This window comes from Pipistrellus hanaki (assembly GCF_964339955.1).
Source record: "Pipistrellus hanaki genome assembly, chromosome: 3".
Taxonomy (NCBI): domain Eukaryota; kingdom Metazoa; phylum Chordata; class Mammalia; order Chiroptera; family Vespertilionidae; genus Pipistrellus; species Pipistrellus hanaki.
Genome location: NC_140505.1, coordinates 184,092,252 through 184,367,591, shown reverse-complemented (window position 1 = coordinate 184,367,591; position 275,340 = coordinate 184,092,252). Strand labels below are relative to the sequence as shown.

At 57.7% G+C, this 275,340-nt stretch overlaps 12 protein-coding genes and 1 long non-coding RNA gene across 26 annotated transcripts; 5 read left to right on the top strand and 8 right to left on the bottom strand.

Annotated features, from left to right (window-relative positions):
• Nucleotides 1–8,844: 8,844 nt before the first annotated feature.
• Nucleotides 8,845–45,112, top strand: PLA2G6 (phospholipase A2 group VI). 8 transcript variants are annotated; one of them, XM_084880433.1, is made up of 18 exons: nt 8,845–8,989; nt 9,521–9,579; nt 17,044–17,296; nt 24,710–24,925; nt 26,153–26,336; nt 28,662–28,849; nt 30,116–30,212; nt 31,215–31,397; nt 34,450–34,558; nt 35,998–36,150; nt 37,677–37,755; nt 38,921–39,084; nt 40,262–40,412; nt 42,388–42,524; nt 42,915–43,069; nt 43,674–43,841; nt 44,319–44,392; nt 44,533–45,112. In XM_084880433.1, the coding sequence occupies exons 3-18, from the start codon at nt 17,088–17,090 to the stop codon at nt 44,672–44,674; spliced, it is 2,409 nt and encodes an 802-aa protein (XP_084736559.1). In that variant the 5' UTR covers nt 8,845–8,989; nt 9,521–9,579; nt 17,044–17,087; the 3' UTR covers nt 44,675–45,112. The 8 variants fall into 8 exon arrangements, with proteins under 8 accessions (XP_084736559.1, XP_084736558.1, XP_084736556.1 ...); XM_084880432.1 differs by lacking the exon at nt 9,521–9,579 and having other exon boundaries at nt 44,533–45,111; XM_084880437.1 differs by lacking the exon at nt 35,998–36,150 and having other exon boundaries at nt 8,847–8,989; nt 44,533–45,105.
• A 622-nt stretch (nt 45,113–45,734) lies between these two features.
• On the top strand, nt 45,735–63,584 carry BAIAP2L2 (BAR/IMD domain containing adaptor protein 2 like 2). The gene is made up of 14 exons (XM_084878111.1): nt 45,735–45,968; nt 46,972–47,047; nt 47,548–47,634; nt 48,006–48,067; nt 55,633–55,704; nt 55,845–55,961; nt 56,792–56,938; nt 59,825–59,977; nt 60,409–60,544; nt 60,633–60,864; nt 61,712–61,915; nt 62,206–62,413; nt 62,905–62,948; nt 63,120–63,584. Exons 1-14 carry the CDS (start codon nt 45,879–45,881, stop codon nt 63,193–63,195), a joined length of 1,704 nt encoding a protein of 567 aa, XP_084734237.1. The 5' UTR covers nt 45,735–45,878; the 3' UTR covers nt 63,196–63,584.
• Nucleotides 63,585–71,004: 7,420 nt separating this feature from the next.
• PICK1 (protein interacting with PRKCA 1) lies at nt 71,005–88,351 on the bottom strand. Of its 4 annotated transcripts, none has more exons than XM_084879183.1 (13): nt 88,081–88,351; nt 83,573–83,670; nt 82,471–82,582; nt 81,536–81,664; nt 79,917–79,983; nt 78,506–78,595; nt 76,026–76,079; nt 75,564–75,626; nt 74,565–74,698; nt 74,184–74,276; nt 73,438–73,488; nt 72,300–72,444; nt 71,005–71,780 (listed from the first exon to the last, which is right to left on the bottom strand). In XM_084879183.1, exons 2-13 carry the CDS (start codon nt 83,611–83,613, stop codon nt 71,512–71,514), a joined length of 1,248 nt encoding a protein of 415 aa, XP_084735309.1. In that variant the 5' UTR covers nt 83,614–83,670; nt 88,081–88,351; the 3' UTR covers nt 71,005–71,511. The 4 variants fall into 4 exon arrangements, with proteins under 4 accessions (XP_084735309.1, XP_084735308.1, XP_084735307.1 ...); XM_084879182.1 differs by lacking the exon at nt 88,081–88,351 and adding an exon at nt 83,966–85,120; XM_084879181.1 differs by lacking the exons at nt 83,573–83,670; nt 88,081–88,351 and adding an exon at nt 82,702–83,477.
• Nucleotides 88,352–104,017: 15,666 nt separating this feature from the next.
• Nucleotides 104,018–139,069, bottom strand: LOC311619007. The gene is made up of 3 exons (XR_014794434.1): nt 138,940–139,069; nt 119,392–119,462; nt 104,018–104,166 (listed from the first exon to the last, which is right to left on the bottom strand). It is a non-coding gene; the product is annotated as an uncharacterized lncRNA (long non-coding RNA).
• Nucleotides 139,070–140,830: 1,761 nt separating this feature from the next.
• SOX10 (SRY-box transcription factor 10) lies at nt 140,831–150,502 on the top strand. Its single transcript, XM_084876821.1, has 4 exons — nt 140,831–141,016; nt 141,559–142,055; nt 146,313–146,578; nt 148,625–150,502. Exons 2-4 carry the CDS (start codon nt 141,628–141,630, stop codon nt 149,326–149,328), a joined length of 1,398 nt encoding a protein of 465 aa, XP_084732947.1. The 5' UTR covers nt 140,831–141,016; nt 141,559–141,627; the 3' UTR covers nt 149,329–150,502.
• A 3,815-nt stretch (nt 150,503–154,317) lies between these two features.
• POLR2F (RNA polymerase II, I and III subunit F) lies at nt 154,318–163,611 on the bottom strand. Its single transcript, XM_084876881.1, has 5 exons — nt 163,481–163,611; nt 161,429–161,498; nt 158,650–158,780; nt 155,007–155,078; nt 154,318–154,493 (listed from the first exon to the last, which is right to left on the bottom strand). The coding sequence occupies exons 1-5, from the start codon at nt 163,498–163,500 to the stop codon at nt 154,403–154,405; spliced, it is 384 nt and encodes a 127-aa protein (XP_084733007.1). The 5' UTR covers nt 163,501–163,611; the 3' UTR covers nt 154,318–154,402.
• Nucleotides 163,612–163,684: 73 nt separating this feature from the next.
• Nucleotides 163,685–169,797, top strand: LOC311618995 (UPF0193 protein EVG1 homolog). 3 transcript variants are annotated; one of them, XM_084876868.1, is made up of 7 exons: nt 163,685–163,837; nt 164,237–164,348; nt 165,569–165,631; nt 167,733–167,915; nt 168,566–168,706; nt 168,894–168,994; nt 169,181–169,797. In XM_084876868.1, the coding sequence occupies exons 1-7, from the start codon at nt 163,694–163,696 to the stop codon at nt 169,250–169,252; spliced, it is 816 nt and encodes a 271-aa protein (XP_084732994.1). In that variant the 5' UTR covers nt 163,685–163,693; the 3' UTR covers nt 169,253–169,797. The 3 variants fall into 3 exon arrangements, with proteins under 3 accessions (XP_084732994.1, XP_084732995.1, XP_084732996.1); XM_084876869.1 differs by having other exon boundaries at nt 163,691–163,931; XM_084876870.1 differs by lacking the exon at nt 163,685–163,837 and adding an exon at nt 163,937–164,035.
• An 858-nt stretch (nt 169,798–170,655) lies between these two features.
• MICALL1 (MICAL like 1) lies at nt 170,656–195,503 on the bottom strand. 2 transcript variants are annotated; one of them, XM_084876769.1, is made up of 16 exons: nt 195,054–195,503; nt 190,569–190,617; nt 190,069–190,210; nt 185,171–185,250; nt 184,313–184,461; nt 182,815–183,251; nt 181,424–181,481; nt 180,346–180,725; nt 178,481–178,890; nt 176,444–176,578; nt 175,577–175,703; nt 175,368–175,458; nt 175,160–175,233; nt 173,039–173,153; nt 172,814–172,860; nt 170,656–171,951 (listed from the first exon to the last, which is right to left on the bottom strand). In XM_084876769.1, exons 1-16 carry the CDS (start codon nt 195,197–195,199, stop codon nt 171,827–171,829), a joined length of 2,565 nt encoding a protein of 854 aa, XP_084732895.1. In that variant the 5' UTR covers nt 195,200–195,503; the 3' UTR covers nt 170,656–171,826. The 2 variants fall into 2 exon arrangements, with proteins under 2 accessions (XP_084732895.1, XP_084732894.1); XM_084876768.1 differs by having other exon boundaries at nt 178,475–178,890; nt 195,054–195,502.
• A 13,729-nt stretch (nt 195,504–209,232) lies between these two features.
• On the bottom strand, nt 209,233–234,498 carry EIF3L (eukaryotic translation initiation factor 3 subunit L). The gene is made up of 14 exons (XM_084879076.1): nt 234,389–234,498; nt 233,151–233,292; nt 232,581–232,629; nt 231,391–231,601; nt 230,298–230,377; nt 229,022–229,083; nt 224,556–224,625; nt 223,891–223,964; nt 219,073–219,244; nt 216,579–216,733; nt 215,816–215,986; nt 215,060–215,557; nt 210,253–210,333; nt 209,233–209,449 (listed from the first exon to the last, which is right to left on the bottom strand). The coding sequence occupies exons 1-14, from the start codon at nt 234,469–234,471 to the stop codon at nt 209,411–209,413; spliced, it is 1,887 nt and encodes a 628-aa protein (XP_084735202.1). The 5' UTR covers nt 234,472–234,498; the 3' UTR covers nt 209,233–209,410.
• Nucleotides 234,499–240,157: 5,659 nt separating this feature from the next.
• On the top strand, nt 240,158–251,322 carry ANKRD54 (ankyrin repeat domain 54). The gene is made up of 8 exons (XM_084879077.1): nt 240,158–240,621; nt 241,876–241,923; nt 247,577–247,675; nt 248,693–248,764; nt 249,408–249,455; nt 249,529–249,653; nt 249,832–249,939; nt 250,255–251,322. Exons 1-8 carry the CDS (start codon nt 240,297–240,299, stop codon nt 250,327–250,329), a joined length of 900 nt encoding a protein of 299 aa, XP_084735203.1. The 5' UTR covers nt 240,158–240,296; the 3' UTR covers nt 250,330–251,322.
• On the bottom strand, nt 251,032–261,280 carry GALR3 (galanin receptor 3; the record flags this gene model as incomplete). The annotated part of the gene is given in 4 exon segments (XM_084878297.1): nt 251,032–251,088; nt 259,494–259,589; nt 259,592–260,261; nt 260,860–261,280. Coding segments are annotated over 4 exon segments (1,182 nt in total). The 5' UTR covers nt 261,219–261,280.
• A 4,196-nt stretch (nt 261,281–265,476) lies between these two features.
• On the bottom strand, nt 265,477–271,805 carry GCAT (glycine C-acetyltransferase). Its single transcript, XM_084876785.1, has 9 exons — nt 271,546–271,805; nt 270,123–270,253; nt 268,079–268,180; nt 267,562–267,708; nt 266,976–267,130; nt 266,757–266,839; nt 266,432–266,603; nt 265,970–266,091; nt 265,477–265,730 (listed from the first exon to the last, which is right to left on the bottom strand). Exons 1-9 carry the CDS (start codon nt 271,736–271,738, stop codon nt 265,579–265,581), a joined length of 1,257 nt encoding a protein of 418 aa, XP_084732911.1. The 5' UTR covers nt 271,739–271,805; the 3' UTR covers nt 265,477–265,578.
• Nucleotides 271,806–272,196: 391 nt separating this feature from the next.
• H1-0 (H1.0 linker histone) lies at nt 272,197–274,488 on the bottom strand. Its single transcript, XM_084876873.1, has one exon. The coding sequence runs from the start codon at nt 274,082–274,084 to the stop codon at nt 273,500–273,502; it is 585 nt and encodes a 194-aa protein (XP_084732999.1). The 5' UTR covers nt 274,085–274,488; the 3' UTR covers nt 272,197–273,499.
• Nucleotides 274,489–275,340: the final 852 nt, after the last annotated feature.

Here is a 275,340-nt window from a genome sequence, read left to right as displayed (position 1 = left end):
TTTTTTTTTTTAATATATTTTATTGATTTTTTACAGAGAGGAAGGGAGAGAGATAGAGAGCTAGAAACGCCGATGAGAGAGAAACATTGACCAGCTGCCTCTTGCACACCCCCTACTGGGGATGTGCCCGCAACCAAGGTACATGCCCTTGACCGGAATTGAACCCTTTCAGTCTGCAGACCGACGCTCTACCACTGAGCCAAACCGGTTTCGGCATCCTTTTTCTTTCTTTCTTTTTTTTTTTTTTTTTTATATATATATTTTGTTGATTTTGTACAGAGAGGAAGGGAGAGGGATAGAGAGTTAGAAACATCGATGAGAGAGAGTCATCGATCAGCTGCCTCATGCACACCCCCTACTGGGGATATGCCAGCAACCAAGGTACATGCCCTTGACCGGAATCAAACCCGGGACCCTTCAGTCCCCAAGCCGACGCTCTATCCATTGAGCCAAACCGGTTTCGGCACCTCTTTCCTTTTTCGACAGCACCTGTCTCAACTGTCAGCAGGCAGCTGAACCTCAGTATCAGTTATAAGACTGCACCTCTGGCTAACCCCAGTGTGGGGCTTTCTTCACTCCAGGCTCATGTTTTTCCCCAACTGCAGTGTGTGCATAGGATTAGATCAGTAGTTTTTAAAGAACCCCAAACCACAGGAAACTTTCTTCAAATGAAAGTTGTGGGGCAGCTAGAAGGTGGGCTTTGGCAGAGGAGGCCAGAGCTGGCTTTAATATTTCCCTGTTGAGTAGTCTCTGGAGGCCCTTCCTGCCCTGAGGTTTGGTTTCTTGGCCCCTGTGAATGCCTGTTCTGGACCCTCAGGTCTTCTATCCCCACCTCACCCCCCTTCGGCAAGACAGCCCTCCATCTGCTGGGCCATATCCTACATTTCCCATGGTCCCCGCTGCTGGGTGGTAGTAATGTCAAAGGGGTCTCTTTCAGCACCTTTTGGCACCTGACCTTGTTCTGGGTATTTCCACTCACCACAGGCCTCCTACCAGTTTCTTATTACTGTGTGTTACTATTACTCTGTACTTACTGCTATGGCTGTATGTATGGGATGCTTCCTGTTTGCCAGATACTGTGCCTACGATCTGTGTGCATGGTATGTATTTTTCTGGTTCTTTTCTCCCACTCCCAAATAAAGCAACCACCCAAACAATCATTTGTTCTTTTTATCACATTTCAATGTCTTTAAAACCCAACTTTCCCTTCTCACAAAGCCCTCCCCACTTTGTGATGGGAAGTGCATATATTTGGACGGGGTAGCACTCCGGGTTGCTAGGTGTGGCGTACTGGGTGGCCTTTAGTCCTTTCCCACCATCTTAGAAGTTAGATATTATCATCGCCATGTTGCAGGGGAGGAACTTGAGGCTCTGAGAGGTGAGAAACTTGTCCAATATCACACAGCTCGTCCCTGGAGGAGGAGGACTTAAACTTAAACTCAGGCTGATTTGATACAAGGACCATGCTCTCTCCCTTCTGATAACTCTGGCACGCCCAACTAGAGGGGGAGGCCGGGGGGGGGGGGGGGGGGCTGCCAAAGCTGATTGTCAATCACAGTGCCACTCCTGGCCAAAGCCGATTGGCTCGGGGGTTGGCACACAACCCCAGTTGGCCCAATTAGAGTCCTTTCCAGGAAGCTCAGTCCATTTCTTTAGGTGAAAGCAGTGGAGAGGGTGGGGGCTGCATTCCTCATTCCCGAGCAGAAGAAGCCAGAGAAGAGGATGCGATGGATGTGCTGAAAGAGGAGATGGGGGGCCTGGTTCACCCCAAGGCCCCTCTAAGGTTTAGCTGGTCATCTCTTCCTTGGATTCTGGAAGATTCTCTGATGACTTTTCAGTCAGGTACACTAATGTGAGTTGGGTTTCTGTCACTTACAATCAAGAGAATCCTGACTCACTCTAATCTCTTTCTTCTGGATCCCATTGAATCCTGTTCCTCTTACTCAATTCCCTCTTCTGGGAATCTCTAAGAAGATGGTTGGATGGCCATATTTGATTAATGTACACACATCAGAAAGCTTTATGCTGAAGATTGCCTGGGAATATGGTTTATAGTTGATTAAGCATGATGGTTTCTGTCATCACAAACAAAACAGAACCTTGTTGCTTTGTCATTTGGAATATTCACAACTATTCTGGTTCCTCTCCTTCTTGCCACATGGTAGGACCACATTTCCCATCTCCCTTGAAGTTGGGTGTAGCCATGTGACACGCTTTGTCCAATGAAAAGTAGCACCGGGGTTACATGTCACTTCTGAGCAGTACCTTTAAGAGGGGGAGCCTGGTTCACGATGGGCGGATCCTCACACTGATCATGGAAGCCTGTGCTGGGAAGGAGTCTCCTCAGCCTGGGCTCCTGAGCGACTCGGATAAGCAGAACCCCCACCCCTCCCCACATGGCACGGATAGACATTAACTGTGCTAAGCCAACGCGATTGTGGCATTCCCTACCCTGTCCTGTCCTGCCTGATGGAGTCTGGAACATGATCCACTGTATTTCATGATTTCTTCAGGAAAACCCTATTTGCCTTGCATTCCATGGCTTGTTCACAATAAGCAGTTATCTGTGTACCTGAGGCACTGGGACCTCTAAGGACAGGAATATCCTGGTACCATCTAGTAGGGGTGTCGAACTCAATCAGAGAAGGGGCCAAAATCTAAAATCCAGCCTAAATCGCGGGCCGAATGGTTTACTGAACAGTCATAAACTGACAATGTCATAAACTGACAGCGGAGTGCAGTGATGACAGCGCGGTGCGGGCCACATTGCAAGGCCTGGCGGGCTGGATTTGGCCCGCGGGAGGCCATGCGCGTAGTGGGCACGTCATAATTGCTGGCTAAAGAGACTGAAGTGAGGACGAGAAGTCTAGGAGAGAGAAGAAAGGGAAGGATGAGGGCCTTGCACACTGATCCCCAGGAACCCCACACTGGAATCCCATCCTGAGAGGTCAGAGGTCAGAATCTGCTTTTTGCTCCTGGCACATGTCCCTGAGTGCCCATCACTCAGCCTCTCTGAACCCTCACCATCCTTCAGGACTCGGGTTCAGACAGCTTCTGGCAAAACCACCCTGGGCCCTGGTCCTGAGAGCCACCCTCTCCTCAGGCCTGGGAAATCCTGCCTTTGCTGCTCAGCACTGGCTCCCTGAGTCCCGCCCAGCCCCCCAAGCATGGGAGCATGTGGCTGCTGCCTCACAGCTCAAGGTTACCTGCACTCATTTCCTTCCTGAGGAGGGCACAAGACCCAGTGGCCCCTCACCAAGCCAGAAGCCACATCATCCGTGTAATCATTACACAGCTGCCTCATGACCTCTGTGCCCTTCGGCTCCCTCCCTCACAGCGGCACAGGGATTTTTTCCAGGCCACTTTCCTGCTTGCATCCCTTCTGGGGCTCCCACTGCCTGCAGGGCAAGGCCCTCACCTTCCGCCTGGCACTGGGGAGCCTTCATGCTTGGCCTCCGAGGCTCACCTGCCTGATCACCTGCTCACATACCAGGCTCCAGCACAACAGTCCACTCACCCCCATGATGTTGACCTTTGCCCGTACGGTTCTTTCCACATGGAATGTTCTTACTTTCCTAATCCAGTTGGTAAACTCCCTAGTCAATCTTTGCAACCCAACTTAAGAGCAGGGGTAGGGTTTGTTTTGTTTTGTTTTGTTTTTCCATGAAGGGCTAGATAGAAATATTTCAGTGTTTGTGGCCCAGATGGTCTGTGTCACGATTACTCAGCTCTGCCACTGGAGAAAGTATAGACAGACGGAAATGAATGGCGTGGCTGTGTTCCCATAAAACTTTGTTGACGGAAGAGGTGGCAGGAGGGATAGCGTGCTCACCCCGCTCAAGAGTCATGTCAGAAAGCTTTCTACTGGAGGGTCTCAACCATGCCTTCTCACAAGGTCCTCCACGCCTCCCACATTCTGTCACAGCACAAACCCCTCTGTAACGACTCGATAGTCATACCACTGTCTCTCCCTTGGATTTCTGCATCAGCCTCCTCACGAATCTCCAGCCTCTGCCTTGCTCTGATAGCCTGTCCTGAAGTAGATCTGTTCAGATGTAAGTCCAAGCAGGTGACTCCTCTGCTCAAAAGCCTCCATGGCCCCCATTTCCCTTACAGCGAAAGAAAAAAAAAATTAAAATGGTCCACAATGTCCTACAGGCACCAATAGCCCTTTGGCCTCGCTGCCTGCTCTCGCGCTTGACTCCAGGAACACGGCTTCCTTGGTTTTCCTGAAACAATTGAGAGAGACTGCCGCCCCAGGCCTTTCCTCTTGCTGCTGCCCAGCAAAAGAAACCATCACCAAAAAATCAAGAAAGCCCACTGCATGGGAGAACATATTTGCTAATGTTATCACCAATAAGGGTTTAATCTCCAACATTTATAGGGAATTCACACAACTTAACAAAGGAAGATAAACAACCCAGTCAAAAAATGGGCAACAGACCTAAATAGAAACTTTTCAAAAAAATACAGAAGGGAGGCTAAGAAACATATGAAAAGATGCTCAAAGTCACTAATCATCCGAGGGATGCAAATCAAAAGGACAACGAAGTACCATCTCACACAGGCCAGAATGGCTATCATCAACAAATCAACAAATGACAAGTGCTGGCAAGGTTGTGGAGAAAAAGGAACCCTCGTGCACTGCTGGTGGGAATGCAGACTGATGCAGCCACTGTGGAGAACAGTATGGAATTTCCTCAAAAAACTAAAAATGGAACTGCCATTTGACCCAGTGATGCCACTTCTACCCTGTTTCCCCAAAAATAAGACAGTGTCTTATATTAATTTTTACTCCCAAAGATGCACTAAGTCTTATTTTCAGGGGATGTCTTATTTTTCCATGAAGAAGAATACGGTACACATTTATTGTTAAATGAAAATAAAGGAAGTTTATTACTGTATACGGTACGGTTGTCAACACAAACCAGACAAACTGTAAATCCTACAGTATCAAGAATTTACTCATTTATTCAATGACAATCATGTCATCATCTTCTGGAACATCATCATAACAATCCAATTCTTGAATTTCCTGGTGAATTTCTTGTGATTCCATTTCTTTCAGAATCAGTGGACCAAATCTCTCATGTTTAGCAATAGCATTGTCTTTAAATGAGTACTTCTTGTCAAGGTAGCCTGCTCGCAGTGCATTTGCAATGCAACTGTCAGTGATTTTCTCTTAGGGGAGGCCTTATTTTCGGGGGGGGGGGATGCCTTATATTTCACTCAGAAGGAAACCTGTAAATAGGTCTTATTTTCAGAGGATGTTTTATTTTCAGGGAAACACGGTAGGAATATATCCCAAGAAACTAGAAACACCGATCAGAAAGGACATATGCACCCCTATGTTCATAGCAGCACAATTTACCATAGTGAAGATTTGGAAACAGCCTAAATGCCCATCAGCAGATGAGTGGATTAAAAAATTGTGGTACATCTACACAATGGAATACTACACTGTGGTAAAGAAAAAAAAGAAAGAAGGAATTCTTACCATTTGCAACAGCATGGATGGAACTGAAGAGCATTATGCTAAGCAAAATAAGCCAGTCAGAGGAAGATAAATATCATATGATCTCACTTATTTTGTGGATTATAATGAACAACATAAACTGATGAACAAAAAACAGATACAGAGACAGAGAAGCATTGATCAGATTATCAAACCTCAGAGGGAAGGTGGGGGAGGGTGGGGATAAAGGGAAGAGATCAACCAGAGGACTTGTTTGCATGCATATAAGCCTAACCAATGGACTCAGACACCAGGAGGTTGAGGGCATGAGTGGGGGTGGGGTGGGGAGGGCAATGGGGGGATAAGGACACATAATACCTTAATCAATATAAGAAAAAAAAAAGTTCAGATATACTCTCACTTCATGACCACGTCTCCTAAACTCCAAGGGACCCCACAAAACTTGCAACCAGGGGAGGAATGGGCATTGAGAGCTCATTCCAGACTAACCCCCTGAAACTGTCTCTGAGGACCCACTTTCTCTGACTTCCGAGTGAGCCAACGCCGCCCAACCTAGGCTCTCCTGTTGCGTTTTCTATGCCCTTCCTTGTTTCGCTGTCCTAAGTGGGGGTTTTTGTTTGTTTGTTTTGCTGCAGTCAATACATTCTTGCTTGCTTTTCTAAGAAAAAATGTTCAAACAGAGATAATGGAAGGGCTAATGCAATGACACACATATGCACAACCCCAGATTCAACACTCAAGGTCTTTTGAAAGAAAGATGCTAACATCATGACATTTCACCTACAGACTTTAACAAAACACAGTCTGTGTTTGGTGTCTCTATCTTGTTTATCATCTTTCTTTCCCCACCAGACTGTGAGCACCAAGAGAACAGAGACTTTTATCTGTTTGGTTCATCGTGGTATCATCACTTCGAGAACATCGCCAAATGTCTATCGTTCAGGGGAAGAAAAGATAAGACAGGTCCTGATTCTGGTTCTGCCTCTAGTTGGCTTATGATTCTGGGGGTCATTTTCCCCTTGCAGAACCTTGGTTTCCTCATCTATAAAGTGAGGGGAATGGTACTACTTCTCAGGGTTGTTGTGAGGGTCAAACAAGGTGAGAGTGTACAATGGCACTGTTAGCATGTCAGTTAAATTTCCACCTCACTCTTTGAGGGAGGGGACTTGGTCTAGTCTGATCTTTGGAGGCTGGGTTCCTAGAAGGCAGAAACACCTTGCTCTGGGATGTTCTTAGACGCAGGACCTAACACAGCCCCTCAAGAGAAGCTCTTTGACTTGATCTGCTCCAATGGAAAATCCAGGAGAAACCCAACAGAATGTATGCCCTTGTGCTTACCTGCCCTCTCTTTCCATTGCTTCCTCACTCAATGCAGCCCGATAACCACTCTATTTCATCTCTCGCTTTATCTACTCATGAAACAATTTTCGCCAGATATACCTAGGGGAGGAGCACTTAGCTCAGTAAGTCCTGAGATCCTATTGGATGAATGTCTTCCATGGATCTTCGAGTGTGTCTAAAGAGCGGTCCAGTCTCCCTTGGCCTCGTCTGCATTTCAGATTACATTGTGTGTCCATGTTGACAAATTTGCCTTGCAGACTCACCTTGAACACAAAGTTGGATGTTTGCTGAAGAATGGGACTCATTCTGTTGAAACTATCTTTGGGGGGGTTCTCATTGCTCAGTAGAGGGTGGAACGCCTGGTCTTTTGCAATCTCACAGATAACCATCGCCTTAACTTCACTTGCTATGGGTGTGTAGGACAAAATGTTTTCATTGAGAATTCTGAGTCTTCATCCCATTCTCTCCCCTCCAAGCTGAAACTCTGGAGCAAAACTTCAATTATGGTAGTTTAAGGGAACAGTTTCCTAATCTGTGTGGATAGGCGGGGGGGAGAGGGGGGAGTTGAATGGAAGATAACCCCACAGGGTGATAAGGTCATAAATTCCTAACTGGGCAGGTCGTGGTGGGTAGTCTAGCTCCAGGCCTATACCTTCTTTAATGAAAAGTTTTAAGCCAGCCCTGTCCATTGCTCTTGGGCATCTACGCCAACACATCTCTGAAATGCCAGAAGTAATATCCTCTAAGGGAATATTAACCCTCAAGAGAGATAGAATATTGTTAACGATCCTGGAATCCAACCCCCACCTTGCTTTCTCTAATCTTCCTTAATTTCAAATGCATACAAGAAACTGCAAAGCTGTTATTCTCCAGGGCATGTGAGCTCCTGCTCCCCAGCATATGTCCTCAGTTTGGCTCAAATAAACTCTTACAGTTTATCTGCGGGGTTGGATGTTTCTTACATTGACATCTGTAAAAGGGCCAACAAAAGTAACTCACCCTGGCAATGATGGGTGGGAGGTCTGGTTACTTTGTGACTGGTAAAGCTCAGTAGTAGTCACTATGGTTAGTTTGTAACTGTCCAGATCTTTAACCAAACCGTGCCCCTGTTACATTAGCCGCCCTCAGCCTGGGCATTAATATCTCTGGACAGGCTGAGGACCAAACTCCCTTCTTTTCCCAGGAATGACAACAGTAACTCCATTTCCCACGGGAGCAGGGGCCAGTTTGGAGAATTCATGTGACCTAGGGCTGGGGGCTCATTAAGGGAGTAGAGTTGTTCATTGGAGCCTTGTGGGTGGGAGAGGGCACATGAGCTGCTCAGTCAGAAGCAGAGCTGTAGCTAAAAGCCAGTCTCCTTGTTTCCTCCCAGCATACCCTATTCTCAACATTATTGATCATAACAGCCCCCATTTATTGAAATCCCACCAGCTGCAGGCCCAGGGACTAACGTATCCCTAGTCCTCACAATTCTTTGAGGTGAGCTCACAGCAATCAAGTAATTTGCTCAAGGTTGTATTAAAGGTGCTAATTCCTGAGATTGGCTTAGGGTAGGGCTGCCCGATTACCAGATTTTTTTTTACTTTCTTTTGCACAACTATAGTTAACATTATTAGTTGTTTAGCTGAAATTTAAGTTTAACCGGGCAGAATTTAACTGGGCATCCCCTGTTGTTATTTGCTAAATCTGGCAACCATAGCTTGGGGGTACCCGGCAAAATAAAAACCGGTTTCCTCCCTGTCCTGCCCTGTGTCTTTATCGGGTTTAGTTTTCTCTCTAGGAGCCAGGAGGCTCAGCCTTCAGGCCTCCCTGCGACCTATTCAGGAAGCGGAGGGTGGAGGAGGGTGAGGCTCTGCCCCTCTGCCAACGCGCGTCACCAGGACCTCCCGCCCCGAACAGACATGGCCGCGCTCCGCCGGCGCGGATTGGCTGCAGCCCATAGCCCCGCCTCCCCGGCGCCGGGGGCCTCATCCATTGGGCGGTTATCAAAGATGGCGACGCCGCCCCGCCTCTCGCGCGAGCCGCTCTCCCGGCGCGAGGGCGGGGCTACAACGCGGCCGGGGCGGCCAGGCCTTCGCTGATTGGCGGAGAGCGGTGGCTGTGGCCGGGGGAGGGAGAGAGGGGGCGTTGTTTGCGGAAGTAAAAGGAAGTGGAAGTGCTGAGTAAGCCGAGGTGAGTGACGGGTCAGGGGAGGCGGGGCCTGGGGGTGCCCCCCCAAACCTCGTCAGCGCCCCAGACTTCGTGGTCCTTCCCTCGCACCTTCCCCGTATTCCCTGAGGCATGTTCTCCATTAACCCTGTGTGACATCCGAGTACCCCCCCCAGATTCCTCTCTTTGACCTCAGCCTCCTCAACTCCCATCCCGTGACCTCTCTTGTCCCCCAGGAACCCCCAGCTCTGACCCTGGGTCCCCATCAGGACCTCAGCCTGCCCGTGTGTCGTCTTCCCTCTGTCCCTAACTTCCTGAGTCAACCCCTCCTCCCTTCCCCATCTCTCAGGGGCCCCCCGCTTTCACTCTGGCCTCACTATTAACCCCCGCTTTTTCCTAAGCGCTTCCAGAGTTTTCTGCCTCTGTGTATTCCCATTTCCTCCCCGCTTCACCCCCATTTGTGTCCCTGCCTGCTCCCCCACCCATGCTCCCTCCTTCCCCACAGCCTCCTCACCCCAGAGTCTCTAAGCTTCTGTCCACCTCCTGCTCCCACAGATGACCTGGAAGCTGGTGACAGGGCGCATGTGACCCATGTGACCGTGTGACTGGGACAGGCAAGCCGTGGGCGTGGGAGAGGGAGGAGGGCATGGGGCTCAGGGATTTTTATTTATTTTTTAATAGACTATCAAACAAATACCTTCCCTTCCCCTGCCCTTCTGGATCTTTCCCTCACCTGCCTCTTACCCGCCCAACAGGATGTGAGGCAGGTTTGGTTTGGCAACACATATGCCCCACCCTTGGGCTGAAGGCAGTGTTTTTGTTACTGTCTTGGCCTCGGAATGTTACTGGGGTTTGGAGGCTGTTTTTCATCTGAGTCTCAGTTTCCTCATCTGTGGCGGGTGTGTGTGTGTTTCCTGCCCTCAGAAGGCTTCCGTGAGGTTCAAACTGTGAGATAATGTAGAAAAGCAAAGCTCTGAGATCATATGGTCCTGTACAAATGCATGCTTTTGCTCTTTTGTCATAGATGAGGAGGGAAAGACAAGTAGAAGGTAACATTGTCTTTTATAGAGTATTTGGCAGTATTTATTGATCATGCTCTATGAGTTAGGCTCACTTCTATGTTAACCTTACCATTCATTCATTCCTCATTTAAAATATATATATTCTGTTGATTTTTTTACAGGGAGGAAGGGAGAGGGATAGAGAGTTAGAAACATTGATGAGAAATAGACATTGATCAGTTGCCTCCTGCACACCCCGCACTGGGGATGTGGCCACAACCAAGGTACATGCCCCTGATGGGAATCAAACCTGGGACCCTTCAGAGGCCAATGCTCTCTGCACTGAGCCAAACCGGTCAGGGTTCATTCCTCATTTAACAGATATTAATGGACTGTTTACTGTGTCCTAGGCTACCCTTGATGTAGCCTGTGCTATTCCCCTTTAACATAAGGAAAGCGGACAGGTGAGTTGCCAGAGATCACACACATTCAATTGGAACTGGAATCTGAATACAGGACTTGGTGACACCAGAGCCCGTGTGAGTGCCCCGCTGGGTACGGGTCCCTGCTGCTGTCCGGGTGCCCAGGGCACTGTTCCTCCTCCTTCTTAGATGACAGCATCCTCAAAAGGGGATTTCCTGCTCACTCAGCAGAATGACATGAGCAAGAGGGAGGAGGAGTTGAAATTGTGTGTGTGTGTGTGTGTGTGTGTGCTCACACATTGCTCTAGTGAAGGAGCACCTAGTCAGCATTTAAACCTTTGATTGTGTTTTGCCTATTTATCTTCTTTCCGGTTTATAGCCCTCTAACATGTAAGTTCTAGAGATTTTGTTTTGTTCATTCATGTATTCTCAGCAGTTAGAACTGTGCCTGCCTGTAATAGGTCTTCAATAAATCCCTGTAGAGTGAGTCATCAGGGGGCCAGGCCATCAGCCCCAGGATCTCTGAGTGACTGGTGTCTCCGGCGGCTCCAGCAGCACTCCGGGCAGCTCACTCGCAGGCATGGTCCAGCGGAGCCGAGTGAGTGGGAGAGACCTTTTCCTTTTCTGAAAGAGCCTTTTGCTCTGACTCACATGAATGGCAGTGTGTTTGTAAGACGGGGCCTCAGCTTTGGGGTACAAGAGTCTGAAAGGCAGGCCTGACAGCCACCGCCCATTGAGGCCTGCTCCCGAGTCCCAGTCTGAGGCTTAGAGCCCGGCTTCGGGGTTACAACGATTTCGGTTTAAATCTGGCAAGTTACATACCCTCCTGTGCCGCAGTGTCCTGGGTGTAATATGGCAGAGTGTGCTTTCTTTTATGAGTGTCTTGAGGATGAAATATGATAATTACCTAAAAGATGTGGTGAGGACTAGCCGGCGTGGCTCAGTGGATAGAGCATCAGCCTGCAAACTGAGGGGTCACTAATTCCTGCCGAGGGCACATGCCTGGGTTGTGGGCTTGATCCCCAGTTTGGGGGAGAGGCCAAGGGGCAGCCGATCAATGATTCTCTCTCATCATTGATGTTTCTATCTCTCTCTCCTTCTCCCTTCCTCTCTGAAATCAATAAAGATATACATTTAAAAATAAATGAAAAATAAATAAAATATGTGGGGAGCCCCCTGGTATTCAGGGTGCTGGGTGAGCGTAGCAGCGGTGTTGGGGTGTAGGTGATGGGAGCGAGCTCTCCCCCATTCGTCACTGGCTTAGGCAAGAGGGCCGAGCTGGGGTCAGGGTGAGCGTTAGGAGGGACATTCTGTCTTGGAGGCAGCCTCGGAGGCCCAGAGGCTCAGATGGGAGGTGGACATGGCATTTGGCTTGACCCCCACTTTCATCTAGTCTTTCCTCACGCGCCAGTTGAGTGCCTACTATGCGCAGGCCCTCCGCCTAGAGCTGTTCAGGAGTCTAAGGAAGAAGGCATGAATCCAGCTGCAGGCAGCACCCCCCATCTCCTCTCCCTGGGCACCGGCTCCCCGTATTCCCCCAATGGCACTTCCCTCTTGAACGGCATTGTGAGCCTCAGGCAGCCAGCAGAAAGAATCCCCTGCCGGCCGAAAGCATGTGCTGTGGGGGATGCGCTCACGTGCCGAGGTGCAGAAGGGAGGCCGCAGTGGCCAGGGGCCGGTGCTCGGACCAGACCCCGTGTTCTCCGCCCGTCCTGCCAGGCAGTGGGCTGGGGGAGCCATCGGCTGCACAGGCGGGTGTCCCTGTCCCGTGGCCTCGCTCCGATCATGGGACATCCTGTCGTAAGCGGTGGCTCCGGAGGCCTGGTTTCCAGCTGGAGCAGTTCTGCGTGTGTCCCAGGGTCCCCACGTGGCCAGTCCCGTGAGGGCAGCTTCCTGGCCTGGCTGCCTGAGGATCCTGTTACGCACCTCCCAGCGGCCGGCCTGCCCTCTGGCCAGCTTCTTCAAGGAGGAGCAGAGGCTGGGAGAGTTTCCCCCTCGGAGTGTGAGCTCAGCTGGTGTCCATAGGGCTGAGCTCTCCAGACCCAAGGGCAGTGTCACTCCTGGGGCCCAGCAGGAGCCCGTCAAGGTTTCCCTGGCGCAGGGGCAGGGTCGAGCGCCCCTGAGCCTTTCTTGGAGGTGCTGCAGCCCCGAGCGGGTGGGGACCAGGGTGTGTGTTCTGTTACCGCCTCAGAGGTGCGGCCTGTGGGCTTCAGCTGGCTCATCCACTGGCGGGAATTGGGGGAGGGGGGGCATTCCAGGAGGGACGGGCCAGGAGGCGTCCCTTCACTCTGGGAGAGCTGTTCCACCGCCAGCTCCCCACCCTCTGCCGCACCGATGGAGCCCCCCTCGCAGGTGGCATGGCCGGTGCCGGACACACGGCGCCGCGGTGACCAGTACCCATGCTGGCAGCAGCCGGAGTCGTAGCCCCTCCTCTGTGCCACCTGGGCTAGTGTCGATGCTCTTCCAGTGGCTCCAGTCCCCAGGCTTTCCCACACCCTCTCTGGGCTCCGTCCGCTGGGAGGATCTCTACCCCGTCCCCACCTTCAAGGTGCAGCTCAGCAGTCACCTTCTCTAGCCGTCCTTCCCGACACTGTCCCCTCGAGGGACTGTGTGCTTGTTTAGACAGGGGCTGGACATGGGGTCCCCCCTTTCTGAGCCCCTTCCAGGAAGTTCACCCCAGGTTCTACCTGTTGGTTCCAGTCGCTCCGATCCCAGGGAGGGCTTTTCCTTTGTTTTTTTGGTGGACATCAACATGTGCTGCTTCAATTGCTCTTTGAACACCCCCAGTGCAAGGCCTCTCGGGGCCTCAGTTTCTTATCCCAGAAATGGGGATAATATTGCTTGTCCTTCCTGCCTTACAATTCCTCCAGGGCGCCTCGCCCCAGCAGCCACCGTGATTCTTCCTGAAGGACCTGAGCAGGCAGGCTGGGCCTGTGCCGGGGGCTGGGGGGCAACACTTAGAACAGACCAAGCAGCCAGCCACACTCCAGGGACACAAAACCCCCGCCTGGCGGCTGCCTGGAGCAGAGTCAGTACTGTTGCCATCACTGTCACCACGTACGTATGTACGTAGCTCTTGTTCGTGCCATACCCTCGTGGCGTGTGGGGGCTGCTTACAGCAGCTTCAGGTGCCCAGCAGGGTACGGCCCTGCCAGGTGACCTGGCCCCACCCAGGTGCAGAGAGCAAGCCCAGGTGAGGATGAGAACAGTTGTCAGCAAGTGAAAGCAAACGTTGACACCATGGGGAGGTCAAAGGGCAAGCAGCTGTGAGAGCGAGGGGAAGAGAGGGGTGACCAGGCTGTGCAGGGGAGCGGTGCTGGGAGGGAGGGACCTTACAGGTCGGACCGGCAGCCGGCTCCCCGGCCCAGTGTCCTCCTCCCGCAGCTGCGCTGGAAAATCCCCTGGATCTGAGGTCAGAGGCGCTGGGGGCGGAGGGGGCGGGGGGATGACAGGGACGCGCTGGGCCGGGACAGCCATGCGCTGTCCGTGCCACACTTGCCACTTTCCCTGTTGGCCTGTCATGATTGTTCCAGGATGTGGCGCGTGGTTTTCATTTCCTCTCTCCCACCTCGTGATAACAACGGCCCCTGTTTGTGTGCCCGGGTGTCCTGGCCGCTGTCCCCGCATTGTGTCACCCCGTCCTCCGGAGGCGGCGGAGCAGGTGTGTCCTTTCAGCGGCAGGCTGCTGTCTGCGGGAGGTGCCCTCACCGAGGACCGGAGGGCGTGTCTCCGCCGGGCGGGGTGCCTGCCTTCACCGGCGGACCCTTAACCTGAGTGGGCTCCCTGCTGATGCCTGGCTCCCCCATTCCCAGGGCAGCCAGCCTGCCCCCCGAAGCTCCTGCTGCCTCTCTAAGCCACGCCCAGCCCCCACAGGCCCATCTCCTCCTTTATATATATTTTTTATATATAAAAAATATAAAGTTTTTTTATATATATATATTTTATTAATTTTTTACAGAGAGGAAAGGAGAGGTATAGAGAGTTAGAAACATTGATGAGAGAGAATCATCGATTAGCTGCCTCTTTCACACCCCCTACTGGGGATGTGCCCACAACCCAGGTACATGCCCTTGACCAGAATTGAACCCGGGACCTTTCAGTCCTCAGGCCGACGCTCTATCCACTGAGCCAAACCGGTTTCGGCTCCCACTCTCTTTTTTAAAATGGAATTTATTGGGGTGACATTGGCTCACAAAACCACACAGGTGTCTATTGTACAGCTCGACAAAGCACACTGCGCTGTGCCCCATCGCCCAAAGCAAAGCTCTTCCAACCGCCTCTGTCCCCCCTTTGCAGCCTCTACCTCCTCCCACCCCTTTCCCTCCGGCTACCGCCACACCTGCTTTCCTTCAAAAAACAGAGTAATTTTCCATTCCATTTGGAAAATAGGGAAAAGAAAAAAATTGCCCATAAAACCTATACTCTTATCTACCTAATATTTTGGTATGTTTTCTATCAGTCTATTTCTCTCTTTCTGCTGTGCATAATTTTTGCTCCATTAAATTATGTAAATTATGTTATAACAAACGTCCTTGGGCAGCTCGGCGCTTGGGGTGAGTGTACAGAGGGGTCGCACCTGCCTTTAGGAGCTCAGACTCCAGAGCCCACCCATCTGGCTGTGTGACCTTGGGCGGTCACTTTACCTCTCTGTTCTGTCATCTCCTCACGTGTGGAATGAGGACTACAGTGGTAACAACTGTGTAGTGGGGGTGCGGACAGGATGGCTAATAGGTGTAAGCTCTTGGCACTGGCCCTCGGTGAGGCCCGTGAGTGTCTGGTGTGAGTAGTGTAGGAATTGTGCAGGAGGATCAAAGGTGAGGAAGGACATTTCAGATAGGCAGGTCAACGCAGACAGGCGAGGAGGTGTGAAACAGCATTGCCTTCTGGAATCCTGTGTGGTGCGGAGCTGACAGGGTGGGACTGCAGGGGAGAGGCTGCAGGGGTGGGGGGTGGAGAGGTGGGGGAGGTGCAGGGGTTCTGCAGGCCGTGCTTGTGGCCCGTGAACAGCACGGTGCTCCGTGGACTCGAGCCGCTGAGCCTGCCACGTGCTTGTCCGGCGTTGTCGGCGAGGCTGGGATTTGAAGGCAGTTTTGTTCCAGAGCTGAGCTGTGTGCTCAGTGCACCTGCCTCCTGTGGTTTTGTGAGAATGACATGAGACAGTGACGTGATGTGTTTAGCTCCGGGCCTGCTACCTAGTAAGTGCTCAATAAACGCCTCTGATATAATTTTTATTGGCACGTATTCTCTGTTTAATTAAATGAGGCCTTTTGTTGTTCCTGTTGTCCCTAAAGTTGATTTTCTCCTCAACACACAGCCAGCGTGTGACTAGTGTCCACTGAAGTGTCCACTCGTCTGCCCACACTCCACCCTCTGTCCTCAGGTCTGACACACCCTTTGGCAGGTGTGGGCCTCACAGACAGGACGGCCTCTGGCTGACGGTCAGCTCACTTTGGTGACACTCAGGAAGGCAGTGTGCTTTCTGGAACCCGGGAAATGACAAGACATCTGATTCTGTCATCCATGCCCGGCCGGCGTGGCTCAGTGGTGAGCGTCAGTCTATGAACCAGGAGGTCAGGGTTCAAATCCCGGTCAGGGCACGTGCCTGGGTTATGGGCTCAATCCCCTGTGGGGGGCATGCAGGAGGCAGCCGATCAATGATTCTCTCATCATTGATGTCTCCATCTCTCTCCCTCTTTCCCTTCTTCTCTGAAATTAATACAAATATATTTTTTTAAAATACAATCATTCTGGCCAAAATGGTTTGGCTCAGTGGATAGAGTGTTGTCCTGCAGACTGAAAGATCCCGGGTTCGATTCTGGTCAAGGGCATGTACCTTGGTTGCGGGCACGTCCCCAGTAGGGGGTGTGCAAGAGGCAGCTGATCTATGTTTCTCTCTCATCGATGTTTCTGACTCTCTCTCCCTCTCTCTTCCTCTCTGTGAAAAATCAATAAAATATATTTTAAAAAGATAAATACGTAAAATAAAAAATATAATCATTCTATCATCCAAACAGGAAATCTAATAGCAGAAACTGTGACCCCATGAACATGAAACGTAAAACGTCCACCCAAATCGGTGGTCACTTTTTCTGAGTCGGTTCATTCCTCTTCATTTCCGGGAACGTGGTTTTGTGTGTCCTCTGAGCGCCTTGGGAACCAGGGCGGCAGGTGTTAACGGTGTCAGACAAGGACTTACCGATCCCTCCCTCGGGAGTGTGAGCCCCCGTCCCTGTGGTTCTGGTAGAGAGGGGCTTGTGGAATTGGAAGGACCCTGCCACGCTCTTCGATACCAAAAAGTTGACTCCCCCCCTCCCCCACGTAAGGAGAGCCGCCCCGTTGGCCCAGGGCAGGGCCGCCACGTGTGCATTCCTTTGATCAGCACGGCTCCATACCACAGATGAGCAAACTGAGTCTCTGCTGGGACCCTGGGTTCGTCGCCTGTGCCGGTGGCAGCTCTGTTACCCCCACAGGCCTCTTCCCTCCCACCCAGTGCCATTCTCTCTCCCTTCCTCGTCAGCTCCCTCTGGGCCCAGAATCGGGGCCACGCTGGTGGGGAGCCGCCTGGGCACCTGGGCAGGAAACTGCTGTCCTTGGTGCGGCGGGCCTGGGGCCTGGGGGCCTGAGCCCCGCTAACCAGAGACCTGTTTTCTTCCAGACGGAGGGGGAAGGCAGCAGGGCCCCCCCACCGGCCCCGCAGAGATGCAGTTCTTCGGCCGCCTGGTCAACACCCTCAGCAGCGTCACCAGCTTGTTCTCTAACCCGTTCCGGGTGAAGGAGGTGTCTCTGGCCGACTACACCTCGAGCTGCCGGATCCGGGAGGAAGGGCAGCTGCTTCTGTTCCACAGCGTTCCCGGCCGCACCTGGGACTGCGTCCTGGTCAACCCCAGGCACTCGCAGAGCGCCTTCCGGTGGGTGCCGCTCCGCTGTGACGCGCACACCTTTCCTTTGGCTCCCCGGTCCCTGGCTTCGGTCTGCATCTGAGGGGTCAGGAGAGGGCCGGAGAGGGAACCCCTCTTCCTACACTCCCCCTTCTGGCCCACCAGGGTCCCTGGAGCAGGGGCATGGGGGCGGAGACTCGGCTGTTTCCTGCTGGGGGGCTGACCCATGCAGACAGAGAGGCTAAGGCCCAGGGGGCACCCGCAGCCCTGGTCTTTAAGGGCATGACAGTCTCAGGGGCTGGCCTTGTTCTGTTCAGGGAGCCTGTAAGAGGCAGATAGCTGTCACTCCTCAGGGCACACGGGGTCGGCCATGGGCTGGAAGGGAGGGGTCAGAGCCAGCTGCAGGGCTGTTAGGAAAAGGGGAGAGGAGTGGCCAAGGACCTAAAATGCCCGGTCCAGAGGAGCGTGGGATCCTGCAGGCTGGCACTGAGTTGGCTCGTACCAACAGCCCCCTTTCTGTTTATTTATTCCTCTCGCCACCCCGTCCTCCATCCAGCCAGCCCCCATGCTCCGAGCACCTCGTGTCTCGAGATGACAAAACGCGCTCTGTGCTTTCAAGGAGCGCGCAGTCCGTGAGGGAGGCCACCTGCAGACCAGGCAATGCTACGTGAGGGGCCACGGAACGGGGACACAAGAGGCACCACTTCCTGGTGGCTCCTCTGTGTGGGAGAGCAGAATGATAAGGTTGTTCCAGACGGAGGCACGGAGCGGGTCCCGCCGGCAGAGGCTCTGGCTGGACCCAGGGCCTTGGTGAGAAGGGAACCGCGGGTCATTCTGAGTAAGCAGGCGTGGCAGCAAGAGGCTCAGGAAGTGGCAGCTGGGGTGTGTGTGTGTGTGTGTGTGTGTGTGTCAAGGTCCAGCCACCAGAAGAGCAAGACAAGGTATCGGCCCCAGCCAATCAGGTGAGAAGTCAGGGCCTGGCTCCACGGGGAAACGGAGGCAGAGGCACCCTAGTGGGAGGGTGGGCAAGAATACAGCTCAGTGGCCAGTCCAGACATAGTTTAAACAAAGCAGCACTAGTCGGAGCTCTGGCTGCCCTCCCCCAGGCCTGCAGCTGAGGGCTGCTGTTCGGGAAGCACAGCTTCGCCAAAAACTCATCCTTATTTTATTTTTTTATCCTCACCTGAGGATATGTTTTTATTGATTTTAGACAGAGAGAGACGACAATGTGAGAGAAACACTGATCTGTTGCCTCCCATACGCGCCCCGATCAGGAGTTGAACTCCCAACCTTTTGGTGATGGGATGACACTCCCAACCAACTGAGCCACCAGGCCAGGGCCATCCTTGCTTTTGCGGTGCCCTGCCCCGGGGGCCCCACACCCTCCAGGCGCAAATCATCACCGAGTCCTGTGAGTTGTAAGTATCCGTTGACCGGATCCCAGCTTTGCCTCGGGAAGCTCGAGCCCCGCTCTGGGCAGACTTCCATCTCGCAGGCTAAACCCTTTACCAGCAGCTTATTCACTGCCCCTGTGCTCAGCGCCAGCAAACTTCCACATCCGGGCATTAGCCATCCTCCAGCGACCCGGGGAGACAGCGAGGAGGCAGCGTCTCCTGTGTGGGCGAGAAAACCGAGGCGCAGGAAGGAGCAGGGATGCTCCCGGTTGTGCAGGAAGCAGCGAAGAAGCCGAATCTTTGCATCATCCGGTTCCGAATCCGTTTCTCTTTGTGTGCGGTGTTTCCACGTGTTCAGGCCGCACAGAGAGCAATGGTGGGTGGGGTTTCAAGCTAAGCTCATAGCTCCTCTTGGAATTCCTGACATTCCTCACTTGGCTCTGGCGTCTGTTTTTGTTCTCCTCTCTAACCTGCTCCCATCCAAGCATTTCCGTGTCAGCAAAGGGCACCACCATCCATCGACATGGTTGTGCGATCCAGACACCCAGGCGTGATCCCGATTTCTCCGCCCCCCCTACAGCCTCAGATCTGGGTCCTTAACAAATTCTGTTGGTTTTCCTCCCACGGATACCCGGAGTCTGCTTCTCTGTCAGTTACACTCAGGTCGGGCTTGAGTGACAGGTACCATGCCCAACGTGGGAGTGGGGAAACAGGATAGAATTTCCGTTTTCTCCTGAGTGACAGCCACGGCAGAAAGGGCTGCTCCTCAAAGCCCTCAGCGGCCCAGGCTCCTTCCGCCTTGTTACTCCACCACGTGTGCTTCCATTCTCTAGATTAGATGGCCACGTTAGGTCAGCTGTCTCAGCCGCCCTTCCAGCCAGCAGAAGGCGGAAGGGCCCTCTCTTTAGGAACGCTTCTTGGAAAGTTCACACATGCCTTCCACCTAAATGCCTTTGGGCAGGAATTAGTCGCGAGGAGGCTGCATTCCAGTCCCATTCTAATCCAGAACCAGGGTCCTGTTCCTCTTCATTTTGCTGCTGGTCTCTTTGCAGGCCATGGTGGTTGTGTACCTGGACTCCTAGCTCCCTGCCTCCTGGGATGTTGCTCTGTCTGCGTCTTTTTAAAAAATTATATATATATTTATTGGTTTCAGAGAGGAAAGGAAAGGGAGACAGATACATTGCCATACAAATGTGCTTTAAAGAACCTCTTTCTCCGCACAGCCACTTCCTGTACATACTTATGAGACATACTATCCCATAATTTTCCTTTTAAGAAATATTCTAATCAGTTTTTGGTGTCAGCTTTATGCTAGACTTATAAAAAGAGTTGATATGCCGAAACCGGTTTGGCTCAGTGGATAGAGCGTCAGCCTGAGGACTGAAAGGTCCCGGGTTCGATTCCGGTTAGGGGAATGTACCTTGGTTGCGGGCACATCCCCGGTGGGGGGTGTGCAGGAGGCAGCTGATCGATGATTCTCTCTCATTGATGTTTCTATCTATCCCTCTCTCTTCCTCTCTGTAAAAAAATCAATAAAATATATATATTTTTTTAAATTGATAAGTAATCCTCCCATTTTTTGAAAATTGTTTAAGACTGATATTTCTTTTTTTTAATGTCTGGAAGAATTCATGAGTGAAGCCATCTGAGCTTGGAGTTTTTGTGGGAAGTTTTTAAAATACAGTATGTATTCAGTTCCTTTTGTATATTTTTATTGATTTCAGAGAGGAAGGGAGAGGGGGAGAGAGATTGAAACATCAGTGATGAGAGAGAATCATCCATTAGCTGCCTCTTGCATACCCCCTGCTGGGAGTGAGCCCACAGTCTGTGCCCTTCACCGGAATCGAACCTGGGACCCTCCTGTCCTCAGGCTCCTCAGGCTGACACTCTATCCACTTAAGCCAAAATGGCTAGGATTGTATCAATTTCTTTAACAGATATAGGACTACCAGATTTTCTCTTTCTTCTAGTGTCAGTTTTGCTATGCTGTGTTTTCAAGAAATTTGTCCACTTTAAGTAATCAAATTCATTAGCATAAAGTTGTTCATAATATCCTGTTTTCTTTTTAATATCTGAAGGCTCTGAAGAAATGGTATTTTGTATTTTCTCTATTTCTTGTTCAGATTTGTTAGGGATATGTTGCTTTTTAAAAAATATTTTTTAATTGATTTCAGAGAGGAAGGGAGAGGGAAAGAGAAACAGGAATATCAATGATGAGAGAGAACCACTGGTTGGCTGCCTCCTGCACATGCCACACTGGGGATTGAGGCTGCAACCTGGGCGTGTGCCCTGACCAGGAATCGAACCGTGACCTCCTGGTTTAAGGCCGATGCTCAACCACTGAGCCACACTGGCTGGGCTAGTTTTACCTTTTAATCATGCAGCGCTTGAGTCTGACTTTTTCCCCCACTCAACATAATGCTTTTGCAATTCATGCTTGTTTTCTAACTATTCCATTTCCCCTCTGTTAGCTTGGAAGTTATACACTCTATTATCTCTGTGATAATTGTTAAGAGACAGTTCTCTGTGGGTGTCTTGTGTTTCTGCACACCTTGTGAACAGAGACGCTGGCTACCTTTGCTCGGGCTGTCTGTACAGGGATGTCTGCAGGGAACAGCCTTGGAAGGCAGAGAGAGGGTCTCTCTCCAGAGCAGAGGGCCGGCCTGCCTGCTCTCCTGTGCTATAAAGACAGTATCTTCCTCCAGGGCAAAGCTTAAACAGATTTGCTTATTGACAATGATAGAAGATTCAAGTTCCCTGCACTCAGGGTTTCTCTCCTCTGATGCAACATGAGCAGGTGTCACCTGACCCTCTTCATGTCACCCTGTGGGAACTGGATCCCAGGGAATTGGCACAAATGCCGATACTCTGGCTGCTGCTGTTGCTGTGAGTAATAAACTGCCCTTTGTCTTTGATCCAGGAATCTTGTGTCTCCTGCCAGCATCCATGAAACTGTGTCAGGCTAACTTGTTAGTTTGCAACTAGGGCAAAATCTGAAACCTTTCACAGTTCTTGATAGAGAGAGCCCTAGAGATTGTAACACACATCCTTGGGCTTACTGAAGTATAATTGGTACCCTAGAATCTTCCAGAACAATAAACGGGCCTGGGAACCATTTAACTGCATTTATCCCCCTCCAGGCTTTTATGCCATGTACTTTCTTAAAATTTTTATTAATATTTTTATTTTAAGTACAATAAGACATTATATTGTCAATATTCATTTAAGTTTGCCTATAAATATACCATTTTCATTTTTTTCAGCATCTTTATTGTTTTTAAATATATATATATTTTATTGATTTTTTACAGAGAGAAAGATAGTCAGAAACATCAATGAGAGAGAAACATCAATCAGCTACCTCTTGCACACCCCCTACTGGGGATGTGCCCACAACCAAGGTACATGCCCTTGCCTGGAATCAAACCCGGGACCTTTTAGTCTGCAGGCTGACGCTCTATCCACTGATCCAAACTGGTTTCGGCAGCATCTTTATTGTTGATCATTCACCTGGGATAAGGTTCCTTCTACTTCATGAAAATAATTTTATATTTTCTTTTGTGTAGGTCTGCTAATGACAGTGTCTCTCTCTTTCTCTCTGACTAGTGAAATGTTTTTGGTTTTTTTGGTGTTTTAAAAAATATTTTTATTGATTTCAGAGAGGAAGGGAGAATGGGAAAGAGATAGAAACAATGATGAGAATCACTGATTGGCTGCCTCCTGCACACCTCACACTGGGGATTGAGCCCACTACCTGGGCATGTGCCATGACAGCAAATATGGACAATGTGTGTTTCTGCAGAGGGTGCAACTAAAGTAAGGTGACCAGTCATCCCACTTTTGGCGGGACAGTCCCAATTTTTTAACAATTTGTCCCACATCCCGCGGCGTTTTAAAAATGTAACTTTTTAAAAAGGCCTTGGAACAAATTGTTAAAAATTGGGACCGTCCCGCTTTGGTCACCTTACTTTAGTTGCACCCTCTGCGGAAAACCACATTGTCCGTATTTGCTGTCTCCGGCTCCTCACATCCCATTCGTTCCTAAACCCACGCTAATGAGGCTTTGGTTCCCACACTCTTGTCAAGGTCACGCGTGCCTCAGCAATGCCAAACCCAGTGACCAATTCCAGTTGTCGTTTTACCTGACACCACAGCAGGCTTTGACCCGGAGCACTCCAACACTGAGAGCTTGGTGAGATGCAGCGAAAACCAGCCACGGAGAATGAGGAGTGGCCTTTCCACATCCCCCTTTCCTACTTTGTTTTTCTGTAACACTTAAAACACACACACACACACACACACACACTGTAACACTTAAAACACACACACACACACACTGTAACACTTAAAACACACACACACACACACACACACTGTAACACTTAAAACACACACACACACACACACTGTAACACTTAAAACACACACACACACACACACACACTGTAACACTTAAAACACACACACACACACACACACAGTGCTTTCAGAGAGGAAGGGAGAGGGAGAGAGGGATAGAAACATCAATGATGAGAGAATCATTGATTGGCTGCCTCCTGCACACCCCATACTGGGGATCAAGCCTGCAACCCAGGTGTGTGCCCTGACTGGGAATAGAACCAGTGACCTCTTGGTTCATAGGTCAACACTCAACCACTGACCCACACCGGCCAGGTTTTATGGCACTTTTTACCAGACAGTCTGTTTCTCCTTCTTCCTTATTTTGACTTCATCTTGCTCGTTCTGTTGATCTCCCCCAGGAGAATGGGGGCTCCGGCAGGGGGGCTGTGTTCTGTTTTGCTCCTCCATTTGCCCCCCATTTGGGACAGTGTGGAGCAGGTCAGCTGTCAGTAGGTTTTGCTAAGGACCGCGCTCCTGGGAAAGGAGCTGGCGCTGCCGAGCCCCCTCTCCGGCTCCTCCCGCTGGGCCGCTGGCTGCGCTTGTGTGGGTGGGAAGCACCGGTGTGCTCACAGCCCTGCCAGACCTCCAAGCCGCCCTCACGGACGGTCATGACTTCAGCTTTTAAAGTGTTTTTACGTTACTGTCTCGGCTGATCCTCACAGCACCTCGTGAGGTAGGTGGGGCGGTGCAGTTAGTCTCGTTTCAGAGGGCTCAGAGAGAAGCGGACTTGTTTTAGGATGACAGCAGACCTGGGACTCAAACTCTACTCTTTAAAAACGAGCAAAACTTTCCCCAGCTGGAGTGGCTCAGTTGCTTTAGCCTCGGTCGCCCTGCGTTCCAAAAGGTCACTGGTTCAATTCCAGGTCAGGGCACATGCCTGGGCTGTGGGTTTGATCCCCAGCCAGGAGCCTATGGAAAAGAACTGATCCACGTTTCTCTCCGCACCCCCCCCCCCCCCGCCCACCTTCCTCTCTCTAAGCATGTCCTCAGGTGACATGTTTATATAAATTCTTTTTTAATGAACAAAACATGTTTCCTGACTGTAAAAATAATTTCAACTCATTGTACAGAAATGGGTAAAGAAGAACGTGTAAGTTGTTACGCTATCACACACATTCTGACATTTCCTTTCAGTCTTCTAAGTACAGTTTCTGTCACGTATCATACAAGATTTGTATCCTGCTTTTAAATTTAACATTGTAAAGTGACTTTTCCTTGTTCTTTAAATATCTGACTTTCACGGCTGCGTAACGTTCCACCATATAGATGTACACGGTTTATGTAATATTCTATGGCTGGACATTTGGGTTAAACATGTTGACTTCCCGCTGTGTGGGAGGGGCTGGGCATGGAGGCTGGGGCTGCCAGACGTGACAGTCAAATGTCAAAGCGGGTAAAACAAAATCTAAAAGCACCACACGATGGTACTTAAAAAAAGAGAGAGAAGGAAATACTTTCAAATAAAAATGAAGCCCCAACTCCAGTTAGGGGTGTGGGGTGGGGCGGGGAGTCCGGCTGCCGCGGGTCAGTGTGCACCGGGAGGCAGGCAGCGTCCCGAGGGTGAGGACCCACCGCTCCTGGTGCCCGAGGGGGGCGGGCGGGGGTCCTTCGGCTCATTCTGTCTCCCTCCTGGGTCCCGGCTCCGCAGACTCTTCCAGCTGGAGACGGAGGCCGAGGCCCTGGTGACCTTCCAGCAGTATTCCTCCCTGCTGCCGCCCTTCTACGAGAGCTCCGCCCACATCCTGCAGGTGGACGTGCTGCAGCAGCTCAGCGACCTCATCCGCAGCCACCCCAGCTGGTCCGTGGCCCACCTGGCGGTGGAGCTGGGCATCCGAGAGTGCTTCCACCACAGCCGCATCATCAGGTGGGCGGGCCTGGCCGGGCGGGGCCGCAGGGCTGGACCCTTGGGATGTGTGGCAGGGTGGGGCCTTGGAATCTCCATCCTGCCTCAGTTCTCCGTAAGCTCAAAGGTTGCCCAGAACCTTTGACTTAAAGGGGCAGCGTTGCCTCTGGGTTAGAGCCTAGAGGTGCTGGCTGCGGTCAGAGGGAAAACGTGACATTTCTGGAGCATCTACCGGATGCAGGCCCATGAGGCTGCTTTATACCCGCCGTGAACTTGACTTTCCCCAACACCCCCGAGGCGCTGTCACCCAGGGGGAGGCTGTGTGGCCTGTGCAGGTCGCTCCGCCGGAGGGTGCTGCGGGGGCTACAGGTCCTGGGTGGCTTCTTCCAAGGGCCTGTTGGCTGCGCCTCCCGGAACTGGACCCCTGGCTCACCCACTCAGCCAGATGTGTGTCCTGGGCACAGTCCTGTCCTGAGGTGGCCAGGCCTCCTTGGCTCAGGGGGCAGGCCTGTCCTGGACCATCATGGTATTTAATCTCGAAAGCTGGGCCATGTCCTAGGGCAGGCTCATCAGGGATTATTGTTACTTTTTGTAAATAAAGACATTGAAGCCCAGGAGGTTATGGGAATTGCCCATTGTTAGTGAGAGTTCTGTCTTCTGTGGCCCTTTTTATTTATTTATGCAATTACATTTTTAAAAATGTTTTCTTTATTTATTGTTGCAAGTATTACAGATGTCCCCTTTGTTTGTTTGGCTTTTTTCCCCCATTAAACCTCCCCCCCCTCCATCCCGCACCCACCCCTCCCTTCATCGCTCGCTCTATTGTCTGTGTCCATATATGCATATTAGTGCCCTGGGTAAGTGACCCTTTTTAAAAAAATCTTCACCAGAGGATATGTTTATTAGAGAGAGAGACAGGAGGGGGATGGGGGGCATCTATCTGTTGCTCCTATACCCACCCCGACTGGGGCATTTATGTACAGGAGGACACTGCAACGGACCAGCCACCTGTGCCAGGCCTGCAGCCCTTTCTGTGCCACCCCACTGCCCTCTTCAGGCTGGTGTGGGCTGGGCACATCTCCTCTACAGGTGTGCCACTGGCACTAAAAACGGGTACAAGTCCCATGAGATACAAATAAGTCGTGACTTAGCCTGAGCGCCTAACCCGCTTCCCTCTTCTGCCCTTCGGTTTCTCATGCCCTGCCCACCCCGTGCCATGTCCTCTCACCTGCCTGCCCACCCCCACAGCTGTGCCAACAGCACGGAGAGCAAGGAGGGCTGCACGCCGCTGCACCTGGCCTGCCGCAAGGGCGATGCGGAGATCCTGCTGGAGCTGGTGCAGTACTGCCACGCCCAGGTGGACGTCACCGACCACAACGGAGAGACCGCCTTCCACTACGCCGTGCAGGGCAACAGCTCCCAGGTGCTGCAGGTGAGCAGCGGGCGGCCGGCGCCGTGCCTCGGCCGGCTCTGGGTCCCTGCCCTCAGATGGCACTCTGGGCCTCTCCCGGGCCCTCTGTGGTCCTGAAGGCCCGAGCTCCATCCGCTCTTCCCTCCTTCGCTCTCGCCTCCGTGCTCTGACCATCTGGGGAAGTCCTCCAACCCAGCAAGCAGACTCCCTCGCAGTCCAGCCCGGGGCTTAGTTGAGCACCTCCCGAGCCTCCGGAGAGCCGGACCCCTAGGGAGGCACCCGAGGTCCTGGGGGACCCGAACGTAACTTTCGTTAACACCCGAGGATATATTTTCCATTGATTTTTAAAGAGAGTGGGAGGGAGGGAGGGGGAGAGAAAGAAATATCCGTGTGAGAGAGAAACATTAATTGGTTGCCTTCTGGGTGAGCCCTTACCAGGGCTGGGGATTGAGCCTGCAACGCAGGTACGTGCCCTTGCCCGGAGCTGAACCCAAGACCCTGCCCTGTTTAGGCTGCCTCTCTGACCACTGGGCATGCCCACTAAGGCCCGAGCTTAACTTTTTACAGGAATTCAAAACAAACACAACGAAATTCCATCGGGCTCCACCAGGCAGTTGCGCCAGAGGCGTTCCCGTTGAATTTTCCATGAGCTGGGCAGAGAGATAAAAATAAAAATTCTGCGCGAGTAGATCCAGTGACGTAATTAGGAGGCTACTTCAACTCTAAGGCAGAAAAGACGGACTCCTGGGCACTTCTTTATTGCCTAGGATTGGGAGATTCTTCTGAAGGTGATACCCTTGTCTCTGCCTTGGCATCAGAATGGAACTACATTATTCCAGAACATGCGGGTCCATCCCTAATGACTGGTGCTCTCGGGGGAGAGAATCGCACACCTCTGAGGCATCCACCCTCACCAGAACCGCTGTGTGCCCAGCGCGGGGCCCCACCTGTCCTGCCTCGGGACAGGGCGGGGCAATCTGACCGGCGGTCACGCGCAGCTGCACCTGTCCTTTAGGCGTGCTCGTCTGCCACCTGCCCTGTGCTGGGTGCTGTGTGTGTTCTGGCGAATTCTCACAACACCCTCTGTGCGGGAGGGTCATGCCCTCCTCTCCCTGCTAAAGAAACAGACTCTCATGTTTGCCCAGGGAGGGCCCCTGGGCTGTGAGTGGCGGGGCTGGCCCTCTAGTCGGGCCACCCTGCCACGTCCCCAGGCTGCTGGTGTGCCCAGCTGGTCATCCGGGCACACAAGATCGTAATTATCCTCAGGGGACAGCGTTCAGCCCAAGGAGGAAGTAAAGGCCTCCCTGTGTGCCTTTTAATACTGATATTTGTTTAAGTATATTTTTATTGGTATCAGAGAGGAAGGGGGAGGGAGAGAAACATCCATGATGAGAGAGAATCATGGATCGGCTGCCTCGTGCAGGCCCTCCACCGGGGATCGAGCCCACAACCTGGGCATGTGCCCTTGACCAGAATCGAACTTAGGACCTTTCAGTTCTCAGGCCGACGCTATATCCACTGAGCCAAACTGGCTTAGGCCTGATATTTCTTAGAATATGTTTTTTTTTTTATTTCAGAGAGAAGGGAGAGGGGGAGGGAGAGAAAAACATCATTGATGAAAGAGAAACATTGATGGGCTGCTTCCTGCACACCGATCGCTTGGGCATGTGCCCCAACCGGGAATGGAACTGTGACCTCCTGGTTCATAGGTCGACGCTCAACCACTGAGCCACACCAGCCGGACAATACTTTTTTTTTTTTTTTTTAATATATTTTATTGATTTTTCACAGAAAGGAAGAGAGAGGGATAGAGAGTTAGAAACATCGATGAGAGAGAATCATCGATCAGCTGCCTCTTGCACACCCCCTACTGGGGACATGCCTGCAACCAAGGTACATGCCCTTGACCGGAATCGAACCCGGGACCCTTCAGTCCGCAGGCCGACTCTCTATCCACTGAGCCAAACCGGTCCCGGCAATACTTTTTTTTTTTAATTGAAAAATATCCGCACACAGAAGAAAAAAAAAAAATTTAAACAGGACAGAAAAAGCTAGAAACTGCCCCTCCATCCCAGACCCCAGTGCCCCTCCCTCGATGTGACCACGTTTTCAGTGTCTTTATTCGGAAGTTGGCGTCCATGCCACAGGCATGCCAGGCCCACACCCCGGTTCAGTCAGCTCCCGTTCCCCTCCGAGGCCTCCCTCTCTGCTGCTTCTCTGCGGTCTTCGGCGTGTTCTCCGAAGTCCAGCCTCCCTCGCCCTCGCCCCGGGGGGAGCGGCGGGGGCCGGGGAGGACCGCGGGGGCTCCTCCGTGCCGGCTGCAGCCCACGCCGCTCTGTGCCGCAGCTCCTGGGGAAGAGTGCGTCGGCCGGCCTGAACCAGGTCAACAACCAGGGGCTCACGCCGCTGCACCTGGCCTGCCAGATGGGCAAGCCGGAGATGGTCCACGTGCTGCTGCTGTGCAACGCGCGCTGCAACGTCATGGGGCCCCGCGGCTACCCCATCCACACGGCCATGAAGTTCTCCCAGAAGGGGTAGGTCCTCCCGCCCCCCTCCCCCATCCCGCCCAATCCCACCCCGCCTCACCTCCCTCCTGAGATTCTGGCACCCGGGGCTGGCCTGGCCCCGGCCAGTGTGTAGGGTGTGAATCTCAGCCCACAAACCCCACTGTGCAAAGAATGAAACATCAATCTGCCCTATAATGCACCCAGTTGTCTGACTGTGAACCTCCCTTTGCCAAACTAGAGATCTTTTCTGGGGGTCCCCTTTCCAGCTTCCCCGGGGTGGTCCAGTGCTAGAATCTCATGCGGCCCCAAGGCTCGGAGGGGCCCCCGGCCTGGGCCCTCACCCCCCCCACGCTGACCGGCCGGACCTGAACCCGTCCTGCTGCTGTGCTCCCGGCTTCTGGGGCCGACTCAAGGCCCAGGCATGGCGGTCAGGGCAGCCCAGGGCCCCTCTGCCTAGAAGCAGCCGTCCCTCCGGTGGATGGCACGGTGGTGTCACAGGTCCGGTCCGTGTCTCCGGGAGCTCTAGAACATTCTCATTTCTTCCCTCCTCCCGACCTGGGAACCCTGGTCTCAGGAAATTCTTCTCATGTGGGGTGTGTGTGTGTGTGTGGGGGGGTGAGGCGGGGCATGAATAAAAGAGATGACTATCTCAAAATATTCCCTAGCATGTACAGTACCTAGAATGAATGAATGAACGAATGAATGAGTCGGTCAGTCCCTCAGACCCAGGCGCCAAGCAGGACTGTGCCCTACAACGGTGGGTAAGAGAACAGCCCGGGGACAGGAGACAGAGTCACCAAGACCTCCCAGTGCTGAGTGCCGGGCAGGGGCGGGAAAAGGGTGCACGGCAGGCCACGCTCAGGCCCGGGGCAGTCACTGCAGGAGACTACAGCGGGGGTTAGAGATGGTGGGGAGGGGGCTGTGTGCAGGCACAGAGCCAGGTGCTGAGATATCCTGACTCCTCTCACTCCTGCCCAGTCCTGTAAGAACAGCTTCCATGTGGTCTCCTTCCAGAGGCCACCAGTGAGGAAGCTGGGGCTTGTCCTAAAGTCAACACCAGTGAGAGTGATCATGGCTGATTGGAGTTATCAGGGAAGGCTTCCTGGAGGAAGGGGCTTAAGCTGGGCCTGGAAGGGCTCATGATACCCTATACTCCATGGTACTCACACTGGTTGGTTTTGTTGCAACTTTACTTGCAGAATCTCTCCCTAACCAGGCGATGAAGCCCCCGTGACCTCTTCTGGCACCAGGCTTCCCCGGCCTTCCTCACTGTGCCAGGCTCTCTCTCCCCAGGTGTGCTGAGATGATCATCAACATGGACAGCAGCCAGGTCCACAGCAAAGACCCCCGCTATGGAGCCAGCCCCCTCCACTGGGCCAAGAAAGCAGAGGTAGGTGGCTCTGGGGGAGAGGGGGCGGGGCAGCTCCTGAGCCTGGACCCTGAGGATGGCACTTGGGAGTTTGATCTTGCGGTGGGCGCCCAGGCAGAGAGGACCAAGGAGAGGTGAGTGCTCACTGGCACGGTGCCTGTCCCCTCTGCGGCTTTCTCCTGTCGGCACTGGAGGTCCCATCTCCTGCCTCTGGACGTGTGACCTCAGCAGGGTATCGTGGGAGAAAAATCCTTATACAATATATTGTCAAGTGCCTCATAAACAGAAGGTCGAGGTTGGTGGCGTGGCTGCCGCTGGCTCCAGCGGCCTCTCCTCTGAGGCCTCCCCCCACGCCACCCCTGGGAGGAGGGGTCTCTGGTCTCTCCTCTCCGGGGAGCACCGCTTGGCGGGTGCTGGGTGGCCCGGAGGCCAGGGCCGCTCCTGGCTGCGACGGGCCCGGAGGGAGGAGGCCCCCACTTCCAGGTCCTGTCTTCATGCCAGGAGCTGGCCAGCAAGCCAGGGGCTCCCGTGTGTGTTTGTCATTCGTTGTTACCACACTCGGTGAGGTAGGGCCTTGCCTCGTACAAGAAGAGAAAGCTGAGGTGCAGAGGGGCACAGTGACCCGCCCAACCTCAGATAACTGGGGTTTGAAGTCCAGGCTCCTTGGGTGCAGGACGAGCAGTGGTGTGTGTGGCCACGTCCCGAAGAGGGAGCCCACCTTTGCAGTGTCCCAGGGAGGGTGACAGAGTGGGGCTGTTCCCGGGCACAGGCCCTGTGAGCTCCAGGGAAGGACGTGGATGCCTCATAAAACAGTGGGCACATCTTCAGCTTTTTGGCCCCTAGTTCTTGGGGTGCTGATGGAGCCCCGGTCTGGAGCCAGCCCCAGAACTGAGGCCTGCCGGCCGGGCCCGTCTGTGGCTGCAGCTCCGGAGGCCCCGCACTGCAGGCTTCTGAGGGCGGGAGTGGCAGTGCCGGGCGCCGCCGGCCACCGCGGCTGACACGGGCGGATCCTGTCTCCCGCAGATGGCCCGCATGCTGCTGGCACGAGGCTCCGACGTGAACAACACCAGCTCCGTGGGCAACACGCCTCTGCACGTGGCAGTGATGCGCAACCGCTTCGACTGCGCCATGGTGCTGCTGACCTACGGCGCCAACGCCAACGCCCGCGGGGAGCACGGCAACACGCCGCTGCACCTGGCCATGTCGGTGAGCCCGCGCCCGCCCTCGCGCCCGTGCCTCCCGGCCCCACGCCGGCTCTGCAGGGGGGGCAGCTCTGGCCGCTGACTGTGCCTCTGTCAGCGGTGTCGGTCCCCCCCTGCAGAGCTGCAGAGAGGAGTGAATGGGAGCACTTGTGGCTCTGAGGACTGTCTGAATGACACACGGGACCTGGCGCGGAGTGAGTCCTCAGGTGTCAGTCCTCCTTCATTACTAGGGAACCCTATCTGTCTGTGTATGGTCCTCTTTTTAAAATTTGTATCGATTTCAGAGCGGAGGGGAGAGAGAGAGAAGTATCAATGATGAGAGAACCACTGATCGGCTGCCTCCTGCACGCCTCACACTGGGGATCGAGCCTGCGGCCCCGGCCTGGGCTCTGGCTGGGAATCGAACCTGACTTCCTGGTTCATAGGTTGACCCGCTGGCCAGCTATGTATTGTTTTGTGTTTTGTTTGTTTGTTGTTGTTGTTTTGTGTGTGTGTGTGTGTGTGTGTGTGTGTTGTTCTTATATCCCGGGTGGACTCTAAGTTCCTGGGCGGCAGGGCCTGCTGCCACATCTGGGCGGCAGGCGGTTGGTGTTGGTCATGCTTGTTGGTTTCTTGTAGAGCATAGTTCCTGCCCCACAGGCCGCGCAGTCTGGTTAGGCGGCTACAGGATGAGCATATTGCATGAGGGGAGGGCATGTTACTGTGTTATAAACACATCTGTGTGTGTGGTGTGTGTGTAACTGTAGCAACACCACATGCACAGAAGTCTGTTTCTAAGTCTCGGAGTGAGAGGCTGGGAGGCTGTAAAAGAAGTCGATTTAGGACAAATTCAAAGACATCCTGTTTTATACCAAAGGTCATGATTATAGAGCAGCGTTGCTCAAGAGGCTGAGGTTATAAATAAAACCCTGGGCATTTTTATCCTGAATGGGCCCTTAGGATGATCCCGTTCAGCAGTTCTTGAACATGTTGGTCTATTCGGTCCCTTTGTGCTATTTTTTTTTTCAATATATATATATATATATATATATATTTTTTTTTTTTTTTTTTTTTTTTTTACAGAGAGGAAGGGAGAGGGATAGAGAGCTAGAAACGTCGATGAGAGAGAAACATCGACCAGCTTCCTCTTGCACACCCCCTACTGGGGATGTGCCCACAACCAACGTACATGCCCTTGACCGGAATCGAACCCGGGACCTTTCAGTGGGCAGACTGACGCTCTATCCACTGAGCCAAACCGTTTTTACATTTTTTGAATCTTTTTACTGCCTGGCCTCAGAGAAGACACGATTCTCACCTCCTCTACTATGCTCACCCTGTGGCAGTGTGCTGGGACACATTGAAGAACGTGAAGAGAGCCTGGCCTCTCAGAGGCGTGTGGCTGGGAAAGACATGTGGTTATCCCCACAGAGAACTGTGGATGTGCCCGACCTGACGCCACAGGGGCAGCTTCCACAGGCTGGCTGCGGTAGGCCCTCCGCACTCCACACACCAGGCCTGCTGCCCAGCTTATTTCTATGGGGGGAGCGTGCGTGCGGCAGGGAAGAGAGCCTCAACGACTCTAGGTTTGATGCCACTGCCTGGCTTAGTGCCCAGCACCAGCACTTCACCCGCCATTGCTTTACGCCATCGGTGCAAAGGCAGGCATCTTGGTATTTTTATGAGAACGGTCTTAATCTCCACCTCCCAAACCTCCCGAAGGGCCTCCGCATGCCGGGCCCAGACCTTCCTCTGAGCGCGGCTTCATGGCTTCCCGGCTGCAGTCCGGGCAGCACCGTCTTCACGTTTGGGGCCGTTCGGGGACCTCTTTACAGTGGTGGGCTTGGTTATTTCATCGAGTCGGTTTTCCAGTCCCGGAAAGCTATTTTGGAGGAAGTGATGTATCACTGCCATCAGTGGTTAAGCCAGTGCCACAGCTAAAGGTAACCAGAAGAGAACTCCGAAACTCATGTCTAGAGCACGCATATTTACCTGTGCCCCCCGAGCCCTAATGGCACGTGAGCAGCTGTGGAGACAACTGCATTCTAGACACACCTACCTCTTCACTCTCTAGACCAGGAAATCAGGCTCCAAGGCGAGGGAGGTAATAAGACCAGAGCTTCGGCCTGGCCCTGGGAAACCAAGCCATGCCCCACCGCCAGTCTCCAGATGGGCCCTGCACAGCGCCATGTGCAGCAGGCGGCACTGAAGGCTGCCATCAGGGAGGACACGTGCTTGAGTGTCCCCTCGGGACTGGCACACTGGCCCAGACCAGCAAGACAGCCTTCCCGTTCCTTGCTCACCCTCTCCTCCTCCTGAAAGCGCTCAGTAGCCAACCCTTCAGTGTCCCCATGGCTCCTGGCTTGGGCGTCACAGATGCATTGCTTCCTGAGAGAAGGAGCAGTGCGGCTGGGGGCCAGTGAGGCACTTGGGGGTGCTAAGCCTGCTGGAGGGCACCAGCCTCCAGATTGTAGACTTTGGTCAATAGGGCAGGAGATCAAAGGTCCCAGTGTTGCCCTGGCCAGTTTCCTCAGTGGTTAGAGCACATGTGTCAAACACACGGCCCGTGGGCCAAATCCAGCCCGCCAGGCCTTGCAATGTGGCCCGCACCGCGCTGTCATCACTGCACTCCGCTGTCAGTTTATGACATTGTCAGTTTATGACTGTTCAGTAAACCATTCGGCCAGCGATTTAGGCTGGATTTTAGATTTTGGCCCCTTCTCTGATTGAGTTCGACACCCCTAGGTTAGAGCATCAACCCAGAGGGACACGGGTTTGATTCCTGGTCAAGGGTATATACCTCGGTTGCAGGCTTAATTCCCGGCCCAAGTCAGGGCATGTGTGGGACCAACCTATCAATGTGTCTCTCTCCAATTGATTTTTTTTTTTTTTCTCTCCCTCTCTAAAAGTCAATGGAAAAATACCCCTGGGCGAGGATTTAAAGAAAAGGGTCCAGGGTCCCTCCCGTGCTGAGGAGAGGCTCTGAATTGGGTGGCGTGGGAGAGGCTGGGCTCCTGTTTCTTTTGTTTCCTTGAGCTGTTGGCTCTTTCCTCCAACCCCCGCTCCATCCCCAACAGAGAGGCAACGTGGAGATGATCAAGGCCCTCATTGTGTTTGGCGCAGAGGTGGACACCCCAAACGAGTGTGGGGAGACCCCTACCAACATAGCCTCCAGGATCGGCAAAGGTGCGTGCTCCTCACCCGGCCCAGCCTTGGGCAGGCGTGGGTGCGGGCTGGGGAGGAGGGAGGCCCCGCTCGGGCCCAGCAGCCTGCTCGTCCCCACCCCGCTGCTCCTGTGCAGGGTTTCCAGGAGGACCTGGGAGGCTGAGACGGGAAGCTTTCGTTTCCCAAGAACTGGGGCCCCGACCAGTAGATGGAGCCCACAGGGACCAAGCCAGTGTCTACCCCCCACCTCCCCACCCCGCCGTGCAGCCCCATCCCCCCTCAGGGTGCCAGGGCTCAGGGGGTGGGACAGGCAGTGGCAGTCCTCTTCCTCAGTCTTTGAGAATTCCCTGATGGAACCACTACACATGTGCATGTGTGTCCTGTGCTCAAGCACACTGCACGCATTACACTACACAAGTGTGTGCATGTCCCGTGCTCAGGCACCCTGCACGCATTACACTACACAAGTGTGTGCATGTCCCGTGCTCAGGCACCCTGCACGCATTACACTACACAAGTGTGTGCATGTCCCGTGCTCAGGCACCCTGCACGCATTGCACTACACAAGTGTGTGCATGTCCCGTGCTCAGGCACCCTGCACGCATTACACTACACAAGTGTGTGCATGTCCCGTGCTCAGGCACCCTGCACGCATTGCACTACACAAGTGTGTGCATGTCCCGTGCTCAGGCACCCTGCACGCATTGCACTACACAAGTGTGTGCATGTCCCGTGCTCAGGCACCCTGCACGCATTGCACTACACAAGTGTGTGCATGTCCCGTGCTCAGGCACCCTGCACGCATTACACTACACAAGTGTGTGCATGTCCCGTGCTCAGGCACCCTGCACACATTACACTACACAAGTGTGTGCATGTCCCGTGCTCAGCACCCTGCACGCACTGCATGCTCGCTTGCTGAGCCTTGGCTTCAGGGCTGGGAAAAGCAGGTGCTCCTCACCAGCAGCCTGGAGCCCCCCTGGAGGTGTCCGGGGGCTGTGGAGGTTGCCGTGGGTGCGTACCCACCAGTGAGTATGCATGTGTGTACGCATGTGCGCGCGCTGCCTCTCGTGGCATCCTTTCCAGTCATCCCATGTGTCAGGTGGGCGGAGATGCCCGCCGGCTGGCTGGCCAGTCCCTTCGCGCTCGGAAGGACCCTGCCCTCGGCGGCTTTGAGAATTGCTGGCTGTAGGTGGGAGTTCTGCTGTCTTGGCTGGAGTCGAAGGGACTGGCCTGCTCCTGCCGTTCTCCACAGTCCACCCTGCACCTTCCCGGCCTCCGGAAGCTGCCTGGGATGTCACGGACTAGAGTCCGCATCCCTGCCGGGGTGGGGTCGGCTCCCACGTACCCAGGCCCGGTGGGCAGGAGTGGGAGGGGCCGTGCGTGGAAGGGAGGGCTCTCACCTGCACGATGACATCATTTCTGATCCGGTGCGATCCCCCTCCCCACACTGTCCCCAGCTGGCACCAGGAAGACAGTCTTAACTCTGCTGAGAATCATAGGGGCCGGCCACCGCTTCCCTGGGGCCCCCACGGAGCTGGGCTCCTCAGCAGCACAGCATTCCTTCTGCGGGGAAAGATCTCAGCCCCCACCGATCAGCTTAAACAACCTAGGTAGGCCCCCCACCCCACTGTGCTCCCTCCTCTCGGCTGGTTCCCAGGCTCTCAGATCAGAAGGGCCCCCGCATAGAAGCCGGCCGCTCACAGAGGCCGCGGGCCCCTGGCTGACGTGCCACGGCCCGTTTCTCCTGCAGGGATGCCCTGGACACGGGTCTCGGTCTGGGCATGCCGGGCACCCATGAGGTGGGTGCTTTCATGGCCTCTGTGTCCCCCGGGAGCGCAGGGTGGAGAGAGGAGTTCTGTTTGGGGTCCAGAGCCCTGCCCCTTGGGCTTCAATGAGGAATGTTTCTGCCTAAGACCTGGGTGCCCCCCGCTGGCCCTTTCGTGACCCAACCAGCTTCCCCCTGGGCCTCCCTGGTGCCTGTGGAGCTGCCCCCAGGAGCCTCTGGGTCTTCTGAGATAGCCCCAGGGCCCTCGATGGTCTGGGAAGGGGTCCCCTGAACAGGGCCGTCAGAAACCCAGCCTTGGTGAGCCTGACTTTTTTTTTTTTTTTTTTTTTTTTTTTTTTTTGCTGTTGGGGAAGCAACTCCAGCCAGGAGAGCCCAGCCAAGCCTGGAGCTCAGTCAGTCCTCTGGTCTACTCTCCCCTCCCCCCGTCCACCCCCCTCCAGAACCTGCCCCCCACCTCCATCTCTCAATTCACAGGCAGGCAGTCACCCTCGCCAGGCTGGATGGTGGGCCTGGGCGCGGCGGCAGATGGGTAACGCCCTGGCCTAGAGGGGCCGAGCGCGCCCTGCCCCGGGTTAGCGGTAGCCGAGTTCCCTCTCCTTCGCATTTGCATGCCGACACGTGCACCTGCTGCCCTCCCTGCCTGGCCCTGTCCACCGCTCTCTCGGACAGCCTCCCGCTCATCTTGCCCACTCTGGCCGCCTGCTGGCTGCTTCCTGCTTTGCTGCTTCTAGACTCCATGCTCAGCGGCGTAGAGAGCCCGGATGACCTGACACTGCTGGGCCAGGCTCCTGGGGCCCAGCTGCTGGTCAGGAGGGCAGCTCAGGCACGGGGTGGGCACGGGGGATGCAAGGACTGAGGGGACGGGCGCATCCAAGTGGAGAGGCCGCTGAGGAAGTTTTCAGAGGGATCAGCCTGAAGAGGGGTTCGGGTCTCTCCCGCCATGCATGGAGTTAAATCCCAGGGAATGCCCTTTTGGCTCAGTGACCGTGGACGGGTCCTGTCTGCGAGTTGGGGTGACAGCTCTGGTGATGGTGGGTGTCAGCAGCACAGCCAGGTGTGTGAGGAAGCAGGCTGCGGGCTGGAAGCACAGGACACATCTGGGCGCCTGTGCCTTGCAGCCCTGAGGGGAAGACACCGAGCAGCAACCGGCCTGGCAGGTCGGGGGCTCTCAGGCGCCTGCGGGCTTTGGCTGAGCTGCTTCCTGTGACAAAGAGCCCTTCCCAGGGCAGCAGGCAGATGATCCTGCTAGGGATGGTGGGGTGAGGGCTGGCACCAGTGCTCCTGGACCTTTTGGTGGGGGGGAGGGCCGGCACCTGCCCGGCTTCTGCCCACCAGCCCTCTGCCCTGCAGAGCTGCAGGACCTGGTGCACATCTCCCGGGCCCGGAAGCCCACCTTCATCCTGAGCTCCATGCGGGACGAGAAGCGGACGTGAGTGAGGAGGGAACGGGGGGGCACGTGTGCGCTTGGGGCTTGTGTCCAGTCTGCCCGCGGTCCTGAGGCAGCTCGGTCCTCTAGCACAGCGAGGAGGCTGAGTGTTTAGAGAGCCTGGGTCGGCTCCTTCGCCAGTGGCCGTGCAGGCTCTGGGTCACCTGATGCAGTGGCTGCAGCCCTGTCCCTTCCTCAAGACCTGTCACCGATGTGGGGGCGGGTGCAGGTCCTCTCTGCAGACCAGGGCCTGCTTCCCTCAGATTCCGCTCACTCCTTACCTGCCTCCCGAGCACCTGCTCTGCACCCAGACCCACTGCACAAGGCGGGCCTGGGTGATGGGCACCAAGAGCAGAAGCCCTGCCATGCCCTGGATGACAGTGCCTAGAGCCCAGAATCAGTGCCCAGCAGCACATCAGGTCAGCAGGATGACATGGTTCCCAGCGGCTGCTCTCTCCCTCCCTTATTCTCTACCAGAGGCCCAGTGCAGGAAATTCGTGCTCTGAGGGTGGGGTCCCTCAGCCCGGCCTGTGCCCTCTCTCAGTCTGGGAGCCCCGTGATCAACTGCCCCGCAGAGGGAGGCCCCATCCCCCACCGCAGCACTGCCGGCCAGGATGCGGGAGCCTCCCTCTCTGGGGTGATCATCACGGGGCTCTACAATGGATCACCCCAAAGAGAGAGCCTGGCCCACCCAGCCAGGGCTCTGTGATGGACCGCCCCTGCAGAGGGCGGCCCAGGTTACCTGCTGCAGCCAGCTAATCAGTGGTCTGGGTCTCCCTCTGCAGGGCGATCATGGGGTGAAGGCTGGGCCCCTGACCAATCACATCGCACCGGCCTCGCTGGCCTGGTGCCAGTGGGGGTCATAGCGTGGTAGTCCAGACGGTCGTTCCGCTGTTCGGTCAGTTTGCACATTACACTTTTATTATTATAGATTACTGTCCATGTTCCTGTTCCAGCAGCCTCCTAGGGACCAGCAGCATCCCTTGACCACTCGTGTGCCTGAGCTCCATTCCTTCATTCCTCCATTCCTCCATTCCTTCAGTCCCGCACAGGGCTGCTTATCTCATGTGCCCATCCTGCGGTCATCGGCGCCCGGCTCACGGCGTGAGTGCGGGAGTAACGTGCTGGCGGTGACGAGCCTCTTCTCTCCCCTGCTGTCCCCCCGCAGCCACGACAACCTGCTGTGCCTGGACGGAGGGGGCGTGAAAGGCCTGGTCATCATCCAGCTCCTCATCGCCATCGAGAAGGCCTCGGGCGTCGCCACCAAGGACCTCTTCGACTGGGTGGCCGGGACCAGCACCGGAGGCATCCTGGCCCTGGCCATCCTGCACAGTGAGACTCCCCGCAGGGCGGCCGGCGGGCTGGGCTCCGGGCCTGCACACGCTGACCGGCTCGTCTTGACTGGTATCTCCTTTGGGGGCTCTCCGGGCTGTGGGGAGCCTCTCAGAGCAGCACCCCCCCTCCAGCCAGGCAGTGCCCTCGGCCTCGGCCTCCCTGACTGTGACCCCTACCTGGTCCAGTCGGAGCCCGCACTCTCCAGATCTGAGGGCACCAGAAGAGGACCCTTCTGCACCCGGGCATCAGGGCCAGGCCTGTGCGAGGTGCTAGGGACCCAGGCCCGAGTCAGACACACCAGGGAGCCCCAGTCTGATGGGTGTTCACCGAGGGAGGAGGCCACGGCCCGGCAGCCACGGTGTGAGGGACCAGGGCCAGGAGGGGCCGGGAGCAGCGACCTGGGCTCTGGGAGGAGGGTCCTCAGCTGGTGCATTGCCAGGTTTTGGCATCCCAGCAGTTTACTGCCTGGAACTTCACATCGTGTTTATGATGGTCACCGTAGCCTCCTGAGGTTACAACGGGGGAAACTGAGGACCAGAGAGGGCCAGGCCGGGTCTCCATCTGTGCGCCCCGCCCGCTGGCTCCTGGCTCCAGGTCCCACGTCCCTCTCTGCTCTTCAGTCCCTGCCTCTCCCCCAGAGGAGCCTCTCAGGGCCCGCCTCCACCGGGACATCAGTGGGGGAGAAAGCCCAGCCTCTCCCCCGGCAGGGTCCCTTCCCCCGTCAGAGGACCCGGGCCCCGACCAGGGTCTTCAGCCTCCTGGGGGCTGCGGGAGGGGTCTGGGACAGGCAGAACCCCCTCCACAGCCTCTGCTTGCCTACCCGGCCGGTGAGGCACGTGGGCACCTCACCTCACCTCCTGTGAGGTGCGGCCTGCCCTTTGACCTGTAGTTGGAGGCTCTGAGGACAGGGCTGGTTCTTATTTGCCACGACACACAGAGTAGATCAAATTTAAAAGCTCATTTTCAGGGGAAATAATGCGCAATTGTGAATAGGAAGTCAAGTCCAGGGCCTTGTAGTGCTGAAGGGGACCTCTGCCTGGGAGGGGGGGGCAGAGGGGCCGGAGCCCGGCGTGGTCAGGGCCCGGGCGGAGCTGCCCTCACCCAGGGCTGCCGCACCGCGGCTTCCCCAGCGGCCCGCGCTCAGGCTGCCTCCCCTCCGGCCCGTTTGCTCCAGGCAAGTCCATGGTCTACATGCGCGGCGTGTACTTCCGCATGAAGGACGAGGTGTTCCGGGGCTCCCGGCCCTACGAGTCGGGGCCCCTGGAGGAGTTCCTGAAGCGGGAGTTCGGCGAGCACACCAAGATGACGGACATCAGGAAGCCCAAGTGAGCTTGCGCAGCGGCCTGGGCTGTGGCGGCTGTGCTGGGGCAGAGGCTCCTGCCCTGGTCTGATTGGGGGCGGGGGGCGGGGGCAGCTTCATCCATGGAAATGCGGGGCTGTGCGTGTCCTAGGCTCAGAGGGCTCGATGCCCCTCAGCACACAGCCAGGACTTCTTTGCTGAGCACGGTCGGCTCTGCCCCAGGCTGGAGGGGGGGTAGGGGGGCGGGGGCAGAGAGGTAATGGATGCAGCCTCAGGTGGGAAGGCTCACCTCTGGTGGGAGACAGGTGAGCTGAGCAAACAGCAGCCATGTGCAGGGGATTCCAGAAGAGCCTGCAGCACCACTGCTTCCTATTCTCCCGCCCCAGAGCAGCTTAAAAACTGCCGCTGTGCCTGATGTTAGAAGTATCCAAATGGTCCTTGGCAGGAAAAGGCTCCCCACCCTGATCTAGGCCACTCTGACTAAACTGGACGTGAGGACTTGAGGCCCCCCCGGGCGAGGCGCGCTCACAGACTGGAGGCCTCCTTCTGCTCACCCCTTTCCGGATCTTTCCCTCCCTCCTTTGTCCAGCGCAGCGCCTCCGCCTAGCCTGCAGGCATGGGGAGGGGCAGGTTTATCTCTGTTTACCTTTGGGGCCCCAAACTAATATAGGGAGGGTCTCTCCTTAGACTAGGGGTGTTGAACTCAATCAGAGAAGGGGCCAAAATCTAAAATCCAGCCTAAATCGCGGGCCGAATGGTTTACTGAACAGTCATAAACTGACAATGTCATAAACTGACAGCGGAGTGCAGTGATGACAGCGCGGTGTGGGCCACATTGCAAGGCCTGGCGGGCTGGATTTGGCCCGCGGGCCTTGTGTTTGACACATGTGCCTTAGACCCTCACCTGTGGTGGGCTCTGTCCCTCCAGCCCCAGGAGGCCCTCAGCCCTGCAGTGTAAGTGGACGGAGTTTGGTACCTGCTGCCAGGTCGACGCTGGGCCTGCCGCTCACTTACCTCTCTGGGGGGGTCTTGCTCTTCCTCGGGACATACCCTGGCATTCCCTTTCTGTCTTGTCGGGTCTGTGCTTTTAAGTAGATTTTTTTTTAAATAAATCTTTCCCAGCTTTTAATTTCTTTTCCAGGGGAAAGATGTTCAAATCACCTTCCGCAGTGTTCCCAGTTCTTCCTCCCTCCCTTTACATGTGGCTTTACAATATGGCAGATGCGTCCCTGTGTGACTCTGACCCCCTCCAAGTGTAACTCTGAGTGTCCGAAACAGCACTGTGCTCTCTCCCGCTGCTGCTGTTTCGAGGGGCCCACTTTTCACCGTATGCGTTGCCCTGAGACCACAGCTGTTCAGGGAAGCTGGGACCGGAGGGTTCCTTTAGGCAGATTTCCTAGCGTGGCGTCCAGGCCAGAGCCAGGGCACTGAGAGTCTCCCAGGGGCTGTGCCGGTCTGCACTCCCCCGTATGTAAGGGTGCCTGGTCTCTCAGACGAGTAGGGATCTCCTTTAGCAGACTCCCATAGCAGATAGGACACTGACGGGGACCTCAGGGGACACGGGGAGGGGACCAGTCTCCTGAGCTGCTCCCCCTCTTCCCAGTGCCGCTCACGGCCCTTCAGTTACCCTGCCACCAAGCAAATAGGTACATGGGTTTTTGGGGGAATTTGTCATTAGGTAAATGGCGTAAGACCCGCTGTCCCGAGCCTGGTTCTTACCCTCGGCCACAGACCTCGGTGCTCAGTGCCCATCAGCTCCGAGAGCTGCTCGGTCCCTCTGCAGCGGCGCAGGCCCACCGGGGGGGACACGGGCAGCTCCGCTATTGCCAGTTGGTGCTTGAACAAACGCTGCCGCCATTAGCAGCCCCGGCGCCCACCTCCACCCATGCGAGAGACAGGACGCGCTCCCAGGAGTGGGTTGACGCGGGTTGGGGGGGGGGGGATGAGGGGCAGTCAGTGACTTAGCCATCCCGTTCCTGTTCCCGCCCCTGCTTCTCCAGGGTGATGCTGACGGGGACGCTGTCGGATCGGCAGCCGGCCGAGCTCCACCTCTTCCGCAACTACGAGGCCCCGGAGTGCGTGCGGGAGCCTCGCTGCGGCCAGAACGTCAACCTCAAGCCTCCGACTCAGCCCTCAGGTGAGAGCCTCGCTGGCCGATCTGTGGGAGCGGCTGGCCTGCGAGGCGTGGGGTGCGGGAGGGAGGCGTGGGCTGTCACTGGGCACCCGTCGCCCACCCCCTCCCATCGCTGCCCTGAGGCTTTAGTGCTGAGGAGGACAGGCCGAGTGGGGAGCTGCCAGGCCTCGGGCAGCTAGTGGGGGCCCTGAGGCCCTCAGCTGCACCCCGCCTTCCTCAGGGAGGAGGGGCAGACAGCATGCCACACACATGCACACGTATGCATGGGTATGCACACATGCACAGACACACATACACACAGACACATGTACGCACACACATGCACATACACACATGTGCGCACACACGCATCCTGAGATCTGAAGAGCTGGGCCGCCCTCCTCCCCACCTCAGAGCAGCTGGTTTGGCGGGCAGCCCGGAGCAGCGGGGCAGCCCCCACCTACTTCCGGCCGAGCGGGCGCTACCTGGATGGCGGGCTGCTGGCCAACAACCCCACGCTGGACGCCATGACCGAGATCCATGAGTACAACCAGGACATGATCCGCAAGGTGAGAGCCAGCTCAGGTCAGCAAGCCGCCCGCCCCCGCCCCGCTCAGCAGACCTGGGGTCAGCCGTGCGGTCACTGCCTGCGCTCTCAGCCGCAGCTTTGTCTCATGCGCCTGCGTGGCCGGTGTGTCTGCCCGAAGCTCTGTGCCCAGAGCGGTTCCGAGCTCAGTCCAGACCAGTGGGGCAGCGGCTTCTGGGCTTGGGTCCTGGCTCTGCCCTCCCCTTCAGCCACTCCCTGTGCTCCGCCCTGTAAGGCATTCAGGACAGCGCCTGACCGGCGTGCGCATGGCCTGCTGGCTGTGGTCAGCATGCGGTCATCGCCAAGCTCTCAGGCTCCCTGGGTGGCGAGCCAGGGCTCTGCCTCAGCGGGGGAGCGCCCTCTAGGGGCCAGGCCTGGCAGGGCAGGCTTCCTGGAGGGAGGAGGCTGTGGGTGAGGAAGGTCCTGGTCCTGTGACTTCCTCCCTCTAAGCCGCTCCTTGTGAAGTGACTGCTGCCGAGCAAAGGAGGTAGCCCAGGCTGTGCCCCGCCCCAGGCACCGCGCCTCCTCTGTCCCCCAGAGCCCCCTCCGGGCCTCACTCCTCTGCCGACCCCGTCCTGTCCCTCCAGGGCCAGGGCAGCAAGGTGAAGAAGCTCTCCATCGTCGTCTCCCTGGGGACAGGGAAGGCCCCGCAGGTGCCCGTGACCTGTGTGGACGTCTTCCGTCCCAGCAACCCCTGGGAACTGGCGAAAACCGTGTTTGGGGCCAAGGAACTGGGCAAAATGGTGGTGGACTGTGTGAGTATGGGCCCCTCCCCAGGCCCCCCTTCCAGGTCTCAGCCCCAGGACGGTGCCCTCCTGTGGTACCCGCGTGCCAGGGGCTCTGCGGACCCTCGTTAGCCAGCTCAGGGAGGGGTCCCGGTTCCGTCTCGGTGCCAGAGGGGACCCTGTGACCCCTGAGCAGGGGTTCAGCATCTGTTAGCTGCGGTGCCTCCCTTCGGCAGCCCGCAGGGTGTCTGATGGCAAAGGCTGCAGGGGTGGGGCGTGGAGACTGTCCACTCAGCCCGCCCACCCGTCACACTGGCTGACCTCAGTGGTGCTGCTGAGCCACCGTGAGAGCCCCAGACCTGCCCCTTCGATCGCCCACCTGGGCAGTCACTGCTGCCCAGGGGAGGGACTTGCCCAGGTCCCGCTGCGGATGGGTGGCTGAGCCAGACAAGGGGTCCGAGCAGGGACTGTGGGGGGCTGGGTGCTCATGGGGCTCCTTCTCCCCAGTGCACGGATCCGGACGGGCGGGCCGTGGACCGGGCCCGGGCCTGGTGCGAGATGGTCGGCATCCAGTACTTCAGGTGAGGGCGGCCCTCAGCCCCAGCCCGCTCCCTGGCCTGGCCAGACGTGGCGGCCCTCCGCTCTCCTGCCCTTGGCAGGGACATTTCTTCCCCCACCCAGGCCAAGAGTCCAGGGGTGACCCTCCTCCTTGACTTGGCAGATTGAACCCCCAGCTGGGGACAGACATCATGCTGGACGAGGTGAGCGACACGGTGCTGGTCAACGCCCTCTGGGAGACCGAGGTGTACATTCACGAGCACCAGGAGCAGTTCCAGAAGCTCATCCAGCTGCTGCTGTCCTAGCCCGCCAGCCACCGCTTCCGCCTCCGCGCAGACACTAAGGGCGCCCTCGTTTGCCCAGCCCTGGGACCGCCCCTCTGCCTTCTGCCCTCTCCCCTGGGGGTGGGGCTCGAGAAGCTACTGACACTGACCACCACCCGCCCCGTCAGCAGGGGGAGCCCACACTCAGGAGAGGGGCGCCCCATTCAACTTTGCACCTCGTACCCTCCCAGCCACCTGCGCCTCAGTGCCCCACCTGTGAGCTGCCTCGGCTTCCAACGGTCGCTCCCGGACTTGTGATTCTTCTGGCAGACAGTGATTTACGAGGGGGCGGGGCGCCCCAAACTGTGAAATAAACGGTTTGATTCAGGTCGCCCTGTGTTGCGTGCGCTGTGGTGTGAGTCCCCCCACCCACAGCTCCCCGTAGCCGAGCCCTTCTGCCTGACCCTCGGCTTCCTGTGCCCACTCTCATGGCTGCTGTTTCCCGGCTCCCTGAGGGGGGGGCCTTTCCTCCAGGCCTCCCCAGTGTGGCGGGGGGGGGGGGTCCGAGGTGCCCCCAGGCCCACCTGCCCCAGTGGAGGCAGGCAAGAGAGAGACCCATTTTCCGGGAGCGGATGAGGTCCAGAGGGGGCGGGGCTCGGTGTCACGCAGTGAGCGTGCTGGCCCCGGTCTGCCCCGGTCTGTGGACATGGAGCGGAGCTGACCCTCCCCAGCACACAGGCTGGACGGCAGCAGCGGGCGTGGGCGGGTGCTCCAGGTGCAGGTCTGAGGGGCTCGGGGGAGAGCAGGAGGCTGATAACAGTGACCCCCACTGGCTGTTCAGTCTCCAGGGGGCTGTCTGGGAGGGTCCTGCGGGAGGGCAAGGGTCCTGGCCCCTCGGTGGGCAGGTTTTTCCCAGAGCCAGGGGTCCCGGCTGGCCCGGCCAGCCTGGTCCTGGAGGTGGCGGTGACCTCAGAGAAGCTCATCACACAGCCCCCGGCCGCCGCTCGGGGGGTAAATAATTGAAGGGCAGGTCACACGAGCCCGCCCGCGTCACAGGATGCCTCTCCCGGGTCTGGTTACGCCCCAGATCGCATGCTGACATCCCGGCTGGTGAATAATTAAGCTGCCGCCGCCTCCTGGCCGGCCCTCCATCTCCAGTCCCACTCTGTAGCCTCCTCCACTGCCGCTGAGCAGCGGGCCCCGGACAGACGGACAGACAGTCCCGCTCCGGTGCTCCCCGCCCTGCATGCTCCAGCCTGCTGCTCAGCCCAGGTGCGGCTGCCCCATGGCCCCCGAGATGGACCAGTTCTACAGGTCCACCATGGCCATCTACAAGGTGAGCCGCCGCGCCCCGGCCCGCACCGGCCCAGGGTTCAAAGCCAGGCCCAGTTGGAGGACAGGCTCAGTGTGGCCGCTGCGTATGCCGATGGGAGGCGTGGGGCGGGCCGGGCTCAGCTGTGGGCCTGGGGCTGGGGGAGTCTCGGGGGGCAGTCAGTCACCCCAGCCCAACCCGAGGCTCCCGGGCAGCGGTTGTCCACAGTCACCCAGTGAGTGCCGGGCCTGCTGAGCCACTCAGCAGGAGCCTCCGCCTCCCGGATGCTGGGTGAGGCCGGACAGGGCCCGGCTGCAGCTGGGAGCAGGGCCCCTGGGAGTGGGGAGTCTCTCGGTCTCTCTGTGTCTCTCGTTGCTGATTTCCTCTCTCAGACTTGCTGCTGCGCCGCAGAGGGGGGGGCTGCAGGTTCCAGATGGTTAGGGAGCCCCTGTGCGGGCAGGCCTCACAGCACCTACCGCAGGGGTCAAACCCGATCCCCATTTGGCAGATGAGAACTCTGAGGCCAGAGAGGTTAATGAGCTTGTTCAAGGTCACCAGGGGAGGGGAGGGGCTGCAGGGATTTGAAACAAGACCCAAGGCCCAGTCCAGATCGCCTCCAGCACAGAGTGCCCTCCCACGGGCGTGCTTGGGTGGCCTTGCTCCCAGAAGGCTCTTCTTTGAGGGGGGCAAGATCCGCCCCTGCCTCCAAGGTGCCCGTGGGCAGCCCGTGTGTGCAGTCCTGCGAGGCCTGGCCTCAGACCCGGGCTTACTGGGCCCAGCTGGGGACTGGCAGACTGGCAGGCTTCCACCAGTGCGGGCTCAGGCCCCTCAGGCTAGGTGTGTGAGCAGGAGCTGGCCAGGGGGCCTGGTCTTGGACAGAGATGGCCTCCGAGGCCCGTGCAGGATTCTGGGTGGCCCCAGGTTTCTAGGCTGGCTCCCCCAGATTCTGGAGGCTTCTCCTGGGCTAGGGGTGCCCTGCTCCTGAGGCCCTGAGTTGCCTCTGCCCATCACTCCTGCTTCCTCCCAGAGCATCCTGGAGCAGTTCAACCCCGCCCTGGAGAACCTGGTGTACCTGGGGAACAACTACCTGCGGGCCTTCCACGGTGAGTGCCCCCAGCCTCCTCCCCGCACAGACCCCCCGCCCCCTGATTCTCCGCACCACACCGGGCAGCCACTCACCGTTCCTCAGCCACACCCTCTCCGCCAGTGCTCCCGACAGAGGGTCCCGGCCACCTATGGGGTGGACAGGCCGGGGGCACACCCGGAGCCAAGTGCCACCCAGCCCCGCCCTGCCTTTCGGTTCTTCAGAGTCAAAGTCTGTCCCCCACACCACACCCTGAGCCTGCCCCCTCCCCCTCCCCTGGGCCCCCCTCCTATGTGCACACACAGATGCCGCCCCCCACCCAAGAGAGACCACACCAGAGTCCCGACAGCGCCAGGCCCTGCCCCCTCATCCTGGCCTGTGCCACCAGAGCCCACCTCCCTCTCATGCACCCACCCAGGCCCCACAGTGTCCCCTGCACACTCTCTGGTGGGAGCAGGGGTCCCGGAGGGTGGGGCGGCCGGAGGAGGGCCTAGGGCCGGACCCCTCTCTCCCGCGCAGCCCTGTCGGAGGCGGCCGAGGTGTACTTCAGTGCCATCCAGAAGATCGGGGAGCAGGCCCTGCAGAGCGCCACCTCGCAGATCCTGGGTAAGGGGCTCCCCTCGCACTGAGCTCCCCACACGTTTTGGGGCCTCCAGGCTCCCCCGAGCCCCTCTTCTCCCCGCGCCTCCTCCGCTGTCCAGGCTCCAGGCACTGCCCCGGGCCCTGCTGGCCCCCATTCTCCATCAGGAGGGGATTCCTCTTCCAGACTGGCCTTTCCAGGAAGTCCCCCCCAGACACAGGTCCCGCCCCGGCTCCTCCCTCCCTGCAGGGCCGGCAGAGCTGGGACAGGCCTGCAAGGCCAGAGCAGCAGGGAAACCCAGGACTTTGGTCCCAAGCCCAGCCTCAGGGAGGCCTCCGGCCTCTGCTGGGAGGGGGCGGGGCGGGATCCTCCCTGAGCCGCTGTTCTGGGCTCCTAGGTGAGATCCTGGTGCAGATGGCAGACACCCAGCGCCACCTGAACTCTGACCTGGAGGTGGTGGTGAGTACGGGCCGGTCACCCTCCACATCCCCCCGGGAGGGCTCCTGAGACCCCAGACGCCGCACGCCGGGCGCACGGGTCTGCAGCGGCTGGTTCTGGCCGCAGCCACCGGGAGGCAGGGGCCTGTCTGTCTCCACTCCGCAGAGCAGGAAACTGAGTCTCAGAGACGCAGCCCCTCTCCCAGGTTCCAGTGTGAGAGGAGGAGCCAGGGGGTCGCCCCCATGCCGCCCCCTCCCGTCCTCCCGTTCTTCCCCTTGTCCCGCCCCGAAAAGCCCTCCACACCCCCCACCCACGACTGACCCAGGCTTCTCAGGGACGACGTGCAGGCCCTGCTGCACCCCAGTCACAGCCCAGCACCTCGAAGTGCTGCACCCAGTCACAGCCCAGCACCCCGAAGTGCTGCACCCAGTCACAGCCCAGCACCCCGAAGTGCTGCACCCCAGTTACAGCCCAGCACCTCGAAGTGTTGCACCCAGTCACAGCCCAGCACCCCGAAGTGCTGCACCCAGTCACAGGCTAGCCTTCCCCTTTCAGACAGAAGCCCCCACCCCTTCACAGTGGCCTCCTCCTCCGTGAAGCCCCCCTGACTCCTGGGCAGGTTCAGTCCGTCCTCCCTCTGATGCCACCAGATGCTTCCTCTGTTCTAGCCCGTGGCGGTTAGAGCACCTGGTTCAAAGCCCAGCCTCACCAGTTACTGGCTCTGTGGCCTTGGGTGAGCTGTCCTGGCGTAGCCTCTCTGTGCCTCAGTTTGTCTGTCTGTGAAATGGGGACAATCACAACACCTGCCTGGAGGGTCTTGATTCGGTGGAACGGATACGGACACACCCTCCGCCTGGCACCGGGCCTTCGAGTCCCTTCGCCGTGATGATTAGAAGGAGATTCCACTTCCCTGCCTCTGTCCCTGCCAAGACCGAGCTCCACTGGGATGTGGTCCTCTCTGCAGCCCGAGGGCCTGGCACGGGGCCTGGCACTGAGCAGAGCCCATGACTGGGAGGGAAGAATGAGCTGTGAAGGGGGCGTTGGGTGTGGGCGTGGCCAGAGGGGGGAAGAGAGCGGGCATTCCGAAAGGGCACGGTGGCCAGGCGTGGGCATGAGAGGGGCATCCATGGGAGGCGTGAGCTGAAGCCCGGAGCTGGGCCCAGGGGCGGTGGGGGCGGTGGTGAGGGGCCTTAGAAGGTTCTGAAGGAATTTCAACAGATTGTGACAGTCCGTGGTTCTCAAACATGGGGGGGTGTGCGTAAAACTCAGGGTGCTTTTTGTGGGACACCATTAAGTACTCATCAGTTTGGTTACCAGGTTGAAATGGGAACAGTTTTACCAGTGGAAACTGTGTGTCCACCCACACAACCCCCCGGCCACCCGGCTCTGAGGTGGATGCAGCCCTGAGCCTGCTCCGCCTCCGGGCTTGGGCGGGAGCCGTGGGGCCCGGCTCTCACGGGCAGCCCGGGGCCACCGGTCCCGGTGTTTGACGGCTCCCCAGTCACTGGGGCACCCTGGGCCGCACAGGGACAGTGTCACCCAGGCCCACTCTGTAAAAAGAGCTGCCACCTCTGGGCACCGGTGTCTTGGCTGTGACAATAGGGCAGGGCCCGCGGCCAGAGCCACCTGGGCAGAGCACCCAGAGGCCGCTTCCTCCCTGGCTCATTCATTGGACAGCTCCTCGCCGCCTGTGCCAGGCGCTGTCCTAGGCTCTGGGTCCCCAAGAGCAGAGCCAGACGCAGCCGGGGACAGGAGGGGGAGGCCCGTGGGAACTGTGCCATCGGCGTTCCTTGTGTCCTGCTTCCCTCGCTCAGCATAGCGTCTGTCCGTTTAACTCCTGCTGGTGCTGGATGGACGCTTGTTTTGTTTCTTTGCTGCGTCTTCCATTGTACGCATGTACCACGATTTGTTTACCTCTTTTTCTGTTGACAGCCATTGGGGTTGCTTTCCATTTGGGGCTATTAGAAATAGGGCTTCGGTGGCCCTAGCTGGGGTGGCTCAGTGCATAGAGCATCGGCCTGTGGACTGAAGGAAGAGTCAAGGGCACGCACCTCAGTTGCAGCTCCTCCCCAGTCTGGGCCCTGGTTGGGGCGCGTGCAGGAGGCAACCAATCGATCCATCAATGTTTCTCTCTGTCTTTCCCTCCCTCTTCCATTCTCTAAAAATCAATGGAAAAAATATCCTCGGGTGAGGATTTAAAAAGAGAAAAATTAGGGCTGCTGTGAACATTCTTGTACAAGTCTTTTCGTGAGTGTATATATTTCCATTTCTCATAAACACCTAGGAGTGGATGGTGGGCCTTAGGGCTGGTATATACTCAGCTGGACTTGAAACTGTCGGCGCGTTCTCGGAATTCCCTGGACTTTCTGCTCTCCCGCCAGCAGGTCTGAGGCTGCGGGCGCTCTGTCCCTGCCCACGTCCCTGCTGTCAGTCTTTCTGATCCTGCCCAGTCACAGCCCAGGTCCTCATGGCTAGGGAATGGTGTACCTCGTTGTGGTTACATTTTGCATGTCCTGGTGGACTGGTGATTTTAATACCTTCATTGTGGACATTTGCATACCTTCTTGCAGGTGTTTGTTTAGCCTTTTGACCATTTTTTATTGGGTTACTGTTATCGCTGACTTTCCGTGTTCTTCAGTGTAGTCAAGACATGGGTCCTTGGTCAGATGTTTGTACAGTGAATGTTTATTCCCAGCCCACTTATTTTCTTAATGGTGTCTTTGATGATCAGAAATTTAACACTTTTATGAAGCCCAACTAGGCGATTTTATTTTTAAAATATATATATTTTATTGATTTTTTACAGAGAGGAAGGGAGAGGGATAGAGAGTTAGAAACATTGATCAGAGAGAAACATCGATCAAGCTGCCTCCTCCACATACTAGGGATGTACCTGCAATCAAGGTACATGCCCTTGACTAGAATCGAACCTGGGACCCTTCAGTCTGTAGGCTGATGCTCTATCCACTGAGCCAAACCGGTTAGGGCCCAACCTGGCCATTTTTAAAAATGGTCTGTGCTTGTGTCCTACCAAGAAATCTTCGCCTACCCCCATCGCAGAAGTAGCCTCCTAGTTTTCTGGTAGAAATTCTATGTTCTGGCTATACACTTATGTCTGTGATCATCTCAAATGTATTTTTGTGTATGAAGTGAGAGGGAGTCAGGGTTCCTTTTGCCCTCTCCAGATATTTGGTTGTTCCCGACCATTTTTAAAAAAAAACTTCCCTTTCCCTATCAATTGACTTGGTATCTTGGTCAAAAATGGATTTGTCCTATATGTTTAGGTTCATTTCTGAACTCTCCATTGATTTTCAATGGGTGTTCCACAATAATTTTTAAAATGTGCAGTGCCTGGCTATTAAGTCAGGGCGCTGACCTTTTCCCCCTTAGATTGTAAAAAAAAAAAAAAAAAAGAAAAAGAAAATGACAACAGCCAATACAATAGCTATTCTGTGTGAGAATCAAAATTATACCTTCTTTGGTTAGATCAGCAAAATATATATTTTTTGATGTGCTGCAGAATTTTAGTAATTAGTTTATGTGTGCCATGAGCTAAAGATTGAAAATCACTGCTTTACTCTGACCATCAGTATCTTTGTCTATCTTCACACCAATACCACACTGTGTAAATTACTGTCACTTTATAGTAAGTCTTATAATCAAGTAGTCTAAGAATTTTTTTATTTCTCCCCCCCCCCCCAAATTTTCTAGTCCATTAAAGATCCTTTGCATTTCCCTATAAATTAGAAAATCAGCTTGTCATTTTCTCTAAGAAATCCTGCTGGGATTTTGATAGTGATTTCATTAATCTGTAAACAATGGTCATCTTAATAATATCTAGTCCTTTGATCCATGAACACGGTATGCCTCTCTATTTCTCATAGCAATGTTTTGTCATTTTCAGTGAGGCAGTCTTGCACATCTTTTGATAGTTTTATTTCTAGGTAAATTGACTTATCATTTGACTATATCATTTTCCACTTGTTCATTGTTTGACTTATAGTTTAGTAGGATCACTCTGGCTCCTATACTAAAAATAAAATAGTGCCCAGCTGCTATGGCTCCGTGGTTGAGCATAACCTATGAACCAGGAAGTCACAGTTCAGTTCCGGGTCAGGGAACATGCCTGGGTTATGCACTCAATCCCCAGCAGGGGCTGTGCAGGAGGCAGCCAAGCAATTATTCTCTCTCATCATTGATGTTTCTGTCTCTCTCTCCCTCTCCCTTTCTCTCTGAAATCAATTTAAAAAAATTTTTTTAAAGAATAAAAGAGCTGTGAAGGGCAAAAGCAGAAGTGGCAGACCAGTTAGGAGGCTATTGCAGGGACCCAGAAGAGGGAGGTGTGGCTGGGAAAGGGGTGCAGCAGTGGTGGTGTTGAGAAGACATCAGATTGAAAGTAGAACCAATGAGGTTTCTGCTGGGTCGGATGTGTGTTCCAAAAGAAAGGAGAAAGTCCAGTAACCCCAAGGTTTTAACCTGACCAGCTGGACAGGTGGGGTTGCCACTGGCTGAGGTAGAAAAACTGAACATGGAGCCATTTGGATGGAGAGGAGAGGCCGGGCTCAGTTTAGACACGATGGGTGTGAGATGGTGAGGGGGAGACAATGGGAGGGGTGGCAGCATCAGCCGCACGTAGGAAGCTGTTGTTTGGGGGGTGAGGTTGGGGCTGGGATGACCATCTGAGCACAGGGACTGCAGGAGCCCATCGAGGGGCGGGCGTAGTGAGGAAGGGCAGGGCCTAAGGCCTGAGCTCTGGGGCAGCCCAGAGTGAAAGGATCAGGGAGATGGGGGGATGCAGCAAAGGACGGAGCGGCTAGGGGTGAGGGTGAGAGAAATGGGAGAGGGTGCTGGCTGGAGCTGGGGAAGACAGTTTCAGGAGGAAGGAGTGGCCAATCGCATCCCATGGTGATGGCCGGCTGAGGTGGGTGAGTGCAGAGAACTGATTTAGCAACATGGAGTCTCCGTGACCTCGACAAGAGCAATTTGTTGGCGTGGCAGGGCCTAGCCTGACTGCGGGGGATTCAGGAACAAATGGGGTTCGGCCCACAGGTGGTTCCTTCAGGGGGGTCTCCCATGGAGATGGCAGAGGTCAGTGAGAGTTAGTTCCCGGGGTGGCACGGAGCTGGCAGGCCTGTTCCCGGCAGCGGGCTGCCCTCCGCCGCTGCACTGAGCTCCCAGGACGAGCTGGTACCGTGGGGGCAGGGGAGCAGTCTGCCTGACCTGCTAGCCTCCTCGGCCCCTGGGTGGGGACTTCCTTGTTCCTGCCACCTGCCCATCATCGACAGCGTCTGCTCCGCCACTGCGAGCGCAAAGTCCAAGCTGAGTGCTGTCCTCTGCAGACGCTTCTCCGGGCGCTCGAGGCCTTCCCACCGAGCCCTGTGCCGGCCCCTGATCAGGCAGCCTCGGCTGGGCCTCCACCCCGTCTGCCACCGCGGCCGGGCCCCGTCTGCCACCACAATCAGGCCGCGGCAATGGGACGCGTCACAACCCCTGTCCACTCCCGTGGCCGCGGGGGCTCAGCCATGTGGGACTGGAAGCAGGAGTGACGTCATACGATGGAGTGGCTTGTTCACAGGCAGTGTTTCCCAGCGAGAGAAGAGGGAAGAGGAAAATAGAATTAAGAGGAGGGACAAAGCTCCCAGCTTGTCTGCTGTCAGTGTTATAGGTCATTTGAAACAATCTCCTGCACCCGGTGTCCCCTGCCTCCCGGCCCCCTCACGACAGCCCCGCTCCCTCCTCCGCCTCCTCAGCGGCTCAGGCACCAACAGGTCCGTGCTGGTGGTTTGGTGCATCTGGTATTCCCTGTGGCCTTCGGTGCAGTCAGGGTCGTCTCCCAGGAGCCAGCCCCCTTCGCTAGTGCTGCTGCACGCTGTCTGGGTTTGAAGGTCGGCCCAGCCCTGTCTCCCTGAGCCGGTGGTTCTGTTGGGCAGTGGAGCAGGATGTGGGGGCTCAGGGCACGAGCTGTGCTCGGGCAGGAATCCTGATCTGGCGGGCGCCGCCTGGCTGGGAGGGCTCGCAGGTTGGGAAGCCGCACTTCCCGTGGGTCCAGCAGAAAAGGGCCCGCACAGGCCAGAATGTGTCCTCAGTGCAGCTCCTCACACACATACACGTCCCACATCACACACCCTCACACACACTCTCTCTCTCTCACTCACACACGCCCCACACCACACACACACTCACACACTCACACATACACACACACACTCTCACACACACCCTCATTCACTCACACACATACACACACTCATACACACTCTCTCTCACTCACACACGCCCCACACCACACACTCACACACACACACACACACACACACACACTCACACATACACACACACACACACTCTCACACACATTCACACACACACACACACTCACTCATACACACACACTCATTCACACACACACACACACACACACACACGTAGCCACAGCTCAGGGGGTTAGGGCGTGGCCAGCCCCTTACAGACCAGCAATTACCAAGGTCTCAGAAACAATTGTGGGAGGAAGAGTTACAATTGAGAACTTTTATATGTACTGGTTTTCCTGCATCCGGGAAGGAAATTCCCAGCATTCCTTTCCTGGGCGATGCCCGAGTGGTGAGGGGAAAGGTGGGGGGACAGAACCCCTGCAGCACAGCAGGGAGAACCCCGTGGCAGGAGGTGGGATGCCAGCAGAGGTGGTGGTCCCCAGAGGAGGGGGCAGTGGAGGGAGATGCCCCTCCCGCTCCCTGTGCAGCCCGAACCCAGGGCAAAGAGGGCAAAGAGGGCCGCGGGAGGATTGACCATCTGATGCCCCACAATGCGAGGGGCCAGGGAACACGAGGGAGACGCAAGCGGAATGTGCCAGGCGACCGCTGCGGCCCCCACCAAAGCCCCTCGGGCTCAGAGGGCTGGGCCTCGCAGCACCTGGCCACGCCTTTACGATTACAGGAGGGGAAACTGAGGCCCAGAGGGGTAGCAACTTGTCCAAAATCTCAAAGCAAATTGAGACACAACCAGCACTAGGACCCTGCCCTCCTGAGGCTCACGCCTTCCTCCCCCCTGTCACAGGGACCTGCCGCCCACGGCCAAGGCTCCACAGCTCTGAGCACCTTTCTGCGGGCCCAGCCCTCCCGGGGGCCAAGATGCAGAGACGGCAGACTTGGCTCCTCCCCACAGTGCTCGCTGCTCATGCAAAAGGGCCGACGCGGGCCCAGCAGGAGGTCCTGTCCTGTGGCTGGAGGGGTGGACGGTGACAGGACAGATTACATGCTTTTCAGGAACCAAACAATTGAGCGACCCCCTGCCGGGAGGTCAGGGGCGGCATTGGAAGACGGGTGGGGAAGCCGGGCACGGGGAATGGCGGCGCCAAGGCCCAGGTGAGCAGAACCCAGGGCCACGGGCACATGCATCGAGGGTGTTTGGAACGCGGCACCACATGATGTCTCTCACGTTAACGTCTGATCCTTCCTCCAACCAGGGCTCCTGCTGCCCATTTCTCTACCGACTGGGCTGGGGCCTGGTGTGTGAGCACGGGGTGGGCAGTGCCAGGGAGGCTGGGGCCTGCGAGGGGAGGGGCCCTGACCCCCCTGCCCTCCGCGCAGGTGCAGACATTCCACGGAGACCTGCTGCAGCACATGGAGAAGAACACCAAGCTGGACATGCAGTTCATCAAAGTGAGTCTGGCACCCTCCCGCCTGACAGCTGGGCCGTGCCGGCCCCAGGGCACAGAGCGGCCTGCCCGTCCAGCGCTCTGACCCAGAGCTCTTGCCGTGGGCCTCCCTCCCCCACCGCGCCCCTCCCCGCCCCGCCCCAGGACAGCCGCCAGCACTACGAGATGGAGTACCGCCACCGAGCGGCCAACCTGGAGAAGTGCATGTCCGAGCTGTGGCGCATGGAGCGCAAGAGGGACAAGAACGTGCGGGAGATGAAGGTGCGAGGGCTGGGTCAGGGCTGGTCTCTGGGGGGCCCTTCGACACCCTCCTGAGCTCCCCCACCAGCACCAGGCCAGGCCCAGGAGTGGCCTGCCCGAGCCCCTGGTGAGGTCAGCCGGCCCCCAGAGGGGTGGGAATTACTAGTCAGTCAGGGACCCCTCAGCACTGCTCTTAGCCCGTCACTTCCTGGCCTCCCCGGGCGCCCAGGCCCCTCCAAGACCCTCGCGCCTCCCTGCTCCCCCCACTTCACTGAGCGAACCGAGAACCGGAGCCCGGGACCGCGGTCCTGCTCTCCTGACCCAGGAGCCAGGGTGTCACCCAGCCCCCTTCCCCTCCGCCTGCCCAGGCCGGCCCCCTCCCCTGGCTGAGGCCAGCCTCCCGGGGCCCCTCCTCCCCAGCCCTGGCCTCTCTCTCCAAGGCCTTCCTCTCCTCCCATCTCTTCTTCTGGCTCCTTAATAAACTCATCTTTTCAGAACCTTCCCTCCCAAGTAGAGGATTATTAGTCATCTCCTCTGCACTTTCCATAGACCAACCTCCCTGGGCCCCACTCTGCTGGGTCCTGTGCTGGGTGCTGGGTCCTGTGCTGGGTGCTGAGTCCTGAGCTGGGTGCTGGGGACACGGGATGTCGGGGAGCACAGAGCCCAGGCTCAGGAGGACGAAGCTGCCTGTGACAGGGCGGGCCCGGAGCTAGGACGGGCTGGGTGACTGGAGGCCCCCAGGAAGAGGCGGCTGGGTCAGGGGAGGACAGGGAGGCTCAGAGGGCTGGCACTCCGGGTGGGTGGGAGGAGGCACCCACCCCCTGCCTCCAGCCAAGAGCCCCTTCCCCCAGGAGAGTGTGAACCGGCTGCACGCACAGATGCAGACCTTCGTGTCCGAGAGCCAGCGGGCGGCTGAGCTGGAGGAGAAGCGGCGTTACCGGTTCCTGGCCGAAAAGCACCTGGTGCTTTCCAATACGTTTCTGCAGTTTTTCGGTCGGGTGAGCTGGGCCGGGTCAGCACCGGGGTCGGGGGTTAGCCGGGCCAGGACAGGAATTGAACCCTGACCTTCTGGTTCATAGGTCGACGCTCAGCCACTAAGCCACGCTGGCTGGGTTCATCTGTTCGTTTTAAGTGTGTTTTCTGTAGCTCAGTTTCTATGCTTGACCCATCTGACATCTGTCTCTCATAGAGGAATTCGGTCTATTCCTCTTAGCCTAACAACTGATGTACCTGTCTTGTTGCTTTTGGATAAGTTCATTAACTGTATTTATTTGTCATTTCTCCTTTTCCTCCATTCTTGTTTATGTCATTTGGTTGAGTTACTATACATTTCCCTTCCCCTTTATTAATTTGGAAATTCTACTCTTCTCATCTCTACTCATGATGACCTCACTTTGTGACCCTCATAATCACATATATTTATCTATCATCTTTTTTTAAAATATATTTTTATTGATTTCAGAGTAGAAGGGAGAGGGAGGGAGAGATAGAAGCATCAATAAGGAGAGAGAATCGTTGATTGGCTGCCTCCTGCCCTGGGGATCAAGCCTGCAACCAGGGCATGTGCCCTGACTGGGAATCGAACCCACCCCCCTTCAGTGAACAGGACAATGCTCCAACTAACAGCCACACCAGCCAGGATTCATTCATATTCTCTCTCTCTCTCTCTCTCTCTCTCTCTCCCTCTCCCTCTCCCTCTCCCTCTCCCTCTCCCTCTCCCTCTCCCTCTTCCTCTCCCTCTCTCTCTCCCTCTCCCTCTCTTTCTCTCTCTGTACTCTGGGCATGTGCCCTGACTGGGAATTCAACCTTGACTTCCTGGTTCATGGGTCCATGTTCAAGCAACTGAGCCCACGGGCCGGGCTCACTCTGCTTGTGGTCGCCCCAGGGAGTGCGCTGTGGTTTTGATTTGCGTTTCCCTGGTGACTGTGATGCTGAACATTGTGTGCTTATTGGCCACTCGTGTATCTTTGGAAGGAAGCTCCTTTCTGCCTGTGTCCTAACAGTTAACCTCCAGCAGACCCTCCCTGGCTGCCTCCTGCTGGGCCGTCTCCAGGAGGGGCCTGGCTGAATGAGCCTGGCAGCCGGAGGTATGGGGGCTGGGTAGCCTGTTGTCTGGCCCAGCTGGGCTTGAGGACATCCAAGACCTAACTCCTAAGCTAGTTAGCCATAAACGTCTACTGCTACTATAGCGGACGTACGGGGTTCAGAACAAGAGATAGAGGACTGTGACTCCTGGCACAGGAAGGCGTCTGACCCCATCAGTCCTTGCTTAGAGGGGGTCTCCTCAAATAGCACGCTCCACCGCCCACAGTGCCTCCCGGTGGGTCAGTTAGGGCGGAGAAATACTGGCCTGATGGGTGAGTGAAGGCAGTGGCTGGGGATATACAGGTCGCTTTGGATTGGCTGGTTTGCATACGAAAGGCTTGCTCAGGGGCAAGTTGTTCAGGATCCCTAGGGATTACCTACTCCACGGGAGGGGCAGCCTCTCCAGGATGAGCGAGACCTCGGGATGTCAAAGAATCACAAAATAGCCCTGACAGGTCTGGCTCAGTGGACAGAGCGGACTGAAAGGTCCCAGGTTCGATTCCAGTCAAGGGCATGTACCTTGGTTGCAGGCACATCCCCAGTAGGGGGTGTGCAGGAGGCAGCTAATCAATGTATCTCAGTGATGTTTCTAACTATCCCTCTCCTTTCCTCTCTGTAAAAAATCAGTAAGATATATTAAAAAAAGAAAAAAAGAATCATAAAGTATAGAAAATTTAAAACATGGCTAATATATATTGCAGGTCTAACATTTATTACTATATATATATATATATATATATATATATATATATATATATATATATATTATTTTCTACAGAGAGGAAGGGAGAGAGATAGTTACAATAGAAACATACATGAGAGAGAATCATCAATCAGCTGCCTCCTGCACGCCCCCTACTGGGGATGTGCCCGCAACCAAGGTACATGCCCTTGACTGGAATTGTACCTGGGACCCTGGAGTCTGCAGGCAGATGCTCTATCCACAGGTCTAACACTGAAAGCCCTCCTACCCAAGCTGTGGCGGTCAGCTGCTGAGTGTGTGTCCTTGAAAGTGTTCAAGCAGAGTTCCATGCCCTTGTCCTGGGGCCCGGGAAAAGGGGGGCCTGTAACCACAGGGATCCCCGGAAGGCGGTGTTTGAAAGGCTCTTGAGAACACTGCTCCCACGGGCGCAACCGGAAGGCCTGCTTCCTGACCCGGAAGTTCAAGGGTTCAGGTGCAGGTGGGCCTGGAGCACAGCCGATGCCTTCAGAGGTTTGCCTTTGTCTGTTGCTTAGCTGTAGCTTTCTGTGTTGGCTTCACTCTGCCTATTTATCAAACCCCACGAGGTTAAGAGGATAGATTTCTCCAGATTGTTCTGGGGTGAGCACTGGGGTTGAATTCTTTGGCCACAGTTTTGGGGTGAGTGTAAGGTGACCAGACGTCCCGATTTTTAACAATTTATCCCGCGTCCCGCGGCGTTTTTAAAAAAAGTCCAAAAGATTTAAAAGAATCTTTCCAAAAATCGGGACTTTTTAAAAACACCGCTGGACGCGGGTAAATTGTTAAAAATCGGGACTGTCCCGCCAAAAGCGGGATGTCTGGTCGCCTTAGCCTGCGTGGCGGGCCTCGGTGCCACCCTCCTGCGCAGGCGGTGGGAGAACTCCCCCAAGCACACAGGGGCAGGGGCCCGAGAGCCTCTGACAGAAGTGGGGGTGCGCGGACCTTGGTTGGATTCAAAGTGCCCCCACCACGATCTTTAGCTCCTGACAGCTCCAGAGTCTGCCTTCCTCGGGGTGCCCCTCGGCGTCCCCAGGATCCTGGGGGGTCTCGGGCCTGGGTGACCGTGCTCTCCCCCCAGGCCCGGGGGACGCTCCAGAACCGCGTGCTGCTGTGGAAGGAGCAGTCGGAGGCCAGCCGCAACCCGTCGCGGGCCCACTCCCCCGGCCTGCTGGGCCCGGTGCTGGGGCCGCCCTACCCCTCGGGCCGCCTGACGCCCACCCGCCTGGACATGGTGAGGCCCTGGGCGCCCCCGCCGCTCCTCCCTCCGCCGCTCGCGCCCCCGCCGCTATTCGCGCCGCCGCTGATGCCCCCGCCGCTGTCCCCGGCGCCCTCCGTGGGGCCCTGGGGCCTGTGGCCCTCCGCGCGCGGCCTCCTCCCGCCCAGGGTCCCGCCCTACGTGGCGCCCCCGGCCTGGGCGGCGCCCCCGCTCTACGCGGCGCCCCCGGCCTGGGCAGCGCCCCCGGCCTGGGCAGCGCCCTCGGCCTGGGCAGCGCCCCCGGCCTGGCCTTTCCGGCCCGGCGCGGCCTCGGCGCCGCCCTGGTGGCTGGGCCACCGGCCGGTGAACCCCTACGCCGACTACTGGGACTGGGACTGGGAGTGGGGGCTGGACTAGGGCGCGCGCCCCGCCCCTCCCCGCCCCACCCGCCCTCCCTCTCCCCCCAGCCCCCCAGGCCGCTGGGAGAGTTCAGCTCCCCGCGCAGCGGGCACGGCTCCGCCTACGGCCCCGAGCCCGGCGAGGCGAGGCCCGCGTCCCAGCTGGAGCCCGACCGCCGCCCGCTGCCCCGGACGCCGTCCGCCTGTGAGTGCGGGGCGGGCGGGGCGGGAGGGGAGGCGGGGGGACCGGGCGGGCCGGGAGGACCCCCCCACCCACCTGCCGCCTCCCGCAGCCTCGCTCTACGCCGGCGGCGCCCAGCGCTCGCGCTCCAACTCGTTCGGGGAGCGGCCGGGCGGCGCGGGCGGCGGGGGCGGCGGGGGCGCCCGCAGAGTCCGCGCCCTCGTCTCGCACTCGGAGGGCGCCAACCACACGCTGCTGCGCTTCTCGGCCGGAGACGTCGTGGAGGTGCTGGTGGCCGAGGCCCAGAACGGCTGGCTCTACGGCAAGCTGGAGGGCTCGTCCACGTGAGTGCGGCGGAGGCCAGGGGGGCGGGAAGGGGACCCCGGAGGCCCGGCCTCCAGCCCCGACGGAGACTTCCCCGGTGGAGGTTCCCATCGGCACCAAGGTCAGGTGCAGGCGCTTGAGAGGTGGGAGAATGGAGACTCACCAGCGGAACAGGAAGGACAGAAACCTTATTACGAGCACCTACTGTGCACCTTATTTTGAGCACCTACTGTGCACAGGACGCCGAGGGAGGGGACAGTTTCCCTCCTGCGCCCGGAGTCGGGCAGAGCCAGCTCTGCCGGGGCAGACAGACGGCGGTGGCCGCCCAGCCGCAGAGGCAGTGCTGGGACCTTGCAGGCTGGCCGCTCCCTCCTCTCAGTCACTCGCAGGGGAGTCCCTGAAGGACCTGCCCTGGCGAAGGCTCCAGAGGCCGGCTGCCCAGGACCAGGGGGCAGCAGCTGGGCTGAGGAGAGAGCAGGGCTTGGAGTCAGGCACCTGGGCCTGGGCATCCCATCCCCTGGAGCCTGCAGTGGCCCGTGGGCCTGCCCTTGGCTGTGGCCCGCCCCCAGCCAGGCAGGGCGCCCCTGGGGAGGCCGGTGCCTCCTCTGGCCCTCACGGGTGGGTGTTCGGGGAGCAGGGATTGAAGGACCTCCAGTTCCTCCTCCCGAGGAGCCCGGGCCTGTGGCGGACACGAGGCTGGGCTGGTGGCCTTGAAAGCCCAGAAAGGCCTCCTTGGAGCGGTGAAACGCCTGCCCTCGGCAGAGCCCGGAGCAGCCGCCCAGCAGTGCCGGCTCCGAGCTCCCGGGAAGGGGGGCTGAATCACCTTTGTGGGGCCTTCTGCTTAGGGACCCTCTGCTCCCCCCGCAGGAGCGGCTGGTTCCCCGAGGCCTATGTGAAGCCACTGGAGGAGGTGCCCGTGAACCCCATGAACGCCTTGAACCCCGTGACCTCCATGAACCCCATGAACGCCTTGAACCCCATGACCTCCATGAACCCCATGAACCCCATGAACCCCATGAACCCAGTGACCTCCATGAACCCCATGAGCCCTATGAATGAGCTACCTTCCAGGTACCTGGATGGGGACTCCAGCGGGGGGTGACCCCACCATCAGGGGGGTATCTGTGAGTTGCAGTCCTGAGTGGGCCCAGCCCCCTTTGGCCCCTGGAGAAGGGGGCACCCCATCCCTCTAACTGTGAAGTCCATGGTGTCCATCCCTCTGCCTCCTCTCAGGTCTGCCTGCCGGCCAATAGCCACCTCTCCCCGGGCGCCGGGGAGGAGGCTGAGGGAAGCTCGGGGCCCAGCAGATGGGGCCTGACCCCTGACCCCTGACCCCCTCCCTCCCTCCTCTCTGGGCTCAGGTCCTACCCGCTCCGGGGCAGCCACAGCCTGGATGACCTCCTGGACCGGCCGGGCAGCGCCACGGCGCCCTCGGAGTACTGGGACGGCCAGCCCCGCTCGCGGACGCCGAGCCGGGCCCCGAGCCGGGCCCCCAGCCCCGCACCCACACCCTTGCCTGGCAGCCGCCGCAGCAGCATGGGCAGCATGGGGGCGGCCCCCGATGTCAAGGTGAGCCCTCCCCCGAGTGTCCTCCACCCGGGTCCCCAGTGGGCGGAGACGGCAGGCCGGGGACCCTCTCCCTCTCTGCTTCGCCGCTGTGTCTGGCAGGTCCCCCCCCCCTCAGTCTGCCTGTCTGTGCGGGGAGGTGTGGGGAGGGGGGATGTATTCATCTCAGGGACCAGAGCCCAGGTGCCCTGCTGGGAGCACCGGGAGAGGCCCGTCCTCCCTGCCTCCCAGGGAGGTCAAACCGGGGTCCTGGGTCAGAGCCGACCGGTAGTGACACAGGGAACGCTCCCCATGAGGCCGCCGCAGTCTCGTCCTGGGCGATGGTGGCCCTGGAGGTGGTCCTCGGGCCCAGAGGCCTCTCAGGTCTGAGTCCCGGGCCTCCGGACGCCAGGGCGGCACCAGAGCCCGACCCGAGGCCTCTGCCTCCTGGAGGGGGGCGGAGGGCAGGCTGGCTGCCCTTCCCCTCCACACTCGCCCTTCCTCCGCCCCTGCAGAAACTCATGTCCTGGGAGCAGCAGCCACCAGAGCTCTTCCCTCGGTGAGTCCGGGCAGGACGGCCGGCGGGGCCCGGACTCGGTGGAGGGAGGCAGGTGGGGGTGAGAGCGGGTGACGATGGGGCAGGAGGCAGGGTGGACACCTGGCTCAGGTGCCCAGCTGCCTTCCCTGGACCCACAGCCAGCCGAGACCTCTCTGTGACCTCCCCCCACAGGGGCACTAACCCCTTCGCCACCGTGAAGCTGCGTCCCACCGTCACCAACGACCGCTCGGCACCCCTCATCCGCTGAGGCCTCCTCCTCCGGGGGCTGAGGTCACCCGCACCCGCCCGGAGCCGCCCGGAGCCGCCCAGAGCTGGCGGCGGCGGCAGCAGCAGCAGCAGTGGATCCGAGACGCCGGGGCCTGGTCCTGGTGGGGGTGCCCTCCTCTGACCCGGCCCCCAGCCTGAGCAGCTCCCCGGCCCGGCCCGGGGCCTGGGACCTTCACTACAGCAGGCGGAGCGGGGTCAGAACCACTCCTCCCCGCAGGGGCCCCAGGACTCTCCCTGGGGGCCTACCTCACACCCCCATCCTCCTCCCCTCCTCCACCCCCGTGGGGAGGAGCCCCTCACACACCCTCCCCCCCGCACGTGTCCCCTTTTAACTTTTGTAAAAACGAGAAATAAAGCAAGTGGACAGGCCACAGGACTGGTCTCTGGTGTGGGGGCTGGGCAGGTGGGCTGGAGACCTCCCACTGGAGAACGGGGTCACCACTCCTGTCCCCTCTCAGCCTTTCGGTGCCCCTCCCCCGTCCTCCTCCCCCCTCCCCCATCTCCAGCCTCAGGAAACAGCGGCCGCTCCAGAGGCGGCGGTGGCGGTGGCCGAGGTCAGGGACTTCAGTGGCCTGGGACACAGCACCTTGTTCCGCCTCCCGGCCCAGTCCCGGCTCCTCCTGGATTAGCCTTATCCAGGGGCACAGAGGCCCTTCCTGGAATGTGGCGGGGGTGGGGGGCGGGCCAGGCATGGAGGTGATTGGGGCCTGGGGGGGTCTCTCCAGGACAGGGCTGTGCCCCCAGCGCCGGCAGGACCCCCTCACAGAGCAGGGCCCTGTGTCCGCCTGGGCCCCAGAACATGGAGCCTCGTCTGCCCAAACCTCCCCGCAGGCCTGAGTGTCCCCCCCTCCTCCCGGTCCCTCCCCCCTCCCAGGAAAAGCCTCTTAGAGGGGTGAGGTGGGAGTGCTCCAAGCCTGGACCTGGGGTGAGGCCAGGCCAGTGGCTGATCTGCGGGTGAGCCTGGGGTGCACGGGGAGCCCCTCCCAGCAGCCTCAGACATGAGCCGGACGCCCAAACACGGACGGCTCCGGTGAGTGTGGGCGAGGCTGCTGAGGAGAGGACGGGCAGGGAAGGCCAGATGCGTCCTGGCAGGGAGGGGCAGGGTCCCCGACACCCACAGCTCCCGGCATCGCCCGGTGCCAGGAGGGAGGCCCAGGTGAGAGGGGCTGCGGAGGGAGGGCGGCTGCTGGGGGCTGGTCCACCCCGGGGACGGGGGACGGGGACGCAGGCGGCTGCGCGGGAGCCCCGGCCTGAGCCCCGGGTGACAGGCTTCTGAGCCGCTTCCGCACGTGCAGGGCTGGGGAGGCTGCTAGGGGCTCAGGGGCAGAAGGCCTCTCTCCTGGTGCCGCCTCACGGGGACACCTGTGCAGTGAGAGCCGAGCTCCAACCCCACCCCAAGATTCCCCGCCGGCCCGCAGAGGGGAAACTGAGGCTCACAGGGGCGGGGCTGTGGCTGAGCTGGAAGAGGCCAATGCTGTCACACACACGCCCTTGTCCCCTCCCCCCAAATATCCCAATGCCAGCAGTCACTCCTGGTCCCTGGGGATTAGGCCATAAACAGGCCAACGGGGAATCTCCGCCCTTTCGCTGCTGGTGCCCTCCTCCCCACCCCCACCCCCAAGCTGGTTCTCTGTCCGACATCAGACAAGCTCGCTGGGACACCCACACTTCCGGTCACCCGCTGGCCGCCAGGCTCTCCGATCACCAGTTCCCCCTCTCCTGCTGCCCCAGGTGCTGGAGAGCCAGGGGTGCCCGTGGGAGAGAGCCTTCCGGAAGCCAGGACTCAGGTGGGGCCACTCTGTTATCCCTCCTCCCTCCCTTGCCCCTGGGGGGCGGGACTCTGGCTTCCCTCCCCGCACAGGCTCGGTGGAGACCGTGCCTCAGTTTCCCCAGGCTGGGTCTCCACGCCCCTCGTCTGGGTGCCTCCCCTGCTGCTCCCTCTCTCTCCTCTCCCCGCAGGGAGGCGGCGGCCATGGGCACCGGTGGCCCCCGAGGGGAGTGGCCCCGGACGGCGGCCGGGCCTGGGCGGCTGGGCCTGCTGCGTGGCCAGGGCTTTGCCCACGGCCTCCCCAGGCCGGGAGCGGCTTCGGTGCCGGTCACAGCGGGCGGCCTGGTGTCCTCCATCATGCCGGCCGTGCCCCTGAGAGGCGGGACCCTGGCTTCACTCCCCGTGCAGGCTCCGGTCCACGCCGCCCAGGGCGGGGGGGTGAGCGGGGGAAGGGGACCTGTGGATCCCTGATCCCTGGGCACCCGGGCCCCTCGGGAACCCCTTCCTTCGGTGGACACGGGGACCCCGGAGAGGGGAGGCGAGGACAGGAGAGGGGCAGGGGCCGGGGGGGCAGCCCAGCCGCCAGCTGTGCCGATAAGACGGCGGGGCTCCCTCCCGCTTTGGGCTCCGTGTTCTCTGGGGGGCGGGAGGGGCTCGGGGCCAGGACAGGTCCCCCCCCCCCCCGAGTCCCCGCGGGCGCCGTCTCCCCCGCTCGTCCAGCCGAGCTGGGTGCCCTCGGTGGTCCCTGCGCCGTGCGGGTGGCCTTATCCCCGCCGCCTTCCGGGGCCGGGGGTGCAGAGCCTGGAGTGCGCCCGGAGAGGAGGCGCCGGTCAGTGCCCGCCTGCCCACCGGCCCGGTCCACCATCCTCGCGGCCCGGTTCGGCTGCCGCCGGTGAGCCGGCGGGCGGGCTGCTGGCCTCGGCGGGCGTGGTCCTCCCTCCTTCGCCCGCGCCTGCTGGAGCTCCACCTGACGGCGGGGTGCTGACAGGTGGGGGGTGCTGACAGGTGAGGGGGTGCTGACAGGTGGGGGGTGCTGACAGGTGGGGGGTGCTGACAGGTGGGGGGTGCTGACAGGTGAGGGCGGGCTGCCCCTCCCCCGCAGGCCCTGGGGGAGCACGGGGAGTCCTCGCTGCAGGAACGCCTGTCCTCAGTTTCCCCGTGAGGAGCTGCCCTCCAAGCCCCTCTGCGCACTCCCCGGGGGGAGGGGAGGGAGGTGGGGTGGGGGTTCGGGGATCCCCGCCAGCGCCGCCCTCCCGCCCGCAGGCCCGGGCCTGGCGCTCAGCTTCCGGCCGGCCCTGGTCACGCTGGGGCTGCACTTGGATCTGCTGGTGCGCCTCCCGCTGCGCTGCTGCCGGCGGCGCCCTCCTGCGGCCGGGTCGGGCCGGGGCGCGGGGCAGAGCGGGCGCCTCCCTGGGGCGGAGGCGGAGGCGGCCGCCCGGGGCTGAGCCGGGGCCGGAGCGCGGGCCCCGCCGCCGCCCGCTGGACGTGGCGGCCGCGCTGACCGTGCCCTCGCCTTGTGCGCCGCCACCGCGGTCCGGATGGCGCTGGGCCCTCCGTGCCCGCCCTCCTGCCGTGATCTGCGCCCAGGGCGCGGGCGTGCGGCCGCCGCCTCCTCCTCTCCGTCGGGGGCCTCGCGGAGCGGCCAGCGTGCGGGGCCCGGGCCGGCCTGGCGCACCTGCGGCCGCACGGGGGCCGCCCCTCAGCCTGGCGCTGCCGCCACCGGCTCCCCGGCCACCGGCTGCCCGGCCTGGGCAGCGCCCGCGCTCCCGCGGCGCCCCGCGGCCTCTGCGTGGCCTTCGGCCTCGTCCGCATGGTGGGCGCTGCCGCTCGAGGTGCTCATGGCGCCGCGGGCGCCGCCCGCTTCCCGGGCGCTGGGCCTGGTGCTGCTCGGCGAGGCCGTGGCTGTGCTCGTCGGACCGCCGTCCGCGGGTGCGCCCATCGGGAGGGGGTGGTGGTGGCGCAGCCCGGTGCCCCTGGGCCTGAGCTTCCTGTGAGACGGAACTTGCAGGGGTGACCGTCAGAGGACAGCCTGGAGGGTGGGCTCCCCTTCCCGTGGCTGACTCGCCCTCCTCCAGGCCGGCGGCCGGGCTCTGGGTGGGGGCGGAAGTGCCAGGAAGCACCAACGATAGCTGCCAGCCACCGGGTCAGCTCCGACAGCTGGCACAGAGCACAAATGCGCATCCTCCTTTTGTAGATGGGGAAACTGAGGCACAGAGCCCCACTACAGGTGTCAGTTCCAGGATCAGAGTGGCGCCCTGCCGGGCACTGAATCCCTCGCCTTTCAAACACTCCACCGGAGCGCTTTAGTGCCCAGCCCCTGAGTGGCTGGAACGGGGAGTGTCTTTGGAGAGCCAGCCCTGGGGCCACGAGCAGAGTCGGGGTGCTCAGGGTGCTCAGGTGGAGAAGGAGGGGCGCCGGGTTCTTCCCTGTGCACACTGCCCCTGGGCACCGGACACTCATCGCCTTTCAGGGCATCATCCTGATGAGGGTGGTCCCGGAGGGCTTTCTGCAGGCGCTGGCATGAAGGCAGCCCGCAGGGCAGGGCAGACCCCACCGAGGGCACAGGGCAGACCCGCAGCGGGCACAGGGCAGACCCCACCGAGGGCACAAGGCGACCCACAGCGGGCACAGGGCAAACCCCACCGCGGGCACAGGGCAGACCCACCGAGGGCACAGGGCAGACCCGCAGCGGGCACAGGGCAGACCCCACCGAGGGCACAGGGCAGACCCGCAGTGGGCACAGGGCAGACCCACAGCGGGCACAGGGCAGACCCACAGCGGGCAGTATTCCTACCGAGGAGGCAGGAGCTGGGGCCGGGAAGGTGTCGGGGGGCCTTCTGTCTCCTGGGTGGTTGGGTGGTCCCTGGAACAGCAGGAAGCTGCTGTGAGCGGAGGGAGCTGAGCCCCCTGCGGGACGGGACCCTGGAGGGAGAGTCTCTGCTGGGGCCCAGTGTGCCCGGCGGCGGGGGAGTGGGGGCCGCCCTCCTTCCAGGGCTGGGCGGGCTGAGTGCCAGCACCTGGCCAGTGGGAGCCGCAAAGCCTGTGAAACCGTGCAGGGAGGCCCCAGCTCACTGCCAACGGCCACAAAACCTGCCCCCCCTCCCAGTTCTCAGTGTGAGAGCTGAGGCTGGCCCCTGAAGGCTGTGGAAAGAGCATGAGCTGGGGGCCCCCAGGAGAGGGCTGAGCCCAGAGCCCCTTCCTTCCCCACTCCTGCCCGAATCTCCCAGCTGCGTGCCTCGCAGCACGTGTGGGTGTGAATCTGTAACCTAAAGAGTGCTGCCTCACCCTGTCACTGCAGAAACAGGTCCAGGGAAGTGGCATTTTAAGGTCTCAAATGGCAGGACTTGTGTGGGGTTTTGAATCTGTAGAACGGGAATTAAGACTGGGCCATGTGTCTCACCCACCACATGGAGGGCACCGCCCCTTATCTGAAGGTTCAGGTGGGGTCCCCGCTTGTCCTGAATCCCCCTCCCCACCCAGGCCACCTGGTGGACGTGCTGCAGAGCTACGAGGCCATCTTCCACCGGGCGGGCTCCGAGGTGGCCCTGGTGGGCTCTGCCGGCCGTGCCACCTGCGCCTGCGCTCCCGGCCGCCCCGCCCACCCAGGCTCCCGGGCCGGCCAGCAGCTCGGAGGACGCCGAGCCCCTGCTCACCCGGAGCCCGGGGCCTGGAGGCTCTGGAGCTGCTTAGCCCTGGGGCTGGGCCCTCAGACCCAGAGGTGGAGGCAGAGCCAGAGGCAGCGCCAGGGCTGGCCCCGGAGTCTGTGTGGCAGGGGTGCGGGGTGGAGCCCGGAGTCTGTGCGGCAGGGGTGCGGGTGGAGCTCGGAGTCTGTGTGGCAGGGGTGCGGGGTGGAGCTCGGAGTCTGTGGCAGGGGTGCGGGGTGGAGCTCGGAGTCTGTGTGGCAGGGGTGCGGGGTGGAGCTCGGAGTCTGTGTGGCAGGGGTGCGGGGTGGAGCTCAGAGTCTGTGTGGCAGGGGTGCGGGGTGGAGCTCGGAGTCTGTGCGGCAGGGGTGCGGGGTGGAGCTCAGAGTCTGTGCGGCAGGGGTGCGGGTGGAGCTCGGAGTCTGTGTGGCAGGGGTGCGGGGTGGAGCTCGGAGTCTGTGTGGCAGGGGTGCGGGGTGGAGCTCGGAGTCTGTGTGGCAGGGGTGCGGGGTGGAGCCCGGAGTCTGTGTGGCAGGGGTGCGGGGTGGAGCCCGGAGTCTGTGTGGCAGGGGTGCGGGGTGGAGCTCGGAGTCTGTGTGGCAGGGGTGCGGGTGGAGCTCGGGACTCGGGGCTCGCCCCTGCGGCCAGGCGGGAGCTCCTCCCTGTGGGCCCGGCTCCCTGCCGGCCCTGCCCCCGCTCAGGGAAGCTGCCGAGCCCAAAGGGGGTCTGAGCTCTGTGACACCCAAGTTCATAAAACTCAGCTGAAAGCCAGGCTCTGTTCCTGCACCTGCACTGGGGCTGGGGCTCTGGCTCCCACCCGGGAGCGGGGAGGGAGAGTCTGAGGCTCTCCAGCCCGGCAGGTGCGGGGGGAGGAGGGGCAGAGGTGGGGGAAGGGCGGGAAGGTGTTCCCAGACTGAGGACCGGGTGGGCCTGGCCTGAGCCTCCTCTCGGCGCTGAGGCTGGCAGTGAGCCCATCCTGTGGTCGCCTGGGGCGTGGGGCCAGCACCCCCTGCTGCCTTCGGCAAGGTGTCCCGCCCCTCCCTTTAGGAGCCCCCCCCCCCCAACTGAGAACCTCTCTAGGATGCAAACTCCGTGTCCTGTGGGTGCCTGCTTCCCGCACGGGGAGTCCGGCCAGCTCCTCTCTGCACGTTGGTCCAGTGCAGGGCGCTCCCTGCTGGGAGGTTGAGGTACCTGGTCCCTCTGTGCTCACCCTCTTCCCGCAGGCCGGGCGCCCCTTCCTCTGCTCCCCGCCCTCAGTCTTGAGTGTGGTGACCAGGCCGGTGGAGGGAGCAGCCTTCCACCAGACCCTCTCCGTCCAGCCATGCTCCTCAGCAGGGCTCACGCCCCTGGGGACCCCTCCCTGGGCGCCCCTAGTTTCCAGCCGGGCCCAGGAAGCGGTGGGAGCCCTGCAGGTGCCTGGCTGGCTTACCTGCACCTGCGGTCCCCCCACCCCCACCCCGGCCACTGGAACAATGGCTCCTCTCATTCTGACGGAGCGGCCTGTGCCAGGCACTGTCCCAGGCCCTTAACTGGCAGCTCGTCTAATCCTCCGAGCAGCCCACGGCCGCGCCAAGAGCCGAAGCACAGCGGGAAGCTGAAGCACGGGAAGTCAGGAGCATCCAGGGACACAGGGGCCGCCTGGACCCCAGGCTGCCGTTCGTCTGCCCTGGGCCCCGCTGCTGCCCCTCCAAAGGTGTGCAGGGCGGCAGCTCCAGGGACCCACATGGACCGGTGACAGCCCGTCCCTCCCCCTGCTCCCAGCAGACAGCGCCTGCGGGTGGGTCTCCGCCCGCGTGGGGCACCGTCCTGCAGGCGCTCCGAAAGGGAACAGGACACTATCAGCACCACACTGGGCCCGCAGGGGGCACCGGCCGTACAGGTGAGGCAGGGAACAGGGTACCCCGTTCCTACCCGCTCCCCCCCAAAGACACACAGTCCTCTGTGGCATCTCCTCTGGGCTCCTCCCAGGGCCTGCAGAAGGGGCACCTGGAGCGACCGGGGCACCTTTAACATTCTCCTTGGGGCCTCAGGGCCTCCTGACCTGGTGTCTGCCCTGCCCACCCCCCAAGGCCAAGTTCAAGGCCAGAGCCCTGAGGATCAGGTGAGGGCGGGTGTGAGGGGCGCCACACAGCAGGCGGGGAGGCGGGGCGTCGCCTTTTGGACAGATCTGCTCTTTTGGACAGATCTGCTCGACCCCGTCTGTCCAGTGTGGCCTCAGCGGGCGCCCTATGAGGGGCCGCGGTGCCACCGGCAGGACCGCTGTGAGGACGAGGCCATGCGGCCGGGAAGGGAAGGGCCGAAACCCTCGCTGCCCACCCGCAGGCGACCAGGAGAGCAAAGGGGAGCGAAAGGAGAGGCGGGTCTGAGGCCGCTGCAGAGCCCGGCTCCATCTGGTTTGTTTATTCAGTACAGGCCCGGCCAGCCCTCCCCGGGGAAGTGGCTGAGCTGGGATAAAATAAATAAAGGCCGCCGAGGTGTGAGTGTGGATGGGCCGGGCCAGCCTGGGGGAGGGTGCACGCGAGGCACTGGCCCAGCCTCACTGTCCGCCCCCAGCCCCCACTCCAGCGGAGGTGCCCTCAGGAACGGGCCCTGGCCCTCCTGCCCCGCCAGCCCTCTGCCCTCGCGCCTTCCTGGGTCAGGTCCAGAGGCCGGGCCTCCTGGCCGGGGCAGGGGAGGAGGGCGGAGGGCCAGGCCCGAGGCCCAGGTCGCGCCTGTGGCCTTGCCTGGGAGGCCCGGGCTCGCTGAGCTAGGACAGAGGAGCGGGAGGCAGGGCCCCGAGCCAGCAGGCCTTTATGCGCCCCCTGGTGCGCGGCGGCCCAGCCCCCGCTCCCAGCGCTCGTCCTCCCTCTCACCCGACCCCCCAAATCCGCACCCGCAGGGGGCGCCCTCAGGAGTCACTCCAGCTGCCCCCCTTGTCCAGGGGCCCGGCGGCCCCTCGCGCCTCCCGGGCCGGCGCCCTGGCCGCGGGGTCCTCGTCCTCCTCCTCGTCCTCCCCGTCGGTGAGCTCGTCCGGGCCGGGCCCGTAGGCCAGCGTGGTGTGGGCCAGGTCCACCTCGATGGGGAAGACGTCGGCGTCGCGCAGCACGGCGTAGCAGTCGTTGTAGTACTTGGACATGGTGGACACGAAGCGCTGCAGCTGGAACACGATGTCCTGGACTGGGCGGCAGGGGGGGTGGGGAGGACCAGTGGGCGGTGCCTGCCTGGGCGTGGGCCCTCCCCGCCCGCCCGGGCCCCTCCCTGCCCTGGGCTCCATGTGCACCGCCTGGGCCTCGAGCTGCCCACTCCCGCACGGCGCCCGGCCCCCAGCTCCCCCGGGGACAGGAGCCCCGCACAGCACCCAGCCCCCAGCTCCCCCGGGGACAGAGGAGCCCTGCCAGCACCCAGCCCCCAGCTCCCACGGGGACAGAGGAGCCCTGCCAGGGTGGGGGGTGTACTGCACCCCAGGGAGTCCAGTCCCACCCAGTCCGGGCTCTGGGGAGGGGGTGTGCTCCTGCCAGCTCCATCCTGGGTCTGACAAAGCACTGCATGGCAGGGCCTGGCTCTGGGACGTCAGTCAGTCAGGTTAAAACGTTCCCTTCTGGGCCTCAGTTTTCCCAGCTCTGAAATGGGGAGAAGATGGTGCACGGACGGGCTGAGGGAGGCATGGCCTGGGCCCCATGCCCGCCGGGCCCTCACCATGCTTCTGGTCCAGCAGCTCCATCTTCTCCAGCACGTCCTTGCGCATCTGGGAGAAGCGGGCACGGGCCTCCTGGCGGCAGCGCAGGATCAGGCGGTACTCGTAGTTGCCGGTGCTGACCCGGTACAGGGGCTCCCCGAGGGCCTGGGTGGGGAGGGCACATCAGCACCTGGCGGGGCGGGATCTGCTCGGGGGCGGACGGGGCAGGGGCACCACATGGCACCTTTCCAAGCTCCCAGGGCCCTCACTTCTGAGATGCCAGGGATGTTGAGAAGCCCGAGTTACAGCTTCATGAGAAAACAAAACAAAACACACCCTTGCCTCGTTAAATAAAAGAACACTGAGTCATAAGAGAGATCCCAGTATCAAAAATACTACAGACTTAGACCTAGCTGGTTTGGCTCAGTGGATAGTGTCAGCATAAGACTGAAGGGTCCCAGATGCAATTCCAGTCAGGGCGCATGCCCAGGTTGTGGGCTCAGTCCCGTCGGGGGTGTGCAATGATTCTCTCATCATTGATGTTTCTATCTCCCTCTCCCTTCCTCTCTGAAATCAATAAAAATTTATTTTAAAAATATGTTACAGCTGAAACCGGTTTGGCTCAGTGGATAGAGCATTAGCCTGCGGACTGAAGGGTCCTGGGTTCGATTCCGGTCAAGGGCATGTACCTTGGTTGCGGGCACATCCCCAGTAGGGGGTGTGCAAGAGGCAGCTGATGGATGATTCCCTCTCATCGATGTTTCTAATTCTCTATCCCTCTCTCTTCCTCTCTGTAAAAAAATCAATAAAATATATATATTTTTAAAAAGTTACAGATTTAAAAAATAAAAAAGGCCTCTCAGGAGGGAAGAAAGTCCCTTTTTCCTTGCAGGAACCTCACACAGCAGGGGCGGTGGGGGGGAGGGGACAGGAAGCAGGGGCAGAGGGGCGGGGGGGACGAGGCGGGGAGACAGCTCCAAGTCTCCAGGAGTAAGAGCCCGGCCAAGCCCCCCGGCCTCTCCCAGGTGGCCTGACCCAGCTGGCGTCCTGACAGACCCAGGACGTTCTTGGGGCGCTGTGAGGCAGGCAGGGAAGGTTGTGCCCCCCAGCCTTTCTGATCCCAGGGCTGTGACCCCCCACGCCCACCGTGACACTCACAATGCAGCTGTATTCCTCGTCGTCCATCTCCTTCACCTTCAGGCAGTACGACTGCAGGACAGTGAAGCCAGCTGTCAGATGGCTGCACCTCCCGGATGCCCACCCTGTCCCCATGCCACATGCCACAGGGCTCCTAGGCCACCCGGGGAGCAGCCCTGCCAGGCTCCGGGCCTGCAGGCTCCTGGCTGGGAAAGGCTGGGTGCCAGGCTCCTGGCTGGACAGGCTGGGCGCAGGCTCCGGGCCTGCAGGCTCCTGGCTAGACAGGCTGGGCACCAGGGAAGCTTCGGAGCACGGGGAGGCAGCCCCACACGGGCTGACGCTTGCTGGGTGGTCCCTGGTGGCAGCACAGGGGAGGGCACTCATCTGGGAGGGTGGGGAGGGCCTGAGGGGCAGCCCGCCATGTGCCAAACGCCAGGCCCACCGGATGAGGTTCGGTGGCTGCGCAGCTGGAGGACCCGCAGGCTCTCGCTGCCTCGGCCCGCCAGAGGCTGCCGCAGCGAGGAGCCCCCGCTCGCCTAACGCAGCCTTTCCCTCGGCTCCGCCGGACCGCAGAGTTACCGTGAAACGTAAAGCTCATTACACCCTCGGCGAGCACCCCACCACCACGGACTAGTCCAGCCCGTCACTCCCAGTGACAGGGAGCCAGTGGTCCAGAGGGAGGGCCGCCAATGCCCAGCCCTCCCAGGCCCTGGCCCGCCTCCTGCAGACCGGGCAGAGCGGCCCTCCCCGGAGCCGCAGGCGCTCACCAGGTACTCGAACTTCACGTCCAGGTACTTCTTGATGGTGAGGCGGGTGTCGGGGATGGCCTTGTTGAGGTACGTGTTCAGGTCCGTCAGCATCTGCGGGAAGGGGGGAGGGGACGATGCTCAGGCCCCTCAGGCAGGGGTCAGGGTGGCCAGGGCGACAGAGAAGAGTGGACACGGAATGTCAGAGCCTCCGGGCGCTGCCTGATGGTCTGCTCCATTTCAAGGATGAGCAGACAGGCCAGGGCAAGCTGAGACCCCGTGGGGGAGCAGGGAGCACAAGCCACCTGGAGGTCACCCTTGGCCGAGGTCAAGGTGCTCGACTGCATGACACGTGTCCCTCCTCTGCCCTCCCCCGGCCAGGCAGGCGCCCGCGGGACCCACCGGCTTGATGGTTTTCAGCAGCCGGATGCCGAACTTCTCGATGCTGCGGTGCGCGTCCGCGAACTTCACGAAAGCCTCGCTGGCCGCCGGCTGGGGCTCCCGCACCCCGATCACGGAGAACACGTCCCCAAAGGCTGCGCGACAAGTGTGCCCTGAAGGCGGCCCCGGCTGGCGCTTAGGAGAAGCCAGGGGCCCGTGGGGAGAGGCCAGGAGGGGGCATGGAGGCTGGGCCTACACCCCAAGACAGGTGTGTCAGCCCCCACGGGAGCTGGTCTTCACCCCTCACGTAGGGATGGGGAACGTCCAGCCTGCCGAGGCCTTAGGGTGAGTTAATTACATATCTGACCAAACAGGGCAGCTAACTTTTAAGGGGATGGCATTGTATGGCCCCCGAATGTTATACATATTCCAATAGGCCTGGGCAGGAAAAGAGGCTCCATCCTGCCCTCGGGGATCTGAGGAGCCGGGCATACGCCCCAGGGAGCTGGTCTACACCCGGAGGGAGCAGACTCCACCTGCTGGGGAGGCGGGTCCGTGCCCTCAGGGAGCTGCCCCGTCCCCCAGTGGCCAGGCCACGGAGAGGCTGGGCCGGGCTTGGGGCGGTGCTGTCTGAGGGCAGAGGCCGGTCTGGATCTGGTCTCCTGGGTCCTAAGGCCGGCTCGCCAGGAGCTGTGGGACCGCTCCCCATGCCTGGGCTTCTCTTCCCGAATGCGACCACCGGGAGGAAGGGCCTCGTAGGCTGCGCGGCAGCACAGACGGGCCGGCGGGGCTCGGGCAGGGACTGTGCCCACAGACCAGCAGCTGGCCAGGTGCCCTCAGCACCGCCACCTTCCAGCACCTGGGCGTGCGGCTCCGTGCCAGCTGGAGCTGGCCCTGGCCGCACTGTGATGCCTATGAGCGCGGCATGAGGACCAGGGACAGCAGCCACCCCTGCAGGCACGGGGACGCTGAGCCCGGAGGGGCGGGGGTGCCTGCGGTCATGGGTTTGGGGCGCCTTACCCCGGTGCGTCTGCGACAGCTCGTAGAAGGCCCGCAGGAGGCTCTTGGTGTGCTCCGTCATCCCTGCGGGAGGCACACGAGGGGGCATGTGACGGGGGCGGCCCTGGCCCAGGACATCGCCTCCAGTCCACCCCCCAAGGCCTGCCCTGCTGAGGGCACCCGCTTTCCCACAGCCCCCTCGGCCCAGCACGGGGCGCCCTGGGACGGGAGCCAGGCTCCGCAGGGCAGGGGTAGACGCGCCTCCTAAGGCTCTCTCCGGAGAGTGGGCCGTTCAGGGCCTTCGCTACGTTACACGCACTTGCACTTGAACGCTTATGGGTAGGTGTCACTTTTACAACCAGGAAGTGTCTTAAGACTTTTTAAAAAGAAGTCTTAACGGCCACGGTCCTAGAGCTTCTCAGCTGGCATTCCCTCCCACCCGCCCCGTCCTCGGAGGCGCTGGGCCCGGCCGGGGCTGCCCACCTTTGTAGAGCTCAGCCGTCCGCTCCAGCTCCTCCAGTCTCTTCACAAGCCCATCTGTGGGGTCAGAGGGGGGGGGTCAGGGTCTCAGGAGCGAGGGGGGAGGGGCAGAGGCAACCCGAGGACAAGCAGGATCGGCACAGAACGGGGTCCTTCGGGGGGATGGGGCACTCAGGGTCAGTGGGTTCAGAGGTGTTTTGTAAACAGCTCAGAGCACCCGGATGGGAGGCAGGGCTGGCCCCCCAACACTCCTAAGATGAGCCCCACCCTGGAGTCCAGGGCACATGGAGGGGCAGGTGGGTGATGACAGGTACTTCCAAAGGCACGTGTGAAAGACAGCCGGAGCCCCCAAGGCCAGCCTAGCAGCCCCGCCCCCATCCTGCTAACACGGGCTGCGCTGCCCACACCGAGGAGGAAGGCCGTCAGGGCCAGTGGGAGATGGTGGACCAATGGTCAGTGTACAGGCTCCATGTGGCTCCCAGCACCGAGCAAAGGGTCGGCTCAGAGGGGGGCGACTGGGGAGCAGGAGGAATTCCGGAAGGGCTAGGGCTGAGGGAGAGCTTACAGTTAGATGAGGCCTTGAGGACCCCCTTTGTATTTATTGAGCACCTACTGTGTGCAGACACCGGGCTAGGCTCCAGGAAGCCTGGGTGAATGAGATCTGAGTCGTGCCTGCCCTCGAGGCTCCCAGTCAAGGAGGAGCCAGACAATCGCCAGCCGCTGCCTGGCAGTGACAGGGGCAGCTGCCTCACCTCAGGGCTGGAACGGGGCGTGGATGGCCAGGGCTGAGGCAGCCTTCAGGTTAGAGGGGGACGGGGCAGGGAGCTCCAGACAGGCTCAGGGCAGGGCAATGAGGAAGGTTCCGTGTGGGGCTTCCTCCAGCAGCGGGTGCCACCCTCCACCCCGACAGGATGAGGCCTGCACATGCCCCCCCAGCAGCACCTGCAGCCCAGGGGCCCTGTCGGTAGCTTGCTGCCCCCCCAACCCCATCCCTGCCCCCCCACCCCATCCCTGCCCAGACAGGGTCTGAACTACTTCCCTCGTCCTATATAATAAAAGGCTAATATGCAATTGTCCCCTCGACTGCGAGTTCAACCTTGAGTTGGACCAGGGAGCAGGGCCGGCCAGCCAACCACCCATGGCCACTCCCCTTGGCAGTCCTGGCCCCATCAGCCCGATCAGGGTGGGCTGGCCTGACCCCATCCCTGCAGGAACTCGTGCACTGGGCCTCTGGTTTTATCAGGAAAAACCACGGGGACAGAGAGATGAAGCCACCTGGTCAACGGCACATGGCGGGGCTGTCCCCACTGGTGTGCTCTGCCCATCCCTATGGCCTGGAGGGCGGGGAGGCAGCAGCAGGGGCCGCCCGGCCTCTCTCCGGGCAGGGAAGGCGGCTGGGCGGGCTGTCGGGGGAGGAAGCTCGGCTCAGGGGCCGGAGGGGGACCTGGAGGTCTTCGTGAGGCGCTGGCCCCGGCGGCCTCCGGCCCGGCTCCCAGGGCCCGGCTCCCAGGGCCCGGCGCCAGGCCAGCGGCGGGAAAGGAGCACGTAGGCTGCTGTTGCTTTTAGCTGGGTCATGGGACAGCATGACAGCTTCCATTTTAGAAACCCTATTTCAGGCCGGGAAATTGCCAGGTTCAGGGAAAAACACAACAATCAGTTCTAATTCCATCCCGGCGCATGGTAACTACAGTAACGGGGAATTTAGACACCGAGCGGCCGAAAATAGCAGCCTCCACTCTGAAGCCGTTTGGAACCGGCTCAGCCGCCACCCCCACGCCCAGCCAATGAGGCCGCTGTGCCCAGCTGAGCCCACCGTTCCCGTCGGTATTTATATCTCCCTCGTCCAGCCGAGCTGCCGCTGTTTATACTCGGGCGATGGCGGGAGGAACGGGACCGAGCGCCTCGCTGGCCGCCCTGGGAGCGTGTGCACACGCGTGTGCGGGGAATGTGCGCAGACACGGCCTTCTCCCTCCCGCCCGGGCAGGGCCGGCGGGGAAGCTCAGACAGGGCAGCAGCGCCACCTCCTGGAGGAGGCGGGGGGGGGGGGGCAGTGCGGGAGCAGTGGGCGCTAGAGAAGGGGGTGAGGGAGGCACAGGGGCACTGAGCCTGGTTCTGTGAGAGCAGCTGGGGCAGGGGCAGGGGCAGAGGCACCGGCTCGGGAGCCGGAAGGGGCACCTCCCTGCTGTGCCGTCTCCCGGTGGGAGCTGCGCCTGCGCCTCCTCGCCTGACCACCGCTCTGGAGCCCCCCGAGGCCAGCCCCGCGCTTTACAGACAGACCAGACCCCAGCAAAGTCAGCACCTGGCGACCACAGGCCTGACTCTTCCTGGCACCCAACCGAGAGCTGGGAGATCCCGGCGTCCCACTCGGGAGACAGAGAGGCGACCATCGGCCCCAGGGGCCGAGGCCGGGCTGGAGGGACCCACAATGGCTTGGTGGGCACCACGATGCCCTCCCCCTGGGAGCTGGTGTGAGGGGCACTCACCATTGCACAGGATGGCCCGGCTCAGGCCCAGCGCGTCCGCGGTCCCCGAGCTCATGTTCTCCACCAGCCGGTGCTTCACCTTCTTCAGCACTGGACAGAGAGGGGGCTCAGGAGGGGCCTCGGCAGCTGGCCCCGGGACCCCGCCCCTCATCACGACTCCGGGGACCGCACCGGGGCAGAAGGGGGAGGGGCTGCAGTGGGGTGAGGGGGTGGGTGACTATGGAGTGGGGAGGTTCCAGGGGGGTACTGGGCCCTGCCCTAGTCGCTCTCCACTTCAGGAGCCGTGGCGCCTGGAGGAAGGAACCATGTAAAGGCTCAGCCCCAGGCCTGGCACTCCGAGTGCTGCCGGCCTTCACCGAGAGCCCTGGTGCCGGGCTGGACCCTGAGAGCCTCTGCTCCTCTTCCTCACCCGACCTGGGGTCCCGGGGAGCAGAGGCCCCAGGCTGTCACTGACTCTGGGGAACACGGTGCACACCTGTCCCTGGAAGGCGGCCAGGGCGGGAACAAAGGGCTTCAGAGGAAGGACCCAGGACAGGCTCAGTCTGCCCTTGGCCTCTCTGCCCTGGCCCTAGGGAACAGGGGAGGGTGCTGGACTGGAGCCTGGAAATCAGGGAGGGGGGGTGTCGACCCAGGGGCTCGGAGCCTCGAAGGGTCTCCGGTCTGTCTGCAATGAGGTGGCTGGCCCAGAGCACCTCCCCTCTGCCAGGACCTGTGAGTCCTGACTTTTCCACAGGCCCAGCCCACAGCAGGGCACCTGGTCCTGGGCGCGCCAGCAGAGGAGCGGCCTGAGGCCCTGGGCACGCCGGGCAGAGGAGCGGCCTGAGGCCCTGGGCAGCTGGCAGAGGAGCGAGCGGCCTGAGGCCCTGGGCACGCTGGCAGAGGAGCGGCCTAAGGCCCTGGGCACGCCGGCAGAGGAGTGGCCTGAGGCCCTGGGCACGCCGGCAGAGGAGCGGCCTGAGGCCCTGGGCACGCCGGCGGAGGAGCGGCCTGAGGCCCTGGGCACGCCGGGCAGAGGAGCGAGCGGCCTGAGGCCCTGGGCACGCCGGGCAGAGGAGCGGCCTGAGGCCCTGGGCACGCCGGCGGAGGAGCGGCCTGAGGCCCTGGGCGCACTGGCAGAGGAGCGAGCGGCCTGAGGCCCTGGGCACGCCGGGCAGAGGAGCGGCCTGAGGCCCAGGTCAGACCGGAGCTCCCGGGAGAAGCGGTGGGAGAGGAGGCCGAGGGCAGGGGGGATGCAGGCCAGGGCGGGCGCCCTCCCTGTTGGCAGGCTGAGCCCTGGGCTGCGGGAAGCTGAGGGTTGGCTTACAAAGTCCCGGGGGAGGAGGCTGCCAGCCTGGGGGCGCTTGGTCAGAAAGCTATCGCGCGGACCAGGAGGCTGCGGGCACTGCCGTGAGGAGACGGGGCGGGGGCTCACCGATGTCCAGGGACATGCCCTGCTTGGGGTCCGCCTGCAGCTTGTTGTAGTGGATGGTCACCTCACCCTGCGGAAGCATGGCGGGCCGAGTGAGGAGGAGTCCCCGGGCCCCCAGCCCGTCCCCAGGGAGGCCTGTCCCCGGGCCTGTGGTCCTGAGAGAACCTGAGGGCAGCCCTGCAGGCCCGGGGCGGGGCCAGGCCCTGGGGGATCGGCAGGGACGGATAGACACGGTCCCTGCTGTCAGAGCCCACAGCCTGGCAGTCTGACGCCGAGCTCCAGCCGGAGCAGGTGCCCTGCCCTCCCCCACCTCCAACCCTTTGCTGCAGAACTGCCCCCACACAGCACGTCTTCCCTGCACCGGCATCGTCCCTCCTCCCGCCCCTCCACCCTCCACCAGCGCGACTGAGCACCTGCTCTGTGCCCGGGGCTGCAATGTCAGGAGCTGCGCAGGGGCCGCCCCGGGCCGATGCAAACACGGGGGTTACAGTCCTAGCGACTGGAGAGAGGTGCCACTTCTCCCAAGAAGCCGCCCTGACCCCGAGGCCACCACATCTCCCTCGTCCTTGGGATCTTAAGACCCTGCACTTGGGACTGAACCCGTTCAAACACAAGACGGGACTTCCAAACCACGTCCTGGATGGAAACCAGACTGAGCGGCTGTGGGCAGAGTCTGGTGGATGTACCAGACCCCCTCAGGGTGCGGTGTGGTGAGGAGCGGTGGTGAGGGGTGAGGAGGGGACCCCAAGGTGGGAGAAGTGAGGGGAGGTAGAAAGGACAAAGGGAGGAGGCACTGGCTGAGGCGGGAAAGGGACTGGAAGGGATGCCGGGCCGGTCCTGAAGACTCGGAAGGAGGGGAAGGAAGGTCTGGATGGGCCGAGGGAGCTAGAACTCAGCCAAGCCCCGTTTACAGCGGGAACCTCGACTCTGACTTCTAAACCATCCCCCGCTTCGCGATTCCTTCATGGCATTCGCTTCCCAGAGTTACCAGCAGCAAGTCTCTGGGAGCGGCAAAAGGGCTGCACGCCTGCTTCCGAGGGAGGCCGCCTGCCATTCCGGAGGGGCCAAGGCCGAAGCAGCCGGCAGGCAGGGGTGGGGGCGGGGGCGGAGGGAAAGCAGGGAGCAGGCAGCGTGGGACTGTGGCCGAGGAACAGAAGACCAGCAGCTGCCCTGGAGCCAAGAGGGGTCCCTGGGGCCTGTGAGCCCAGAAGGACCGGCCGGAATGAAATTCCATCAGGGACGGGCAAGGGGGCTCCTGCCTCCCTCCCAGGCCCACACGGCTTAGCCGGCATCTTCTGAACCAGGTGAGTTCCCCGGGGACTTCTAGCCTCGGCTCTGACTGGGACACACTGAGCCTGAAGCCGGCTCTGAGGCTGCTGGCTCACTGGCAGCTCGAGGACAGGCACCTCCGGTTCTTGGTGCCCCTCTCGTGCCAAGGCCCAGACCAAGTCCTGCAGCACAATTAGTACCAACTGAGCGAGCGAGGAGAAACCGAGGGGGTGACCCAGACCCTGATGCTCTGAGGAGGGGCAGGGATAGGCTGGCCTCTGTGCCAGCCTGCCAGCCTGCCGGGCCTCAGAAGTGCTTTTCCTGGTGCAGGGCCCGCTCCCGGGCAGCCTTACCTTCACTTCCTGGATCATCTTTGCCACCTCCACCTTAGTTTTTCCTTTGATCGACCTGCCGTTGACACCGGTGATCTCATCGCCAGCTGCCACGGTGCCGTCCAGGGCTGCCGGCGTGTTGTCAAATACCTGGGGGTGCAGAGGGGGGAGGGGAGTGCTGAGAAGACACCCAGCGGGAGCCAGTCCTTCCCTTCACCCCAATAGTGCCTGGCTCTGTCCTGGCCTCTATCCTCCTCCTCTCCCTCTCCTTTCCTCTCTAAAATCAAAACATGTTACTGTTTTTTTTAAAGTAAAAACAGCAGTAGCTATTTAATGACTACTTATTGTGTGCCAGACGTTGCATTACATCATTTTATTTAATCTTCCCAGCAACCTGAAGATGCTCACCTTTTCATACTTTATATACCCACTTTCCAGGTGAAGAAACTGAGGCCAGGGAGGTTAATTAACTTTCTAATAAGCAGAGAAGCTTGCATTTGAACTCAGGACAATGTTATGTATCTTTCCACTACACTTCACTTGTGCGAGTACCAAAGGCCGACAGCTTTGCTGATTCAGTAACGACATTTCATTGAGGGTCCACTCTCTGTCCGGTGTTACACCAGGAGCTGACTGCTGTGCAAAGCAAGCTGGGCCCTGCCCTCACAATACAAAGAGTCTGAAAAAGCAACCAGATACGGAACCACCAAAGAGCAAACCCCCAATTACAGATGTGGTGAGTGCCGAGAAGGGAAAGAAGAGACTGAAATCACAGAGGAAGACAAGGGCAGACCTGTGGAGAGGGGGTGGCCAGGAGAGCAGACCTCCAGAATGAGGAGGAGCCACTCTGCAGAGTAGAGAAAGGAACCTGCCTTGGTCATGCCCAAGTAGGAGGTGGCCCGCCCCCTCCAGGACCTCACCCCCACCCCCACCCCCACCCGCGAAGCACCCAATACCTGGACGATGTAGAGGCAGGGGCAGTACTGGGCCCCTCCTCCAATGCTGATCCCGATCAGGTTCTGAGCATCCTTCTGCAGGGTCACCTTCCCGGGCACCGTAGGGATTCCGCTGGAAAGGCAAGCACCGGAGGCTGAGCCTCCCGGAGGAAGGGTGACGGGGGGACGGGGAAGGGGACGGGCCTCCGAAAGCCCCAAGAGGCTCCACCTGCAGCACCGCCTTGCTCTCACCCTCGGCCACAGGGACAGCTCTGGGCCGGGACGGGCACGGCTCTGGGAGTCACACAGATGGGGGATGACATCCCGGCTGTGCCATGGATCTGCTTGGGACTGGGTCAGCTACCCGCTCTGCATCTCGGCTTCCACATCCGTACAACAACATGAACTAAATGGCAACTTTAGCAGAGTTCTCGTAAGAAAGTGCCCAAAGACATTTGACACCAACCCTGCCCATAGCAAGCCTCCCTAAAAACAGGCCCTGAGATTTGGTCAGACTGTCCCCTCCTCGGAGACATATGGGACATGATGGCCTCGCCTTCTGGGGAGACTCCTGTCAAACTACCCACCGCCCATCTCTCAGCTGCTCTGCTCGTTACCGCTCAGTAATGAGCACTTACTTATGCTTTGCAGTAAACATTCTCATTTACTAACTCGTTCATCCAACAAACGTGTGCTGACAACTACACACGCCGAGCACCTTACAAAGTACTGAGGACACAAAAGGCACTGACCCAGTCCTTGCTCCGAGGGAGGATTTGTCTCCTAAGGAGGAGCAGAACTTTTGAAAACCTGTCCCACTAACTGTCTACACCGGGGAAGGCAGTTTGCTTGGTATTCCCACTCATCCTTCCAACCTGGCGCAACTGCCCTCCCCTCCTCGAAGCCTCCCTGACCCCCTGCCCCGGCTGCTCTGCTCCCCCAGCAGCAGGCCCTTCTGGGCAGGGCCCTCATGGCCTGTCACTGAGTCCCCGCCCCCGGGATGGTGCGCTCTGAAGGGAAGGGTCCATTCAGCTCCAGGACAAGACTGGTCCGCTGGGAAGCACGGGTGGGTGGGCCTGGGAAGCAAGGGGATCTGGGGGACCTGGGGGAACAAAGTACTCACAGTTTATCCTCTTCGATTTCATAATCCAAGTCTGCAAACATGGTTCCGAAAGCTGAGGTGGGCGGGCGAACTACCCGGCTCGGCAGGGGCACAGAGAACTGGATCCGGCAGAGAAAAGGGCGTAGGGCTTAGGGAGCCGAAGTGCCCAGATGCCTCCCCGGCCCGGGCAGCCCTGGCCTCCTCCCCTCGGGACGGCGCGGGGCGGGGGAGTCCCGGCGGGCGGGGAGGTGATTCTTACTAAGAACGGGGAGGGGGGGGGGACTCCAGGCCAGGGCGATGGGCGCAGGCCCCAGAGCCCGCCCACGAGTGTCCAGGCCCTCGGGGGCAGCCTCTGTGGTCCCCGGAAGCGCCGGCCCCACAGTCGGTGCGGGCCAGGCTGGCACCTGAACCCACCTGCCGTTCCACCTGTCGGCGGCCGCGACTGTCGCGTCACTTCCGGGGGACGCGGAAGTCATGCTTCCCTCTCTGGGTATTCGCCCCGATCCCCGCCGGCAACCCTCCCCTCCCTGGCTCCCGGGGCTCCCGGAACCAGGAAAGAGAGCCGGTGTGAACGGAAGCTCGCCGTTAGCCGGAGAAAGCGGAAACAGAGGGAAGGTCCAGACCGGCCGGCGGCGCCCGACCCCGCCCCTTGCCCAGAGGCCGCCGCCATCTTGGGAAGGGAAGGGCTCTTCCCAGCATCCTCAGCGGGACGCCGGGGACCACGCCGGCAGGGCGGTTGCTGGGGCAACGGGAGCATCCTTGGTTGGGGAGACTTTTGGCGAAGTCCGATGGCCTACAAACCCTTCCACATTTCCAGCGCCCAGTCCTATCTGCTGTGACTCCTCTACTACAATGACGGCAGCCTAACTCCAGTTTTGCAAACCAGGAGCCTAAATGCAAGAAGAGGGGAAGGGATTTTACCCAGGAACACCCATCTAAGATGTGGCCTAAGATTCAGATCCTGAGTTGGAGACTGCCGTCTCCTCCAGCGCCCTTTCAGCACGTGCACACCTGTGTTCCGTAGGTCTACTGTGGGCAGGCTGGACAAGTTACCTTCCCTCCTCTTTATATGCCTCCTTGCCCCACGTGCAAGCTAAGCGCCGAGGCAGATGCTTGCTATGGTATTTGGTGAGAGGTTTCTCACACCCCATCCCCTTTGTAAGCCCTGAGGAGCAGCCCCCTGGGGTCCCAATGAGGCCAGGAAATGCCATCAGTGCCTCCCAGCCAAGGAGACCGAATCTCATCTCCCCGCCAGCCTCTGCTGCCACTGCTGCCGTGTCTAGCGGGTTCCCCACAGGGGGCTGGTGCTCCCAGAGCCACAGCCCTGGCCTCCTCCTCACCCAGGAAGCATGGCCGCAGGCCTGCCCAGCTTCCTTCCCTCCCTGCCAGGGGTGTAGGGAGAGGGAGGGGTGCCGGGAGATGATTATCCTATTGTAGTATCCCAAAGCCTGATGGGAGCCCCGCCCCACTCCTTAGGGAGCTAATCTGAGCCCCATCAGATGTGCAGATGGCACAATAGCAACAACCTTCCCATGGACCCACGGCTCTGCAGCCCAGGTCACCTTCCCAGGATTTTAAAGTTCACCCTGACCCTGTCTCTCTTCCTCTTAGGCACCGACTTCCTCTTAGGCTTCCTCTTAATCCCTCCCATGAGATGCTAGGTCTCCATCAATAGGGGTCACGTGACAAAAAAGAAAACCAGGTTGCTTTGTAATGCCTGTTAGAATGAAAATATTGCCAAAACAGGTTTGGCTCAGTAGATAGAGCGTCGGCCTGCGGACTGAAAGGTCCCGGGTTCGATTCTGGTCAAGGGCATGTACCTTGGTTGTGGGCACATCCCCAATGGGAGGTGTGCAGGAGGCAGCTGATTGAAGATTCTCTCTCATCGATGTTTTTAACTCTCTGTCTCTCTCCCTTCCTCTCTGTAAAAAATCAATAAAATATATTTTTTTAAAAATTCAATAAGATATATTAAAAAATAAAAATAAAAAATAAAAAAAGAATGAAAATATTGGCCCGCTTTATGCTGTCAGTGGAGGAGCCTCCAGGGTCAGCCCACACAGCCTGGAACATGCTCCAGCCAATTAAAGGGTGCGGTTGGGACCACGAATTTATTTGAGAGGAAAGAGAGTTGGGGTGGCTTGTCCCGTCACCAAAGTAAGCATCTGTCTCCCCGGCTGGACAGGGAGCCTCGGCGGCAGGTCTTGCCCTTTGATCTCCCACAGAACCCGGGACAATATCTGGCTGAGGATGAAGTGCATCAAAATAGCTGTGACCTTAGATGAAATGGGACGTTCTCCGGACCCGGGAGGAGAGGACGTGGATGGACAGAGAGGGAGCGAGATGACGAGGGCCTGAACCGGGACGGTGGCAGTCAGTAGTTTGAGCTGGCTCCACGGGGATCGCCAGGCCCCTGGGACATAAGACCCAGTTTATAAGTCCCGAGTTTTGGAATTGTGGTCGTGAGCAAACAGCAATTTCCAAACCCAGGAGCTTTAACACAGCTTGCTGCTCTGCCTCCTCAGCACGTCCCAGACCAAACTCCGGCCCTGCAGGTTTGCAGCTGGGGGATATGGGGCAAATCACCCATTGCCTCTGAGCCCTGGGTATCTGTAAACCAGGGATGGTGCTCCCTCCTGAATGGCAGCTCTAAGGATGGAGATTAAAGGGAGCGTGTTTTGTTAGTGACTCACCAGGCACAGGTGTCGGGTTTTCATTGTCCCCTCATTATAATAATTTTCCCCGACTGCTTCAGAGGCGGGGCCGGTGGCCCGCTGAAAGGGCCTCCAGAGGGTCGGACCCTGCCTCAGGCTCCGCAGGGAGGTGTCTCCTGTGCAGAGTCCTAGGCTCGGTCACTGCCTGTGTGTGGAGTCTCTGGGGAAGGGGGATCTAGAAAGCTCCACGGGCGGCTGCAGGGCCACCTCCATGGAGCACTGTCAGAGGCTCAGAATTCACAGTGTCTGTGTACACTCGGGGGGCCTGTTCCAGTCCACCAACTATCCTGCCCCAGAGGCCTCCCCATTGGCAGGAGCCAAAGGCTGGGAAGGCTTCCTGGAGGAAGTGACATCTCAGCTGAGTCCTGACGGAAGTGCTGGTGGTGCCCAGGCCACAAAGAGGGACAGGGTGACAGGCAGAGGGGCAGGCAGAGGGCACAGTGGTACAGGCAGCAGGGGTGCACGGTCCGGACCCTGTTCTCAGGAAGTCATTGTGGCAGGGGAGGGGTGATGACAGACAATGGGCACAGTGACAGGGTGATGGGTCACCACCCAAGTGCTGGTGGGAGCACGGGGAGAACTGCCACCTTTGCCAGAGTCACAGGTGAGGGTGGTCAACAAGGGTCTCAGAGGGGAGGTTTGAGCACCTTCTTCCAGATGGGCAGGATTCCAGGGGTTGAAATTGGGGTGAGAGCATCCACCCACTTCCAGGGCGCCCTCACTCTCCAAGCTTGCTCCTCCTCCTCCTCCTCCTCCTCCTCCTCCTCCTCCTCCTCCTCCTCCTCCTCCTCCCCGGCTCTGCTCCAGGCAGGCAGTGACCTCTCACTGGGCCTGTGTGACCCTGGGCCAGTCCCACCCTCTGTCTGGGCCTGAGTTTCCTCCATCCTTCCTCCCTCAGTTCCTGAGCTTCAGATTCAATGGCCAAAAGATTGCCCCTCAACCCCATATTCCTGGGGACGTGCTGCCACCAAGCGGCCATTCCGAGAAACACCCCTGAGGACTGGAGCTGCATGAGCTGTTCGCCACCCCCACCTTCCCGCTCCTGCCATTGGCCCCACCCGCCCAGCTCGGGGCTGGCTGGGGAGACCACGCGTCTCCGGAGTCGGTGGGCGATGGGTGAGGCTGGTGTCCGTGTGCCGTGCGGTGTCTGACGCGCCTGCCCTTCAGCGCGGCTGCAGCCCCAGGCCTGACTCACCCCTGGCTTCGCAGCCCCTTCAAAGGTCAAGAAACCGGGGGTAGGCGGGTGGAATTTGGCTCAATCAATCATCAGCATAGAGATCGAGAGCGTGGGTTTTAAGTCAAACCGATGGTGACGGTACCGCCAGCCGCCGGCCCTTCCTGGGCCTTCACCAGGAGCCTGGGGCGAGGCTGCCATTCACTGTCTCCCGGAAGCTCACCGGCGCCCCTAGAGGTGGGGCTCGCCCTGCCTGCATGCGTCCATTCCACAGGCGTGTCAATCAGAGAACAGGAGCACGGGGTCTGGTCCTGGGCGAGCGGGAGAGGCAGGGAAACCCAGGTAACAACCTCCCACTTCAGAGCATCAGGGGAGAGGAACTCTCACGGGAGCCCCGGGGGAAGGGGCAGGATTGTGGGCTCGTGGGAGCTCGTCCGAGTAGAGTTTATGGGCGTGATCCAAGTCCCTTGAGATGAGCTTAACCGGGCAGGTGTCTGGACATTAAGGGGTTGCCGGAGAAGAGGCTGCTCTAAGCCAGCGGGGCCGAGGGCCGGCGTCACCACCTGACCTCACATTCACACAGTGAAGGCTACGCCGCGCACGAACACGCAGCTGCAAATCACACAGCGCTTTATACTCACGGGGCTCCTGGTGCCGTGGCTCAGGCTTCACGGGGTCCCCGGGGGAGAGTGGGGTCCTCTGCGGGCAGCGGCGGATCCCTCTTTGGGCGGCTGGCCCTCTGGTTGTGTTGAGTCAGCGGAAGGAGGGCGACGGAAGTGTCACGATCAGGGGTTCGGCCGTTCTCCTGCCGGCCGGCGTGGAGGGAGGCGCGTGGGGGTGGACCAGGAGGACGGTGGATGTCTGCCTGCCGCCGGGGACCGGTGTGAAGCCGGTCCTGGCCCACGGCCGTCCAGGTGGCTATCAGTGACATGTGTCATCACACAAGTGTTACCCGGAGTGCAGGCCGGTTATCGGCCGCAGTGTGGGGTCTATCAGGCTCACACACCTCGTCCCTCAGGCAGCACTCAGCGACAGTCTAATCTACACGGTGCAGCCAGGGCTGGGCCCGAGCGGCCACTCCCTGTGCTCTTTCTTTACTATTTCACACAAAACAATTGTCCTCATTTCCTAGAGCGCTCTTTATTGTTTTCTATTGCCGTAGCAGCGTGGCACTCTCTGCTTATTTCCCAGCAACCTCACTATTGCTGTGACACCAGCAGAGGCCGGAGCAGGTGGGCTGGCTGAAGCCACATCTCCTCCTCCCTGAGTCGGGAGCAGGGACAGGAGCTGAGTGACTGGGAAGCTGGACTGGGAGACGGAAGGAGCCCGGCTGGGAGGGCCAGCCCCGGGACGATGGGTCTGTGGGGCCGAGTCCCTGGGGGCAGGGACGCCTCCCCCACTCACTGGGCTGAGGAGGACTAGGGCATTGCTCAGAGGCATCTGCAAACTCCCAGAAGCCCCTTCTCAGCTTTGATGGAGCCGTGGACCCGTTGCCCTTGGGGTACCGGGCAGCTCTCTCGCTCTTCTCAACCGCCTCCGGGCTGCCTCTGGCCAGAGGTGGGATGTGGGCTTCCATGGGGCCCTGAGTCCCCGCCCCCCCAACCACCTCCAAAGCAGCTCTATTCCTGGCTTTGCTTGGCATGCAATGGGCTGACCCTTGACCTCCCCTCCCCCTGGCCCAGCGCTCTGCGGCTGGGTGAGGTCAGTGATGAAAGCTTGGGAGCCTGGGGCGGGGGGGAGGGAGGGGACGGGGTGGAGGAGAGGGACAGAGCCCGATTGTTCCGTCCTAGCAGCGTGCTGTCTGCAGAGGAACCGGCTCTCTGCTCTCTAGTCCCTTCTCTCCCTTTTCTGCTCTTATGCTCACCCTCCGTCATCCCCCCTCTTTCTCTGTCTGGTCTGGAGTTCTCCAGCACGGTGGGACCTCAGCGACCGTGCAGAGGCGGGGGCACCGGAGAGTGGGCACCAGACCTGGGGCTGGAAGAGCCAGGCCCAGAGCCAGATCCTGGGCCTCTCCGGCCTCCGGCCTCCCCGCGGCCGTGCAATGGTCTGGGGTGCTGAGCCACGCCAGCCCCATGGGAGCTGCCACCTGATGGACACGTGACTGCCTTCTCCCTCCCGGGCCTCCGATCTGCCCCGGCCCCGCCCTCGACATCCACCCGTGTCAGGTTCTCTGTTTTGCGCCCCTCTGGCTGTCCACCTTGGACCGGTGACCACCACCCAGAGCGTGACGATGAGCCCTGCTATCGGGGGCAATGCCCCCCTTCTCCAGGAGCTTCGCCTGCTCTCAGCGCTCTGCCCTCCTCACTGCTTTAGAAGCCTCTGGACAAACTTCACCAAAAGCCTGTGATGGGGGGAGAGGGGGAGCATGGATCAAGACCGAATGGAATCGAGACATTAATTGAGAAGAACGAAGAACTGGGTTCTTTTTCTTTTTTTTTCTTTTAAAGATATTATATGTGTACATACCTTACCAAACCCCACCCCCATTCCCAAACCTGGTTCTTTATGATACTGAATCTCCGTAGGCGAGTGGATGGCGGACTCTCCGCATTATCGCCTTTTTATGTTTTATGGGTTTTAAAAAATATATATTTTATTGATTTTTTACAGAGAGGAAGAGAGAGGGATAGAGAGTTAGAAACATTGATGAGAGAGAATCATCGATCAGCTGCCTCCTACACACCCGCCTCTGGGGATGTGCCTGCAATCAAGGCATATGCCCTTGACCGGAATCGATCCTGGGACCCTTCAGTCCGCAGACTGACGCTCCATCCACTGAGCCAAACCGGTTTCGGCTTTACGCTTTATGAGGGAGCTTTTCGAATGTATGATGTTAGAGAGAAGAGGTTTCTACCCAACACCCAGCCTCACCGATGACGGTGGCCACCCCACGGCCAGCCGTAACCCGCCCTCATGCCCTCCTCCGGTCCCGGCCTCATCACTTCCAAGCAAGACGTTGGAATCTTCTTCAATCTCGTCCAGTCACCTTTCCTGTCTTACTTTTTGTTTTCAAACGATTATAGATGGACAGGAAGTTGCAACCATAGACCCTCCCGTGGCGACTGGTGACGTCTCACAGCACCACTGCGCTTTCCCCAACCAGGAAGTTGGCCTTGGCACCTTCTGCAGAGCTGGTTCAGGCTGCACGAGTGTTCATGCATGTGTGTGTGTGTGTGTGTGTGTGTGTTCCGTGCAGTTTCATCCGCTCTGTGGATTCCCCACAATCCAGACACAGACCTGCCCCCACCACGCCCCTGACTGTCAGCTACTCACTGACGTGACCCGGCTCCTTCCCCTCTGTCCCTGCAACTTAGTTCCTTGTCATGGAGGGGAGCTCGGTGGGCTGGGCGGGCTGTTATTTTTTAAACATCAATAGTGCTTTATTTAAAGTAATGTCCATCGTTAGCTATACACTTCCCCATCTTTCAGGTAATGTGTGGATACTGTCCCAATAGAACTTTTCTTGTTTTGAGACAAACCATTCAGAGACCCCATTTTTCACTTCTTCGTACGTTTTGAAGTGCCGCTCAGAAAGTGCGTGTGCCATCGATCAGAACAAGTGGCCATCTGAGGAGCAAGGTCTGGTGAATTAGCGGGCGAGTTAATACTTCCCAGGCAAGATCTTTTAACATGTCTTTAACTGGTTTTTTTTGTGTGTGTTTTTTTTAAATATATTTTTATTGACTTTCCACAGAGAGGAAGGGAGAGGGATAGAGAGCCAGAAATGTCGATGAGAGAGAAACATCGACCAGCCGCACCTTTCACACCCCCTGCCGGGGATGTGCCCGCAACCAATGTACATGCCCTTGACCGGAATCGAACCCGGGACCCCTCAGTCCGCACAGACCGACGCTCTATCACAGAGCCAAACCGGCTTCGGCTGTAACTGGTTTTTAACTAGTCATGCTCTGAAGGGCATCTAGTGGTTGCCAATGTTTGACTATTACAAATAAAGCTACTGTGCACAATCGTGTGCATGTTTCCATGCGAACACGAAGTGTTTTTCTCTGTAATAAATGCCCAGAAGCGTGGTGGCTGGGTCATTCGGCAAGTGGATGTTTTCTTTGCTTTTTTTAAAATTCTCACCCGAGGGTATTTTTTTGAGGATATTTTCCATTGCTTTTTTTAGAGAGGGTGGATGAGAGAGGGAAAGATGGAGAGAAATATCAATGTGAGAGAAACACATTGATTGGTTGCCTCCTGCATGAGCCCTGACCCAGGCCTGGGCCGGGGAGGAGCCTGCAACCGAGGTACGTGCCCTTGACCAGAATCGAACCCGGGACCCTTTGGTCTGCAGGCTGATGCTCTATCCACTGAGCCACACCAGCCAGGGCAGATATTTCCTTTCCTAAGAAACTGCCAAACTATCTTCGGGAGAGGCTGTACCTCAGTAACATTTTATGTTTTTCTCGGTAACTATTTAATTAGATTTAACTTTTGTTTTTGTAAAGGAGGATTTTTTAAAATGATACTTTGTTGATCTGATGTTTATAAATGCGTTTTTTAAAGCCCTCACCCAAAGTTATGGTTTTTTGAAATTGATTTTTAGAGAGAGAAGCTGGGGAGGAGGGGTTGGAGAGAAGCATGGGTAGGTTGCCTCCCATACGCATGCTGACGGGGGATAGAACTTGAAACCTGGGTGTGTGACTTGGAATCAAACCCGCAACCTTTTTGATGTACAGAAGGACACTCTAACCAATTGAGCCACCAGGCCAGAGCATATAGATGCAATTTTTATTGAGATATAATTTATTCACCATTGAATTCGCCATGTTTAAGAGTAAGTTCAATAGGTTTTAGCACAGCGACAAGGCCATACAACCATCTAGCAGTCACTCCCCATTCCCCTGGCCACTGTCAGCTGGCTTTCTGTCTCTGGGGATTTGCCTAGTCTAGGCTTTTCCTATAAACGGAGCCACGTAACATGTGGCCTTTTGTGTCTGACTTCGTTAGCATAATATTCCCGAGGTTCATGCACATGTGGTAGCTGCACTTAGTTTTTTCTGTTGATTTGATAAGGGACCATCCTGTATCTCCATCTCTGCTACATGTTTTCACAGCCCCAATAATTGGCCTGTGCGTTATTTGGGGTTTTCTATGTAGACAATCATATCATCTGCAAATACAGCGTTTTGCTTCTTCCTTTCCAATCCTTACACTTTGCTGCTGTTTTTCACGTCTTCCTGCCCCAGCCAGCCGGGATCCCGGGACAATACCAAAGAGATGCAGGGATGAGGCCAAACTCACCTTGTCCCTGACTGTAAGGAATGTGCCCGCTGCCCCTTTAAGAACCATGCTGGTACTGGTTTTTGTAGATGATTTTGATCCGTTTTCTTCTACTCCAAGTTTGCTCAGACAGATATTTTTATCATAAGTAGGTGTTGAAATGAATGGCCAGTGCCAAGATGATCATATGGCTTTTCTCCTTGAACCTAGGAACATGATAAACGGCGTGAATGGACTTCCAAATGTAAAGATGCATTTCTGGGATAAACCCCATTCTGCCCTGATGTCTATATCCGTTTTCCTCATTGCTGGGCTCGTTTCGTTAATGCTTTATTTGGGTTCTTGCATGGAGTGTCACAGTGAATGTACCGTGGGGATGGAGATGGCGCCGGCTCTGACCGGCAGTGCCTGTCTCCTGGGTTCCCCTCCCCTCCGCACACACTGCTTTGGCTGGAGCGGTGCCCCTGTGGGGGCAGAGGCTGGGGGGCACCACAGACCATAGGCCCCGAGGCGGCTTCAGAGGGTGGGAGCCCGGGAACAGGGAGGCGGCTTCAGAGGGTGGGAGCCCGGGAACAGGGACCTGAGCTTCGGAAGGGCCCCCAGAGCTGTGACCTGGCTCCTGGGCCCCTCTTTGAAGAGGGAAGCTTAACAGAAATCTTCCCCCTTCTCCTTGGGAGTGGGGGTAGCCCTCCAAAGGAAGTGGCTCAAAGTGGGCAGGGGCAGGGGTTAATGACCCCATTGTGCTCGGGGCTGACGGATGGCCTGCCTGTCTGGCAGCAGCAGAGCTTTCGCTGCTGCCCCCGGGGCCCGCCCCTCCCCCTCCCTGTCATCCCTCTTGGTCTCCTCCCCTCCCCCCCTCACCGTCTGCGGCAGGGGGCCCCCCCGCTGGCCTTTGATGATGGCTGGGGGCCCCTCCCTGCGGTGGGGGGACCCCCCTCTTCGGTGGGTCTGGTCTGCTGTGGCCCAGATGCAGCCCCCACTCCCTCTGCTCCGTGTCCTCCCTGTTCCCTCCCACCGGGGCCTCAGGCTGGCGTGGCCGCCCATGCCAGCCCTGCCGCCCTCAGAGAGGGCCTGGCAGAGCCCAGCTCCCCGCACTGCGGCCGGAAACAGGGTATGACTTGGCCACGGCTCTTCGCAGGAGCAGGGCCAGCCGGGTCCCGGGATTCCCGCTCACGTGTCCCCACGGGGCAGCTCCACGCTGGGCGAATCGGACGCAGCCCTCCCTCGAGGGCAGTGGTTCTCACCCTCTCTGATGCCGCGACCCTCTAATCCAGCTCCTCGTGCTGTGGTGACCCCCGACCACACAATTATTTTCCTACTGTGATTTTCCTACTGTGAGGCTCCACAGGAGCGGCTCTCAACCTCTGGGCCACGACCCACAGGCTGATAACCGCTAGCAGGGCCGCCTAAGACCAGTGGAAAACACAGGCATTTACATTACAATTCACAACAGCAGCAAAATTACGCTATGAAGTAGCACGGAAAGGAATGTTATGGTTGGGGGTCACCACAACACGAGGAGCTGGATTAGAGGGTCGCCGTTAGGAAGTCATAGCCTGAGAACATGCTCTGGGGGCTCCCGGGCTGTGGACAGGCCAGGCTGACCGAGCGCTAAGCTGTCAGGAGAGGAGCCCTAGACCAGCCAGCAGGCTGGGGCCTTCCAGAGGGAGGTGACGCTGGGCTCCTTCTAAACTGCGTGGACGTGAGACCAGAGCAGGCGGGGCAGCGAGGAAAGGCGTCCTGGGAGAGGGAAGAGCATCAGCAAAGGCGCAGGGTAAAGGCTGCGGGTGTGTGGGAGCCACGGCAGGTGTGTGGGAGCCACAGCGGGTCCGTGGCAGAAAGGAGGCCAGTGGCCGGCAGGGCCAGGCTTCCCGGCTCCTGTGCCACCACGCTCCACAGTTTATCTCTCGGGGAGGAAGAGAGCGGAGAGCCAGGTTCTAATCCCGCCTCCGTCCACCCTGCAGTCATTCATCCCTCCGGTCCTCGGCAGGTCCCTTCCTCACCAACAGCCTCCCACGAGCAGGCCCTGCGCTGGGCTGCCCGGTCCCAGCCCCGATGGAACCGGAGGACGGGCTGGACGGGCAGACACACCTCCTCCGGGCTCTCCGCCGGCTCCCGTCCCCTGGCCGGGCGGGGGTGTGCAGAGGCTGATCGGAGCTCCACAACGTTGACACTGACATGGGAGGCAGGGGCTCGAAAGGGATGCTTCCAGGGTGAATAACAGGCCACTTTCAGCAGCAGCAGCAGCAGCATCTTCAACAGCGTGGCTGAGCCCATGGGCCCGAGTGGCCTGACCGGGACTTCCTGTTGCCGGGAGAAAGCAACGCCCCGCCCCCCGCCAGTTGGATTTTCTGTTATTTGCAGCCAAATGCATCCCCCCAGTTGATTTTCTGTTATTTGCAGCCAAATGCATCCCCCCAGTTGATTTTCTGTTATTTGCAGCCAAATGCATTCCCCCAGTTGATTTTCTGTTATTTGTAGCCAAATGCATTCCGTATTCAAGCTCCTTGCCCCGGGCTGAGCATACACAATGGCCGCCAGGGAGGGAAGGTCCACCTGAGGTTTTCGGGAGGATGGGACTCACACACACACACACACACACACACACACACTCACACACGGTGCCCTCCAGGCCTCTGTAGAAACATGGAAATGCCATCAAACACGAAGCACTAAAAACATGTTAAAATCACAACATCCCACCACCTAAATGGAACCAAGGTTGGCATTTTTGTGTTTCCTTTGTGGGTTTCCCCCCGCCCCCTATCGTTTCTAGATGACCTGGAACTCACAGCATGTAGTTTCTATTCCAGTTGCAGGTATGCACAGATCACTTGATGTCCCGGGGTTTTACTTCAGCATAAACACACCAAACACGCTTCCCATGTCATGAAGAGCCTCCTGAGCACCGTGTTTAGTGGCCGTGCGTGTTATGCCCTAGGAACGTGCCATGATCCGTTGTCCAGTTCCCTGTAAGGTGGCCGCTGGTCACTGTTGGACATGTTGTGACAGACGTGTCTGCGGGCAGCCATGTATGCACACCGTGTGCTGTGACGTGTCGGACGGTGTGGCTCCCTCTGTGCCACGGCACTGCCCCGGAGGCAGGCTGCCAGCAGCATCGTCCACAAGACCACGCAGCCACTCTGGGTGTGTTTGTCTTGTGACAAGAAAACTTACCATAAGATTGACCTCTTACAGATGTTTACGTTTTTTAAAAATCGTATTTGTATTGATTTCAGAGAGGAAGGGAGAGGGAGAGAGATGGAAACACCCATGATGAGAGAGAACCATCTATCGACCGCCTCCTGCACGCCCCCTACTGGGGATCGAGCCCGAAACCTGGTCCACAGTGCAACGCCCTGTAGCGTGTTCACAGAGCTGTACAATCATCACCCCATCATTTTAGAACATGGTTATCACCCAGAAAGAAACCCGACACTCTAGCCACCCCCTCTACCCACAACCCCACACCCCACACCCCACACCCCACACCCCTGGGCAGCCACTCACTACTTCCTGTCTCTCCCGAGGGGCCTGTCCTCAACCCCAGCCTCACCTTCCCTCGCCTGAGACTCCTCACCCACCACGTGGGTGCCAACGCCGCGGCCTCCAGGGGCTGCTGGGGGGTTTGGATGCGGTTACACGGGGCAGGGCGGGTGTCTGCGCAGACTGGATGCCGTGGGACGGCCCTGCGGACGCCGGCCCCGCAGGGGGGAGGGGGAGCATGGCCCAGACCAGAGGCAGAGCCCGCTGGGTGACCAAGCCCTGGCGGTGTCTCTTCTCTGTGCCTGTGTCCTGACCTGGAAAGGGGCCTCCTCAGCCTGTCCCTGCCCGCCCTGCAGGGCTGTGGGGAGGGGACGGGAAGGGGGCAGGGGGCAGAGTCTGCCTTCCCAGAGGCAGACCTCCCAAACCTCTCGGGCCTCCTAACGCCCCTCTCAGACGCGGCCTGTGCTGGGGACCAGGCGTTCGTTTTCAAAAACTCCCAGAAATGGGGTTTGGGGCTCTGACGGGAGACTCAGGCCCATTTGGGCGCTGCCCACGGGCCTGGGCACAGTCCGAGGGCTCGTTTGTTTGTTTGTTTGTTTGTTTGTTTTGTTTTAAATATATTTTATTAATTTTTTACAGAGATGAAGAGAGAGAGATAGTTAGAAACATCGATGAGAGAGAATCATCGATCAGCTGCCTCTTGTACAACCCCTACAGGGGTGTGCCCGCAACCAATGTACCTGCCCCTGACCGGAATCGAACCTGGGACCTTTCAGTCCGCAGACCGACGCTCTACCACTGAGCCAAGCCGGTTTCGGCCGAGGGCTCGTTTTGGGAGGGGTTTGGTTTGGGGGAGCAGCACAGGGCTCGGCCCAGCGGCAGCCCCGCTCCCTGGGCCACGGGGACAGACAGACACTTGCCCCTGAGCCTCAGTCTCCACCTCCGGGAAATGGGCGTCCCTCCCGCCTCCGCGGACAGAGGGAGGTGGCGGGGGAAGGCGCCCGCCTGGTCTCAGGGTAGGAGGTGCCTGGTGGGGGCCGGGGGCGGGAGGGCCCCTCTCCCAGGGAACAGGACGCCACGCCAGGTCCCACCACCCCGTGTGTCCCCACAGAAGCTGGGACCCTGCGTGGCCACTCCCAACATGGCCGTGGCCGCGAGGCCCGTCCGCGCCCGGGCCTGCGGGTGAGGGCGCCACGGCCACGGCCAGGCCATGGTCACCCTCACCGCCCGGGGCACAGCGGGCGGAGGCGGAGGCGGAGTGGGGGGCGGGGGCGGGAAGGCAGAGGGGAGGGAGGGGAACAAAAGGCCCCTTTGTGGCCGAGGAGCGTTACCCAATGCCCGGGAGCCATGTTGGTAACAAGAGAGCCATTCTCTGCACTTGGTGCTTGGAAAACAGCGTGGAGAGCGGAGGGGACTTAACCCCATGGGCGCGGGCGCCACGGTGGGCGCTGGGGAGCTGATGGCTCCCATTTCCCAGGCGGATCCACGGGCGGGACGAGCCCCCAGCATGGCCGTGGCCGTGGCCGAGTCCGGCAGCCCATGGACCCGGGATGGAGCATGGCCTCCCCCCGAGGCCTGGCCGGAGGGCGAGCCATGGGCTCCAGGCTCCGGGTGGCACACAGCCTGGCACCTCCCGATCCTCCGCCTCCGGCCTCAGGGGGTCCCCAGGGGCCACCTCGCCTCCCTCAGGTGCCTCCCCTGCGGACGGTGTCTTTCCTTCCGGCCCGGGTTTCCTTTGTTACAAAGCCTTTCCTGAAGTTTAACTAAACCCCTTCCCTCCCCACCTGGCTTTCTCCCCGCCCTGACTCTGCCAGCAGCCTGTCCGGGCCTGGAGGCTCAGTGATCCCTGTAGGTGATGAAGGGCGGTCCCTCCGGCTCCCGCTGGCCCGGCCACGTGCAGGCCCGTCAGAGGACCCCCTCCCCCAGGGCCACAGGAGCCTCTGCAGGCGAGAAAATGGACGGCAGATTGCTCTGGCAGCCTAAGAGGCCCTTCCCTTCCCCTCTCCTCCCCTCCCCTCCCTTCCTTTCTTCCTTCCTTCCCTCCTTCCCTCCTCCCTCCCTCCTTTCCCCCCTTCCTTCCTTGCACACACGTGTGTTGAGCACTGGCCACTCCTGCCCTCAGGGAGCGGGTGTTCTTGTCAGGGACGTGGACACATAAATATACAAACGAATGGCGGGCGGCCACGCTCCGAGGTGGCAGCGAGGCGGGCACAGGGAGAGTGAGGGGCGGGTGCTGCAGGAGAGACGGCGCGGGGAAGGCCCGAGGGCTCGGCATCTGACAGAGCTGGATGCAGAGGAAGACTGCAGGGCAAGAATGTTCCAGACGGCGGGAGCTGCTCAGGCCCAGGCCCTGAGAGGGGAGCCGGAGGCAGAGAGGCTGCAGCAGGGCGGGGAGGAGAACGGAGGGGAGGGAAAGGAGGGGAGCGAAGGGAGGAGCCGGGGTGGGGGCTGCGGGAGCTTGGGGCAGGGGAGGGTGTGGTCTGAGCCCATTTCAATACAGACGCTCTGGCTTGGGGGGGAGGGGGGAATGAATGGTAGGAGGTCAAAGGTGAAAGCTGGAGACCTACCAGGACCTCTGAACACGGCCTGCTCCACCCTACTGGGTGCCCAGCCTCTAGCCCAGGGGTCCTCAAACTTTTTAAAGTGGGGGCCAGATCACGGTCCCTCAGAGAGCTGGAGGGCCGGACTATATGAACTACTAATTCCTACTGTAACACCTCGGCTGCGCTCACTGCCCAAAAAACCTGGCGGGCAGGATCAGACTCCTCTGCGGGCCGCATGTGGCCCGCGGGCCGTAGTTTGAAGACCCCTGCTAGCCCTACAGCCCAATCCTCCCCGAATACAGTCAACTGCACACCTACTGTGTGCTAAGACTGCACCCCTACTGTGTGCTCCGAACAGGCCGCTCCCGGAGGACAGGCAGGCTCCTGAGGAGAGCGAGGCAGGGATGGCCCCGGGAGCCTCGGACGGCCTATGGGCCAGGGGAGGGGGGGAGAGGGAGGCTGCGTGGCCCAGAGGGACACAAGCAAGTCAGACACAGAAAGGAAGCTCCCGCGGCTGGCCGCAGACCCGGGCCACCGTGACCCGACGGGCCGGAGCTGGGCAGCAGACCGCGCCGCAAAGAGGAGGAAATGAGAGAGCAGAGGAAGGGGGAGGAGGAGGGAAGTGGGGAGAGCTGGCCATGCTGGGCAGGAGGGCTTCCTGGAGGTGGCGGTTTTAGTGCATGCACCAGGACTGTGGTCGGCAAACTGCGGCTCTGGAGCCACATGCGGCTCTTTGGCCCCTTGAGTGTGGCTCTTCCACAAAATACCACGGCCTGGGCGAGCCCATTTTGAAGAAGTGGCATTAGAAGAAGTTTAAGTTTATTTATTTATTTTTTATTTTTTTTTATTTATTTTTAAATATATTTTGTTGATTTTTAACAGAGAGAAAGGGAGAGGGATAGAGAGCTAGAAACGTCAATGAGAGAGAAACATCGACCAGCTGTCTCTTGCACACCCCCCACTGGGGATGTGCCCGCAACCAAGGTACATGCCCTTGACCGGAATGGAACCCGGGACCCTTCAGTCCGCAGACCGACGCTCCACCACTGAGCCAAACCGGCTTCGGCAGAAGAAGTTTAAGTTTAAAAAAATGTGGCTCTCCAAAGAAATGTCAATCGCTGTGCTTTGATATGAGGCTCTGTGGGCTGATGAGTTTGCCGACCGCTGCTCTAGGGGCTGGGCAGGGTGTGCAGAGGCCACAGGGCAGGAGGCTTGTGCACCAGCACACGGAAAGGCACAGCGGAGGGACCAGGGGGAGGGGGGACAGGTGACGTCAGCCCCTGGCTGGGGAGGTGGGGAGACTGGAGTAGGAGCCTGGAAAGCCCCCAAGTCCCCCCCCCACGCCCAGCCTCAGGCGTGAATTCCTAGTCCCCACCGCCCGCCTCTGCCAGCCCTGCCCCCCCTCCTACCCCTCAGCAGCCCCCATGTCTGTGCTGGCTGATTCCCTCTGAGCTGTGCCCCGCCCCCTCCCGGAGCCCGCTCTGAACCCCAGACTGCTCCCCGGAGTGCTCCCCGGAGCAGCTCGTTCTGTCCCAAGAGGAGGCTGCTGTTGTGCCCATTTTACAGAGGAGAAACCGAGGCTGAGAAGTGTCCGTTTGCACGGCTGGTGCCTAGCGGAGGCTCCAGCTCGGAGAGAGGCCTGGCTGGTGGGAGCTCCTCCCTTCGCCCTACCGCCCTCACTCTGTGCCAGACGCCCCCGTCTCCTCAGACCGGCGCCGGGGGCGGCTGGCCCGTTACTGTCACCCCCGCGTCTGTCACGGGGCAGGACGCTGTGGCCCGGAGCAGGCGGGTCACCTGCCACCACGCAGCCCGGAGGGGCCGCAGGTCTGAAGCCGGGAGTGGCCGACGCGCTGGTGCAGGTGTGAGGCACAAAGGACCGAGGCCGGACTGAGGCCGGGACCGAGGCCGGACTGAGGCCGGGGCCCAGAGGGAGGGAGACATACCTGTGGGGACGGGGGCCCAGCGTGGCCGCCTGGGAGGTCAGGGGTGAATGGCCTGCGAGTGGGAGGCAGCACCCAAAATGGTGGCAGGAGGAGGAGGAGGGAGGGGAACAGGCCACGGAGCTGGGGCGGGGTGGGTTTTGGGGGGGCGGAGACAGCTGGAGAGGCAGGCGGGGACCTGGGAGAACCGGGGTCCCTGGGTTACGGCCACCCAGGGCCGTGTGGAGAGTGGGGGTCAGACCGCGGGCACAAGGTTGGAAGGGCCCTGGCACCGCGCGGGTCACGGGGAGCCACCCGGCGTGGCCCGGTGCCCGGCCCACGTCACACACTCGGGCGCGTGGGCCGGAAGCCTTGGGGCCCTTCCACGGGACACTCGGCGGCGGGGGGGGGGGGGGGGGGCATGAGGGCGGCAGCCAGGCCCAGCGCCTTCCGGAGCCGCCCGCCCGCGGGATCCGCTCTGCTCTCGGAAAACAACCGAGGAAATCAAGTGGAAACACAAATCCGCACCCAGCCCTCCCCCACCCCACCTATCCCCCACCCGCTCCCTTGGGCGGAGCCCCCACCCAGGCTCCCTGCAGAGGCTCAGCCACAGAGGCGCCTGCCCACAGGGTGGGCCGTGGCCGGGCCCATGGGCACCATCGCAGGCCCGGGGCTCCGGCAGCTGGGCAGCCACCCCACCCGGTCCACAGGCCAGCCCCTCCCCAAGAGGCTGTGGGTGCCAGAGCCGAGCCCCTCCCCCTGCCTCCCCTGCCCTCCCCCTGCCTCCCCCGCCCTCCCCTGCCTCCCCCACTCTCCCCCGCCCTCCCCCTGCCTCCCCCGCCCTCCCCTGCCTCCCCCGCCCTCCCCCTGCCCTCCCCTGCCTCCCCCTGCCTCCCCCTGCCTCCCCCGCCCTCCCCCTGCCTCCCCCGCCCTCCCCCTGCCCTCCCCTTGCCTCCCCTGCCTCCCCCGCCCTCCCCCTGCCTCCCCCGCCCTCCCCCGCCCTCCCCCTGCCTCCCCCTGCCTCCCCCTGCCTCCCCCGCCCTCCCCCTGCCCTCCCCCTGCCTCCCCTGCCTCCCCCGCCCTCCCCCTGCCTCCCCCGCCCTCCCCCTGCCTCCCCCGGCCTCCCCCTGCCCTCCCCCTGCCTCCCCCTGCCCTCCCCCTGCCTCCCCCGCCCTCCCCCTGCCTCCCCCGCCCTCCCCCTGCCTCCCCCGGCCCTCCCCCTGCCTCCCCCTGCCCTCCCCCTGCCCTCCCCCTGCCTCCCCCGCCCTCCCCCTGCCCTCCCTGGACTCCGGGTCCAGGCCAGGGAACCTCCAGCTCCGCCCACCAGCAGCCCCCCCCCTTTCCCCTCGGGGCTCAGCCTCCACCTGTGAAATGGGGCCCTGGTCCCCCCACAGGCCGCAGAGACCTGCTGGGCGGGCAGCAGAGTCCGCGGAGGAGCTGGCCCACGGGGGTCCCTGCGTCTCCAGAGGACCCTCCAGGACCCAGCCGCCCCCTGCGGGGGATGCGAATTGCAGGCGGCAGTAAGGGGTCCCTGAGAGTGCTCACCTCTGGCCAGCGGGGCCGTCCCCGCCTCCCCAGCCCCTTGGCCACGGCCACGTCCACACGCAGCCTGCTTCCCCGCCCGAACCTGCCCCACAGGACTCCCCAGCCTTCCAGGCCCAGCTCCGGGCCCGCCCCGCCTGGGGAGGGGCAGCACCCAGCGCGGGTCCCGTGTCCCAGGGCGTGAGTGAGCCCCGCGCAGACAGGCCTGTGTCTGACTCTCCCGGAGCCCCCGCCCGGCCAGGGGCACAGCTCCATCGTGCGCGTGAGCGGAGGTGTGGGAACTTCCGTGAACATGTATGAGCGAGCCAGTGTGAGCGTGAGCGTGAGTACAGTGTGAGTGTGAGCATGAGTGTGAGTACAGGGTGAGCATGAGTGTGAGCATGAGCGTGTGTGAGCATGAGCGTGAGTGTGAGCGTGAGTGTGAGCATGAGCATGAGTGTGAGCGTGTGAGCATGAGCATGAGTGTGAGCATGAGCATGAGCGTGAGCGTTGAGTGCCGGAGGAGCAGGCCTAGGACACGCCCGCACAGCGTGGGCGGAGTCCAAGTCTATGGCGGTGCCTCCATCCTCCTCTCGGTCCCTCCCTCCCCGGGCCCAGGCCCCCACCTCTCCGGCCCCTCAGCCTGCCGGGCCCGGCTCCTGGCTCCGGGCTCACAGGTTCCAGGGCAGTGCCTGCCCGCGTTCCAGCGGCTGCAGGGAGATGCCGGGGTGGAGGGGGGACCAGACCCAGGCAGAGGGGCCTGGGACCCGGGGCGGGGCCGGCGGATGTGAGCAACGTCTTACAGGACAAACTGCCGCTGGATGATGAGCCGTGGGGTCAGGGGCCGGGTGACTCACAGTGACGGAGGCCTCACGCGGGCCGGGGAACAGAGGAGCCATTGACGGGCAGAGACGCGGTGGGGCCGCCAGGCGGGCAGGATGGCGGCGGGTTCGGGGCGCAGACTCACGACGTTTCGGCTGCCACAGACCCCAGAGCCCTCTGGGTCACCCGCGAGGAAACGGCCGGATGCCACGGGGGCAGTGCAGGGCTGTGCCACGGGGGCAGTGCAGGGCTGTGCCACGGGAGCAGTGCCCACAGCTCACCGTGAGGCCTGGGTGGGCGCTGGGGTCCCAGCCCCGCCCTCCGGGGCTCGCTGACCGGGGGATACGGCCATCGGCCATCGCTGACCCTGATGGAGGGCTCCCACAGGCTCGGCGGGCGCTCTGAGGGGAGGCGGGAGGAGTGACTGAGGATGGTGATATCCAAGTTCTCAGACGCGGGCCCTTTGCGCCCGGTGCATTTCACGGGATCCTGGCAACCACCGTCCCCGGTTCACAGAGGGGTGGGAAAGACTGAGTGGGTTGTGGGGGCCTCGCAGGCCTGAGGATGCCCAAACTCGTGCACCCACCGCCCGCATCGCGGGAGAGGCGACTCGGAGTTTTCTGAGAGCTGGGCAGGTGGCCCCGGCAGAGGGACCGACATGTGTCAGGGCCCAGACATCCACCATGGGCGGGCTGAGGAAGGGGTGATCGCTGCCCGGCCTCCATGTGGCACCCCCTGCCCCCCACCCTGTCCCCAGACCCTGCCTGCGCCACCCCCTACTGGGGGTGAGCGGTCTGGTGGAGGAGTGAGGTCTGTCCCCACCCCCAGCAAACCCCCACCCCGTCTCCCCGCGGTGCCATCCTTCACGCCAGCAGAGCTCCTGGACGCGAGGGAGCCCAGACGGGTGCGGGCTGGCCGGCTGCCCCAGCCCACGGGCAGCTGAGCCAGGCCCACACCGCAGGCCGGGCCTCAGAGGGCAGAGCCGAGCTCGGACACCCCGGAGGGGGCCGTCCAGTGCTCCTCCGCCCGGGCCTGTGCTCAGGTCACCTCGGAGCGGACCGGGAGGGAAGCAGGGCTGGGCTCTGGGAAGGACATTCCGTGTGTCACCCGCCGTCCGGAGTCAGCTCGGACCAGCTCGCCAGAGCCCGCTGTCAAATTCTCTGGAATTTTCCAGGCTTGTTGATGTCACCTTGGGAGCTTGAAGCTGGCCCTGGAAGGAGTTTTTATGCTGTGAACACTACCCCCCCACCTGCGCCCCCTCCCCCGCAGCTCTCAGCCCCCTCCCCCCACAGAACACACCTCTGCCCCTCCCCTGGCTCCCTGGGGGCTCTGGGTTCAAGTCTCGGAGAGTTGCTCTTGCTCAGATCCATTAGCATCTCTCCTGCTCTCCACAGATTAAGGCCTTCCCCCTGGGCGGTCCAGCCTTAGCCCTGTCGCCCCCCACTGCACCGTGGACTGCCCCCCACCCGCCGCCGCCACAGGAGAATGGTGCTGCCTGAGGAGCAGGCCCTGCCGTCCTGCAGCCACACCTTCGCTCATGCTGTTCCCCCTCCCGATGCCCTTCCTCAGCCCCCGTCCTGCAGCCCTTCCCACCTGCGAGGTTCACCCATGATCCGTGCCCCATACGTGTTCTGTGACTGCATGGAAGGGGGCTGAGTCGAGGCCCTGCATCCAGGACTAACCTGGGGTCTCGGTCAAGGCTGGGTCCTGAGAAAACCTGAATTCACCCCCTGACCAAGGCCAGAAAGACACCAACCGTCCTGCCATCCCAGCCTGCCTCTGTCTCCGAGGGAGGGGGTGCTGGTAGGGGACAGGCCGGTGACTGCCCGCAGGGACGGCAACAGCAGGAGCCAATCAAACCCCCTGGCTCCCGGGAATCAGATCCCTGCACCCCTGCTCAGCCTTCGAACTCCTCTTCATCCCTCAAAGCCCAACCCAGACCATCCCCCGCCCCTGACTGCAGGCCTTGGCCGGGTCATCCCCCGCCCCTCCGCCAGGTGCGTGCTGTGGTGGCCATCCCCACGGCACTGGGTGGTGCGTGTCTGTGTGTGCCCGTGGCCGCACAGACCACGGCCCGCGAGGCAGGGCTGCGCCTGTTTAAGGCTGAGGAACTGCTGGTTGGATTGACCTGAATGGACTCCATCACTGCTGCAGGCATGTCGTCCCCTCTCCCTAGGCCTCAGTTTCCCCTTCTGCCTCTCACATTCTAGGATTCTGTGAATGTGCACCCCTCCCCCCACAGTCTCTAACCTTCAAGCCTCCTTCCCTAATCTCCCAGCCCTCCAGGGGGCCACACCCCTTCCTAGCTGCCTTTACCCCCCAACACACACACACACACACACACACACACACACGGCCATGCCCCGACCCCCAAACTCCATTTCTCTGGGTGCACGTTCCTCCCAGACTGTGGGTCCCTCTGAAAGGGCAGAGGCCCTGCCCACAATCCGGGCACACAGTCACCCCCATTATGCCCATCAGGGGCCGTGAGGGAGCCACGGGGCTGAGGGCCCTGGGGACGCCCTGCTCAGACAGGCCCGAGCTGCCCGCCCATCACGGCCCCCCTGCAGGCCCCCGGGGCAAACAGCCACATCCAGGCCTCCGCCTGCTCGTCCCCCTCAGAGGCTGCGTCTGTCTGTGCTGCCCCTCCTCCCGTCACACAGGATCCCGTCCCCCTCAGCCTCTGCCTCCCCTTCCTTCTCCCGAGCACACGTGCACAGGACGCCACCGCGGCACCGCACACGGATGCAGGCGCGCACACGCGTGTGCACGGAGGACCTGAAACCCCTCCTCAGGCACGGGCGCTGACATTGGGGGCCCAGGGGGTGTCATCCATCGGGGGCGCTGGCCGCAGGGGACCGTGCGGGTTGTTAGAGGGCCCTGACCTCCTGCACCTCAACCTCCGCGTCTCACCCGCACACGGGCAGAGCCAGGCCCGGGGCGGGAGGCACAGAGCGAACGGCAGGAAGCCGTGGGGCCTGCCCGTCCAGGGGCTCCGGGCGCAGGTGCTCTGGGCCACGCAGACGTGACGGCCTCGGGCCCAGGCTGGGCACCTCCTCCCTTGGAGCCGATGATCTTCCAAAACCCAGCCTCTCAGGCAACAGCACCACCTTACAGAGCTGTGCCCACCTTACAGAGCTGTGCCCCCCTTACAGAGCTGTGCCCACCTTACAGAGCTGTGCCCACCTTACAGAGCTGTGCCCACCTTACAGAGCTGTGCCCACCTTACAGAGCTGTGCCCACCTTACAAGCTGTGCCCACCTTACAAGCTGTGTCCACCTTACAAGCTGTGCCCACTGAGTGAGCTCCCAGGTCGCCACGGCGCCTGGGCAGCAGGCCGTGCTCAGCAGCCGTTAGTGACACTGTTGTGGGTGCAGAGCAGGGGTCCAGCCCTCCTGCCTCCCGCCTGAGCTCGGAGTCTGTCACTCACCCGTCCTCCGTGCTGGAAAGACACCCCAGGTCCCTGCCCTCCACGCCCTCCTGAAGATGGGGCCGTGCGAGGGGAGAGAAGCTGGCAGCCCACAGCTCTCCATGTGATGTGTGTGCCCATGTGCCTCTGTCTCTGGCTGCCAGGGGAGACAGGTGAGGGACCAAGCCTGATGAGGGAAGATGGGGAGCTTGGAGAGGCCCCCCGAAGAGGGAGGTGTGGCCTCAGAACAGGGAAGAGGAAGAGGAAAGCGTCCAGGCCGAAGGAAGGGGCAGGAGCAGCATCAGTGAAGGGGCAGGCGGTGAGCCGAGGCCGGGGAGCCGCTGCAGACACCACTGCTCCTGACCGTCACCCAGCAGCCAGGGAGGGAAGCTGCTCTCAGCCCTTCCCCTCAGGATGCTCAAACCCCACACACACACCCCACACACACCATGCAGGCAGGGCCATGCCCCTGCTTCTCCGCCCTCTGCACCTCTGCTCCTGCAGCCCGGCCCGCAGGTGGCCATGGCTCATGAACCCCAAATACAGAAACTCAGCCGCTTTCCTGGGGTCACACGCCTTCCCACCGGGATAAGTGCCCTGAGACCTGCACACGGTGGGAACTCAGCAGAGACCAGTGGAATGAATGAGTGAGTGAATGAATGAATGAATGAATGAACGGATGGAACAACGGCCTCATCCCCCGCCCCTGGCCCCCGGACACTGGTGATTCACCTGATGACTGACACCGTCCGTCCCCGTGACCACACTGTGCAGCCACAGGAACTGTCTGACACACGCCCGTCGGCCACCACCACGTGGAAGGCTGCTCTCCTCCCGCCTGCCCCCCCTCCCCGCCGGCCCCCCTCCCCGCCGGCCCCCTCCCCATCCACCTCCCACCCACGCACACTCTCCCTCTGCCCCGGGCAGCTGGTGGGAGGTGGGGGCTGGGGTGGGGCAGGGCCAGAGGGGCTCGGAGGCGGCCGCGGGCCGGGGCTGGGGGAGGCTGGGAAAGTCCGGGCTGGCTCTCCCGGGGCGGGGGGCCGTGAGTGCGGGGGCGACAGAGGGATGGGAGAGGGAGGGGTCCTCGGCGTACAGCTGCGGGCCCTCCCCAGCAGCCCGCCGGGGCGCAGAAAGGCGTCTTTGTTCTCCGCCTTTAAAGGGTAAGAGAAACACTTATGCATGGCAAATTAGCCCAAAAATGTATTTCTCTAAAACACCCAATTGTCTCACCAGGCCTGCAGCTGCAGGGAAGTTCCAGGGAGCTGGGGAGGGGGCGGCTTCGGGGTGACCCTGGGGGACAGGGGGAGGCAGCAGGAGAGGGGCCAGCTCGCCTTCCCGCCTCTGCTCCCGGCATCACGCAGTCACAGGAGGGCACAGCCGGGAGGGCCCTCGGGTCGGGCACGCCGATGACTCGGTGTTACCGAGAGGGAAACCGAGGCCCGGGAGGGGGGGTGGCCACGGCAGGATGGGTGCTGGCTGGCAGCAGAGAAACGGCTGGTGCCCGTCTCCGGGACTCTCCTCTGTGCCCACTGCCTTGTCCCTGCTGGCGGGGAGGGACCCTGAGTCCCCAAGGCTGGCCGAACCAGCTGCCCTAGATGTGACGGTGACAGGAGGCAGTGGTGGCTCTGCTCACATGCCCCTCAGGGGCCTGAGCCCCGGGGGATGGACAAGGGCACCCCCAGGCCGCCCTCGCTCCTCGAGAGCGGAGCCAAGTGCACGTGGAGGGGTCGGGGTGCCTGTGCCGCCCCCTTTCTCATTGGCCAGGGGCCTGCCGTGCGGGCTCCCAGAGGTGAACCGGAGGCAGCCTGGTCCCCGAGGAGCGCCCGGTCCCAGGAGGACAGAGGGGTGAACAAGCAGGGCCCATGGCAGTTCCCACGGGAGGTCAGGTCCTCTGGGGCCTCCTGACCACAGCCCGGGGCCGGCCCTGGGGGTGGGTCTCAGAGCAGACGGGGCACATTCCAGCAGAGGGCACAGCAGAGGGCAAACCGAGGCGTCTGAGACCACCCCTGCAGCATCGAGGACCTATGAGCACGTCCGGGGCTCTGGCCGGAGACGGGAGAGAAGGGGCAGGCCTGGTCCCGGCCGGGGGTCTTGCCAGCTTGACAAAGCGAGTTTACAACAGAAACAACACTGAACCGGCCGCAAACTGTTCCCCAAGGATGGCGCTGGGCTGGGGCCACCAGCTCCGGTGAGGCCATCGGCCCCCCAGCCTCAGTGTGTGCATCCGTACAATGGGCTGGTGACATCTACGGGAAGACGGTCAGGAGCCGACGTGGAAAGAGCCAAACCCATTGGCTGTCAGCGCACAGGCTCTTAGGAAATGTTAGTTCTGGTCTCCAGGCGAGGTCTGGAAATGAGAGACGTGGGAGAAGGTAGGGGCGGGAGCCTGTGTGTGAGAGAGAGAGTGAGTGTGATTGTGCGCATGTGCATGTGTATGTGACAGACTCGGTGTTGTGTGTGCAGGCATGCACCAGTGGGTTGAGCTGTGCAACTCATGCATGCCGGCACACAGGTGTGGTATGAGTGAGTGTTTTGGTTGTGTATGCCTGTGTGATGGATACGAGTGTGTGTGTGTGTGTGTGTGTGTGTGTACGCCTGTGTGATGGATATGAGCGTGTGTGTGTGTGTGTGTGTGTTGTGTTTGTGTACGCCTGTGTGATGGATATGAGTGTGTGTGTGTGTGTGTGTGTGTGTATGCCTGTGTGATGGATATGAGTGTGTGTGTGTGTGTGTGTGTGTGTGTATGCCTGTGTGATGAATATGAGTGTGTATGTGTGTGTGTTTGTGTGTACGCCTGTGTGATGGATATGAGCGGGTGTGTGTGTGTGTGTACGCCTGTGTGATGGATATGAGTGTGTGTGTGTGTGTGTGTGTGTATGCCTGTGTGATGGATATGAGTGTGTATGTGTGTGTGTGTGTGTGTGTACGCCTGTATGATGGATATGAGCGGGTGTGTGTGTGTGTGTGTGTGTGTATGCCTGTGTGATGGATATGAGTGTGTATGTGTGTGTGTGTGTGTGTGTACGCCTGTGTGATGGATATGAGCGGGTGTGTGTGTGAATACCCAAGTGAATGTGTGAGCACGTGTGTGCCCGTGTGTCTGCGGTGACGGGGTCGCCTGCTTCTCGGGAGAGGTGACTGAGCTGAGCCTGGAAATGTCAAATGTACGAAGGGGCCAGGCGGCCGGGAGGGACCAGGAAGGGACCAGGCCCCTGGAGGCGCCAAGAAGGAGGGAGGCCCTGCTCGGCGGGAAGCCTCCTCACCAGCCTCCTCGGGGCCACGGTGGCCCCAGCGGCCGAGCCGGACCCGCGAGGAGCCGGGACGGAGGCCCCCCCCCACGGCCCCAGAACCGCGTGGCTTTCTCTCCAGGTTACTCCGCAGGGCGAGCCACTCTCCCTGGTCTGGGTCCGCCGCCCTCCCCGCTCCTCTGCCTGCCGGTCTCCGCACCCTGCTCCCCGCCGCCTCCGGCCACCCTCCCAGACACACCGCCTCGCCCACCCTCCGCTGTGCCTCCCTCGGGTCTGCCTGGGCCATCCTGGGCGGCCACAGGAGCTGGTCTCCCCACGTGTCCCTTCCCCTGCATTCCTGCACCCCCACAACGGCCTGTGCTCCCACATTCACCGTGACAGTCCGTATGCGGTGCTGTCACTTACAAAACCGTGATCCTAGACCCGAGGCTACGGGAGAACCTGCCAGAATTCTCTCCAGAAGAGCCACCAGGGACGGAGAGCGGGGCGTGGGCATCGGCACACCAGCGCTCACAGCAGCACGACTCACAGCAGCCAAAGGTGGAGCAGCCCAGCGTCCGTGGACAGATGGCCCAAATGGGGTGCAAACGTGCAGTGAAACAGGAGCCGCCTTAAGAGGAAGGGGGTCGCCGAAACCAGTTTGGCTCAGTGGATAGAGCGTCGGTCTGCGAACTGAAAGGTCCCAGGTTCGATTCCGGCATGTACCTTGGTTGCGGGCACAACCCCGGTGGGGGGTGTGCAAGAGGCAGCTGGTCGATGTTTCTCTCTCATCAATGTTTCTAGCTCTCTATCCCTCTCTCTTCCTCTCTGTAAAAAAATATATTTTTTTTTAAAAATAGAACAGTTGTAACCAATATTGTAATAAAGGTTATGTGAATGTGGTGTCTCAAAATAAATTACTAAAAAAAAAGAGAGAGAGAGAGAGGAAGGGGTCCTGACAGGCTACGTGGTGACCCGGAGACACTGTGCTGAGTGAGCGAAGCCAGGACAGAAGGAAAACGGTGTCTGGCTCCACCCGCGTGAGGCCCCAGAGGAGGCAGATCCTAGAGGCAGAGAGTGGGACAGTGGGGGCCAGGGAAAGGGGGAGACTGGGGAGTTAGAGGCGAATGGGACAGAGTTTCCGTCTGGGAAGATGGGAAAGTTCTGGAGATGGACGGTGGTGATGGTTGCAAACTGTGAATGGCCTGAATGGCACTGACCTGTGCGTGAAGGATGGTGAGAAAGGCACGTCGTACGTTATGTGTAGCTTACCACTGGGCGGGGCAGCAGGGGGGGGGGGCACCACGCAGTTTTCCCAGGACGTTCTTGCTAGATGGAAAGGGACAGTTTTCTTTCTTTCTTTCTTTCTTTCTAAATATAGATTTCTTTATTGATTTCAGAGAGGAAAGGAGAAGGAGAGAGAGATAGAGACATCAATGATGAGAGAGAATCATTGACCAGCTGCCTCCTGCACACCCCGCACTGGGGATGAGCCTGCAACCCAGGCATGTGTCCTTGGCCGGAATCAAATCTGGGACCCTTCAGTCCGCAGGCTGATACTCTATCCACTGAGCCAAGCCAGCCAGGGCGAGGGACAATTTTCTTTCTGAGCAACTTGTTGTGGAAATGAAAAAGGCAGGCACAGGGCACTGACTCCCTCCCTCGGGCGGCGCCATCTCCTCCTGGGACCCCCAGACACGACCTGGGGGGTGGGGGACAGATGCACAGGAAGTCCCGGGTGACAATGGCTTCCGGACTAGGGCCCCTCAGTCCTCAGGGTGCCCTCTGTAGCCCTCCCCCTCAGCACCCCCTCCCCAGCCCAGGACTCCCCCAGGGAAACACAGAACGGCCCAGTGGGGTGCAGGAAAAAGGGTTAGCTTTCTGTCCACTTTTACTTTCACTCTCGTTATTCTGAAACGTCCGTGTTGTGTGTATGTAACACAGCAGCACATGCACAGCGCCTGTAAGTCAATGAACAGCCATGTGCCTGGAGAGCCGGCTGGGGAACAGCCGGGGTCCGGGGGATTCTGTTTGATCGCGTTCCCTTCGCCCGGCGCAGGCACAGACACGGTCTGACAAAGGCCTCGGGGAGTGGCCCTGGCGGCTGTTCTGGCCGTGCGAACTCGAGAGCCAACCCGATCCTGAGAGTGAGGAGCAGCTGTGCACACGCCGGGACTCTGCACACGGCCTTGACCTTGGCGGCGGACCCAACACCAATCCTGACTCTGAAAATGAGCACTTCCCCCGGTCACAGCCTAAGTCCTGACCCAGACTAAGCCGTCATCCCAGCAGCTCTGACGCTGTCCACTGTCCATACAGAGCTGAGCCCGGCCCCCGCTCACTGAGAAGGTGCCCCATCAAAACAGTCAGAGCAGCTGCGGAGACCGTTCGAGGGGGACGGAGAAGTGAGACTGCCCTAGAGACAGAATCCACCCCCTTTTACAGACGAGGAGACTGAGGCTCAGAGCGGCTCATTCGCTTCTCCAAGGTCCCAGGGATTAGGGAGCTTCAGAGCCGACTGCAGCCCTGCTGGGTCTAACCCGCCATGGCGCGGCCCCTGAGGACCCTCCTCTGGGCCTGGGTGCCCCCGGGCCTGGCGCTGCGCGCTCAGGGGGTGCCTGGGCGTGAGAGGCAGAGCGGCAGGCACAGGACCCTCACCCTCAGCCTCACGCCCAGGAGTGGGACTGGGGTCCCTTCAGGCGCTGACACCCGGCAATGACCCTGACCCCGAGGCAAGTGAACGCGCACCGACCCTCAGGCCAGAGAGAAACCCCAGGTCTGGAGGGAGGGAGAGCTGGGAGAGGAGCCAGGGAAACGCAGAGGACAAGCCCTGGATGGTGACCGCAGGGACGGACGTAGAAAACAGTCCATGGGGCTGGGAGAGGCGGCCTGCAGAGCCCACGCAGCCCACCCGAAAGGCCATAGGAGCCCGGCCGGCGCGGCTCAGTGGTGAGTGTCCACCTAGGAACCAGGAGGTCAAGGTTCGATTCCCGGTCAGGGTGCATGCCTGGAGCTGTGGGCTCCATCCCCGGTGGGGGCGTGCAGGAGGCAGCGATCAGTGATTCTCTCAGTTTCTATCTTTCTCCCTCTCCCTTCCTCTCTGAAATCAATTTAAAAATAAATGTGTATTTTTAAAGGTCACAGAAGACCTGGGCTGCAGTGCCGCACCCCATGTTTGAAGAGAATGGCACCTTCTCGCCACACCGCCGTGGCCTGACCTCCGCTGTGCCCTCTGCTCCCTCCATCGCCCGCCCCTTCACCCCGGGGCCAGGGTCTTGGCTCGGGCCCGTGGCCTCCGCAGGCAGGTTTGGTGGGAGCTGCCATGTATGGCTGCGCCTGGGCAACCAGGGCGGAAAGACTGCAGAGATCTGGGCAACCTGTGGCTTGGGGGCTGTGACCATGACCCCTAACCCGAGAGTCTGGCGTCCCCCCCGCCTGCTGAGGGCGTCCTCGGCGAGGCCACGGCCGCTCCCCAGAGGGTGCTCCTGGCGGCTCCTCCGCCAGGCAGTGGGTCACGCGCTCTCAGCTGATGGCTCGTCCAGGGTTCAGATGCCAGTCATGTGGGGGTGGCAGGACCCTCGGGGCTGGAGGAGAGGCACCAGCTGCCTGGGGATGACAGGATGGAGAGGGGGGAGGGTGGTGTCATCTTAGCCTCATCCTGCCCTGCCCCTGCGCCCCAACCACCCCAGGAGTCTGTTCTCACGCCCCAGAGAGGCAGGATCCCTGCCCAGGCCCCGCTGGCCCTCTGTGTGCCAACTCTTCCCGTGTCTGACTCCCTCCTCCCGTCTCATCGTCTCACATCTGGCCTCCCCCCCCCCAGGCCACCCTCCTGCTTCCCCTCCTCCTGCTCCATCTCCCCACACGCCTGGTGCTGCTGGCTGTGGGACCACTTCCGGGAACCGGGGTCTGCCATGGAGAACCCCGGTGAGCTGGCCATTAGGGAGCGAGACACAAAAAAACACATCCAGTTCAGCCCCAACCTAAGCCCCCTGATAATCAGACACGGCCTCAAACCCAGTCCTGCCCACGTCACTCTGAGCCCTGACAGCAGCCCAGCCACAGACTCCAGGGAGACCTTGTCTGTCAACCTGGGTGATGGCCTAACCCGGACCCCAGCCTGGCCCTAAGGCCTGGCCCTGACCCTGACCCCAGCCTGGCCCTAAGGCCCGGCCCTGACCCTGACCCCAGCCTGGCCCTAAGGCCTGGCCCTGACCCTGACCCCAACCTGACCCTAAGGCCTGGCCCTGATCCTGACCCCAGCCTGGCCCTAAGGCCTGGCCCTGACCCTGACTCTGACCCCAGCCTGGACCTAAGGTCTGGCCCTGTCCCTGACCCCAGCCTGGCCCTAAGGCCTGGACCTGACCCTGACCCCAGCCTGGACCTAAGGCCTGGCCCTGACCCTGACCCTGACCCCAGCCTGGCCCTAAGGCCTGGCCCTGACCCTGACCCTGACCCCAGCCTGGACCTAAGGCCTGGCCCTGACCCTGACCCCAGCCTGACCCTGACCCTGACCCCAGCCTGGCCCTGACCCTGACCCCAGCCTGGACTTAAGGCCTGGCCCTGGCCCTGACCCCAGCCTGACCCTGACCTTGACCCCAGCCTGGGGCTGGCCCTGAACCCAAATGGATACTTATAAACCTTGATCTTCGCCACAGAATGGACACTGATCCTGACTCCAAAAAGGAACGCTTCCCGGTCACACCCCAGGCTAAGCCGTCATCCTCACTCCAGAATAAACCATCTCTGATGCTGTCTATACGCTGAGCCCGACCCCAAATCCTACACAGTCTTGACCCTGACCCCAGACGGAACCCTGATCCTGGCCCAAGCTGGAGGCCTCATCTCGACCCCAGCCGGGCCCTGACCCGAAGCCAGCCTCTCAGAAAACGTGTCTTTATTCACAAGGACGGTCCTCACCGCGGACGGGCCCTCGCTGGCGCCGGGGAGAGCCGGTCCGCAGGCCACGGCCCACAGCCAGCCTCTGCCCTGCGGCATGAGAGCGGGGCCTGGGTGCCCGTCTCACAGGTGAGGAACCGATCTCAGGGAGGCTTAACTCCTGTCCCCTGGTTGCCATAAATAGAACTGAACCAAGAAAGCAGAAGCCACAGGGAGACTGTTTTCGGGAAATTTCCCCAAAGCAGGGCTGGGCAAGCACGGGCCAGGCTGGTGCGGAGGCGGCGCTCGGTGGCTGGAGGTGAGCCGGCAGAGGCGGGCGCTTGCCAGGCTGCAGAGAGGCCACAGGAAGTGGCGGGAGGGCCCGGGCCTCATGGGCCCGCCAGCCCCACGATGCCCAGGGCCTTCGAGCCTCGTTCAGGTGCCCTGAGCTCTTCCCTGCCCAGCTGCTGGACCCCCGAGGGCCCTGTGTCCAGCCCCCTGGGGCAGGAGCGCCCGGCCCGGCCAGAGCTCCACCCACCTGCCCGCTCCTCTCCCGTCGCCGCACTGCGGGGCCCGGGCCTAGACGGGAGAGGAAGCGCCTTGCCAAGCTGGCACTCGGCTGTCTCTGAGTGAGAGGGCGGTGCTGGGCTCGCCGTCCCCGGGGGAGGACTCACCGCCATTCCCCAGATGCCTTCCTCCCCCCGCACCCCCCGTTTTCAGACCGTGGACCCCACGACCCAGAGCGGCTCGGAGGCCTGCCTCGGGGGGCACAGCCGGGCTGGGGAGCATCAACATGCAGACCCCGGGCCCTGGCACCTGCGCTGCTCTGGCTCGGCCCCGCATCTGCCCCAGGAGGGTGGAGGGTGGGGGACCTGGTGCCAGGCGGCAGAGGCCGGGGTGGGAGGCTGGATGGCCCCTCGCACCACCGCCCCCCCCCCCCAGGCTCCCCAGCCTGGCTCCATCCACCGGCTGCCCAGCTGCCGGCACATCCGCCCGGGCCCAGACATCAATCCGCACCAGGGCCCTCGCTCCCTCTTTCTCTCCTGCCCTCCTCTTCCCTCCCCAGCTCGAGTCTCTCTCTCTCTTTTTTTCCTCCTCGCTCTCTTCCAACATGTCATTACAGTAGAAACAAAAAGCGGGGACAATGCCGGCATTGATGGCGGCCCCCTCCCGGCCCCCGCCCCCCGCGGTGCGTGCCAGCACTCTTTCCACCGCCCAGGGCTGGAGCCGCTGCCAGCGGAGCCGCTAATAAACAAGAGGAACCAGATAAACCGGGGACACAATAGAGGGATTTGTTGCCCTTAGAATGGTGGGAACAATGTCAGCGTCGCGCGCAGCTGCTTCTGAGCCCCCACCCCACCGAGGCCTGCCAAGCTGCCCCTCACCCCCAGCCCCTCTGATTTATGAAAGGTCAGAGGGCATCATGGCTGAAGGGCCCCTTCCTCGCGTCCCTCCTGAACCCTTGGACACAATGGCCCCTTCTCCGGCGGCCGGGGGCGGGTGTCCTGCCCAGCCCTTCCCGGAGCGGCCTGGGGTCGCTGACGGGGGCGCAGAGGGAGGAGGGGGCGCCCGGATGCCTCGGGCCAGGGGCTGCCCCTGGTCGATGGCCCCCTTGCAGGTGGCACCCCCTCAAAGACTCGCACAGGGGTGGCCGGGGCCCGCGGTTGGGTCCACGCAGGCTGCTCCCAAGCTGTGCCTCCAGCCACAGAGATGCGCTGGGGCCCCGGGGGGTGCAGAGTCCCTGGCCGGGTGCTGCGTGTGAGGATGAGTGAGATGTGGTCCTGGATTTGGGGGAGCACAGGCGACGGGTGTGTGGGAGCCCCGGAAGTGGGCCTGACGCTGTGGTGCTGGGCAGGGAGAGGGAGGCTGTCCGGGGAGAGTCTGGGAGGGGGTGATGCTTGCGCTGAGGAAGCAGCACCCGCAAAAGCAGGACAGTTCGCTGAAACCGGTGTGGCCCAGTGGATAGAGCATTGGTCTGCGGACTGAGGGGTCCCGGGTTCGATTCCAGTCAAGGGCATGTACAATACATTGGTTGTGGGCACATCCCCAGTGGGGAGGGGGGAGGCAGCTGGTCAATGTTTCTCTCTCATCGATGTTTCTAGCTCTCGGTCCCTCTCCCTTCCTCTCTGTAAAAAAAAAAAAAAATACACACACACACACACACAAAAAAAAACAGGACAGTTCCCAGCAGAGGTCGGAAAGCAGACGCCTCTCCTTCCCTGCAGCTTCTCCTGCAGTAAAATGAGGTAATAAAGTGCCTGTCTCCCCTCGCCCTCGCCGATTTGGCTCAGTGGCTAGAGCATCGGCCTGCGGACTGAAGGTCCCAGGTTAGACTCGCTCAGGCACATGCCCGGGTGGTGGGCTCAATCCCCTGTAGGGGGCGTGCAGGAGGCAGTCCATCAATGATTCTCTCTCATCTATTGATGTTTCTGTCTCTCCCTTTCTCTTCCTCTCTGAAATCAATAAAAATACATTTTTTAAAGTACCATATTTTCTGGAGTATAAGACGACCCCCTAATTTTAGTTAAAACATAGGTTTAGGCCTATATTCGCTGTATAAGACTACCCCCCACTTCAAAGAAAAGACTTACTTTGCCGTCAAGATCTGCAGGTAATTTTTGTGCAATTTTGGTCTTTTGCCCCCGATTTTTGGTTGACTTTTTTTCGTTTCAAAAGTTGTCTTATACGCCGGAAAATACGGGTAATAAAATAAATAAAAGTTCCTGTCTCACAGGGGACTTGGGAAGATTAGATGATACAAATAAGGTGCTTAGTACAGAGCCTGGCCCATGGTAAGGGTCACGGGCGTGGCCATCATTGTTGTTGTTGTTGTGGAAGCTCTAACCACTCTGGGGGAGACCACAGCCTCCACAGAGGACGCTGGGCTGGGTCTCCCCGGGTCACACAGCGGGAGGCCCACCCAGGGCTCCATCCCCCAAATCCAGGAGTATTTCCTGCTCCTCAGTTGCTTTGGGGTGGACACCCAAACTAAGCAATCTGGGATGGAGGGCAGAGGAGTGCTCAATGACCTAGCAGGAGAAAAAGGCATAGAAAGTCTCCAGTTCACCTCCTCTCACCTCTGCTGAGCAGGGACCTCTTGAAAGCACCCTACCGCTCCTGATCCCTGTAAACCATCCCACCCACCCCACTGGGGTGAGGTCCCCTCTGTGGGCACCAGCTCTTTCTCCAACAGAGAAATAATAATCATCGCCGAACTCCAATCCTTTAGGAAACCCTATTAGTTTTATCTTCAAAAGACATCCAGAGTGTGCAATCTCACTTCTATTCAACATTGTAATAAGGCAAGAAAATAAAAGGTATACAAATTGGAAAGGAAGAAAAACACACTATCTTTATTCATAGGCAACATAATCATCTATATAGAAAATCCTAAATAATCTACAAAAAATCTACTAAAAAAATAAGGGAGGTTAGAAGGTTGTAAGTATATTTCTATATGCTAGCAAAGACAATCAGAAAAATTTTTTAAATTTTACACATCATTTAAAATAAAACCAGACAAAATAAAATAGTTAGGGTAAATGTAAATAACAAATGTATGACATAAAGACACTAAATCCCTACCCAGTGTGGCTCAGCTGGTTGGAGCATTGGCCCGTACACCAAAAAGTGGCGGGTTCGGTTCCCAGTGGGCACATACCCAGGTTTTAGATTTGATCCCCAGTTGGGATGCATGCAGGAGGCAGCCAATTGATGTGTTTTTGTGTTGTTGTGTTTTTCTCTCTCTCTTTCTCCCTTTTCTCCCTAAAATCAGTTTTTTAAAAAAAGTGTTAAAGACACTAAAATGGGTGGAGAAGAAATGACCTGCCCCAATAACTTTGCAATGGTGTTTTTACCAGATACTATCATGCTAAAGACAAAAATAACCGCACAACACTGTGTGCTGGTGGTAAGCTGGTCTCTCACAGGCATGGCTTAGCAATTCCAAGACTATTTTAATGTATGCTCAGTGTGAACTAATAGGTAAATAAACTATTGATAACAAGAGCCAGGCTTCTCATTGTCAGAGAAAGAAATCACCAACATGCAATGGGGAATGTCTAGCGTAAACTGGTGGTGCTGGAGGCGGAGCTTAATTTTCCTCTCCTCACGGCGAGCTAGACTTAGTGACTCACTTCTTTTTTTCTTTTTCTTTTTAATTAATATATTTTATTGAATTTCTACAGAGAGGAAGAGAGAGGGACAGAGAGCCAGAAACATCGATGAGAGAGAAAGATCGACCAGCTGCCTCCTGCACACCCCCACTGGGGATGTGCCCGCAACCAATGTACATGCCCTTGACCAGAATCGAACCTGGGACCCTTCAGTCCACAGACCGACGCTTTATCCACTGAGCCAAACCGGTTTCGGCAGTGACTCACTTCTGACAGAGAAGGAAAAAGGAAAACAGAATCGGTGGAGGTGGAGGATGTGGCCAACACCACCTTAACCCAGGGATCAAGGTTGACATCACCATTGATCACTCTTGCCATCACCAATAACCCATTGACATCACCAGTATCACTATTATATATCCCCTAGCACATTCGTCAACAGTCAAATATCAACAGTACAACGACTGAAATTTCTTTTGAGAGCCGAAAACCAACTTCTGTGCATGGGTCATGAAGTATCAATCGCACTGTACGTGCACGCCCGCACGTGGTATTTTGTGGAAGAGCCACACTCAAGGGGCCAAAGAGCCGCATGTGGCTCTCGAGCTGCAGTTTGCCAACCACTGCCCTATCATGATGCAAAGAGTAGGACACCCCCCAAAAAACAACAACAACAACAACAACAACAACAACAAAAACCATACCTCCAATCTAACACTGAGAAAAACCCACATTGAGGGACATTCTACAAAATGCCTGACAAGTACGCTTCAAAAATGTCAAGGTCATGGAACACCAGGAAGGATTACCTGAGGAACTGTCACAGCGGGAGGAGACGGAGACAGGACGACCAAATGCAATGTGGTATCTGGCTTGGATCCTGGAAAAAGCAAAGGACGTTAGAGGAAGCCGGTGAAGCATATACAGGGACTCTTTGTACTGTCTTTACAGCTCTTCTGTAGGTCCAAAATTATTTCAAACGAAAAAGTAAAAAAAGAAAGCCTATCAATTAATATACCCTGTTTCCCAAAAAATAAGACAGTGTCTTATATTAATTTTTGCTCCCAAACATGCTCTAGGTCTTATTTTCAGGGGATGTCTTATTTTTCCATGAAGAAGAATACGGTACACATTTATTGTTAAATGAAAATAAAGGAAATTTATTACCTGTATACAGTATGGTAGTACAGTAGATGTCAACACAAACCAGACAAACTGTGAATCCTACAGTATCAAGAATTTACTCATTTATTCAATGGCAATCATGTCATCATCTTCTGGAACATCATCATAACAACCCAATTCCTGAATTTCCTGGTGAATTTTTTGTGACTCCATTTCTTTCAGAACCAGTGGACCAAATCTTTCATGTTTAGCCTGGGGGGGGCCTTATTTTCGGGGGGATGCCTTATATTTCACTAGAAGGAAACCTGTAAGTAGGTCTTATTTTCAGAAGATGTCTTATTTTCGGGGAAACACGGTAGCAAACACTTTGGAATAAGTTGGACAAAAGATAAAACATTACTGAGAGAAAGTAACAATATAAATACACGGAGAGACATACCACATTCATGGATGGAAAGACTCAATATTGTTAAGATATCAGTTCTCCCCAAATTGTTCTATGGATTTAATCCAACCCCAATAAAAATCCCAGAAAGCTCTTTCAGAGAAACTGACAAGCTGATTCTAAAACGTATGTGGGAATGCAAAGGATCTCAAACAGTCACAACAATTTTGAAAAGGAACAAAGCTGGAGGGGTGATATCGCCTGATCTCAAGACTTATTATCAGGATATGATAACCAAGAGCATGGTGCAGCCCTAGTCTGTTTGGCTCAGTGGATAGAGTTGGTCTGCAGACTGAAGGGTCTCAGGTTCAACTCCAGTCAAAGGCATGTACCTCGGTTACAGGTTCGATTCCAGGTCCTGGTCGGGGTGTGTTCGAAGGCAACCAATCGATGAATTTCTCTCACATCAATGTTTCTCTCTCTCTCTCTCTCTCTCTCTCTCTCTCTCTCTCTCTCCCTCTCTCTCTCCTATCTCCCTTTCACTCTCTCTAAAAATCAATACAAAAATATCCTCAGGTGAGGCTTAACAAAATAAATAAATAAATAAAGACAGTATGTTGTTAGCATAAAGAAAGACATATTAACCAATAGAAAAATAGAGAGGCCAAGGATAGACCCACACATATGGTCAACTGATTTTCAACAAAGGTGCAAAAGACATGTCAACAGGGAAAGAAGAGTCTTTTCAATAAATGGTACTCGAACAATTGATTAATTGCATGCAAAAAAAACCCAAAAAACTTTGATCCTTATCTCACACAATATATATATATATATATATAAATATATATATATATATATGCTCCAAAGCAGATCAAAGGCCTGAATATAAAATATAAAACTATAAAACTTTTAGAAGAAAATATAGGATAAAATCTTTGGGACCTTGGGGCAAAGATTTCCTAGCTATAACACTAAATGCACAACCTATAAAATAAAAAATTGATAAATTGGACTTCATCAAAATATTCCAATTTTGCTCTTCAAAAAACATCATTAAAGAGAATGGAAAAAAAAAAAAAAAAAAAAGAAGAAGAAAAAGCCAAAGACTGAGAGAAAACTACTGAAAAACTGCGTATCTAAGTAAAGGGCTGTAATCAGAATCTATGAAGAGTTCTCAGGACTCAATCAGAAAACAAACAACCAATTTCCTAAATGGGCATAAGACTGGCAGAGACCGGTCACCAAAGAAGGTACCCAGAGGGCAACACGCACAGGCAGAGATGCTCGGGGACCCATCCTCCGGGAGATGCGCCTCCTGCTGGTCCCTGAGGGCCGAAGGCTGGCGGCCGCTGTCCTAGCTCAAGTTCAAGACTGGCCGTCCGGAGCTGCCCAGTGTGGGGGAGGGGGACCTCTCAGACACTGCTGGGGGGGGGGGCGGCACGTGGTGCCCCCACTTCGGAAACCAGTTTGACAGTTTTTTCTAAAGTTAAATGCATGTCCAGCCACCATACACTCCAGCTACTCCACTTCCAGCTACTTGCCTACTGAGCCATATCTTATGCCAACAGCAATGACGACCCTTCCGGTTCCTCTGCGCTCCTCTGCCTTGGTCTGGAAGGGATGTGAGCGGAGTAGAAGAGCTGGTGAAATGCAAATGGCTTCCTTAAACGGGGGGTGGGGAGTCAGGGGGGACCGTGTGGACCTCACACCTGCTGACGGCCGCGGGCAGCCCGAGGCCCCTGTAATCCCCAATGTCCTCAGGACAGACACCCCCTCTCCGTCCCTCAGGCATTCGTTCATTCATCGTCCATTATTCAGCAGCACTCAAGGGACGCCTGCTGCATGCGCCCCCATGCCAGGCTGGCAGGGAATGGGCGCCTTGGCCTTCCTGAGACCAGATGCCCCTGGCGCTGGCTCTGCCATTTGCCCTCCAATAGGACCACCGGGAGGGACTTCCTGCCCCCCTGCCCCGCCCCGTCTTGCAGACCTGGAAGGGGCAGGGGTCTCGGTGGCATGGGGCTCCCCTGGGGCCCCCTCCCTTCTGCGCTCCAGAGCTGCCTGCTGCCGTGGCTCCACGGCCCCACCACCTATGGGCAGGGCCTTCCTCTCTGCTCATCCTCACACGTCAGGGCTCTCCCCTGCAGCTGGATGCCCCCCCTGCCCACCAGACACCCCACTGCTGCCCCTTCCTGCCGCTGGGGGCGGCACTGTCACCAGCCCGATCGCCCTCTGCCTGCTGCCCTCGGGGAGGTGCCCAGGTGCATGCTGGGCGGTGCTGTCAGGGGACCCAGTGAGGAAGGGGCAGTGCCCAGCGCTGTGTCCGTGCGTTAGACCTCAAGGCTGGAGTCAGGCTCACGCTCTCACTCTGTGGTTCATCCCCGTGACCGTGGACACACCAGGCCCTCTTTGGACCCCGTGGCTCCATTCGCGGGAGACACGGAGCTCTTGCAGCCGGTAAAATCCAGCTCCTCCCGAACAACGGGAGAAGGAGCAGGGCCCGCTCGGCACTGGGACAGGGACCCACGTGGGCCCGCTGCCCGCTCCGGACGCTTTATAATCGGTGTCTCTCTCCCCTCCGGTTCTGCAGGGAGGACAGAGGCCTCGAGGCCCGCACGCAGAAGGGCACGCTGGAGGTCAGGGAGGCGAGGACCCCCCGGGGCCACGGCATGAAGAAAGTGACAGCGCTGGGACCACAGCTACACCGTCCCGGCTCCGGCCCTGCTCCCGCCCCTGTCCCCCCCCATCCCTGCCTGAGCCGGGCCCTCTCTGGCTCTGTGTGAGGCAGGCGACGGGCCCACAGGATGGAGAAGCTGCTCCTCGCGCCCCTCCCCGCCCTCCCCAGAGCCTAGTTGACCCCCAAACTTGTCCTGAAGTGAGAGGGTGTCTGCTCTGGGGACAAGCCAGCCTGCCTCGCCGTCGTCTGCAGTCTCACCCAGGCTAGGTGCCCGGCCCGGCCCTGTGCTGCATACTCCGTGTGAGAGAACGGGGGTGTGGGGGTGGGTGGCTGTGTGGTCAGCGTCCGGTTGTCACTCTGACCCTGTGACCCCAGGTCCCCAGTGGGTGCATGGGGCCCCGTCCCCGCCTTCTCTCCCAGCAGCTGCCCGTCTGGACCAGTGGTCTGCAAACTCATTAGCCAACAGAGCCAAACACCAACAGGACAAGGATTGAACTTTCTTTTCAGAGCCAAAGTTTTTTAACTTAAACTTCTTCTAACGCCACTTCTTCAACATAGACTCGTCCAGGCCGTGGTATTTTGCGGAAGAGCCACACTGAAGGGGCCAAAGAGCCGCATGTGGCTCGCGAGCTGTAGTTTGCCGAACAGGACTCTAGACCAGCCCTTCTCAGCCCACTGGTGTCAGGGCAGGAGGCACTGGGGACTAATGCTTTTGCACAGTGCAGTAAAAACTAATTCCTGAAAGCTGGCCGGGCTCAGAGAAACTACAGCCGTGTGCAACTGTCGCCAGTTCTAAGCTCTGCACGTGACGCCAGCCTGTAGCTTTCCTCCACGGACGGGACCCGCCTGCAGACGCCGCCCATCCCCACTTTGCCTGACAACCCCCACCTGCCACCTACACAGACCAAGGGCCACCACCCCTTCCCAGTGTCTCCTAGAGGGGCCCCTCCGCCGGGCTCCCCGGTCAGCACGAGCAGAAGCAGGTGCCCTGTCCGGCCCTGTCCTCAGTCCGAGTATGAATGGACGGACTCTCACAGCGAGCGGCTCAGAAACCCTTCCATTCTGACCTGTGGACAGCGGTTCTCGCCCCTAGAGACCTTTTATTTATTTTTTAAAAATATATTTTATTGATTTTTTTTTTTTTTTTTTTTTTTTTTTTTTTACAGAGAGAAAGGGAAAGGGAGAGAGAGTTAGAAACATCGATGAGAGAGAAACATCGATCAGCCGCCTTCTGCACACTCCCTACTGGGGATGTGCCTGCAACCAAAGTGCATGCCCCTGACCGGAATCAAACCTGGGACCTTTCAGTCTACCCACTGAGCCAAACGAGCTAGGGCAAGACCTTTTATTTTTCGGCCTCATTTGTCACACATGGAGGTTTAACGAGGAGGGACTGGCTCACGGTCGCACACCCCGCAGTGTCAGCACCGGTTCCGGTCAGGTCCGCCGGCCTCTGGAGCGGGTCATGTGCGTGCTGACGGCAACGGCCCCCAGCAGGCGGCCATGACCTGACCAGGTTAAATCTCTAACGAAAGCAGTAACGGTGGCGACGGCGTGGGATTGTAAAGCTGAAAGCTAAACACAGCGAATGTATGAAAATATAACTACTGTGCACCGAACAGCAGCACCTGCACCACACCCAGGACGCAGACACCACAGGAGACCCCGGAGGCCCAGAGCACATCGGAACCAGCCTGCTTCCCTGTCATAATGAGCGGCAGTGAGAACCCAGAAGTTTGCTGATTGGGGTATAAATCCTGTACTCACGTATGTGCCTGTTCAGATGCACCCCAAACACCTGCCCCCCTCCATCCAGAGACGAGCTCCATGCTGAGCATCGCGCTGCCGATGTACACACAGACGCAGATGTGCACACAGACACAGATGCACAGACACAGACGTGCACACAGACGCAAATGTGCACACAGAGCAGACGTGCACACAGACACAGACGTGCACACAGACACAGACGTGCACACAGACGCAGGCATGCACACAGACGCAGATGTGCACACAGACGCAAATGTGCACACAGAGCAGACGTGCACACAGACACAGATGTGCACACAGACGCAAATGTGCACACAGAGCAGATGTGCACACAGACACAGATGTGCACACAGACGCAGATGTGCACACAGAGCAGACGTGCACACAGACGCAAACGTGCACACAGACACAGACGTGCACACAGACACAGATGTGCACACACAGACGTGCACACAGACACAGATGTGCACACAGATGCAGATGTGCACACAGATGCAGACGTACACACAGACGTACACACAGACACAGGTGTGCACACAGGCGCAGATGTGCACACAGACATGCACACAGATGCAGATGTACACACGGACACAGATGTACACAGACGCAGACGTGCACACAGACGCAGACGTGCACACAGACGCAGACGTACACACACAGACGTACACACAGACGTACACCTGCCTCTGCCTCTCTCCAGGGGGGGAGTTGGGAGGGTACAGTGAGAAGACATCACAGAAGCTCCGGGCGCCCAGGAGCCCTGGGCACAGAGGTGCTGGCACTGCCACCCGCGTCCGGCACCTCTCACTCCTGCCGCTGCCCGATCAGTTCCCAGATCTCTCCCCTCCTGGCCTGGCCCAGCCCAGGTCCCTGTCCTCCTGCCCCAGGACTCACACCTCAGCCTCCGAGCCCGCCTCCCAGCCCGCCTCTCCCAGCGCCTCCCTCCCTCCCTCCAAGCACTCCTCTCCCGGATGCTCTGAGAGTGAACGTTAAAAAAAGAAGATGATTTAACTGGGTGGTGAGCACACGCTGCGATATACAGATCTTGTAACACAGAATCTGCACCTGAAACTTATACGGTCCTATTAGCCAATGTCACCCCCATACTTTTTAATTTTAAAAAAGTCTGTCCATGTCACCCCCCACCCCTTCTTAAAATGTCTCCAAGGCTCCCCACTGTCCTCAGGATAAAATCCCCTGACACCCTTTCCAGTGTCACTGTGGCCCCTCCCCTGTTCTCCGGACCCTGAGTCCAAAATACTGTGCTCTCTGCCAAACCCTCCCTGTGCTGTCCTTTCTCTGTGCCTTCGCTCACACATCTCCTTTTACTTTAACTACCATTTCTCTCTGTTCAAACCCTTCCTTCTCCTTAAGGCTTGGCCCAAATGTCACCTCCACTGGGAAGCCTTCCTTGATTGCCCCAGACACAGCTCCGGTTACCGAGCACCCTCAGCCGCTGGCTCTCAGAGCCATTTCCGAAGACCCTGCAGGTCAGGCAGACCCCACTTCATACTGAGCATATGAAAATGCACCCTCGTCACATACTAAATATACTCCTTTGGCTAAAGACAATTTTTAAAGGTTTTTTATGATATTTTTTTCATTTAGAGATTTTGATTAATTTCTACTCTGCTGTTTTCTTCACATACTTGGAAACTTCATATACTTTTGTCTTTAGTTCTCAAATTACTTTGTGGCCAATCAAAGCCTCCAGGCCAGGAGGCCCCCCTGCCAGGGGTTAAGAAGACCCGCCTGGTGCTGTTGCCCCCACGCTGACCACGCTGGGCGCAGAGAACTAGGCGTTTACCTACCCGCCTCCTCCTCAGGACCATGGGCCTCAAGGTCAAGGGGAAGCGCCTGGTCCCCTCCATGTCTCTGGTGGCCAGTAGACGCCAGCATGGAGTAGGCACTTGGGCACCGACTGCCCATGGAATGAATACATTCATAAATTCCGCTAAAATCTATTTTTAGACTCGATGATTCAAATGCAACACGAGGCGTACTTGTTTCTGTGTGTGTCGCCGTGTCTCCAGAAAACATTTCTGTAATTTATGTCTGTTCTCTCCAAAGAGCTCGTGTCTCGCCTCATTGTTGGAGTGGCCGGCGTGTGTGCCGTTGAAAGCCCACTATGCGCTCACGTGTTACTGTCCTGAGCCTCATGATGACTCCATGACATGGATCCTCCTGTCCCTGTGGACAGAGGAGGCAGCTGAGGCTCAGGGCAGGGAACTGGCTGGCAAACAGGAGCTTGCAAAGGGAGGGGTGGACTCAGAACTGTCTGCCTCCCAATCCCCCCCCCCCGCCCCCACCCCGCTGGCCAGAGGCCCCAGTCAGCTCCCTCCCCTTGTCCACTCTTCTGCTTCCAGGCAAGACACAGACCGCACCGCCACCCACACGGCTCACCCACCAGCGGGGCTGTCCCAATCCATCACCCCTTCAGCCCCAGGCATGTTTCCAGAGCACCTGCTATGTGCGGAGCACTGGGCTGAGAGCGAGAGCTGACATGACGAATGCCACGGTCACCAGGCTGTGCGCTCCTGGAGATCAGAGACCCAGCTCAGCGCAGAGAGACAGTGAGACCTCGCCACGCACCCTTCACTTTGAAGACGTGGGAGAACGTCACACGCAAACACCCACCACCCCTCCCAAGCCGGGCAGAGACCCCCTGGGCTGCCCCGCCTCTTCCCCACAGTGAGCCTGTCCCTCTGGGCTCGGGGCACCGGCCACCCAGACCCCTTCGCGGGGTTTGGAGAAGAGCACGGGGCAGGCCTGTCCCACCCGCCCTCCTCCTCCCAGGGCCTCAAGGTCAGAGGTCAGCACGCTCATGGGAGCTGCAGTCCGAGGTGACCCGCCTACCAAACCCCGTATTTGTAGGGCAGCTCCATGGTTGGCAGAGGGCTCCGTCTCCTTTCTTCCCGTAGATCCTCCCCGCCCCGCTCAGGACAGGGAGTTCTCCAGTCCATTCTGCTCCTGGAGGTGCAGCTGGGGCCAGGCCCCGGGCCAGCACCCGGGAGTCCGGACTCCGGCCACGCAGAGGGCCTGCAGCTCGGCCCGCCTCTCCCGGCCTCAGCCGAGCCCCTTCGAAGCCTCAGCTCCCTGCCTGGGCCACGAGGTCCGTCAGGCTCCAGCACGCCCACGGCGGCCCCGGTGAGGAGGGCGGGCTGGGCTACGGAGAAACTGAGGCCGGGGCTCTGCCGAGCGCCCAGCGGCCGCCCTCTGTCCGCCTGGGCTGTCAGGGGAGACGCGTCCAGTGGGGCTAGCAGGAGGAGTCGCCAGGCCTGGAGATGGAACCGGCACAGGAGGTCTACGGCCAGGACACTCACCCCACCCCCCCCACACACACACACACACACACACACACAGCCCCGAAACCAAGCCGCCCAGAGGAGCAGTGACAGGGTTCCTCCGACGGCCGGAGGACGAGCTGCAGGCGCGGACGCCATCGGACAGTCCAAGGCCCGGAAGCCGCCCAGCCTCCAATCACACCCGCAATCACAACGGAAATGACAGCCCGGCGGGTAGCGAGCGTGTCCGGGACTTACACCTGTGACCTCACAACAGCTGCGGGAGGACCCCGTCTCACAGACCAGGCCCCAGGGGCTCCGAGACACTCAGGCCATGGAGCCTCCACCCTCTGCACCAGGGCTCTCACCCCACACGGTCCAGAACCTTCCATGTGAGCTCAGAGGCCAAGCCGACGCCTGGGAGGCCCCAGCGGGCAGAGTCCTGGCGGGGGGCTGAGTGAGAGGCACATGGCTGGGAGGGAGGTGGGTCCCTCTGGGCCTCCGCCTGCACGTCCCGAAAGCCGGGAACCTGACCTGGAGTGTCTCCGAGGCCCGTCCTGAGGCTGCGGACCTGATGCCCACGCCGCGGCCTGGCTGAGCTCGGACGGCCGAGTGCCCCATGCCGGCCGCGTGCCGGCGGCAGCGCCTGTGTCCCCGGCAGGAAGGTCCCCGCTCACCGGGAGCCAGGCCGCCGGGCCGGGGACAGGGGCCCGCCTGCCTCGGGGCCGTTCCCACGGGGAACACGAAGGACCCCGGGCGAAGACGGGGCGACTGGGGTGCCCGGAGAGCAGGCCCAGGGGCCGCCCCACAGGCCCACCGCCTGGGCCGGGCTCCGGGCCTCGGGAGGCAGGCACACGGGTGGCGGTGGCAGGTGTCCTGGGGAAGAGGGAGGGCAGAGGGAGGAGACCGGGTGAGGGAGCGGCAGGAGAGGGTCTCCGTCCTGAGTGGGCACAGGGACAGCCGGTGACGGAAAGCAGGACTCCCGTCCCAGGGCCGCGGGCCCACCCGCCGGGCCGGCTCCTGTTACCCCGGACCCCGTGCCCTTCCTTTGACATCTCCGCCTCAGGCCTCTCCCTGCCCCCCCCCCCCCACGCTCCCTCGCTCTCCCTCGCTCTCCCTCTCTCGTGCATTCCTCTGGGAGCTGATCAGGGCTTGAATGACACCCCAGATGACTCCTTGCTATTAATTCCCACACACAGAATGGGGCCCTTGTTCTCTCTCCCGGAGGGACAGCCGTGGCCAAAGCCATCCCAGGGGCTCCGGACTTAACCCTCTCCCGGCGGCTCCCGCACGGCCCGGCCGCAGCACGAGGGGGCAGAGGGCCTGGAGGAAGCAGGGTCCTCCCGCCCGGAGCTCCGGACACCGTCCCCGGTGGGCGAGCAGGACCCCTGACCCGGGGAGCCGGGCGGCTCCTCACCGGAGGCTCCGGCCGGCCCTGTGGCCGGAAGGCCTGTGGGCCTGAGAGCGGAGGCCAGGCCGGCCGGACACCTCTGTCCCCAGGGAGGCTCCGTCCAGGGGAGCCCGTGGCCCGCCCTGGCCCTGAAGGGTTAACAGGACTGAAGGCCCAGCACCGCCTGTCCGCCTGTCCGGCAGGTCACCGAGGACAGACAGGAGGTGACTCCCTGGTCCTGGAGGACAGAGGAGGCGCTGGTCTGCGTGTCTCCTTCGCCCCCGGTCCCCCCTGCCCGGCCCAGAGCCAGGGAACACGGGGAAGGGGCCTGAGGAGCAGGGGCAGTTGAGCTGGGGGCAGGATGGGGTGCAGGGCACAGGATGGGGTGCAGGGCACAGGCCCGAGGCGGCAGCAGTGACCGGGCATGGCTGCGGCCCAGACCAGGTGGCTGGAGCCTGGGCTGGAGCCAGTGGGCGGCCCTGTAGGTCTGGACGGGAGACCCAGCGCCCTCCGCCCTGGGAGCCGGCCTGCCATCCTCTGCGCAGACCTGGGTTTCTCCGAACTGTCGCCTCCCCATCCCCATCGCTCTCGCCGTCCCAGGATGCCCCCCCACAGCCCGCCCACTTTTCCAGGTGGACAGGGACAGGGCAGGTGAGGGATCGGGCACAGAGTCACAGAAACGCAGGGTGGGGAGCAGGGGCAGGGGCCAGAGAAGGGAGAGCAGGAGGGAGAGGGGCCAGAAAGGGAGGGACAACCAACTGTGGGGTGAAACCTCGAGGCCTCCAGGGAGAGGGGGCCGAGGACAGGAGAGGAAGGGGAAGCCATGGTGAGAGAGAGAGAGAGAGAGAGAGGCAATCAAAGCAGAGCGTGAACCAAGGCCGAGGGCAGGAGGCATCAACAGATGACAGACGTGGAAAAGAGAGAAAGCAGAGGCCGGAGGAGGAGGAGGAGGAGGAAGGAGGAAGGAGCAGCCCTGGTCGCACCCTCAGGGCCCATCCGAGCTCAGCTTCTCTGAGTGCTGGCAGTTCCTGCGGCCCCCACACAGCCCCCTGCTCCCCACAGCCCTCCCCACACAGCCCCTGCTCCCCCACAGCCCTCCCACCCCCCACTCCCCACACAGCACCCCCACTCCCCACACAGCTCCCCACACAGCCCCCTGCTCCCCCACAGCCCTCCCACCCCCCACTCCCCACACAGCTCCCCACACAGCCCCCTGCTCCCCCACAGCCCTCCCACCCCCCACTCCCCACACAGCTCCTGCTCAGGACACAGCCGTGAGGAGGGCACCCCGGGGCACAGAGGGATGCCCGCCCCAGAGGTGGGGGGTTGATTTGGGGAGAGGCCCCGGAGACCATCTATCTATTTCAATAGTCCCTGGGCCAGCTGCATCATCATCATCATCACCATCATCCCAGCGGAGCTTTTAAAACAGATTCCCACTGAGTGGAGGCGGGGAACGGGACTGGGGGCAGTGTTTACAGCGAGCAGCAGCCGCCCCCGCGGGCTCACACTGCGTGTGAGGGGCCGCCGGTGGCCACCTCAGGCCACATCCCTGCAGAGCTGGCTCCCGGAGGCCCCGGCCCAGCCCGGCGGGTGGGCAGCCCAGCGCCAGGCACACAGGAAGGGCCTCGGGGGCGGCGCCCTCTCCCTCTCTCCATCCTCAGCCTCGGGCCAGCTCCCCGGGGCTGCAGGCCATCGCCACCCGAGGCCAACAGATCAAATCGGGGAGAAGAAGGCAGGGAGCCAGGACGGGATTTCTGTCCCCGGTCCCGCCCCCGTCCCCCTAGTGCCAAGGCCTGGGGCTGCAAGCTCCAGCCAGAGGTGGGGGCGGAGGGTGGGGCAGGAGGGAGGAGGGGAAGGCCCGGAGCTTCCTGTCCGCCCCCCCCCCCACCCTGCCCTTTCCCTGCAGCCTCCTGGGCTCAGGGCTGCCCCCCCCCGGGGGGGGAGGGGTGCAGTGGCATCTGAAGCTGACAGACCTGCCGTCCTTCCTGCTGCTGGAGGAAGAGGTGGAGCTGGCTCCGATCCCCCAACCCCTCCTCCCCGCCCAGGTCCCCGGGTGCCTGGTGTCCTACAACCCAGCCTGTCCCCCCAGCGCCCCCAGTTCCAATGGGAGGAAGGGAACGGGAATCAAGGTGCTGCCTCCATCGCATGAGACCCGGACACGCCCCCTCTCCCAGGGCAGCCTCCCTGCCGGCTCTCCTCCCTTCTCCCCCGCCCTCCCTCCCAGCCGCCCACCTGCGACCTTACTCACTCACATTCACTCCTCCGCCCGCTCTGCCGGCCAGGCACTCAGTCACCCCGGACCCTGGAGGTGACATCCTTGTGGGAAAACAACGAACTTCACAGTGACAGACTGTACATGTGTATAACACATCGTGTACATAAAACACGCAACGTGTGTTATATGTGGTATGTTACATACTATATAATTCTATACTATAGCACAGCTCTATGTAAACGTATCGATGTACTATATAACGTGTGTTTCTCGTTCAAGACAGCACAGTATGGAATAATGAATAATCTGGCGGTAAATCTGTAATCCTAACTGGCAGTGAAGCACAGCCCGGGTGCTTCCGAGAGGAGCTCATTCCGGAGGCCTGGGAGGTGTCTCTGCCGCCGTGACCTTTAGGCCGAGCCCGAAAGAGGAGCCGGGGAGCCGGTGTGGGGCAGGGGCGGGGCGGGAGGCAGCACTGTGGAGGCCGGAGGCCGGAAGGGGCCGCCCTGGCCGGAGTCCCGGGGAGCGGCCGGCCACCCGCGCCCTCGGAGGCTGGGACAGTCACGAGGAGGAAGCCGCACCGGGTCATCTGTGATGGAGTTTCCTCCCCCACGTGCTGTCTGCGCTCTGAGCCGCCGAGCGAACGGCGAGGGCCGCCTGCGGGGAGCAGGCGTGACACACTGACTCCGAGGCCGGCCAGGCCGGGGCAGGCTCTCTGGGGAGGGCAGTGAGCGGGCTTTCAGTGGGTTCTCTCCCTGGTCAATGGGGTTCAACAAGCACTCACCAGGCACCTGCTGTGTGCTCCCCCTGAGTGCTCCCACGCCTGGCACTGAGCAGCTGCCTTTCCGACACCCCCTGAGCCCCGGGGGCGCAGACCCCTGCAGGGGCCGGGGGCAAAGGGCGACGGGTTAAGTACAAGTGGGTGGTTACAAAACAGTCACAGGGCAAGGTCAGACTGGGGGACAGAGCCAACGATATGGTACTGACTGTGCACGGCGCCCGCTGAGTACTCAGTACTCCAACCATGGGGGGAGGGAGGGCAGTCACTCTGTAAAGCATATGATGGTCTGACCACTATGCTGTACACCTGCAACGAATACAAAACCATACTGAATGCCAACGATAATTGAAAAATAAAATTCAAAAGCAAAGAGCCCCATCTGGGGAGAGGTCAGGCGTGGGGCTGAGGAGGTCAATGGGGGGAGCGGGGGAGATCTGTAATTCTTTCAATGATAAATATAAATAAAGGACCCCTAGAGGTCTCAGAGGCCAACTCCCTCACAGACGAAGGACTGAGCCCAGAGGGGGTGGGTGACTTCCCCAAGGTCACACAGCGAGAACTGGGCAGAATCCGGAGCAGCTCTTCCCACGGCACCTGCCGAAGCCAGGACTTCCCCTCCACGTTCTAGCCCCAAACAGGAGCCATTCAAACCCTGACTTCCCAACCTGCCACCTGCTCGGCGGCCAGACAGTGCCCAGCCCGGCAGCACGCTGGTATATTGCCCGTCCTGCTCACATCCGAGCGCCTGGACGCGTGAGCACAGCGGGCCTGTGCGGAGTCCCTGCTCTTGTCACAGTCAGACACCTCTCCCCCCCGGGGAAGGAAGTGCCTCCCCGGAGCTGTGACAGGCATCATTACGCCGACACGGAGGCCACGGCGTGGGAACCGCGGGCACCGGCCTGCCGTTGGACGGCTGAGAGAGGCAGTCACCACGTCCGCCTTTGTCCCAGGCGCTGTGCTAAGTACCTACTATTCCTTGGGGTTTGGGGGGGGGGGGGGGAGCAGGAGAGGGGTTTCCACCTTCGTGACATTCCTACGAGATAGTATTGTTATCCCCGTTTTAAAAACGAGAAAATTGAAGCCCAGGAGAATGACACGCTGGCCCAATCCCAGCCCTGGTGACGGGGGAGGCTGGGTTTGAACCCGCGTCTCTCCGGCTCCAGATTCCAGGCCGGGCATCGCGCCTCTCCCTTTTTCATTGCACAGTGTTGTCCATCAGAGGACAAGGCAGGTAACTCACCGTGGGGAGGCCCCTCCGAGCGTGGAGAATCCTGAAATCCCGCAGGATCGCCATGCTCACTCGGAGGGGGCAGGGGGAGCCCTGACACAGCAGGGATGCCCCCCAACGCCAACGTCAGATGGGCGTCTGGCCCCGCCCAGCCGGCAGGCCCCACCCTGCCCTCCGCAGCCCCTCCCCCAGGCCGCTCAGCTCCCTTCTCCTGACGGAAGGACCCAGGCCTCTCATCAGCCACACACAGCCCACCTGCGCCCACCCCATGCGGGTCCCCCTGATAGAGGCCACCTCAGCCCTTCCCATCCTTCCTTCCTCCCCCTGCCCCCCCTCCTCATCCCCACACATGTCTGTACCGTGTTGCCTGTGATGTGTGGGAATGTATGAATGAATGAATGAGTGAATGAGTGAGTGAGTGAGTGAATGAATGAGTGAATGAATGAGTGAGTGAATGAATGAGTGAATGAATGAATGAACCAGCTCCCAGCTGGTGGACAAGCTTCCTGAAGACACGGTGAGTCTTCCCCCTCTCCTTTACCTTCGGACAGCAGCGCCTTGCCTACGGCGGGTCCTCAGAACACCTGGTGCAAACAGCCATGGCAGAGAACCCGGTCCATGGCTAACCATCCTGCGAGCACAGTCAACCCCAGTCCGCCTTTCCCTCTGCTTTAGTTGCACTGCGTGTTTTCACACATTATCTGTCTCCTCTCACCACACCCTGGGAGGACCTGGAGACTCAGCACATTAAATCACTCGCCAGGAACACGCAGCTAGTGAGGGGGGTGCCAGGACTCAACCCTGCAGCTGCCTCACCCCCGAGCACCACCCTCGCGGCCCCTGCTCGAGGTGCTCATCCGCGTCACTGTGCACCGCGCCAGGCGGCGTGTGGGAGGGGCACAGACCCAGCTCACAGGTACGGACCCCGGCGGGGAGGGGATGTCCGGCTGGGAAGGGGAGCCAGGCCGGGGCAGGGAGGGCTCCCCGCCTTGGCCAACAGGCTAGGTAGACAGGGGTGGGCCTGCAGGGCCTGGCCACGCCTCAGCCGTGGGGAGAGCCACGCGGCTGCAGCTTAGGCAGCAGGCGGGGAGCTCTGTGCTGGGATTGTGGGGGGACGAGGAATTGGGGACAGTGTCCTAAGGACTCCCAGGCCCTCCTGGAGTCAGAGCTCCTCAAGGGAGAGAGGAAGGGGGAGACAAAGGGACCACAATGGGAGGAGGAAGAAGAGGAAGAGGAGGAGGAAGAGGAGGAAGAGAAGGAGGAGGGCGAGTGGGAGTGGGGAGGAGGAGGGGATAAGGATTTAAACAGATCCATTCTGTAACGGCAGCCCCTAGAGCCTCTAACACCGTAGCAAAACCCGAGCCTCTACAAAGAGGACAGGAAAGCAGCTTCTGACGTGTGATTGCCCGTAACTCTGTCTGCTCCAGGGAAGCGGCCAGGCCAGGGAGGCCGGGGCCGGAGGCACCACCTGGGAAACCCCAGCCATTGGCCTCCTGTGCTGCCCTTGAGTGTGGCTCTTCCACAAATACCACGGCCTGGGAGACTCTGTTTCGAAGAAGTGGCGTCAGAAGAAGTTTAAGTTTAAAAACGTGGCTCTCCAAAGAAATGTCAATCGTTGTCCTGTTGATATCTGGCTCTGTGGACGAATGGGTTTGCCGACCACTGGCCTAGGCTGTTCCTCATTTACAGATGGAAACGGAGGCCTGGAGAGGGGAGAAGGCGGCCCGGGCGGCACAGGCCTCCGGAGGCCGCTGGGCCTGACCTCGGCCGTGGGCTCCAGTGGCCGTTCAGCCGTGAGGGCCTGGGCGGTGCCAGGCTCTGGGCTCTCACGTAGGCGGCCCCCCTGGAACTCAGCTCCAGGCCGGGCTCTGGCCTCCGGCAGCCCCACCCGGCTCCCGGCCCGGACTCTGCACAGACGGTTCCTTCACAAAGGTTCGACCCAGGGGAGCCGCCAAGAAGGACCTTCCGGCTGCGGGGCTGGGTGGCAGGAACCCGCGGTGCCCTTCTCTGAGGGCTTCTAAGAAGAGGGCAGAGGCCGCCGCCCCAGGCTGCCCTGGGCACCAGCCCCGGCGCCCTTGTTCCTGGAAAGGGCGGGGCGGGCGGGGAAGGAAGACTGGGGAGCTGCCTCCGTGGCCCCGGTCCAGGACCCTCGGCTTGGACCAGAGACAGGGACAGGCCCTGAGCTGTCCTCCCTCAGCTCTGGGCCTCCGCCTCCAGGAAGCCACGCCTGCCTGCCCCGGCCGCTCAGACCTTTTCATCCCGGGAGCTCTGACAATAGCTCAGCTCAGGGAGTCTCCCTGCGGGCACGCTGGGCCCGAGAGGCCGAGGCCGAGACCCAGGGGCCGCCCCGCGCATGGAGACCCAGGCTGGACGCCTTCTTTTCCTGCCTCACCCCGTGGGAAGGCGATACAGGGAAAGAATTCCGGCCCTAGCCAGTTTGGCTCAATGGATAGAGCGTCAGCCTGCGGACTGAAGGGTCCTGGTTTCAATTCCGGCCCAAGGGCACATGTCAGGGTTGCAGGCTTGATCCCCAGTGCGGGGTGTGCAGGAGGCAGCCAATCTATGATTGTCTCGTCATTGATGTTTCTCTCTCCCTCTCCCTTCTTCTCTGAAATCAATAAAAATAAAATACTTTTTTTTAAAGAATTCCAACCTCAGTGTCCAGAGAGCATCCCTGAAGGCAGGGCCTCGGAGCTGGGCTGTGAGCAGTGACCGGGGAGACGCGGGGAGCATGGCAGGTGGGAAGGCCTGGGGACAGGGAGGAGGCGAGGAGGCCCCTCAGTCTAGTGGCTGTGGAGCTCGGTGGTCAGAGCCTGGGAGTACAGAGGGTGCAGGTCCACACCCTCCCCTCATGAGCTGGGTCTGTGCCTCAGTTTCCCTCCTAGCAGGAATCTAATAGCGGCACCTACTCACAGGGTTGTTGAGAAGACCGAAGGAGTCAGTGACAGGAGTGCTCAGAGTAGGGCCGCTCACGGGGAGGCCCCAGAAGGACGGGGTGCAGGCTGGGGGCCCCACCCACGAGGAACGTCTGATGTTGGGAGCCACAGGCAGACGGGAAACGCCTGCAGGGAGGCCCACGTGGCTGCTCGTCAACACGTGTGCACGCGAAGTGCCTCGGCCCCCTCAGGACTAAACTGCAACCACGTGTTGCGAACTTAATGCACCCAGCGCTAAGCTAGGAGCACCTGTGTGCGTTCTTAGTTAGGCCTCCCACGTGTATAGCATATAACATACAAACTGCCAGCATCCCACACGCAAAGCCGAGTCCTGCGGGTTAAAGCATAACCTGGCCCTGTGCCTACGAACAATATATAACATACAACAGCCGCATTTCCTGCTCCAGGTCCAGCTCGTTCCTGCACCCAAACCACGAAGAACACGGCCTGCGCAGAGGGGTGGGGGGGCCTAGGCAACATCCGGAGCCCCCCATGCTCCCACACTCACCGGACTGCTTCCGTCCTGGTTACGCGGCACCCTGACCCCTGGGTGCTCAGTCCTCCCCTCCCCAGGGCACAGCCTCCCTCCACACCCCAGGGTAACTGCCCCTGGAGCCCCAGCCCGGGGTGCAGAGCCCAGCCGCTGCCCGGTCCGGGGTGATCTGATTGGGGTCCTCGGGGCTCAGAGAGCCAATGAGGGTGAGGAGGCCCCACAGGAGCTTCGAGAAGTAACCAGGCCTGGACCCCATCTTCAGTCCGCCAGAATTCGCCAGTTTGCCATGGGACCCAGGTTTCAGGATTTTTTTATTTTATTTTATTTTATTTTATTAAATATATTTTGATTTTATACAGAGAGGAAGAGAGAGGGATAGAGAGTTAGAAACATTGATGAGAAAGAATCATCAATCAGCTGCCCCCTGCACACCCCCCACTGGGGATGTGCCCGCAACCAAGGTACATGCCACTGACCGGAATCGAACCCAGGACCCTTCAGTCCTGATGCTCTATCCACTGAGCCAAACCGGTTTCGGCAGGTTTCAGGATTTTTTTAAAACTCCACCCGATTCTAAAGTGCGACGAGCTTTAGAACCAGTGCCCTAGGCAGCTACACAGAAGTTGGTCACAAACACGAAACCTCAGGCCCCACCTGGACCCGAAGAATGGGAGCCGGCGACAGGGTTACACGCAGGGGCACGGCCGAGGCCACCCCGTCTCCACAGCCAGCGGGGTGCGTGTCCCTCGGGGGCCAGAGGGGCTGGGAGGGGCACAGGCCTGCGGGAACCGGGGAGAGGACGGCCTGGGCCCAGGTCTCACCCACAGGGGCCTGGACATGGAGGGCGCTCTCCCGTGTCCCCGTCTGGCCCTCCGCGGGGCTGGGCAGAGCATCACCCAGCTGGGGAACAGGCAGGAGCAGCCCCCCACCCTGCACAGCCCTGGCTCCGCACACCGCTTTCCCTGTTCCTCTGGGTCCTGGGAGGCCGGAGGCAGGAGGGGGAGCACTGCCCCAGGTGACGGGGAGGGGCCAGGCCCAGAGCCGGGAAGGAGGAGGCGGAGCCTTTCCCAGCGTGGCCCGGCCTGGGGAGGGGGCGCAGGGAGCGAAGGGGTCAGGGGTCACTGCTGACCGGAGCAGCTCTGCCAGGTGGGCCACCAGTGGGTTTGACTGACAGACCTTCATTCCCTCCCCTCCTCTCGGGCTGACTACGGGGATCGGGGACCGGGACAGTGGCACTCGGGCTGGGCTCCCGGCCATACTGCCGCCCCCGAAAGGCCCTCCACCAGGAAGGGGTGCCCGAGTCCCCCCCTCTCTGCTGGGGAGAGAGGGCAGGCCAGCATCTCACCCACAGCTCACCGGGATGGGCACCGTGGACGGGGTGCTGGGGAGGGTCCTGGCCAGCATCCTTGGGGAAGGGTCAGGAATGAGGGGGAAGGGACCCCTCCCTCCGGGAGGGAAGGGAGCTGAGGGCAGTGCTGGCCCACCTGGTGGTTCTGCCGAGGACAGAGGCCCGGGGTCTTAATCCAGGACCCTGCCCCCATTTCCTCTCCCCCGCCCCTGCTCTCCACGGGCCTCCCCCCTCCCCTGCTGGAGGAAGCTGGTCCCGGGGCTGGGTGGGAAGGAGGGACCACAGTTGCCAGCATGGTGGGTGGATGGAGGAAAGCGTTCACAGCAGGGGGTCCCCGCCCCTACAGCCCTGGGCATCTGACAGTCCTTCCCCCACACCCCTCTTCACCAGCACCCCTCAGCAGACAGCACAGCACTGAGGGCACAGGAGCAGCGAGGGAGAGACACAAGGAAGGGAAAAGAGAGGCCCCCTCTGTCCACCATGGCTTCCCTGCAGCCCCAGAGCGAGCACAGCCACCCCACCCCCACCCCCACCCTGGCCCAGCTGGGCGGGGGAGGGGGAGGCACAGAGGGAGCTGTGGGACCCCACACCCAGCTTTCGCCCTCCACCGCCACCCCTCCCTGCCCTGGGGGGTCTCAGGACCGGATCAGACACAGCGGGGGCAGGGAGGCCCTCCCCTCGAAGAGGAGGAACGGAGGGTGGAAGGGCGAACAGGGACCCACCGGGAGGATCAAGAGATGCCAGGCGGCGGGCGGGCGGGCGGCGGGCGGGCAGCCGCGGCGGCGGAGACCGCGGGGCAGCCGGGCGGCCAGCTGGATGCTCGGCCCTCGGCCCTCTGTCCATCCAGGGCGGCTCCTCTCTGGGCGGTTCTGAGGCCGGCGGGCGCTGTTAAAAAGCTTTTTATGTGTGTGTGTGTTAATCACATGATTGCCGTTCACCTGTATTTCGAACAAAGACAGCTCACTGTTTCAAGGCCCCGAACAAGAGTCTGGGCACAGGGAAGAGAAGGGAGGCGGGGGGAGGAGGGTTGGCAGCGCCGGGGGTGGCGTCGAGGAAAACTGGGGGGAGATTGTCCAAGGCCGGCGAGCGAGAGAAAGAGAAAACCCTTATCAAACTCCTAATTCACTGGGCTCCGCGGCCCCAGACACACTGGCCCGATTGTCTGGCTGGTTGTGTGTGCGAGCGTGTGTGTGTGTGTGTGTGTGTGTGTGTGCGCTCCGATGTCCGCTCCCCCCACCCCCAACATGCCTTCGCCTCGTGTGACTGCCTCATTGTGTCCCACTGCCCACCCCCTCCACCCCCGTGGCCTTTCCCAAGCAGGAGGCCTGGACCCCCTTTCCAGCCCGATCCAGACAGGGCTCCCTCGGGGTGGCCTGGGCCCCCGCCCAGCTGTCCAGGAGCTCCCAGCCCTACCTGGTCGCCAGGGCAGCCCGCTCCTTCGGCCCCTCCACCCACACCCAGACCTCGGCCTCCGCACCCACCATGGACCAGAGACAGGGTGTGCCTGGGAAGAGAGGCCTAGGAAAGAGGAGAGAACGGGGAACCACGGGGGGCGGACAAGACAGAGACATGGAGGGTGGCCCAGCCAGCCGGGCTGAGGGGGGACGCGGGCAAAGAGGAGGAAGAGGGGCTGGGAGTGGGAGGGGTGCTTCGTGGAAAGCAGGGACTCCCGCACGGTGAGAGGGCGAGCCCCGTGTGAAGGGACTGGGTCCGGGACGCGGGGCCCCCAGCCTTTCAGACCTGCTGGGAGAGGCCCCTCAGCCCGGCCCGGCCACTGGGAGCTGTGCTTCCGTCCACTTGGACCCTCACGGTGACGTGCCCGACGAGAAGGGCCCGGGGTCAGGCCGGGCCGTCGGCACCGGCAGGTGTGGAGCTGCCCAAGGCCTACTGAGCACAGACCCGGGCCTCCAGGAGCTGAGGCAGGGGGGGCTGAGGCAGGGGGTGGCTATTGAGGCTGAGGCAGGGGGAGCTGAGGCAGAGGGGAGCTGAGGCAGGGGGTGGCCATTGGGGCTGAGGCAGGGGGAGCTGAGGCAGAGGGGAGCTGAGGCAGGGGGTGGCCATTGGGGCTGAGGCAGGGGGAGCTGAGGCAGAGGGGAGCTGAGGCAGGGGGCAGTGAGGCAGAGACCGCTGGGAAGCAGCCTGCCCACAGGTGCTCCAGAAGAGTCCCCGCTGAAGCAGCACCCGCCAGCCACCCGGACATAGCAACAGATCCTCCCTGCCTGCTCCCCCACTGTTTGCTCCTTGCCCATCCCACCACCTGAGGCCCGGAGACTGGGGGGGGTCATAGTCAGGCCTACTTTTCCTCCAAGCAACAGGTCCCGACCCCGCCCATGTGCATCCCTTGACTTTCCGGGCCTGACTTACCCCCGTGCCTACTCCTCCCCACCCCAGCTCAGACCCCACGGCGGGCCTGGGGCAGCAGCGCAGGGCGCCGGGTGGGGGGGCCTGGCGGAGGAGCCCTGAGTGTTGGGGATGAAGGAAAGCGCTGGAGGCTCCACCTTCTGCCCTTCCCTCCCTCCCCTCCCCCTCCCCCTCCCCCTCTCCCCCTCCTTCCTTCCCCAGCCCTCGGCGGCGGCAGCTCAGGGCTCAGTCAGTCTCAGGCTGTCCAGCCAGGGTGGTTGGTAGTGAGGATCCAGGCTCCGTCCCCGACGAGGCCGCGGCCTGAGGCTCAGGGCCCGCCAGCCCCTCCCTCCCAGCCCACCGGCGTCCACCCCCAGCTCCGAGCTGGACCGCACACCTTGGGACACGGTCTTCCACTTCCTGAGGACGAGCCCCAGGCTGGAGGACAGGCCCGAGGAGGTGAGTGAGTGCGCAGCCCGCTCCTCCCTCCCTCCCGGCCCAGGCCTGGGACCCCGCCGAGGGCTGGGGGAGAGAGGCTGCCCCCCACCACCTGCCCCCGCCCTGCTCCCCGGGACCCCATGGGGCGGGCGGGCGGGAAGAAGGGAAGGTGAGCGAAAAGGTGGGAAATTCCAGGAGCCTGGATTAGAGCCGAATAAAGGGTCCGTTTTTCTTCCTTTCCATCAACAAACCTCCACCCAAATGGAGGTTTATTAAAAAAAAAAACAAAAAAAAAAAAAAACCCACCCACACCAAGAGACGGTTGGGACCTGGTGGAGCCGTGGAGGCAGGAGCGCGGAGGCCGCGCGGGGCTGGCCTGTGCGCGGTGCGGGGGCGCAGCAGGTTTGGGGGGCGCGCGGGTTTGGGGGGCGCGCGGGTTTGGGGGCGCGCGGGTTTGGGGGGCCGGGCGGCGCCCCCTCGGGCTGCGCCTCGCGTCCCGGCCGCCGCCGTCGGGGCTGCGCGGCCGCCCATCGCCCTCCTCCCTCCCTCCTCCCTCTGTGCAGGTGAGCGCGGGGCTGTTCGCGAGGGGCCCCGGGGAGGCGGCCGAGGCGGCGGCGGCGGCCGGGGGCGCCATGGCGGAGGAGCAGGACCTCTCGGAGGTGGAGCTGAGCCCCGTGGGCTCAGAAGAGCCGCGCTGCCTGTCGCCGGGCGGCGCGCCCGCGCTGGGGCCCGACGGCGGCGGCGGGGGCGCGGGCCTGCGCGCCAGCCCGGGGCCCGGGGAGCTGGGCAAGGTCAAGAAGGAGCAGCAGGACGGCGAGGCGGACGACGACAAGTTCCCCGTGTGCATCCGCGAGGCCGTCAGCCAGGTGCTGAGCGGCTACGACTGGACGCTGGTGCCCATGCCCGTGCGCGTCAACGGCGCCAGCAAGAGCAAGCCGCACGTCAAGCGGCCCATGAACGCCTTCATGGTGTGGGCGCAGGCGGCGCGCCGCAAGCTGGCTGACCAGTACCCGCACCTGCACAACGCCGAGCTCAGCAAGACGCTGGGCAAGCTCTGGAGGTGAGCCCCGCCACCCCCCGGCCTGCCCGCCCGGCCTGCCCCGGCCCCTCCCGCTGCGGGCGGGCTCAGCCCCGCGGAGCCCCTCGGACCCCTCCCCGGAGGCAGCCATCTCCTGCTGGGGCAGGGAGGCCCCCAAAGTGCCCCCTTGGCTTGGGGTGGTGCTGGCTCCCCAGCAGGGCAGCGGGCAGAAAGGCGCCCCCTCGTGGCTGGAATCCTGCGGGTGGCGGGCGGTAGGGCCTAGGCGTCTTCCTGGGGGTGGGGGCCATGGGAGGCTGGCGGGCGGGAGGGTGGCGAAGGGCTCCCAATGAGGCCCAAGGCCCAAGGCCGTCACTACCCACTTACCCGGAGGCCACACTCCCAGGGGGACCACTGCTGCCCGTCCGGTGGCGCTGTGGTGGTGGGGATGCTGGGGGAGCGTCTGGCAAAGCATGGAGGGCCTGGCTGCAGAGGCAGGGAAACTGAGGCAGCCGTGCGAAGAGGTGCGAGGTCGTCGGGGAAGCAAGGGGTCGGACAGGAGCCTTTGGAAGAGGGAGGGATGCAGAGATCTGTGGCCCAGCACCCTGGCCCGTCCCGGCTGCCCTCACTGTGCCTCCTGGCCCCCCCCTCCAGACCGGGGGCTTCTCCCCCCCCCCCCAGGGAAGGGGACACACGGGAAGAGGTGCTCCCACCCGTCCCAAAGCAGCCGGGCTTGTCTCCCTCCCTCTCCCAGTCCGGCGCCATCTTCCTTCCCAGGGCCCCACCCAGCGCTGAGTGACTCCTGCCCCTCCGCCCCAGGCTGGGCTGAGAGCCTGGCCCGGAGCAAGCCCCGGCCCCTCCCTTCCCACGTCCCCCAGGCTCCCAGGATCCACCACTCCTCTGTGCGGACAGCATCCCCCCAGGAGGAAGTCCGCCAACCCCCACCCCCACACCCCCGTCCTGGGCAGCTCAGAGAGAACGGGGGCTCCCGGGTGCGAGCCTGAGGAGGCCCCTGACCCCCCACTAGACTGCCCGCGAGATATAACCCCGAAAGGAAAGGCCCGCAGAGGCCTCCTGAGGGCTAGGGGCGGAGCCCGGGCTCCTGACTCTTCGCCCATGGTCTTCCCCACGGCTGCTCAGGAGGGCGTGGGGATGGGGCAGAGGGGAGCTGTGGCCCTCTGCTGCTGTGCCCCTGGCTGCCCCTCGCCCAGGGGGGACTGGGTCCCAGAGGCCAATGGCTTCTGTGGGGGAAGAAGTAGGAGGACCTCCGAGAGGGACTGACACCTGGCCCGGCCTTGTCCTTGGCTCTGTGTGTGCTGATGGCCTGGTGCTCCCTATCCCCTCTCCGCCCTCAGCCCACAGGTCAGACCCCCTGCCCAAGGTCCACCCGCACCCATTAGGGCTCCGCCCAGGCCAGGGCCGTCGGTGCCAGGGGACTGAACAGAGCCAGACAGACAAGCAGGAGGGAGACCGGCAGACGGAGCGGGCTGTGGGGACGGTGAATGGACCACAGGGGATCAAATAATGAACACAGCAAGAATGGCGCCCCCTTCTCCAAGCACCCCATCACCAAGGGTTTAGGATTGGCCCCCATTGCCCGTCCCTGTTCCCCAGCCCACAGCCCTGGGCTAGGCGCCCTCAAGAGGACTCACTCCTGGCCGCCACTCACGGTGTGAGCACAGGGGCTCAGGGTGCCCCCCGAGAGCCAACCAGGGCGGGGGGGGGGGGGGAATCAGGAAAGCAGGCGCTGCTTGCTCAGGACCCAGCCCCAGGGGTAGGAGGGCGGCAGGACAGTGCAAAGATAGACCGCGCGGACATGTGGGCGGGCTCCCTGGGTCCTGGGTGGGATCTTGAGGGATGTCCTGGGGTCCTGGGACCTGGACTAGGCTGGCTCTCGCCACGGGCTCCTCCTGAGGCCCCCACCCCAGGTCCATGGCTCCCAGGCCAGCAGGCAGCAGGAAGGGGGGTGATCAGGGAGGCAGAACTGGAAAACGGGCCGCAGCCCTGAAGAAAGACAGACAGGACTATAGGGTGCACCCACGTCCTGGCTCCTCAGTGGCTCCATGCTCGCCCGTGCCCACCGGGAAGGGGCGTGAGATGCGGTCACGTGGTGCTGGCTGTATGTAGCTGACCTGCCCAGAGAGAATAACTAGAGCCAGGAGACTGAAAGGGGGGTCACAGGCTGGCGCCCCCCCCCCCATCCCCAGGCCCTTCCTCTGCCCGGAGGACAAATGGAGCAGCAGCCAGTGTCCGCCTGGGGCCCCCAGGTTGGGGTTCCCGGTTTGGGTGGGGAAGCAGCCTCCCCATCCCCTGCCTTATCCTCCCCTCGGAGACCCAGAGGTCAGAGGTGAAGTGCAGGTGCAGAGGAGACAGTTCACGGCTAAGAGCTGTGGGCCATGGGGGAGGGCAGGAGGGGTTGGGGTCAGGAGAGAGCCTAAGCTGTGAGGTCTGAGTGAGGCTGGGTTGGGGCTAGAGGTGGTGCCAGACTGGCTGGTGTCTGGGGGGGCTCATTAGGCTTCCATCAAGGTTAGGGTCCTGGGAGGAGCTGGGAGGGAGGCTGGAATGCAGGGCTGGAATCTTCCCTCTTCAGCCCATGCCCTCCCTCCGCATCCCCTGCCATTTTCTCACTGATTCACACCCACTGATGGCTGGACAGAGGACGCAGGAAAGGTTTGAGCTCAGTGTCCCCAACCATCCAGGGAGCCTCCGTGCAAGCTAAGCTGCTCTTCACCTCAAAAGCAGATCTATCCCCACCCCAACCCACACACACCTTCAGGGCCCGCCCGCCCACTCCCCTGGCCCAGCCTTCCAGGGGCCTGGCTGCGAGGAGGAAGGCACCCCACTCCCTGAACCCCGAGGCCCTGAGCTGGAGTCCCTGACCGATGGCTCAGCCAGAGAGACCCTTGGAGCAAGCTGGGCTGGGGCTGGGCTCAGGGCCTCCCCGGGGGGAGGGGGAGGGTAGAGAAGGGGGAGGGGGGCTAAGCTGCAGAGGAATGCTGCTGCCGGCTGGAGGCGCCTGGTATGACCACCCCCTCCCATCCCGGCGGAGGGCCCAGCTTCTGCTGACTAGGGGAAGAGGGTGCCCACTGGGGGTGGGGGCTGAGAGTGCCTGTGGGCAGAGAACAGAGCTGCCCCCGAAGAGTCCCTGATGTCTAGGACTCCCCTCCGCACCCTCTGCAAGTGCCCCATCCTGCCCTCCTTCCTCTGGGGCAGCCGAGCCCGGCCTGAGGCTGAAGTCCGCGGCAGGGGCAGTGCCTTGGGGCCTGCACTGGCTGGTCTGGGGACTGCGGAGAGGGTCTGTCTGCCCTCCTCCCAGGTCTGGGAAGAGCACTAGCTCCCTACCCTGTCAGCCTGGCTGAGGAGGTATGGCCCCCAGGCTCACGTCCTGCCCTCGCCCAGCCACCGAAGTGAGCAGAATCAGAGTTCCAGAGCTGAGCCGGCCCACCCCCGGGCCTGTCCGGCCTCCCGCAAGCAGCCTCAGAGCAGCACCTGTTTCTCAGCCGCCAGCCCCCACCCCAGGCCTGGTGCCAAGCACTTCATCTTGGCCAGCTCCGCACCTGGTGAAGTGGGCACTGGCACCTGGTTTTGTTGGTGAAGAAACTAAGGCTCAGTCAGAGAAGTGACTTGCCCACGGCCACGTAGTTAGTGAGTAGCAGACTGGGCTCTTCCCCCTCACCACACTGCACGGTTTGGGCATCTCTAGTTCCAGGGAGCTCACCCCTGACGAAGTAGCAAACCCCACTTAGACAGCTTTGTAAACATATATATATATATTTGTGTGTGTATATATATATATATATATATATATATATATATATATATATATGTTTACATGTTAGAGAGGAAGGGAGAGGGAGAGGTGGAAACATTAGTGATGAGAGAGAATCACCGATCTGCTGCCTCCTGCACGCTCCCCACTGGGGATTGAGCCTGCCACCTGGGATCTGACCGGGAATCGAACCATGACCTCCTGGTTCATAGGTCGACAATCAACCACTGAGCCGCACACACCAGCCGGGCCAAACAGCTTTGATGGGAGAAAGTCTTTCCTCTCCTTGAACTGGTGTCTGCCCCTCCTAAGCTCTATTCCTACTTCTGACCCCGCCCCGGGGGCTACCGGGAGCAGCAGGCTGACCGCTCTGATACCCAATCCCTGAGAGATTTGGGGGTGAGGTCACAGCCCTGGGGTTCCCTGGGCCTCCCACCTTCCAGTCTGTCGATCAGAGGCCAGCTCCACGCTGGGCGGCCCTCCGGGGAAGACCCTCACCGCGGCCCCCCGCTGTCTCCCGGCCGCCCGCCCAGGCTGCTGAACGAGAGTGACAAGCGCCCCTTCATCGAGGAGGCGGAGCGGCTCCGCATGCAGCACAAGAAGGACCACCCGGACTACAAGTACCAGCCGCGGAGGAGGAAGAACGGGAAGGCGGCCCAGGGCGAGGCCGAGTGCCCCGGCGGGGAGGCCGAGCCAGGCGGGGCCGCCATCCAGGCCCACTACAAGAGCGCCCACCTGGACCACCGGCACCCGGGAGAGGGCTCCCCGATGTCCGACGGGAACCCCGAGCACCCCTCAGGTGAACCCTGGGCCGGGGCCGGGTGGGGGGTGCTGAGAGCTGGGTGTGGGCAGAGGTGAAGGCTGGATGGATGGCGTGAGAATGACACTCCACGGCAGCTCTGTGCCCGGGGACGGGCCCGCCAGGCTGTGTGGTCACTCCAGCAGGGACCCAGTGCCAGGGAAGGCAGTGGGTGCGATGGCTCTGGCTGATGGAGGGGGCGCTGCGGCTGAGGAAGGGCCAGTGAGGGGGGCCCTGGGGTGAGCTACAGTAAGGAGAGGCGGGTCGGATGGCTTGAGAAATGGGAGAGCAGACAGAAAGGAGAGCGTTGCCTCCCCACCTCCCGGTCTGACGGGGAGACAGACAATAGGGCCTGGATGCTGAGCACATGCCATGCGAGGGCCTGTCAGGCCGTCCTGCTTCCTTCTCGTTAGTGATAACAACAGCTACCGTTAACTGAGCACCTACGGGGTGCCAGGCACGGCGCCAGCTGCCTTGTGTGCCCGCTCATTCAATCGTTCTCGTCTGAGGCTCCTTACGCTCACTGGGAGGGAGGTGACAAAACCGAGGTGATTGCCACACCACTGAGGTCTGAGCCCAGTTCTCTGGCTCCCAGGGTATAGAGCGCCGTGCGGGGGCCGGGTGCACAGACAGTCAGAGCTCTGCGTTCAGAAGGTATGTCCCGAGTCCCCATGTGATCCAGGCCCGGGAGCAGACACTCAGGAACAGTGTGGGAGGAGCAGGAACACACGTGCCTTAGGTACAGGAGGAAGCACGTGCACGCAAAGCCGCCCCAGACCCAGCGGGGCCAGCTCTCTAGGGAGGGTCGCCCACCATCCATCCGGACAGTCTCCAAAAGCACCCAGCCCCCACCTGACTCGGGGCCAGGAAGGCTTCAGGATCGAGGCCGAGCCTTGCTCCTTGGTACTGTCTCTGCTTTCCTGAAAGGAAACTGGTTAGGAGCAGACAGGGTCTGCCAGGTCACAGGGTAAGTGACAGTCCGGAACACTTGGCCCCGCCCTTCCTCTGGTCTGATGGAGGGACACAGGCCTACCTGCAGGAGCTCGGATCTCTGTGACGGATCTCCCGTCCCGTCACACACACATACACACACGCACATGCGCGCACACACACACACACACACACACACACCCAGAAGACCTGGGCCGGGAGATCCACCGCCTCAAAACTTAACTGAGGGCTTGGGCTTTTTCTCAGTCATCAAGGCCCCGCTCAGCTCCTTCCCCTCGGCGAGACCTTCCCCAGACCAGGGCAGGGTGAGTGGCTTCCGCTGGCTGAGCCCCTGCGTGCCCATCATCACGGCACTTCTGCAGCTGCCTCGTGTGGGCCTGGGATTTCCCCAAGCCCCTGAGCTTGTGAAGACAGCAAACTGTTTGATTGATGCCTGTGTCCCCTCTACCTGGCACAGCGCCCCCTATGTGTTTACTGAATGAACATGTGAATGGGAAATGGACCAAGGAGCAGGGTCTCCGTGCCTCCTGAACAAGCGGGAAAAGCCGCTGGAGGAACACTGGGCAGCGTGGGGCGGGACACACACACACACACACACACACACACATTGCCAGGGGGACTGGCTCAGCAGGAAGGTTCCTGGAGGAAGGGGTTGGAGGGACACTGCTGTCTGAGGAGGAGGCACAGGCACACAGTGGAAGGGAGTCAGGAGTGAGGCAGGTGGAGGTCAGCGAGGACGGCAGCCAGCAGGCGGCTGAATGGAGGGCAGGGCCCCACTGGGCCCAGCAGCTAAGGAGCCCAGGGCGCAGGAAGACACAACCTCAGCTGACGGGATTCCCTTCCCAGCGGGAAAGGTTTTTCAGAAGGAGGCAGTCCTCCCAGGAGGGTGACAGGGAGCAGGACCATCTGTAAGGCTAGGGAACTTCAAGAGCCACTAGAGATCCATCCCAGCCGGTTACAAAAATCAGTGCCAACCAGACTGCCCGGGCCAGACGGACAAGGCACGCAGGGGTCCACCCTCAGCTCCCAGAGACCCCTTCTCTCCGCGAAAGCCTCTGACCTGGCTTCCTGCTTCTCTGTCTTCCTCCCACCCAGGCCAGAGCCATGGCCCCCCCACCCCTCCGACCACCCCAAAGACAGAGCTGCAGTCGGGCAAGGCGGACCCCAAGCGGGACGGGCGCTCCCTGGGGGAGGGCGGAAAGCCTCACATCGACTTCGGCAACGTAGACATCGGGGAGATCAGCCACGAGGTAATGTCCAACATGGAGACCTTCGACGTGGCTGAGTTGGACCAGTACCTGCCACCCAACGGGCACCCGGGCCACGTGGGCAGCTACTCAGCAGCTGGCTACGGGCTGGGCAGCGCCCTGGCCGTGGCCAGCGGACACTCCGCCTGGATCTCCAAGCCGCCGGGCGTGGCTCTGCCCGCGGTCTCGCCACCCGGCGTGGATGCCAAGGCCCAGGTGAAGACGGAGACGGCGGGGCCCCAGGGCCCCCCGCACTACAGCGACCAGCCGTCCACCTCGCAGATCGCCTACACCTCCCTCAGCCTGCCCCACTACGGCTCCGCCTTCCCCTCCATCTCCCGCCCCCAGTTCGACTACTCTGACCACCAGCCCTCGGGACCCTACTACGGCCACTCAGGCCAGGCCTCCGGCCTCTACTCGGCCTTCTCCTACATGGGGCCCTCCCAGCGGCCCCTCTACACGGCCATCTCTGACCCCAGCCCCTCGGGGCCCCAGTCCCACAGCCCCACGCACTGGGAGCAGCCAGTATATACGACGCTGTCCCGGCCTTAAAGGGGGCCCTGTCACCTCCCCTCCCAGCCCCAGGGTAGCATGCCCTTCCCCGAGCCCTCGCACCCAGGTCCCCACCCATCTCCGTCCTGGTGGTGGCTGGGGAGGAGGCGGCAGAGGCTGACAGCTGAGGGGAGGCCTTCTGTCTGGCTCACTGCCTTTGATGACCCCACCCCATCCGACCCAGGCGCCAGCCCAGGCAGAGCCCTAGACTTCCAGACTGGGCAGAGGAGGGGGAGGAGGCTGATTTTCGCCCCTAGACTGGACCGTGAGGGGCTGCACTCTCCCCCGGGGTGACCCTCCATCCCAGGACCGGAGAAGGCCCTGCTCCCCCTCCTCTCGGAGGGGAGCACCCAGGGTCGGATGGGAATCGGAGGCCTTGCCATTCCTGTGACTGTTTCCTCTTTCGTGGAGAACGAGGGGCCCGACATAACCCATGCTGCCTGCGCCACGTGCCTCAGTCAAGGCCAACCCTGCCTCCGTGCCGGGAGTGGGCTATGTCTGCCCCGTGGGGGCTGAGGACAGCCTTGAACAGCCTCCGAGAGCATGGAGGTGGGGGGGGGGGGCTCAGAGGGAGGTGTCCTCATGCCCCCAACACCTCCTCCCTCCTGAACAAAGAAAGGCATCCTCTTAGAGACCCCAGTTCTATGCCAACCTGGCTCTTCGTCTAACTGGAAAGAGGCCGCAGGTCCTCCTCCACTGCAGCCCCCAGGCCTTGAGGCACATCCCGGAGGTGAGGAAAGGATTCGGAGACAATTCACAGAGCCTCTCCGCCAGCTCCCTCTCCCCTCACCAGGCTCCGTGGCCCCTGCTCTCAGCCCCACTCATGGGCTCCCCGAGAGCTACTCTGCTCGTGCCCAAACCCTCGGCTCCAGGAGGATAAGGGGCTCAGCACCAGGTTGCTAGCAGCATCTGAAGACACTAAACTCCTGACATGTACATTCTGCCCCGGCCTTCTGCCCCGTGCTCCCCAGTGGTATCCGAATAAAGTATGTAGCTCTGTCTGCCCCTATTTTCCTGTTCTGCAGCCCCCACAATCCACATGTAACTCATTACTGCCCCCTCTTATTTATCTCAGTAGCTCCCTCTCCCCTCCCCCTGCCCTGCTCCTAGGCTCGCCAGCTCCTATTAACTCTGCATTAAGCATTCCCCGTAATAAAATTAAAGGTTCCAGCTACCTGCTTGGTGGGCCTGGCCTGGCCTGTCTCTTGGTCTCTTCTCCCTGTGCCTGTGCTTCCCCGGACACTTCCTGGGACTCACTAGGGGTGGAATGCAAAGGATGGCGAACCCACAGGTCTCCTCTCTGCCGAGGAAGGTGGGGCCTCACGGTGGGTCGGTGTGCTCAGGGGCTGGGGCCTCAGGTGAGAGCTCTTCCCCCAGCCCAGCTGGGCCCACCCTACAGATGGGCCCCTCCCTGGCTCAAGCTGGAACTCGGCCTGAGCGCCTTCCCAGCAGCCCCTTTGGTTGCCCAGCAGAGGAGGGCGAGTTTGCAAAGAATTCAAGAGACAGGTACTTGAGCCGAAACTGGTTTGGCTCAGTGGATAGAGCGTCAGCCTGCAAACTGAAGGGTCCTGGGTTTGATTCCGGTCAAGGGCATGTACCTTGGTTGCAGGCACATCCCCAGTGGGGGGTGTGCAAGAGGCAGCTGATCAATGTTTCTCTCTCAATGATGTTTCTAACTTTCTATCCCTCTCCCTTCCTCTCTGTAAAAAATCAATAAAATATATTAAAAAGAGAGAGAGAGAGAGGTACTTAGAGAGGAGGGTCAGGCCTGACTTCTTGGTGTCTGGCCAGCCGGCCCAGTCCCTTAGGATGTGATGCTGGGCCTTCTCTCTGCACCCCCTGTCCGCCCCCCACCCCCACACACATATAAACACACACTAGGGCAGGGGTCCTCAAACTTTTTAAAGTGGGGGCCAGATCACGGTCCCTCAGAGAGCTGGAGGGCCGGACTATATGAACTACTAATTCCTACTGTAACACCTCGGCTGCGCTCACTGCCCAAAAAACCTGGCGGGCAGGATCAGACTCCTCTGCGGGCCGCATGTGGCCCGCGGGCCGTAGTTTGAAGACCCCTGCACTAGGGTCTCGCCCATCTTCACAGCAGCTGCCTGTGTCTGAGAGTGAACCCGGGATGGCGGAAGTGCAGTCTAACCCTCAGTGCTTACTCCCTCGGAGCTCTCTCCTCAGCTGGATTCCAGGCTGTGCTGGGGGGCAGGAGCCACTCCACCTCAGGAACGGAGGGAATGCTCCACTGATGGGTGGCTCCGATGGTTGAAGTCTTCCTTATACCCAGCTCATAGGAACGGTAAAAGCTTCCACTTACGGAGCACTCCCTGGCCAAGTGCTGTATGTCATTCAAGCCTTTGAGGGAGTAGATCCGGTCTTTGTCCCCATTTCCCAGATGGGCAAATGGAAGCTTCGAGGTTCATGCTAAGAACTGCTGATGCTCTGACTCCATTGAGCTCCTAACCATCATCTGCAGGCCCTACTTCCACTTTTAATCTGAAAGGATGCTTTTCCACTGCTCCAGACCAGCAGCTCCGCTCCCTCACCCACCTCTCACCTCCTCATAGGGACCTGGGGGGGTGGGGTTGGGAGGGGCGGGGAGGATTGTGCCAGGACCTAGCCCAGTCCTCCAGGCGGCCAGACTCCCATCTGGGCACTGCGTCATGTGAGCTCTTAGGCAACCTCACCAAAACTGCTGGCTCCGTGAAGCTTAGTGGTCGCTGGGAACCCGTTCTCATGAACAGCATCTGCTGCCAAGTCCGATCGCCCCCAACCGTGTGTCAGATGTGTCCGGTGTTTCATTTTGTTGTAGATGAATGCAGGATTTTATACTGATCTTTAATAGTTCATCTTGTTGGAATTGACCATTTCCCATCTGCATTAAACCTTTTGGAATCCTGAATACAACTTCCTAGCTCTCCTGTATCTGCAGACCTGAATATCCTATTCCCGTCATTAATAAAAAAAGTTGAAATGAAGAGAAGCAGGCCCTGTGAATCCACTAAATCCTTCATCATTAGTTCTGTTACTACACTCTTAAGACTGGCAATCAATTCTGTATCTATTATCACCACGAAGTCCACACTTCATCCTAGTACAGACTGCCTAATGCCTGGCCAAGATTTGCTGTAGCCTCCGACCTTCCAGACCAGCCACCACTGAAAGAAACACGTGGTAACATTCTGAGAAACCCTATGCTAGTCCCTGGATCTCTTCATGATCTGTTTTTCAATATGCAATAACCGATCCTAGATATGTGTCAGGGATCAATCAGTACTAACCTTATGTGCTCGTGATTTTTACAACCTGCCCCTTCACCTCTAATGGAAAACAGGTATTAGTCCATCTCCAGTCTGTTCACTGCTCCTGCTCTCAGCGGGACTCTGCATCTCATGAGATTGACTGGGAAGTCAGTGGGGACTCGGGAAGAGGGAAAATGAACAAGTGATCCCAGAGAAGTTGGAAGACCTGGCTTGTGTTCATCCCTTAGACTCGGGTTCCGGATGTGCCGAGGCCTCGGTCAGGGAGTGACCACATGTGAAGAGAGGAGCCAGGAGAAGACCATGCCCAGGCCTGGCCAGCGGAGTAGCCAGGGACTGACTCCCTGAAAGAGGAACAGAGTGGAAAAGGGGAGGTGGGAGGAAACACACCCCCTTCTCCCTCTCCTACACCCTATTCCCTAAGGGTTAACCCCCCACTCCCTCTCCCAGCCCCTTCTCTCCGCCCCCACCCAAACCCCATCTCCCTTTAATCACATCTGATACTGAGTGGCCCAGCGGGAACAAAGAGGCCATTTAGAGAAACGGGGCCGAGAAAGTGACCCCGCGCTCTGGGGCGGCCGCCTGGATGCCAGCACAAAGGCGGCATTTCAGAGCTGAAATTTCAGCACCCAACTTGATTAAAGGATTCCACAGGCTCGGAGGAGGGTGGGAGGGGGTGCGAAGTCCACTGCTCCCTGAATTAACCCTCTTCCAAGGCAGCGAACAGCCCTCCTGGGACTGACCGCTCATCACTCCCACCTGTCCAGCCGGGGGGCACCCACCCTGGGGCCATGCCTCCTGGGGAAGGGGAGCTGCCAGCAGAATGGAGGTTAAGGCTGGCATGTTCAGGGAGCCAATCTTCCTTTCTATCTCTGTTGGTGTCCATATAAACCCTCTCCCTGTCCCCGCCCCCAGGGAGGGAGGCTCCAACGTGATTGGTCTCACCGCATGTCGGGTAAGCAGGTGAAGAGAATAGGACCCATGAGGACCTAGGACAGAGGGTGTGCTCCAGTCCTGATTTAAAGCCACGCCTTGAATCCTGCTTTCCTGCCTACTATGACCCCAGCACCCACCCCAGGGAAGGCCTCAGAGGGCCACAGGCCCACACTGGTCAGGAAGGACATCCTCCGGAGGCTGGGAAGGAGAGGGTATGGGTGTGGCAGACCAGGGAGGCGGGCCATGGAGGGCACCGTGTGGGCCGTGGCCTGAGGAGCGGGGACAAGGGGGGCAGGTGGGCAGGTGCAGGGTGCTTGCGCCAGCTGACTTGCCAGCAGGGCTCTGCCTGGGGAGGGCGGAGATCACCGTCCCGAGCTTCCTGCTGGGCCGCTGCTCCTGAAAGGGGATCCGGCCCATGATAAGAGGCTCGAGGCAGGTCCTTAGGAAACAATGGGTGGTTTGATGAGACCTGCTCTGTGATACTCCTGAGAAGGGAGAAGCCCCTGCAGCCAGTCCCCACTGGAAAGGAAATTGGGAGTTTCCATGGCAACCGGCTCCCTGGGCACAAAGGCTGGTCTGTCTGCTGGGAAGGCAGCTGAGGTGTCCCCCTGCAGCAGCCTTTGCTCTGGTGAAGGGGAGCGGGAGGGAAGGATGCGGGTATCCACAGGGTAAAGGCCCTGGTGCTTCTTCCTAGTAAAGAGCTGACAGTCACGGGGCCACCGGGATGGGTGTAGCTCTAGACGGTGGGCAGAAGCTGGTGGGACAGCAGACAGCCGGAGGCAGAGGGTGGAAAGGTTAATAGTTTATTATTTACACGGGCAGAGTGTGGGAACAGGAGGTGGGGGGAGGCGCAGTTGGAAGATGAGGCCAGCTCAGTCCGTGATGATGAGCTCGTCTACCCCCCAGTCTTCATAGCTGCCGTCAGGCAGGTAGCGCCGGATGATGATGGGGATCTTCCGGGCCCTGTGCGGGGAGAAGGCACATGTACATGAGGGCTGAGACCCAGCTCTGCAGCAGGATGGGCAGACTGGCTGCAGGTGCGAGGAAAGAGAAGTCTCAGGGAGCACCTTCCTGGGGCTGAGTGTACTTTGTAGGAACGGAACTGCAATAAAAAGAAGGTTCCTGCGTCCGCGAATGTGGGACAGTGGTCTGGAAGGCTCTGCCAGCCATGTCTGAGGGAGGAGGAGGAGGAGGGGGAGGGGGAGGAGGAGGAGGAGGAAGAGTGGGGGCTGGAAGGCAAACTGCAGCAGGAACAGGGGGCTCTGACAGCCAGGAGAGGTGCTGTCTCCTCAGCGGCCTCCCCTTTGCCTGCCCTCCTCCCTGTCCCTCCTCCGTCCAAAGCGCTGACTCCTAAACAAGCCAAGACCCACAGAACAATCACCGCCTCCCGGGCAGGGAGTGGGTCAGGGTGCAGCAGAGAATCCAGGGGTGCCTGCCAGGGCTCTGGAGCAGCAAACCGTGGTCTGGGCAACTTACTTGAGCTCTTTCATGGAGATAAGCAAGGGATCCGTCTCCCCCTCCAGCTCCACCATCACGGGGGCACACATCCTGTAGGTACAGGGACAGGTGTTGGGGAGACTGCAAACGCGGGGAGAAAGGTCCAACAGGAAATTGGGAGTGGGGGTGGGGCTTACTTCACAAACAGGATTGGATGGGCACCCCAGTCCTTACCTAGGTCACCTGCTTTTTTACTTTTTTAAGAAAGGTCACCTTCTAGGCATGGCAGGTGAGGAGCAGTGGTTAGGGGCACTGACAGTGAGGGTATGCGAGTGGGAGCCGGTAGACCGGGTTTAAATTTTGCTCCAAAGACTGAATTTCTCCCTAAATTTCAGTATCCTCATTTGAAAATGAAGACAAAAAGCCCTGCCTCGCCTACAATGACGCTAGGACACCACTGGCGAACGGTATTCTATCTTACTGATGAGGAAACTGAGGCAGAGAGGTCAGTAACTTGCCCAACGTCACACGGCCAGTAAGTGGCAGAACCAAGATGTGAACCCACGTGCTCCTACCAACTGTGCTATAACACCCCTCTTTATAAGCTGAAGATCCACAAACTAAAAAATGGGTACTGTGCCTGGGACAGGAAGCAGCTCTAATCACAAGGCCATTCCCTGTGTCAGCTCCCCTCTCAGGATCTTCCCAGGGCCTAGGCAGTTTCCCAGCACAGAGAAATGCCAAGAGCAAAGGTCCCGCTCCTGACGGCTCTAACCCTCCGCCCCCCCAGATCCTGCCTCAGGGCCCAGCTCCCATTTCCCGTCGCCATCTTGGCAACCCCCCTCAGAAGTCCTGCGCTTCCAGCCTCCGCACAGGGCCCACGTCGCCTGCTTACTGGCCCCTGCCCACCTTTCTGGCACGTCTCATGCTACCTGCCTATATTCACCCCGTGTTCCCACCACACCCCACTCCGGAGGCTCCCTGACAGACACTGTTGTTACCTGTGTGTGTCCTCCTACTGCTCTTCCTCTCCGTCAGCCTGGAGAGACCCAAATGCCTCCACTCTGGGGATCAGGCGATGGATCCTCGGTGCTGGCCATTTACACAGGCTTCTCTCGGCACCAGCCTCCCTAGCCTCTAACCACTTGTTTGAAGTTTTCCACATTAGACATGACTAGCACCTGTGGCCCAGGACTGCGCTGGCTATGCCTGACCCTCAGCAGAGGCTCTCAACACCGATCTCGGCCCTCCTCTGCTAGGAAGCCACTAATGATGCCAGCTCAGGTTTACACTAATAGATCCCAAACCTGATCATCAGTTACTAGGCGAGTACACTAAAGCCAGGGTCCCAGGACCCTTTTCCAGACCCTTGGAATAGACTCTCCAGTGAAAGGGCCTGAGAACCTGCATTTACAAAACTCCCTGCTGATTCTGATAATCAACTATTCTTCCTGCCCCCAGTTTACACCAGACAATTTACTAATTTTATTACTAAATACTTTGATTTACTACTTCCAAAAGCCTGAAAACTTCCCCAGGGCAGAGACCGTGTTTAACTTGCCCTATATCCTCTCTCGGTAAGTGTTAAAGCTTTAAAGAATGTGGTAAAAATGCCTTACATGATCTGCATATGCCTTCTTTATTTTCACAATATGAATAATTAAAGATCATTTACTCATCCAGCCCTACTGTGTGCATGCAATGTGCTAAGTGTGAGTGTGCCCTTAGGTAACCTGTCTGTACCAGAGCCACCATAAAAGAACACGGCAGTGATTCTCAGGAAGTGCTGTAGCACACATCACCACTAGGTGGTGCTAGGGAAAGGAGTGAGACTTCACCCAAAAACTATCCAGGAACTGTTCAGCACCTGACTGCAGGGTTGCATGCCTGGTGCGAGGGCTAAGCTTCAGGCCTGGTGCCCACCACTCACAGCAGGCAGGGAACAGCCGGACAGCGGCCACCCCTCATGGGAGGAGCACTACAGACCCAGCTGGATGGGACCAGGCCTTTTCCCAAAGAAAGCAGGTCCTGGGCCTCAGCAGTGCTCTGACCGGCTCTCCACACTTTTTAGCGCTGCACCCTGCCCACCAAACGCACACCAATCTTCTGAACTGTCCCTCAAGGCACCGTGACATCCTTTCCAATCTTGTGCCCCAAGCCACCTGCCATTCCCCACCACAAGCCAAACCTGCCCGCCTCCACTTGGCCTTGACTCGTGCTGTTTCTGTTCCCGGGTTACCCTCAAAACCACGGCCCTTCCCTGTCCCCGCCTGAACTCAGCCTCTTCAAGCAATTACTCCTTCCCCCTTTGTTGTGCCTCTGACAGAGCACCGCGCCTGCCTGCCTGGGTTCTGGGTATTTGTGAAGGGGTCCACCTCCCCGCAGGCTATAAATACCCAGAAGCCAGGAGGATTGTGTTTGATTATCTTCACATCCCAACAGGTAAAAGCGCAGTATCCTATTCAATGTTTGAGAGACTTAACTTACTTGAAAAATAATTTATAATCTATTCTTCCTGCCAGTCATTTTTAGCAGAGATGAGCACCAGACCACCAATAAACTGCTTTGCAACAATGGGGATGCCTTCTCTCTGCACTCTCCTATGGAAACCACAGCCACGGGTGACTACTGAATATATAAAGTGTGGCTGATGAAACCAAACGACTGAACTTTTCATTGTTCTTAATTTAAAATTAAATGGCCGCAGTAGATAGCAGCTACCGTAACTGATGGTGGCCTAGAGGATCTGGATCCAAAGATACCAAAATGACCATACGGACTGCGGCCCTAGCTTCTCCCAGCCCAGCAGAGAGCGCCCAGCCCAACAGGAGGTCTGCTGCTGCAGAACGGATGAGGAGCAATGTTGACCGGCCAGAAAGCCTTTAATCGAGGTGGGCACAGTGGCCATCTTCACTGGAGGAAGTCAAGTCCCAAGCTGATTGAAAACTAGGATGGGGACACATACTCCTCCAGCCCCGAACTCCACAACGCTGGCCCCAGATTCCTTTCTACCCTCGTCTCCAATATTCCCTACTTGAAGCAGCCCAACTGCCGGAAATACTGGGTAGGGCTCCTATAGGAGACCTTCAGTGACAGCAACTGTCCCACCCTGCCCTCTCTGCCCCAGGAAGGAGGAGTGACTTATCTGACAGGGGAACCTGAGGGGGAAAACAGGCATCTGTGGCCTCGCTTTTGGGGGAGTCCCTGCTCTCTGAAAGCCACCTGCCTGCAGAGAGCGCTTGCCCCGCAGACACAGCCTCGATGCCTGCACTGTCTGAGCATGCAACTCATCGGACATCTGCATCTCCGCCTACCCATGGCTATCTCCTGAATCTTGTTATTCTTCAGCTGCTTCAGACTTGGAAGATAAAGGAGAGGTTGCTAATTTCAAATCCCCAGAACCCCATCACTGTTGTTTTCACATCGCTAGCATGGCCTCTCCATGGAGGCTCTCCTCCATGGAGGCTCTCCATCGCCTGCTATGGACTAGAACCGCCATAAGCCCAATGGGCTGCCACAGCACACCCAGCTAACTGGCCCGCAGTGGTCTAGGGTTCTCTAAGCCCACACTGAGCATGTGACAGCAGGGAGAGTCTGTTTTAGGTGCCAGCTGCCACATCAGCAGCTCAGAGGCTCCCTGTGGCCCGACGGATGGAAAAGACAGTCACGGGCGCACACTCACGCGATCTGGAGGGCGCGGGTGCCCAGCACGCGGGCTCGCTCATACTTGGTCATGTATGGTGTGGTGATGCGCTTCTGGTTGGCCTGCGGTCGCTCTCCAGAGGGGAGGATCTCCACATTCTCCTGGCCCTCCTGCCACCAAGCAGAAAGAGGGAAACTCTCAGGCGCCTTACTGAGGGGGGGGATGGCGATGCCCATGATGATAACCACCACTGCTTAGCACCCCCCGCAACCTTGCTGCTGCCTTCCTGACACCTGATTTAATCCTCACAGTAACCTCATGAGGTAGGGATTGCAGTGCCGTTTAGAGGCTTGGAGAGTTAGCGAACTGGCCAGTCTCAGACCTAGTAAGAGAGAAGAATGATGATCAGGATCCAAGCCAGCTGCCTCTTCCAGAAGAGAGAAACGGAGGGTCCAGAGACGGGGCTGTCCCAGACCAGTGGCCCCATACAAAGAAGCCCTGAGTGCAGACGACAAGTCACCCTAAGCAGGAAGCGAGAAGCAACCATCCCATCTTCAGACAGGATAACTGAGTCAATGGGTCAAGTAGCTACCAAGTCAGTGAATGCAGAAACTAGCAAACATTTTTCAATTGTTAAGTATGTTCTCTATATATATTTAACAATTACTTATTAAGCATTTGTCACATGCCACACATCGTAATAGGTGTTGAGACAGAAAACTAAAAGTTTCTGCTGTCAAAGGATTCAGAGTCTGGGAAGGAGAAAGAGAAACAGAACAGCAGTGCTTTGAAGGTATGCAAGTATGCAACCAAGTTCACAAGAAGGTGAGGTCACCTGATGCATGCAGGGGGGTAGGAAGACATCCGGAGATGAGACTTGAACTAGTGTAGAAGAATTAACTGGCGTTCCCAAGCCAACGGGAAGGGAAGGACGTGGAGAAAGACTGAACTGCATGTCCAAAGGACGGAGGAGGGACAGAACGTACTAGGTTTAGACAACTAATTGTGAAGAATTATTAGACCAAAGGTGCGCTAGGGTTGTAGGCAGGAGAACAAATTCTATAGTAAAAAATTAAGTCAACAAATACTTATTGAGTGTTTACTACATACCTATCAGGTAGTGTTCTAAGTTGGTTTTTTTTTTAATATATTTTATTGATTTTGTACAGAGAGGAAGGGAGAGAGATAGAGAGTTAGAAACATCGATGAGAGAGAGTCATTGATCAGCTGCCTCTTGCACACCCCCTACTGGGGATATGCCCACAACCAAGGTACATGCCCTTGACCGGAATCGAACCCGGGTCCCTTCAGTCCCCAAGCCGACGCTCTATCCATTGAGCCAAACCGGTTTCGGCTGTTCTAAGTTTTTGAGACAGAGCAGGAAGACATAGAAATTCTTCCCTTATATGCGGTAGAGATTAAAAATGGCAACAGATGCTTTAACCGGTTTGGCTCAGTGGATAGAGCCGTTGGCCTGCGGACTCAAGGGTCCCAGGTTCAATTCCAGTCAAGAGAATGTACCTTGGTTGCAGGCACATCTCCAGTAGGAGGTGTGCAGGAGGCAGCTGATCAATGTTTCTCTATCATCGATATTTCTAACTCCCTTTCCCTCTCCCTTCCTCTCTGTAAGAAATCAAAAAAAAAAATTTTAAAAACAGTATGACAACAGAGAAAAAAGACATCACTCTGGGTACTCTGTTGAGAACATTCTGTAGGGGCAAGAACAGAAGCAACGAGACCATTGTAAGGAAGACCAATAGTAATCAATCACGAGGGCAGGTAAGAAAGGTGACGGCAGCAATCAGGGCAGAATGAAGGCAGGGAAACCAGGAATACAATTCCTGCAGTTATGTTAGTGCAAAGCAATACAGATCTAGTCCAGGCTGAACACTAGGCATGTAGAAAGGGACCAGAGCTAAACCACAGGTCGGAGGCAATGCTGACAGGAATGGAAGGGCCCAGAAGGGTGCGTAGGAGGTTTCTGACACAGTGAACAGGTGCCTGAGAGAGAAATTCAAAAAGAGGGGCTGCAGCTTCCAAGCCTAAAGAAGTCAAGGATCACTCTGTTCAGGGGCCGTAAAGCACTTCTTCCTCCATCAGTCACACAAGAGGGAGCCCTATCTCATTCATGGAGCTGGTAACCCACCCACCTCGCCGCTCAGGCCAGAAACCTAGGAGCCCTCCTTGTCACCTCCCGCTTTCTCAGCCCCAGAGCCAACCCACCAAAATACCTTTCATCCGTTTCCCATCACTGACACTAGCAGTGCCCAAGGCCAAGCTACCGGCCTCTCACCTGGACGTCTATGGGAGTTCCCTAGTTGGTCTCTCTCTTTTTCTCGTTCCTCCAATTAGCTCCTCACTCAGAGGCCAGAATGCTCTTTCTAAAGTGTCACTCCCTTGCTCAGAACTCCACAGTGGCTTCCCGCCACCTTTAGCTATGAAATCTGCCTGATCTGGGCCCTCATCTTTCCAGCTTTATCCCAGGTCGCTCTCCCCCTTGCTCCTATGTACCCCCGCCCTGCAGAGCACCTGGCACATAATGAACACGCAGCACGTTTGTTGAATGGATGAAGGTGACATTTCACTATCAGTGAAGTAACTGTCCCAGAAGCCATGGGCTGTGACCCAAATGGACAGAAGCCTTCGGACCCACCCTGGAGGGCTTCTCACCACCCAGGACCGGAACTCTGCTCCCTCTAACTGGGGGTGCTTGTGGCAGGGGCACAAACAGGAGGGAGATGCATTCGGGGAATTACCACTGGCCAGGCTGTTTGGCAGCCTGGGCTGCAGAAGAGAGAGCCCAGGGTTAAATACTGACCTCCTCAGCATTCTCCAAGTCATCTAGTCCTTCATCCTCCTCCACATCATCAAAGTCGTCGCCATCAAAACTGTACAAGAGACCGGTTAGTTAGGGCATCACTTAATAGCATCAAAGAGGGCAAAGGGTGTCTCAGCCAGTCCTGAGGGAGTGCTTGATAAATATCTACTTAATGCCGAAACGGATTTGGCTCAGTGGATGGAGTGTCGGCTGGGGGCCTGAAAGGTCCTGGGTTCGATTCCAGTCAAGGGCATGTACCTTGGTTGCGGGCACATCCCCAGTGGGGTGTGCGCAAGAGGCAGCTGATCGATGATTCTCTATCATCAATGTCTCTAACTCTCTATCCCTCTCTCTTCCTCTCTGTAAAAATTCAATAAAATATATATTTAAAAAAAATATATATATATATATATATATATATATATATATATATATATATATAAAATATCTACTTAATGAGCGAATCAAACTTGTGTTCAAACTTACTCCCATCAGCCCCCCAAACTGTGCTAGGACTCATGCATCCTGTTTCTTTTCTCTCTCTACTGGATCATTCCCATCAGCATATAAATATGTAGATACTGCTCCACCTTAAAAAATAAACAAAACTTCTCTATTCTCTCCCCATGGAGCCCTCTTTCCATGCAAATTCATGGAAGAGTTGTCCAATGTCATAGATTCCCATTCTTCTTTAAAAATATATATATATATTGATTGTTTACAGAGCGGAAGGGAGAGGGATAGAGAGTTAGAAACGTGAGTGAGAGAGAAACATTGATCAGCTGCCTGAAAACCAAGGTACATGCTTTTGACAGGAATTGAATCTGGGACCCTTGAGTCCGCAGGCCGACGCTCTATCCACTGAGCCAAACCTGTCATGGCCCATTCTTCTCTTCTTATTCTGTCATAATTTCACTCCAAGAAGGTACCCACCTCCATAACTCCCTCAAAACCACTCCTTTCGAGCGTGTTAATGATTTCCGTGTTGTTAAATCCAATGGACTACTCATGTTCTCACTGCGCTTGGCCTACCAGCTGACACCCTGGGCCACCCCCGCTCCCTCAGTACACTCTCCCTCCTGGTGTTTCCCCTCCTCCCTGGCCGCTCTTCTCAGTCACCTCAGCAGGTTTCTCCCCTCTCCCCACAAGCACTCCCGTGGGGATGCTCTAACTGCCGAGGGGCCCAGAGAGCAGGAAGGGCAGGAGCCAAAAGCACTGCCCCAGGTGGGGCACAGAAAGGCTCAGGCCCCAGGGTCCGGCGGTCACCCCCCCTTCTCCACGGACACTCCCCTGATGACCTCACCTGCTGCTTCCTTTGGAATCACACACTCATGCTGACCAAGCCCCCCTGTTTATCTTCAGAACAGACCTCTCTTTGGACCTCACACACACACATCAGAACATCATTGTGGCCCTCGCTCCAAAATAAATCCAGAACTCAAAACCACTTCCCCTATCACCCTAGTGCAAGCCACTTCCTTCTCTCACCGGGTTACTGCCGCCCTCCCAGGCCTCCCTCCCTCTCCTGGGCCGCTTCTATAGAGAAAGTCCTCACTTAACGTCGTCCATAGCTTCTGCGACTTGAAGCAAACCAATGTTACCACCGACTCACTGATACAAACAGGAGTTACGTTCCTACAGCATCTCATCAAGGTTGAGACAAAGCGACTCTATTCGAGGAGCTGCCTCATCGCACAGGATGCTGTGTTCTCTGCCCACGGCCGGTCCCCTCTTCTAGAACGGGAGCACGTGGGGATGGGGGGCTGTGCCTCCTACACCTCATGGTCCCCAAACACGGCACAGAGCCCGGCGCGGTGGAAGTTGGCTGAAAGGCACTGACCCTCTCTGGACCTTCGAACCCGAGCCTTTCTGTGCCCAACCTCGGGCTATGCTCTCCGCCCCTCCCGGCTCCAGCCCCGCGGGCCCCCGCAGCAGCCCGGGTCCCCCAGACTCGGCTCCTCGACTCCAGGCTCCTCAGCCTCCTTCCACCCAGGTTCCCGCTCCACCGCCCCTCCCCAGGACCCGCAACGGCCGCTTCGCCCCCGCACTCACTTGTCCTCGTTGTCTGACATGACGCCCGCGCCCCGGCGACCCGGCTCCGCGCCCCACAACCGCGCGCGGAGACGCCGAACCGCGCGCCTCCGCCTCGCGCAGCGCCACGCGTCGTCTGCGCCTGCGCGGTGACCCGGAAGCAATCCCTTCCGGAGGGCGGGCCGGTGCTGTGGGCGTGCGCGCATGCTCCGAGTAGCTCGCGCGCTCGTTACCATGGCAGCCAGGGCGTCCAGCAGCCCGCTCCGCACACCAGGATCTCGGAGTATTTCTGCGGGGCCTCCGCGCGGTGCGGCGGTGGAACCGGGATTACGGTGTTCGGCCTTCGGAGCCCGGCCGCCGCTCTCCGCTGAGGGCGGGGTGGGTCCCGGCCGCCGCTCTTTGATGGGGGCGGGGTGGGGTCCCAGCCGCCGCCGTCTGCCTGGGGCCCACCCAACCGGCGTCTTTCTTTAGGGTGAGGTTTCAATTGGGGCGTAACACCCAAGGCACTGTCGTGACCACGGCTCAGGCCCCCTTCCTCTAGGGCTTTTCCTGCCACAGACACCGGGTCAAGATGAGGTCTCTGCTCACGTGTGTGCATCTGCCTGCGTATCTGCTCGGGTGGAAGGATAGGGCACTGTCGCCATAGTGAAGGGCGGCGTCACAATTCCAATGGGGCTGGACTGCTCCCAGACTTGCCTGCTGCTCTGCTGGGGGCGGGGGTGGGGGGAGGATTGGACGTGGGAGACGGATGTGTCATTGCGTCTTTATCCTCCGCAGAGCCCTCCCATGGCTTCCCAGGAAAGGGTAAAGGCAGTGACCAAAGGAACGGGGTTCTGTCGCTGCCCCAAGCAGACCACTTACACCCCTGGAACCTGCCAGCTCCTCAGAGGTTGGTACACTTACAGGACAGGGTAAGGGACGTGGTAGCAGTTATCCTCTGAAACTCAGATCTCCCCCTAAGTGGCCTGTGGCTTAGTAATTGCCATATTCACTTTACAGAGAAGCCTTGGGTTCAGGAAGGTTCAGGTCCCACAACTTCCTTGCCAGTGGCTGAAAGTCAAAGAACAGAAGATTTCTGAGGAGATCATTCTTTCACATCCCTCAGATCGCACTGTCTGTGTCCTCCCAGGGGAGCCTTATCTCCTCCCCACCCACCACCACATGGAACCTACATGCCCTCACCTTACCCAATACCCTTTCTTCCTTGGACTCGGCATAACCTGTAGTCAGATATTTAGTGTGTCCCATTGATCAGCATCCTTCTACACCTCTAGCCCGGGAACTCCATCAGGGTACGATTGTTCCTGTTTTGGCTTCCTATTGTAGCTCCAGTGTCTGACGCATGCTTAATGAATACTTGCTCATTCATTTATGCCAGGGGTCCTCAAACTTTTTAAAGTGAGGGCCAGATCACGGTCCCTCAGAGAGCTGGAGGGCCGGACTATATGAACTACTAATTCCTACTGTAACACCTCGGCTGCGCTCACATGCGGCCCGCAGAGGGTCAGACTCCTCTGCGGGCCGCATGTGGCCCGCGGGCCGTAGTTTGAAGACCCCTGATTTATGCATTCCTTCATTCAATGGAAAACATGTCAAAGCCCACTGTGTGCTTTATTCTAGGTCAGTGGTCGGCAAACTCAGTAGTCCACAGAGCCAAATGTCAACAGAACGACGATTGAAATGTCTTTGGAGAGCCACATTTTTTAAACTTAAACTTCTTCTAACGGCACTTCTTCACTATAGACTCCCCCAAGCCGTGGTATTTTGAGGAAGAGCCACACTCAAGGGGCCAAAGAGCCGCATGTGGCTCGCGAGCCGCAGTTTGCCGACCACAGTTCTAGGTGGTAAAGCATGAAAAAAGAAAGAAGAAAAACACAGCAAAAATGTTTGTTCTCTTAGAGCAAATATTTTAGTGGGAGGGTAACAAATTAAAATTATAGAGCTTAGATGGCGATGAGTGCTACAGGGAAAAATAAAGCAGGAGAGTAAGAGCGGGGGGTACCTGGGTGCAGAATGGCGGGAGGAGATGGCACCTTTGCATTTCAGCCGTGTGAGCTGAAGGCTCTGCCCGCAGCCCAGGCGGCCTTCCTGAAGGGCTTTCTCTTGCAGTGATGATGAAGGAATCCAATCTGACTAAGTTCCAACAGCGACACATCATGGACACCATGAAAAGTAAGAGTCAGCCCCCGGAGGCTTGCTGGGCAGCGGGGTTCTGGGCCACATTCTGAGTGCTCCTCTGTCTGAAGGAGCAGTGGGCATCATTTTTAAAGGCCACAATAGTACAGTATCGTATTTTTATTTTATTTTTTTTTTATTGACTTTTTTACAGAGAGGAAGGGAGAGAGATAGAGAGCTAGAAACGTCGATGAGAGAGAAACATCGATCAGCTGCCTCTTGCACGCCCCTCACTGGGGATGTGCCCGCAACCATTGTACATGCCCTTGGCCGGAATCGAACCCTGGACCTTTCAGTCCGCAGTCCGACGCTCTACCACTGACCCAAACCGGCTTCGGCAGTATTGTATTTTTTACCTTGCCCCTGGGAATTGACCTTGAGGGGCCTTTGTTACTCTCTCCTGACATTCGTCCTGGGACAACAAGCTTCCTGCAGTCCCCCTCTAGCCAGCCTTCCCAAGAGATCGGAGTCATTGGACCTTCTCGCCCAGCCAAAATCGTCTCAAAACTCATGTCTGCAACCTGTTTCTCCGTTAAACACATACCATATGAGCTCTCCAGAGGAGAGAACTGTGTATACACCGAGACACTGAGTGGCCAGATTATTATGATCTCTGAACGCATAATAATCTGGCCACTCAGCATATATATATATATATACACACACACACACACACACACACACACACACCCCTTGCTCACTGCCTTCCTGGCACCCGAGCCTCCTGGCTGTTCCTGACGTTCCAGGCACATTCCCACCTCAGGGCCTCTGCTCTAGCTGCTCCTCTGCCTCCACTGCTCTTCCCCGAAATACCTGCAGAGATGGCCCCTCACCACTGTTGGGTCTTTTCACCAGGGCATCCCTGGTTATCCTATTTAAATTGTGAATCCTGCTGTCACTCTGGGTCCCACCACCTAACATACTCTGTATTTTATCTTATTCCACACCTCAAATGCAGGCGCCATGAAGGTAGGCCTTGGCCTTTCTTACCACTTTACCCACAGCGGTCTGGGCCTGGCACAGAGTGGATGCTTATTACGTATTTGCTGGGGGGATGGATAGAAGGTGGGATGGACAGACAGGGGCCAGATCCTAGTGGAAGAGCCCCAGGTCCGGGCCGGGGCAGTGAGACAGATTTGTGTCTATGACCATCAAACCATCCCTCCTTTCCTGTGGACCCAGCCGGTTTTAGTAATCAATCTATAGAAATAAAAGCACCAGTGCGAAGGCTTGATGTGCAAGAACGTTTACTGCAGCGTCGTTTGAAGTGGTAAAAATAAAGTAAAAACAGCCCGGATTTCTGAAATGCGGAGACTAGTTGAATATATGATGTAGCCATCGTAAGGACTAGCATGCAGCTGTAAAAAATAAGTTACATGTAGATGGAGTGATCTGGAAAGAGAGCCGTGATACACTGTTAAGTGAAGAGTCTATTATGGAATGTAGCATCGTGTGGTCCATTGTATGAGCTTGTTTGTACAGTACCTAGCCCAGCTGGGTGTGGTTCAGCGGATTAGTTTCGATCCAGGAACCAAGAGGTCACTAGTTCGATTCCTGGTCAGGGCATATGCCCAGGCTGTGAGCTCAATCCTCAGTGGGGAGCCTTCAGGAGGCAGCCAATCAATGATTCTCTCTCATCATTGATGTTTCTATCTCTCCCTCTCCCTTCCTCTCTGAAATCAATAAAAATATAATTTTTTAAAAAAAGAATGGACCGAGCCGAAACCGGTTTGGCTCAATGGATAGAGCGTCGGCTTGGGGACTAAAGGGACCCGGGTTCGATTCCGGTCAAGGGCATGTACCTTGGTTGCGGGCACATCCCCGGTAGGGGGTGTGCAAGAGGCAGCTGTTCGATGACTCTCTCTCATCGATGTTTCTAGCTCTCTATCTCCCTTCCTCTCTATACAAAATCAATAAAATTATATTTAAAAAAAAAAAAAAAAAGAATGGACCGAGACCACCAAATTGCTACCATTGCAGAGGGGGCTGGGAGGGGAGGAGGAGACTCTTCTGGCTGTTAGCCTCAGTATAGAAGGTGCCACCGTTATAAGTTGGTAAGAATCCAGTGGATCCCCCACCTCAGCCTCTTCCTCCTCAGGAGGAGACCCTCTGCCCCTGTACTGCAGCCCAACATCCAGCCAGAGGGTCTTGCCTGCCAAGCAGCCAGCCTCAGCCGTCTACCTGCCTCCCATCCTGGCGACCCGGTCCCAGCTCCGACCTGCCAGCATGTGCCAGGCCAATGGGGCCTACAGCCGGGAGCAGTTCAAGCCTCGAGCCACCAGTAAGTTAGAGGCCTGGACCAGAGCCCCACTAACCCCGTCCAGGAGGGACGGGGGTGCGGGGAGATGAGCACGAATCTAACCAAATTCCCCCGCTGTTTATGCCAGTGCTCTCGAGCCTTGGCGCGTTAGCTGGGGAGCGTTTAGGGTGCAGCAGAACACAGTTGTCCTTTTTCAAAAATGTCCCAAAATGCTCTTTAACCACTAGCTGGATTCTGTCAGTCTCTGCCGAGGGCTGACCGGCTGACCTCATGGCCACGGCTCTCCCAAGCTTACGTGGCGCCTCAGATCCAGAGCTCCCTGCGCCCCAGCCTACCTCAGGGAGCCCTTCACCCTTCCTCGGTGCACTCCCCATACTCCTGGCCCAGTCCCTCGTACACTGCACGCAGGCTGCCTGGTGGCGACCACTGAGCCTTCTTAGCCTTGCTCTGCACCAGGGCAGTGTGTGGGTTTTGGCAAAGCTCTTGTTGGTTCTTTCGATCCCTTTTCCTGCCCATCTGACCAGACAGGCTCAGAGGCGCGTGGCTAGGAGGTGCGGATTGCGAAGCCCCTCCACGTTACTCAGGCGCCTGGGGGCGCGCATGCCCAGGTGGGAACGCCGGCATGAACCGGGGCCCTCCGTGCCTAACCGGGCCTTTTCTGGGCCTCACAGGAGACCTGGAGAAGGAGAAGCGCAGGCTCCAGAACATCTTAGCCACGGGCAAGGATAAGGAGGAGCGGAAAAAGAAGCCCCGGGCTGTGCAGCGGAAGGACCCAGCCCCAGCGGCCCCCGCACCGGACCGGTTTGAAGAACGTAAGCCCCGGGGGGAGGGGCCAGTTCGCGCTGGGGGGGGGGGGGGGCCAGAATCGGGAAGGGTTGATCCTGAGGGTGACCACAGCGTTGCTTCCTTCCCCGAGGCAGTCCCTCCCGGCGCCCCCTCCCCACCAGGCGCCCGAGGGCCCCATTGCCCTGTGCGATGACGACCCTTCTCTTCGTTCAGTGGTCAAGGAAATCCAGGAGAGGAAAGACTTCCTGGCTGAGATGGAGGTCCTGGGACGGGCCAGGCAGTACCGAGGGATCATCCTCACCGAGATCTCCCAGGTAGCAGCAGCAGCAGCGGGCCGGGCCGGGCCGGGGCGGGGCCGGGGCCACCATGAGGAGGATGAGATCTGAGCAGAAACGAAGGGCCAGCTGTGGCTGAGGCTCGCGGAGCCCAGCTCTGGCCTCACCTTGTTGGCTTCTGGAGTTCCTGCCCTGATCCCCAGCTCTCCCTGCTGCCCTTTGCAGAAGCTCCGGGAAATGGAAGACATTGACCACCAGCGGAGCAAGGAACTGAGGAAGGCCCTGGCCAGCGCCTAGCCTCCTCCAGGGGCGGAGCAGCCCCCCCTCGACCACTGGAGCCCACCCATTGCCAGGAGGGTCAGCCCGGGCAGCCCACCCACTCAGGCCGCCAGCCATGTCAATGGTCAGACAGCACTGCCCTGGCCCAGGGTACGGGTACCCGGGCACACACACCCTATAAAATGGACATCAGAGACTGCACCCAGGCTGTGCCTCTTGAAACCTAGTCTCTTCCCCCTTCTCTGTCTCTCTCTCACACACACACACACACACACACAGACACGCGCGCGCGCGCGCGACTTTGAATCTTTCCTGGGGAAAGAACCCCCTTCGGAGTGAAAGCGAAGCCAGTCTCCCCATCGTGGGCACCAACAGGCCCGCGTCCTGCCACCTGCAGCACTGGGTGCCCCACGTTAGAGTCTGAACTCGGGAATGAGTGTGGCTCCTCTCGTCCTGCCTGCCTCAGGGCCTACTTCTTGGACTTCTTACATTCTTAGGCAAATGTTTAACCATGACGACTGATTGGCCAATAAAACACAGTTAACGCAGGTCATTACACATTACACACACCGTTTTGTTTCCAGAGGGATAAGCCTTATTTGTTCAAGGAGTTAGACTTTTTCAGGCCTGTTTCTAGCTGTTTGCATATTTCAAGTGGAAAAGGGAAGGAACCTCTTGAGTGCCCCATAGCGGGCACTGTGGCAGGTACTGAATTCCTCTCAGTCCTCCTCTCCATTCCTCCGCGCCCCCCCTCCCCCGCCCCCGTGGTATGTTATCCTGCGTGAAAACGGAGGCTCGCCACGCTGAGCACCACGGCCACATCACTAGCAAGCAGCCGACTCAGGGGTAAGTCAGCTTTGCGTCTTTCCACTAAACCCACAGCCACAGGAAGAAACAAAGGGCTGGGAAGGATCCAGACCGGGCCCTGGCTTTGGTTCCCACCCCAGCCTCAGCTCCCATTCTCCTCTGTGAGGCCCAGCCTCAAAGGAGGCGTCTGCCCAGGAGAGCAGCCCAGGCCTGGCACGCTGCACAGCCCCGTGGCTTTGGCAATCACGAGCCCTCCGCCCCGTATTCTGTCCTTTTCCCGTCTCCATAAATCACCATATTTTGGGAATTTCAAGCAGCCCACCCACCTGGGAGTCATAAAATCCTGCAGGCCACATGACCCAAGTTTCGTCTGTAGGGTAAACTCTACCTGCAGCCTCAGATAAGGGAGTAGGGCCAGATCAAGGGCTGCTTCAGGGACAGTCCCCAGGAAGCCTGTGTCCACGCCCTCCTGTGTCCACACTCTCCGGAACCTGAGGCCAGAGGGCGGCCACCGCCCCGCCCCGAGGCAGCCCACTGGAGAACCCAGATACCTTCAGCCCGCCCTCATTTAATCTCAGATCAGTCGCCAACATTTACAAATCACACACACACAATCTGGATTTCTAGCTTCTTTTGAAAAATGGAAAGATCTGATGACACGGCACATTCCCACCACCGAGTCTCCTGACACGGAGGCAGCTCAGCAGAGCCACGCCTCAGGCACCCCTCCCGGCCGGTGCATCCTGGCCCCTGGAAGGCCCTGGAGTCGGTGACCCGGCCCCAGAGCAGCAGGCACACGAGGAGGGGGCTGCCAGGGCTACACGGGCAGAGCCAGGGCGTCCCGCCCCAGGGCAGGCAGAGGCCAAAGCCCCTCCACGCCTCCTGGGCCCCAGCGAGGCCGGGCACCTGGAGGCGGGAAGGCAGGCAGACCTGGCCAGGCACAGCACCAAGGCTGCGGGCACTGCAGTGAGGAGGTCTCCGTTTATTGTGGGCGTAACACAGTGCCATCTTTCCCAGAGGGGTGCTGAGGAAGGGGCCTGAGGCCCCAGACCAGCTATAGCAGCAGAGCTTCGGCCGAGAGCTGCTGGCACAGTCCCGGGAGAAGGCCCGGCCCCCGCTCCCTTAGTGGGGAGTGGCCTCAGTCCTCTGGTGGGAACAGGTCGGGGAAGAACAAGCAACCGGAGTGTGAGGAGACAGACTGGTGGTGGCCACACGCGGGGATGGCCCCTCACCCCTGGGGGGCGGGTGAGCCTCCATGGGCCTCACTCCAGTGTGTCAGAGAACGGGATTAGCACCTACGCGAAGCAGACCCCTCAGTCCATCGGGCGCTGCCACCAAGCCTGCCTCCAGAGACTCCTGGGGAGACTCAGCTCCCCAGTGCGGCCAGCACAGCCCCTGTCCTGCGAGGTCCCTACAGAGCAAGGAGCGAGGGAAGCACCTCCTAGAACTTAGAGACGGAGGGAGGGTTTTGTCCATCAGCCCCTCTCAGGCTGAGGACACAGTCACTGAGCGACACGGAGACGTCATAAATAGAGCTCCCGAGGGAGAAGCAGACTGGCCACCCGCCCGGCGAGGAGGACGGGGACCGAGCCGGCCTGGCGGGCAGGAGGCAGCCACGCAGCCAAGCCCTGCTCTCTGCCTGCGAGCAGGACCCTGGAGGCAGGAGGCCTGCGCACACCTCAGGGGAAGGACCGAGGAGCTTGCTCCTTGGGTCTGTCACAGCATCTGAGTCGTCAGAACCAGGCCGGACAGGCTGAGCCGGCGGGAGGGGGGGTCCCCTCGCTGTTAGCTCTTGTCCCCGGGGGACTTGCTCTTGGTGTCACGCTTATTTGGTGTCAGCAGCTTCAGCACCTTCACCTTCTTGAACTTGCCCTTCTTGCCGCCCTCGGATTCAGCCTCCTTCTGGAATTCTGCAGGAGAAAGGGGAGCCTGAACAGCATGGGGGGAGGGTTGTGACAGAGCCGGTACCTCCTCCCGGGAGCCCTGGGCCGTCACTCCGCCCTCAGCCTCTGCTGCTTTGCCTGCAGGATGGGAACCAGATTCTCTCCCAGGGTTTTGGCAAGGATCCGAGATAAAGAAATGTGAGAACTCTGAAGTACGGCATACGTTTATCTTTAAGAGGCCGAGTCCCTAGGCCGGTGCTCACAGCTCTGTGGCTACAACACAAACACTGACTCAGCGGGAAGAAACTCGGAAAGCATCGCTCCCCGCCCCTGGCTTTACAGGCGAAAATGTGGGTTTGCAACGGACTCGCACCGACTGAGCTCTTCGTAGGTGCCAGGCCCAGCCGTGCCCCAGTACCCTCCGCACACGCCCGGGGGCGGGGCCTCTGCCACCCCTTCTGAGGGCCCAGTCAGGTCCGGCCCCCACTAATACCCACCAGAGGGGACTGGACGCCCAGCAGCCTGAGGGAGTCTAGATGCAGCCGCAAGGCCACAGCATGAGTCACGGTGGAACTAAGATTAAACCCAGGTCTCCCTCCTCCCCGCTCAGTGCTCCCTTCCCCGCTGCAGGCTGCCTTCCTGCTGGAAGTGCTGCCATTGGAGCCCACAGGCTTCTAAGCCAGCTGCAGCTCCCCAGGGGGAATGCAGAGCTCAGGCAGGAACTCCGGGCAGCCCGCAGCCACCCTCCGAACCCAGGCCACGGCCTCCTGGCCACAGGCCGCCTGCCTCGCCTCGCGGCCTTCTCAACAAGTCAGGACTGGGAGTTGGCACAGGCCATCCCTCCGCTCAACCTGGAGGCCAGAGGGCCCAGCGCCGAGGAGGGCCTCACCTTTCTTCTTAATCATGGCTTCCAGCATCTTATCTTCCTCTTCCTCCCTGAAGCGAGACAGGGAACTGAGTGTCCACAGGAGGAAGGGCCAGGAATCCCAGTCCCTCCCAGCCTCCGGCCCCCCAGGTGAAAGGGGGCTCTGGGGTCGCTGCAGTGAGGGCGGGGCGGGCCCGCCTCTCTGAGCCCCTCCCCCAGGAGCCGGGAGCCCTGGCCCAGCCCGGTCACCTCTGCCGGTCCTCATCCAGGCAGTTGACTATGGCATTGCGCTGCTCGATGAGGGTCACCATCTCCTGCATCAGCACCTTCTCCCGGCCGCGGTCCTCCTCTGTCCAGTCCTTTTCTGCCCAAGGAGAAAGTTGGGGGTGTGAGTGGTGGGAAACCCTCCTGCCTTCCCAGGAAGCCAGGCAGCAACCCCTGCGTGCTGAGTCCGGGCCAGCCCCGTGCTGGAGGCCAGGGCGGGGGAGCAGCTGGAGGGAGTCCACGTGGTGGGAAAGATGAAGGTCATCATAGAAGAGACCAAGGTGACGGGCTGCCTTCCAAAAACATCACCCGGGGGCGCTCAGAGGGCCGGCCAGCACCTGCTCTGGGAGCAGAGACCAGTGCATGCCCGATGGCTTCCTGCTTCTGTGCATTCCCTCATTCATAAATGCTCGCGTGGTTTCTTGGAGGAGGCAGGATTGGCCAGAGGGAGCAGGGAATCCCAGGGCCCTCGTGCAGGAGAAGCCAGGTGACCCACGTGGCTTAGTGGGACATTAATGCCACGAAGGAGGGCAGACCAGAGAGGACCCTGGGGCAGGGAGCCCAGCCATGCACCTGCTGCTCCTCCAGCTTCCTCTCAAGAATCCTCAAGCACCACCTCAGGACCCACCCGCCCCTTCACATTCCTCCCACCCAGCACGCAGGCCCCCAGAGGTGGGTGCCCACCCTTGGCCTTCCCCCCCACATCTGCCACCACAGGACTCCCAGTTTGAAATAAGCATCTGGGCCCCCAGCCATGCCTCAGCGACCCTCCACTTCACCTCGCACAAGACAGCAGCAGAGGCCGCATCACACAGCAAGGATGGAGCCCGTATTTGAACCTGGGCTACCTGACACTCCCCATCTGCAGTCCTTAGGGTATCTACAGGTTTCCAACCCTCGTGGGGCCTTATAAACCAATCCTACCCGCCAACGAACCTCTGGGACAGGGTGACAAAACCAGGATGTGCTGTCACCACACAGAGGGCTGGGCAAGCAACAGTAAGGCCAGAGCCAGGCTGGCCGGCATACAGGTGCTGTGCCCACTCTGGCCACAGGGTGTCACTGTGGCTCCCTCCAGTGTGGCCGCTCCTTAGCCTTCCTGAGATTTGGGAGGAACTACTCTCCCAGGCCTTCCCAGGGACACTCCCAGCTTCCCCAGTCAATGGAGAGGCAGGGCCGCCGACCCCGCGGGCAGGAAGGCTGTGTCCACAGGGTCAGGCCCAGGTCCACCATCCATGGGCAAGACTCCACCTCCCTGCTCTGCATCAATCACCTGTTTGTGGAAATGACGGTGCCACTCTGGGCCACAGGGAGTGGTCAGAGCCCGGCTCCCACTCTAAACACTCCACCGTCCCTGCGCCTCTGGGCTACAGCTTCGGCTCCCATGTCACAGCCACAGACCCCAACCCAGCCACGTAATAACCATCACTGTCCGCCCCTCAGAATACTCCCACATCCATGTCACCTGGTCCCAAGAACGCCTGTGAGGTGGTGCCCTCATCCTGTCTGACACCTGAAGCCGCTGAGGCTCAGGGAGGCCCCGCCCCCAGCACATTAGCAGCAAAACACAGGATGGTCTGCCTCTACCCAACCCTCCAACTGCCCCTCCACCATCCTGAGCGGTCCTGCCCTCCTCCCGTCATTCTGAGTCACGCTGTGCAGGGATCCCTCTCCTTTCCCTCCCCGTGCTGCCAGGTCCAGCTGAGCTCCAGCCCAAGCAAGAGAGTTGGACGTGCTTGCTCTAGCCTCAGGGCGTGAGCCCGGAGCTGCCTCTGGACAGGAAGCTGCTGTCATCTGCTCATCAGAGCAGCCCTGGGCTCTGGAGCCTGAGCCCCACCCCCCGGGGATCCACCCGCCCACATGTTCCCCGAGGGGCAGCCACAGGTGTCTGTCTGTTCCTGAGCTCGCTCCGTGGCCTGTCATCTCAGACACCGTGTGGCCACCCGCCCTGCTGGCTCCGACCACTATCACTGATGCACCCAGACACCCAGACGGCGCCTCCTGGCCGTTCCCAGAGCCGGCGAGTCCCATCAGGGCGCCTCCGTCCACTCCCAGCCTGCAGGGAGGACGGGGCCGCGCCTGGGCCCCAGGCCTGGCGGCACTCACCGGGCTTGTTGAGGAGGCACCGGAGCTCGTACTCCACGTCGGCCTGGCGCTGCTCCAGGTTCTGCTGCTTGAAGCTGGGGTGGGAGTAAGACGGCTGTTACGTTACTTCGGCCCCACGCAAGGCCCACGCGGTCAGTGATGCGGGAGGAAGTGGGACGGGGCGGGAGTGAGGGGCGGGGGGCGGGGAGCGGCGGGGGAGGGGACTCACACGTAGATGAGCTCGGACTCCCGCCGCACCAGCAGGTGCTTCTCGTGGATGAGCCTGAACCAGTCCACCAGCATGTCGTCCTCGTGGCCCTCTGCAACCACATGCCACTGAGCCAGGGGGAACGGGTCCGCCTCAGCGAGCGCGGCGCCCGCCCCCGCCCCCCGCACCCCCCCACGCATCCCCCTCCTCCCCCACCGCAGCTCTCGCACCATTCACCCCGCCGCGCAGCCTCTTCTCCAGGTCCACCCCACGCAGTTCCAGGGCGTCCAGCTGGCGCTCGATGGTGTCCACCTCGCGGTGGATGTCCTCCTCGGGGATGTACTGGTCAGCCTGGACCTGCCGACAGCACGCGGTCACGGAGCAGCAGCCCCGCCCAGGGCCCGGGCGCCCGCCCCGCCCTCGGCAGCGCCCGGGCGGGGACCGGGTGCTGTGGGCACAGACACGGCCGCCCCACGCCCCTGCCCAGCACCAATGGGCACACACCGAGGGAGGCTCACCTCCCGCCTCCGGTGGCAGCCCTGCCCCTTCCCTGCCACTCCCTGAGCGACATCCAGTGAGAGCGGCTTGTTATAGACAGAGGGACCCTGCGGCTAGAGCACTGTTCGGCAAACTGCAGCTCTCGAGCCACATGTGGCTCTTTGGCCCCTTGAGTGTGGCTCTTCCACAAAATACCACGTGTGGGCACACACGTACAGTGCGATTGAAACTTGGTGGCCCGTGTGCAGAAGTCGGTTTTCGGCTCTCAAAAAAAATGTCAGTCATTGTCCTGTTGCTATTTGGCTCTGGTGACCAATGAGATTGCCGACCACAGCTCTAGATTATCTTACTAGAGAGTCATCTGAGAGCTCTGATCCCTGAGCTAGAGGCCCCACCCACTGCTCCTGCTTGGAGGCAGCTGATCTGCTCGAAACCGCCCTGGTCACGTTAACCTTCCAGCTGGACCACCCCAGCGCCCTCTCCCACATCTGGGCCCAGCTGCCGGGAGCCCATCCTCCCCAAGTGCCCCCCGGGGGGGGGTTAGGGTGGGGGGAGGGGGGGCGGCTGGGCCCCCGCAGCCCGGAGCTCCCGGCGGGCACCTTGCGCTTGATGAGCGGGAAGCCGTGTCCCGGGGCCGGGGGCCGGGCCGGCCGGGGCCCTCTGGTGGCTTTCTTCGTGGCGGGGGATGCTGCGGGCGAGGCCCTCCGGTTGAAAGGGTTCTCCTTGCAGGAAGACTGAGGGCAGGCGACAGGACAGAGGGTGAGCCGGGAAGGGAGCGGTGGGACTTGGGGGAGCAGGCTGCCCGGGCTGGGGGAGGCCCCGCAGAGAGGAACCCCCCCATTGTCTCCCACACACACGCCCATCCCCCAGCCGCGGGCAGCTGCTCCCTGGGAACGCGCACACGTGCTTGTCTAGTTCTCACGGCCGCTCCGCCAAGTGGGTATTGTAATGCCCACTCTACAGCTCAAACTCAAGTTCAGAGAGGTTAAGTAATCGCTCAAGGTCAGGCACTTCCCAAGGGCCCCAGCCAGCTGAGTCTGTTTCAGGCCGGGCAGCCACCCGGCCTGGGGCAGGGCCAGGCCTTGGGCGTTTGGGGCCAGCAGAGCTGTAGCTCCTTCAGCCTCACCTCCGCGCCTTCCCCAGCGAGACTCCCGGGCTCAGAGGCGCTGCCCCTGCCCAGCGCGGCCCGGGCAGGAAGCAGGAAGCAGGAGCACCGCCCCTCCACCAGCCCTCCCGCAGTGCGTCTGGCCGGCAGGGGCGGAGAGCAGCTCTCCTGCCCAGCAAAGAGCCCCCTCCTCTGGCCCCTCTGTGCACTGAGCCCGCCTCTCTCTGTCCCTCTGGGGGGTCACCTCCCGCCCCCTGGAAGCACGGGGGTCGTCAGGGCCCATGGAAAGGCCTCACAGGCCATGGAGTGTCCCCGAGTGTTTACCCAGCTTTCTCCAGCCTCTGGGGGGCAGGGGGCCCTGCTCACCCCTGTGCAGCCCGGGGAGAGGCTCCCTCAGGGGTGCAGGCATGGCAGGAGGCAGGTATGGTTCCCGCAGGACAGCACCCACCCAAGCCCCTCTTCTGCCCACGGTGCCTCTGCCACCCTCGCCTCACTGTGGGGTCAGGGTGTGGGGTGCCTCAAGAGGAAGCCCATTTGGGACTCTCCCTCCTCTCCAGTCACACCTGAGGGGCTCGGCAGGGCCGAACAGCCTGAAACCCCAGCCCTTGGGGGCCCTCGGCCTTTTCTCAGACACACAGTTCCTTCACCCAAAAGGGTGTTTAAAGGGAGCGGCCTAAAGAAGGGGATCCAAAGTCACCCCTCCCCCACCTCCCACCAAGGATCCCGCTGAGGCCTAGAGCAGGGGCGGGGCCGGGGAAGGGGCGTGCGGCTTCTCCAGGTCTAGCAGGTGGTGGCAGAGCCGACAGGCAGCCTTGGCGGAGGTCAGGGAAGGTTAAATGCCCGAGAGGCACATGGGCAGAGGCTGGACCAATAGCTCAGCTGCCTCCCCGGCCTTGTCCTCTGTCAGGTCAGACCATGCCCACAGCTGCCATAGGAGCCGTCCTGCCCCTTCCCCCGGGGCTGGACCGGCCTCGGGCCTGCAGAGCTGCAGAGTGGGGGGCGAAAGTGGACGATCAGAACCTGGTGGCCCGGAGGGGCTGTGGCTGCAGGAGAGGCCCCTCAGGAGCCATCCTGACCCCTGGTGACCCCCCTTTCTGGTGTGGCACTGAAACAAGAGTGCACACAGCCCTCAAAGGTCATGAGCTCCCTGGAAGGTCGCCTCATGCCCACTCCACCCCAAGGGCAGACGGAGTGCAGGACGGGCCTGGGGGGCCTCTGAGAGCAGAGGGGGACAGAGGACGTGGATGGATGGCTGGGTGGGCGGATCCCGAGTGGAGCGGTGCATGGACAGGCAGGTGAGCAGGTGCCGGAATGCACCAACGCCTAGGGCCAGGCGGGCGGACAGGTGAAGAAATGGACGAATGACAGACAGAGGGATCTGTGCCTCCGTGAATGGAGTGGTGAGTGAGTAGATGGGCACGGCCAGGTCAGTCAAGAAGGAAGAGGCCAGCAAAGATGGGTGACCACGGGCATTCCTGCCCCGAGTCACAGACAGGCCAGCTTCCGGGCGAGGGCGAGGACTCACCTTCACCTGGAGCTGCGGGGATGCGGTGCCCGGCGCAGGCCCGGGGCCCTTGTCTCCCACCAGCAGGAGCGGGGTGGGGGCAGCGCCGCTGCAGGGCTTGGCTGGCGGGGCGCCCGGGCTGCCCCTGGCCTTGGGGGCGAGGCCGGGGCTGGCTTGAGGCGTCCGGTCCAGGGCGGGCTGCGCCAGCTCCCCCGAGGAGGACAGGGAGGAGTCGGCGGAGGGGCTGGCAGAGGTGCCGGGGGTGCCGGGGGCGTGGACGGCAGGCTCGGAGGAGCTCTTGGGCACAGCCGGCAGCTCCAGGAGGGCCCCGCCGGCGGGCTGGCCGGAGCTCTCGGAGGACAGGCTCTCCACGCTGAGGGCCGGCGACGGGGTGGCCGAGGGCGGCTCCGAGTGTGAGAGGCGGGAGGCGTGGAGAGCTGAAAAGCAGAGCGAGTGGGCGCCACACCTAACACAGCCCCCTCGACAGATCTGGGGGAGCCTCGGACACCATGTCCTCCCACGTCCAGAGGGAGCCCAGCACGGCCGCCATCTCCACCTCCCCTCCCCTATCTGAGCCGACCCAAGCCAAGCCAAGTTTAAAAGGCAAATCTGCCAAAACCAGTTTGGCTCAGTGGCTAGAGCGTCGGTCTGTGGACTGAAGGGCCCGGGTTCGATTCCGGTCAAGGCATGTGCCTAGGTTGGGGGCACATCCCCAGTGGAAGGCGTGCAAGAGGCAGCTGATCGATGACTCTCTCTCACTGATGTTTCTAACTCTTATCTCTCTCCCTTCCTCTCTGTAAAAAATCAATAAAATATATTTTTTTAAAAAAGGCAAATCTGAAAATAATAAATAAATAAAAATTTTAGCCTTAAAGAAAAAATTTTTAAAAAAGGCCAATCTGCCAGGGGAGGGGGGGCAGAGACACAATGGGAAGGAGAGCGAGGGGCCGGGCCTGTGCCCCCACCAGGAGCAGCGGGGCGGGGCCGCAGGAGCGGGAGCAGCAGCCTCACCGCCAGCCCGGGCCGCTCTGCCTGCACCGTGACATCCTCGGGCGGCGACGACACCACGCTTCAGTGTCGTCACCTGCGGTCCCAGACGAGGCCGCAGGCAGAGCCACGGCACCGACCGGCAGCAGCGGGGGGTGAACCGGCGGGTCTGACCCAGCACTCATCTCTGCGTCTCACCCCACCCACCACCTCCACTGGCTCAGGGTGAGGGTCTCAGGGCTCCAGCAGGGCCAGAGAGGGGACCCCGGACCACCTGCCTGTGATCATCTCCAACCCACCCTCGGCCCCACAATCTGAGGGCTCCCTGAGGTCCGGAGGCAGCCGGCCCAGCCATGGCGGAAGGTGACAGGGCCCAGGGCCAGCTGGAGCGGGGGAGCGCCCCAGAGGGACCCACGCCCAGAGCTGGCCCACCACCAGCTTCCGGATGAGAGGCCCGGACAGACACAGGACAGACACGGGAAGGAACTCTCAAAGTCACAAGGCCGACCCACACAGCCAGGTCAGAGCGCGAGGCTGTCAGCGGCCGCCGGGAGCGGGAGGGGTGACTAGCTCGGCTGGAGCCAGCTCAGCCCTGCCACCCGCTTTCCCGGGAGCCAGAGCCTTGCTCAACACTCGCCCCCGGAACTCTCGCAGTCCTGTGAGGGCGGCACAGAGCTAGACGAAGGGTCCGGACCTGGATGCAAACCTCCGCTGCTTAACTGCTGTGAGGACCTGGGCAAACCACTCACCTCTCTGTACCTCGGTTTCCCCACCTGGGAACGGGGGTAGGGCACCTATCCCACAGGGTAGCTCCAGGATAAATGAGGGGACACTGCGGAACCACACCCGCTCCGGCCCCGACCCCCGCGTTCCGATGTCGCTAGAGCCCCCGGGCTCACACTCACCGAGCGGGGACGCGCTGGGCGCCCGGGGCGCGGGGCGCTTCTTGGTCTTGGGGCTGCTGGTGGGGGTGATGCCGTACCAGGGGTGCAGGGACCTGGGTGCGGACTCCGGGGGGGCCTGGGCAGGGCTGGTGGCCGGACTGGGTGCAGCAGGCGGCTCCTCCGCCTCCCCCTCCGCCTCCTCCTCCTCGAAGGGGTTGTAGGGCTTGGGCTCCGGGCCGCTCGCCGGGCTCCCGGGGGCCGCCTCCTCGCCGTCCTCCGCCCGCCTGCGGTCCCGGCCGGGCGGCCGGGGGCTGCTGCCCGGGGGCGGGGGGGCCGGCTTCTTCCTCGGCTCCGCCTGGACCAGCGCGATCCAGGGAGGGTCCTTCCGGGGGGCGGGCGTCCTGGAGGCGGGAGAGGCAGGAGCCTCAGGAGGGAGGGCAGCGGCCTCTCCCTCTGGACGGCGCTCGTCCGTTCCCAAAGGGCCGCCGCCTCCTCTCCCGCCCCAGCACGGGCCCCGTCCGGGCCGCAGGCTGAGCGGACTGACAGCCACGTCCCCACGGGACCCCTGGAGGCCACACAGCCCAGCAGGAGACCCCCGGGCTCCCTCTGCATCCGCCTCCCACCCAGGAAACGGGGACACAGTGACCTCACCCCACAGGTCACAGGAGGCCCAGCGGGCACAGCACCTGGCCCACAGCGAGTGCTCCCTGAGTCTGAGCTCCTCTTGTGCTGTCACCACAGGGGGCACCCCGGGTCCCGGGTGGAGGAGCTGAGCAGGTGCCAGCCGCGCTGTGCTGGCTTTTCTGCTCCTGCTGCCAACCCTCCCAGCCCAGGGAGCCGCCCGGTCGCCCCCTCACGAAGGCAGCGCAGGCGAGGGAAGGAGAGGGACTGCAGAGGTGGGCCTCCGCCTGGCACCGCTGCCCACAGGACAGGGGCCCCGGGAGCCTCAGGGGAAGGGATGTGGGCTCAGCACGCCTCCCCCACCCAGAGATGCCCCTGCCCATTCTTGGGAGGGTGCAGGGTGGGTCCTGTGCCTCCCCAGCAGGTCCCAGGAGCCCCCCATTCCCACACCAGGCCCGAAAGCCTCTCGGGGCCGTACCTCTCTGACAGCTTGGGCGTCCCTCTCGGCTTGGGGACGGGGGGCTCGTTCAGCCGTCCTAGATGGGAAAGGAGGGTGAGACAGGCCTTCATGCGGCGTGGGCTGGGCAGCGCGGTCACCAGCCAGAGTGACCGCCTCACCGAGGAGTGCCCTTCCTTCCTACCTGCCCGTCACCTTGGCCGGTGGCCATGGCAACCTCCCCTGCCCACGCCCCTCCCACCCCCGCAGGGAGATTAGATAAGCACCGGAGGGCACAGGCAGAGGAGGGGAAAGGCGAGGACAGGGCCTGAGACCCCATTTGCATTTCCGTTGAGAAGGGAAAGCCCAGCCCTCAGACCTGCCCTGTGACGGGAAGGTCTCCACACACCCAGCACACTCCTCCGGGCGGCCTCTGACCCCAGTGCCTCCTGAACCCACAGCAGCCCCTGCCCCCTAACACCTCAGGTTCCACTGAAACCGCCTGCGCCCGGCTCCCCGGAGACCGGCTACACCACGGAGGCACACCGGTGAGCACCGTCTCTGCCCAGTGCCCAGCTCAGCACAGCCCCGGACAGCCAGGGGAGCCTCCGCCCAGCCCACGGGCCCTCCCAGCCGAAGCGCCTTCCCTGACCAGCTGAGAAGGGCTGCCAGCACATCGGGGTGCCCGGAGCCTGCCTGACGAGCTCACGGAGCCCAGGCAGGTCATCCGGAAAGCCCTGCCATGGGGGCCGGGGCGGGGGTCTCCCCACAGCCTTGATCAGAGCCCCCTGACCAGGGACACACCCGGCCTGCCCGCCCCTGAGCGCTCCCCGGTCAGAGGCAGACAGGACATGGCTGGGCGTGAGGGAGGTCACCCGGAGGGAGTATGCAAAACGGCCAGGCACGCCGAAACTGGTTTGGCTCAGTGGATAGAGCGTCGGCCTGCGGACTGAAAGGTCCCAGGTTCGATTCCGGTCAAGGGCATTCTTGGTTGCAGGCACATCCCCGGTAGGGGGTGTGCAAGAGGCAGCTGATTGATGTTTCTCCCTCATGGATGTTTCTAACTTTCTATCTCTCTCTCTTCCTCTCTGTGAAAAATCAATAAAATAAAAAAAAATTTTTTTAAAGATTAAAAAAAAAATAAAAAATGGCCGGGTGCACAGCCCCGGGCACAGTCGGGACACAGGCACACACCGTGTGCACTTGCTCCACACCCCAAAACGGACGCACACAAAACACACAGAAGAACACAAACACCCCAACACACACACAGCATGGCAGCCTGGGCATCTGCTTTGTTCCAGCTGTGCCCGCGGCCTCAGTCACTGTTTGTGTCCCCCCCACACACACAGACACAGACAGGCCCCATCAGCACGCCCAGGGCCGGCGTCACTGACACACCAGCGAGTGCCGTCCCGGCCGGACCCCCTCACCGTTCACCAGGCCGCTGGCTCCCTGCTCCGCCGGGTTCTCCGGCTGCAGACTGGACCGGGGCCGGGGCGTCGGGGGCACGGAGGGCGGCGGGGCTGTGCCCTCCACGGTCTTCCTGGGGGCGGGCATGGGGCGGCCGGCCTGGGGGCTGGCCAGATCCAGCGGTCTGTCCGGAACGCAGGGCTTGGTGGGGATCTGGGGCCGGGCCTCAGCCCCCGCAGCCGCCCTCGGGCTGGGGCCGCCCCCCTCCACATCCGTGGCTTCTGCTGCTGCGTCCCTGCCTTCTTCTTGCTGTCGCTTTGGCTGTGGCGGGGACCGGGGCCTGGCCCCCCGCCCGCCGGGGCCCAGCCGGGCACAGTGCTCCGCGCACACGAAGGTGCCCTCCTCAGGCCCGGCCCTGTAGGCCCCGGGGATGAGGGTGCTGGAGCAGTGCCGACACCTGCCGGGGAGAACGGGGTGGCCATTGAACCGGACCAGGCGGCCGGCCCTCCTCCAGCACCCCAGCTCTTCCCCCTCCTCCCGAATGCCAGCCGGATCCTGTCTCAATGCCCTGACTTCCCGGAGGAAAAGGAACACGGGAACTGTCAGGAGCACAGCAGAACAATACAGCCCCGGGAACCAGCAGCGGGACTGTGAACCGATTCGGTTTGGCCTGAGAGGAGGCAGTTCCCCGGGGACGGCGAGCCGGCCGCCTGAGGGCCAGGCTGAGGCTGGTCTCGGGCAGCGGGTTGTTGGTTTGGTTGTTTGTGGACAGAAGAAACCCACAAAGTGTCAGAGGGTCACACTTGCTTTTCCAAACTCTTACTCCAGCTGTGCCTCCACCTTTACAAGTTTTACTCGTGTGTGTGCACACCTCGTCACAATGTTGAGTTTCTTACTGGGGGGGCGGGGGGGAGGGCGGTCACGGGTTCTGTGTAAAAAGTTTTATAAACACACAGACACACACCACACACCCATCATACACACGCACACACTAAGCCACGAGAGTGCATCCTGCAACTGTCAGACTCCAGCTCCCTCGACTCTTCATTTCCTTTCCTGTGCCACACCTCTCCTAAATGGCTTGTACTTCCCTTGCCTCTTATTCCGTTCTCTTTAACCGCTTCCACTGGGAGCTGCACACAGAGAGCAGGCTGTCCCTGTGAGTTTTACAAATCCTCCGCCGCTACCCTGTCCCCCTCCCCTCACCCTCACACACACACACACACACACACACACACCCCGCAGCGGCCTCTAAAGCAGACTGCGCTCCTGAACACCCGGGGGTTCCCCTCCGAGAGACGCCGGGCAGAACCCGGGCTCCAGCTCTCCTGACCACGAGCCGGCCCCCCTCGCCCGGCCGGAGCTGCTCCCCATAAAGGAGACAAGCGGGGTGCTCCCTACGGAGAGCCGCGAGGTGCCCCCACGACGTTGCTGAACCTCGGAGTCCCACCCCACCCCCGAGGGTCCACTGAGGTCCCCCCACGGCGGTGCCGGACCGCGGCGCCCGCCCGCGCTCACCGGAAGCAGTGCCGGTGGAAGAGCCGGCCCTCGGCCAGGTACCGCTGCACCAGGTGCACGTGCTGCCCGCAGGCCGCGCACACGCTGCTGGGGGGCCGCTGGGCGCCCCCCTCCGGCTCCGACAGCTGCCCGGGGGCCAGCTCCTCGCCCTGCGGGAACAGGCGGGCAGATTGGGGTGGGGCTTGGTCACCTGCCACCCCAGTCCCTCTCAAGGCCGCTGCTCTCTCCTCCTCCCCCCACGTGCACTGCGGACACCCGCCAGGTGCGAATGGGCTTCGTCTGGGCCGGGAGGGGGACAGGGTGCGAGTCACGTCTCACAGAGGAGGACAGGAAGCCCGGATGGAAACAGGCAGGTCCTCCCTTCAGTGTCTAGACTTCCCCACCAGGAAGCCGGCTCCCGAGGGTGACCCCTCCCTGCAGCTGCTCCCACCCTCACGTCTGCGGTCCTGCAGGCTGGCCCGGAGTGACCGTCCTCACCGCCCCTCTGCCTCCCTCCTGGAGCCCCAGCGGACTTAGCTCCCAGTCTCTCTACTTCTAAGCCCTGTGACCTGAGCAGGCCTGTCTGAGCCTCAGTTTTCTCCTCTGTGAATCAGGACACAGCACAGCCGCTCCAGGGCTGCTAGAGGATAAACGAACCACCAGGCGGTGAGAAGCTGCCTCGCCAGGCGAGTGCATTAAGTCAGGCCCAGGTGGCAGAGGCCGTGCTGTGGGCTGCCCTGTGCCCCTTCCCAGGCCTGGCGACTCCTGACCTGACCCCGGCCTGGCCTGTGAGACGCCACTTCCAAAGCCGTGGGAAAAGGTCCAAGTGTCCCCTGCCAGCTGCCCTTGTCCCCCGCGCCCACCCGGGCACCTGCCTACCTGAGCCCTGTCTTCCGGTTCCGCTGGAGTGGGCGGCGGGGAGGAGGGGGACAGGCCCTTCCTGGGAGCTGAGACTCCGGCTGCCAAGAGACAGAAAGCAGACCTGAGACGGTGGAGACCACGTTCTGAGCTCTGCAGACATCACCTTCGGCCCCTGTGCAGCGGGACCAGAGCAGGGCCCCCTCTACACAGACCGCGGACACCTCCACGTCCAGCCAATCCTGGACGCAGCTGCTCACCCTCCTGGGCCTGCAGAGGGGGCGGTGCCCCTGCCGCACAGGGGCACAACCCAGAGCTCACATGCCCAGCCCATGGCAGGAGGGCGGCTTCCTCCCCACCAGGTCAGGGGGCTGGCGGGAAGGAGAAAGGAACCACAGGCTGGCCTGCAGGATCAGGAACATGGCCGCTCCCTGGGCCAGCAAGGAGCTGCCCTACCTCCGCCCCAGTGGGCAGCTGCGGCCCAGAACTTGCCCGCCGACCCTCGCCCCAGAGAAACCCACCACCCACCCAGCCTCCTCCGGCATCCTTCTCCTTCATTCCTTCAGCAATATTCACTGAGCACCCACTTGGTACCCAGGGATTAAAATAAGCACCCCAATTCTTAAAACTGTATTAAAAAGTCCCTTTTACTGTATGACAATTTAAAAAATAAGACCCCAATTCCTTACTGTGGCCTAAAATTACCAAACTTCAGGTCACAGTCCATTACTGGAGCCTGAAATCAATTTTGTGGACTGCAACTCGCACGTTTAAAACATGAAATAGCCGAAACCAGTTTGGCTCAGTGGATAGAGCGTCGGTCTGCGGACTGAAAGGTCCCAGGTTCGATTCCGGTCAAGGGCATGTACCTGAGTTGCAGGCACATCCCCACTGGGGGGGGTGCAGGAGGCAGCTGGTCGATGTTTCTCTCTCATCGACGTTTCTAGCTCTCTATATATCTCCCTTCCTCTCTGTAAAAAATCAATAAAATATATATATATATTTTAAATTAAAAAAAAAAATAAAAGATGAAATAGCCTGGCTGGTGTGGCTCAATGAGCACCAACCTATGAACCAGAAGGTCTGGGTTCGATTCCCTGAATTTCGGGCTTGATCCCCAGTATGGGGCATGTAGGAGGCAGCCGATCAATGGTTCTCTCTCATTATTATTTTTCTTTTTATAATAAAGTATATTTCTCAGATTCTTTTTTAATATATTTTATTGATTTTTTACAGAGAGGAAGGGAGAGAGACAGAGAGCTAGAAACGTCGATGAGAGAGAAACATCGACCAGCTGCCTCTTGCACACCCCCTACCGGGAATGTGCCCACAACCAACGTACATGCCCTTGACCAGAATCAAACCCGGGACCTTTCAGTCCACAGACCGACGCTCTACCACTGAGCCAAACCGGTTTCAGCTCTCTCTCATTACTGATGATCCTGTATCTCTCTCCCTCTCTCAAATCAATGAAAGTATATTAAAAAAAACAAAACAAAAAAACACCTAGCCAGTGTGGCTCAGTGGATAGAGTGTTAGCCTGTGGATCGAAGGGCCTTGGGTTCCATTTCAGTCAAGGGCATGCACCTCGGTTGCAGGCTCCTCCCCGGCCCTGGTCGGGGCTCATGCAGGAGGCAACCAATGGAGGTGAGTTCCTCTCTCATGGATATTTCTGTCTTTCCCTTTCCCTTCCACTCTCCCTAAAAATCAAGGGAAAACACCCTCTGGTGAAGATCAACAACAAAAGATGAAACGGAACAGAAAGTAACTGTGCATCACATGTGGAAGGGGAAGAATCATGTCCTAAAATCTGTTTCAGTTACGTATGTGTGTGTGACCTTAGGCTGTGACGGGAGCTGTACTTCTTACCATGAATCCTGGTAAAACATTTTGGAAGCCTCGCCGCCTGCTCAAGCCCCAGCCCCTCGAACCCCGTCTCTCCTCGTCTCCTCTCCCCTCACTCCCTGAAGCCCACAGGCCCCTGCTGCCCTCCTGCCTGGAACGTTCCTCCCAGATCTCACGCCTCCTTCCCCTCCTTCTCCAGGCTTAGCTCACACGGCACCTCCTCCGAGAGGGCCTCCCTGACCACTTCTATTCCCACTGCTTTCACCCCATTACCTTCGTTCCTTATTGGACCCTCCTACCACGATGCCATCATTACAATCCTCTCTCTCTCTCTCCCTCTCTCTCTCTCTCTCTCTCTCTCTCTCTCTCTCTCTCCTCTCTCACCCCCCACCCCCCATCCATTAGACTGCAGGCTCTGTGTGTGTCATCCTCAGCTCCCTCCCGAGCACAGCGCCTGGCACACAGCAGGTGCGCCGTGGGCATGTGTTACATGAATGAGTGAGTGCTGGAGCCAGGCAGCCGTGCACAGAGACAGTCTGCAGGGGAGCAGAGAGGAGCGATCGCGATGCTGCGGCCACAGTCTTGTGTTGAACACGGGGCATCTGCAGTAAGCAAAGCGGGGAGGCTGCTCAGAGGCAGAACGTGGCGATCAGAGGACCCGTGGGGAAGAGTGTGCTGGGAAGACCCGGAGCAGACGGTGGAGTTTGGAGCTGGAGGACCACCGAGAAGAGACTGAGCAGCACAAAGTGACGTGTGCAGGCTGGTGTGGCTCAGGGCTGGGCGCTGACCCATGAACCGGGAGGTCACGGGTTCCATTCCCGGGCGGGGCACATGCCCCAGTTTCAGGCTCGGTGTTCGGAGGCAGCCCATCGAGGATGTTTCTCTCTCGTTGATGTTTATCTCTATCCTTCTCCCTCTCTCTCTCTAATAAATCAATAAAACAAAAAGAATGGGGGGTGTTCACGAAGCACAGAGATCGGGGCAGCGAGTGGCTCGAGCTACGTGTGGGGAGGACCTCAGGGCCCCACTCAGAAGCTGTGCTTTATGCCGATGACACCCGCCACGGCCACCATGTGGGGCTGGAACCCCTCCTCCCTCTTCCCAGACGCTGGGCGTCCTGGAGGTCAGGGGTCAGCTGATGTGCCCAGGGTCACTGGCACCCGCAGAGCCTGGCGCAGGCTGAGCACCCGGCACGGCACTCCAGTGTCTCGGCCAGGGCCAGGTTCAAGGTGACCCGGCCCGGTGAGGGTCAAGTCCAGCCAAAAGCACCGTGAAAGCCCTCCCTTCGCCCGGAAAGTACAGAACGGCCCGTCCGGGGGCGTCTGACAGCCGGCTCTGCCTCCAGGGCGGGAACGTGGCGCTGGGCCTCCGCTGGCTGAGCGGCAGGTGGGATAAAAACGGTTTGCATTTGGGGGCCAAGTTTTATGAAAAGCACAAGCTGTGCTTTTAGCAACAAGAATCCCCGCGGGCCCAGGCGCAGCTCGGAGCTGGGCCCCAGGGCGCCCTCCTCCGGGGGCCTGGGGAGGACCCAGCACCAACAGTAGGATCGACGCCCCCCACCCCACCCGCCCCACCGCTCCCCAGAAGACGAGCTTAGTAGAGAGAGCCTGGGGGGTTCGACAGGGAGCCTTCCAGAAGACAGGACCAAATTGTGATTCTAGGAAGGCAGCTACATTCTAACCAACGGAAGAAAGATGCCGTAATAGCACTAACCCTGAGTCCTAAATAAGAGCCACAGAGGCTGACTTTCCTCATTTCCTCCTCACAGCAGCCCTGCGCGGTGGGCACTCTCCTCGTCCCCACTGCCCGGGGAAACCGAGGCAGAGAGGTGACCGAGGTGGCCGGAGGGTAAATGGCAGAGCACAAGTTGAGTCCACGCTCTTAGCTTCCACCCTATTGCCTCTCACCGAAGACTTAGAGGTCAAGAAATCTTTTTAACTTGATTTCTACTAAAAGACGTATCATGCTATTTGTTCAAGTGCCATATGAACCCCTAGCAATATCTTGGGAAGGGGAGTAACAGATTATTTTAATTTCTATGTCCTTTTCTGTGTTCTAACTTGTCTACAGTAAACATGCCTTACGTTTAAAAAGGAACAAAAGACCTGACTTGACAGACACTGCTTTACAGATGGGCTGGGATTGTTCACGTGACAGCGGGGGCAGGAGGCGGGCTGAGCGGGGGCAGGGGGGGCAAGGCGCCCACCCCCTCCGGACCCAGAGGGACCCAGAGCAGCAGTCCGGACCCCTCTGTTCTCCACCCGCCTCTGCTTTCCTGCCGCGTGACCTTGGCTCCTGGCTTCCCCACTCGGGGCCAGCTGCCCCGGGGAGTCCTGCACGGGGTTCTCCAGGCGGGGGCTGTCCCGCAGGGACCTGGCTCAGAGCAGAGAAGTGCCCGGTCCCCAGGGAACCCCCAGCTCCCAGCTTCTCCGTTCTCAGGCCTTGAAGGTCACTTCTGGGGAAGAGGCTGACAGCAGCCCACGGGTCACTTCCCGCCGAGGAAATACCCAGGGAAGTGTCTGCTAACAGGAAGTGGGCGGCGCAGAGGTGAACTCAGACAGCGGGAAGCACCCCTCCCGGCTTTGTCTCCCCTCATTTTGTTTTGCTCCGTTATGGGCTGCTGTGTTTGTTATCTGTCCCCACCACCAGACTGTGCGCTCGGGAGGGCAGCGACCTGGTCACAGCTGTGCCTCAGCACACGTGCGGTTTCACCCAGAAAAGGGCATTTCAGTGAGTGAATGAAGGATCCAGTGCATGGACGATGGGCGGCCCCCAGCTGCCAGTTTGCAGCGCAGAAAACTAACTACCACCGTCCCAGCCCCAGCCCCAGCCCAGCCCCAGCCCCAGCCCCAGCCCAGCCCCAGCCCCAGCCCAGCCCCAGCCCCAGCCCAGCCCCATCCCTGTCCCCAGCCCCAACCCCAGCCCTGTCCCTGTCCCCAGCCCCAGCCCCAGCCCCAGCCCCGTCCCTGTCCCCAGTCCCAGCCCCAGCCCCAGCCCAGCCCAGCCCCAGCCTCAGCCCAGCCCCAGCCCTGTCCCCCGCCCCAGGGCCAGTCTCCCTGAGGCTGCCCCCTCACCTTGGCCGTGGCTGGCGAAGTGGTTGTAATACTGGGACACGTAGGTCATGATGCTGAGGCAGTCGGGGACCCTCATGGAGACCATGTCATTGGGGTCCAGGAGAGCAGGAATGCCCAGCTCCTTCTCGGCCACTTCAAAGGCCTGGTGGGAAAGGCGCAGGGGTGGGGACAAAAGCAGGACGGGGAGGAGGCAGGTCAGTGGGTGCCCGTCAGTGGGAGGAGGAGTACCAGGGCAGGGGTGGGCATCGGCTCCCTCAGCTCTGAACCCACATGACGGCCTGGTGCTCCAGGGACAGCCGGCCAGAGGGAAGCACGAGTGGGGAAAGGAGCAGCCAGGGCCCCAGTGCAGGCAGCCCTTCCACAGATCCTGCCCTGCAAGACCCTTACCCACCCCCACCTCACCCCTCCTCACCCCTCCCCTTCCCCACCCCATCCCTCCCGCTCCTTCCCACCCCTCCCCACCCACAGCCTCTCGTGCTTTCATCTGTTGGAGGACTTACCAAACGGTTATTCTCGAAGACATTGTCCTTGGAAAGCGAATCAAAATCTCTGCAAGAGGCAAAGGGGAGGGGGGGCACTGAGGAGGTGACAGGACCAAGGAAGGGGCAGGTGGGTGACCTCATCCCAGGGGGCGGGGTCTGTGGACTGGCTGGGGGGAAACTGAGGCACCAGCACACGCTTGTGGAGCTGGGCCTTCCTGGTGGGGCACAGGCTGAGCTCAGGCACCCAAGCAGAGGATGCAAATCACTCCAAGGGCTGGGCTCAAGGTCAAGCTTCCAGGCTGAAGACGCCTTAGCTCACTGCCATCTGAATACCCTCCCCGGGAAGCCACATCCCGGCCAGACCGGGCAAATACTTGTCAAAACAGGGACATCTGTGGACTGAGGGCCTCACGCCCGTGCTGTTCAGAAGAGAACACTGAGGCCGCAGAGGGAACCAGCGGCCCCGGGAATCCACATTCCCGGTCCTTGTGCTGCAGGTCTCAGGCCTGAGAACATCACCAACGTGCTGGATCCCAACCCCGCCCGCGATGACTGCTCCTGAGTGGGGCTGGGACTGAGCGAGTCTGAGCTGAACTGCGAACAGAGCAGCCTCGGAGCTGCTGGCAGGCGCTGGCGGGCTGGCTGCCCCGCTGGGCCACCCCGGCAGCTCCTCCTGGCGGAGCGGCGCCGGCTCTCCCAGCTCTGAGCGGAGACAGGTGAGCGGCGGCAGGGCCGGCCGGGGGACGCCGGAGGGGACAGCTGGCCGGCCTGCGGGTTTATGTATCCCCCTCGCCCCTCCCGGCTCCGGCTGCTGGAGTGGCTGAGACCGGGAGAGGCAGCCCAGCCTTCTAGCTGGCAGCCTCCGGGGGGCACCGCCCGCCCCAGCGGTTGCCCTTCTATGGCTGAAAACTGCAGCCCGACTGCCCGAGGCCCGGGGCCGGGGGCCGGAGGCTGGAGCCGGCAGCGTGTCCTCCAGGCCCCGGTCCTGCTCTTCCCGGCCAGTGGGAGGACTGGCAGAGTCTGCGCTGGGTGAAGGCAGGCCGCACAGACAAGGGAGAGGGCAAGCACGCCCCGGCCCTGCCCTCCGACGCCGAGCCCCTCCAGGCAGAGTAGAGTCCAGGCACAGAGCCCCGGAAGGAGGTGCCCCGCGGTTGGAGAGGTTGGAAAGGTGCCCCCTTTGCCACCCCGGCCAGGCTGCTTCCTTCTCCCCTCCGCTGGCCCCTAACTGCCCTGGCTCTGCCACTGCCTCAGAGCATGACCCTCAGCAAGCAGGGTGAGCTCCTCACCCTCTGCCTCCCGGCCTGGGACGCTGTGAACGGGGGAGGGGACTCCAGCAGAAGCCCCCCAAAGGCTTGTCACCAGACCAAACGGACAAAGCACCTTGTCTCGGCCACTTCTTTCCGTCTCCCCAACAGTGTTCTTAGAAAGCGGGATCCATTCACCCTCTGTCCCATAGCTCCCGGACTTAGTAGGCACTCAGTGAACGTTTACTGAATGAAGACATCCTGGAAGCGTGTGAAAACCCGAAAGGCCCCCAGGGCTCTCCCTCCAGCCTCTCACCCCGCCCCCAGCCCTGTCTCTAACCACCATCTGGGCTCTGGTGGCAGATTTTCTGCCAGTTTCTAAGGCCCAGGAAGTTCTCTTTGGCTCCGGGGGAGATGAAGGGCACAAAAATGAAACCCATATGGTGTCTGCCCTCAAGGGAGCTTAAAGGTGCCTGGATTGGAGGAATTGGGAATGAACATGGCAGCAGGGCCCTGCCCGCCCTCCACACGCGCGCACACACACTCTCACACACACACACACGCACACACACTCACACACACACGTACACACACTCTCACACACTCACACATACACTCACACGCACACACACGCACTCACACACGCGTGCACGCACACACACACACACACACACACACATACACGCACACACGCACACGTACAGGCAGGACCCACAGCGCCAGGAGCTTGAACTGCTAGCCAAAACTGGTTTGGCTCAGTGGATAAAGCATCAGCCTGCGGACTGAGAGGTCCCGGGTTTGATTCCAGTCAAGGGCATGTGCCTTGGTGTGTTAGAGGCAGCTGATCGATGACTCTCTCTCATCAATGTTTCTAGCTCTCTATCTCTCTCCCTTCATCTCTGTACAAAATCAATAAAAATATTTTTTAAATTATTAAAAAAAAAAAAAAAAGATGCTGCTGCTTGCCAGACCCTCCTCCCGTGGAGATCCTCCGCTCCGCACCACAGAGGCCCGCTCTAGGCCTTAGGTGGGACCTGGGCCTCGGTTTCAGTCCTGTGCAATGGGCTGGCAGCGCCCCCGCTGGCCTGCCTTGCAAGAGAATGCCTGGGTGAGATCCTGGATCTCTTCTCAGGAGGGGAGCAGGCCTCCCTTCCTCTCCAACTCCGGCCACAGCCCTCCTCTGCTTAAAACCATCGTGGGCCGAAACTGGTTTGGCTCAGTGGATAGAACATCGGCCTGCGGACTGAAAGGTTCCGGGTTCAATTCCCATCAAGGGCAGGCATCTTGGTTTCGGAAACATCCCCAGTGGGGGGTGTGCAAGAGGCAGCTGATTGATGATTCTCTCTCATCGATGTTTCTAACTCTCTATCCCTGTCTCTTCCTCTCTGTAAAAAAATCAATAAAATATATATTTTTTTAAAAGTTAAAAAAAAAAAAAAAAAGCCGAAACCGGTTTGGCTCAAAGTTAAAAAAAACACACACCATCATGGCCCCCAAGGCCCTGTGAACCCCCTTAGGCAGCAGGAGGCCCTAAGCACTCTGGCCCAGCCGCTCCTCCCGCCACGCACCACAGTCCCCAGCAGCACGGCCTGTGCCCGCTCCGATCGGGGTCCCCTCTGCCAGCGCCCTCCCCTGGCTCCTCTATCTCCTTGAAAACCAGGTGACACCTGGAGGCCTCGCCCCCCTCCCTGACAGAGCGCCTCCCAGGGGAACGGGCGCCCTGCGCCAGCCTCTGCTCTCCCGGCGGTGGGCGCCTGCGGGTTTGCCTGGTCCGTGGTTGTTGTCTCCATCACCAGGCCCGTGCCCAGCACAGAGCAGTAACTCTGTGCTGCGTGTTGAATAAATGGAGGAGTAAGGACTGCCTAATAACCCTGCTTACAATAACGAATGTTAATTGAACGCTCGTTTCCTCATTTAACCCTCACAACTGCCCTGTGAGGTCAGCCTTATTGCCGCCCCCGCTTCACAGATGAGGGAGCGGCTGCCTGGGGCCCCGGTGACTTACCGCAGGGACTCCTGGGACATGGCACTGAGCACGGACCCAGCAGCCTGCACCGTCCCATACCCGAGTCCCCTCCACCTGGCCCTGCCCTGCCTCCTGCCCCCCAGCCAACACAGAAGACCCTGGTGTCCTTCTCCGTCCTCCTCCACGCCCCTCTGAGCACCCAACCCCTCCCAGTGCAGCTGTCACACCCCCCACGGCAGGCAGGGCCCACCTGCGACCGTCACCACCTCACCCCCTTCACTTCTGCATCCGCACCCCCAAAACCCCCTCCTCCAGACCGACCCACCACTCTCAGACACCGTACCACGAGGCCCGGAGCAAACTAAGTGCCTGCCCCAGGGACCCCTGAGGCGCCCCTTCCTCCCTCCACTCCGTCCCCAACGCCCTGTCAGTGCTGTCCTTGGGGAGACAGGTGTGGGGGGGAGCAGACACGGAGACTCTGGACCCTGCGGGCTCAGGCACCCTGGGTGGGGGGCGCTGTCAGCACCAGAAATGGCAGGCACTGATACACTCTCAGTGTTTTATGAATGAATGAATGAATGAATGAATGAATGAATGGGAGAGGTTCAAGGACCCAAGGAAGAGGAGCTGAGACAGAAGCCCCACGTCCACTGCTGGGGGGAGGGGGAGGTCTGGGGAAACTTCCCATGAGCACTCACTCCTGGGCGGCCGGAGAGAAGGAAGGAGACTTCATACCCCGGTGGCCGCCGTCAGACGCCGCGTCCCCACGTGGCCTCCCGCCCAGAGGGCAGCGGGACCTTGGGGCGCACCCTGGGGGCAGGTCTGTCCTGGCGGGGGTTGGGGCCTTTACGTCCCTTCATCGGAGCCCCTCACCCCCGCCGGGCACTGGGGACAAGGCGGCAGGGGTCAGAGAAGGGGGGTTCCCTGTCTCAGAGCCAGGGGGGCCCCGGAGGGCAGAGCCCCGTGTGAGGGGAGCTCAGTGCAGGAGAGGCAGGGCCCCCTGTGAAGAGCCAGGGCCTGGGGGGGGGGGGGTTCCTGAGGCGGAAATCAGTGCCGGGGGGCGGGGCCACCCCAACGCCCGCCGCGGAGCCCCGGGGCCGGCGGGGCCCGGGGGGCGGGGCCGAGGCCCGGGGGGCGGGGGTGCCCCGGGGGCGGGGGTGCCCCGGCCGGGGTCTCAGGGGCCCTGCGGGCGGGCGCCGGGGCCGTCGGTGGGGTCGGTGGGGTGGGTGGGTCGGGCTCGGGCTCGGGGCGGGGGTCCCCGCTCCCGCCCCCCCCCCCCCCCCGGGCACTCACAGCAGGTCGGGCCGGTGCCGGTGCAGGATGGCGCAGAAGGCCAGGCCGTCCCGGAAGGAGCCGCTCAGGTCGCGCACGTCCACGCCGCGGTAGCCCTCGCACTGGCGGCGGCACCAGGCCAGCAGCGCGCCCCGCGGGCCCGCCATGCGCCGCGGCTCCGCCCGCCCCGCCGCGATCGCTCTCCCCCGGCGAGGACCGGGGACCGGGGACCGCGGACCGGGGACGAGGACCGGCGGCGGCGGGCCTGCCCGCGCGGCTCCCAGCTCCGGCGGCGGCGGGCGGGGCGGGGAGGAGGCGGGGCCCGGCTGCGGTCCTCGCCCGGCTCCGCTCCGGCTCCCCGCCCGCCCGGACCTGCCCGGACCCGCCCGGCCGGCCGCCGCCCACCCGCCGCCGCTCCCCGCGCTGTGGGCCGGCGGGCGCCGCGTCCCCGGCCTGGGTCCCGCCCGCCGCCCGGAGCGGCCAGGGGGCGGCGGCCTGGGCCCCACCCAGCGCCGGCTCCGCCCCCAGCGTCGACCCCTCACACCCACGCCCCTCCCCGCGGCGATCCCCACACACCCCTCACTGTGGGGCCATCCCGAACCCCGAACCCCCCCAGACTAGCCCTGCCCCGCAACGCTGCCCCACCCGCCGCCTCCACCGCGCAGCCCGCCGGGAGCTCTCCCTTCCCCTCATCCGAGCCCCGCCCACTCCTGGGCCTGAGCTCCCACCTACAAACCCACCAGCTTCCCGGTCTGAAACTTGGGGGGGCTTCTCTCCCAACTCAGGCCCATCAGACGGTTCCCCTGCAGACTCCAAAGCCCCCCACATGGCCACCTCCACCCTGTGTCACCTCCGAAACACCCTGCCTCAGTCCGCCAGGAGGCTCCGTGCCCGGCCACACCAGCCCAGGGGTCCCCTCAGGGAGGAATTGAGCCTGACCACCGGCCCAGCAGGATTCTGACCCCATTGTAGGCTCTGGGGTCGCCCCCTCCCCACTGGGCCTCTCTCCTGCCCCGATGAGGGCCGTGAGGGGCTGGGCGGTGCTAGGGGAAGGCCCTGTGGGAAGCAGGCCCTTGTCTGGCGGGGCACTGGGTATCCGGCCTGGAGCCCTTCTCCTGCGCCCCCTTAGAGACCTGGGGAGCGACCCCTCCCCAAGGCCGCTCCAGAGATGAATCAGCCTCGCTGGCTGGCGGCCGGCCACGGCAGTGATGTCACCCTGACCAGCACGCTGCTGAGCCAGGGTAGGTCTGTGGCTGCACCACCCCAGCCCCGGGAAGGAGCGGGTCTTAGTCATCCGTCACCCCTCAGCCCGGGGGCGGGGCGGGCGTGGAAAGAACAGGGATTTAGGAGTCACATGGACCCAGCCTCACATCCTGGCTTTTCCCACTCACCCCGCCATGTGATCTGGAGCCGCCCTGAACCCCTCAATTTCTATATCTTAAAAATGGGGATAATTTCTTTTTTTGGGGGGGGGGGTGGTGGTGGTGATAATTTCTTTGCAAGGTGGCTGAGAGGATTAAGATGTGCCTGACCTTTAGTCATCAGGCATAAATGCTAAATATTGACACCTGGTACCTGGTACCTGGTACATGTGGTAAAACTGATAGAAGGCATTTCATACCCAGCTTGTCACCTGAGCCTCGAATAAATTATCGAGCGGGAAGGTGGATTTAGGGAATCCCACCTACTGGAAGGCCGACTGAGCCCCAGCCCTGGGTACAATGATGGCCCAGGGCAGGGGACCCCAACTTGCCAACCTGGGCCAGCCTCACCCCCTGGATCTGTCTGAGGCTGGAAGGCCACCACCTAGGCCCAGAGTGTGGACCCTCAGGCTGCCCCTGTGCTGCCACCCCTACCTGCTCTGTCCTCTCTGGGAAAGCAACTCCAGGAAAGGAGGGTTCCAGGTGCCCTCATTCTATGGGAGACTTGGCCTCGGGACCCTGATACCAGCACCCACGTTGGCCTTCAGAGTCCTTCAGGACTCTCATTAAAACCCTGTCCTCACCAGCTTAAGGTCCCCAAAGACAGCTCCAGGTCTGACCTTGACCCCATTGCCATATGGCTTCCATGGCAGAGCCCTCTGGGCTCCCGCTGGTCATTTGTTTGTGGGGTTTGTAAATCGTTCTTTGAGTCAGCTCGTCGTGATAGGAAGCAAGAACCTGCATGACCACAGGCCAGACAACTCACCCTGCAAACCCCAATCCCCCTGCCCCCTTTGCCCCCCCCCTGCCTTTAGAACCAGGATAACGATCTTTGTTTTGCCTGTGTCCAGGGTTGTGGGTAATCAGGTGAGATAATAGATGGAAAAATGCTGTGCAGTCTGTAAATCCGGGTCCCGGCGGCAGGAGAGACTGTTTACAGGTGAGGTCAGAAGCCACAGACAGCTGGGCAAGTCGGGTCACTGGCCCCAAGTGAGGCCGTAATTTCAGGATTAGGACAATGGGCTCTGGGCCCGCCCTTCTGTGCTTTTCTTTGTTTTTAAACTGTCAATTAGGAGTGAATACATTCTTTAAAAATTATTAAAGTAAAATAAAGCTGAAGTTCCTGCCTGACTGTCTCTCCCCCAAACCCAGCCCCTCCTAAGAAGGAGCCACGGTTGTCAGTTTGAAACTTAGCCTTCCAGGCCTTGTGCAGCACTCCCAGGACTCAACGAACACCGAGCATCTGAGCCCAGGGGCTCCTGTCCTCAAGGAATCTGAATTCTAGCTGGGAAGAAGGGCAGTAAACAAGTAAACAAATCATGCCCAGCCGCTGTGGCTCCGTGGTTGAGCATCGACCTATGAACCAGATCACACAGTTGGATTCCCAGCCGGGGCACAGGCCCTGGTTGTAGGTTTGATCCCAGGGTGGGGAATGCAGGGGCAGCCAATCAATGATTCTCTCTCATCATTGATGTTTCTATCCCTCTCCCTTCCTCTTTGAAATCAATTTAAAAAAATTTTTAATTAAATCAACAAGGATTATTTGAGATGGTGGGAGGTGCTCAGAAGGAAAAGAGCAAGGTGCTGTGATGGAGACCATGGGAACAGATAGGGCTGCAGGTCTCCTGTAGCGGGGCAGGATGCTGGCAGGGCAGTGAGACAGACTTCTTGCGACTTTTTTTTTTTTTAATATATATTTTTATTGATTTTTTACAGAGAGAAAGAGAGAGGGATAGAGAGTTAGAAACATCAATGAGAGAGTCATCGATCAGCTGCCTCTTGCACACCTCCTACTGGCGATGTGCCCGCAACCAAGGTACATGCCCTTGACCGGAATCGAACCCGGGACCTTTCAGTCTGCAGGCCGACGCTCTATCCACTGAGCCAAACCGGTTTCAGCTTCTTGCGACTTTTTGCCCAGCACGCTGAGGAAGGAGGGGCAGAAGCTGGATGAAGACACTCAGAGCCACAGGGTGGGAGAAGTTAACACGGAATGAATGAGTGAATGAATAACCACGACCTACGACCTACTGTTTACATTTCCCCCCCACAGATCTCAAGGTAAGTTTCAGGAAGATAAAAGGGAGAGGAGCCGAAACCGGTTTGGCTCAGTGCATAGGCCTGTAGACTGAAAGGTTCCAGGTTCGATTCTGGTCAAGGGCAAGTACCTTGGTTGCAGGCACATCCCCAGTAGGGGGTGTGCAAAAGGCAGCTGATAGATGTTTTTCTCTCATCGATGTTTCTAACTCTCTATCCCTCTCCCTTCCTCTCTGTAAAAATCAATAAAATATATTTTTAAAAATGGGAGCGGACCCCTTGGAGGGCCCTGGAGAGGCGGTGGGGGAAATGAACTCCATCAATGCCCTGAGAACCACAGGCTGTGAGTCTACCTGGTTTTGCACCTGCTCAGAGGCCGGTGGACTCGGTGGGTCCACGTGTGCATGTGTGCTCATGGGGGTGGAGGCAGTGCCTCCTGGCCCTATTTCACCCGCCACCTACTCTCTGTGCCACTGGAGATCCTGGATGCGGGTGTCAGCTACCCAAGGTTTGACGTTAACATCTACAGAAGGTAGGGATCTGCCCACCCTTGCATGCAGCAGGCCTGTTTCTGATATTTCTGTCCTCCAGAAATACTATCTCAGGGCCCGAGATGTATATACAAAGATGTTCATTGTTCACAGCAGAGCACTGGGACCAGCCTAATGCTCCTCAGGAAGGGACCGGGTGATTCAGTCTCAGCACAGCTGGACAGCAGAGAAACCCGCAGCCGTTAAAAGAACGTCATGCAAATACATTCTGAAGTGGGAAAGCAAGCTGCAGAATAACAACTATCATAGGAACCCGTTGTTGCAAACAGTATTACACCTCTATATGACATGTATGTTTATGTATCTAAACATTTCCAGGTGCATGTATCTGGCATGTTAATTCATCAAAGGCAGGCAGGGGTTAATGGTGGGTTGGGATTGATGGGTATGACAGACTCACTTTTTACAAGTCACTACGGATTGGATTTATAATAGACAACTTTTAAAAATAATTCCATAGCATAAAATTCACTCTTTTGAAGTATGCAATTCAGTAGTTTTCAGTATATCCAGAAAGCTGTGCAACCGTCACCCCTATTTCACTTAGAACATGTCCATTGCCCCCCAAACTCTGTACCCAATTTCCCCTCCCCTCGCCCCGCCCCTGGCAACCACCAGTGCATTTTCTGTCTGAGCATGTGACTCCTCTAGGTGCCACATGCAGGTGGAAACAGTGTCGGCTGCCAGTTAATCATGAATATCTTGCTCTGTCATTGTTAACACTTGGGGGGAATTGTCACTTTCACTTTCTCATACCAACATACATTGCTTGTGGTTCCACATTGCTACAGGCAAATCAGGCTGTAGGGTGTTTTATTTTTCATTATTATCTTTATTTTCATTTTGGGAGAGAGAAACATCTCCTTACACCCCTGACCAGGTATTGAATCTGCAACCTAGATATGTGCCCTAACCGGAAATAGAAGGCACAACCTTCCATTTATCAGTATTATTATCCTCAATAATATTGACAGCTCAGTATTATTTATGAGCATTAGCCATATGGCAGACATTGTGTGTGTGTGTGTGTGTGTGTGTGTGTGTTGTTATTATTCTATGTAATTTTAAAACATCACACACTCCAAAAAATAAAAATTTAAAAAAACAGTCCCAAATAAATGAGAATATTTGTCTGCATAGCAGTAGGGCCACGGGCAGTTGACTGCAAGACGAGAATAAGACCGATGAGGCAAGTGTAACTTTATGAGAAAAGAGAGAAAAGATGAGACTGTGAACCGGGCATCCTCCAGCCTGGAGCTCAGCACCTGCGGGCTTCTACCTCTAGGACTTCAGTTTTCTAAGCTTTCCTGACGGCCAGGTTCTGGGATTCTCCGTTCCGTGTGGGTCTGCCCACTGTGCCCAGGATTCAGGGCCTTGTTCAGGCCCTGGGCTCTGAGTGCTCCCTGGGGGGCAGCCTGCAGAGCTGTGGACAAGAGGAGCATTGTGGGACCTCGGGAGTGGGGGCTCGGGCGGCAGGAGGCCTGTGGGAGGCTGGCGTGCAGGAGGCAGCTGCTCTGCAGCTCTCCTCTGTCCTCGCTGGGCCGAGGCGCGCCCTGGCGTGCCAGGACATCCCAGCCCCGGCCTGCCCAGATGGGGCCTGGTCCCTTGGAATCCCAGCTATGTCTGAGGATGGCTCAGCTCTCTCCAGCCTTTCCCCACAGGCCACGCCGCTGCCCACATATATTGGGTCGGCAGCTAAGTAATTGCGGATTTTTTAAAGAAAATCAAAGACAATTTTTTCATGGAACTAAATAACTTTATTCTGTAATGTATTGCCCATTTTGATCAATGACCTTTTGCCATCTTTCAGGCAGCATCATAATCCCACGTTCAAAAAACTTCTGGTTTTTATTAGCAAAAAACTGAATTAGGTACGATTTGACATCATCATCATTATTGAAATTTTTACCATTCAAGGAGTTTTGTAAAGATCAAAACAAAAAGTAATCAGATGGTGCAAGGTCAGGACTATATGGTGGATGTGGCAAAACATCCCAACCAAGCTCCATTAATTTTTGCCAAGTGACCAAAGATGTGTGTGGCCTTGCATTGTCATGATGGAATACAACACCTTTTCGATTTGTCAATTCGGGCCGCTTTTCTTCAACTGCATTGTTTAATTTCGTTAGTTGTTCAATGTAGACATCAGAATTGATCGTTCGGTTGGGTGGTAAGAGTTCAAAGTAGACAATTCCTTTGTAATCCCACCAAACTGATAACAAAACCTTCTTTTGATGAATATCAGCTTTTGATGTTGTTTGAGTTGGTTCACCTGGCCTGCTCCACGATCTTTTCCGCTTGATATTGTTGTAAACAACCCATTTTTCATCGCCAGTTATCAGTCGTTTTAAAAATGGATCATTTTCATTACGTTTCTTTAGCAAATTGCAGCTGCTAATGTGTTGCGTTAACTGTGATTCTTTCAGTTCGTGAGGAACCCATGTATCGAGTTTTTGAACATAGCTAAGTTGTTTTAAGTGATTTTCAATGCATGTATGTGATACATGAAGCTTCTCTGCAATCTCACGTGTTGTACTGTGACAGTCTGAATTGATTATTGCTTTGATTAGGGCGTCATCAACTTCAACTGGATGACCAGAGCGTTTTTCATCTTTGAGTGAAAAATCACCAGAACGAAATTTGGCAAACCAATTTTGACACTGCCGTTCTTTTAAGGCTTCGTCACCATAAACAGCACATAACTTTTTATGAGCTTGCGATGCGTTTTTCCCTTTGCGGAAATAAAAAAGCAAAATATGACGAAAATGTTCCTTTTGATTTTCCATTTTTCAACGAACGCCAAACAAAAACTACAGAACAGATCAAAAAACTTTTTTTACTGATTAACAGCTGAATAGCCAACTATCAAATACAAAATGTGTTTTACATTTGTACTACGTCTGCAAACCTAAAAATTCAACTGAAGCCATATATATGTGAAACCCGCAATTACTTAGTTGCCGACCCAATACATTCGGACACATTCTGGAAAACCCTCCCGGGACTGGGCAGGTGGGCTTGCTTACCCCCAAACCAAACAACCCTTCTAGAACAGAGAGAACCACACGCTACCTGAGAGGGGAGACTGGAGCCCAAGGAAGGGATGTGTTTGCCCGAGGCGGTAGAAGGGCAGCTAAAAGTAAACCTCATCCCATGACACTCTGCACTACAGGTTAGGTCTCCACCTGCCACGCTGTCCCTCGCCCCTTTTGGCTGCCTCTGAAATGCTCACCACTGCTCTTCTAAATCCTACACAGGCTTCAAGGCCCCGCTCAGCCATCCCCTCCTCCCTGAAGCCTAACCTGATGAGCCCCGACAGAAACCAAAACTGCAGGTCTGAATTAAGGTTAGAATTAAGTGGAACCCAGAGGCATATCCTTGTTGATTTCAGACACCAGAGAGTTTCCAGATGCCCACCCTGGGGGACCTGCAGACCAGTGTGTGAGACAAACAGGGAAACTGCAATAAACACAGAAAGACAAGATAAGGGATGTGATGGAGAGATAAGCAAAGTGCAACAGGGCTTCCTGAAGGAGCCTCTCATCTCCTGCCTCGGTACATCCCTGAAGGCTGCACAGAGGTGGGGGCATTTGAACAGTTGCCCATATTTTGTGGCATTTATTTGTACATATGTCTCTCCCCACTTGACTGTGAGATCCTCAATAATCTGATTAACCATATGGCAGACATTGTGTGTGTGTGTGTGTGTGTGTGTGTGTGTGTATGTATGTGGTTATTACACTGCATCTTTGATTCTTTTCTTTAATATATATATATTTTTTATTTCAGAGTTGAAGGGAGAGACAGAAACATCAATCATGAGAATCATTGATTGGCTGCCTCCTGCATGCCCCACACTGGAGATGGAGCCTGAAACCTGGGCATGTGTGCTGACCGGGAATCAAACCGGGACCTCCTGGTCCGTAGATTGATGCTCAACCACTGAGCCACGCCAGCCAGGCCTCTTTGACTCTTCACAGCTCTATCACATTGTCCCCATTTACTGAGGAGGATAAGGCTGTGAGAGGGCAGAGCCTGCTTGAAGCCACACCGCTGTCGAAAGGTGCAGTCAGGACTCCGTCTGTCACTTCACAAGGAGCGTCCATCACAAGCATGTGTCTCTGGTGTGCTGAGGCAGGCACTGTGTCCAGGTCACTGAACACTTAGTTAGTTTTCACTGTCAATTCGCTCAGGGTCATGTAGCTATGAGGAACCCCAGCTCCACAGTCCCAGAGGCCCTACCCACTACACTCCCACCTCACTTCCAGCTGCCACAAACATGCTGGTTCCGGGGTTCCCCCAGCAGGCTAGCGGGTGGGTGTTGCGGGCTGATCTGGTATTCGAGGCACTAAGAGTTGAGCTCCTGCTGCTACACAGGAGGCTCAGGGGCAGGAATCTGGCCGGAAGGACAGGAGGGAGACAGGAAATGATTTCTGAGCCTCCTAGCACCTCTCCTCTGAGGACCGGTGGCCAGCCAGGGCTGTCAGGCTGGAGAGATTGCAGTTAGCCAGAAGGTTGGACCACCTGACAGCCCGTCAGACACCAAAGAGGACCCGAGTGTGCACACAGCCTCGAGCTAGGCGGCTCTTCCTGTCTGAAACAGAAAGTGAGACTGGTCTGTGGCAGCTCTGAGCGTGAGTTGCTTTTCCTCTAAGTAGCATAGAGGTTAGAGAGGGCACACCTCCCCAGGTAAACAACACAACCAGGAAGGATGCAGTAACCTCACGTTATCACACTCACAGCTTTATGTGCCGAGACTAGTCGGCCCGGCACCTGGGGTCGGATTACTGATAAGGAAGCAGAGGCTGAGAAGTTAAGCAACATGCCTGCAATCTCCCAGCTTCTGAGGGTGCAGGCTCAGGGTGAACCTGAGTTCCCGCCACTTCCCAACGAGACCAGAGAGCGAAGTCCACACTCCCGTCCACTGGCCCCAGGGAAAGATACGGGGTTGGGAGGGAGCCTAGGTGGGAGGTACCTTGACCTTGATCTAGCACAGTGTTTCCCAACCTTCTCTCATGATGAGAATCACCTGGTGGAGTTGTTAAAACACAGATTCCTGAATCCCAACTAAGAAGTGCTAAACTAGAATTTTTGGGAACATATAGGTAAAATTGTATACTTAACTAGTGCTCTAAGACAGATGTTATATACAGAGCACTAAGTTAGGTATGCAATTTTACCTATATGTTCTCAAAAATTCTAGTTTAGCACTTCTTAGTTGGGATTCAGGAATCTGTGTTTTAACAACTCCACCAGGTGATTCTCATCATGAGAGAAGTTTGGGAAACACTGATCTAGCGGCTGGAGAGGAACAGGGTGGGGCCAGAAATAAGAAAAGGCCTCGATTTCCAGCTGCAGGTTTGACAGGAATGTGGAGCCACAGGAACCGGGATGATGTGCTGCTTCCCAAACCCTCCTCTTTCCGGAAAGCTTCAGGAAACCGCAGATCAGCGTTGGCTCTTCCAAATGCAGCCCCTGTCCTCTCAGCCTCTTCCTGATGCCCTTCCCCCGCACCGGAGGCCTCCGGACCCCAGCACAGCTACTCCAGCCCCCTCCAGGGAGGGCAGGCTGGGTGGGGATGGAAGGCCAGTTAGGAAGAGCCAGTGACAGCATAGCTGGTCTCCATTTGCTAAGAGACTGCTAGACAGTGCATACACTCATCATTTATTCATTCTACACCTCTATGTTCTAGAAAGGACTTAAAGCACACTTCATCACTTATTCACATAGTAAATCCTCACTAACATGATCAACAGGTTTTGGGAAACTGTGACTTTAAGTGACATGAAGCATAATGAAACCAGTTTTACTTACCATCAGCTACTTGAAACAACAGTGAAGTTCCTACAGCCTATTTCGGGTCACAAAAACACCACCAAACTTCTAAACAAGTCCCCCATGAAACATTTAAACAAATGTAAGCTACCCATCCACTTAAGAAAGATTAACAAAAAGAACGAAGAGAATTATTTTCCAACCCCTTATTCCAATTCAGGCAACGGTGGCCTCTCCCAGCCACACAAGGACCCACCCGCCCCGAACAGGCCGGGAGCACCCGCACACCGCCCCTCACTCAGGCCAGGACCACGCAGGCCCACCAATTCTTTGGGATGTGCGAGGAAGCCAGTCCCTGAGGAAAACCTGCACAGACATGGGGAAACGTGCAAACTCCACAAAGGAGTGACCTCGCTGGGAATTTTCTTTCATCAACTTAACAAAATGACGTTACAAAACAGTATTATTCAGGCTCTGCTGTGCCCTTACGTTGTTTCATTCGTCCCTGGTTCGCTCACTTCCTCATACATCATGTATTCACTCTACAGTCTTTTCACTGCAGAGACCATTGATCCACACGCTGCCTCTTCTCTCAGGTGCTCCCGGGGCGCCTGGCCTGATTCTGGGTGACCCAGAATTCTACAACTGCGGAGGAGTGCTGGGCAACAGCTGCCCCACTCTGCAGAGGAGAAGGTGGTCAGCAGCCACCTAAGGCCAAGGCCGTACTGCAAAGAGAAACCCCATTTTGAGCTTGCAGTTGAGGGTATGAGGAAGCCAGAGAGACGCTGTGAAAGGAAGCCGAGGCCCCCAGAGGCTGGTCTAGGTGGCGAGGAGCCTGTTCTCAGCTTTGGGGTCTGAAGACCAGGGTTCCAGCCCCAGCTGTTCACCGCCTCTGCCCAAAGCCTTACACCCTGGGCATGTCTTACACCCAGGATGTCTCATTCGTACCTCAATCTCACGTGTACCCTCTCCCCACCTGCAGGGGCCTCCTACTCCAAACCTGCTCCACCCACCCCATCTCAGCAGGGCTCCACGGTCTCCCCAGCTTCGAATGCAGAGGTCTGGGGTCTCCCTCCCCACCACTCCCACTTGACCAGTGCCAAGGCCTGTCCTCTGTAACATCCCGAGTTGTTCTTGAATTCCCTGCCCCTCCCCATGCCCACTGTGCGAGCCACCTCCTCTGCCAATGGACTGCTCTAGACAAGTGCCTCAGCCTCCCCGCGGACCGGCCTCTGCATGGTCTCTCCACGGCTGCTCTGGCCCCCCGAGGAACAGAGCTGGGCAAACACCCTGGGTGAGTCTGGAGGCTGCCCCAGCTCTACCACAAAGGGCATGCAGAGCCACACATGACCTTTCTGTCGCTGTAATCTGTGACTGATATCTCAGGTGGCAGACAGCTAATAATAATAACCTTCATTCCCTAATCACACCCTAAAGCCAGGGCAGTGCTAGTACTTTATATAATTTAACCAACAGAACCCTGAGCCTGGCACTACCCCCTTTTTATTTCTCTTAAAATATATTTTTATTGATTTCAGAGAGGAAGAGAGAGGGATATAGAAATGTCAATGATGAGAACCATTGATTGGCTGCCTCCTGCATGCCCCCAACCGCCCCCTACCGGCGACCGGACCCGAAATCATGTGCCCTTGACCCAAATGGAACCTGGGACCCTTCAGTCCACAGGCTGACGCTCTATCCACTGAGCCAAGCCAGCTAGGGCAACTACCCCCGTTTTATAGATGAGGAAAGTGAGGCATTGAGAAGCTACATAACTTGGCCCCTGATTACACAACTATTATGTGGTGTCAGGATTCAAACCCAGGTCTGACCAAGCCCAAGTCCACACTCTGCAGGTGTGGGAACTTTAGGGTGCTGGGAGCACCCAGAGTTCCCCATTCCTTCACTGACACTACCCTCACTCCTCTCATGCATGGGAGGGTTCGGAACCTACTTCCTCCACTCCGGGCAGCAAGAACAAAACCCTGCGAGTTGGCTGCAGCTGCCGAATGCCCTGCATTCCTAGCACAGTAAGTACCAGGCGGAGTTCAGCTGTGCCTGTCCCCTCACAAGGGCTGCTGGCTGACAGCACTGCCACTGGACCTGAACCAAGCCACTGGGAAACGGCCCCAGACTTGGCTCGTACACAGTGTCCTTGACCTTGGGCTTCTGAAATGGCCCATTTCCCAGCAAGGTGAGTGCTGAGAGGCTGTCAGCACACCTTGCCCTAGCATAATCTCCACCATGGGGACAGACTCTGCTTTGAATTCAAAGCGTTAACCCTGGGGCTGCTCAGGAGGATTTGAATGCCTGCGAGCCACCATTGCTAAATGTCAGGACCAGAATGAGGACAGAAGAGATGGTGCTGGATGGGCCACCCTTTAGGCCAGGGAACTCGGGAGGAAGGCACTGTGGGGGGTAAGGAGGCAGGGCTGGCCATGGCCTGGCAATCAAAACGCTTGGCAGGATCCCAATTCTGCACTGTTAGGATCTTACTGTAAGGTAAGAAATGAAGTGCTTGGAAAGCTACCAAGAGCACTATGACTGGATTTATTATTTATTCAGAGGCTGCTTGTGTTTTTCCTTCCTTTGGGAGGTGGGGCCGTTGTAGGGTGGGTCCGAGACAGGGAATTCAAGAGCAACTTGGGATGCTACAGAGGACAGTGCAGGCTTTAGGACTGCACTGACCCCGTTCAATCCTGGCTCTTCAGCTCTGGGAACCTGGACGGAGCTCTGTAACCTCCCTGGTGAAGGATGGCTTCCCCCCATTGGGCTCAGTGGCAGCCCGTACAGCCATCTACAGGGCCTGCGTATGACTGTGAGGGTCACCTCACCCCCCTTCTCCCTGCCCCTCTGACCTTTTCACTGCCTTCTCTCCACACACACAATGTGGGCCTCTGCACCCAGTGTCCCTGGGTAAATGCATCGATGTGTTGTTTTCAGACTATCCTATTCCAAATGCTAACTCCTGCCTTTGATTTTTCTCTGGAACATGTATCCCCATCCCACACACAAAATGTGGTTGATCACCTGTCTCCACCCATTAAAATTTAAACCCACAAGGACAGATTTTGTTTTGGTGTTTTGTTTTTTTTTTTTAAATTAAATCCTCACCTGAGAAGATGTGTTTTCTTTGTTGATTTTAGAGAAAGGATGGTGGCAGGGGTTTGGGGGAGGGGGAGAGGTGAGAGGGAGCATCAATATGAGAAATAATCAGTTGCCTCTCACACTGTCCAGAGATTGTTTTAATTTAAAAAATTTTTAATGTCGTTTGTTTTTAGGGATTTTGTCTTTTATGCACTGCCATTTCCCCCTTGCCTAGCAGTGCCTTGCAGGCTCACCTGGAGGAAAAGGATCCACCCTGTGCGTAACATCCTAAAGCGAGCCTGACACACAGTAGGCTCCTGGGCTGCTGAACTTGGTGGCTTAAACCAGGAACTCCTCTCACATCCTGGAGGCCAAAGTCCCAAACCAAGGTGAAGCTCCCAGGGAGAAGCCTTCCTCGCCTCCCCCGCTTTGGTGGGTGCAGGCTGCAGAACTCCCGTCTCTGCCTGTCTGCATGTGGCCTTCTCCTTGTGGCTCTGTGTCTAATTCGCCAGAGGACTGAGGGGCCACCTGGCCAGTCTAGGACAATCTTATACTGAGCCTTCACTTACACCTGTGAAAACTTTTCTAAATGTCACGTTGTCAGGATCCAGGGGTTAGGATCTGGAATATCTTTTGGGGGACCAGCATTCCATCCACTACAGTATTCAATAGTAATGATCACATGAATGGGTTTCCAGTGGGAAGAATCAGAAGACCTGGCCAGCAGAAGACTAGAAAAATGTAGTCATCTGGAGCCAACTCTTGCTTTTTGTGTAACTATGTGAGCTTGATCAGGTCACGTAACCCCGAGTCTGTTTCCTCATCAATAAAATGGGGCAACCACTGTTAACGTGAGCGGTAGGTTAAGCAATGTACAAGGATTCCTCTCAGCACAGTTCCTGGCAGTAGGAGGTTTTCAGTGGCACTTCCGCCAGCTTGCATGCTCGGAGGATTCTGTGCGGTGCAAATAAGACAGTGAAAGAGAAAATGTCCTAAAAACTGTGTGGTACTTTATAAATACAGGGATTAAGTAATTCAATTTAAATGCTAATAACTGCCCAGCCAGCATGGCTCAGTGGTTGAACGTTGACCTATGAACCAGGAGGTAACAGTTCGATTCTCCCCAGTCAGGGCACATGCCTGGGTTGCATGTTCAATCCCCAGTGGATCTCTCATCATTAATGTTTCTCTCTCTCTTCCTCTCTGACATCATTAAAAACATATATTTTTAAAAAAGAATAGACTTAAAAAACAAACACACCAATAACTAACACACGGGAAATCACCTATTGTTGCCCTCGGCCACAATAATGAGAAGACAAATCTGGCTCCAAAGGAAGATCCTTTACTGAGACCCACTGAAAACATTTCAGTCCTTGGCTCAAATGAACTGCAACTCGGTTGACAGGCTGATGACCGAGCGAAGTAAAGCTCCACAGTGGCAAGAACACTCCCCACCGACGATGACTTCAAAACAGCTTCCTGACTAATGCGAGTGTGCGTGCACTCAGGGCCTCTGGCCCATCTTCTTCAGAGTTCGATTGAGCTGGAAGAGAAAAAAAAGGAAGGTGAGCCGTGTCCTCCGGCGTGCGTGATCACCAGGCCAAAGACTTCCAGGCGGCCCTCTGAGGTCAGGGAGGGGGACTCTGATGTGAGTGGGGGCAGCTACTCTGTGTAAAGGCCCAGACAGCTCCTCCACCGGACAGTCACAGGACCTCTCCGTTCCTTCCCATTGTTCTTCTCCTTGCCCTTCACACTCACACATACACCTTCCATTTTATGCACAGGAAAGGGATTCAGTGGCTAGACTTGCCAGGGCTGTATTACTAGCCTGCAGGAGCTGGTGGCATGGACACAGCAGTGCAGTGACCTCTGCTGGAGGACTCAGCACCAGGACAAAGAGACCCAATACCCTAGCAGTGTCTGGCTGACCCACAGACCTCTCCCAGGGCAGACATGGAATGCACCAAGTCTGTCAAAACAGAGCTGCTCCCTGCCCTTTGCCTGCGAGACTGGCCAGACCTGTCTAAGTTGCAGAATAACTGCCAAATGGGGAGGGCGGGGGAGGGCAGGCAGTGGATCCACCCATATTAGGAAATACTAGGAGGCAAGGCTTGCTGGCCTGCCGCAGAGGGAGATCTTGGAAAGAGATGCTCCAGAGAAGGCTGACACAGAAACTCTTACAGGCCCAACCCACTCCCGAACCCTAAGCAGCTACTCCGTCTAGCTCAGAAACTTAAAAGGGTTAGTTTGGGGTTTTCTTAAAAGAAAAAAGAAAAAGAAGATTAAAACTCCCACCTAGTTCCTAATTTCTGTCCCCAGCCCAGACCCCTCTCTCAGACCTCTCACCTCCTCGAATTTATGAATCTGCCGGATGAAAAAATCCCCATAGCGCCTGGCAACTTTGGTGTCTGCAATGTGGATCATGTCCTGTGGGAAAAGCAAAGGCAGATAAAAGCAGTGCGGTGGAGCCACTTACATACTTGCAGATAATCACAATGCTAATTGCTAGATAAACCCAGAAAGTGCTTTTCCAGTTAATAGCAGCTCTTTGTAGATGACTGATTTTTATTTTCTTCTTGCTAGCTCATTATTTTTATTTTGTAGTCTTTTCCAATGAACATGCATCTTTTGGCAATTAGAAACATTTAAAACAGCATTTCATTCTCATACACAGGTTGCAAATTAGCCCAGATTTTTCATTTTGTTCCTAAGCTCAAAATATTCTGTCGAACACCACTTTACCTGTAAGTTCCTACATAATCCACCTTAAGACTCAAAAACTTTCTCAATCTTTGACAGGATTTTTTCAAGTCAGGGATAAGAAAAAGTACCCCCACACTCCCACCCAAAAAGCAGTATTTTGCCAAAGACAAACCTGAACCAGAAGAGAAACAATAAAAATAAAACATGCAGCCGAAACCAGTTTGGCTCAGTGGATAGAGCATCAGCCTGCGGACTCAAGGGTCCCAGGTTTGATTCCGGTCAAGGGCATGTACCTTGGTTGCGGGCACATCCCCAGTAGGGGGTGTGCAGGAGGCAGCTGGTTGATGTCTCTCTCTCATCGATGTTTCTAACTCTCTATCCCTCTCCCTTCCTCTCTGCAAAAAAATCAATGGAATATATTAAATAAATAAATAAAAATGAAAAAAATAAAACGTGCAGTTAAAACCTTTTCCATTCAGGACTAACTCATATTATAGTTAATTTAACCTAAATATAATTTCATAGCAAAATCTTATTAAAACCAAGCTGCTAATTCTTGGGAGAAGTGTTTTATTGAAGACTATCCAGACATTTGGGACTAGTTCATTGAGTCACTAATATATCACACAGGAATGCAGCAGGTTACTGATATCGCCAAAGAATGTGTATAAGCCACTGGAAATAAACTGAAAAAAGAACTTTAGGTAGTTGATGTGTCACCACAAGGGACCAACAATTTTGATTTTTAAAAGCATGATTTAAAACACATTGAAACAATATCAATAACAACAACAACAAAGAAGAAAACACACTGAAAAGCTTTCCACTACTGATGTGTTTCTTCTTCTGGTGAGTCTGTTCACGGCAAGGATAGCTGAATTCTGACAAACACCAAGTCTTCCAAAAGCCATAAACTCTAAATGAGATTATGTTTAACGATATGAGCTTTCAAAAACAAACTACCCAGTCCAGCTGGTGTGGCTCAGTGGCTGAGCATTGATCTATGAACCAGGAGGTCACAGGCTGGATCGTATAGAAGGCAGCTGATCGATGATTCTCTCTCATCACTCATGTTTCTATCTCTCTCTCCCTCTCCCTTCTACTCCGAAATCAATAAAAATATATTTTTTAAAAGCACTCTCTACCCAAACTGACCTGGCAACCAGGTTATACACAAAAGAACATATTCACACAAAACTTGTATGCAAATATTCATAACAGTGTTATCCACAATAGAGAAAAAGTTAAAACTCAATTATTTATCAATTAATTAACAAAATGTGATTCAGCCATAAAAAGGAAAAAAGTATCGACGCATGCTACAACCTGGACGAAACTTAAAAATATGCTCAATGAAAGTTACACACTGAAGGCCACATGTTTTATGATTCCATTTATATGAATTATTACAAATAGACAAATCCAGAGACAGACAGCAGATTACTGGTTTACCAGAGGTTAGGTGAATTGAGAATGACTGCAGCGAGTCTCTTTCCGGAGGTAATGGAAACATTGTGGAATTAGTGAAGGTGGTTACACAGCACTGTGAATATATTAAGTCATCTAGAACACTGTCAAAAATTAATGATGTTTAGATAAACACACTTTCTTAAAACAACTAAAAATGCAGAATAAATTATATCTCCTTAAAGCATCAAAGAGTTGAGAAGAGCATGAAGAACTATTCCTTAAGCAAAGCATAGACGCCCCATCTGTGCTGCGGGCATGTGCTGATCCTAGAAAATGTGGACAGAGGAGTAAACCAAGGCCAGGGCCAGTCTGACAAAAGACCCTCCTTATAATGCTGGGATCCTAAAGGGCTCCATCCTCAAGCTAAAAATAAACCAGAAGAGACCTGCCATCCCCCTCCTGACACCAAGCAATGCTCTCCAAGGGTGGAGCGATGAAGAAAGAAAGAAAAAAGACCCATCCCTGCGACATTAGAAACACAAGGTGATTCTGCTGAGAATCTGCAGCCTAAGCTTGCCGCCTGGCTGATCCAGGGGACCACAGTCCTGTAAGCTCAGTTTATGTTGGTCCCAGACCAGTAACATCTCCAGGCAACTTTAAGAGGAAAAAACAAATAACCTCTAGAGAAATGAATATTCACTCTAGTCTTCAAAGAATGTCAACAAATAGTTTTTCAAGGTCAAATGAACCCTCTATAGTAAAAAATACTCAAGCACATAAGGACACACTGCCCCATGAGCAAGAAAGAATTACAGAAAGCAAGAAATAGAGCTGAAGAGATTAATTAGGGATAGAATGATCAGTCAAAACAAAATTATCCAGGGTAAAAGAAGAAGGGTTTAAGAGACATGGAGAACAGAGTGAGGTCTGCAAACATAAATAGACCGAGAGAGAGAAAGAGAGAGAGAGAGAGAGAGAGAGAGAGAGAGAGAGAGAGAGAGAGAGAGAGAAAACAAAAAAAGAAAAATAAAGAAAAAGAGAGCATTTTCTTTACTTGTGAGTACATACATATGGGGAAAGCAAAGGGGAAAGTGATATTTTATAGAAAAAACAATTCTAGGAATCTAGCATATTTTAAGTCTGGGGAAAAAGAAAACTCACTTAAGAAAACAAAACAAATTACTTCTTTAAAAAGCCTCACTAGACATTAAAATGTCCAGCTTGAACTTAAAATCCCAACAGGGAAAACCAATACTGTTCCTCAACCCTCCTCTCCTCCAGAGAGGAAACCACCACCATATTGATTGTGCATACACACGCATTAGTAAGGCTTAAAAACCCAAAGCCAAAAACGTAAATGGACCATTGATAGCTACCCCACAAAGCCAATATGTGCACTTTTTGCAATAGTCAAAACCACCCAAATATCCTTTAGCAGCAAGAATGAAAAAAAAAAAAAAAAAAAAAAAAAAGGCAGTGAAAAACTAAGGTAGCTATTGAATAGAGCTATGGACATGAATGAACTATTGCTACACACAGCACTGGATGTAATTCTCTCAAATCTAACGTTGAACAGAAGAGGCTAGACACAAAAAGAGCACATATTGGCGCTAGCCAATCTGGCTCAGTGGATAGAACGTTGGCCAGTGGACTGAAGGGTCCCAGGTTCAGTTCTGGCAAGGGCACACAACTTGGTTATAGGCTCAATCCCTGGCCCTGCAATCTCTGGTCAGAGTGCGAACGAGAGGCAACCAATCAATGTGTCTCTCACATTGATGTTTCTGTCTACCCTCCTCCCTTCCATACTCTCTAAAATCCAATGGAAAAATATCCTCTAGTGAGGATTAACAACAAAAAAAGCACATACACTATAATCTATCTATATAAAACCCTAAATTGCAAAGAGATTGAACAGCGGAACTGAGCTGTTTGCTATGATGTACACTGACCACTAGGGGGCGCACAAGGAACATGGTGGGTATCTGCCAAGCCAGGATGGTGGAGCAGGTGAGAGCAGGCCAGACCAAGGCAGGGTGCTAGTCGCTGTCATCAGGGAGAGCTTCTGGTGGTTACTGAAAATTCTTTGCTCTGGCAATCCCTCCTGGCACTTGTTCCCCTCGCCTGGCACTTGTTCCCGCTGCCTGTGCAAGCCTCAATCACTTGGCACCAGCCCTAATCACTAGGAGCCATCAGTGGGTGCCAGCAGCAGCTGCTAGCCCCAATTGCCCCTCAGGGCTTCTCCACCTCCCCCTGCTCCTGAGGAGCAATCAGGGCTGGCAACCAATGCCGGCCTGTCAGTGGGAGCGATGGGGCTGGCACAGTTGGCGCATGGGAGCAGTGGCAGCAGGAGTGGGGCTACCAGCAGATGGGACCAGGAGCCATGGTGGGAAGGGTTGGGTGGGGATGCAAAGGGTGGGCCAAGACCCTCCCCTGTGCCCACTGCAGCCCCGCCCACAGTTCCTTTCGAGGTACTCTTCAATCAAATATTTGCTCGGCTAATTTCCTCACATCCTTCAAGTCTTAACTTCAATTTCCCTTTCTCTACAAAGCTTATCCTGAGCATCTTATTTAATACTGCAATTGTGCGATTTTTTTTTTAAAGAATTTACCCGCCTCCCCCATTTATTTATTGATTTTAGACACAGGAAAGATGGCTAGAGAGAAACATCAATTTGTTGTTCCACTTATTTATCCATTCATTGGCTGATACTTGTATGTGCTCTGATCAGAGATTGAATTCACAACCTTAGCATACTGGGACAATGCTCTCCCCAGCCAGGCTATATGTAACCCATGCTTTCAACCACCACTACCCTGACTTCATAGCACTTGGCAACTTCTAACCCAATTTTCTGCTTAATTACAATGTTTACTGTCTATTCTTTAAAGTTAGAACATTAGCAAAAGTGCAGAAATCTTTGTTGATTTTGTTCATCAAATGCCCAGAGCAGTGACTGGGAGGTAGTGGGAGCTTCATAAATATTTACTGCTCATGCATGAACAGGAAGTGCCCCAGAGCCTAGCCCAGGGGCGACCGTACCTTATCGATGTAGAAGTCGACCTCGGAGGCTGACTGAAACTCGCCGTCCAGGGCAGAGATGCCGCTCGTCCACACCAGGTTCTTCATCTTGTGCTTGAAGACAAGCAGCTGGATGCGGAACTCCTGCTCCGTGAGGTCGAGGAAGCCAGCCAGCTTGGCCACGGGCATGGTGGTGTAGAGCTTGAGGAAGCTCCGGATGGTGGAGAGCTGGGCCTGCTGCTGCACTTCATCCGAAAACACCTTCAGCTGCTGCAGGAAGGGCTCCTTGTGGTAGTTGGGGTGCACATTGTCATAGTTGGGAACTACAGGAGACAGGAACTTGGGGCAGGAGTAGCTGAAAAGCTCCTCGTAGACCTGTGGGTCACCCTTCTGCATGCGCAGCATCTTATCGCCGTATTTCTCCCGCAGCTGGAGGTGAATGCTCTCGTCGATACGCATAGGGTACATGGTGAGGGCGATGGCCAGCAGCGCGTGCATCTGCTCGTTCTGCTTATTGATCTGGAGGGGAGGGTGAGATTGGAGTAGGGTCAAAAGAAATGGACTTTCTGAGTCCCCACCGATCTCCCCAGCACACTTCACAGATCCTTGATTGCCCCCTTGTCTTGCACCACTCAGTTAACTTTCCCAATGTCTTCCCAAGCCGCCTTCTAGCTCTACTGTGCTGAAAGAGTATACTAAAAATCACTTGCTGAAAGAGTATACTAAAATACAAAAGTTTGGATGGCATTTACCAAAAACAGTTAGAAGCCCCCTTACCATCTCATACTTGTATGTCGTCCTCTGGAACATGCTCTTGGTCCTCTGGATGTAAAGGAGGATGTTGGCAAAGACCCGGATGGCATCCTGGTAGCGACGCATCATCAGATATGCAAAACCAACATAATAGTATGTGGTGACCTGGCACTCGGGCACACGGGAGTACATGCTCTGTGGAAAGAAATGGAAGAAGACCCATGAGGCCCAAAACCAACTCATCCCGGATGGGATCTGAAAGGTAACGGGGCCTGGTGTCTGCTGGGTCCGAGGCTCTGAGCATTATATATACCATCACCACGTGGTTATGTGACCTGAGGCCTTCATTTTCTTAGCTGTAACAAAGGGACAGGTCTCAGCTCTAAACACTCTACACCTCACTTGTGTATTCTTCCTTGCTTTCTACTCCTTGCTTTTGTAAATAAGCCCATAAAGGAACAGATAGAAGACAGGCACATAAGTTAAGCCAAAAGGCATAGATTTTTATGTGGTTAGGCAAAACATTCACAATTAATCATATTACTACTTATACCACCTTAGAACAAGTCTTTTGTTAAACTTGAATAGTAAATACCTGCCATTATCATTCTGTTTTGGAGACTGAACAATTTAAGTAAACACCAAGAGAAACCACCTTGTCCAGGTTCCGACCTTCACTGCAGTGGTTTCCCGGTTCTCTTTTCAACTGGCCTAGGGAGGTGGATTCTCTTTCACCTCCTGTTTTGGCCCTAACAGATGCAGACAGGCCGAGGAAACCATTAATTACCTTCTTGTTCAGTTCGATGTTCTCCAGCACCTTGATGGCCTGGTAGTAATCCCCCAGCAGCGAGTGCAGCCGCAGAAGCCCCACCAGGCTGAAGTAGCCCAGCATCTTGTAGAGGGAGTGCCGTCCGTACTCCCCGGCCACACTCTCGGGGTCACCTGAGAGAGACAGACACGATTGCTGCAGCGGAGAGGTAAGGAAGGCAGGCTTGAGCCCTGACTGTCACTCAGTAAACTTCACTCACTGCCAGCCTCTACAGCTGTCTCCACAGGGAAGAACTGCCTGCGAAGGAAGACCAGGAAAAGGCCTGCCTGGCCGTACAGTTGGGTGGAGGGTAGCAGTTCTGTTATTTTTTACTTTTTGGTCCCAACACTCCTGAGAATGTGAGGTTCCCCCTCACCAAGACCCCCCTTTTAAGGAAGCTCACAAGGTCAAAGCTGTTTTCTTAACAACATGAAGATGCTATTTGCCTTTAACACTGAGTTGAAATTTACACCAATGATGAAAAAATAATGCCAAGTACAACCACTGACAACTTGGCATAAACCAGGCAGTGGCACCAAACTGTACCTAGTCATTGTGTTCTTTGCCACCCACACACTTGCAGTAAATAAATAAATAAATAAATAAATAAGTAAATAGTGGCTTTTCCACAAAACACCATTTTTACTTGAGAGAAAAAAAAAAAATGACAGGCACAAAAACTATGGACATTTAGATTTAGGCATCTAGCAGCCATTTTCTCAAAAATGAATAAAAGCCAGCCTGTTACACTTCAATGAAAGCAACTGACAGTGTTTGCTGCCAAAGAAAAATCTGAGTTTTTAAGCAAAAATTAGATTTTTATAAAACTTGTATCTTAAAAAAAAAACAAAAAAAACCACACACCAAAAACTTCTATCTGCCACTATGAGCGCAACAACTTCCAAATAAAGGCTTATCTGATGAGGTTGACAGCAAAAGTAAGTAATTTTTTTAAAATTGTATAACAAAAAAAAGTCTAACTGTCAACATTTGGAAAGTTTTACAACTCAATGAACCAATATTTTACAAAGTCATGCATGTGTAAAAGACCCATTCAAACTGGAAAAACCAGTGACTTCTTTTTATCCTCATCTGAGGACATTTTTCCATTGATTTTTTTTCTTTTTTAGATGGTAAGGGAGAGGGAAAGAAGACTGATGTGAGAGAAACACATTAATTGGTTGCCTCCTGCACAGGCTGGACCGGGGAGGAGCCTGCAACCAAAGATCATGCCCTTGACCAGAACTGAACTGGGACCCTTCGGTCCACAGGCTGATACTCTATCCAGAGCCAAACTGGCTAGGGCAGAGGTTGGTAAACCACAGCGTGAGCATGCAGCTCTTCCACATACAGTGCGAGTGAAACTTTGGGGCCCATATGCAGAAGTCGGTTTTCGGCTCCCAAAAGAAATTTCAATCATTGTACTGTTGATATTTGGCTCTGTTGACTAATGAGTTTGCCGACCACTGGGCTAGGGCAACGAGTGAATTTTAATGTACCAAAATAAAAGTTCACTGATAGCTTCAAATTCCCCACTGCAGCTAAGCTGTAAGACATTACTGCTTGTCAAGTTACACTGCGGTAGCAAAGAACATCCGTACCACCCGAAAAGGCTGTTAAAAACCCCCTTGCCCTAACCGGTTTGGCTCAGTGGATAGAGAGTCGGCCTGAGGACTGAAAGGTCCCAGTTCAATTCCGGTCAAGACATGTACCTTGGTTGCGGGCACATCCCCAATAGGGGGTGTGCAGGGGGCAGCTGGTCGATGTTTCTAACTCTCTATCCCTGTCTTCCACTCTGTAAAAAAATCAATAAAATATATTTTAAAAAAGAGAGAGAGACTTCTCCCTTTCCCAATTAATTATCTTTGTGAGGCCAGATTCCCCTCAACTTACTTAATCCAAAACAGCATATTGCAATAGATGAAACCAGGGATAGAAATGAGAACCCCTTTCCTTCTAGAAGCCAGACACTGAAGAGATTTTCAAAAATGTCTCTTCTCAAAGAAAAAACAAACCAACTAAGAAACTTATGTAGATTAACTACAATCTTCTCACTCTTTATTAAGAGTGTAAAGTGGTCCTGACACCAAAAAGTTAGAAAGTGTGTCATGTTTTGTTTTTCTTTTTGTTTTTTTTGTTTTTGAAGCTGCTTTATTTCCTTTCAAAATAATTTTCAGGCTATGAAGAGTTTTATTTAAGAATCTTTGATTTCCTTTTTACAACAACGTACAAGGCTGCTCTTCGAAAGTGTGTAATCTTAACAAAGGCCCTGGAGAAACAGCAGGAATGCTTACAAATGCACTGCGCAGTGCTGGTTCATTCTGCCAGCCAACTGCCGAGCCCAGCAGCCCCCAGCTTTGGCGCTGTTACTATTCACAACCAGAGAGAACAACAGCCCATCCCCAGGAGGCGTGACTCCTCCCCACTTCCCGCGGCATCTATTCATGTGGAGCAGATGGCAAGCAGCACTCACCTCCGCTGGTGTACACCTCCAGCTGCCGGTTGATGTTGGACTTGTCCACCAGGGAGTGGAGGACATTGAGGACACTGTGAACGTTCCAGATTTTGGGGTTGGAACGAAGGAAGTCGATCTCCTCCTCTGACTTCTTGGCGGTCTTACAGCGGTACTGGCTGAACGACTGAAACTGTGGGGAAAGCAGGGAGATGCAGCAGCGGCTACAATCCAGGCTGACAGCCCGAGTGCACCATGCGGGAGACGAGGCGATGCCAGGACTGTGCACTGGGGAAAGGTGAGGGTGAGAATACCACTACTCACGCTAAACCTCTCTGCACACCTTTTCTAAGCCATCTCTGACTAGCTGTGAATTCTGTTCATTACTCAATGTTAGTTGTTCTACAGCTGAGTAAAAATCTCTAAGATTAGAGATAGTTTGTGTGTGTGTGTGGGGGGAAATCACACACACACACACACACACACACACACACACACAAAAAAAAAAGCACAACATTCATTTTGGAGTCAAACACAGCCTAAGGTTATTTAATATATCTGGGCTCCTCAGTGCTGGGAAGGGACACGAGCCCTCCTGAGACTACTAACTGATCCCAGGATTTTCAGATCTGGCCAAGCCCTTCTATGAAGCTTTGAGAAAGCCTTCATCAGCATAAAGGCAAAGCTTACTGAGACCCCAGCACCTGGATTACCAGATGTGATGCGGGACTTTAATCTCTTCATCCATAAGAACAATGGGGTAGCCCTAGAAATTCTAACCCAGGAATTTAGACCTCGGCAAAGACCAGTAGCCTCTCTCTCCAAGCAGATTGACCCAGTTGCCTACGGGTGGCCCCCCTGTCTCAGGGCCTGCTGAGGGGGCCCCTGAACATGACTGCCTGGAAGTCCTAGAGGAGGTTTACTCTAGCCGGCCAGATCTAATGGATAGGCCCCTGCCAAACCCAGACTTGGTATTGCTCACAGATGGCAGCAGCTTCTGAGATGAAGGAAAAAGACGAGCTGGATATGCAGTAGTATCAAACTTGGAGACAATTGAAGCACAGGCCCTGTCTGAAGGATGGTCAGCACAGAGGGTAGAACTTTGGGCCCTCGCTAGAGCTTTGGAACTCAGTAAGGATAAGCGTGCCAACATTTACACTGATTCACGCTATGCCTTTGCTACCCTGCATGTTCATGGGGCTATATACAAGGAAAGGGGGCTCCTGACGGCAGGAGAAAAAGGAATTAAAAAATCAAAATGAGCCCAGACCGGTTTGGCTCAATGGATAGAGCGTCGGCTTGGGGACTGAAGGGACCCAGGTTCGATTCCGGTCAAGGGCATGTACCTTGGCTGCGGGAATATCCCCAGTGGGGGGTGTGCAAGAGGCAGCTGATCTATGACTCTCTCTCATCGATGTTTCTAGCTCTCTATCCCTCTCTCTTCCTCTCTGTATAAAATCAATAAAATATATTTTAAAAAAAATCAAAATGAGATTTTAAAGTTACTAGAAGCAGTTTGGGAGCCTAAGGAAATAGCTGTCATTCATTGCAAAGGTCGCCAGAGAAGGAAAGACTCGGTGTCAGAAGGAAACCAGCGTGCTGACGCCGCAGCAAAGCAGGCTGCCAAAGGACAAATGGCACCGGCACAGATCATCTTGGCCCCGGAATTACCTGAACCTCCAAAGTACACTCCGCAAGAGGAGGAAAGGGCTCAGCAAGAAGGGGGCAAAAGAACAAAAGAAGGTTGGTGGATACTCTCAGATCATAGGGTCTGTGTCCCAGAACAGTTAGCACACAAGGTAGTCCTCCAGCAGCATGAACTGACTCCCTTAGGGAAGACTGCTCTAGGCTTTGTTAGCAGATATTACCTAACTGCCTGTCTTCCCTCCTTGAGTGCCTCAGTCTCGCAGCGATGCCTCTCTGTGCACAGATAATGCCAAACAGGGTCCTGTAGGACGGATAGGAGTTCAGCGCTGTGGGCAAGCTCCTTTTGAGGACTTAGAAGCAGACTTTACAGAAGTAGGGCCTGGCAGAGGAAATAAATACCTACTAGTCCTTGTTTGTACCTTTTCAGGCTGGGTCGGGGCATATCTCACTCGCACTGAAAAGGCGGAGAAGTCATAGGGCACGGCTGAAGGACATAATCCCGAAGGATGGAATGCCTCTGACCACAGGGTCCAAAAATGGCCCAGCCTTTGTAGCAGAAACAGTACAACAGGTAGCTAAGGCTTTGGGAATTAGATGGAACCAACATACAGCTTACAGGCCTCAGAGTTCAGGGAAGGCAGAGCGCATGAACCGGACTCTAAAGCAGGCTATGGCTAAGCTATGCCAAGAGACAACCTTATCCTGGACAGATAGCTTGCCTCTTGCACTCCTGTGGGTACGCTGTGCCCCGAGGGCCAGGATAGGTTTCCCTCCCTTTGAAATTCTATATGGTAGACCCCCTCCCTTAATTTGGCCACAGGGAGATTTGGGGGAAATAGGAAGCTTAGAAATCCAGAAGCAACTATAAGGACTTGGAAAAACTGTCTTTGAGATCCACAGATGGGTTACTGACCAACTACCCATCTCTCTAGGAAAAGCTGTACATCCTTATAAACCTGGAGACCAGGTTTGGTTAAAAGACTAGAAAAAAGAACCCTTAAGCCAATTTGGAAGGGACCCTATCCAGTCATACTAACCACTCCGACAGCTCTCAAGGTTGCAGGACTGAACAACTGGATTCACCACTCTCAGGTGAAAGCAGCCCACCAGCCGAGTAACATCCAGCCTGAGTGGAAGGTGACCTCTGACCAGAAACACCCCCTGCGGATCACCTTCAAGGAAACCACAGACTTGGCTGATCAACCTGCTCCAAGGGATTCAGAAATGCCCTGCTGAATTTTTCCTTACACTAATATTTCTTATTTTTTCTTAAATTGGAAATGCTCTGGTATCTCTGGATAATTATTGTTTTTTCTCTTTCTAATAATTCTCATTTTGTCTTTTTATGAGTGCCGCCAGAACCCAAAACTAGTCCCAGGAGGAGAGCTCTTCTGCCCTTGCTGGAACACAGAGGCGCCTTAAAACCACTGCTCCCTACACAGCAAAGGAACACCATGAAGCTAAGGCTGATTCTTTCACTGTTACTGAACTTTCTTAATCTTAACCACTCACTGGCAGCTATTACTCTCCAGAACCAAAGAGGACTAGACCTTCTCACAGCGGAAAAAAGGGGGGCTGTGCCTATTTCTTGAGGAAGAATGCGGTTTTATGCTAACCAGTCTGGTATTATAAGGGATGGGGCCAAGAAACTAGCTGGTCAAGCTTCAAAAATAAGACAGGCGTTATCTGAGACCTGGGCTGCATGGGGGGGAGAAGAATCTGGAAATGGCTGCTTCCATTGACAGGACCACTGTCAATGCTACTGATGCCATAACCCTAGGACCATGTCTTCTGAATCTGTTAACTCGCTTTATCTCATCCCGTCTAGATGCCTTTAAACTTCAAATGGTCCTACAAGCCAGAAGAATTCCTTACAAACCTCTCCAAGAGGAAGAAATGGATGTTAACCCTTTAGACGGCGCCCCCTTCCAGCAGGAAGTCGTAAAAGAATTTCGACACCCCTGTTCACCAGAACATCCCGTGGTCATTGTACCACAGGCTGAAAAGCTTGTGGGACAAGGGGAGGAGGGGGGGAGAATGAGAAGGAAACCCCTCTTTGTAACAAACTGCTGTTTGGAATTTTCTGCTGTTATTCTTAGATAAAATGTTGCTTTCTAGTCTGCTTTAGCCTGTTTGAAGAATGATGATGATAAACTTAGCTGTATGACTTTGTAGGCCGGAGACTAGATATGCCCATAATCTTAATGCCATGCCAGGTGCATTTTTTAATTGGATAGAACTGTATTGTTTTCAAGGCCAGCATTGAAATAACCACTAAATGCACATAGGGCTGGCTCTTTAATAAAAAGGGAAGTTCTCCTTATAGCTTTGCTTAGAATTTGAAATCATTTTCTCTAAGCCCATCCTGCAATGAATAAACTAAGTCTCTCCAAAAAAAAAAAAATAATAATTAAAAAAAAAAAAAAATAATATATCTGAGCTCCATAATGCAGTTAATCTGACCACCAGAATCAGGTGGTTTGTAACAAATTTCTATTCCTATGTGGCTTTGCATATGAATGATGATGTGGTGGAGAGGGGGTAGGTATCTGTACGTGTGTGTCATCCAATCTAAGTCATCTCTGTACCAAAGCCCAGTATAAGGCCCACATAGGGCACATGCCAGGGTTGTGGGCGAGATCCCCAGTAGGGGGCGTGCAGAAGGCAATCAATCATTGATTCTCTCTCATCACTGATGTTTGTTTCAATCTCTCTTTCCCTTTTCCCTGCCTCTATGAAATGAACAAAAATATATTTTAAAAATAATAATACAAAAACATATCCTCAGGTGAGAATTTAACAAAACAAAAAATAAAAAAACACACAACAGAGTTCAGGCTATGATGGGCATATTTTTATACCACATACCTTTCTTTTTTAAGTGTTGTTTTTTAAAAAATATATATATATATCTTATTGAGTTTTTACAGAGTAGAAGAGAGAGGGATAGAGAGCTAGAAACATTGATCAGCTGCCTCCTGCACACCCCCTACTGGAGATGTGCCCACAACCAAGGTACATGCCCTTGACCAGAATTGAACCCAGGACCTTTCAGTTCGCAGTCCGACGCTCTATCCACTGAGCCAAAAGGGTCTTGGCTACCACATACCTTTTTAATACAAGCAATGGCAGTAACAGCTACTCCTTGCTCAAATCAATTATTTAAAACGAGGCTAAGGGCTGACCAGATACCTGATAGATGAACTCATCAATGATATCCCAGAGCCACTGGTTGGGTAGTTCAAGGGGAGCAGGACCATCAGCATCTGCACGGAAGATCACAGAAAAGTCAGACTAGAAGCAAGGACTCTGCCCACGTTATGGCTGCAGAGCACATTTTACAATTTCTCTTAAAAAGACTAAGTCATGCCCTAGCCGGTGTGGCTTAGCTGTTTGGGCCTCATCCCGTGCACAGAGAGACTGCCAGTCTGATTCCCAGCCAGGACACATGCCCAGACTATGGGCTCAATGCCCGATAGGGGATTGTGAAGGAGGCAGCAGATTGTTCTTTTCCTTTTTTAAGGCTTTTTATTTTTTTCATTGCTTTTGAGAGAGAAATATCAATGTGGGAGCCAAACATCCATTATCTTCCTCCCTGCAGGACTCCTACTGGGAAGTGAGCCTGAAACCCGGCATCAGGCATCTGACCTGACCAGGAATTGAACTGGCAACCTTTCAGTGCACAGGATGGGTCCAACCAACTGAGCCATACTAGCCAGGGCTAAAATATCTTTAAAAATTTGTATATCATAAGGCATTATCCCCTCTTCACCTGCACATTAAATCCTGTTAAAAACAGCTGGCGGTCAATACTAGCCTCCTCATACCCTCCCTCGCTTGCCCAAACCCAGACTCACTAAGAATGTAGTTGAAGAGATTGCAGTAGTTATAGTAGGACTCAAACCTCTGTTCCAAGGAAGGTCCCCCCTGTAAAGAGAGCAGAGACATCAGCACTTAGATCATTAATTTCAATGTGTTCCTAATGGTGTCCCGTGACCGCTGAAAACAAATACAGGACAATTGATGTCTGCTCTCTCCTTCTTAATATGCAAAGGGCACTCCAGCAAGAGGAAAAACAAAAAGTGCTATGACGGTTCCAAGAGACACAGTATCAGACCATAATGGTCAGGTTGTTTTTATTACCTTTTTTTTTTTTTTTTTTTTTTTTAAAGAAAGGAAGAGGGAGAGAGAAGAGAGGAGAGAAACATTGATACGAGAGAGCAAAGCATCCTTAGAAGAGAGCAAAGCATCCTTCGGCTGCCTCCTACATGCCCCCTGACTGGGGATCAGGCCTGAAACCCAGGCATGTGCCAGACTGGGAATTGAACCAATAACCTTTCAGTGCACAGGATGAGGCCCAATCAACCGAGCCACCTAGCCAAGGCCACAATGACCAGGTTTTATGGCAACAACCTTAACCAAACATTAGGGAACAGGCATGCACATCCAGCAAAGCAGAGGAAGAAAGGTGTTTCAGCAAAAATACTAATAAAGGCAAAAGTTAGTAAAACTGTGGGGCTTTAATGTAAGAAGAGACGATGCTACACCGGGCTAGGAATGAAGAGGTCTTTAGGATCTAAAGAAGAATCTAGAAGAAAAAAATCTAGGCCAGGAGGTCAACAAATCCACCATCACCTGTTTTAGTAAAGTTTTTTTTTTTTTTTAAAGTATATCTGCTTAACAAAGACATGTTACTTTATTTTATTTATTTATTTTAATATATTTTATTGATTTTGTACAAAGAGGAAGAGAGAGGGAGAGTTAGAAACATCGATGAGAGAGAATCATCGATCAGCTGCCTCTTGCACACCCCCCACGGGGGATGCGCCTGCAACCAAGGTACATGCCCTTGACCGGAATCGAACCTGGGACCTTTCAGTCCACAGGCCGACGCTCTATCCACTGAGCCAAACCGGTCCCGGCTGTTTTAGTAAAGTTTTATTGGAACACAGCCATGACCACTTATTATCCACAGCACAGTTGAATAAATTCGAGAGATTATGACCTTTAAAGTCTAAAATACTATCAGGGCCCTAGCCAGTTTGGCTCAGTGGATGGAGCATCGGCCCACAACCTGAAGGGTCCCAGATGATTCGGTCAAGGGCATCTACCCTGGTTGCAGGATCAATTCCCTAGTTGGGATGGAGTATAAGGCAACCAACTGAAGTGTCTCTCTTACATTAATGTTTCTGTCTCTCCCTCTCCCTTCCACTCTCTCTAAAAATCAGTCAAAATCTTACATTAGGATTAACAACAACAACAACAACACTTAGCCGAGACCGGTTTGGCTCAATGGATAGAGCGTCGGCTTGGGGACTGGAGGGTCCCGGGTTCGATTCCGGTCAAGGGCATGTACCTTGGCTGCGGGCATAACCCCAGTGGGGGGTGTGCAGGAGGCAGCTGATCGATGACTCTCTCTCATCGATGTTTCTAGCTCTGTATCTCTCTCCCTTCCTCTCTGTACAAAATCAATAAAATATATTTTTTAAAAAAAAAACAACAACAACAACACTTAAGTGGGCAAGAGTGGAAACCAAAACTAGCTAAGCAACTACTCAATAGTTCAGGTACCTATAATAAAAGGGTAATATGCTAATTAGACCAGACATCTTCCACCCGTCCTTCCTGACAAAGCCAGGGCTGGAGGGAAGCCAGCCGGGTCCCAGGTGCCTGCAGGTGGCCCAAGGGAAGCACTCTGGGTCCTGGGTGCCTACCAGCAGCCCAAGGAGGGAAACAGCCCAGATCCCAGAGGGAAGCCAGTGGCCACAGCCAGAAGGAAGGCCTACTCTTGCAAGAATTTTCGTGCATCGGGCCTCTAGTGAGATGATGCCTTGAACTAGGATAGCAGCAGTGGTAACAGAAGTAGTTGGTTTCAAGAAGTATGTTGAAGCCCTAACCAGTTTGGCTCAGTGGATAAGAGCGTCAACCTGCGGACTCAAGGGTCACAGGTTTGATTCCAGTCAAGAGCATGAACCTTGGTTGCAGGCACATCCCAAGTAGGGGGTGTGCAGGAGGCAGCCGATTGATGTTTCTCTCTCATTGATGTTTTTAACTCTCCCTTCTCTGTCCTCTCCCTTCCTCTATGTAAAAAACCAATAAAATACATTAAAAAAAAAAAAAGTATGTTGAAGGTACAGCTGAGTAAGATTTGCTTTAAGATTGAAGTCAAATAAGAGAAAAGTCAAGATTGATATAAATGCCAGCTGGTGTGGCTCAGTGTTGAGCAATGACCTATGAAAAAGATCAGGGTTCAATTCCCAGTTGGGGGAGGTGCCTGGGTTTTGGGCTTGATCTCTGGTAGGAGACATGCGGAGGCAGCTGATCAATGATCATCTCTCATCAGTGATGTTAGTTTCTTTCTCTCCCTCTCCCTACCTCTCTGAAATCAATAAAATTTAGAAGAAGAAAAAAATGATACCAAGTAACTGAGTGCCTGGTGGTATCATTTATTGCAAAAACGAACATGGGTTAAACAGGTTTAGATAGAAAATAAGAGTTGAATTTGAAGCACGTTAAATGTAAGCTGACTATCAGACAGCCAAGTGGAGCTGTCGAACAATAGAATAAAATCTGGATCTGGAGAGACTGGAGCCTAAGAGATTTTTAAGTCACTGGTATATATAAATACTGCAGATGTTTTTTTTTTGTTGTTGTTAATACTCACCCAAGGATATTTTTTCCATTGATCTTTAGAGATTGTGGAAGGGAGGGAGAGAAGGAGACGGGAAGAGAGAATGAGAGAAAAATAGAGGTGAGAGACCCATCGATTGGCTGCCTCCTACACACATCCCAACTGGGGCCAAGGATTGAACCTGCAACCCAGGTATGTGCCCTTGACTGGCAATCAAACCTGTGACCATTGCATGGGCCAACACTCTAACCACTGAGCAACCAGCCAGGGCAATGCAGATTGTATTTTAAGAGGCTTCGGGCACTCTAAAATTTAGAAATTAGGAAGAAAAGAATTAATCAAGTGCCCAAAGTTGAGGTAATGTGTTAAAAAGAACCCTGGTTTCACAATAAGACAGATCTGGTTTCGAGTCTGTCACTTAACTAGAAATTTGAGAAAAAGCAACCTCTCTGCACCTCAGTTTGCTATTTTGCAGGATCCCTGTGGGATTAGACACCTGTGGGCATATTCCAAGAGCCCAGCACTGTGCCTGGCAAACGGTGAGTTTTATTTATGTTTCAGAGAAAGGAGGCTCCGTGGCAATGCACTGAGGGGACAAAGGACATTCTAAGCAGAGGCAGCACAGGTGCTTGGAACACACTATTAGGGTGACAGCCTGGGAATGAGTGCCCAGCCAAGGAGAACTGGGGATGGAAAAATTAAAAAGGATGGACAGGCCATGCAGTGTTAATAGTTTGTCTGGAATAATACGAAGCTTTCTAGACTCAATTCTCCCACTGCCTTTTCTTTTCTTTTCTTTCTTTCTTTTTTTTTAAAATATATTTTATTGATTTTTTACAGAGAGGGAGAGAGCTAGAGAGCTAGAAATGTCAATGAGAGAAACATTGACCAGCTTAGAAACGTCGATGAGAGAGAAACATTGACCAGCTGCCTCCTGCACACCCCCTACCGGGGATGTGCCCGCAACCAACGTACATGCCCCTAACCGGAATCGAACCTGGGACCTTTCAGTCCGCAGACCGACGCTCTACCACTGAACCAAACTGGTTTCGGCTCCCACTGCCATTTCTTAAAACATGCTAACCACTCTTGGGCACTGAACCAATATAACCAGTGACTATGGTCGGGGGACAAAATGGCAGAAAGCTAAAAAACCTGCCAGAAGCCCGGCTGGTGCAGCTCAGCAGTTGAGCATCGAGCCAGGAACCAAGGGATCACTGGTTCAATTCTCAGTCAGAGCATATGCCCAAGTTGCAAACTCGATACCCCGTGGGGGCGTGCAGGAGGCAGTTAATCAATGATGTTCCTCTCTCATCAAGGATGTTTCTTTCTTCTTTCTTCTTCCTCTTTTTAAAATATATTTTATTTTTTTTAATATATTTTAATTTTTTTACAGAGAGGAAGGTAGAGGGATGGAGAGTTGGAAACATTGTTCAGCTGCCTCCTGCACACCCCCCACGGGGTATCGGTACATGCCCTTGACTGGAATCGAACCTGGGACACTCCAGTCCGCAGGCCGATGCTCTATCCACTGAACCAAACCAGTTAGGGTCATCATCATGGATGTTTCTATTGCTCTATCCCTCTTCCTCTCACTGTCTCTTAAAAAAAAAAAAAAAAAAAAAAAAATCAATAAAATATATTTTTTAAAAAACAAAAACAAAAAACTGCCAGCAACATTTAGATACTCACACTGACTTTAGCATATATGTGCCTGTAGTATAATTCTTTGTACAAAATCAGGAAGACAGCATCTGAAAGAGATGGCAAAGGGGTACTTTAGTAATGCACAAAACAACTAGGGAATTCTGTTAGTTTTAGCTCCTTCAGGACAGTATAGGGATACACGCGATTTCAGAGACTAAACAGCTAAACTCCAACACTTAACACCTAAAAATACATGCAACAAGAAAATTTGTTTCTCAAGGGAAAGAGGCTAGACACCAGGAAGTGAGCACAAAATAGACTATACAGATGTTGTATTATAAAGCTGAAATTTATGTTACTAACCAATGTTACTCCAATAAATTTAACTAAAAAAGAAAATTAATTTCTCATTTACTCTTTCAACCTCGTCAATTTAATTCAGGCCCATTTCTGTTCACAGTTTAGAGACGTCTGTCATACAGTTGTTTAAATAAACCAGCACTTAAGTAAATGATGACTCCATGAAAAGCCGTATGATGCTACCTATCAAAACTGCAAATACATGGGTATCACTGACTTAGCTGGAACTTGGCTAGCATCCGGGAACCTAGATTTCAGAAAGGTTCTGAAATCCACCACCCTAATAAGGGGCTCTCTCTGCTGTGCCTGAACTGTTCCAACAATATGGTTTATTCTGAACACTGATTTTCCTTCTGGGAGTCTGGAATTTTGGGACGTTAGGCAGAGTGCGTGCCTCCATGACCAGCCCAGATAAAGTCCCTGAACTCCAAAGTTTCAATAAGCTTCTCTGGCACATACTCTTGTCCTTCCAAGTCCTTGCCTGAGGATTTGAGCCTGTGTGACTGACAGGAGGGACTGCTGGAACTTGTGCCTGGTTTCCTCTGGACTTCAGCGCATGCACCTTTCCCGTTGCTGACTTTGCTCTGAACCCTTTTGCTGAAAACCCTGGTAGCTGTGGGGACAACTACACACTGAGGACTGAGTCCTCCCAGCAAATCATCAAACTTGGAGGTGGTCTTAGGAATGCTGAAGATGCAGAATACTCTCCAAATATATAATACGCTTGTGTGAGGGTTAACAAAACAAAAAAGATAAAAGATCTTAATTTCACGTGTGAGAGATCTCTGTCCTCTTCATTTATTCAACCTTCATTCAACAAGTTACTTACCAAGGGGCTACTATGTACCAAGCCCCAGGGAAATAAAATGGTGAGCAAAACAGACATAGATCATCCTGAGCTTCCAATGACCCCCAGTCACAGGGTCCTACCCAGCACGCACGACAGAGAGCTCACACCTACCGTTGCCAACCTGTGGAGCAATGGCTTCAGCCTCCGGCCAAGGTGTATTCTTGAAGAATCTTTCTGTCAGCTTCGTCCAGCTGAAAACCAAGCAGAGCAATTCTAGAATTCGAAAACAAAAGGGACCCAAGAGGCAACTCTCACATTTTACAGACGAGGGCCTTTGGCTCTGAAGGGGGGGAGATTTCACAGAAATGAAGTCAGGGCCAGAGCCATCCAAGTCTACAACTTTCCTCAACCCAACTGGACCTCAGACAGCCTTTCTTAATACAGTCAATATCCTCTTCTCTCAGCACCACCAAGCGCCTCAGGATCACCTCCTGCCTCTGCATCATGAACTCTAGGTGCTTGCTAATCCCTGACTTGAGAACTATTTTTCAGATTCTCCTCCTCGCTCCCTTAGCAATACTATTTCCATTTGGGAGTACTGTGCCTCCTCTCCCTCTCTCCAAACACGGAAAAAATCAGTTCGTTATAAAATAAAAAATAAAAATAAAAACCAGTTTGTTGAAGTCTGGTCCCACAGCGGACCTAGAGCATCCAACCCACACACTGCTGTCCGACATGCTTCACGGCCCCACGAGAGGGTCACGTTCATTTTCCTTCTCCGGATTCCTTCGTCAGCTACTCCAACGTCCCGCCTCTCCTCAAGCCCCACCTCTCCCCTTTCTGCAATTAACACCCTCAAATCCCCCTTCAAAACACACAAAACAAATGTCTCCATAGCCCTGCCAAGTCCTCTGCACTTACAAATTCGCCTTTCTCAACCCCCATTTCTCCCGTCCCACTGTTCCCTGGCTCCTGCCTCCACCACTCCTCTGAAACTGACTTGGTTAAGGTTATCAAAGTACCTTCTAAGTACCACTGGTCGGCAAACTCATTAGTCAACAGAGCCAAATATCAACAGTACAACGACTGAAATTTCTTTTAAGAGACAAATTTTTAAAAATTAAACTTCTTCTAACACCACTTCTTCAAAAGAGACTCCCCCAGGCCGTGGTATTTTGTGGAAGAGCCACACTCAAGGGTCCAAAGAGCCGCAGTTTGCCGACCACTGTCCTACAGTACAGTACAGTCGGCCGGCAGCCCATACCTGTTCTCATAGATGTCCTGGATCTCGTACACTTTCTGGTCAATGACGTCACTGGAGACGCGGCTTGCTTGTAGCTCATACACCTTCTGGTCGATCAAATCGGACACGGTTTTGTGGAAATACTGGATGAAGTTTTTGATCACTTCGGGGATCACCTGATAGGTCTGCTGTTCATACTGACGCTCATAAGCCAGATCCTGCTTTGGATCTCCTACAGGTTGGAGATAATAAATAAATATTTTTCAAAGTGCTTTCAAACCCACATATATAACAAAAGGGCAAGACCATCATCCAAACTAAGCTCAATCTTATAAAACAGGATGTAATCCTTCCAATACTCAGATGCAATCCTCCCCAAAGCACGCCCAATCCCATCATCCTATTGCTTCACAGCATTTACCACCAAAGTTACTTATTATCTGTTTCTCCCACCAGAAGCTAAAGCCTACATAGGAAAGAACCTTGTGTCTCGTACGCAGATGTACCCTCAGGACCTAGAAGAGGTGTGCGTGTTGCAGAAGGGGGAAGACTGTGGAAAGGAGAGTAAGTAGGTATTTAACGTTACTTGAATGAATAAATTACTGCCATTGTCTACCTATATGATTTGGTACGAGGAACTAAACGTCTCTGTGCTCAGTTTTCTCCTCTGTAAAATGGAGACAACACTAATATACACGCTGCACAGAATGGTTGTGAGGCCTGAATGAAACCCTTCTCACAAAGTACCCCAAACAACGCAGGGCACTGACTAAGCCAAACCAAGTCGCTTTGACATTTCAAGAAACCTCAAAAACCTTCACAAAACGTTTCCTTTGGGCTTGGTTTGAATCACTGTAATTCTGTTTACAAGATTTTCTCCTTTGGCGAACAATTTGAACAAAATCAGAGCCAGGACAGTAGTCCTTCCCTTCTAGGGTTCCAAGTGGACTATGAGAAAGGCTTGGTTTAGGCGGGTGGGAGGGGGGGGGGGGGCGGCAATGGTAAGATATGTACACATATAATACCTTGATAAAAAAAATGAGGGGGGGGGGAATTCGTGGTTTAGCAGGCTCTACACCACCCTCCTGCTGAGAGGGAGGAACTGACTCCAACCTAGACATCAAAGAGCAGTTTTAAACAGGCTCCCCGTCAGCGCTGCTCCCACACATTAATAGAGGGGCCCAGCCTTGTAAGCACCCGGCGAACCTTACCTGTGTGCATATCATAGTCGCCTGGGTAAGTATAGGGATCATAGGCGGCCTGTCAACGAGAAACACAGGAGCGGTCACCGAGGCGTGAACCCAACCTGCTCGTCCTGGGGCTGGTGTGTCAAGCGGGGCAGTAAGGGTACAGCGTTGGATGAAACGGTCCCTGCCTTTCAGAAATCCGCATGCTGCAAGGAGAGGCTACACACACAATGACAACACAACGCCGCGGCGCTGTAAGGCAGAGCAAAGCTGGGGATCCGCAGGATTTGACGACACTGAGCCCAAAATGTAAGAAGTGCTCGATTACAGACACACAGCGCCCACAGCCAGCTTCCGTCCCCAATCTAAGAAAAGAGAGAGCGGGGGAACCGAACTTGGGAAGGGGGCGGGCAGACGGGCTGATAGGAGCCGGGAGGGTGGCCGCAGCGTGCGGGCGCGGGCCAGGCGGCGGGCAGGCCAGGCCGCGGCCCGCAGGGCTCCCGGAGTCCGCCGGGCACCGTCTCCCCGCGGGGCCCGCTCCCAGCTGGCCCAGCGCCCGTGGCGGAGCCCAGCGCCCGCTTAGGGCCACGTTACCTCAGACTCGTAATCATCGGCGGGGTAAGACATGACTGCGAGGCTCGCGAGCACCGCGGGAGAGAGCGGAAGGAGTGTCCTGCGCCTGCGCTGCGAGACCGGAAGTCCAGCCCCGCCCGGGCCTGCCCGGAAGCCGGAAGCCCTGCCGGGACCGCAGACAGGCTCAAGCTGCCATGTTAGGAAGGTCGAATACGACAAACACCTCAAATTCCCTTCCTTCTTCAAATGGAGGCCTTAAGAGGAAAGTGACTCTGAGGTTCTTGCGTACGTTGGGAAATAAGGACACAAAACGTTTCGACATAATGTACTACGGGCCAAGAAACCCAGAGTAATGCCACACAAAAGATGGCTGGCAGCTTCAGTCGGGCCGATTTCTCGCGAGAAGGGAAATGCGGCTACGAGAGGGCTTGACGTTGGATTTAGGTATACACGGTTTGCCTGCGGTGACAAATGTCTCCCAACTTTCCGGCCTCAAAAGACTAAACTTCCTGGGGGTAAAGGGGAGAGTTGTTCCTACATAGTGAGAGAGCATTGAGGAGAGGCGCCTCTCGGTGGTGGACGGTCAGGTTGGAGCAGGCACAGAGGAGGCCAGCTCTGGTGGGAGGTCCTTGAGGAGCCCTGGGCCCCACGCACGTGCTCAGGCTGTGGGCGGTGTCGGGATCCCCCGGTCCCTGGAGCTAGGGGCGGGGTTATAGAGCAACAGAAACCGGCCTGTGGGTCCGACTGCCCGTCCACCACACGCAGTGGGAATCTGGATTCCAGCCCTTGCACTCCCGTTGATTTGCTGTGTATCAGGAGCATGGCTCACCTTCCCGGAGCCCCAGCCTCCCGCATCCTCTTGACACAAAGCTAGGCCTCCTAGCTTTTCCCAGCGCGGCACACTCCGTCTCAGGGCTTTTGTATATATATATATACAAAATTATATATATAATTTTTATTGATTTAAGAGAGGAAGGGAGAAGGAGAGATAGATCAATGATGAGTGAGAATCATTGTGGGCTGCCTACTTGCGCACTTCACAATGCGGATGGAGCCCACAACTTCGGCATGTGCCCTGACTTGGAACCGAACCTTGACTTCCTGGTTCATAGGTCCACGCTCAACCTTGGGAGTTTTGTACTCACAGTTACCTGGTGAGGTCCTCCCAGATATCCGCACGGCTGGCTCCATCCCCTTTAATTGTTTGCTCTGATATCAGCGACTCAGCGCGTCCTACTTAGAACTAGAGGCGTACTCACAGTCCAGGAGCCCTCAGGGGATGTCTACTGACAAGCCGGCAGTCTGACGTCCTGAGCAGCAGAGAGGCTGCTGCCACTGCCATTGCACTTGCCAGCCATGAGCCCGACTTCTGTGTGAGAGCACTGACCACCAGAGGGCAGCTCCTCCATTGGGCGTCTGCCCCCTGGTGGTCAGTGCATGTCATAGCGACCAATCATTCTGCATATTAGCTTTTTATTATGTAGGTAGGATTGTAGCACCATGTCCTAACTCCCTGGCCAGGGTTTTGTTTTCCGTTCCCTCTTTGCACTATCACCAAAAGATGGTACCATCATGGAACAAAAGCCCAAGCTTTAGGGTTTCCCCAGATCCCCGGGACTCTGCCGTGGCTCAAGGAGGGTTCCCAGCAATTTGCTCCCGTGTTTACAACGTTTTAGTAAAATTTGCAAAAGTGCTGAAACCTGTTTGGCTCAGTGGACAGAGCCTCGGTCTGCGGACTAAAAGGTCCCAGGTTCGATTCCAGTCAAGGGGGGTATGCAGGAGACAGCTGGTCCATGTTTCTTTCAAACCTGGGACCTTTCAGTCCGCAGACCGACGCTCTACCCACTGAGCCAAGCCAGTTTCAGCTAACATGCGTGTTTAAAATGATAACTTTCTACCTCTCCCCTTTACTAATTTAGAGGAGAGTAAAGGCTCTGAGAAGACCTTCCTCATTGGCTACACTTTCTCCCTTTCCTTTGTTGATTTGTCCTCATCTTTCTAATCACTAAATAGTAGACCACCCCTTCATTCTGGGGTTGGTCTCTTCTTGATCGATTGCCTTCACTCCTCGGTGGCTTATCCAGTCCACTGGGTTTAAAGATCACCCATGTGCTGTTGACTCCCCACACAACTCCATCCTGGACCTACCCCTGGAATGGACTCATAGCCCAAGTAAGTATCTGGAAGTCTAACTGGCACCTGAAACTTAACATGTCCAAACGGAGCTTCTGATTTTCTGCCCCAACCTTGTTCCTCCCACAGTTCCCCCATCCGAGTTAAGGGCAACTTCATTCTTTTAGTTGCTCAGGCCACAGCCTGCAGAACCACCCTTGACTTGACTCTCTTACACTTGATGCATTTTGTCGGCTCTATCTTCCAAATCTTCCCAGGCTCAATTCTCACCACCAGTGTCGCTATCCTTATCCCAGCCTCCATCTTCTCACTTGTATTGTAACAGCTACCTCACTCTTCTGCTTCCAGTTTTCAATCCGCATTTGCAGAATTGCTTTGAGTGGAAACAGGCCATTGTGTGGCAGCACATGGAGTCTGCTCAGAAATGCAACTTTGATCTGAAAACAGTTGGAACTCCATTACAGGCGAGGACATTTCTGAAAACAGGGCAATTTTGCAAGGCTCCCTTGCTAATGGAAGCACAGTTCTTCAAATCTTCACAGGGGAAGAAACTTCCAACAGACAGAGCAAACGCTCTTGGAATTTTACCTGGGGGAGTTGCTGAGAGAATTTAGCGGCTAAAAAACTGCCCTGATTCTCTTCATCTCTTGCCTGGGATTTGAGGCAGGAAGCTCTCTGACTCAGAGAAGCCATTAGTTATCTTTTACAGCCGGCCTGGGCTCTTCGGCTGGGTTCATTTCAAGCTTCACTTCCCAGGAACCTCGTGTTTGTAGTTCCCGCACTGTCCTCTTTGTCTCCCTCTCCTGAGCATGGTCTATCTCACAAGCCCTCCCTCCCCTCCTTTCCTGCGATAGCATGTAGGCTCTGGGAGAGCAGAAGCTCGGTCCTTTTTTTTTTTTTTTTTTTTTTTTAAATATACTGAATTGATTTTTTACAGAGAGGAAGGGAGAGGGATAGAGAGTTAGAAACATCAATGGGAGGGAAACATCGATCAGCTGCCTCCTGCACACCCCCCCACTGGGGATGTGCCTGTAAACAAGGTACATGCCCTTGATCGGAATCGAACCTGGGACCATTCAGTCCGTAGGCTGATGCTCCATCAACTGAGCCAAACTGGTTTCGGCAGAAGCTCAGTCTTTATAAATCAGAACTAGAAGCATCCTTAAGGATCTTCTGGTATAAGAGGCCACTAGAGAGGAGAAAAACAGTGAAGTAGCAAGCTTTTTCCTGACCACGTTAGTTGTATCCCTTTTTTCTTTTCTTTGTTTAATCCTCAACCAAGGATATGCTCACTGATTTGAGAGAGAAAGGAAGGCGGGCAGGAGAGAAACATGCTCCCAACTGGGAATCGAACCCTCCACCTTATGGTGCACAAGACAACACTCCAACCGACCAAGTAACCTGGCCAGGGAGGTTGTATCCCTTCTTTCACCATTGACATGGAAGAATATTGTTCTTGCCCATAAATAAATATTCAATTACTTTTCTGAAAATACAGGGCCCTCTCTCTGTAGCCTAAAATAACAGTTCTCAAATCGCTAAAAATATAGCTGTCATGTTCTTGATTAGGGTGGTTGTTACATGAATATATATATATATATATATATATACACACAATATATATATATATATATATGTATATATATTTGTCAAAAATCATCAGCCTAGCCCGGCTGGTGTGGCCCAGTGTTGAGCATTGACCTATAAACCAAAAAGTCGCTGGTTTGATTCCCCATCATGGCGCATGCCTGGATTGTGGACTAGAGCCTCAGTATGGAGTGTGGAGGAGACAACCAATTGATGTTTCTCATCGATGTTTCTATCTCTTTCCCTTCCTCTCTGAATTAAATAAAAATATGTGTTGTTTTTTTTTAAAAAAGAAACTCTCCAGCATATGAAAAAGTCACATAATCACCACATCATATTTTCAGATACTAGACAATTTCCCTACACACATTTTCATTATTCCATGTTTCATAAAGACAAGAAATATATTAATTTCCTTTTCACTCTACATAGGAAAAACAATAGCCCAAGTAGGACAAAAAGGGGCAGCTGCCTATAGGCCTCCATGGGGAGGTAACAGAGCAGTGGGGACTGCGGCAAACCAGAACACCACTCCCATCCGAAGGGGAAAGTCACTGTGCAGCTCCGACCAACTGCTGTCCTGTGGGAGAGCTGGTCCTACATGGCCATACTTTCTCATTTTAAAGAGAATCTGGAAATCAAAAATGTTATGTGAAAGCTCTTAATTTTTATATGTTGGCAACCAGTTCAAAGTACTCTAAAATACTGTAAAGGCCAACTGGATGATGGAAAGAATGAAAAGAAAGCCAACCAGCTGGGCTAGGAGGGATGAATAATGGGTATTTCAGGGTACATTCAGCAAGCATGAGGTTTAAATACCCAGATGCCACTTATCCACTTTGGTTTAAGCAAGTTTCCAGCAGGCTCTTCATCCTATCTAATAAAAGAGTAATATGCAAATCATCCGTCACTCCGTCACAAATATGGCAACGCCCATAACCACAAGATGGTGGTGCCCAGTCCTCTCAGCCCTGCCAGAGTCCCCCCATCCCGGGGGGCAGAGGGAGGGCAGGCTCTGAGAGTGGGCAGTGTGAGCAGCCTGGCAGAATTCTTGCTTCGTTGCTGAGGTGACAGGGCAATCTTTCCACCCCAGCCAGGGGCCTCTGGCCAGACTGGGGTGCAGATGGGCCTCTGGGCCACAGAGAGCCTCTGGGCAGCGGGCATGGAGCAGCCAGGCCCCGCAGAGAGCTACTGGTGCATGGATTCGTATGCAGAGCTACTACCATGTTTCCCCGAAAATAAGACATCCTCCAAAAATAAGACCTAGCACATGGAAAGATAAGACATCCCCTGAAAATAAGACATAGCACAACTTTGGGAGAAAAAATTAATATAAGACACTGTCTTATTTTCGGGGAAATAGGGTAGTTTTTTTTTGTTTGTTTGTTTGTTTGTTTGTTTTTAAAGGTAGTATGATGGAGAGGACTTTTCAAGGTTCAAATCCCAGTTCTTCAACATTCTAGCCTTGTTCCCTTGGGCAATTCATAAATCTGAGGACCTTAATTTACTGATTTACAAGTGGGTCTAATAATATCTGCCTTCTCATGCCCTAGGGAGGGAGAACTAAATGGTATAATATAATAAAGCACTTGGTAAGTGGTACATGTTCAATGTCTATTTCTTTCCTTTGTTTTCCTCTAGCCACAAGTGGAGTTGGCACATGTCCTTATCAGTCAGGGGGCAGAGGATTTCAAAGATCACAGTGGTGAGCCTCACAATGGTGCTGAGAGCACTGTACATTTCACTGGGCTGAGTCAGAGGAAAGCATGTTGCTGGACACAGCCCTAGTCCCAAGGAAGCTGGACATCGATGAACAATTCCTTTCTCTCTCTGGTTTCAGCTCCTCGCCTATAAACTAGGGATGGTCCTCTTTGCCCACCTTACAGAAAGGTTTGTGGGTATGTTGAATGAACTTGAGAAGACTCTGGAGGCTTTGGCTAGAAATGAAGACAAATATTTATTCGAGGATCTCAGAATATACAAACTGGAAACAGACCTAGGCAAAAACCCAGCAGTGTTCCAGAGAAGAAAGAAAAGTTCTTATAGTAAAAAGTACATTCTTGAGAATTAGCCGCCCTGCCTTCTTAGCCCTGGGATTGGTCCAGGGGATGTCAGAAAGTCTGGATACCTGAGTCCCGGGGAAGGGTGTAATCAGACCTCCATAAGACAGCAGTCAGAGGGAGGAGGCTCTGTCACCCTGGCAACTGGGGGAGCCCTCCGAGCTCCAGTCTAGTGTCTGTGAAGTAATGATCATAATGGCTGCCTCTCCAGGCGGGCACTGAGGACTTCCAGCCATCCAGAACCCAGGTTTATCTCTGAGGAATTCCCTCTCCTTGTTGGACACACTCAGGTGGGGCTTCTAGCAGGGGTGCCCTGGGCTTTGCTAGCTGTTCTATGGAGGTCTGGTGTATGTCCAGATGTATGATCAGGCATTAACACAGGACTGGAAAGTTAAAAGAATAAGTTACCAGGCTAGTTAGGACAAGAACAGTCTTTCCTGACGCCTCAACCTTCATAATGCTAATAATTTTAGCAGCTTGGTTAAAGTGACTCCATTTTCTATATCCCTTATCTTCACTCCTTCCTCAGGTGTGAAAACTTTTACAAAACAATGCACCGAGTTGCACTGTTGCTAAACTCATCACCTGTTTGCGGAATATTTTCCTCTTTCCAGCTCTGACTTCTCCCATAGGACTGGATGTCAGCGGGAATGGAGTCTGATCCTGTGTCGGGAACAGTCACCTGACTTAGTGACCGGTTCTCGGACTGGAGCGTCGTTCCGGTGTAACCAAGTTGAATTAAAATTCTTTGTAAATCAATGATCACCACTGGGGTTACTGAGAGAATCCAGAATAAAGGAATTTATCGCATTTAGAAACCATCACTGCTTGGTTCGTGGTGTTAGGCCAACATTTTAACCTACCTTCGTTTTCCTACTTACCCTGCGTTATTGTGGAAAATTCTTTTTTTTTTCTTCCACATCCATTGATTTAAAAGAGATACATATTTACCTCTCCCTAAAGTTTGGCTTCTTGACTTTCCTTTGCGATTGGCTGCAGATCATCTTAATATGATTGGTTAAAGCATCTGCCCGTTATCTTCCCGTGCTGCGATGGAGGAAATGGAAAAAAATAATGTTTTAAATCTATTTTATTGGCTTTTGTGTAGCGACGTAGGGCTGGAACGTGGGTCCTTCCAAACTATGATTGGCTTCCCTGTCCGTCAGTCACACTGCCGGAAGCCAATTCTATTGCCCGGCTGGAGGGCGGGGCTTAGGCTGGGAGGGTTTTCATTGGTTCGGAGCGCTCCGCGACGCGAGCCGGGCCGCTCGGTTGCCGTGGTTGCGGGTCGGGCCCACCCGCGCGCCCGCTGACAGCGAGGCTTCGGGAGAGGGAAGTGGTCGGTCGTCGGTCGGTCCGGAAAGAGGCTCCGCGCGGAGCTGTTGCCATGGCAGCCGCCGCCGGGGACGCGGACGAGGAGCCGCGCTCGGGCCGCTCCAGCTCGGAGGGCGAGTGCGCGGTGGCGCCGGAGCCGCTGACGGGCCCCGAGGGCCTCTTCTCCTTCGCCGACTTCGGGTCCGCGCTGGGCGGCGGCGCGGGCCTCCCGAGCCGTGCGTCCGGCGGGGCCCAGTCTCCGCTGCGCTACCTGCACGTCCTGTGGCAGCAGGACCCGGAGCCCCGCGACGAGCTGCTCTGCAAGATCCCCGCCGGCCGGCTGCGGCGCGCCGCCAGGCCCCACCGCCGCCTCGGGCCCCTGGGCAAGGAGGTGCACGGTGAGAGCGCGGGGGGCGCGGGGGGCGCGGGCCTCCCCGGGAACAGGCCCCGACCTCGCCCCGGCCCTGTCAGTCTGGAGGCCTCCCGGTCCCCTCCCCTCCCCGCCCCGGCGTCCGATCTAAGACCCAGAGTGACACTCGGTCTCCTTTCAGTAGTAATAATTACCACGTACACCGGTAACTGCTATGGACTATGAATGTAAAGAGGAAAAAAAAAGCCTTCCGCTCAGAACCAGTCCCCCCCAGGCTCTTCACACTGGGTAATTCCGGAATAGAAACGTTCCGCCACTCCAGGTGCTTATTGGTAGGCAATAACAGGGGGCACCGCGGAATACTTTTACTTTTACTTTTACCGGCCGAGGGGGGAGCCCAGAGCCTGTAGCCAAATCCTACCAACTTGTTTTAATGCGCAGACCTCGATCGGTCGCCTCAGCTTCACTCTGCCTAAAGCAAACTATAGGACCTTTCAGCCTTAGTTTTCTCATCTGTAAAATGGGTATGATACTTGCTTTACAGGGGTTTTTGGGAGAGTTAAGCGAGGCAATGCATGTATAGATGTCACTCTGCTTTTGTTGTGCACCAAACACTGTTGTGATCATTTCTGATCCTCACAGTAAATTCTCATTGAGATCCAGACACTGATCCCGTTTTATGGAAGGGGTAGCTGGCTCAGAGAAAGTGCCTTCCCACAAGGCACATAGCCGGAAACTGGTATCAGACCCCGGATCTGCCAGACTCGAACTTCTGCGCTGATGTGTCTGCCGTATTTGACCATTTTCCTGGTGACAAAGGCATTGCTTTCAACTAGCCTCTAATATGGAGGTAGTGTCATTGTAGGAGAAATCACCAAATTTAAGTAAGGCATTTGGGAATGGCTTGTTTTAAAGGAGGATATAAGATTATCTGTGTCATCTGTCCACAGAGAGCTTCCATGGAAACATCCCATTTTGTCTTTGCAATAACTCACGGCTGTCAGGACGGAGCTCAGCCTTGTGTTGCCCGGGATAGACCTGTGCTAGGGTAGCTAACCTGCTAAGGCGCCCAGCTGCTCCAGTGCTGCAGAACGTGGCTTTGGCACTAGGTGTGCCCGCCTCCTTGTTCCCGGGGTAGCCTCATGTATCCTGGCTCCTCTCTGTCTCGTTAGGTGCTACTGTAGCTGCGTGGTGGGTAGCTAGGAAGCTGTGCACTTTCTGCTTCATTGTGGCTGCTGCTGATTGCTGGTGTCTTACTGGTACCCTCTTCCTCTCTTCACAGCTCTGAAGAGGCTGAGGGACTCGGCCAATGCCAACGATGTGGAGACAGGTGAGTGTGCAAAGCGGACCCAGCTCCGTGGGCCGGTTAGGGAAGCCAGTGCTTGAATTCACCCCGTCCCACAGCTCCCCCTGTGACCCTGCTTCCTGCAGTTACTGTTTAGCTGCAGCCACTTTACAGAAGATTTGTCTGGCTTAGGTGCTCACTCTCCCCATGCCTCCCCGTCACCGGGAACTTCCTGATGTCTTAGCTTTTATCGCCCCGTGGGCTCCTTGGTGGTGGGGACACATCTGCTTCGGTATCCCTGACCCCACCCCCCCAGCAGGTTAGGAACTTTGGGGAGCAGACAGTGGGTGTTAGCTGCCAGGAGAGCCACCATCTGCACAGAGCAGCCCCTTCAGCTGCTCGCCGAGGCTTTGCGGCAGTTGGGTCGGTGGTTCTCACACTTGCTTTTTGGCAGAACATCTGGGAGGCATAGGCTCCTAGCAGGACACACTCCGGTTTTCCTGTCATTGCTTTCTAGCCTTCACCAGCTGATAGGGCAGTAACAATAGAAAGGTTCAAGGGCGAATTAGAGGAAAAAAAGTTAATTTTATCCCCTGATTTTTCCTTCCTGTGAATCAGGGCAAGTGGTCCCTTCGCTCCTACCGCTGCTGTAACAAATGACCGCAAACACAGTGGTCTGAATCAACACAGATGTGTTATCCCACAGTTCCGTGGGTCAGAGGCCAACACAGGTCCCCGGGCTGAATCCAGGTGTCTGCAGGGCTGGGTTTCCTCCCGGAGGCTCAGGGGGCGTCTGTTCCTGCCTTTCCCAGCTGCAGGGCTCAGCAGCAGTGGACTGAGTGCTCGCACTGCCGCCTCTGGATCTCACCGCAGGAAAGGGTCTCTGATTTCAAGGACTCAGGATAAAATTGGGCCTGAGTAATCCGGGATAATGTTCCTAGCTCAGGGCCCCTAACCTTAATCTCGTCTGCAAAGTCCCTCTGTGGTGTGGAAAGTGACATCCAGAAACTCTGGGGACTCGGGCGTGGCATGTTTGGGAACGGATCCTTGTCTGCCTCTGTGGACATCGTTCTGTTGTGGTGGGATGCTGTGGTCACAGATACAATGTGAGCATAGATCAAGGCCAAGGGCAGAAAAGCCCACGTCCAGCAGGTGCAGAGGGGAGGCCATTGACCTGGGAGCTGGGGTGCTGCACTGCGGCCTGGGAATGGGCCTGGTCCCTGGCAGCGCAGAGGGAGCGGGCCTGGAGACTGGAGCGCTTTTCAACTCTCTTCAGTTTGGTCTCAGTCTAATATTTTTGGAATATTTAGGCAATAACCTGGATAGCTTTTCAAGGATAAATGACAAGCTTTCTTTTTAATATCTCTAGTGTATGACCAAAGAATATTTTAATTATGCTTCCCTCCCACAGAAAGTCTAGTTCATCTTTTTTTTTTTTTTTTTTCCCCAAACTACAAGAGAAAGTTTATCTAGAAAGTCACAGAGGTAGAAAAACTGAGGAGAATAAATGGGCTCAGGAAACAGGTTATGGAGGCACAGAAGAGACCGTGGAGCTTAGGGGAAAGGGGTACAGGAAGCACGCTGGGGGGAGGTGTCCTCCTGGGAGGGAGAGCGCACCACGTCTGGTTCGCCTGGATCAGGTGTGTGTGTGGTGCTTTTATTATTTTGATAGAAAGGATGTAATTCAGAGCCTCTAACACACCATCTTCACATCTAAATGGCTCTCAGATTTACCAGCCTCTTGCAGGACTCTGATGGTGAAACTGGCTGTAGGATTAACATTTTTCTTTCTTTCTCTGCATATTTATTATTATTTTTAATATATATATTTTAAATATATTTTATTGATTTTTTACAGAGAAGAAGAGAGAGGGACAGAGAGTCAGAAACATCAATGAGAGAGAATCATGTATCAGCTGCCTCTTGCACACCCCCCACTGGGGATGTGCCCGCAAACAAGGTACATGCCCTTGACCAGAATCGAACCTGGGATCTTTCAGTCCGCAGGCCGAAGCTCTATCCACTGAGCCAAACCGGTTTAGGCTTAAAATATATTTTAATAGATTTTTTACAGAGAGGAAGAGAGAGGGATAGAGAGTTAGAAACTTTTTTATAGCAAAAGAAACCATCAACAAAACAAGAAAGCCCACTGTATGGGAGAACATATTTGCAAATGTTATCACTGATAAAGGTTTAATCTCCAACATCTATAGACAGCTTATACAACTAAATAAAAGGAAAATGAACGATCCAATTAAAAAATGGGCAATGGACCTAAATAGAATATATATATATATATATATATATATATATATTTTAATATATTTTATTGATTTTTCACAGAGAGAAAGAGAGAGGGATAGAGAGCTAGAAACATCGATGAGAGAGAATCATCGATCAGCTGCCTCTTGCACACCCCCTACTGGGGATGTGCCCGCAACCAACGTACATGCCCTTGACTGGAATTGAACCCGGGACCTTTCAGTCCACAGGCCAATGCTCTATCCACTGAGCTAAACCAGTCTCGGCTAAATAGAATATTTTCTTTTCTTTTCTTTCTTTATTTATTTTCTTTTTTTTTTTTTTAATCAATCTTTATTTTTCATACTATTACAAAGGTTCTTCATTTCTTCCCCCCTCCACCAGGTTCCCACCCCACCATCCGCCCCCTCCCCATCCCCCATTGTCCTCATCCATAGGTGCAGTTTATGTTCAGTCTCTTCCTCCCTCCCTTTCCCCGATAGTAAATCCCTTTTCAGATAGTAAATCAGTTACTTAGCATTTTCTCATATCAATAATACCTCCACATGCCCAATGATACATTTCATACAAAAGACATTTCCAAATAAGTCAACCAGCCTCATCCAGGCCCCACCCAAGGCACTAACAGATCAACACCACAGCCCTATACTAACTCAACACATCCAGATCTAAGCCTTCATCACTTGATTCAGCAGACCCTCAAGTTCCCGAAAAAGTTTCCAGCCATGTCTGAGAGGCAGCCGTGGGGCAGGGGCAGGCGAGGAGCGAGCTGTTCCGGGCCTGGCTGCTCCGGGCCTGGCCTCTGTTGCTCTGGTTCGTTCCACAACCAGCTGCTCCGGGTCTGGTCACTGCCGCTCCCGACCTAGTTGCTCTGGACTTGGCTGCTGCTGCTCCGGGCCTGGCCACACCCGACCCGGTTTCTCTGGGCCCGGCTGCTCCGGACCCGGCCGCTCCAGGCCTGGCCGCTCCCAGCCTGGCAGCTGCTGCTCCGGGCCTGGCCGCACTAAATAGAATATTTTCAAAAGAAGACAAAAGGAAGGCCAAGAGGCACATGAAAACATGCTCAAAGTCACTAATTATCCAAGAGATGCAAATCAAAACAACAATGCGGTACCATCTCACACCTGTCAGAATAGCCAACATCAACAAATCAACAAACGACAAGTGTTGGCAAGGTTGCGGAGAAAAAGGAACCCTCATGCACTGCTGGTGGAATGCAGACTGGTGCAACCACTGTGGAGAACAGTATGGAGTTGCCTCAAAAAACTGAAAATGGAACTCCCATTTGACCCAGTAATCCCACTCCTAGGAATATATCCCAAGAAACTAGAAACACCAATCAGAAAGGATATATGCACCCCTATGTTCATAGCAGCATAATCTATAATAGCTAGAATTTGGAAACAGCCTAGGTGCCTGTCAGCAGAGGATTGGATCAAAAAACCATGGTACAGCTACACAATGGAATACTATGCTGCCATAAAAAAGGAGGAATTCTCATTTGCAGCAACCTGGATAGAACTAGAGAACATCATGCTGAGTGAAATAAGCCAGTCAATGAAAGAGAAATACCACATGACCTCACTCATTTATGGATATTAAAGAACATTATAAACTGATGAACCAAAAGACTGATATAAAGACAGTAAAGCAACAAGCAGACTCAAATTACAGCCGGGAGGGGAGGGATATCTGGGGGAGATAATAGATCAACCGAAGGACTTGTATACTATACATGCATATAAGTACAACCAATGGACACAAAACTCTGGGGAGGGAGGGTATGTATGGAAGGAGGCGGCGATGTTAAAATATGTACACAGATAATTAATTTAAAAAAAAAAAAGAATTTCTAAGAAGAGGGGTTAAAAAAAACCCCAAAAAACATCAATGAGAGAGAAACATTGATCAGCTGTCTCCTGCACACCCCCTACCGGGGATGTGCCCGCAACCAAGGTACGTGCCCTTGACTGGAATTGAACCTGGGACTCTTTAGTCCACAGGCTGATGCTCTATCCACTGAGCCAAACCAGTTGGGGTGGTATTTCATTTCTAAGATAATTTCCCAGATATGGGATTATTACATCAAAGAGTATGCCTGTTCTGATGTCTTCTGATAGATGTTGCTAAAATGCTTTCCAAAGACTATAGCTGCACCAATCACAAAATAGGACTGGATACCTTAGCTTTCTGTCTCTGTGATATGGCTATCTTTCGGTGATTGCACTGATGAACACTCAGACAGCCCGAAGCTCTTTTGTCTCCTCCACTCCCTAAACCCTTTCCTTCATCCACTTATTCACTCAGCCAGCAACATTCATTGAACAAGCTAAGTAATATTAAGATAAACCAAACCAAACCCCTACAACATATTTGGAGAAGAAGACTTAAAGCAATACCATTTCTAAGATAAAACGCCCCAAAAACGAAGTTATGTGTTCAGTTGGAGAGGTGTTAGTTCTGGAGGCAGAAAAGCCTGGGTTATGTCCCAGTGTGGCCTCCCAAACACGCGTGCTCTGTGCTGAGTCTCCTGGTCTGTAAAATGGACGGGATGCCTTGCTGGGGGGCCGAGGGGCGTGGCGGGCAAATACCTGGCCCCAGGCTGGGGCTCAGTGAAGAGCAGCAATTACTCTGAAATAGCAGGAGAATGTTCGAGCAGCAGGATGAACGGCATGAGAAGCAGGACGGGGACTGGCTAAGTCAGCTGAGGAGACGGGAAGGATTCGTGGCGGAGGGGATAGCTGGGCCTTGTCGGGAAGGACTCAGTCCCTGAGAGGTCTGCTGAGGCAGACGAAAATGCTGCCCTAAAACGATGTCTGGCAGCAATTTCCACATTTTCGTTGGAATGCACATCAGATAGCTAATGCCTCCATTTTAAAATGGCTCCATGCTTTTGGAGGAAGGAATGTCATGTCCATTATCTCATCACAGCAGCTCGGCGTTGGCAGGGCAGAGATCGCTCCCGTTTGGTGGTGGATCAGAGCCCACAGCAGCCTTCTCACCCCCAGCCCAGCTCTTCCCACTGCCGTGCCATCGGCAGTGTCTTCCTCTCTTCCAGCTTAGCTTAGCCTGGGCTTTAGTCTGTGCGGCTCAGAACCTCTCTGAAGGCTGCTCCTGGAGCACAGTGAGCCTCGAGCAGCAGCTTGGGCAGCCGTGCCAGCTGGAGTCGTGTGCATCTGAGTTCAGGTAGTGGCACGGGACGGGATTCTGTGACTAGAATTCCTGACTCAGGGCCAGGATCTTTCTACGATGTCCTCTCCCTAGACAAGTAGGTTGAACACCCAGAGCCTGCCCTCCGTGGTACCCTCAGGAGAACAAGTCCCGTGAGGGTAGTCCCCGTGGGGCAAGCTCTCCATGCATGATCATGCCTTACTGGAAGGGCCCTGAGCATCTTTTAACACTCTCACTCCCCCTCTCCCCTGTCTGGTGGTCCCAGTGCAGCAGCTGCTGGAAGATGGGGCAGATCCCTGTTCAGCGGATGACAAGGGCCGCACAGCTCTGCACTTCGCCTCCTGCAACGGCAATGACCAGATTGGTGAGTCCCGGAGGGGGAGGCGTGAGCTGAGGAGTGAGCGGGTGGAAGTACCAGTAGCCTCTCTCCGGGGTGCTGGGGAAGACCCGTCTGCACTGCCGGGCGGTGCCGCTCCTCTCCGAGCCTGGGGACCCGGCCCTGTGACTAGGGAAGGGGTTCAGCTGGGGAAAGACTGAGATTGCCTCCGAGGTTGGGGCCAGTCCTTCAAGACATCAGGCCCCGTTTCCTCAGAGCCCAGACCAGCAGCGGGACAGCCCTTTTATTTAGGAGTCTTTTTCTGGGTGTGGTGTAAGGTATGAACCGAACTCTCTGTATGTCTACACTGGTGTAACCACCACCCAGGTTAAGATTTGAGCAGGCACATCACTAAAGATACTGGAATCATCAAAAAACATAAAACCCATATTAAACATCATTAATCACTAGGGAAATGAAAATTGAAAGCATGGCTTCCGGTCAAGATGACAACGTAGGTAAATGCACAACCACGCACAACCACATCAAAAACACAAACTACAGAACAACCGTCAGTTAGAACCTCCCAGAATCTAGATGAACAGAAGTCCTACAACTAAGGACACGAAGAGGCCACACACAGACACAGACAGCAGTGCGGTGATTACAAGAAGGAAAGGGGGGCTAGGAGAGGGAAGTGGGTGATGAATGGTGGTGGGAGACTTGCCTTGCGGTGGAGAACACACAATACAACACAGATGATGTATTAGAGAATTGTACTCATGAAACCTATATGATTTTATTAACCAATGTCACCCCAATAAATTCAATAAAAAAAGATTCCCCCAAAATCCTAGTCCTGTACCACTGCATAGAGCAGGAGGTCTCCCAGAATGCTCAGTTCCTGGCCCTCGGTGTCCGGCACATGAACTCTGAGTGAGCGAATGAATGAAACAACAAAGGGCCATGTTAGTTTCCGTACCCACTCTGCGGCTAGGTGAGGGGTGGGGTTAGGGCCGGTCCAGGGGAGCCTCTGACAGCTCCTCTGGGTTTTCCCATTTCCAGTGCAGCTGCTCCTGGACCATGGGGCCGACCCCAACCAGCGAGATGGGCTGGGGAACACGCCGCTGCACCTGGGTAAGTGCCTGCAGCGCCGCCAGGACCCCTTCTCTGGCACAGACAGGCTCCTGTGTGAAGAGCCTGGGTCTGCAGGATCTCCTGTCATCTAGGCCAGTCATTAGTCAACAGAACCAAATATCAAAAGATTGAAATTTCTTTTGAGGGCCAAATTTTTTAAACTTCTAACGCCACTTCTTCAAAATAGCCCAGGCCGTGGCATTTGTGGAAGAGCCACACTCAAGGGGCCAAAGAGCTGCATGTGGCTCGCGAGCCGCAGTTTGCCGTCCATGGATCTAGGGAGAGCCTTCGCTCCCAGTGTGGATGCCATGGACTTCCCGGTCAGTCACTAGCTGGCTGTACCCTGAGTGGAGCTGATTGAGGTGCCTGAACTGGCTCAGCAGCAGCTCTGCTAGGGAGTGAGAGCTGCCGGGTGGCTGACTCCCTCCATGGCTAACGGTGCGGCCAGTACAGCTCCCAGCTCAGTGTCCCCACTGGCACAGAAGGGAGCGGGCTTGATTGCTGAGTCCCCCCGAGTTGCTGCTTTGGTGACGCCATCCAGGAGGCATGGCCTGGCCAGGCGCACTCGGAGACAGCCCCGCTCCTCCAGCAGGCACGGGGCCCAGCCCTGGTGGCCTGCACTCACATCCCTGTTCTTCCTCAGCCGCCTGCACCAACCACGTGCCTGTCATCACCACGCTGCTGCGAGGAGGTACGTGGCACCATCCCTTCTCCCTCCTCTCTCACCCCCTCACCCTGGTGCTCACCGCGGACTGCTCCCACAGGGGCCCGCGTGGATGCCCTGGACAGAGCTGGCCGCACGCCCCTGCACCTGGCCAAGTCAAAGCTGAGCATCCTGCAGGAAGGCCACTCCCAGTGCCTGGAGGCCGTGCGGCTGGAGGTGAAGCAGGTGAGTGCCCCTCTCGTGCTGAGCCACGGCACCAGCCAGCCCTGGACAGGCGCTGCCCTCACCACAGACTCCCCCCTCCAGCGCCACGGCTCCCGGGCCACTTCACTCTGACCCCTCTGGTTCCTGCTCCGGGTGCCTCCTAGCCAGGACCCCAGCCCAGCCCGCCCTCTCGTTCCAGATCATCCAGATGCTGAGGGAGTACCTGGAGCGCCTGGGGCGGCACGAGCAGCGGGAGCGGCTGGACGACCTGTGCACCCGCCTCCAGATGACGAGCACCAGAGAGCAGGTGAGCGTGGCCGCAGGGCCAGGCCCGGTCTGGCAGGAACCACAGGGCCAGTCCACCCTGCTCTGAGCAGCCAGACCCTCAGCGCAGAAAGAGGCCTCTGCCCACTTCCTTCGAAGCTGCTGGGGGCCCTTCGCTGGGTCTGAGACCACCTGCTGTCGAGGACTGACCCTTGGGCGCTGTCCACAGTCCAGTGAAGCCACCGCATGCCTTGGGAGGAGAGACAGTGCTGCCCCCGGCCTGTGGTGTTGGGAAGAAGCCCTGGGGCCTGGCACCTAGGCTGGTCATCTGTGACGGAGCCTCCCTTTGGTCCCGCAGGTGGATGAGGTGACCGACCTCCTGGCCAGCTTCACCTCCCTCAGCTTGCAGATGCAGAGCATGGAGAAGAGGTAGCAAGAGGGGCTCCATACCCTCCGCCCCGCCCCTGCCTGCCTGCCCCGTTACTAAGGAAAGCCTGTGCTTGGGACTGGGAGCTGCACTTGTCTGCAAGGCCGTCCTCCTCACCCCGGATGCCATGGGCCAGAGATGCTCTCACCAGCCTCAGAGCCTCTCCCAGCCATGGCCTCCGTCCTCCTGAGCTGGACCACAGCCCCAGCTTCTTCCTCTGGCCCCGGGCATGCAGCCACACCGCAGCTCTGGCCGGAAGCGCGGGCCCAGCAGGGCTCACCCACTCCGTGGTCTCTGGCACCTCAGCAGGCCCAGCCCTCCCCTGTCCCTTCCCGGCCGTGGGCTTGATGCAGCCGCAGGGTGTGGCTCCAGGCAGGTGCCCTCGGGCTCAGGAGCTTCTGGATGGCCCTGCGCCTCTCACCAGCGTTAGATTTAGACTTGGCACCTGGCTGTCAAGGACACATTGCTGTGAGCTCTCTGGGCGGAAGGAGAGGTTGGAAAGCCTAGACCCTAGAAATACAGGTTAGGAAGGGCCTGCTAAACCCAGAGCAGAAAAGCCCAACCCTTTTCTCCCGTCCATGACGCGCCAGGAGAGCATGGCAGCCTGGTTGGAGGCTGAACAGTGGCCCCAAGGTGCCCGTGTTCTCATCCCGGGACCCGGTGACCTCCGGTGGCACAAAGACTTGGTGATGTCACGAGTTAGGATCTTCAGACAAGGCGGTTGTCCTGATTGCCCAGGGGGCCTGAGGTGGTCACAGGGACCGTCTGAGAGGGAAGCAGACCAGAGAGGAAGTGGGGGGGGTACAGTGACGGAGCAAGAAGCTGTCCCTGCAAGGAAGGGGTCGCATGCCAAGGAGTGCAGGCGGCCTCCAGAAGCCGGAGAAGGCAAGGGAACAGTCCTCTCGGAAGGAACCAGCCGGGCCGACACCTTGACGTTAGCCCAGTCAGACTCAGAATTCTGAACATCCGAACTGTAAGAATAAATGTGTGTGGTTTAAGCACTAAGTCTGCGGTAATTTGTTGCAGGAAACTAATACACTAGACAAGGCTCAGAACTCCCTGGGAAGGAGGAACCCCCACCCCGCCCCCTTCCCCCGCAGGAGCACAGGCCCTTGTTGGGGACCAAGAGGAGGCCCTGCCTGGCCGCCCTCCAAGAAGCCGTCTGACAGCAGCGTGAGGCAGGCTGCCGGGTCCTCAGTCAGGCCACTGGCTCTGCCCCGCTTCCCCTCCCAGCACAGCGGGGTTCTGGCTACTTTTCAGAGGAGGGGAGCGTGTTCCCAAATCCCAGATCTGATTAACTCCTGGCACCCAGACTCCCAGGCCCTGAGGAAAAAGGGTTTCTGTAGGTACAAGCAACCAGCCCTGGCTGCTCTCGGCCCCATGGGGGAAGCCAAAAGCTCCACCAGGCGGGCAAGTTGAGGAGGGGAAGTGTGGCCTCAGGAGGGGGGAGGGACAGGGGATGCAGTGAGACGCTGCTGCTGCTGTGAGTGAGGGGCTGCCTGCCTGCGGGGCAGTGAGGGGCGCTGCGGAGTGAGGACTGAGGGGAGCTGCGGGGCAGTGAGGGGAGCTGCGGAGTGAGGACTGAGGGGAGTGAGGAGGAGGGGCAGGATGGGGCAGTTTTCTCCCTCTGTCCATGTTGTCAGCTCCCCACGCAGACACAGGGCCTCAGTGAGCTTCCCTTCCCACAGGCGCTCTGCGGGCCTGTGCCGGACACGGCCTCCCTTGGCCAGGGCCCAGCGGTGGGGCTGGGCAGGGAAGAGTCCGCGGCAGCGGAGGCAGGGCAGGAGGGAGGACTTCACACAGGGGTACTCCGCTTGGGATCTGCTTCTCTAAGCCTTGCCCCACCTCACCACCCTGCAGAGAGCTGAGCAAGATTTCTCAACTTCGGATCCAAGGTGCTCAATTAACGGGCCCTTCGGGAGGTGCGAACTCCCTGACACAATGCAAGATGTGTGGAGTGCACGCGTGTTTCTGATAAAGGGTCCATAGCTTTCATTATCAGCATGATCCACACTCGGGAGGGGTTAGGAATGCTTTTGTTAATCCTCATCCGAGGATTTTTTTTTTTTTGAGAGAGAGTGGGAGGACGAGAGACAATATTGGCCTGAGAGACACAGGGATTGGTGGCCTCCTGCACACACTCCAACCAGAGCTAGTGATCAAGCTGCAACCCAAGTACGTGCCCTTGATCTGAATCAAGCCCGCAGTCCTCCAGTCCTCAGGCCAACGTTCTAACCACCGAGCCACTGGCTAGGGCAAGGTTAGGGACTTGGGGAGCAGATGGGTGAGGGGCCTGCCAAGGTCATCTGGGGGACTGGCTGGCCCTTCTGGGCCCGTTAACGCCTAGGGCAGGCTGCTTTGTACCGGCAGCGCTAGGAGGAGGGGGGCACGCTGAGACCGAGGCTGCCCTGAGATGACTGTGTCTCCAGGACAGCCGGGCATGGAGAAGCCCTGGCTCACTCCCAGGCCCTTGGCTGAACCAAACCATCCCCACCTGGAAATGGACATCCTCCATCCCGGTGGTGCCCCACCATCCAGCCCTTGCCCTGCAGCCAGATAGCCACGAGAGCAGGCCCCTGGGGCAAGTGAAGGGGTCATCGTCCGCTCCCTCCCTGGCCACGCAGACAGCGAACAAAGGGCTCAACAGGTGAAGGTGGCTTATAGGCCAGGCGGAGGCAGCCAGACGATCTGCTTCTCCCCGTTTCCAGCCAGGATTTATCCTGCACCCCCACACCTGTAAGAGCCAGCCAGTTCCTGTCCGCCCCCAACACTGAAGTGAGTCAGAAAACACAGAGGGCCCTGAGCTGGCTGGGCTGGCGGGGGCGGGAGGGAGAACTCCACAGAGGTTGCCCACACAGGAGTGTTCTGTTACCAGCTGTTCCAGGAATTACTGAGTCTGTGGGAGAGGTGGGACGGGATGGGGGTGTGGGCAGCAAGAAGAAATCCATCGTTGTTGATTTCACCTTCTGGGAGGGTCCTTTGCTTTATACCTCACATTTGTTCATATTAGGAACTAGAGGCCCAATGCATGAACTTTGTGCACTTTGGGGGGGTCCCTCAGCCCGGCCTGTGCCCTCTCACAGTCTGGGAGTCCTCGGGGGATGCCCAACTGATGGCTTAGGCCTGCTGCCGGCGTCAGTTGGACATCCTGGCGCTGCCACCAACGCAGGAGAGGCTCCCGCCACCACTGCTGGCCTCACCAGTCCTGAGCCCAGCTTCTGGCTGAGTGGCACTCCCCCTGTGGGAGCACACTGACCACCAGGGGGCAGCTCCTGCATTGAGTGTCTGCCCCCTGGTGGTCAGTGCACGCCACAGTGTGCAGTTGAGGGGTCTTAGCATATCAGTAGCATATTTCTCTTTGATTGGTTGAATGGGCAACTGGACACAGCATATTAGGCTTTTATGATATAGGAGGATACTGAGCACTTGCAGTGCACTGGGCACTGTTCAAGGTGGGAACACAGAGTCTGCCTGACCTGGCTCCTGCCCATGATGGGAAGTGCTGGGAGCAGAATATTCACGGGTTCTCACAACCTGTGAGGAACTGGCCTTGCGGGGAAGCAGGTTTGTCAGGGGACCCAACCTCAGCCGGGCTGGGACCTAGTTTCCTGCAGTTCCCACCAGGCCTGTACCTGAAGCCTTCTCTGAAGCAGTGTCCTAAAGCCGAGCTCCTACTGTGTGCAGGCCAGCCCTTCATACAAGCCCTCTGATTTAGTGTTCGCAGTAAAATGTGAGCAGCCAACATTCTTGCTCTCACTATTTACAGATGCAGAAAACTGAGGCTCAGAGGAAGGATTTGCTTGAGGTCAGACAGCCAGTATGTGGGGCCCAGCCCGGTCTAGCGTAATCTCTGCCAAGGTTCCCACAGGGCCAGCATGTGCAGTGCCCCTGGACCCAGGCTGCAGGAGTCCATAGGCCTTACGGAGCCAGTGTGTCTCCGTGAGCAGCCTCAGGTACAGGGGGCAGACTGTTCCCTCACTTAGCACAGGTGCAGTGTGCCTGGTGGACAAGGCATGTCCCTGGTCACCGGGAGAGCACAGAGGGCAGCCCGAGGCGATGGGCTGAGCTCAGTCTGCAGTCGTCCTTGCTGGTCTCTGGAAGCTGCTTCCCAGGTGGTTGGAGGGCTGGCTTGGGACCAAGCAGGTGATTGCCTGGTCATGGAGGGAGGTGGGACCAAGCCACAGAAGTCCTGAGGTCTGAAGGTAACGGACCAGGTGAGGCAGGCTGTCACTCCAACCGGAGTCAGATGTGTCCTCACCCAGCAGGCACCAGGAGCTCTGGAAAAAGCCTCTCGGAGAAAGTCCCTGCCCTCCCGGCCCCCTGGGCTGCCTGCTCCCCAGACTCTTCAGATGCTGAGCCCATGCCAGAGTGCGGAGGCCAGGAGGCTGGACCAATGCCTGGTCACCCCAGCAAACACCCTGCTCCCCACCAGCTGTGGGGCCCAAAAGGCATTCCAGCCCCAACACCTGGTGCTGGCTCACCAGCTCACACCCAGGCCTAGTGCAGCTTACCCTACAGATGAGGAAACGGGCTCAGGGAAGCAAAATTATCCTGCCCAGACCAGGGACCGGAGTGTTCTCTCCTCTCTATGACCGGCCCGGCCGCCTGGTGACTCTCCCCCTCCGGGAGCCGGGAGGGTGCATGTGCTGTGGACGTACTTGCCAGTCAACACACCCAGGGGTCAGAGGTGGATGAGTCACACCTCCTCAGCTGGAGACCAGGATCTGCCTGGGGGGGCCCTTGAAACCTCACGTATGGCTGGCAGCTTGCCTCCAATGGGGCCCACTCAGGCAGAGAGCCAAGTGCTGCCGGCCACTGCGGCTCAGCGAGGTCAGGACCAGGGGGTGCAGGAGCCAGGATTCCAACCCCACAGTGTGGCTCCAAGTCCGCCTTGACCCCTCCTCTATGCCACCTCTCTGGTCCACCCAATGCCCAGCGCCACCTCCATCCAGAGCACCCCAGGCACTCTGAGCTGGCACAGTACCGCTCACCCCTTCCTCGCCACCCTCCCTCCTGCTTCCGTCTCACACCTCCACAGAGCCTGGGCCACTGAAACAACATGGCTCCGAACAGATCCCTCAATAAATCAGGCCTGTGCTCACCCCAGACACCATCCAGCCTGCACAGCCTGGCCCTCTGGCCTCGGGCCACCTTGGGTCCAGCTGGCAGCTTGCAAACGAGTCCTGCATCAGGGCTGAGAAACTGATGTTCGTTAATAGGAAACCTTGGTACTTAATTGGTATTGATGTCCCCACACGCACACCTCAGAGTTGATAGATGATGCTGTGCCTGCTGGCGTCAGGCAGGGAGAGGGCTGATTAACACAGCTGTGCCAGGGCCCTCATCTCGCCCACCCTCCCCCGGACTGCGTTTTAGCCCCCACTCTGGTTCCTATACAGGGGAGGCGTGGGGAGTGGGGGCTGACCTTATTTGCACATCCCAGTTCCTCTCTCTTCCTCAGCCAACTCCTTCCTGCCTCTTCCCTGAAAACCATGGAACTGAAATCAGACAGAAGGAGCTGAAGACCCAGTTGTTTCTGGCTAGCTCTGTGATCTTAGGTAGTTACATAATCTCTCTGAGCTCCAGTGTTTTCCTCTTCAAGCTTTAAAGCAGATGAGACCCAGGTTCTAGAACAAGCGCAAGGCCTGAAAGGTAGCAGGGCGTCCAGCACCCGTGCCCTGTGGACACCCCTCTTCATGCTCACGTTCCCTCTCGTCCTCCCCGTCCGCCCTAATAATTCCCACTGCGGGACCTGGCTGCACGGCAGCTCCTCCAGGAAGTCTTCTATGCTCTCCATGCTGGCTCGGACCCTCCTCTGGACTCCCAGTCTCTGGTGCCTCCATCTTTCGTTACTGCAAAGAACCTGTCGGACTAAGCGCTCATACACGAATGTTACAGGCCCCTCCCTAAGAGGTTTGCACAAATAGGAAGGAGGAAGGGATGCAGAGTCTAATCTCCCTCCAACTAACGGGTTCCTTCGCAGGCCCCTCGCTGCCCCAGGCCCGGCTGAGACCTGGCAGGGGGCTCCGGTCAGGTGGCTTCTCCCGGGCTCTGGGACAGCAGCCGGGGCTCGCTCAGCCTCTCCTCCAGCCCCTGCTGCCTGCCCCGGGCCCTGAGGCCTCACAGCGCTCTCCTTAGCAAAGCTCAGTAACTTCTCACTGAACATCGTCCATAGGTTCCGTGACTTTAAGCAAAATGACATCTAACAAAACCAGTTTTATTACAGGCTAATAGATATCAACTAGCGTGAAGTTCCCATGGCATCTCCTCAATGTTATAACTCGACGACATTGAACAAAATGACGTTATCCAAGCACCTGCTGTAGTAAGGCCATCTGCTCTTCCAAGCATCTCATTAGCCCCCTGACGCAGACCCGGCGTCTCTGGGGCCAAGCCCAAGCCCAGCAGCAGTCCATCCATCTTCCTGCCAAACCCACAGCGAACATCGATTCCCAGCCGCGGGCCGGGCCCTGGGCGGCAGCTTTCCTGGCCACAGGCTCCCAGGGCAGCCTCTGGGTAGCCAGCCTCACACTGTGACCCTGGGGCTCCCTGACCTCATGTCCGATAGGGTCCCGCCCCTCCTGGAACCCGCCTGGTGAAAGCTCCTGTGCTCCAGCGGGCCTGGGAGCCCTCGGGGTCTCACTGCACCCCCTCCCGGCCGCCCTGGACCCCACCCGCCTGGCTTCAGTGGCAGGAGCCCACTTATTGCTCCTGCCTGCACCCTGCCTTGGCACAGGCTGTTGCTCCACCTTCAGGCCCTCTCCACCTTTTCCCAGAAAAGTGCATGTTGATTGCTACCTTCTCTGGACTCCTGCTCGGATTGCCCGGGAAGGCCGGAGTGTCCTCTGCCGGTTCAGACTGCCTGCTCTCTCACAGCCCCTCCCATATGCTGTCCTCTCTTCTTTTGTTTTCTGGCTCCTGGAAGGGAGCGACCAGGTCAAACTCATGCCACCTGTGTCTTCCCCCAAAGGCCTAGCTCAGGGCAGGCACTCCAATGTTTGGGGGCTAAAGGAGGGACAGATCGTGTCTTTCTTTCCCTGGCATCTCTGACCTCGTGTATCAAATATCTGCTGTGTGCCACTCTGGGCCAGGCTGCACTGCCCTCCATTAACCAGGGCCTCTGGCTTCTTTATTCGGCTCCAGGCTCCAGGGGCCAAAGAGACCTTCAGAAGCAGGAGGCCCTGCCCTGGCCGGTGGCTCAGTTAGTTGAAGCTTTGTCTCACACCAAAAAGGGCACATACCCAGGTTAGGGGTTCCATCCCAGTGGGGGCATGTACGGGAGGCAACCAATTGATGTTTCTATCCCACATCAATGTTTCTCTCTCACTCTCTCTCCCCCTCCCTGCCTTTCTCTCTTTAAATATCAATTTAAATTTTTTTATTTATTTATTTTTTTAATGTAGGAGGCCTCAAAGTCCAGCCAGAGGCCTGGCTGCCTGAGAGTTGAGGAGAGACCAGGCCGCTGCGGAGGGTTTCCACGGAGCAACCCCTCCCCGGGGCCTGGGGTTTCATGCAGGTTCAGACTGGGAAGCTGTGGCTCTCTGGCTGGGAGAGCTTGTCTCCTGCCCATCCCAGATGGAGGCCGTCCCAGTCGGTCGCCTGTCCGTGCCTCAGAGGTGACTGTGAGGAGCGGCAGCCCAGCGGCGAGGTTAGACCCTCCCTTTACTGTGCAGGCACTCACCGTCACCGAGCATCGGGCTCTGTCGGATGCGCTGATGTTTTCCCGATGCTGCCTGGCGCTGGGAGAGCCAGCCTGGGGCCAGGCCCGGATACCAGCTCTGCCCAGGTTTGCTACTTGGCTCCGGTCAAGCTGCCTCACCTTCTCGAGCCTCAGCTTTGGCTTCTGAGGATGGAGGCAATATCCCTTGCCTGCTGGAGCTGGAGGTGTGAGGCCACAGGGCACCCCTCCAGGGCACACTCCGCTGCTGCGGCCTGCAGCAGAGTGGAAACCTCAGCAGAGACATGGGAGGAGGAGCACTGGACCCGGGTCAGGCCCCGGGGCCGGGCCATTGAAGCAGCTGCTCCCCCAGCTGGGTCCCTGCCTCCCTGGGAGGAGTGACTGCCGCTCTGACCCCTGGGCCTGTGGCAGATGGCAGGTGGCAGGCAGTGACCAGGCCCAACAGCTGCCTGTGGTCAGGGAGGGGCCCTCCCAGGTGCCCCGCAGCCAGAAGGTGTGCTGGGGAGGCACGGAGGCCGCAAGGTCTCAGGCCCCAGCCCGAGCTGATCAAGCTTATTGGCCAGCGGTGAGGGAGGGAGGGAAGTGGTCCGCTCTGCAACCACTGAAACTGATTGATGGGTTAATGCGGAGGTTTCCACCGCCACAGGCTGTGCTGGGAAAGGGGAGGTGCCACAGGGCAGCCAGGGCTGCGGGGAGGCCAGCTGGGACCCCATGTGGCAGTGTCTCCTGAGCCAGGGGCACCGCCTGGCTAAGGCAGGAGCACGGGGTTTGGGTCAGGCGTGGGCCTAGGACCTGAAGCCCATGAGGCCCGAGGATCTGAAGGGCACTCTCCTAAGGAAGGGGACTGCGAGCCGGAGGTTAGGGTGTGGGGAGCTGTGGGGTGGGGAAGAGGGCTGATCCAGAACCAGAAAGAACAAAATAAACACACCTTGGAAACCATGGAAACTGAGAGCAGAGGCCTGGGAGGCGGAGGAGGGGCGGCTCTCTGGAGAATTACACCGCAGCCCGCAGCCCGGCTGAATCCAGCCTCTGCCCAGCACCAGCTATGTGGCCTAGGCAAACCACTAGGTCCCTCAGACTGTTGATTTCTTCAGCTGTAAAATGGACACATTATAATGACCCCACAAAGCTGTTTTGATAATTAGGTTGGAGAAAGTAGCTCCACAGAAGAGACATAGGAAGTGCTTACTAAGTACTTGCCACATTGGCTGCTAGTATTAACCAGAACGGGGCGTGGAGGGGACGGGCTTGGTGAAGGTGGTGAGGGAGGCAGGGTTTAGGAGCTGCTGATGGAAGAATGGGAACGGGCCTGCTCTCCTGCCCGACAGTCTGGGGGCTGCCCGTCTGGGGGTGCTCTAAGCTGTATCCATTCATTTCACCACCCAGGGGTGTCCCCTGGGCTGGAACCCCAGCTCAGCCACTCTCCTGGGCTCTGGCTTTGCCGCATCCCCTCCCCTGGCAGCGCCTGGCCCCGGGGGAGGGGGTGACAAACACAGGACACCAGCGGAGTGCGGCGGACACGGTTTATTTCGCTCCTGCGGGAGTCGAGGCGGGGCCAGCCTCCTCCCCGGGCTCCCCGTCCCAGCCGCCGCCCGGAGGCCTGGCGTCCCCGGGGCAGGGGCAGCCGTCAGGGCCCGGGGACACGGGCCGGACGCGGCGGCGGGCGCGGCGGGAGCGCGGGGGGCGGCGCGCCCCGGGCCACAGGCGGCGGAGGCGCGCGCGGAAGTGGCGGGAGGCGAGCGCGTAGACCAGCGGGTTGAGGCAGGAGTTGGCGTAGGCCAGGCAGTGCGAGGCCAGGCGGCAGGCGTAGGTGGCCGGGCTGAAGGCGAAGCGGCCGAACCAGAAGCACAGGATGAGCGCGTGGTGCGGGCCCCAGCACAGCGCGAACAGCGCCGCCACCGCCAGCATGGCGCGCCCCGCGCGGCCCGCCGCCCTGCGCCGCGCCCCCGCCGCCGCCGCCGCGCCCGCTGGGCCCACGGCCGCCCGCAGGCAGCGCAGCGCGCGCGCGTACGCCAGGCTCACCACGGCCACGGGCAGCAGGTAGCCGGCCGCGAAGGTGGCCACGTCCAGGGCGCGGCGGCGCGCGTCCTCCCAGGCGGGCACGCAGAGCTCGCCGGCGCCGTAGCGCACCGTGCCGTAGTAGCTGAGGTAGGGCGCCGCCAGCAGCGCCGCCAGCAGCCACACCAGCCCCACCGCGGCGCGCGCGTGGCGCGGGGTGCGCAGGGCCCGCGAGCGCAGCGGGTGCCGCACGGCCAGGTACCTGCGGGGGGACGGGGGGTGCCGGTCAGCCGCATCCGCGCCCCCTCCGCGCCCCCACCGCGGAAATGGAGCCTGGGGGTTGATGGAGCAGGGGGTCACCACTCCACCTGCCTCCCGGGTGGTAGTGATTAAGGGGGTTCACGGGCCAAGCGCTTAGAGAAGTGCCGGGAAGTGCAGAGTAAAATGACTTGGCCAAGGTCATCAGCTAGAGTGAGCCTGGATTTGACCCCAAGTTTCAAGCCATGAAGGCAGCTATGAATGATGTCAACCGGGCCAGGCATGGGTGGTAATACACCCATGAGTTCGTTCATGTATTCTTTTCCCCATTCATTTCACTCACAGGGCCCCTAGCATGTGCCAGACCCGGTGAGGGCGCTTGAGACACACAGACCTTTAGGGGAAGCTCCTAATGGAGTTGGGGAGGGCAGGATGGTCCCCCCAAGCCCACACTGCAGGTGCCCAGAGGCTGGAAGGTGGCGGCCAGAGCTGCTCCTTCCCTCTCTCCCATTTCCCTTTTGGGTCCCCGGTTCTCTCTGTCCTGAGGCCAGTGAGCGCTGGTCAGGTCTTCCCACCCCAGCCCAGCCCGGTCCCAGGCACACCTGTCCACGGAGACGGCAGCCAGCGTGAAGCTGCTGGCATACATGGTGAGGTAGATGAGCAGGTGCACAGCCTTGCAGACGAGGGCCCCGAAGAGCCAGGCGTCCAGCGTGTAGATGGCGGCCTGGAAAGGCACGCAGCACAGGATGAAGCAGAGGTCGGCCACGGCCAGGTTGAGGATGAACAGGTCCGTAGTGCTGCCCGGCTCCTGCCACACACCGGGGCCGGGCTGCAGCAGCACGGCCAGCACCAGCCCGTTGCCCACCGTGCCCAGCAGGAAGATGAGGGCAAAGACCACGGGCACTGCCACAGCCCCCACGCTCCCTGGGCTGTCTAGCGAACTGTTCTGGGCATCAGCCATAACTCCAGCAGATGACCACCTGGGGAGAGAAGCTGGACTTCTCAGGCAGGGCTCCCAGCCCTGGTCACAGGGTCTGGTTTCCTCAGCCTGGGCCTGGCTAGATACCCTGGGCTAGAAGCTCCTGTGTGTGTGTGGGGGGTGGGGGTGGGGGGTGGGCAGAGACCTACTGTGCAAGTGCCTGGCAGTTACATTGGTGTCTGAGGTGGGTTTCTCAGCTTCCTAGAGAACACCCCATAGTGCTAAGTGTGAAGAGCTGACTGGGGAGGTGATGGACACCTCCAACCAATGGTGCAGGTAGACACAGGCAGAGACGGGGGACATGGAGGGTGAGTAGAGGGGCACTCCAGCCTCGGGAGCAGGTATATTTCCTTCTCAGTGGGGGATCTGAAGCTCAGGGGAGACTCTTGGACATGGGTCAAGGCCAGCAAAACCTGGGGGAGTCCAGTTTGGTGAGAGCCCCACAGTAGCACAGCTGGGAACACCAAATATAGATCCCACCCCCCCACCCCCACCCCCGCACATGAGAAAGTCTAGGTTCAGAGCGGACACACGGGAAGCTGAGGAGCACACTCTGAGCGGCAGCTGTGGGGCTGCTGCCATCCTGGTACTGACTCCCGGGCTGGAGCGCTCCCGAGAGCCTGTCTGTAACCGGCGCCGCTGAGAAAACCTGTGTGCGTGCATGTGCACGTGTGTTTGTGCAAGCTGTGTCCTCCCTCACCCTACCCCTCCCCACATCGGCTCCTACCTGCGGATTCCCCCTGAAGCCTGGGACCCCTAGGTGGGTGGGACAAATTTAGGGCAAGGGGAACAGGCAGGGGGAGGTAAGAAAATAGATGTGCTGTACACCCCCCCCCCCCCAACCAGCATGCACCAGACCCTCCCAGTGCAGGACGGGCAACTCCTACCTGGGCACTAGGCTCCCGCTGGATCCTGGGTGAACCCGTCAGGCTGGGGCTGCTCCTGGCTCCGGGGCCACCACTTGGTGCCTCTCTCAGATGGAGAGCTGCCTCTCACGTGTCTCCTTTAAGGCCCCTCCTCTGCTCAGCGGGACTTGGGCAGTCCCTCCAGAGTGCCCAGTGGCCACCCCCTCCTCAGCCCCGGACTTCCCCCAGGTGCATGCTCTCCTGCCAGGCTCTCCTCTGCCTCTGCTTTGCTTCCTTTGGGCAGTGAGTAACCCATTGATCTTGCTGAGAATTGCTTTGTAGTTAACCCCTCTGTGCCCAGGGCCCTGCCTGAGGATTCCACTCCCCATCTTCCCCTCTCCCTGCTCCAACCCCAGTTCAGAAAGGATTCCTAGTCTTGAATGGGGTGTCGTAGGCTGGGAAAGCAGAATGAGTGCCTTTTCTGCATTCTTCAGGTGGGACGCCTCCCTCAGACCCCGAGAACCTGGAGACCGATCAGCGCGGCCCAGGGGTTGAGTCTGGCTGGACACTGGAGAGTGTGTACCAGCCTGAGGAGTCTGGCTTAGCCAGAGGGCAATGGGGAACTAGGAAGAAGTTCTAGAGCAGGGATATAACCTGCCACTTTATTTTGTAATTGGCTTATCACGGCTGCGGTGAAAAGGATACACAGATTGGCAGTGATCTAACAAGTGACCTGTTAGAGGCCTTTTTTTTTTTTTAAAAAAACATATTTTATTGATTTTTTACAGAGAGGAAAGGGATAGAGTTAGAAACATCGATTCAGCTGCCTCTTGCACACCCACTTCTGAGAATGTGCCCGCAACCAAGGTACATGCCCTTGACCGGAATTGAACCTGGGACCCTTCAGTCCCCAGGCTGACACTCTATCCACTGAGCCAAACCAATCAGGGCTGTTAGAGGCCTCTTCACATGCAACAGCCAGACAGGTTAAAGGTCTTGGAGAATGGCTGGCTTAGTCAAGGGGTTCTGGCCTGACTCTCAGAGGTGTGGACCACATGGCCAAAGCGATACAGACCGGCACCTAGGGGTGCACTGCCGACCGCAGGGAGTGAAGAGGTGGTAGGGACTGCGTGGTCTTTCTAGAAGCTGGGAGGGTGGAACGAACGTCCAGGGGGAAGTCTGGGAGAGTGGAAGTAGTATGAGGGGTGCTGACCAAGCCAAGCCTTGCATCAAGGCCAGAGGAGCGAGACCCGGGGTCCTGCGAGCACTCAGCAGTGCTGCTCTAAAGCCTATGGCTCTCACCAGGTGCAGAGCATCCTCGGTTGTTTGGAAGCAGAGAACCCCTAAACTGAAGATATTAGGACTCAGACCTAGACTCCAAATCTGAATTCAGAGCTAGCAGGCTGAATTAAGGCATTGCCGTGGGATCTTATGATCACCAAAAGGCAGGCTGTAGGATCCTAGACTCAGAGTGCTGGGTTTTAGAATCACAATCACCCTTTATGAATTGAATGCACCAATCGACTCCCAGAAGCCCGGGCTCACTAATGTGGCATGCCTGCACCTGGGGAGCCCCGAGGTCCCTGACATACTGTCCTACCTCCTCTTGGGGGCCCCCAGCCCACAAGTCCACTCCTTACCCTTAGCTGGGCTCTGGCAAACGCGGGTACTCACAGCAGCGGTGAAGCTGAGCAGCTTTGATGGTAGATGCAGAGGGAGGATGGAGGGGACCACGGAAAGCCTGGTCTTGGGCAGGCAAGAAGGCATGTCCTCATGCCCAGCACGAGCGTGCCTCTAGCACCCCCTCCCTCCACTCCGACTTCTGTTCCCGGTGGCCACAGCTTGAACCCCGTGCCCACTGCAGAGGATGTGGGTTGTGTGCCCCGGGAGCAGTCCTCTGAGCCCCCAGCCCTGCAGTAAGAAGTGCCGCTGACCCATGACCGGCCCTCAAGCCTCTTGCGAGTGTCCAGTATGTGCCAAGCCCAACTGCATGCAACCAGAGCTGCTGCTGCTCCTCAGGGTGCTTCCCATGGCCCCTTCCGGACGGCCGTGGACCAGGCCACCACATACTGGCCAGCTGCACGGTGCACGGTGCGCTGTGGCCAGGCCCAGGATGTCCCAGCTGCTTGTGCTGTCCATTGGGGGAAGCTAGCCAACAGCTAGTGGGCCTGAGCCGGGTGCTCTGGCTCTGCTGGGTAGGGCGCACCCACAGTGACAATGATCGTGGCTGCCAGGTATGTATCGTGCCACCGGCAAAGACTTTACATATCAAGCTACAGGCTATGCACCCTTGCTGCTTTAGCAGTGCATGTGGCACCAGGTGCCTTCCCCTGGTGGTAGCAGCATTCAAGGGTTCTTGCTGATGGTGGCCACAGCAGCCCCTCCCCCTGGCTGCATCCCCCAGCACCCTGGGCTCCTCGACCCCAGCTTCAAGCTCTTCCAGATCACAGGTTAGGACTCCAGAACCCCAGTGTTAAGATCCTGCAGGGTTGGGCTGGAGCTCAAGCAGATAGTCCACCCCATGATTTCCAAGGAAAGGGGAGGCTGGGATGCAGGGCATCACAGACCTTGTCCTAGTTCCCTGTTAATAAGGCCTTATCAGCCTTCCTGCTCTACCAGCAAATTGCGCAAGAGCTTCCCAAGGCTAATCACCGAGAGCCAGCCCTCGCCCGCACCAGTGCCCATAAGGCTGAGTGGGGAGGGCGAGGGGAGAAGACTGTGTGTGTGTGTGTGTGTGTGTGTTGGGGGATAGGGGTGCCATCTCCAATAGGGACGCAGCGAGGCATGGTGGACAAAGGTGGATGGGGCCTTCACAGCAGCCAATCACCTCCTGGCCTTGCCCGCGAAGCAGCCCGGAGTCCAAGGCCTGGAGTCTGGAGGGGCGGGGCCATAGCGGCCGGAGCCTTAGCTCGCGGCGCCCCCTGGCGGCTGATCCTCAGGCCATTAGGCCTTGAGATGAGGGAGCAAGAAGGCCGGCATTAACATAAATCCAGGCTCCGTGCTGGCAGGGGGGTGTGGGGATGGGGCACAGAGAATGGGGCCCAGGGTGGCTGGAACACAGGGTTCCAGGCACAGGGGCCTCTCCAGGAGTGACCCACATTCTTTCCTTTGGGGCTTGAATCCTCAGCCTCTCGCACAAACATGGGATGGGGTCCATCCTTCTATTCTGGCAGCTGTAAGTGGTCCTTCGGATGGAAGGAGCACAGGGTGCACCAAGGCTAGACTCCGGAGGCTGCAGAGCAGGGGCGGCCCCTGCTGTATCAGCCCAGCCGCCTGGGTCTCCTCTTAATGTGGGGAGGTGTTCAGCTCGGAGGTCTGCTTTCAGGAGCCTGCCCAGAGCCCAGTCCTGCCTGCTGCTTCGCTGCTCAGAGAATAAAGCAGACCAACGCGTCACAGCAATTTCCACGTTTGTTTCACACTCAGGCCACAAGCACCAGCCTTGCCCGGGACTCGGACAGGGCTCAGAGCCCTGGCCGGGGCGGATGCGGAGGGCGGGCTCAGGGCAAGGCCCCGTGCCGCCGCCCCACCTCCACGAAGGCCTCCACGCAGCGGTCGATGTCCTCCTCGCTGTGCACCGCGGAGATCTGCACCCGGATGCGGGCCCGGCCCTTGGGGACCACTGGGTAGCTGAACCCGATGACAAAGATGCCTGGGAAGGGAGAGAGCCAACCTGGGACTCACTTAGCTTCCTAAGGATCGCAGAGAGTAAGGGGGCAGCCCATGGTCTCTTCGACATGGACTGCCTCGTGGCTGGGGTTTCCGCATTTGGAACAGCTGGTCAAAAAGGGGAGTAGGGTGGGGACAATGGGGAGTATCACAGTCTAAGGGTTCGTTCCTCACTCTTTTCTCTCAGGACCCACAGCCAGTCCTTTTGTCTGGTCTCCTCACCTTTCTTTAGCATGTCGTCCGCCATGCCAGAGGCCAGCCGGGCATCACCCAGCATCACCGGGCAGATGGGGTGATTGGCTCCCAAGATGGTGAAGCCAGCAGCCTTCATCTTACTGCGGAACCTGTGGGCCCAAGCGGGGTGTCTCAGGCCCACTGGGGGCTAGGGATCTTTCACACCCCCTCCTGATGGGCACAGATCTGTGCCTAAGTCTGCAGAGACCACAAGACAGAGGTGCAGAGTCAGAAAGTCAAATGGGGAGCCAGGCAGAGGAAGAAACAGTCCAGAAAGAGGTTGAAAGACAGAATTACATAAGATGGGCAGACGCCACGCTGCGTCCCAGTGAAACGGGCGGGAGATGTGGTGTGAGCAGAGGTGGCACCTGTAGGCAGGGCTGGGCCAGCACACAAGGCAGGCCTCAGCAGCTCCCCCCCAGCCTTTCCCACCCCCGCCAGGGACTGCACCGCTCGGTCTTGGCTGCCATAGACTGGACAATGGAGTTGTCTTCCATGAGCATGTCCAAGGCCTTGGAGGCACAGCCGACGACAGCAGGCGGCAGGCTATTGGAGAAGAGGTAGGGCCGGGCCCGCTGCCGGAGCAGGGACACCAGGGGCCCAGGCCCCGTCGTGTAGCCCCCTGAGAAACAAGTGCAGAGGTGGGGGTAGCCGAGAGGATAGTCCATGCTGCCCTCTGTCCGCAGTCCCAGCTGTCCCCTCCTCACTTCCCCCGAGACTCCTCTATGGCCCTGCATGTGGACAAGGGGACCCCAGGGGCACAACCCATAGGCACCTGATGCTCCGCCCAGCGCCTTCCCCAGTGTGGAGTTGATGATGGTGACCTGGTCCTTCACGCCCAGCAGCTCATCCGTGCCCCTGCAAGGAAAGCTGCCACTGCCCCCACTGGCCGCCTGAGCCCTCAGCAGTCACAGGGGAGCTAGAGGCTGGCCTCCTGGTTTCCCTCCCACCCTCAGGAGCCCGACCCACGGCCTCAGGGGCCACATGCTCCCACCGTCCTGTGGCCCCCAGGAAGCCAGTGGCATGGCATTCGTCCACAAAGACCAGGGCATCGTATCGAGATGCGAGGTTGCAGATCTCCTGCAGGGGTGCAATGTCACCGTCCATGGAGAAGGCCCCGTCAGTGGCCACCAGGCGTAGTCGATGCTTCTGCAGGGTAAGGAGAGGACAGGTGGCGGCTGGTGTCATGAGCTGGGTGAAACCACCCACCTTCTGAGCTACTTGGGGCTCAAAGAGCTCACTTTGCCCGGTGCCCAGCACAGAGGTGGGCACATAAACACTATAGTATTGGGACTGGAACATCTCTCTCATCCCTCCTCTCTGGGCCGCACCCATCCCTGCCAGGGCAGTGGGAGCACACAGCCCCGATGCCCTGTGTCCCCTTCAGAGGGCAGCGTGGGGTGGGGCAGTTCTTCCCATAAGTTCATCGCACCGCCATGCCTAAGAGCCTGCCACACTAAGGTACCCAAGGGTGGCATGATGCAATGGAAAAGAGCTCTGGGTCTGAGGGACGTGGGTTCCAATCCGGGCTGTTTCCAATGTGCAGGCTGTCTGTGAGTGTGGACCTGGGCTTGCCGCACCTGAGCCTCCTTCAGCTTGGCCTCTAGGTCGGCCATGTCCAGGTGGCGGTAGCGGAACTTGTGGGCCTTGCAAAGACGAATGCCATCGATGATGGAGGCGTGGTTCAGCTCATCGGACAGGACTGCGTCCTCCGCGGTCAGCAGGGCCTGGAAGAAGGCAGGGGGTAGAGCCATCACCCAGCCTCCTGATTCCCCCGAGTCCACATTCCACTGCCAACCAGGGCATTTCTTTGGGCAGGGGGGCAGGGAGGCAAGGAGCCCTCTGCCTCTCTCTGGGGCCCCTGCCACGCCCAGCCTTCCAGCTGATGTAGGTTATCCCCCAGATACCCTGAAAGATTGCCTCCTTGCAAGCCTCCGGATCCTTTCTGAAGCACCTACTGGCCTAACCTGACCTCCCTAAGAAATGACCACTGGGGCCTCTAGCCATGGCACTGGCACCCTGCCAGGGTCTCCTGACTGCCCACTCCTTCTACAGCCTAGCAAGCCTCACCAACTCCCACCCATGGCCCCGACATACCTCAAAGAGGCCGGCATTGGCATCAAAACAGCTGGGATAAAGGATGGCATCCTCGCGCTGGTGGAAGTGGGCTATCTTTTTTTCTAGATCCTTGTGGATGCTCTGAAGAAAGCGAGTGAGACAGGGGTTAATGCCTGCAGGGGCACATGGCACAAGTCCTGGGGACAGAAGGTCAGAAACACACCCAGCCTAGAAGGCTCCCTTTCTTCACAAGGTTCCTCAGAGCCCACAGGAATCCGGCAGATGGTTCTCACTAAGGAGTTAGGGACTTGCTCGGTGTCCCTCTTCTTTTTGTAATGAGGGCTGGACAGTGAAACTATGGGTACTGATGGCAAAAAAAGATGTGTCTGCTAATATCAAGCTGAGTGTCTTTTTTGGTTGCTTTATGGCAGTGTTTCCCAAGCTTCTCTCATGATGAGAATCACCTGGTGGAGTTGTTAAAATACAGATTCCTGAATCCCAACTAAGAAGTACTAAACTAGAATTTTTGGGAACATATAGGTAAAATTGTATACTTAACTAGTAAGTATACAATTATACAATTTGGGAACATATAGGTAAAATTGTATACTTACTAGTTAAGTATACTTACTAGTTAACTAGTAAGCATACAATTTTACCTATATGTTTCCAAAAATTCTAGTTTAGCCGAAACCGGTTTGGCTCAGTGGTGGAGCTTCGGTCTGCGGACTGAAAGGTCCCGGGTTCGATTCCGGTCAAGGGCATGTACATTGGTTGCGGGCACATCCCCAGTAGGGGGTGTGCAAGAGGCAGCTGGTCGATGTTTCTCTCTCATCGACATTTCTAGCTCTCTATCTCTCTATCTCTCTCCCTTCCTCTCTGTAAAAAATCAATAAAATATATATTTTTTTAAAAATTCTAGTTTAGCACTTTTTAGTTGGGATTCAGGAATCTGTATTTTAACAGCTCCACCAGGTGATTCTCATCATGAGAGAAGCTTGGGAAACACCGCTTTATGGAAAAGAAGAGAATTACATAAGTAACTCTAAGCTCATTTGGATCTTGAAATCTTAGATTGAGAACTGCCCAGTCTGGGTGAGGATTTTGAGCATGGACTCCTGAGCCAGGCCACCTGGGTTCAAATCCTAAATGAAGGCCTGTGTGCCCTTCAGTAAGACTCTGGGACTCAGTGTCCTCTTTAACAGGGACGACAACACTGATCACTGAGGATAGTTCTGAGCATTAACGTAATGTTCTTAAAACAGTACCTGACACATAGTAAGCACAGTAAGTTTCATGTTTGCATGTTTATTTTGAAACACTACAAAATAAAATAACCAACATTCATTGAGCACTCCTGTGTGTCAAGCACTGTTCTAAGCATTTTTAAATGTATTAACTCTTTAATTTGTAAAGACCTACTAAGTACTATTATCCCCATTTTATCAATAAAAGGATTGAGACACAGAGAGGTTAAGTCACTTGCCCAGAGTAACAGTCAATAAAAGGTGGTGCTGGGCCCCGGCCGGGTGATTCAATCAGTTGGAGTGTTGTCCCATACACGAAAAAGTTTTGCGTTCGAATCCCGGTCCGAACACATACCTAGGTTTCGGGTTCAGTTCCCTACTGGGGTGTGTGTGGGAGGCAACGAACCATGTTTCTTTCTCACATCCAAGTCTCTCCCTCCCTCCCTTCCTCTCTCTCTAAAATCAGTGAACACATCCTCAGGTGAGGATCAAAGGAAAAAAAGGTGGTGCTGGGAATGGCTTTAGCCGAATTGCTCCAGAGCCACCTCAATCCCTGCCTTCTGCTCTTCCTTCCCTGGGGGACAGGTGGGCTCTGTTCGGCAGGTGGGAAAACATGCTGGAGGAGGTGTTTCACAGCAGACAGAAGTCTGAACCCAATCTTTCTAGTGAACAGCTCTGGGCCCGAGAGTGGCCCACAGCCCTGGGAGGGAATGAGCTGAGCTGGCTAAACCAGTCCTGCCGACTGTGGGAAGCAGACAGCTGGGGTCAGTGCCCAATGCTGGGGACAAGGCCCCCCACACCCGCCCGCCCCCTTCCCCACATCAGCCGCTGGATACCTGGGTCCCACAGATGAAGCGGACAGAACTAAGGCCAGCTCCAAACTCCTTCAGGGTCTGCAAGCCTGCCTGGATCACCTCGGGGTGGCTGCTCAGGCCCAGGTAGTTGTTGGCACAGAAGTTAAGGATTTCTGAAGGGGGGGACAGAGAGCAGACAGCAGCTCAAGACCCTAAGGAAAGGCCTTGAAAGGTGTCAGTGCTGGGCCCCGGGGACCCAGGCAATAAAAGAGTCTGGATTCACCCTGGAGGAGGCAACAGCCACACAGTGTGACCCATTCTGGGGCAGAGGCCGGGGGGGGGGGGGGGGGGGGGGGGGGGGGAGCTGGGGCCCCAGGAGGCACTGAATCCACCAGCTACAGGGGAGGAAGGGTCAGGAATGCGTCTGAGTGGCATCTTGAAAGATGAGAAATTTAAATTCTGGCTCTGAATCACATTCCGCCCCCCTCCCCTCCCAAGAGGAACTCCTTCTGTCCCTGAGGACACCACAACCCCTCATCTGAGTCTTGGTTACTCATGGGTAAATGAACAGGGTTTGGTCAGATGCTCACTGTGGTTCTCAAACTTCACTTGACTTTGCTGCCCGATACAGAATTACAGGTCAGAAAGGGGTGCCTCTGAGACCTGGACCTTGAATTATACCCGAGGAGGGAAATGAGGCGTGAGGAAGGTTCCCTCAGCAGGGGAGAGGCAAAAAGGGATGAGCATCTGGGGTCTCCTAATTTCCCATCTTTTGACCTGCTCCAAGCTTCCTTGGGGGAGGGGGGAGGGGAAGAGGGATTTCCTGGGACCGCCATTTTACAAATGAGTGCAACAGCGCCAAGGATTCCATGCCTACTTCCAGAGGGCAGCCTTTCTACCCAGTACCATTTGGGACCTGGCACGGAGGGAGACCGGGTGGTCCAACTCCTGGTGTGACTCCTGCAGCAGCCCATGCGCCCCTTGCTCGCCGAGCTGGCCAGGAAGTTGGCCTCTCCGGCCCATTAGCTGGCCTTCCAGCTGCGCTGCACCAGGGGACCCGGACTGAGCCCAGCTCTGCCGGCGGCTCGCTGGGGGCTTTAGGGCAGCTCCCTCCTGGGCTTTTTTAGAGTAAAGCGGAGAAGTTTACAGAAGTCACGTGCAGCTCTGGCTCCAGCAATGCCGGGTTTCTCATTTCACCTTCCCATCACCCTTCCTCGAAGCAGCTGGGGACCCACGTGGGCACGTCTCTTTTTTTCCCAGTCTTCCAGGGCCCCCTCTGCCCTCCGAGTCAAACAAGTGCTCAAGGGCAAATCGCCTCCCTTCGTGGAAACAGGTTTAGCCAGATCAAACACTGGGTGTGATAGCTGGAAAAGGGACCCGCGGCTACGAGCGCAGGACCTCCAGCGCAAGCCTAGCAACGGCCCTTTAACAGCCGCCCACGTCCAACTCCTGGGAGGGAAGTTACCTCCGGAGACGCCGGAGACGCGGATGCGCGGCCCCTGACGCGACGTGATGACCCGCTCGCTCTTCCAGGTGCCGGCCCCGTGGATGCCGTCCAGCTCCCCCTCCAGGATGCCACGCAGCCGGCTCAGCGCGGAGTGCGCGCGGCGGCCGGGGGCCCGGGAGAGCGCGGCGCCGAGCGCGGACACGGCCCACATCGCGCCGCTTCGCCAGCCCGCAAGCGCGCCGCCGGGAGCCCAGCACACCGCGGCCGCGTCACGTGGCGGGGGCCGGACCCGGACAGCCAATCGGAGCGCCCTCGAGGGGTGGGAGGGCGGGCCCAGGGGCGGTGGGCGGGGCCAGCGCGGTGCGCGGAGCGGACTCTCCGAGTTGAGACGCGAGCGGTTGGTGAAGCGGGAGGCCCCGCGGCGGGGCCCAGCCCCCGGACCCCGTCCCCTGCCCGCCCACACGCCCAGCCCTGGGAGGACCGCTCTGGACCCCAAGGCCGCAGCCCGCGGCACGCCCGGTCCCCTCAGCCCCGAGACTCCCGTTTTGGGGAGCTCTTGGGACCCTCCCTCCGTCCTCAGGTGCGAAGGCCCCCACATTCCCCCCCAGGACCCCCCCGCCCAGTGCTCCGCCTTCTCCAGTGTCAGAAGTGAGGAAAACACCGCCCAGGTTTTGTCCTTTTCCAAATTTTTATTTTAAAGTTTCAAAATTACAAAGACAGCAATTCTTCCCGGCACAAATAACACTTGTGGGTTTTTGTTTTTGTTTTTTTTACAAAAGGTGTGGCGGGGGGGGGGGGCGGGGGGGGAGGAATAAGACGCGAACCGCGCCTTTTCCTATTTTGAGAGACTGTACAGGTTTTTTCTCCCGCTCCCGGTGGACCTAAGCGCTAGCCTAAGGAGGTATGTACACATTTACACAGACACGGACTAGCTTGTGAACTACTGAGCGATTCAAAGTCACTGCGGTATGTCTTACTGTCCACTCCCCGCCCCCGCCCCCCACTACCTAGAAAAGACTCGGAAACAACGAGGTCGGACGTGTGTGGCGCTGGCAGGGCTGGAGACTCACCAGACCACCAAGCCACCTCTGGTACAGGAGGAACCAAAACACCGGGGAACACAATCCAATTGTGTGGAAAAACCCAGGTTTCGACAGGGCACACTGAGGCACTTGGCTGACTGACTCCCCACCCTTACCCCAAAGTTTCCATCCCACAACAGGAGGCTTTCCGAAGCCACAAAGACACCCCCCCCCCCCCATGGCTAGTTTCCAGCTGAGAGAAGCCACAGCTTCTCAGACCAGCTGTCACCCCCGCTCCCTCCCCTCGGACAATAGGAAGCCCCGGGACAGACTCGCAGTGAGAGGGAAACTGGACTTGGACCCCCATCCCCACCCCCACTGCTCAGCCCGGGAGGTGGCAGTCTGCCGGAGAGGGCTTCTCCCACCTCCCTAACCCGGTGTCCAGCGGCTGCCGCCCCTCTGCTCCCCAACAAGGTCCTGAAACTCACAAGGGCCGCTCAACTTAAAAGAAAACTCACTTTGTCTCAAAGATATTCCTACAAACCTTACCATTCCTGGGCTCCCTCTCAACTAGCCAAAACAACCCCCCCCCCATCCTCCATTTACCTTCATAGCGAACAAGCCATCCACCTAAACAAAACACACAAACCCTCCCCAAACCCTAAGTAGATTAATAACAAATTAACAGAACAAAATATAAGTACATTCTCATCATTACAGAGATGAGATAGTTTTTTTTTTTTGTTTTTTTGCTGTCCTTGCACGACTGGTTAAGGAAAAAAGAACTATTCCCTAATGTCTAAGGAATCCCAATTCTGTCTCACATAAAGTCAGAATATAGAAAGGGGCGAGGGGTGCAGGTGAGGCGTTAAGAGAGAAGGAAGGAGGAAAGTATTTACAGAAAATAGGAGGCAGGCAGGCAGGAGTGTCCAACAAGAAAAGCCTCATTGTCACTTCTTCTTGCCGGCCCGCTTGGCACTGGACTTGGCTTTGGGCTTCACCGGCTTGGCCTTCTTGGGCTTGGATGCCTTGACCGGCTTGGCTTTGACAGTCTTGGGCTTTTTGGCTTTCTTGGGCGTGGCGGCCGCCTTCTTCTTGGCCTTCTTGACCGGGGTGGCTTTGGGCTTCTTGCTGGGGGCCTTGGCGGCCGCCTTCTTGGGCTTGGCCGTCTTCTTTGGCGTGGCCACCTTCTTGACCTCCTTCTTGGTCTTCTTGAAGGCCACCGACCGCTTGGGCTCGTCGCCCCTGGCCAGGCGGAAGGAGCCCGAGGCGCCCACGCCTTTGGTCTGCTTGAGGACCCCGGTGGTCACCAGGCGCTTGATGGACAACTTGATCTGCGAGTCGGCGTTCTCGCCCACCTTGTAGTGGCTCTTGATGTACTTCTGGATGGACTGGCGCGAGGAGCCGGCGCGGTTCTTCTCCGCCTGGATGGCGGCCACGATCATGTCCGAGTACTTGGGGTGGTCCGTGGACTTCTTGGAGGCCTTGGCCCGCTTGGGCTTGGCCGCAGGGGCCGACGTGGAGTTCTCGGTCATGGTGGGCCGCCCGGTCCCGCCGCTGGAGAAGGCGCCTTCAAAAGGGCCGGCCCCCGTCGGAGGCCGAGGGGAGCTTCACGAGCGGCTGCTTTCGCACCCGGGTTCTCCGGGACCGGGCTCAGGCGCAGGCAGAGCTCGCTGCGCCGGTTCTGCGTGGCTCGGCGCCGCCAGCCGCTCGGTCGGTCTGTCTGTCTGTCCGTCCCTGCGCGCGCGGCGGCTGCGGCTCTGGTCCTGCCACCGCCTCCGCTGCCTCTCTTTTCCCAGCTCCGCGTCTGGCGCTCGGGCGGCGCATCCGGGTATTTAGCGGCGGCGGGCGGACCGCGGTGAGGACAGGGCTGCTGGCTGCCTGCTCCGGGCCCGGAATGGCGCTGCGCCGCCGCCATCTGTGTTTCTTCCGCCGAGCAAATCCGACCTTTCCCCTCGCCCCGGGCCTCCCCGCTCCCCGCCGCCGCCCGGGGTCGCTGCCCGGCTCCCTGGGCTCCCCCGCCAGGCGGCTCGCCGGCCTGGCCGCCGCCCCCCGAGCCCGCGAGGCGCCCCAAACGGCGCCGAGGACCGCTGCTGCGCCGGCACATTTCCCCTTTGCGGGGGGCTGGCTCTGCGGAGCCGGGGAGCCCCGGTGCGGGAAACCCCCCGGAGCAAAGCCCCCACCCTGGGGCTCCCGGGGACCCCGCTCCCGGCCCGCTGCGGGCTCCCGCAGCCCGGCGGTGTGGCCGGAAAGCGACCCCAACTAACACACGCGGCCCCGAGCCGGGCGACTCCCAGCCGGGCCGAGCCGGGACAGGGGGGAGGGGTCGCTCCCCCGGGGTCCGGTCACCTCTCGGGGGTCATCCCGCGACCGGGCCCCCCGCGCCTCTACCCCATCTCTGCCCATGGGGCCCCTGAGCAAACTTTCTCTGGAAGAGTTGGAAGGGCACTTTCAAACTTTGTCCCTTCCCCCTCCTCCATCGGCTCTCCCCCAGCGGGCCCCCTGACCCCTGCGGTGGGGGTTCTCTCCGGAGGCCGAACCCCCAGGGCTGCCAGGGCCCCCCGAGACAGTGAGGAGGGGTCCTCCGAGCCGCCTGCACCCCTCCAAGGCCCCCCACACTTCCCATAGATCTTAACCGGGAATTCATTTATATGCCTCCCTCAGCCTGGTTTTGGGGTGTCCGAGGCAGAGCCCGCTGCCCCCACCCCGGGGCCCAGCCTGGGGGTGCAGTCCCCTCCCAAGGACCCTCCAGGGCGGGGGGTCTGGGGCGGAAGGACCAGGACCCCGGGGC

What these genes read in the sequence shown, in the direction of transcription:
- PLA2G6 (XM_084880430.1), top strand. Translation starts at nt 17,088, where the DNA reads ATGCAGTTCTTCGGCCGCCTGGTCAACACCCTCAGCAGCGTCACCAGC. An exon ending in ACAGCTCCCAGGTGCTGCAG is followed by an intron (nt 26,337 to 28,661) that starts GTGAGCAGCGGG and finishes TCTGTGCCGCAG; the next exon opens with CTCCTGGGGAAGAGTGCGTC. An exon ending in ACTGGGCCAAGAAAGCAGAG is followed by an intron (nt 30,213 to 31,214) that starts GTAGGTGGCTCT and finishes TGTCTCCCGCAG; the next exon opens with ATGGCCCGCATGCTGCTGGC.
- BAIAP2L2 (XM_084878111.1), top strand. Translation starts at nt 45,879, where the DNA reads ATGCTCCAGCCTGCTGCTCAGCCCAGGTGCGGCTGCCCCATGGCCCCC. An exon ending in CGCCACCTCGCAGATCCTGG is followed by an intron (nt 47,635 to 48,005) that starts GTAAGGGGCTCC and finishes CTGGGCTCCTAG; the next exon opens with GTGAGATCCTGGTGCAGATG. An exon ending in ATGAATGAGCTACCTTCCAG is followed by an intron (nt 61,916 to 62,205) that starts GTACCTGGATGG and finishes CTCTGGGCTCAG; the next exon opens with GTCCTACCCGCTCCGGGGCA.
- PICK1 (XM_084879181.1), bottom strand. Translation starts at nt 82,772, where the DNA reads ATGTCATCCCCCATCTGTGTGACTCCCAGAGCCGTGCCCGTCCCGGCC. An exon ending in AGATGATCCAGGAAGTGAAG is followed by an intron (nt 79,984 to 81,535) that starts GTAAGGCTGCCC and finishes ATGCTTCCGCAG; the next exon opens with GGTGAGGTGACCATCCACTA. An exon ending in CCGGGCCATCCTGTGCAATG is followed by an intron (nt 76,080 to 78,505) that starts GTGAGTGCCCCT and finishes CTGACCCCACAG; the next exon opens with ATGGGCTTGTGAAGAGACTG.
- SOX10 (XM_084876821.1), top strand. Translation starts at nt 141,628, where the DNA reads ATGGCGGAGGAGCAGGACCTCTCGGAGGTGGAGCTGAGCCCCGTGGGC. An exon ending in ACGCTGGGCAAGCTCTGGAG is followed by an intron (nt 142,056 to 146,312) that starts GTGAGCCCCGCC and finishes CCGCCCGCCCAG; the next exon opens with GCTGCTGAACGAGAGTGACA. An exon ending in GAACCCCGAGCACCCCTCAG is followed by an intron (nt 146,579 to 148,624) that starts GTGAACCCTGGG and finishes CCTCCCACCCAG; the next exon opens with GCCAGAGCCATGGCCCCCCC.
- POLR2F (XM_084876881.1), bottom strand. Translation starts at nt 163,500, where the DNA reads ATGTCAGACAACGAGGACAA. An exon ending in ACCCGCGCCCTCCAGATCGC is followed by an intron (nt 155,079 to 158,649) that starts GTGAGTGTGCGC and finishes CTGTACCTACAG; the next exon opens with GATGTGTGCCCCCGTGATGG. An exon ending in ATCTCCATGAAAGAGCTCAA is followed by an intron (nt 154,494 to 155,006) that starts GTAAGTTGCCCA and finishes CTCCCCGCACAG; the next exon opens with GGCCCGGAAGATCCCCATCA.
- LOC311618995 (XM_084876868.1), top strand. Translation starts at nt 163,694, where the DNA reads ATGGCAGCCAGGGCGTCCAGCAGCCCGCTCCGCACACCAGGATCTCGG. An exon ending in ACCGGACCGGTTTGAAGAAC is followed by an intron (nt 168,707 to 168,893) that starts GTAAGCCCCGGG and finishes CTCTTCGTTCAG; the next exon opens with TGGTCAAGGAAATCCAGGAG. An exon ending in TCCTCACCGAGATCTCCCAG is followed by an intron (nt 168,995 to 169,180) that starts GTAGCAGCAGCA and finishes TGCCCTTTGCAG; the next exon opens with AAGCTCCGGGAAATGGAAGA.
- MICALL1 (XM_084876768.1), bottom strand. Translation starts at nt 195,199, where the DNA reads ATGGCGGGCCCGCGGGGCGCGCTGCTGGCCTGGTGCCGCCGCCAGTGC. An exon ending in CGGCACCGGCCCGACCTGCT is followed by an intron (nt 190,618 to 195,053) that starts GTGAGTGCCCGG and finishes TGCCTCTTGCAG; the next exon opens with AGATTTTGATTCGCTTTCCA. An exon ending in CCCCGCAGCTCCAGGTGAAG is followed by an intron (nt 176,579 to 178,474) that starts GTGAGTCCTCGC and finishes GCCTGCCCTCAG; the next exon opens with TCTTCCTGCAAGGAGAACCC.
- EIF3L (XM_084879076.1), bottom strand. Translation starts at nt 234,471, where the DNA reads ATGGCAGTGGCAGCAGCCTCTCTGCTGCTCAGGACGTCAGACTGCCGG. An exon ending in TCTCTTCAACTACATTCTTA is followed by an intron (nt 223,965 to 224,555) that starts GTGAGTCTGGGT and finishes TCTTCCGTGCAG; the next exon opens with ATGCTGATGGTCCTGCTCCC. An exon ending in ACATCGAACTGAACAAGAAG is followed by an intron (nt 215,987 to 216,578) that starts GTAATTAATGGT and finishes TTCTTTCCACAG; the next exon opens with AGCATGTACTCCCGTGTGCC.
- ANKRD54 (XM_084879077.1), top strand. Translation starts at nt 240,297, where the DNA reads ATGGCAGCCGCCGCCGGGGACGCGGACGAGGAGCCGCGCTCGGGCCGC. An exon ending in GAACACGCCGCTGCACCTGG is followed by an intron (nt 248,765 to 249,407) that starts GTAAGTGCCTGC and finishes GTTCTTCCTCAG; the next exon opens with CCGCCTGCACCAACCACGTG. An exon ending in TGCGGCTGGAGGTGAAGCAG is followed by an intron (nt 249,654 to 249,831) that starts GTGAGTGCCCCT and finishes CTCTCGTTCCAG; the next exon opens with ATCATCCAGATGCTGAGGGA.
- GCAT (XM_084876785.1), bottom strand. Translation starts at nt 271,738, where the DNA reads ATGTGGGCCGTGTCCGCGCTCGGCGCCGCGCTCTCCCGGGCCCCCGGC. An exon ending in TTCCTGGGGGCCACAGGACG is followed by an intron (nt 266,840 to 266,975) that starts GTGGGAGCATGT and finishes CTTTCCTTGCAG; the next exon opens with GGGCACGGATGAGCTGCTGG. An exon ending in ATGGCAGCCAAGACCGAGCG is followed by an intron (nt 266,092 to 266,431) that starts GTGCAGTCCCTG and finishes TTGGGCCCACAG; the next exon opens with GTTCCGCAGTAAGATGAAGG.
- H1-0 (XM_084876873.1), bottom strand. Translation starts at nt 274,084, where the DNA reads ATGACCGAGAACTCCACGTCGGCCCCTGCGGCCAAGCCCAAGCGGGCC.